The sequence below is a fragment of the Rhinichthys klamathensis genome, unplaced genomic scaffold, assembly GCF_029890125.1.
Source record: "Rhinichthys klamathensis goyatoka isolate OS25496 unplaced genomic scaffold, OSU_Roscu_1.1 h1tg000432l_1, whole genome shotgun sequence".
NCBI lineage: Eukaryota > Metazoa > Chordata > Actinopteri > Cypriniformes > Leuciscidae > Rhinichthys > Rhinichthys klamathensis.
The window spans coordinates 233-209,141 of NW_026606928.1; the positions used below are offsets into that span (position 1 = coordinate 233).

Sequence of the window (208,909 nt, forward strand, 5' to 3'; positions counted from 1 at the left end):
GAAATTTAAATAAAGACACCGATCTGTTTTGTACATGATCGCATCCAGGTAGTGTGTCGAAGGCATAGCCAGCTAACAAACTGCAGGCTGTAGTAACGGTAGTAATAGTGACTCGCGATTGAGCGGCGAACTGATGTGAATGTGCTCTATTGTTAGGGGAGGGGCCAGCCTCAGTGGCCTCAGTGCGTCATCAAACAGGGGCGTGTCCACGAGCTCAGGGGCTCCAGTGCGTCAACGAGCCCCGTTTTAGCCCCGCCCAAAAAATCCGGAAAATAGCAATGGTGAAAAACTGTTTAACGGTCTTACTCCACAATTCAGTACTTCACAGTTCACAGTCTTTGTAATATGTTTTAGCAATACATTTCTAACATTTATAATCTGTTTAGAATTTTTTTTAGAATTGCCTTTACAGGGACTTTAAGCCCCTATTCCTGCAATAGCTGTGAATAACACTTGTAACTATTGAGACAAGTGAGGTTGCGTTGGTTAATTACTTGTTCGTGTTTCTTGTTCAATGCAACAATAAACACAGCTTGAGGACTGATGTTCGATTGGCAAACAAATAACTCTTATGGTCATTAAAAAAAGTTTCACAAGCTCATGAGCGTGAGAACAGTTTGACAGACAGAACGTGAGAATCCCCACACTTGCGTTCTTTGCACTGGACCACTAACATATTTCCTGTATTTGGCCAAAGTGTTTAAGTGGGCATGAAGACAGCACGTGTGTGTAGAACTTTTGATTGGCCAATGGAACACACTACATCAAAATACAGTAGTAATGTAAAGTAACATTTTTACATTTATTTACACATTTTGATTACATGACTGTTTGTGTTTCTAATCATTTGTCGCATGATTCTGTGCGTTTCTAATCATTGTTATCACCTGTGCTTATAAAGAGTTACATCTCACTCCACAAGGGTACATTGTGCCTTATGAAGACCTGATTGGTCGAAACGTTGCAATTTGGGTTTTTGATATGCATACTTTTTTTGTATTTTTGATTCATATATTTCAGGCTGTTGTACTCTTGTGACTCCATCATGCCAATGAAGAACTTGTCTCTTTAAATAAGACATTTGAGTTTAGTGAAGCAGATTATTCTGGGATCCTTCTAAAAGACAATTTTTGACAACAATGAGGTTTTGTAGATGATATATGTTGAATCGGTTGGCCTTTTTCTAGCATTATGGCTTTCCCATTCACATCGCTTTGATCAATATACATTTATCCACCTAATACCTTTTATAAATTGTCTATCTAGAAAACAAAACTTAACTTTTCTTATGAACTTATGTGATATTCTTTTGACAAAATACATCATGAAATATAAACTGCACCTGTGCAACAGGTGCATTAGAGCTACAATTAGCATCAAGCTACAGTACATAGGACAATTTATACGATTATACTATTAATACTGTGCTTTTACTCAAAACTCACTGTAAACTACCAACGAGTGTTTGCAATAATTTCCAATTGCGATCTAATGTGGGGTTTGGTCATATGCTGTTGAAATATGTTATTTATAGCCCTTTATAAGAATCGCTGCACCCGCTTAGCATTTCTCATGTAATCCTTTATTGTAATGAAAATAAGCCAAATCGCATGAAAATCACATACTATCATTTACCATCTTAATCGTGTGCTTATAACTTCATGTTTCACGTGTAGAAACATTTCTCTGGGTTTCTTGTATACGGAACTGACCGTGGAAGTGTTAATAGAAAATTAATAGAAATGATTCTGTCTATGAAAACAATGAAGTAAATATATAAATATTTCCAGATATGAGCGGACTAAAAGCCCTAATGAAGGCTGTTCAGTGAAGCTATGTGAACACAAATAAACCGGAGCAGACAGCAGACTGAATATGTTGTTATTCTATTCAAAATATAAAAATTACAGATTGATTATTTTGGACTCCTGGCATAAATTAAGAAATTAATATCACTGCAAACGAGTTTTATCCTAAACAGTGGTCAAATATCGAAGCTGGAGTCTTAAATCTTTCTAATGATACCCAGTTTGTCTAGATCAAGTAAGAGTGTGATGTTTTAACATGCAGTGAAGGTTGAACAACAATAATCTGGGGGCCCTGGCAATCTTTGCATTTAAAGGTGACACCTTCCCACAAAATATTGGAAATTATGCACATGTGAAAATAAATAATGCATAAATGGTGCCTGCTACATTCCCAAATGCAAGCTGAACTCACAGCACATGCGGAGATGGAGTTCACTGAGACGTGGAAAACACTGGATCATCGCTTTTTAAACACAGCACAAACAGGCTATATACTCACTAAATTTAATCGCAGTCTTTTGCGATTTGATAAGGGCACAAAGTCATATCGCGCTTTTGATTTTAGTTCGTTTGACAGATACTTTGCCAAAGCAATGGCGCAAAACAACGTTAGAAACTTTTGTCTTATGAGAAGTTTAAAAGTATTTTTGATTCATTATGAAACTGGTGGCACAGATTAGACTATGGTGGGCCGCAAGAGTCTAGGCAATTAATAGGAAACACTGCATCAGATGTTTGAAAGAGTGACATGGAAAGTCAGACACTCAACAGCAATCTACCAAGATTCAGGTTTCAACCCAACCACTGCTCTTTCAGCTCTAATTGTGACCATATCACCTCTGTCCAGTGTCTCACATTTCCTGTTTTGACCCCTCCTCTTCCTCTGTGCTTTGTGTTCTAGGTGTTGAATCAGACGGAGGATCACAGACAGCGTGTTTTACAGGCGGCTGCCAAGACTGTCCGAGTGTGGTTCATCAAGGTCCGGAAGATGAAAGCCATTTATCACACTTTGAACCTCTGCAACATCGATGTCACTCAGAAGTGTCTGATCGCTGAGATCTGGTGCCCTGTGTCAGATCTAGACTCCATTCAGTTTGCGCTCCGTCGGGGCACGGTGAGGACACACACGTACACATTGTTTGATGTTTTTATTAGGGGTGTAACGTACACAAAACTGGCGGTTTGGTTTTGAAGTCACGGTTCGGTACGGGTTCAGTACAGCAAGGGGGAGTAAACTAAACATAAAATTGCTTTTTTTAAATTTATTAAGCAGTGGTTTACTGAAAAAATTGTGTCTCTGTCTTTAAATTAATTCAATTTTAATTCAAAGTTTCTTAAGGATAAAAAAAAAGAATCTCTGTTTATGCTGTAAACTATATAGGTAGCCCTTACTTGTACATTACTATAATATTGAAGGTTAACAACAGAGCCCAAACTTTTTGCCTAAATTCAGTTCCTATTTCTTTTTAGATATAATAATCAACACTCTCTAAGGGTACGTTTTCACGACAACGATATGCTTAAAACGGAGAAGTTTTTCCTTTAAGTTTTCTCTGTACAGATGACACCATTGTTAAAATGATCCCCATTCACATGGATCCGCGAAAACGTCTAAAAACACTATAGACTGAACACGTAATACGCATGTGCATGACGTGATCATCTTCAGAGATTCACATTTTTGTTGTTTACACAGAGACCGTATTCAAAAACGTCCACTTTTGAAACCTGTTTGCGTTTTCAGGCATTGCGTTGTCGTGTAAATGATCGGCCAAAGCGCATAAAAAGTTTTACGTTTTTAGTTGAAAACGGTGTTGTGTAAACTGCCCCTAAATAATCAAGACATTATTAACAGGTTAAGTAAAATATAATGAATATATAGGCTAATATAGTGCATATATTTTAGCGAAAGAGTTCATTTCTTTTGTGAACTAACCAGCTGTGGACATTGAATGACTTGCCTGAGGTAAATGTAATGCTACGTGACGCCGTTGAAACACTGATTGAGCGATTACACGAGATATAAGTTTCAGTAAATTGTACTGTATCTTTCAACATACCTTCAGATGTTCATTTGTTTATTCTGTAACTAGTATTAACTTGTAACTAGCTGCTGCTTGAACTGAGGAACCTATAAGGTGGTCATCTGTCACGCCACATTAAAGAGTGTTTTCTTGTTTTGTTTGCATTTCGTGACAAAATGGACAGAATTTGAAAGATGACATTTTCGAAAAGTTACTAAATGCTGAGCTTATTGCGATAATTGGTGGTTAATGGTGGTCAGGCTACAATGCTGTATTCGTTGAGGACACATAACCTTGTAATGTGACGCGTACCAAAAATTTGTGTGACGAATACATGTACTGTTACACCCCTAATTACTATTTAATCAAATGTCAAGGAAGAAAAATTTGTTTTGTAGAGGTAAAGTGAGGTCAACCTCAACAATGGGCCAAGGCTGGGCCGGTGCAGCAGAGGGCGTGGGGCGTTCGGTACGCCATGGGAATTTTTCGGTTCGGTTTGAATATTGTTACACACCTATTTTTTATAAACATCCTGAAATCTTGAGCCAGAGGAGGTTGGCATCTTATTCTTCAGGCTGTTACCCAGTATAACTGAATCCACCAAATCAAATTGCAATATAACCTTACCTCGATATAATTCATTACATTTAAATTTCTCTGTAAGAGAACATCACTGATACAGGGGCCTGATAAAATAATTGAATTCCCTTTACAGTAGGAAAACATTCAGTGTCATTTTATTTTGATATCTGATCTCAAATCTGCATCGTAGATGTTACAATTGACCTGTGTCATTGTTGTTTGAATTCTATACTATAATTCTATACTATACTTTAAGAGCTCTGTAAGTAATATGAAAGACGTATTTAGACTAATTTGAGGAATAATATACAGTAGGCTTCTTACTGTTGTAGTTTATGGATATTTTAAAGACCCCATGATGTGGCTTAATGGGTTATTGTTGACATCCCGTTAAAATAGAACATTGTTGCGGGACATATTGAAGCGATAGTCATTTTTATATATTTTTTTACAGTAGCCAGCTTTCTGAGCCGCCCTATAACAGGAAGAAAACACTTAGAACATTATTTAAAACATTCAGTATATAGATTTTACTTATATCAGCACAGTAATCTGTTTATTTCTTTTCTTTAAGCATATTATCGTATCAGCAAACACCAATATCGATTGACCTCTATGTATGTATTGATATATTAGTATAAACTAATTTCAATATATATCTATATATTGAATAAAACATGTTGTGAGTATTTTAAACTTGCAGTTACCCTGTTTTCCAGTTGAATGTGTTCCCCAGCCTATTATTAAGTAACAGAATCTGAGATGCAAGATGTATTTTGAGATTGTATGGGTTTGTTCTGTACATATGAATTTAGTCCATTTAACATTGGTATGTTAGATCACATATATTATCACAACACATGTGTTGTCTCTAAGGAGTAGCCTATTTGTTCTTGTCATCACATTCAATGACTCACACTTTGTAAACATGACTTTAGCTTGTGTTATCCCAGGACACAGACACATGCACACAGGAGACTGAGTATTAGGACGGAATGCTCAGATGCTTTTACATTGAGTCATGAGACCCCTCAGATCAAAGTTTGATTTTTCCTGTGGTCAAGAGCAGCTGAAACCTGATCCTCCTCCCATAGTGCCACAAATGGACTCTGTCAATCACTTCTGCTCTGCCCTGTTGAAAAAAATTGATAAAACGATGGGTGAGATTGGCAATGGTCATCCACTCCCTCAGTTTTTAGTGTGTTGCCAATGCAAACGAAAGAGAGAATGCTTGTGTGTGTGTGTGTGTGTGTGTGTTTTATAGTAGTAAATAGTAAATTATAAATTGTTTTTATAAAAAAATATAATATAAATAACATCAGGTTTTTATTAAATTAATACATACATACATCTTTTTCACTAAAAAGATCAAATATATTTAAAAGACTCTTTATATTGTCCTTTGAATGCATACTAGTAATACAGTGCATTAATTCAGAATGATTGTATCAGCACGTTGGAACAAAAATCTGAACTTCCACTAAACCTACATGAACCAAACTTGAATACACAGCATGTTCTATTCTTTTTATGACAGATATTATAGAGTGATTTGTTTATATAGTATTTATTTGCTGACTTATTATACAGTTTGTGTAAACAGACAAAAATGCACTAGAACATGACCTACAATCAGTGCCGTCGCAGGTGGGGTGCGAGGCCCTGTGTGAACTTAAATTGCGAGGCCCCTCCCAGGCTCTGAACGTTAGAATAATTGGCTGCGCAGCCTACTTGTTAGCCTTGTCTGCTTACATGAATTATAAATAAACATAAAAAACATAGGCCTATTTGCAGTATATTAAATCGTTTTTGACCTAATTATTTGGTACTGAAATTACACACTCTGTCGGCTCTGACGGCGTTGCATCACGTGCACCTGCGCAATAAAGCCTATGATTTCCGAAAATAGTACTATGTCAACTAGTGATATCAGCACAAGAACTGTTGAGGAATATGCAACTGATTTAGACAATTGTTTTTGTCATAATGTTATAATAACTGACAGACACTATCATTTCAGCCGCTCTGTGCATCCTTGCACAGAGCGAGGCTGAAGCTCAGCTTCGCGGCTGAGACACGAATATATTTAACATGATTATTACTAATTGGCATATTTCAATGCCAATTCTTATATATTCATTCATATAGCCTACTCAAAACAGACGGGGCAACCTAACGCAGACAAGTTAGCTCACCGTTTTTAGGTGATATGCCATGTTAGTAGTCGAGCTGTGATATGCAAATTGTTGCTTGCAAACTTTGCATTCGACTTTTTTCCCGTTATCTATTTTCGTAAAATGCTGCCACACTGTCGATGTCTTTGACATGGTAAAGGAGGACTGACAGTAAATTAAACGCTCGCAATTAAATTAATATTCAGCAAACCTCCATACCAATGCCTTCGTTCTAGTACTTTCTTCAATCTGTCTCCAGTGGGTTGGGCTAATCCAAAAAAGTGAAAACAACGGGGGTGTTCTGAAGACAGGCTGTTACCTGTGAAACAGGGGTTCTCTGAAAACACCCCCATTAGCAATTCGTGCTTTCCACCTGATGAAATTAACACGTCAAAAAATCAAAAAATCCAGAACGTATCGACCAATAAATCGACTAATCGACTGGGAGATTACAGCCCTATAAAAAAAAACCTTAATTTGTTGGGGGGAGAAAAAAATAAAAACAGCAGGATTGCGAGGCCCCCTAATGGCGGGAGGCCCTGTGCGGTTGCACAGTTCGCACAGCCCTTGCGACGGCTCTGCCTACAATGAATTGGTTGGGCTCAGGATGATATAGTATGTGCGCTGAAGATCCCTTGAGCGATAGATTCTAGATTCTCATAGTTACTCACAGTAGAAGGTGTGTGCGAGTTAAGGATGCCTCTGTGAGGTCCGGATTCTCACGCCTTACAGCAAGACAGTGAGGGCAGGGTGGGTGTAATACCTGTAATCCCTGCAGTGCGAGGTTGTAGAGTAAGGGTCAGAGGTCATTGGAATGTTAACCTCGTAATAGTCACATCGTAAGAGGATTAACTGCTCACACAAATTCACCTTCTGTTCTTCTGTGTTTGCCTCTCTGTCTTTATAGGGTTAAAACAGGTTATGCATCGTTTATATAGTGGCAGCAACCTACAGATGGACCAATTTGTAAATCCGTGCAAACCATTGTTTAGTAACAAAAAAGTAGCTTCCCTCTGAACCTAAACTAGAAGTGTAATAGTGTTAAGTCCACGTAGGCAGTGTGTTGGAATGTGAGGGACTGTGCTTGCGTGCTAGTTCAAAGCCTGTCCTTACACATGGCATTCTTCCTCATGCCTTATTTAACTAGCAGCTATTAATATCAGCTGTCTTACACATTGCCTCCACATGCACTTACATGCTGTAGACTTCACCTACTACTCAAGTTCAGTTTAGGATATACAGAATCTATTTAAAATTTAAGCAAACGAGTGACACTGTTTTCACAAATATATTAAAGCTTACATAAGTGCAATGTAGACTTGCAAAGACAAGTGAAACGTTTATGAATTTGGGCATTCATACAAATGCACCACTATTTACTGGGAAGCAAACTGGAGCATTTTATTTTTATGCATATCTGTTTGTGTTCAATTCCACTATTACTTGCAGGAGAAAAGTGGATCCACTGTTCCCTCTATCCTGAACAGAATGCAGACCAAGCAGACCCCACCCACCTACAACAAAACCAACAAGTTCACCTCTGGCTTTCAGAACATTGTCGATGCCTACGGCATCAGCAACTACCGGGAGATCAACCCAGGTAACCCTGAACTTTAACCTTTAGTCTCGGAGCAAGTCCCAAAGTCCTTTGCAGTGATTAAAATGGGCACACATATTATAATCAACATATTGTTTGCATCCATTTTTGTGCTCAGCTCCATACACCATCATCACCTTCCCCTTCCTGTTTGCGGTCATGTTTGGCGATCTGGGTCACGGTGTACTCATGACCTGTGCTGCACTTTATCTGGTGCTGCGAGAGAGCCGATTAATTTCCCAGAAAAACGACAATGAGGTATCCATCCACCCATCCATTTATGCACCTAGGGCTGGGCGATATGGCCCAAAAAAATTATCACGATATTTTTTTTATATCAGTCGATATCGTTAATTATCATGATAAATGTCAAATCTTTATTTCTTTCAAGTTTAAAGGCAGATTTTTGCTCCTAAGTGAAAGTTGTATAAACCAGAGCGTTAATTGTGGTTTTAACTCTTTATTGTCAGAACATATCATGACAAACACTTGCCAAACAGGTGAACATTTCACAAATCTGAGGTAGAACATTCAAATATTTGTAATTTTTTCTTAACAAAATTAATATCTGAATAGAAAAATATTTCTTCAGCACAGTTTGCAGTGCAGCCTGCAATATTCAAATTACATGTTTTGTCTCGAAATGCATATTTGACAGTGAGTTGACAGTAAATCTGCATCCTAACTCAAGCTAATACTACTCTGTTAAATTTATGTTCATTAATAATGAATCATGTTTAATTTGGTAAAATGTAATATTCTGACTGTTTGAGTTTTATTAAAATTAACCATTGGTCATCCATTATCATGCATTTAGATCATGATAACCACAGATAAAACCAGGCAAAGCCTAACCTTTAGCACCTCACTATCATGGCAAAATGTAACTTTATGGTTTCTATGGTATTTGTATGAAAAACAGTAGCCTAACAGTTAAATACATTATTAAATACTATAATTATATTCCATTAGTCATTTAATACATTGTCTACATTAATAATATTATACAATTCAATATGTATATCCCACATTTCATGGTGCAGTTAATATTACAAGGCTAACCTTACAGTAAATCCATGGTAGGCTAAATGGATTCAGTATCAATTCAGATTCTGACTGTATCGTTGCGCGCAGTGTTTCTCCTGTTTGTCAGCGGTGTTTCATCTTCCTTTAGACTGGTTTAAACTGGACATTTGTGTTCTTCGTAGAACTCAAGCGCTTCTCACTGGATCTCGTGACCGAGGCCGCTCTAGTGAGCTCGCGCGCGCTGCCGTTTGGACTTTGAGCCAAGCGGATAAACAGTCTGTGAGGCGCGCGCGGTTCAAATGAGTTTCGTTCCGCTTTTGGCGCATAAACATTATCGAACATTTATCGACCTCTTGATATCGTTTTATCGAGAAAAATTATATCGCGATAATTATCGTTATCGTTTTATCGCCCAGCCCTATATGCACCCATCTCATTATTGATGTTTGTCCTTATTCATATCAAATATTGTTCATGTCATATAGCCTTTATGTATATATAGGTCCAGAATATAGAAAAAATCGATCATAATTGTGTTAAACTAGTAATTTTGTTAATTTAGCATGAAAATCAAATCTTTGACTTGAAAAATAAAACGCATCTCTCATTGTGGGTTAATTCACTGACAAAGCTAAATGTGACAATTATTATTAGTGAGATGATTGTTTTAAGTTTGTCAGGTGATTTTGTTTAAGTTCAAGTTAAAAGTTGTTATAAGATAATTTTATTTTGTTTGTGATGAATAAAAAAAATGTAGTTTAAATTGACGGTTTAGGCCTAAATTGTGGCTTTTAAATGGTTATATTTATTCAATTATAATTTATTTATAAGTATAATTTAATTGTTAATTTTATATGTATTATTAAATAATAATTCAGGTATTTGTATTTATTTTGGACAAACTAACCTTGATAGTACTTGGTAAAAAGATGTAATTTTACAAACATTATTTAAAATATAGTTTCTTTGTCTAAAATACATATATGTGACAATTTGGACCATCACAGTCTCTCTCTCTCTCTCTCTCTCTCTCTCTCTCTCTCTCTCTCTCTCTCTCTCTCTCTCTCTCTCTCTCTCTCTCTCTCTCGTCTCTCTCTCTCTCTCTCTCTCTCTCTCTCTCTCTCTCTCTCTCTCTCTCTCTCTCTCTCTCTCTCTCTCTCTCTCTCTCTCTCTCTCTCTCTCTCTCTCTCTCTCTCTCTCTCTCTCTCTCTCTCTCTAGATGTTTAACATGGTATTTGCGGGCCGTTACATTATTCTCCTGATGGGACTATTTTCAGTGTACACTGGGATTATCTACAACGACTGTTTCTCCAAATCCCTCAATGTCTTTGGCTCAGGCTGGAGCGTCAAACCCATGTTTGGAGAGAAAGGAGACAACTGGACGTAAGTTGTTCGTTCCAACCCTTTGATTTTACAGAAATGTTTGTAACTCCTAATCAGCCTCTTGTTTGAGTTTGAATAGATCCGTTCTATCGTTCTATCGTTCAGGTCAGATCTTCATGCATAGCTATTAATTTGATTATTTTTAACATGGAATTTTCCATCATCTCATGCAGGTTTACAACACTGAAGGAAAACCGGATATTACAGTTGAACCCTTCTGTGCCAAATGTGTTTAATGGACCCTATCCAATTGGCATTGATCCAGTAAGCACCTAGTTTCTAAACGGTGTCTGTGGCAAAGATAATGTAAATTCAGTCCTTTAAAAGGTTTTTTTACTTTCTCCTCTCACAGATCTGGAACATTGCCACCAACAAACTGACGTTTCTGAACTCCTTCAAGATGAAGATGTCAATAATTCTGGGAGTTATCCACATGACGTTTGGAGTTATTCTCAGTCTTTTCAATCACCTGTATGCACTTGTCCATTATTACTCTCAATAGATCTGTATTCATATTTTATGCTAATTGAGGTCTGTTTGTCTATGTTTGAAGGTACTTCAACAAACCTCTGAACATCTTTCTGGGTTTTATTCCTGAGATCGTCTTCATGATCAGTCTGTTTGGCTACCTGATGCTGCTCATTTTTTACAAGTGGTTGGCATATGATGCCAAGACCTCAAAAGATGCCCCCAGTCTTCTAATAGCCTTTATCAACATGTGCCTCTTCAGCTACAACGATCCCACTAACAAACCGCTATACACGGGACAGGTACACATTACCGACATACCGATTTAATCAGTATATGTGGCAGGTGAGATGCCATTACGTTTAAAACTGATGTTTTGTCTCTCTCTTTCTCTGTCTCTGTAGATGGTAATTCAGTGTCTGCTAGTTGTTATAGCTCTCGCCTGTGTGCCATGTATGCTTATAATAAAAACCCTAGTAATGCGCAGGCAATACCTTTGGAGAAGACACCTGGTAAGAACCTCGCACACCACATTCAAGATTCTTACATACCCAGTTTATTTTTAGATTTTGTGTTTTTATCTTGTAATTTACATATCCAGAGTGTTTGTGGGATGTGGAGTGTTTAGATTGTAAACATGAAATATCATTGCTACATCAGTAGGCAAGTTCTTAAACCTAATGTCCACACAGATGTCTTATAAGTTTCATAAGTGTCATTTTCTAGCCTGGATGCCAGCCTGAACCCCGCCCACAACATTTTTTGGTCGGGAAGTTCGGTCTGGACTCGAACCATTGAGGAGTAATTATGATCAGTTCAGAAATCGTCAGGCCAATCAAATTGCCAGGGAGGGCTTTATACGATGATGGACAGATGATCTACAGTTACGTAATCATAACGTTATCAAAGAGCGCTTGGGTTGAACTGGTTTCCCTCAAAGATGACAACAGCTGGAGAATAGGCTTTATGCACAGCTTCACTACTTCCTGAACTTCAGCCAGCCCTTTGTTTCCTGTCTGTCATTATTGGACAAACTGATTAATCCAGGTGTGCCTGATTATTGTTACTGAGGCCAGGCACACCTGGATTAATCAGTTTGTCCAATAATGACAAACAGGAAACAAAGGGCTGGCTGAAGTTCAGGAAGTAGTGAAGCTGTGCATAAAGCCAATTGAGATGGATTCCGCTATCACGTCTGTTGTAAAAGAAATCGACAGCGCATTAATTTTGAAAGACGAACAGAGAACTGCAATCAAGGCATTTGTCGATCGGAAATATGCGTTTGCCGTCCTTCCTACAGGATTCGGCAAAAGATTAATTTATCAGCTGGCTCCTGTGGTCGCTAAGAAGATGGGACGCAATGAAAACCCTGTGGTCGTTGTGGTTTCTCCTTTGGTCGCACTCATGGAGGACCAAGTAAAAGAAGCAACACTCATTATTTTACTACTACTTCCAGCATGCGTGCTGTTGAGTTCTGTTGACAACTATGTGTAGCTCAACATACGTCACTTACTGCGTTGCTCTGATTGGTTGTAGGTCTATCCAATTGAGTGCAGAGTTGTTGTTTTTTCCTGGTTCGGTTAAGACACGCCTCATAATCAAAGCCCTATGGGGCAGACTCACATTCTGACTAGAATATGAGTATGATGAAGTCAGGCTAGTGATTTCCAGGCCTAAAATGCAGTTTATTCCTGTTGTCAAAGCTGAATTTTTAGCATCATTAGAGTGTCACACGATCATTCAGAAATCATTCTAATATGCTGATTTGCTGCTCAAGAAACATTTCTTATTATCAATATTGAAAATAGTGCTGCTTGATATATTTGTGGAAACTGATGCATTTTTGATAACTATTTGATGCATAGAAAGTTCAGTGTCTTTACACTCAGTTTGATCAAATTAATTTGTCCTAGCTCATTAAAAGTATTATTTTTCTTTTTTAGATTTTTTTTCTTTTTTTTTATTATGCTCAGTTCTAAAGTGTTTCTTCAGCTAAAAAGTTTTTTTGAGTGCAATCTCTACAAAATCTATCATAAATGTCTGAATAAATGTAATGAGAAAATCATGTAAATTCATTGGTCAGCTAGCGTGGGAACCCTGATAACCGATATGCTAGATTATTATATAATGGCTCAGCTATGACCTAGTGTGACTTTTGCTGCAGGGAACACAAAACTTTGGGGGAATCCGAGTCGGTAACGGCCCCACAGACGATGAAGCTGAGATCATCCAACATGACCAGCTTTCCCAAAACTTAGACGAAGAACCTGAGGTAAGGGAAGATTCTCTTTTTTCGATTGTTTGTCTATGTATCTCTCTCTCTCTCAACTAGGCTATAGAATAACATAGAAATAATACTTTTTGTCATACTTATTCAATAGATTACCCATGCTTGTGTCCTTTTCATTTTACCAAGATGCTTTGATGTAGCATTAGTTTGTGAAGTCTAAAAATAGTCTTTCTATAGCCAGAGAATGGCTCCTGTTCTGCCGAGCATATTTATTGGGATAATTGTTTGGGTCGGGTTTTTCTGTCTGACACTTTGTGTGATGACATCTTTTGATTCTGAGAATAGCTTAACATTTTATTGTAACGTAATTAAATTGATCTTCTTCATAATAGTCTATGTGCAACTTGTTACCACCCACAACTGTGACAAGCTACACCAGGGTACCAAAAACTGCTGCAGTTGGCAGTGGGCATTCCTTTCTGTGACTCACTGGATCTGTGATCTGCATACCAGTGCTGGTCTAAACTGGGTCTTCCACTTTTAAAAGCACTATCTCTCCCCCCAACCACTGTATCCCAGGGAAACCAGTCTCAAAACACTAAACAAACACGCACCCGACTAATTGAGCTTCTCTTCTCTGAGAATAAAATGGAGGAAGATAGTAAACTATTTATACAATTACCTGCTTTATATTAAGGTTTGAGATGCAGTCATTTCAGTACATTAGTGCCAATAATCTTCCTCTTTCCGCTCCAAACAAGCCTGTCAGTAAAGTGCAGTCAGCCATAAAGTCAATTTACTGGAGACTGAAGTCAGATATCCAGGATTGTTTATCCCTCTCGGTTTGGTGTGTACAGTGACCCTGCAAAAGTATTTGGTTACTGAAGCCGCGCTTAAAAATGTATGAATTTAGTGGTATCTGCAAACAAATGATGCTAGACCTTTTCTTGTAAACAGCTTAAATTTCCCAGCTATTTTGCAATTACTTACAGTATCAATATGATTTTAGGGGATATGTATGAATTCATCAAAAATGAATTCCTCCCTCAAATACACAAAGATGTCCTAGTAGAGTGTAGTTCAACAAATTATGTTCCAATTTTGACAAACAGAAAATGTCCAGACAATTGTCTTTTTTATAAAATCAACTCTAATTTATAATTTCAAACCTAAGAAGTCTTTTTTCCTGAAATGTGTACTTTTAAGTGTGCTGTCTTTCTTTAAAATAAATGCCAATTGGCTTGATTTATTGTATTTAAAGCATTCATGCATTTGTATTAGTGTGGCTTGAGTGTGTGAATACTTTTTGGGGCCACTGTATTTTGCTGTGACGGAAAATAAATGCTTCGGTCATTAGATCTTTGCATTTTCTGTGAACTTAACAGTTTTTCCCCCACTGTCTCTTCATCAGATTCTAACTCTGTCATTAACCCTATTTTAACCCTTTGTGTCTGTCTGTGCATGTCTCTGATTATATTTCAAGCAGTCAGAGGAAGAAGTGGTAAGAGCAGACAGCCTTCTCGACTTTTTACATTTGTTTGTGTGTGTGTGTGTGTGTGTCTGTGTCTGTGTGTTTGTGTGTATGTGCGCCATCACCCGTATAATCCTCTTGCTCTACGGCTTGTGTGTATCCCTGCAGGTTTCAGTGTTGGTAGTCTCCTGCTTTTGGTGTTCGGTTTCTTTTCCAGCACAACTAGATAGATTCTTTTCTAGACGTCTATTTTCCTTAGTTTTAGCCGCCATCATTACATGGGAACGATCTGGTGAGCCGTGCTGGAGCGTGATTCTGACTTAAATCACACCAAATTATGCTGATGATCTGAAAGGCCCTGCGCTGTGATTCTGTTCTTATGCCCGTGAGATCCAGGGCTGTGATTGAGCTGGGAGTGGGATTAGATTCATGCGTTTTCATCTGTCTGAATAGCTCTTATTGCTCTCTTTCTCTTTCTCTCTCTCTTTAGTTTAATTTTGCAGATGAAGCAGTGCATCAGGCCATTCACACAATAGAATACTGCTTAGGCTGCATCTCAAACACTGCCTCTTATCTACGACTTTGGGCGTTGAGTCTGGCCCATGCACGTAAGTAATGCACACACCAAGCATGCACATTTATTGTATTGAATACAAACTGAAACCTGGTCATATCTGGGCCTGAGAAATAAATGGAAATTTCTGCAGTGAATATAAGATTTTTTCTTTTTGCTCGGCTCTACTTTATAAACTTAGGGTCGTAGGCAAAGACTTTGGTAATGTAAGCCCCTATAAAAGAAGTAAACTCCTTCCTACAATTATGAATTCATTCATAAAATCCCATTCCAACAAGTAATGAATGGGAAAGTCATGAATGGGAACACTCTACAAATTTACTTGCATGCTTTTCCTCTCAATATGCAATGTGTAGAAATAAAGTAATTGTTTACAATGTTATATGTTTCTTTTTTCTTACAGAGCTCTCTGAGGTCTTGTGGTCAATGGTGATGCACATGGGCCTCGCTTCTAGGAATTTTGGTGGATTCTTTGCCCTGTCAATCATCTTTGCCTTCTTTGCTACCCTGACAGTGTTTATTCTGTTGATCATGGAAGGCCTGTCCGCCTTCCTTCATGCTCTTAGATTGCACTGGTAAGTACACACACACACACACACACACACTATGCTTGCCTTTATAAATTACAGTTAAACCGTTTTAAGAGCAGATGCCTCTTTGTTGCCCCCTATCAATAGAGCATGCACACAGCAGAAAAAATACCATTGTATTGATTATTTTGAGTGCTTAGTCTTATTCTGTACACACAGTTTAATTATTTGCATGTCCGAGAACTGCATTCTACAACCAAATTCACTCCCTAAAAAGGAGTGAATCCATGTTTTAAAACCGAACTGAATAAGTAATTGTAGCTCAATTGAAATGTGGTGCTAGAAAATAAGCACATTTTTTCATTTAATTTCATCCAGAACTGTAATTCACTGACTTTGTTTCCCACTTTATTTCTGTAGGGTGGAGTTTCAGAATAAATTCTACACTGGACAAGGCTTCAAGTTCATGCCTTTCACTTTTGACAGCATTCTGGAGGGCAAGTTTGAAGACTAAACCACACCCACATTCTCTCCTTTCAACAACAGGAGCCAATCAGATTATGTGTGAGATTTTATGATTTGTGTGAACACTGTGACTTTGTAAGGCTCTATATTTCTCAGGTGTTCTACATCGGGACATGGAATAAATTTCAAGGAAGTAAGCTAGAAGTATTTAGTAGAAGCTGAGCTGAAAATAATCTGAGCTAGAACTGGATAACATATTCGCAATGATTTCATTACTCTTAAATACTTGATTATGTAATAATACAAACTCAAGTGCTGTTACCATACAGCACACAGGAGTATGAACAGCTTGTCTTTTTTTGTCGTAAAAGCCTCATAAATGTGTACACTCTTTAATCAAGGCACAATATCATTAAAGTTTCCCTACCATTATAGTACAGGTTCTGATATGTGATAAATTTCTGATTTTTTCCCCCCAGTCAGTTAAATTATTAGTTTTTTTTTTTTTAATGTATCTTTTATCCTTTGTTAAACACATTTCTAAAACAGTTCTCATACAAAGGGACCTCATTTCAAATGCAGAAAAGCAAGCTTCATTGTTTGCCATTTTACCATCTTCTGTCATGCAGAGAGGAGGATTTCCTCATAAAGCATATCAGAATAATAGTTGCAAATAATCCCCCAGAATAGCCAGATTTATTGCAGATCTTTTCATTCCTTTGTAAACACATGTAAAGAGTAGTTATATTTTAGTTGGTATTGAACTGTGTTGCTGTTTTTTTGTTGGTTTTTTTTGGTGTATTTTGCTGTTGTCTTAGGACAATTAAAGGCAAAAACACATCTAAGCTATGTTAACCGTATGAATCTGTTCGCTGCAGTGCCCAGTTCCGGGTTTTTTTATTGTTGTTTATAATTGAGTTTACAACATACACATGCAATGGCTCTTGAAGAAAACGTGTTTGCTTGCTAGATGTCAGAGGCAGTCCATTTAGTCTTGGAGAAATTAACTATACCAAGTAAAAGCAGCCAGTGAAGCTGTGATTGTCTGTTTTTTGTCAATAAAGAAGGACTGGATATGAACTTGAGATTTTCTTTTTCTTTTTTGTATGCGTGTTAGAAAAGATCTGTTGATAAATATCTAAATGTATAATAAAATTAATATAATAATCATTAGTGATAATATATAGCATGATCAGCTGCAGTTTCATGCCAGCCAAGCTGATATTTGGAACAACAGCACTGATACTGATACAGCACTGATTGTGAAATTGCTTAATTACATTTCAGACAAATTTTGACCAGTTTTGTTTTGTCTGTTTTTTTTCTTGGCAAACAAAAATACTTTAACAAAAGCTACAGTACCAAGCTTTATGTGTAAGTGGAGCAACAGCAGTTTCTCCTCTCCCTTCTTAAAGCATTCTGTAATCACTCCTACTTGCTAGAATGGAAAATCCGCAAACTTCGAACATTAAAAAAAAAAACAGTAAAAAAAAAGACAGCTCCTCTTCTAATCCACACTGCTTGCATACTCTGGTCTGTAACTTTGCAAATGTGAGTAGAGCGATAAAAACAATAACGCCCAGTGCTGTTGGACTAAATATCAACACTCTTGGAACACAAAGTTTAAAACATAATTGTGCTGCGATTACAAGTGTGTCCTATCTACCTCATTTATTGTAATTCCTATGGTGATTCCAATAACGCGTATCTTTGATCGTAATTTTCAGGATCAGGTTTACGCTTTATTGACTCATAATTCTATTTGAGCTGTTTGTCTCATACCCTTGCATCAATGAGTGAGTAAGTGAGTGGGTGGGTATGTGTATGTGTGTCCCTTGCCAGGCTCTATTGGGAGGGTGGTGGAGACTCCCCTTAAAGGGTCAGTGTGGGTGTGACCTTACAGTAAGTGATCTTGGTAGGGGGCTGGACTGAAGAGGGAAAGGGAAGACCTGACAGGCGGGATTCACAGGGAGCTGTGGTCACACTCGCACTCGCACACACCTTGGAGAAGAGAGTCTGTTTCCACCGACTGGCTGACGTCCCAGAGTAGACTTTAGGGAAAGAGGAAGGGAGGAAAAGTTTGAGGCAGTCTAGCAAACCTAGAGAGCAGTACGTAGTGGTAGTAGGTAGTACAGGTGTAAGACTTGTTAAAAGATTGGTTCAAAGTAGTCAAGAAAAGTTTTGAAGAGTTGCCGAAGGTTGTTGCCTGCAAGTTGGAGTCATTCCGCTCTGATCATTGGGTGTCTACTGTCATTCAAGTCTTTTTTTAGTGCTTTATTTTTACCCTGGGACTGCATTCTTTCACACTGGGCCAAGTGTGAGTGTGATTCTGCTTTCTGTCTGCAAGTAAGCTTGTGTGCGTATTCATCAGTGAATACTTGAAACCATGGCCGACACAGACTTCAAACTGGAGCGTGCCGTCTTCGCCGAAATCTCTGATGATGATGATGATGAGGAGGTTGCCTTGGTGCCGGCTTCTACCAAACCTGCCACGACAACCAAAGTGTTCAAATCAAAACGAGGCGATGATGATGATGATGATGATGGTGACCCAACGAAGGAGGTGGACCTGGTGTTGGGGCCGGGACTCGATGGAGGTGGCACTGGTGAGTCCGAGAAGTCTGAGGCCCAGGCTACCGGCATGTTGGTCCTGGCACTCCTAGACAAAATCATAGGTGTGGTGGACCAGATCCAGCACACTCAGACAGGTCTCGAGGCCAAGCAGGAGACCATGGAGAAGAACATGAGCAGCATCCAGACGGAGCTGGCCAAGCTGGCGAAGAGTCACGTTGGAACGGCCGGGGACAGTCAACAAGCTCCTGGACAAGGTGCGAAAGGTGAACATCAACGTGAAGAGTGTGCGAACGGACCTGGAGAAGCAAGTGGGACAGATCAAAAAACTAGAGAACAATGAACACGAGCTCCTCAAGAGGAAGAACTTCAAAGTGCTCATCTTCCAGGTGAGTAAGGAGTGCATGACTGAGTGTATGATTGCAGACATGGCATTCTATCTCCTTTCATTTGTCTTAACTAATGGGTACTAATTAGTCTTTTAGCACATACTTGCTTTCAAAGTGACTTAAAGGAACTCTTGAGCAAACTAGAATTATTTGACTTGCTCAACTGCATGGATCCCTTCTTGCAGGGTTTGAACTTAAAGCATTTTTGTTACCGTTCTCAACTCTAACCAAAGGGGTACCTTTTGATTGTGGAACTGGAACTAATTCTGATTGGTTATAAAAGCTTGAGTCCAGCTGATCTGTTGTCTTTTCCTCACTGTTCTAGTCTAGGTTTTTTAGGACAGCTGTAGAAACTGCATTTTCTGACTGATTTTGTTAGGTTTTCATTGTTTGACTGCAGTCGTTTTTGGTAGTATGGGCACATTGTTTGTCATAGTAAAAATGGCAGTGCCTAAAACCACCATATGTTCCTTAATCTATATCTTGACCTTAAATTGTTACCTTGGAGTTAGCTTTTTATAACACAATTAAACACTTCAGTTGTTTCAAGTATTTTAAGCATGTTCATGTTGTTTTGCTTGAGTGTATTTCCAATCCTCTTTCCCAGGTTTCTTTTGGAGTACTCATGGATTCCTTTGCAAGGCTTGGCCTTGAATTCCCCACTCAGTATCATAAAGTGTCAGTTCACTCCTAAGTGAACCTTCAAAGGTTCCTGTCTCACCTCACAGCAACCTCTGAAAAATACTGGGTCAGCACATTCCATGAGTATACTGCAAATACTACATGCATGTCGAAATTAGCTGAAGTTTGTAGAAATGTATGTAATACAACTTAAAAGAGCGCGCACACACCACACGGCAGAGCGATGTAGTGAGAAAGCATGTTTCAGACAGAATCCTGTGGGGTCACGTCAGTAAAATGTGCTTTTAAAAGAAGTCTCTTATGCTCACTAAGGCTGCATTTATTTGATCATACAGTAAAATCGCAATACTTATGGTATCGCAAATAAGTGGTTTCTATTTTGATGTATTTTAAAATGAAATTTATTTATGTGAAGCTGAATTTTCAGCATCATTACTCCAGTCTTCAGTGTCACATGATCCTTCAGAAATCATTGTAATATGATGATTTGATGCTCAAGAAACATTTCTTACAGCATTTATTTGACACATAATTTGTAAGATTTTAATGTTACTTTTGATTAATTTAATGCATTCTTGCTGAATAAATGTATTCATTTCTTCTTCAATTAAAGTTTTGAACAGTCTATTAGAATGAAGATGTTTATAATATTATTATAGATTATTCACAAATATGATGCTTATAATAGACTGCAATGCTTTCCAGATGATGCACTGCACTCTTTCACAGATGTCTTAGCAATGTACATGTTCTTACTGGAAAAATAGAAAAGGTAATTGTACACTGCCTGCACAAAGAGAAGGCCTATACTTTCCCCCTCTCTCTCTCTCTCTCTCTCTCTCTCTCTCTCTCTCTCTCTCTCTCTCTCTCTCTCTCTCTCTCTCTCTCTCTCTCTCTCTCTCTCTCTCTCTCTCTCTCTCTCTCTCTCTCTCTCTCTGGTGTGTGAGATAGTTGGCTGTGGCAGATAGTTGGCAGGTGTTTGAGGGTATAGAATGAAGACATTATAATTTATATTTAGGCTATATATTCTGCTTTGCTGTTTAACCGTCCATAGAATTATAATCCTGCTGTAATTTAAGATAGATTTGCTGATTTCTGCAGATTTGAGTATTATCATACACTCCAGTCTGATATCTTTCAATACAATATGGTTTACACTCACAGTATTTAACTTACTGTACTTCAATAGAATATGAAAGAGTTTTCTACATGAACATCTCTGTTTAGTTTACTCATGAGGGGAATTGACTAGGAAGAGCGAGTGTCATTTATTTGAATCGTCTTAGAAACTGATTCACCAAAGGGATTATGCAAATCAGGTAACTGCTCAATTTGCTTAATACTAATATATTATACAAGTAGGCTACATTTTTTCAAATTGTAAATAACACAAATATTATGTATGTTTTACTAGAAAATAGTTAAAATTGTACAATTGAGTCAAATTGTTTCCAAGTAAATCCTTTTTTAGCATTAAGGCTTTTATAAGTTTCATTTACATAGAGATGAGCTGTGTTTGAGCTGAAAAGAATGGCCATGCCATCATTTAAATGGCTAATCCTGGCAGTGCTACATTTAGTGTTTGGTTAATTCTAAAATGTGGAACTAGGTTATTTTAGCCATAAGTGAACAAGGTTATCAAATGTTTATGTGCTGAAATATTGGTTTCACTTTATTTTGGTGGTCTATTGATTATAAGTAACGTTGCACTACATGTCTCACTCTGAGTATAAGTATACTGGTAGGGTTAGAAGAATAAGCTTTGAGTGCCTAGAAAAGCGCTATATAAATGTAATTAATTATTATTATTATAAGTTGATGCACTTAAGAAGTTACTTCTAACAGAAAGTGTTAGGCCTACGCCTACCTGAATATTTTCTATAACAGCTCCGAAAATAGCACCAGAGACTTCATATGTAAAAATATTCTATCTTTAGTGTTTTACTGAAGTGCTAGATCAGTGTGTGGTAAAGCATTTCACTATGTGAAGAGAGTCTTGTGCAAGCAAGCTGTGTATTAAGTGTGTTCAGAGCGTGCTGGATCGCAGTTTGGACAGAGACTCCCTCTGAGACCCTCATTCTCCTTGAAACTTTCCCTTACATTCTAATTACAGTATAGTGCAGAATTCAGTAATGTCTGCAAGGATAATGACACTACCGTAGGCTACCGTCAGAGAACCTTTCAGTTGTAACGAGCTTTGTCAGAGATTCGATAAGTCATTTGCTAATATAGGCCTATACCATAAATATATTTGAAATAAAATAAATTTAATATTAATCACATTTTATAGAACTAAATACAATAAATTAGCATGATATCATGGTTGCCTAAATGGTAGGCTACTCGTTGTGATTGACAGTGCAGTGGATGGTATTAAATATTTCTCCGTTATATATTTGTGTTTAATGGCTTAAATCGTCATTGTGCGCCAGTAAATGTGTTGTTATTCAGTCAGTGATCTGACATCATAGTCAGGATGAGGTTCGGCGTGTTCCAGCACTTGACTCTACACTAGCGTTACTGCATTTAGCCTCACTAACGAGTCGTTTCCTTCCAGCGCTGCTCTGAGAGGCTGGACGGGGGAACACTGGTGATGTAACTGCTCTCTAATGGTTTTAACTGAAAGATGGAAGATTACAGGAGTCAGTGAGGTCATTTATTGGTATATTTGTAAAGTGTTCTGTTGGCTTGTGCACCTATTTCTCCAGGCAGATGTTAATGAGGATCATTATGGTCTGTTGGGGATAATCAGAGAAGATCTTCCCGATGGATCACATGCAAAGAACCAAACTCAGAAATGCACATTAGGTGAAAAACATGAGACATATTCGTTTTTATTCATATTTTTATTTCATATAGTGTTAATGTAAAATGTCAAATATTATAATTGCATGCATGCATAAGTAGATATGCATATTTGTTTACCAGTTGGCAAATGTGCCCTTGTACATACAGTGAAAATAAAATAAATACAAATAAAAATTGTATTATCCGTATAACAATTGACATTGAATTTGTAAATCAAATATAATTTAGTATGCGCTCAAATTGCATGAACTCCACGAGTTTAAAATCTGATGATCATGATTTGAAAATGATCCAAAGAGCATCTTGTGCTTTACTGTTCAATTTTTATTTATTAATTTATGTATATTTACACTTATTTCATATATTAATTTTATGCATTTTTGTTATTGGTTTTACTACAATAATATTATTATTTATTTCTAGGGTAACAAAAAATATTTTCACTGTGATCACAGACAATGGCCACTGTATGTACTACCTTTTAAAAGTTTGGGATCAGTAAGATTTAAAAACAAAAATGATAATACTTTGGATGCATTAAATTAATCAAATATGTTTATAATGTTACAAAAGGTTTCTATTTTAAGTAAATGCTGTTCTTTTGAACTTTCTATCCATCAGTGTCATGAAACAAAATATTGCAGTTTCCACAAAAATAGTAAGCAGCAAGCTGTTTTCAACATTGGTATTTTTTATTATTATTACTTAAGAGTCTATGACTTGATCATTATTGCTGCGATTATTATGTTTCTAGCATGTTAAATTATATGTTTGGCAACAGTTCTTCTAATTGATGGAGTGTATAGCTTTTCATTTCTTAATTATTCATGTAGGAAGACACATCATGGCCATATTCCAGAATGACAATGTCAAGATTCATCTAAATCCTATTTACATCCAAACAGCGATTTTTTTTTTTTTTTTTTGGCCGGGCTTATTTTAAATTGATATAATATTTCACAATATTACAGTTTTTAATGTATTTTGATCAAGTAAATGCAGCCTTGGTGAGACTTTCAAAAACATTAAAAATCTTCCTGACCCCAAACATTCGAACAGTACTGTATGAGTCTAATGAGTTTATATGTGTGTGTGTGTGTGTGTGTGTGTGTGTGTGTGTGTGTGTGGATTTAATTGCTCATGAAGTTTCAGTTTCAGTCTTCTCTGATGGAATCTCCACTCAAGTTGCAGGTTACACTACTGGCATTTATCAGATATCTAATCACAGACCCCTGAGGTCATAAATTACCCCTGTAAAACTGGACATGTGTGTGTGTGTGTGTGTGTGTGTGTGTGTGTGTGTGTGTGTGTGTGTGTGTGTGTGTGTGTGTGTATGCGCGCATGTGTGTGAGAGAGAGAGACAGAGACAGAGACAGAGACAGAGACACATTAATGGGTACACACATTAATATTTCTGGTATAAATAAGTGGACATTTTAATTGATTTATTCAGAATCGACATTGACATTATTCTCAGAAATTGTGTAAGTCAGTACCAGAATAGTAATTACAGGCACAAGTAGGACTCCATTAAGTTCTTTTTTGTTTTTTGGGGGGTGAAAATACATCCACTGACCTCTTGGTCGTCAGTCTCAGTACCAGCATCTCATGTAAAGACATTTTCATTGCATTGTTTAAAATGTTATTTCCGTTTGCAACTCTGCACCTGTGGTTAACATGCAAGTCAAAACGTACTATTTTTGGGACACACATCAACTGAATGGTATTAGCTTGCTTGTGCACACAGACCATGATTGTAACAGTAGTGTCATTTCTGGTTAAGCTCATTCCCACTACATTAAACAAAACGAAAAATCATGCTTTGGTAAATCGTAAAATTCAAAATGATGACTTCCTATGTCATAATTGTGACTTTTTAATTCAGAATTGTGACTTTATATGGCATAATAATTATGATTCTCAAAAGCATGATCTAATGTGGTGGGCTTCCATTCATTTCTCTTGCAGTCTGGTAAGAAAATGTTAAATGCTAAGAGGTGTTTGTTGGATAGTGGTTTGCTAGGCGGGAGATGATGAGGTGTGGCTGTGACTTATAGGGGTTTGCGTGATCTCCAGCGTTACTGTTGGCCTCTGCTCTATTTTTGCACTGAATTCAGGGTATCATATTTACCCAGACAGCAGTGTGTGTTCAGTATGAGCGTGTGTGTTTACATAGAATGCGTATTGCGTGTTAGTCCAGGCCAGAATGTGATGCTTGATGAATGGGCTGAGGTTAAATGAGGCATGAGTTGCCACCCGTGTGTGTGTGTATTAACCGTCAGTATAGGTGGTCACTGTTCACTGTTATTTTTTTAACATGTTAGATAATATGTCAAATATAAGATACAGGAAATGATAACTGCATGTGTCACATCGATAGTGTATCGCAGGTGTTCTCTCCCAGGTCCTGGAATTACTACATACTTTCATATCGCTTGCATGGGCCGGGCTGCAGATGAAGACGGAGCAACACTTGATACTGTAGCGCCTGAGCCAGACACAGCAGAAATGCACATCTAAAATCTAAAGATAAGACTCGCCTTCAGTTATAATAAACCTGAATCATTCTATTCCAATTATACTGAATCCTGGTGTCATGGTGGCAACAAATGCAGTGATTGTAAATACAAGTAGAACTGTTGATCATGTATTTTTAATGTGTGTGCAAGGATATATGTATTATGAATCTGTACAAACAGGCTGGTAAAGGAGGTTATTAGGTGAAAAGCCTTTACCTCTTTGACATTATGAAGCTGTCAGATACAGAAGCATGAAAACAGCCGCTGGCTCCCGTTTCAGCCGGAGAAGTTTAATATAGCCTTCAGCCAATGAGAGACAGAAACCTATAGTGTGTTGGTGTGACTTTTGGATTCATTTGTTAATGCTGTCTTGGCCCCTTAGAAAAACAAGTGCATGTGGTGTCCTGACTGACATAACACAGATCTTGACTCTTATGCAAGAGAGAGAGATGATATTTTTGTAATACCTGTCATGATGAAACCCATACTAAACTCATGGTTGTTTCACGTTCTCAGTGGGCGTTTTGCTGTACAGCTGCTGTTCTGAATCCAACAGAACTCAACAGCTGCTCAGTGTCTCAACCTTAACATGCCTTTCAACATCACACACATACACAGCTGTTATCAACCCATCACCGGCTGATTTTGTTTAGCTGGAAGTGTCATGCAAACTACTGCACCAACTGTTTTTGGCGCTGCCTTGGTAACAGTTGTCATGGTGCATTGGTCCACAGATAGCTGTTAATCTGTGTAATTGTTTGCCTCTTTTAGGGGGTTAGGACAGGGATCCGTCTATATATACAGTGTGGGTTGACGTTCTTTTTAGCACAGAGCTTTTGAGCAGGAGTTTCGGGGTATTATTCAGCACCAGACACACTGGCAGCAGTATTAATGTGCTGTTTATGGTTACTGTATTTGTACTGCACTAAATAATTGCAAACAAGGTCCAAAATGAACTTTTTGGCTGCCAATGGTGAGTGAATTGAGACAATTCACTGGCCATACATACATATTTCTTACCAGCAATGAAACTGCAAGACAATGGAATAAAATAGCCACTTTCCTTGCATTGTTGTGGAAATCGTGCAGTTACTTCTAGCTTTATCTGTCACAATATATATATATATATATAAACGATTGGAATTTTGCTGGTCACATATTGTTTTAGTCGGAACTGTCACCCCATTTTCTGAACAGAGACGTCAAAATGAACCATTCAGACGGTTGGTTCAATGGTTGTAATGGTCAAACTATTCAATGGTTGTAATTCATGAATGCATATACAGACCTAATGATTGCAATAAAATCAAAGCCAATTGTCTTACCAAGTTGTGTTCCAAATTTGAAGTTGATATCACAAATATTAAAGTTCCTGTGAGATTTTGTTTAGGTGCTGTACCAAAAATAGCCACCGGGCGACACCCCAAAAAATGTTTTTTGATGCGTTCTGTGGGTTGGTTCTGTGACAATCTAATAATTTTCTGTCACAATATCACGTCTATCACAAAACAGTGGGCAAATATGGAACCTTGAAACTCAGACCTTTCCAACTGTATGTGTTTTGCCAAGATTAGAAAACATTTTGATTATAAAATACAAGGGGGAGGAGCCCGCTAGGTTTTAAAGTACCATTTCCATAGTAACCCAATCTCCGATTTCAAAACAGTTTTCACAAGATGAATTTTGAGTTTTAAGCTTTTGAATGATACCTAATTGAAATAAAAGATGTGACAGGAAAAAAAAGACAATTTAGGTTTTAGCTCTGTACCCACAGACTCAACTATAGACTTAATAAAATTGTTATATTTACAATAATTAAAATTGTTATTTTTACAAGAATCTGTCTGAAAGTGTACTTTACTGTGTGCACATTAATGTGGTTTTTAGCATTTGACTTGTGGCCTTGGTTTACCGAAGATAATATGCAGTATGCACTTTCATATTTCTTTTTGGTAAGAAATCATGTAATGATTTCAATTATTCTGACAATGGTCTGCTGCATTAAAATGTGCCTGCTCAGCCAAAAGAGATAGATGCTGCAATTCATCAACGGCTCTGCCATCTTGGAATGGTAGAACGAATGGTAGAACCTTGGTTTCCTGAATTTACGGCTCAGTTCATCATATAATCAATGTTAATAATCTTTTTGTTGAGAACTTTGTTGGGAGTTTGTTTTATGAGAGAAGTCATGACGTGTCAATTAATCTCTGCCAGCAGTTCTTTTCTGCACTGTAATTATTTTAACATTCACAGTTTAATACGAGCTCAGTTTTATGGAATTTAGCTGTTAAAAACATGGTGCTATGAAAATAATCACTGCTGTATAAAATATACTGATTTGATAATTGTTTAATTTTAATAATATACATTCATTTTATTTAAATATATTCTGGTTCAGGTGTTTTACCAGTACTTTAATTGCAAGTGTACAATAAGCAAAATTGTCAGATTTTTAGAATAGTCAACACAATTTACTTTATAATTAAATTTCATGTTTACGGGTGGATCTTGACCTTTCTAATACGGTGGATATGCAGACTATACATCCATCACCAGCACGTTACTGGAATTTGATGTGGTCGTGCAAATTGTTATGGGGAAAAAAGGCTTTCCAGTTATGTGATTTCCTCCCCAGTGTTTCCATATTCTCACTTGTTCTCTGTGTGTTGACACTGAGTTCTCTCTGTTGGCTTTGGCTGTTTGGATTGAGCTTTGTGTAACATCTCTGGTCCTCTACATTCTGGCTTGTGCTGAACTGGGGTAGCCTGGATGCCAGCCTGAACCCCGCCCACAAAATTTTTTTGGTCGGGAAGTTCGGTCTGGACTCGATCCATTGAGGAGTAATTATGATCGGTTCAGAAATCGTCGGGCCAATCAAATTACCAGGGCGGGCTTTATACGATGATGGACAGATGATCTACAGTTACGTAATCATCACGTTATCAAAGAGCGCTTGGGTTGAACGTTGAACTGGTTTCCCTCAGAGATGACTGCAGCTGGAGAATTGAGATGGATTCCGCTATCACGTCTGTTGTAAAAGAAATCGACAGCGCATTAATTTTAAAAGACGAACAGAGAACTGCAATCAAGGCATTTGTCGATCGGAAAAAAGATGCGTTTGCCGTCCTTCCTACGGGATTCAGCAAAAGATTAATTTATCAGCTGGCTCCTGTGGTCGCTAAGAGAAGATGGGACGCGATGAAAACCCTGTGGTCGTTGTGGTTTCTCCTTTGGTCGCACTCATGGAGGACCAAGTAAAAGAAGCAACACTCATTATTTTACTACTACTTCCAGCATGCGTGCTGTTGAGTTCTGTTGACAGCTCAGCGTTGCTCTGATTGGTTGTAGGTCTATCCAATTGAGTGCAGGTTTTTTTTTTTTCCTGGTTCGGTTAAGACACGCCTCATAATCAAAGCCCTATGGGGCAGTATCAGACTCACGTTCTGACTAGAATATGAGTATGACGAAGTCAGGCTAAAACTGGGGTTCACATGAGGACAATTTTTTGGGGATGTTTATTAGGTGTCTCTTATGTCTCTCTCGCATTCTCATCCTAGGGCGTCATATTTGACATATTTTGACATTTCGTCTATACATCCAACGCACATGGCACCCTTTAGCGTCAATATGAGACGCAGATATAGATATGGGTAGGTTTAGGTCTGGGGTGGGGTTAGCCAGGGTTAGACCGCTAGGAGGCGCCTTCTGGATCATATCTCTCTGCGTCTCATATTGACGCTAAAGGGTGCCATGTGTGTTGGATGTAGACGAAATGTCAAAAGCGTCAGTATATGACGCCTTGGGATGAGAACGGGCTGCTCTCTCACACATAGCACAATATCTACAGATCTTCCGTCCAGCTCTTGTCTCTGAGTAGCCAGGGTGAGTCAGTCAGTGGATATGGGTGCACAGTATATTTACTTGTTAGGATGCAGGAGGGAATAGCTATGAGTGTATGAATGAGCACTGTTCAGGGAATGAGGCTGATGCAATGAAAATAAGAAGAAAGGCCAGACTAAAATAAGCGCACACACATCTTCAGCCTTCACAATAAGGAAACACATGCACGTTTATGAGGACTTCCATTGGCACAGGGCTAGAGGTTGAAAAACGAACAGATTCAGGTATAATATTTATTTGGAAATTGTCAGGAGATCCAGAGAGTCCTGTTTTTGCAACTCTCCTGGATCCATATTAGTTTAGGCTTAAACAAAACACAAAGCATCAATTATTTTTAAGACCACCAGAGGGTGTGTTATAGCCTACTTCTAGATACTACCATTATGTAAAAATTCTTTCAATTAGCATTTGCTTTAATAACGTTATATGACAACTTACAATCTGAATGGAGAGTTGGGACCGTGTCAATATGCTTAGCATCTTTTTATGGTAGAACACATTCGGTTAACTTTGTTGTGGAATGTTGTTGTTTTTTTGCCCCAAGGCTATTGAAATATCTTTTCGCTTCTTCATGTTTAGTTTTGTTGTTTTGTTGACCTGTTCAAGTATCCACTGACATCCCCATTTAAGGATGTTTGTGGTTAAGATGTGTTTTGTTGTCTCACTCAAATGTAGTGTGTGTGTGTGTGTGTGTGTGCGTGCGTGCGTGTGTGCTTGTGCTTGTGCTTGATTGAGTTTTTTATTTATTTATTTGCAAGCAGTTGTAGGAAGATTCTGGGATTCTATAAACACCTCAGGTCGTTAAATTTTTACAAAAAAAGTTATTCTTTTTTTCATGTTATTGTTTATAATGAATTGATTGAAGAATACTAAGAAGGTTGATGTCTTACTTTAAAAAATGAATGAGGAGGAGCATAGTGCATGACGTCCCAGGTCACTAAAGGCCTGAGGTATGCGTTTAAGGGTTACAGAAAAAAGTGTGATTAATTAGTCTTTTTTTTATCAATTGACAGCAGTCAACCAAGCTAAATTTATATATATATATATATATATATATATATACAGTATATATTCTCATTTCAAACAAAATTTTAAAACGTTTTGTTTCGTTTTGTTTCAAATAATATGTATGCATTATGTATATATAGTTTTGTTTCAAATAATATAACCATGTATGCATTATGTATATTATTGTATACATTGTTAAAAATATACATGTATAGGCTCATAACAAAATTGAAACCAAAACAAACATTGTAACACATTTGCTTTAAAATGTATTTCTTAATTTACATGCATAAACCACTGCATTTCCAGTGCCCTATAGAGGGAGTGCTGCACTCGTCGTCTGTAGGCTCAGTATCATTTTAGTAATGGCCCACAGTTCAAATGAATCTCATTGACGACATCTCATCCTTGTTGCATAAAAATCAGTTCATTATCTTACTACAAAGCTCCTTCGCCCATGTAATCATGATGATTATCAGTCCCAGCACTTAGACAAGTCATAGCATGTCCTGAATTCCAAATGTTGGTCTATCTGCATGAGACAAATGAAGAGTGAATGACTCATGAACATGTTAAGAACAGGCTTAGGGGTGACAATATTGAGCTATTATAAGTCTTGAGAAGAATGAAGTCCAACTGGTTGAAGCCTTAAATACAATTATTAAGCTGATGATTAGTTTCTCACAAGAAATTCAGTGTTCAAATTTAAGTCCGAATAGGGATTGTGTATAGTCAGCCGGATACATGGACTTAAAATATTGATTTGGGTTCAAATTGTTTTAATAAATAATATCCTCCTGGGACCCAAGAATAGACTTTTGTCCACTGTAGTGGACATTATATTTTAGTGAATTTCTCTGACATCATACATGTCACATGACACAACCTGGGTGTCCTGTAAAGAGCACATTCAGGACTTTTCAGAGATACCAAATGTTTGGAGGTTTCACCATGAAAATAACTTCTCCTTGGTCTTTAAAAATGTCTGACATTAATTTAGTGATCAAATGTAGCATTCTTATGGAAATATGATAATATAGTGTAATTATAATATAAATTAGACTACTTTTCAAATAGTATTTCATAAAACAACATCTCAGGAAAATGTTAAGGGGTTTAAAAAAAAAAAGTTTCTGTTACAGAACAGGGCATTGATTTCAAACGTGTCCACTGTAGAGGACATCAGGACTAAAATCATGTTTATCAGGCATTCTGGGAGACACAACAAGTGAATATGGAAATAAATTATACATCAATATTCCTATGAAATGTTAGATATTATTATTAAAATGTTGCCAATTATTACTCCAATTATTACCCTTTATTCTTTCATTAAATGTTGCTCCCAGAACACATTTATGTGCCAATTAGATACAGTGTATAGATACATTGCATTGAATGGGAATATTAACTTATGGCCATTTTACCCACATATTGCAAAAAGTAAAATGGTGTATCAATTCATTCCATTATTTCTTTCATAACATAGTTGAGAATAATCTTTATACAAATTTTGGTTGAAAAAATCCTGAAACCCCAAAATGTATTGGTGATTGAAAAAAAAATCCCATTGTTTTTGCCTATACATATAATTTCATGTCATTTTATTTTTTAAACAACTTAGTCCTGGCGTCCACTACAGAGGACATAGCATAACGTATGAATAAAATATTATTTCATATATATGTTTTTTTACCATTTGTTTATTGTGCTCTAAACAGTGTGATGACATGGAAAAAAACTAAATTCAAAAAACTTTTTTTTTCTGGGTCTCAGGAGGATATAATCCCATGTCAATACATGCATATAAGGTAATATAGGACTACATTCTACACCGGTAAAGAAATCAGTCTAACAAAAAAACAACAGTAATATCATAGTTTAATAGATTTTTTTGCCATTGTTAAAAAGTGTCGCAAAACCCCTAAACATTGTGGACAGGAAAAAAGCCTGCTATGAAACATGTATATTTGCACATTCTAGCTTTTTATATTCAGTACCCTTTAGTCATACTGAAAGTGAAAATGAACAGCTCTGTGATTCACTTTATATAAAATGGTGCTTTTCATGCCCACTTTAATATCAACTGCTTATGTTCAGATCTAGAAGTTCAAGAATATTCTGATTTGCCTCGTCCAATCTAATCTGAATTCCTTAACTTTTCTCACCTCTTCTCTCAGGACAAAGTGAAACCCGTGAAAGTCTCTAAGAAGCCAGTGGCTGCAGAAGAGGAAGGAGAGCAGGTGCTGAGTGAAGGAGGCGAGGAAGAACACGGCTCCGAAGAGGAAGTGGAGGTTGAGGAGATCATTGAGGAATCTCGTGCTGACCGCATCAAGCGCAGCGGCCTCCAGAAGATGGACGAGCTGAAGAAGGCCTTCAGCAAGGAGCAGATGGAGAAGACAAGGCAGAAGACCAAGGAGAACCTGGAGAAAACCCGACAGAGAACGAAAGAGAACCTGGAGAAGACGCGTCTGAGAACCCGAGAGAACCTTGAGAAGACCAAGAAGAGCCTGAGCAAGAAGATGGATAAGCTGGGAACAAAGATGACCCCTAACACCCAGCGCCGCAATAAGATCCGTAGCTCCAGAGAGAAGATGAAGAAGACACTGACACCCGACCACACTGTCTACGCCCGCTCCAAATCCACCACCTACCGTGTGGCACCCTTCACCTTCCACGTCAAGAAGGTCCGTGGAGGTGCGACTGAACCCACACCCGAGCCTGAGGAAGAGGAGGAGGAGGAGGAGGTGGAGCAGGATGAGGAGCTCCAGGAGGAGCTTGTGGTGCAGGAAGGAGGCCTAGTGTCAAAGGTGGAGGAAGGTGAACTGGTCAATATTGACAGCCCAGAAATGGAGGCCTTGCTAGAGGCAGCTGATCACTCACGGCTGGTGTTCCAGGAGACGGTGAGGCCAAGGGAGAAGGCCGGCCAGTAAGTCCAGTATGTTAAGCCCTGGAAAAAGCTCAACACGGGGGAAAAAAAGAGTTTGAGGTCTGGAGATAAATAAGGATGATGGGATGTAGGGGACTGAGATGTGCTTGATGGAGGATTAAAGAGCAAATGAATGTGGAGTCGCCTCAACCTTTTGCTGAACATTTGGTTTGCTTTATTTCTTGGTATCTCATCAACCCAAAGGTTGCTTATTTTTTTATTAGTACTATTTTGTTTTCATTAATTGTCAGTTTTTCAAATTGACAAATGATCACTTTTTATTGTGTGGAAAAATGTATAATACTAAAAAAAAAGTTAACATAATTTTTAATTTGATCACTAAGACTGACTGTAATGTACATTTAAAATCTTCAAAACAATTGAATGTTATAGTATTTTCTGAAAAGGTGGATGAAAGGAGGTTTGTGCTCCGGAAGAATATTTTCATAAACACTCTCATGGCATTTAGATGTTATTAACTTATTATGTTTATATTGAAGTGCCTATATTTAATGAACACCCTGTGTTCTTTATCATGTGATGTGACGGCTGCTGATTTCAACAGTATAAATTATTAGCAGGCCCTATGCGTCTTGTTGAATATCTGGGCTTTGTGCTTTAATGCCGTGAATGAACTGTTGGAAGCAATTGGAAGTGAAAACTTTGAGGTGCTAGAAAGCTGTTGTCAGATGGAAATATTGTTTTGAGGGAAAATGAATTATAAGATATTATAAGAAGTCTAATCATATGTAAAAAAAAAAAAAAAGGAAAGAAAGTACTGCAAATATAAACTGACGACTAACTTTTTGTCTTTTGAAACTGGGGATTTGATTTATCTCTTAGATTAAGAACTATGGTCAGTTGTTTTGTGGTCTGGCCACTGACGTTAATGTGATCCAAACTCCAAGGCCTGGTTTCACAGACAGGGCTTAGATTAAGCCAAGATTAGGCCTTTTAAGTAGCTTTTATAAACTTACCTTAGAAAAAACATTACTGGTGTGCATCTTGAGGCAAAACAATGGCACTGACTATTTTGAGATCTGTCAGTGCAAATCAGCTCAAACATGCATTTTAGTCTGGGACTAGCTTATGCCTGGTCTGTGAAACCGGGGGCAAATGTTTTAAATGCTTCACTCTCTAATTCAGACTTGATGTAAAAGACTTGCAGTTGCTGCATTTGACATCTTGAGATGGCATAATTTGATCTTTGATCTAGCTCTAAGAAACCTGTAAAATTAAGCAGAATTTCAGTCTCTGAAAAGTTTGCTTTTGAGAATTGAGTTTTATTTATTCTGAGGTGAAATAATTTGACTGTTTACCTTGTTTGTACATATAACCTTTATCATGCTTAAAGCAAGATTTGTTTTTTTGTCTTTCATATAAAGGTACACACAAATACAGTATTAGGTAAACCGGGGCTTACTCTATGGAAAAGGTTATTGATATGGGTTACTGGAAAAAAAAAAGTAAACTGATATGATCTATTCAAGTAACTATGTAATTCAGATCACTGAAGTAAATTGAAATATATCATATTTCTATTCAATATTTGAATATTCAGATCAGTAACTGATCTTTCATTGTACTTTAAGTGCCCTCATGTCAGATAATCAACCCACATTATCGCATAAATAGTCCAATTTTTACAAACAATACACTGAAAGCTCGCATTTTGTATCATGCTATTTATGGTCTTATGCCATGAAAATACACAGCTATTGCAGTGTTCATTGCATATATGGGCAGTAGTTTTCAAGGTGTGATGGTCTGAATGAAGCTACTTATTGGCTCTACTGTTGTCCTTGTGAGATTTGGGGCTGTATAAATGGATTGGGTGTAGGTTGCTTTTAATAAACAAATAAAAGTGTCCATCTTTTCACTCTCTTTTTTTCATTATGTCCCTACCCAGCTATTTACAGTTATCAGAGAGAGCAACAGCTGCACACTGCATCATTGCAGTGTTATTGCTCTGGTGAGTATGAAAAGCTGCATTGAAGATAATGGTGAACAAAGACTATGAAAGGTACTTTGTGGTAAAGCAGAGTGTTGCAAACAGGACGAGGCCGAGGGACGTGAGAGATGCGAGGCCGGTGCGTCTCACAGGTGTCATTTCATTATCACTCATGCCACCAGCCTCGCGCCGTCCTCTCACGTCCCTCGGCCTCGTCCTGCTCGCCACACAGACACAGGCTGGTGCACACACACCAATATCAAGCTGTACCAGCAAGTAATCTGTAGTGTCATGAGAAAAATTTCTTTCAAATTCGGTGTTAGGGCTTTGAAAAAGAAAAAGATGTATGTGAAATTATGGGACATAGCAAAAGCCAAACTAAAGGCCAATTCACACTGCACCGACAGTCGCCAGATTACAGCACTTCTCCAACATTCTAACGCCAATTCAAAATGTAACTCTAAAATAAACGCCTTTTATATTTTGCCATTCTTAAAAATTACATTCGAAATATCATTATTCTGTTAGTCTATATGATTATTCTTTTCTGTAAAATAAAATAAAATGAGGTAAGTTTTAGAATTATACTAAAAGGCCTTTTACTTGCTTAAAAAGTATAAACTGTCAATCATACAACAAAGGGCATGTTGCACATTGTGTACAACAGGTTCCTCAGCTTTTTTTTCCCCTGCGTTTTGATCATGCTGATAAATTAGAGGCCTTAGAAATTTGCATAGCAAATACGATACAGTATGCTTTATAGCGTTAAAATGGTAAAATGAACAGACAATGATCCAGCCTGAATACGGCTGCACACTGCAGTCAAATTTTAATCATTGTCAGCATCAAACAATTTTAACCATTCCCTGCAGCATTCAAGCAGGCTCGGGTAACTCCACTGCTTAAAAAAAACAGCATTAAACACATCACTTGTGGAGAATTACAGACCTGTCTCTCTCCTACCATTCGTTGGATAAATAAAACCGTAACACTGAACTGCAGAGAAAAAAATATATATGATTTGACCCTTTAAAAGGGTCTTTAAAGGCTTTGGAGAAAAAACACAAAACAACAAAAAAGATGGCTTTTTAGATGTTTCTTGAGGTCAGTTATGTAATATAATATAATTTATATATATAATATAATTCAGACCAGAGATTAAATAAGTTTATAAATTAATCCATAATTAAACTCAAAGGTTTTAAAAGCATCAAAATACATTGTTATTAATGAAATGTATACGCTAAAAGTAAAAGCTTGTTTTCGGTGCCATGTTTGGACAGAGATACTGCATAATGCATTACTGTATGGGCTGATTTTTTTTTAGATATTGCTACACAGGCTGGTGTCTGCCCTGTTTTTGTCTCCGTTTCTCTCTCTTATCCCCTCCTGTTCTCTCTGTCTCTTCTCTGCCCTTGGTGGTGTCATGTTGGTTGTAGAGGGAATACATTAAATAATCAATGAGAGGAATCTGATTAAGGAGAGTGCTGTTCCAAAAGGGAGGCAGAAGACAGCAGAACAAAATGAAGGCCACTTTGAGCACTATATATACATCACTGAATCAGATAAAATATCACTGAAATCACTGAAACAGATAATAGTCTGTTTTGGAGATGTACTGTATCATATTGTAAATTGCAACAAAAAAGTATGCAGTATCAATGATGTATGATATGCATGGATTGGTCACTGCACCACACAGTCATATAGCCTGTATATAGCCTGATACATACACCACTGCGCATCTGTGTTTTCCATCAGAGTCTCAGGGGAACAGATGGTTGTGTGTTTGCAGAGAGCAGCATGAAGAACAAACAAGAACCTGAGCTGATGTTTATCTGGACTTTCTCTTTATAAGCTGCATGTGAACTTCCTACCAGGACAAACCTGGAGACAAAAATATACTATAGGTGAGGCTTGTAGTGACAGGGTGGATTGTGTGCAGGGTTTTTTTTTTCTCTTGTATGAATAAATCAAATTATTCTATATGTTGGAAGCGCATTTTGGTTATTAATCACATGTGTGACTTTCCGAATGAGTTCACTTTAACATATTAACTGAAGTCAAACATGCATAGAGCTAAATGCAAAATTACATCATTCATATTTTTTTCTGAATACTCATTCTGCTTATGTGAGTTTGCATTCTGGCCTATTTTCATATTTGAGACCAATAAATGTCTCTAATGCACATAGCCTACTACATATATCATTATGTATAAAATATGCATAATCAGAAAATGGCCAATTTTTGCATGTTATCAGTTGTTCGGATAGAAGTGCAGAAATGCGCCAATGTGACATGCAGAAGACATCAGTGCTGACTATAGCGAGAAATGACATTGATTGCATGATAGCATGTTAATTATTTCCTTGTTCTTTATTCCTCTTCCATCATCTTTGTCATCGTCTGCAAAGGTTAACATAATATAACATAACAAAAAAGGACTTTGCATTTTCTAAAATAAAACTTGAGGAAGTGCTATATTCACTGAGCAGCCGGCCTGTTTGAAGCAGGACTCGACTTGAGCCTCTTTAGATCTTTACAGGCTAACAGATCTGTCCAAAAGTGCAGTCCTTGTATTTTGTTAAAGGAATAGTTCATCCAAAAATAAAAATTCTGTCATTATTTAGTGACCGAATGAAATTTTCCACATCATTCGCCGTATATATATTCTTATATTCTTAACCCAAGTGATATTTTAATGTGAGAATAAACAGACACTAATAAAGTAAAAGCATGTGGACATCATGAGACCTTTATTTCAGTATTAATGCATGCACGTGATGTGTAATTTCCAGAATCCTATCTTGACACAGCATCACATATGAATGTTTTTTTGTCAGCATCAGTTTCTGTTTGAGACAGAACTGAGAGACCAGATGTGAAGGGGAAAAAAACTAGAGCCTATTGGACTTGGACCGGAACTACTGGACTGTAGAAAACATCCTCTGAAGTTTCCATGGAAGCCCATGTCCGGATGTCCTATGACCTGGTAACACCCAGCTTCTATACTCCAATAAGGAAATATACTAAGGGCCTATTTAATGAAACAATGCATATCCAATAATGGTATAAGCACAATGGACCATCCAAAGTTTATTTTAAATCAACCACAACTGTTCAAATCAACCTGAATTTGAAATAAATAGCAGAGTTGCTCAATCCAGATGTCCATGGTTTACCCAGAAAGTTAATTCACTGTGGGTTTCCTTAGGGAATTTCAAAGGGGTTTCTAAAATAGTTTGTGATTTCTGAGTAAGAAATGACTGTGGTTAACATTACTTATAGAGACTATTGTTTGTTCTACATTACAATATAAATTACAAACAGTCACACCTGAAACATGAATTTTGCACACACAAAAAAAAACTTTTAAAAAACTTTAAATTAAAAATAAAATAAAAAACAAACAAAATAAACAAACAAACAAAAATTATTTTATAGAATTTAAAAAAAAAAACATACACATTCATACATAAATAAAAGAATTGCTAATCTAAAACCCCATTAGAAATTCCGAAGCTATAAAAAGCTAATATTTTTCAGGGTTTTAGGGCTATTTACAAATAGTCCAGTCAAGAGCTTTTATTGAAATTTGTTTGCTAAGCCATATTGTTTCTGAAATAAACACCTTTTATATATTTGCCAATCTTAACGTTCTAAATATCTAGGGTATAGGCTAATTATTCTTTTCTGTAAGATAAATAAAATGCGCTTTGAGGCAGGCCTAATATTGATATAGTTTCGCTCTGTGATTTGTGCTCACATTTAAACATACACTTTGTTATTAAAAAAAAAGGGGGGGGGGGGTTGATTAGGGCAGACGTCACGACAGTAGGCTCCACTTTTCACATTCACTGAATTAAAGTTGAGATGACGCAGGCACTGCCAGTAATTCAGATGACTTCCAGGCGCGCTGTTCTAGCAGCGCTCTCTCCCCCCGCCGTGCGGTGCTTCACAGCGGCGCGTCACGAGGGAGGACAGAGCTGTCGGAAGAGCCTGTTCAGCCAGGGCAATAAACTCAGGCGCTCTCGAGCGCGCAGCCTCTATGACCCGCCTCTTTGCGTCATTCGAGTTCAGGGATTGGACAGAATTCTGATCTCGTTCACGACAGCGTCAAAGACCTGTCAATCAAAGAGAAACTGGAAATGTGTAGCCCGTTTTCGCATAGTCCACTTTAGCTTTCGTGTTTAGTGACGGGAAAGTTGAAAATATATTTTTAAAACGGCGTATGATCTCTTAAACGGTAGTTATTAAAGTCAGTAACGTGTTGACTACGCTTATTTCAGCGGGGGACATTTTCTCAGAAACCTTGAGCGACACATAGAGGGGTAAGTTGCTTTTTAAGGCAGTGAAGTAACGCGTTTTGACGCAATTCTGTGGATGTTTCTCTGTGAAGATGTGTTCTTCATGTTTCTCTGTGAAGATGTGTTCTTCAGTTTCTGTGTCAGATTGTGTTCTGCAGTGCATCTTTAGCTCAGGCTGTGCTGGTGTATCGATCACAATCTAAACCGCTAGATTCTGAGAACGGGATATGCGCTAGTGACGGAAATAATGAACACATTGTTTCACTTGAGCCGTTACATGAAGCTAGAAGAATGTTACTGTGACCTGACAAGGCAGTAGTAGTAGTTAGTCTACTTGGAGAACATAGTTTCACAAACACGTCTTAGTATGTTGCCAAGTCCATAACCAAAACAAAGAGTTTAAAGAAACAAAGTTTTTCTTTTGTTTTGTAACCTGATTTTTCCCCCACCTGTTTTGCTGTAGCTATATCTTCGTTTCCTCATAAATGCAGATTCTTGCTTATGGCATGGCACGTTTATAGATGCCATGTTGTCAGTGAAGCCCACCCACTCGTCTTGATCTCTTCTTCTCAGTCAGCCAGTAAAGCCTTATTTGTGTGCATCTCAGCATTTACAATAGTGCTAAAGTGTAGTCTACTTATAGGACCAAATAGACAATGCTGAAATTACATTGGACGAGGAAATAAAGTGAGAAAGGGACAAGTGTAAAATAAATAGGCCTTACTAGCCAGAATCAATGCTTTACTGGCATGATTGTCCTCATTTGTAGTATCATCAGTAGGCCTACTTAAATTTCTGAATAAATAGGGTGACGTAAATTAAGATTCATATTAAACGCAAGCGAAAATAAAAGAGACAAGGTTAAACACAATACATATATAAACAAATTATAAATAAAACGTATTGTTGTTATTATTATTGATAGAGTAGCCTAGCCTAGAAAACGTCTCTCGATTTAATTTCTCGTTGCAGTCAGTGGATTAGGCCAAATAGAATCAGCTTTTTATCCGGTTCTGTCAGCTTTAATGCTTTAGTGTTTCTTCTTTCTATCAGTTGCACTGGTTGGAAGGCTATATCCTTTTCTCACGCGCTGTCTCCAGGGGGATTCCCCACCTCTGCGCCATGACGTCACCTCTTCCAGTATATGGCCGAGGGAATCCTCGCGTACGATGGCATCGTTCTTTGCTTCTAGTTGGTCACCGCATTTTCGCTTCTGACTTTCATAGCTTTTTACGGAATTTAGTTTTTACTCGCCAAATGAGACCAGTTTCACAAACGAGTACTATGATGACCGATAAACATGTAGAAATGATTGATTGCGATATTTGTTATATATATTATATATTAGGCCTATATGTTATATATATATATATATATGCTATAGTATAGGCTATATATAGTCTATGATATAAGTAAATTATTTTTATATATGGTAATTTACCATAGTATATTACAGTACTCGTGAAAGGTTTGGATACAATTTCTCATTTTTTATTATTTCAATGTTTTACAGTTTAAAGTAACAATTACGGCACCAAACTACGGTATTAGTATTGAATGAATGAGGCATTTATATAGTGCTTTCATATGTACTACTGTACACCCAAAGCGCTTTACAATCATATCAGGGGGTCTCTCCTCAACCAGCACCAGTGTGCAGCATCCACTTGGATGATGCGACGGCAGCCACAGAACAACGGCGCCAGTGCGCTCACCACACACCAGCTATAGTTGAAGAGGAGAGAGAGTGATAGAGCCAATTCAGTGGATGGGGATTATTAGGAGGCCATGATTGGCAAGGGCCAATGGGTGGAATGTGGCCAGGACACCGGGGTTACACCCCTACTCTTTACGAGAAGTGCCATGGGATTTTTAATGACCACAGAGAGTCAGGACCTCGGTTTTACGTCTCATCGAAGGACGGTGCACTTTGACAGTATAGTGTCCCCGTCACTATACTGGGGTGTTAGGACCCACACAGACCACAGGGTGAGCGCCCCCTGCTGACCTCACTAACACCTCTTCCAGCAGCAACCTGGTTTTCTCAGGAGGTCTCCCATCCAGGTACTAACCAGCCTCAACCCTGCTTAGCTTCAGTGGGCTACCAGTCTTGGGCTACAGGGTGATATGGCTGCTGCTAACTGTATTAGTTACGGTATTACTATCCCTTTAACTAACATCATGAGGCACATTTCCCATGTGTGGTGCACACTTGATGACTGCTTTCCCTGTACTATCTGGCCCAAAAAATTACAAATTGTTCTTAATTTTATAAGGTCACAAAAAACATGCATATTCAGTTATATGTGTCAGCCAACTTTTGATTGGTTTTTAAAAGTATTACCGTCTGATAATATGATGGTATAACGGGGTACCGCATCACTTCCTCTCTACAAAGGTTGGGGTTTAATAATATACATTTACGTCATGATTGCAATAATTAGTGCTCCATACCTTCATCCTTTGTTTTTTTAGCCATGTGGATCTTCCTCTTTTAAAAAAAAAGTTCAATAGCAGGAAACAATACATTGACATTCCCAGAATTGTCTGTGTGACACAGGGGCATAGCCAGAATTTTATTTTTGGGGGGTCCCGTCTTTAATTCAGGGGGCAACATATATATATATATATATATATATATAGCCAGAATTTTTTATATACAGGCCTATTCTGGTGGGTGCGGTGATGCGGTGGCCACTCATGTAACATGTAAGGGTGGCGCTGCCAATAAAGCACCTAATAGCTGTCACAAAGAAGTGGCAAAAGTAATGATTCTGAATATGTAAAATATAGCAAGGAGATATTTTAATTGTTTATTAATAAACAAGTGTTTTCTTTGTCAGTGTCGGCTAAGATGAAGTTGACGATGCTGACTCGCGATCTTCAGTAGTGAACGCGCCAGAGAGAAATGCACATTTCATAAGGATTACATAAGCAGAGAGCAGTCTGTAGTCTGTTTTCTTTCGTTTTTGAATTGCTCTGTTTAAAAGTAGACATGTCTGTGAGGCAAGTAGGCTACCTTATACACTGAGTTTCGGTTCATTTATGAGACGAGCTCCAGTTCACGCGCCGACGCCCCTGTTTCGTGATTATCTCTATATCGTCTGCTATATTTACTTCTTATTTATTAAATCCAGGCAATTGGTTGATGAAACATTGATTAAAATTAAGATACAATTAATACAAAACGAAATTCAGGTTAAAGAAAGGTTTTGTGCTTTCTGTTTGATGTCTCTGTGAAAGTTTTAAAGCATATTTTAGTGCCGCTTTCAGAGCGCTCACGTCCGTAACATTGTTTTTTCCTCATAAATGCGAACACGAAAAATAAAATAAAATAAAAGGAATATTTTATGTACTGTGGAGACTGAGAGACAACCCTTCTTCATCCGGTGGGTAGTATTACTTTGGTTTGCGCAGTGTAATTCACATAATCAAAACATATTTTGCCTCCTAAAGTTTAAAAAAAAAAACTTTTTTTTAAGCAATCAGAAATAATAATGCAATCAAAAATGTAAATGAGGCCCTCGTGGCTACGCCACTGGTGTGACACCTCGCCATTGATGTTTAATTGAAATAACTATGTTTCTTCGTTAGTTTTCTCTTATCAGTTATGTACATTATAAAACCCCAAAGAAAAGGATTTATTGCATTATTTTAGTGTCATATCATCATGTGTAATATTAGGGGCCAAGCCCGAAGAGGATAGCCCCTATTGTATCTGTTAGTTTTCTTATTATTATTTTTCCCGAATGGGAGTCAATGGCAGCCTTATCAACGGAACATACGAAAATGATGAAATTTGGCACACTTGTAGTGATGGTAATGAATAGTAATTGTACCAATTTTGGAGTCCTAAGGACCAACTCTATAGCACCACCACCAGTTAAAATAACAGGCCTTAAATTTACCTCTATCTTGACCTCTATCTTGTCTTCTCGCTTATAATGCGCTTCAGAGAAGGGCGTTGAGTTCGTTTTTCCAAGGACTCAGACCACAATAATAGACAACTTGTATGCACATCTTGTTTTTTTCTGGGTCTCTAATGACTCACACCATTATCACTGAGTGAACTGATCTAATGAAGGCCATTTGTACCTTTTGCTAGTAGTGGAACGCCATATTATTTAGTTATACTATATTGTATAACTTTAAATAGCTAAATAAAGCTTTTTTTATTTTTATTTGTTCCTTATTTGCAGCTATTTCTTGTAGGTTTTATCATGCTATTTCTGTAGCTTTCTTATTTGCATCCACATACCCCAAAACAAGTTCTGCATCTGCTCTTTGCCAAAGTGCTTCCAACATCTGTATTATTTGGTCATACTGCATCGGTACTGCATAATGCTCCTTCTGAGCCATTAGCATAACATATCTTCCAGGCATTATTATATTCCTAGTTTTCCAGTAGGTTAAGATGAAAGGGAAACTTCATTTCATTGGCATCACATTTGTTGTCACATTAGCAACAATCAGCGTGACCGACTCAAAACTAACTCGGGGGAAACTGTGGTTGAAGACAAACCTTCACAGTTGAAAATATGTGGGTGGGGAGGTTATTGATTCATAGCAGTTATTGTTGGAACCATTGAGAGGTCTGTCAGGCACAGCAGTTGTTTGTTGAACCATTGAAGCTTATTCCGTCAAGAAGGAAATGGTTCTTAAGAAAAACATGGAAGTCAGCCATATACTTGCTTCAATAACCCTCCAGATTGACTCCATATATCTTAATTTGCAATGTTGTTGTTGTTGTCAAATAGGCTTGTGTTTCTAATGGTACTCTTAATTATGTGTTGCACTGGTCAACATAGAGGTGCCATTGTAGAAATGCACTATTTGCAGTCAGTCATCCATGATTCATTTAACACGCAAAAGTGTCCAATAATTGGGGTGTAACCAAGATAACGTGTAAAACTTTTACAGTAAACTTTCTGAGTGCACCTATAGATGTGTAAATGTGAGAGTGTCTCTTTATGTGATGGATGTTCTCTCAGTCTGTTAATTAGCATAGGGGTGTTATTATTGATAGGAATAAGTTAATAAGCTGAGAAGTTTCAACCATTCTAACTGGTCAGCAGCATGTCAACCTGGCTGTTCAGCTGCCCTCATTAAATATTAAAGCTTTGGTTGGTTTGTGCCAAATAAACAGAATTGTGTCTGCTACATGAAGACCAAGTGCAAGTTATTTCCAGTTTGTCAGTGTTTCTTTGTTTTACATACAAATAAATATACACAGTGAGTATACACTGGGGTTTTTTTTTTGCACTGATGTCAATGGGTTTTCAGGTTTTAATATTTCCAAAGGCTATCAGTGTTAAAACAGATACAATTCATATTTATTGGAATTTTGCAATTGAAAACTTGTTCTGCAGACAAGATCTTTGAGAGAGATTTGAGAGTTTCTCAGATGAGTTCTGTCATTTCTTTGAATTTCCTTCTCCTCTTTTTTTTTTTTTTTGCAAAACAGCGTTCTTTTAGGTGGATCTAAATGACATTTTTTGTGATGTTTAAGAACAGTCAGATATCTTTTTTTGTGCAAACTCTTGATTTAAAGAGGCTCATAGGCCAGTGTTAAAATGCCTTACTACTGCAAAAGTGGCCATTATCATTTTGACTTGATGTAAGATGAAAGTCAGAAAAAAAGACACGCTTTTGCCACCTCAAAAGTGTATGATACATACTTTCTTCTCATTGTGATCATCATATGGAAGGCTCCATGTTTCATTTGCTATGGCACAGGTTTGCAGTCTTGCATGCTTATGTGAAACCCCTGTTAGTTTCATCGAAATGCAGGCAGCAGCTGTCAGCTTTTCCTGATATTACTTATTTATGGCCTGAGCTTGCTTTTAACCAGACTGTCTGGAGACCCGATTGACTCGTGCTTAAGAGACTCAATTCAAAGGTTGTGTTCATACTGCAGCAGATACACTTTTTTTCTAAACCTAATGTTTACACATGGCCAAGTCAGACACAGATCACATCCTGGATGGTGAAATATGACTGATTAGATAGAGGTCAGATTCCATCAGCTCTTTTACAAACTAAAAAGGATTACATTTGATTTGTTACTAATTGGTTATGTATTTTGGGTAATTTAAATATTTGGACCATATTGCAAATAGTCCAAATGACTGTCCACATAATTCCAGATTTAAGTTTCATACTGCATTCATTTTTCAGATTAGTTACATGCACAATTGTAATGAATCAGGAACTTTCTACAGATTTCCTTATGATTTTAGTTTATGATTTCTTCATACTTTGACATATTATATGTCTTTCATCATGTTTATAATCCTGGGATCCATTCCAACTTAGCCAGTAAACATGATTATGTTTCCAACAGAAGTGATAAACAACAGCCAGATAAACATTTAGGAGAAATCAAAAGGGAAATTACTTTGGATTAAAGTTGGTTAAAGGGCCCGACACTAAGGATGGTCCGAATGAGAGTGTTTTGGGCCAGTTGACTGAACAATCACTTTCATTGATCTGGTACAACCTTTTTTTTTATGCCTTGCAAACTTAAAACGTTTGGTTTTCTGTTTTGTATTCTACAATGCTGTTGCAAATTCTGCTGATTTGTCAGCAAGATAATGTTATCTAACTGGCTAACAGACAAGGTTTTGTCGAAATTGCAAAAAGACTTGTAATGTTTTTTTTAGTAATGTTTTGTATTATATGCCATTGTTTTTCAGCAAAAGTAGCCTATGTTTATGGATTTATGATGTTACGTTACAGCTGAACAAAATAAATTTGTAAAGAAAAATGTAATATTTGATGAAAACTATAAATATATCTAGCAAAGATAAATTACATTGCTAAAAATAAAACAAAAATATATTTTTTATTCTGGTGGGGCCAGTAAAAATGTTGGCAGGGCAACACTTAAATGAAATGAAATAAACTTAACGCAGTACAGCAGCTTTTATATAGATGTCGCAAAGTTCCAACTTCAGTAGATTTCATGACTATGGATATTTGCTAAAATGCTGTGTGTTCAAACCTTGTAAGGGGTGCTACAGTATATATGCTAATGAGGAAGGCACCTAAACTTCGGTTGAGCCCAAAGTATACTGTTCGTTAAAGGGGACCTATTATGCTCCTTTTTACAAGATGTAATATAAGTCTCGGGTGTCTCCAGAATGTGTTTCAGCTCAAAATACCCTACAGATCATTTATTATTGCATGCCCTAAATGCCCCTATATGGGTGGGAGCAAAAACATGCTCTTGGCAACCAACATCACTCGTGTTACTGAAATGTGTTGATGTGCTGGTCTTTGCAAATAAACATTCCACTCTTAGTACAAGTCTCTTATCTATACAGAGTTTAAAAAGTCCATCACCTTGACTGTATTGTGCATAATAAATGTGCATTTCTGAATTAAACGGTGAGTGTTTTTTGGTTCAACGTAAAGACATAAATCTGGGTCTCTGTGAATACAGTCAGAGCCAATGGTAACTAACCACATCAGCTGTACAATGTGTTAACAAGCACATTTAGAAAGGCTGGATATGAAGTTGGATCACAAACAGTTGGTACGGACCCATCTTTGAGAAGCAACTTTTGTGCAAATCAAGTGTTGATCTGATCCTCGTTTCCAAAGCAGTCCGGCGTCCAAATGATACAAAATCGCACGAACAAATACGAATTGGACTTACATTTATGTTCAAATACCATGTACAAGTGAATTTTGCATAATAGATCCCCTTTAAATTTCATCATCAGCTTTGAATGCGCATGAGCCTCAAATTGTTTTGAACTAATTAGTTGGTCCACAAGGTGTGAACACTGAAGTCACTTCTAGAGAGGAATAACGCAGATACTAGACATAGATTTTGTTGCACGTATATGCTAAACATTCGCATCAAAACCAAAATATACTTTGGGTTAGCCTATTATCCCAGTAGACTGATTGGAAATATACTGTATGGCACTTTGGATAAAAGTCGCATTGTCCTGTCTGATGGAAATAGGGCTTCTTTAAGTGGAATAATGAGTGTTTGTATATTGTATTGTAGGTAAATCACAATTGCGTGTCTATATTCCTTTGACTGTTTTGAATATGATCCTGTGCTGAGTGTTACGGTAAATTCAGACATGGGAATTTATCGAAATAACAAAATCAATGTCATGCACTGGAAACAGCAGGAAATGCCACTTAACTAAACTGTGCATCTCTTCACAGATACCCCCATAAGTTTGAATGAATGTGTTGTAGGAGGTGAGAGACATTGTGAAATACAAAGATCAAATGACAGCTCGCTCCTTCCTCAACCTCCACGGAAATGGAAAGGAGGCTAAGTTCAAAGACAGGTCTGGGTCTTTTAATATTGTCTGAATATTGGCCTCATCTGTGAGTGTTGCATCATTTGATCTCTAAAAATGCTATTTCATAATAATCAAGTGGCTAATTCATTCAGTATTAAAGTCATGCAATAAATCCCTCAACAAAAACCCAATAGGATCTTATTGCAGAAAATAAGTTCTGTGACCTGACCACCAAAAGTTTGATTCTTGCTTGTTTTGTTCCTCATGATGTTCTTTACAATTGAACACAACTTTTATGTATTTTGAAGCTTAAATGCAATTGTGTAGGCTATAAACAAACTACACCACAATCTCATGACTGGCTTCACTCTCACTTAATTCTATCGAACCCTGGTGCATTTGCTCTCATGTTATGTCATTGCAAACATGCACGCCGCATGAAGAAAAAAAAAACAGATCGCGGGTCAATATATAGTTTTTTTTTATTAATTTGGTGCTAATATGCACAGCAGAGTGACGCAGAACCACTTGCGTCTGTAGGCTATGTGCTTCACATGAATGCGGCTTTCTGCTGCTTGCAAACTGACTCTTTTGAGGAGACCGCTGATTGTGAGCCATTCATTTGCAGCTAGTGATAGCACTCAGCATGCGCGATTACACTTCACGCTCACTCTTGCTTGTATTCAAGGTCAATCATCACCACTGTCATCCCTTACGTGTGTTTTGTTGAACTAATGACGTTGTCATCAGCTAAAATATCTTATTTCACTTCCTGAACAAGTGCTCATCCGAGTTCTTTCACATTCACGTGAATCGCGCCTCAGTTCCAGTGCAACCAAACTCAGACCACCTCATTCAGGTAATCTCAGGTTCAGTACCCTGGTGCGCTCCTGGGTCTGCATTAAGCCAGGGACACACCAAGCCAACAATCGGCTGTTCGGCAATGTCGGGACGCTTTTAAGCGTCGTCTGACTTGTTTTTTTCGGTGTGTTCCGCACCATTGGCTCCAGTCGGACGGTGTTGGGGTGTTTTTTTGGGCCGATTCAGCATGTAGAATCTGCATTGGGCCATCGGTGAGAGAGAGAACTCTGATTGGCTGTTCAGCTTAGTGAATGAGAATAATAGCAAAACAGCGTTTCTTTTGAAAAAAGAAAAAGTCTAGACTCTATGGTACAGATAGAAGGCTGTTCTAAGTGGAATAAAGAACGGGATCAGCATGATTGATATTCAAAACTAAGCACACGCTGCTTTGTTTACGGTGGGTTTGTGTATCTGCAGTGTCAGTTTCCTTTTTTGAATGACGAATATAGGTGAATATATCTGCAGAAATATGATTTATTTCCTTTACACGCAAGCGCCGAATGCGTGTGCTAGCTAGCTGACAGTCGCTGTAGTCCTTTTTCAGTGTGTTCAAGCACAGCTTTCTTGCCCCAACTGCGAGGCGACAACACAGTTGGCTTTCATCAGCGCTAGATCTTTGATGTCGGCTTGGTGTGTCCCTACATGCACATTAACAATCTTTCATGCGAACCGTGCCCTGTTTCGAACTAAACTCCCTATATTAAAGCACCCTTAATGTCCCCAGCAACCTTTATAGTCCCATTTAGCACCTTGATAGCAACCACCTTATTCGAGAAATGTAAAAGCTTTGGTAAAATCTTAAGGGGGTATTACTGATGTATGTTATATTGTAGAAAGCATGAAAACATCTTGAGATTGTGTTCACCACAGAGCTTATTCCATGCGTCTAACCAAAAACCTATTTAAAAAACCTGATGGAACCAGAAATGCTATAGGGATAACTAGTTTTTGGGTTTTGGCTGACAAAAATGTCATCCTTGTAGCACTTAATAGGCTAAATACTAGGGCTGCTCGATTAATATGGCAAAAATCATAATCATGATTGTTTTGGCCAGTATTGTAATCACAATTAACACGATTATTAGTGGACCATATAACCAAAACTTTATATGAGTCATTTATTTAACGGGAGCAATATCAATTTGCTTAAAATGCTAGCAGAATATTAGGCTAACTAATGTAATTAAACAGTCAGTAATATAATATTTTTTTTTTATAAACAATAGGACAAAAACTATAGAAAAAGACACAAATGAAACAAACAGTGCTTTAAGGCCATGTCCACACTAATACGTTTTCGTTTGAAAACGTATATTTTTCTCTCCACACTGAGACGGCGTTTTAAGTCAATGAAAACGTAACTTTTGTAATACGCTCTCCAAAGCGGACACATTTGAAAACGTTTGTAGTGTGGACTGTGAAGCCGGAGGTATTTGAAAACGATGACGTAAGTTTAGTCATGTGATCCATGTTGTACCAATAGATATTCATGTTTACCGGTATAGTGCCTGTTATGTGTTATTCACTTTTACACTGTTGCTAAAATATGTTACTTTGCACATTCTTCATATCACAGTACTGCAAAGATGACAGAAAATGTACTCACATTTGCTGTCCTGCGGCAATACATGAGAGCAGTTGCGCTTTAGACCAAACATATGGTGACTGAGTGCGACCTGGACGCATCAGTGATGGTGAGATATTTTGCTAAATAAAATGATCCTCTTAGAAGAATTGCACGATAACTTTTTATTTTTCCATCTCTCGGTGAGCTTTTAGGCGCTTTTCCACTGCATGGAACGGTACGGTTCGGTTCGGTACGGCACGCTTTGGCGCTTTTCCACTGCATGGTACGGTACGGCTCGGTTCGGTACGGCTCACTTATGGCGCATTTCCACTGCATGGTACGGTACGGTACGGCTCGCTTCGGCTCGCTTTAAATGGTACCTGGTCTGTTGAGGTTCCATGCGTACCGTACCGATACTAAAATGTGACGTGAAAACACTACAGATCACTGATTGGTCAGACAGACAGAATCGTCACTATCAGCGTCATTGTATTTGCGACACGAGACACTAAACCCACTAGATTTAAATAGCCAGTAGACAACAGCCACCGCTGTAGCACCTGTTTTAAAACTACTTGCTTGACTTGCTTGAAGAAAAAAGAAAGAAAGAAAACTTCCATAAAAAAGAAACGGCTGAATCGTGGTCAGTGGACGAAGTGCAGACGTTCGTCTCGTTGGTTGCCGAGGAGCGGATAAACTATAACGGTCCGACTATAATCCCACCCACTTTGAAGCGGTACTAACTGCAGTGGAAAAGCAAACCGAGCTAAAGCGAACCGAGCCGTGCCGTGCCGAGCCGAGTCGTACCAAGCAGTGGAAAAGCGAAGCGAGCAGAACCGTGCCGCGCCGAGCCGAACCGTACCGAGCCGTACCAGCAGTGGAAAAGCGCCATTTGTGAGCTGTCACGCATGCGCAGAATGGTGAATTTAGAAGTTTCTCATCCACACTGAAACGTCGGAAAACGCCTGAAAGCGCTAGTGTGGACGGAGAGCGTTTTTAAACGAAAACGCCATTTTCAAATGTATCCGGATTAATGTGTGTGAAGTTTTTCATTCAAGTTTGTAAGTGTTTGGCTAAAAGCCTTCCACAGATATTTAATAAACAAATGGAAAATAAAGCATAACATAATTATCTTCACTGTAACAATTAAACTTGCTACAAAAGTCATTTAGTCAAGAGCAGTGAGTGATTTTTCTCATTTTCTTTTGTTTGATTAACATTGACACAGATAGCAGCAGGTATTCGGCCGCTGTCACTTTAAGACCTAATGCACAGATCCAATATACTGATACAAAATTCTATTTTCTTCCAACTGTTTGTTCACAAAGGACATAAATGACTGGGTTTACGTAAATTATCAAGTTCGGGCATTTTGACATGTTTGTGTGTATGCACGCTCCAGAAGCTCGGAAGTTCACTTTGCTCCGTTTTGGAGGGTGCACAGAAAGCCGCCTGAGGAACAGCGCGAGTTCTCTTTTGTGCTTTTAATAACTTTTTTGATATCAAGCACGTCCCATTTTACCAAACGTTACATGAGTTTACTGATTTGCACGTTAGGTTTGGAATTTTAAGGAGGAGCCAAAGTGCACCGCTGTAAAGGAAAGGGACGAAATGGGACACAATAGTCGTTTTATCTGGATTGTCGTACTTTCGTAATGGTTGAAAGCCAAAATCAAAATCGAAACTCAATTTTGCTTAATCGCACAGCCCTACTAAATACTCACAAAATCTGTGTAGCCAAAGTTGCCATTAAGGTCGACCGGGAAGTTGTTTGACATAACAGGAAGTTGTTTTCTATAGATATGAAAATTCACTTTAATACATCTTTACACCTCAAGACCCCAGGCTATTGATCTCCACGGTAGGACTTTAGTGTACCTTCTGTGGTTTCATGTTGTTTGCATGTACACTCTCGTTTATGGTAACTCATTTGAGAGCTGAAATATAAACTTCCTCCAAACTTTACTGCTCCCATCTCTGAGCCTATTCTTCTCCTTCAGCTCTCCGCCGGGGCTGTTGGATCCTTCTGACAGAACTTTTTACAACCTCAAATGCTTGCTAATCTTCAGCTCACTGTGACTCATCCTCTGTGTCTATGACTTTTTCTCTTTGCACTTTGAGCCACAAAACCAGCCAACATCATTTAAGCTCACACTAGCTCTGAGAAAAGCGTCTAGTTACTCAGCACATCAAGGAAGCAAGGCTAACCAAAATTGAGCACCATGGTATTGTTTTGAGCCTCTCCCAGGTTGCGTAAGTTATCAGCTGACATTTAGGTTGCAGCGTGAGAGCTGATACAGGAAGTAAGAGCAATGTGAATGTGCACTTATCTAAAGTCTTCTGACTGCTGTTTGTTTTTCAGGAGATGATTTGGGTCATCATCACTATTATTCCTGGGAATTTTTCTTGTTAGGGTTCTTGGGAGCATTGTGTAGCTGTAAACTGAGATTGGATGGCAGGTGGTGGGAGACAACTGAATCTTCCCTCAGGGAGCACATAGATCTTAAGCTTTGTGGTTTCCTCCTACTCTTAAAGTTCTTGGAAATATGATCCAAGATGATGTGTATCATCTAATTCCTGAAAAACACTGAAGCCTTTTGTGATAAACCACGAGATATGTGAATTGTCTTACCCTAACCCTGCTCTGCCAAAAAAAAAATATATATATTTTGAACACAGAATTTTTATATTAATACTTAAAGAAATATATATATATATATATTTATTTATTTATTTTTAATTACAAGTTTAATATTATACAGTAATAATGTAACTACTATATAAATGAATAAACACACTTTTGCTGGACAATGGTGGCATATAATACAAAACATTAATAGTAATAAATACTATTAATACATTTTTATATAGCACCACTCAAAGAAGCTTTCAATACTGTTATTTTAAAGGGGTCATATAATGCCATTTTTGTACAAGCTAATATGATTCTTTAGGGTCTAAATTAAAAGTTTGTAATATACTTTAATTAAAAATTCTCATTAGTATTGTAAGAAAACACTTATTTTACCTGGTCAAAAACAGCTCTGTTTTCAGCACGCCGTTTCAGTGCATATGCCTTTAAATGATCATGAGCTTTGCTCACCCCGCCTCTCTGTTCTGTGTGTACATCGTTTGTAACACAATAACCATAACGCATTGTTCATTATAAACGTGGGATTATGAATTATATGGAGAACGTCGTACATAGAAAACATGCAGTAATGTACCCTGAGTGTAAACCTTAGACTCATTCATCGTGAAGCGATTTGCAAAGATATAAATATTAATATAAAGTTTAATAAAACGTTACACTCACTTCAGTTGTTCTAGAGGTTCAGCAGGAACACGAATATCTGGTACCGATCCTTTATTCAGGAGCAGCTCCTTAGCAAAACCAGCTTTATACTGATCCTCGTTTATAAAGCAGTCTGCTGAGAAATGATTCGCGCAAACATGAAAGCATTGACGTTGCTCGTGGGGAATATTCCCTTCGAAAACCAAACTCAGCCAGTGCGTCTTCAGCGGTTCAGATTTAGGAACATTAAAATGACTGCTGGGTCCCTTATTGCACCCAAGAACAGAACACCACAATCGCTTAGACGCCATTCTGCTCATAGACAGTGCTCCAGCATATCAACAATGACCGCGCCGGTCCGCGCAGACTATGATTGACAGCTGGCTCACGAGCGAGGGCGGGTCTGTGTTGAAAGGCGCCTGTCAATCAACAATCGCGGGAGGGGCTTCCGACCGTGTGACGTCACACGGTCGAACGGCTCGATTTGAGGCAGGGGAAAACATTTAATGAGATTAAAACAAAAACACTGGATGGATTTTTATCATTATATGATGGTTGTGTACAGGCACTGCCAACACACATTTCAGTACAATCAACTTGAAAAAGTGCATGTACCATTATATGACCCCTTTAAAAGTAATTTAGAAATTTTGACAACAATCAAAATAAATTAGGTGACAAATCAGCAGACTTTGCAATAACAGTGTAGAATACAGTACAGGAATCCAAATGTTTGTTTATGGGGCATAAAAATTAATGTAAAGTATGAATGAGTGCTAACTTTTTAGTGGCAACTCAGAACTTACCTGAAAGGACAGGTGACACGACAGTCCTGTCAACTGGCCCTGAACACTTAATTCTTAATTCTTCATCTGATGTTCATGTACTAAAATCCAGACAAAGATTTCCAGTTTTGTCTTTTGTCTAACCAACATACTTAATCATAGCCTGACTACGTCAGACTTCCTACTTCCGCTAATTTCATTTCGCTCCTGTAGTCAGTCTGAGATAGCAGCCTATCTTTCTGTTTTCCACCGGCCTGAAAACAGCCTGGCCAATCAACGAACAGAGGGCGGGCTGAAAGCCGTGACGTCGGTAAGCGCCGTGTTTAAGATTAGGTCAGGGAAATCGAAAACGACCGCTGATATGGAGACGCGGATGCAATTCGCTCTGTTGTGGAGAATATTCCCGGCATTAGCAAACTGAAGCCCGAACACGAAGAGTGTGTATTAAACATTTTGAATGGAGGTGATGTTGTGGCCCTACTCCCTTTGGGAAAAGTTTAATTTATCAACTATTACCGATCGTCAGCGAGAAACTGGGGAGCCTTTTGACAGGTCAGTGTCTCTTTTCTTTTCCAGGTCTTAAATACCGTAAAACTTCAAATAATAGCCCGGGCTTTTATTTGCCCAAATCGTCGAACTGCACCGGCTTGTACTTGAGATAGGCGTCTAACTTATACGAGACAGGCCTTTATAGTTGAGATGTTGTTCATTGAGATGTTGTTCCTAGAGTCTATAATCTCTAAAAATCTCCAAATGCTCCACGTGAAACCGCGGTCTTCCGACCTCTTACTATCTTGTCGATTGATTTTTATGAATATGCGCGAGGGAGAGAGAGCAAGACAGCGCTCGTGTTGTTTGTAGACGTGGGAGTGCGCGCGCGCGGCCGGGGCTCTCTCTCTCTCTCTCTCTCTCTCTCTCTCTCTCTCTCTCTCTCTCTCTCTCTCTCTCTCTCTCTCTCTCTCTCTCTCTCTGCTCGTTTGCAGTCATTCTATTAACGTTACATCACTCACAGATCAAAAAAGTAGATTTATAGATTTGAGTTCGATGCATGATGTCTGTGGTTCGATGGCTGTGTCGGCGCATAACATACGTCATATATCAAACACTTCTCCAATTTTCAGTTGGTAAACATGGTGACGTTTTTATGTGGGCGGAGCTTAGGTGGTGGCAGAACGATCCCTCTGGCCGCTTCACTAACGTAAAGTCTGCAAGTTTTGTTAGCTTGTTTTTAACAATGACTGGAGAAAATCCGATTTTGTCTTAATGTGCAAGGTCACTCACTGTCCAGGACCGCGATTGTTATTTGCAAAAGTTAATTTTAACGGACGGAACCAGATTGGCTACCTCCGGTTGAGTGGCCTGACTTCTACACCAACCTGATAGAGAAACGGAGGGCATATAAATCTTTAGATGCCTATAACTATGTGCTGAATGGTGATGTGCAAGACGTGTGTGTACGATCCGCAGTTCTGCCTAGCCAGCGCCATGAAGACGACAATGTAAAGAGTGACATTACGGTGCAATTTTAATGAGGTGAATATTTTCTAGAAATAAAAAATTGCAGATAAAGCATATTAATGTTTCATTGATTCTTGCACCCAACAACACAACAAGATGACATTTAATAATAAGAAAAATAATTTAAGATCCTTATTTTGTAGCCGAATCTGTGCTGGTTTGTATTCACCGCCTCCAGTTTTCCCTTTGTTCTGCCACCAGCTAGCGCTGTGACGTAACTGTGACGTCGGCTGGAAATTGGTCTATTATGCTATCCCAGACTCTGTGTACGAAGCAAAGTGAAGTAGCAGAGTCTGGTATTACCAGGCTAACTTAATCAGGCGTCACATTGTTAATTGGTCTGTGTTCAATGCTGCATTTGTGCATTTCTATCTCTATAGGTCAAAGTCCTACCCCTCCACCTAATACTCTCTATTACACAGTAAAATGACCTTATCAGATAAACGACAGTCATAAATGCAACAGGTATCCAGCCAAAATAAACTATTTATTATTAACTTTATTAACTGCACTTGTCGCCACAGTGCTTTCGACGTGTCTGGCATTCCTATCTATGGTTCCAAGTTGGAGGATAGCTCCACCTCATACTCTTATAGTTTCACCTGTGCATTAATATTGTTGTTCACTTCCCTATTGCGCACACAGCAGGTAGACATGGCGAGCAAGGTTGCAATTCGTTTTGTGGATAACAATGTAAGTTTGCTTTATTTCAGTTATGATTTATACTTATTTTAAATAGTCTCTTTAGTTGTTTATTAAATACATACTCTATAAAGAATGAGTTTGGGTATTTACCGTAATAGATAAGTTAATTATAAATAAATTGTATGCATTTAAATATTGGATTAGAATTTATGTATTATTTTTAATTTATTAAATATAATTAAATGATTATTTTTTATTTTTTATGTACTTTATATACATTATAATTATACATTTTTATAAGGAAACATAAGTTTTACAGTTCTTGTTTGGCTAATTTACTGCTCAGCATTGGAATGATAGTCAAAAGAGAAGTGAAATAAAGAAAAGCAGTCAAGTTTCGTTCATCGGGTCTTTTTTTCACTCGGACTTGAGGATGCATTTCCCTTTTCTTGTGTCCTTTTTCTCTCTATCCTTATTCAGCGTGCAAACCTGAGAGATATTGTGTAAAGAAAAGGTGTTGGTCTTTTTAGTCTGTTTGTCAGCACAAACCTCTGTGTGTGGATGTGGTAAACTGTAAGTGTGTGTTCCTCAGCATATTGAGGTAAGAGAGAAACGGTGTCCATGGGCTTTTGAGGTTTTCCTCTTTGAACGGATGCTCTCGCTGCTTTACGATCAACAGCCACTGATTTCTGTGGCCTTGACACGCTGGTAACAGACAGGGACCTTTCACTTCCTTGACATCTCTGATGTTTGTCTGTTTTGTTGATAAGACTGGGTTGCTAGCAAAGACTGTCGTCCAAACATTCATCTGCTAGGTATTCTTTTTGTGAATGTAACTGCATATAAAAGCAGTATTCTATATTGCAGACCTTGATATGTGATATTTATGTCTGTTTTCAACAGCCGCTGAGGTACTATCACTCTTTGATTTCGCCTTTGTTTTGAACTGTTTATGAGGAAGGAACAAGGAACAGAAATCTTGACAAGCTGAACGGACCAGTTTTGTTTGCTTTTGTTTCCTGGTGTCAAATGAGTTCTCAGTTCCCTCTCTCTTTCTGTCCTGCAGGTCAACATGGCCCAGTGGAATCAGTTACAGCAGTTGGAGACGCGGTATCTGGAGCAGCTGTATCACCTGTACAGTGACAGCTTCCCCATGGAGCTGCGGCAGTTCCTGGCCCCCTGGATCGAGAGCCAGGACTGGTGAGTTGCCGGCAGTAGACAGGATATGACATAATAGATAAGGACATCAGCTGTCTGGAGGTCTGCTTTTTTGAGCTGCAAGATTTAACATTTGTTTTGATTATTTTTGTGCATTTTTAAAGTTGCGATAAAACTGAAGTAGCGACAGATCTTTTCCGTGTTGGGATGTACATCCGAGTTTAACGGATTATCGAAAAAGAAAACAATGTAGCACGGAGGGACTTGATTGTATGCATCAGTTGTATTTAGCGTGGTATTTAGTGTAAAAATGAGTGCGAGTTTGCGGTCAACTCTGGAGGGGCGGAGTTTAAGCGGGCTAAATGATTGGAGAAATTCGACATTTGTCCCCAGAGAGGTCTGCAGATCGAGAAGACATTTAAGTCCTGTTTACTATGGTGTTAAGATACGTTTTAGGTTTGTCGGTTCACAATAAGATCCATAACATGCATTTACAAAATAGAAAGAGTGAATATTATTTTCATGCTGACTTTTAAGAGTGCTAGTTTGAAAGAGTCCGTTCCTGGTGATTGCTTCTCGCAGAATGATTTTAAAGCCAACAGACTTTCTGATCCCAAGAGAAGAGTTATTGACCACATTCCTAAATATTGTGTTTGGTAGTGGACTTTGTGGGAATACAAATTTAAGAATCTGTTTGAGATCTGCTGATCCTATGTCCTGACATAACATCACATGAAAAACTAAGTTGAACTACATTGTATTGGGCATAGGGCTGGTCAATAAAACGGTATCTGTATTTATCGACGGTACACCATTGTCGGACGGTAACGATATAAAAAATGTTTGATATTTTCATTAAAATGGGCGCACATCGCTGGCGTGACCACCACACCGTTGCCCAACATCAAATGGCAAACGTAATGAAAGCGGAACGAAACGCTAAGAGATCCAGTAAAGTAGGCATTTGAGCATTTGAATTCGCCGCTGAAGTAATAACATCGCTGCGAGATCTAGTGAGAAGCATTCACATTTCTCCGTTATTAACGGATCAAACAGCGCTGACGTGGAAACCAGGAGAAACATTATGCCATGAATGAACTATTTATAGGCTATTTAAGTCCACAGATCAGCAACATTCACCATGGATTTAATGTAGTAACACTAACTGTAAGTTAACCATTTGGCAGGAATAGTAAAATGCTCTAAGCGCATCACACATCTTTTTCCAGCACTTCAAAACTAAAATATTATCATAGTTAAGTGTTATTTTTAATGTGATGACCAAAACATTATTTGTTCATCCTTCAAAGATTACCCCCATTTATAAAACTAAAAGTTTCAAAATGTAGGAAAACTCAAGCTTGGCTTATTTAAAATAAATTTTCTTTTAATAAATATATATATTTTTTAAATTAAGGAAATTTCTCTGGGATTTTCTACTTTTTTTTATCTTAATATAAGACATAAATAAGTTGTTTTGTTTATATTTTATTTTAGTTTTTGACTGCTAAAAATAATATAATTTGTTGTTTGCCTTAATAATGTGGATAAAAAAAAAAAAAAAAAATAGTGGGTTAAATTCAAACTTTTCTACTTGTCTTTAAAAAAGAAAAAGAAAAAGGTTATAAAAAATGTCAATAATTACATTATATCGTGATACATTTTTTAGCTATATCGCACAGCCCTAATTGGGCATTCAAGATGAACATGATGGCATCAGTTTTCTGATTAGAGTTTCCAGTGAGGGGGTTCTGCCAGTCTCTGATCTTACTATTGAGAGTCAAACTATGTGCGAATGTTAACATAATCTTAGTTCCCCTGACCTGGGGGAACTCAAACCATTTGATAATGTCATTATGATTATTTTTTATAGTAGATGGGTCTACTGGAGTTTACATTCGGTGGTAACTTCCTGCATTCTTCTTTTGTTACTTTGATCTAAAGATGTCACCCCTGAGTACTGTGTCAGCCCTTCAAATGCCTATAAAATAGAGTGTATAGCTCCCTCTGTTAGACTTGATGCATGCAGGGTCAAACAGCATGTTCTCAATAAAGAATCCTGCTGAAGATACACCCAAGCCTCCTGGTCTTCGCTTCTGAGTTTCCTACAACTTCCTTATTCTTAGAATCATCTGTGGTGATGTCATTCCTCTTCCCGTAAAAGTGATCCAGGAAAGTCTGCTGTGAACAATAACACGAACCAGTGCCATTTTTGTTTTCTGAGTTTTTTCACAGCATCAGTGTGAATGGCTTCTTTATGATTCTGTTGTGGACTATAACATGTCACTCTGAAATGACTCATGTCCGGTTTCATCTTCTCAGTCTCTGTATCACAGCATGCATCTTTAAATGGAGAGGTAAATGTAGTCAAGAAAATTAAATTGTGTCAGTACATTTAGTTACTGAACTAGTGAAGTAGGCTATCCCATACCCCCTTTCAATACCTCTGAGGAGTCCCTAGGGGACAGCATTGCACTTAAAGAACCTTTGAGTCGTGGTGTATTAAGTGTAAGTGATATAATGCTGAAGCTGAGATGTATCTCTTTAAGGTCACCTTAAAATCAAAATTGACAATTGGATTATTGCAGCGTTTATTATAAATGATTTATCCGTGCACATCATTTTTTATTAAATTCATGTGACCTTGTAATCTTTAATCAAAATAACTAACTTCCCCTCCCCCCCTGCAGTGACATCACTCCTCTTCTCTGAAGATGTGTTTACTGGCGCGAGGGACAACCTGTCACTTACATGAGATTACAGCAATATGGCAATGACAATGATTCAGTCAATTACCAGTGGACAAAATCAAGTCCCGCCCTACTTTTTTTTTTTTTTCTTGTTCGAGAAGCCGGTCAAAACGGTCCTGTGACCCACCAGTTGAGAAACACTGCTTTAATGCATACTGCTTTTTATTTTAATTGATTAATGTCTCTTTCCCTTTCTTTTGAATTTTTCTAAACTGAATATTGCTTTTTTGGAAAATTTTGTGCTGTTTGTTGGAAATTCCAAAGTCTTTGTCCTTCACATGGCCATCTCATGCACTCAATCTCTTTAGTTAGTGTTATTGAAGTAAACACACAACAAAACAATTAGCCCTAGGCATGTTTGGTTTATGCCATTACTGGCAGTGTCATAGAACTTTCTGAATGGATCGTTTGTTTGAGCACACAAAGGGACAAACATCAGTGGTATAAGGAAGCCAGTAATTTATTGATAAAAACTTAAGGTCAAAGACTGGTGGCGATTGTTGTGCTTGTAAACCAACCATTGTTTATGTAGATATAGAGAAACAGTCCTCACCCGTTACGTGATATCATTCAATTTGCAGTTGTCAAAGAGAAGCTAAAATAAGCGTGGCACATATATGGCTGGGTTGTTTGACGGTACTGTTTGACAGTAAAGAACCAATAGATTTTGATGTATTTTTTTATACCAGAGTAGATAGATACCTGTGGAAAAAAACTGTTATGTTATTTACAAAAGAGTAATGAAATATAAAACATTTTTTGCACTGATTCCAACCTTATTTATTTGTTATATGAATAATCCTACCTGTTTTAGTTTGTGCACATCAAGAGGAAAAAATAATTAAGGAAAGCAATACGCATTTAAGTATTTAATTTACTGGATTATAATTTTTTTTTTTTTTACCACATGGTTATTTTTTTTCCCACTCCATTTCCTGCAAATAACTGCAAAACAAAATATATACCATATAGCTTAATATCAAATGACTCGGACCATGATTATAACATTTTTTGTCATATTGCTTAGTACCTTAGGCACATAATTGGATATTATGCAGGGCCCTTGTTGGCACTGGAAAATGTGCAAATGTGTACAATGCTAAATTGGCAAAGGCTAAAGCGACTGAACTAGCCGTTAGACATTATATATCCAAAATTTTAGTCTGCTCATTGCTTTTTTGGTGCTAGGATATTATCCTGATCTTTTTGAATTTCTTGCGTAGTGGATAGAGCGATGACTTGTTTCTTTGCTGCTGGATGAGGTCAGCAGTTTGGAATTTTTGCTAACAGCAGAACAAGTGAGATCATGTGTCATGTGCAAGCTGCACTGTCACACACCTGCACAAGACTACATGGGACTTTCAGAATACTCACTATTTGTCCATTTTTGCAATTTGACATCTTTAGACAAATACAAATATCTGAATAAAGCTTTAGTTAGCATAGGCCTGGAATCATATATAAATATACATTAAACTCATATTGGCCATCCACTAACTAAAACCCTATCCTAGTTTGAAGTTATACATGCTCGAAAAGACTTGGTTATCGAACTGCAATATAACCCAGGGTTCGTATTTTTTATTTTCTGAACCTTACCGTATTAGATGTTGCTTATTCTATAAATAATGGCACGTCTAATTATCAAGTGCATGCATGGAATGGAGGAAGCTGTGCATTACCTATCACATGAGCCATTTGCTTCTGTCCGCCACAGGGCGTATGCAGCCAACAAGGAGTCTCACGCAACGCTTGTGTTCCATAACCTGCTGGGTGAGATTGATCAGCAGTACAGCCGCTTCCTGCAGGAGAACAACGTCCTGTACCAGCACAACCTGCGGCGCATCAAACAGCACCTGCAGAGCAAGTATTTGGAGAAGCCCATGGAGATCGCCCGCATCGTGGCCCGCTGCCTGTGGGAAGAGCAGCGTCTGCTGCAGACGGCCACCACTGTGCAGCAGGTATAGACACACACACACACACACACACACACACACGCACAGACGAATGCTGTATTTACTCATGGGTGAGATTTCAGATTTGTTGCACTTCTATGTGAAAACTAAGTGAAAATTAGTTGACTTTATTAAACGTTCCATCTAGATTTCATTCATAAAAAAATTCATTGTTGAAATACACATAGTATCCTTATATTTTTATTCACCAGGCCAGTTTTCAGGTCATTTCAAGTCAAACACACTTTGCTTGGAAATGGATTCTGCTTTGTAAGGACATATATTTAGATTTCTTTTTCTCCAATTTCTTTCTCTTCTGTAGGATGGCCAGGTTGCCCATCCCACAGGAACTGTGGTGACAGAAAAACAGCAGATACTGGAACACAACCTGCAGGACATCAGGAAGAGAGTACAGGTTAGTACATCAAATCACACTTTAATTGAAAATCATTGGTTTGTTTTGTTCGCAATTAGAGTTACACATACATTCCACGAACCATCTAGCAACCCCTTATTGCCCAAGTTTGAAAGGCCTTTATTTAAAGGTGCCCTAGAATGTTTTTTTTTATTATTTTATAATGTTTCCTGGGTTACCCTTATAATGTTAGTATGTTTTTTAGATAAAAAATATTCATAATTTAGAAATAAATGGCATTTTTCCTAGCCTGCTTTTAGCCTCTGATTTGAACACTCTGTTTGAAGGGGCGTGTCTGCTGTGGGATTCAGTGTAACCGCGGCCACTGCTGTGATTGGCTGACATGCTTGCATATGAAATAGCTAGTACGCATTACATGTGAAACTCTCTCCCGAATACTTTTACTACTGCTATTATACGTTTTTACTATAACAGCTATCGAGATTAACGAATCGTGAGATGTTTTTAAAGTATTTAGATCTATTCCCATCACATAAAATGTTGCCGTGATGAGCATTGAGCAGATGACAGTGTGTTGATCGCGAGAATGAAGATCTTATCATTGCAAAGCAGTTTCTGCATTCTCTCTGCTTTCCCCAATGCAAACACGATGATGTAAATACAGTAAGAGCTTTGTTGTGCAGTAACGTGCGTCATTGATTTCATAACGAGTTTGGCAAGTGTCCAGATAAACTCGCGCTGTGTGGAAAGATTGTTCTTTGATCGCTTTCTGTATATAATTTGTTCACAATTTAAATACGATTATTTTCATCCTACTAAAAGAAACGATGTGAAGCTGATATTATAGTCACTGGCTTGACTTACTGATGCATAAAGAGTATTGAACGATTTTGAGAGAAAGATTACCTGTCTGAACTTGAACAATTACACATCAGAAAGTGTTGCTTGGTAGCTCGATCCGAGGCCAGCTCTGTATTGGCCCAAGTTGAGGAAACAGTCGGTGAAATGTTTGGAAATTTCCAGAGAAAATAAAATTAACCCATTGTTTCTTCAGAGGCTCAGATGAAGGAACTAAAAAATACTTTTGTGTTCATGTGTACATCCACACTGAGCAACTGCCATGCTTCGGCTGCGCAGTTCCGCCTGGCATTGAGGGCTGGCATTATGCAAATATTTGGAGGCGTACATATTAATGATCCCGACTATTGCGTCACAGTCGGTATTGTGTGGAGAACCGACCGTTTTTCAGGGGTGTTTTTCATAAACGTGAATTAAATGAGAACGCGAAAACAGTCCAGTTTGAGATTCACTCTATGTCATGTCCATGCACTGAACTCTTGTTATTTGACTATACCAAGGTAAATTCAATTTTGAATTATAGGTCACCTTTAACATATTGCCCCGAGCACAAAATGAGGGTCTCATATTTTGTCCTTTTTGGAGTACACCCTCTCACTCATTCAGCTCCCTTACTCTTTCTATACAGGATATGGAGCAGAAGATGAAGATGTTGGAAAATCTGCAAGATGATTTTGACTTCAACTACAAAACTCTAAAGAGTGCTGGAGGTATGATGAGTACATGTTGCTGTCCAAAATCTCTTAACTAGTCTTAATCACTGATAAAATCGCTTAAAATCTGTCACCATGTAGAGTTGTCTCAGGACCTGAATGGAAACAGCCAGGCAGCAGCTACCAGGCAGAAGATGTCTCAGCTGGAGCAGATGCTGAGCGCTCTGGATCAGCTGAGGAGGGTGAGATACAGCACAAAATACGGCATTGACTTCTGGAATCTTGAAAATAATGACCAGTTACTTTTACATAACATTTACAAATGTGTCAAAAGTTCAAAAGTTTGCTCTTTGTTTTGCAGCAAATAGTGACTGAAATGGCAGGGCTGCTGTCTGCCATGGACTTTGTGCAAAAAAATCTGACCGATGAAGAACTGGCCGACTGGAAGAGGAGACAGCAGATCGCTTGCATCGGAGGACCACCGAACATCTGCCTGGACCGCTTAGAGACATGGTACACAGTCAGCACAAACACAAACAGTCAGTTCACAGACTGCTTTTGAATCCCACCTTTCTTAATTCCTTCTTTTCAATCTTTGCCTTTCAGGATCACCTCTTTGGCTGAGTCACAGTTGCAGATAAGACAGCAGATCAAGAAACTGGAGGAGCTTCAACAGAAGGTCTCGTACAAAGGAGATCCAATTATTCAGCACCGCCCTGCTCTGGAAGAGAAGATCGTAGACCTGTTCCGCAACCTTATGAAGAGGTTTGAAATCACCCACTCGTGTGTTTAACTGTAAAAACTACTGAAACAGGATCTGATCAATGATGTTTTCTGTGGTGCGCTTGTCTAATTGCAGTGCATTTGTTGTTGAGAGACAGCCTTGTATGCCCATGCACCCTGACCGACCCCTTGTCATCAAAACAGGAGTTCAGTTCACCACCAAAGTCAGGTGGGTAAACACAAAGGTGAGTCATAAAGTAAGGAGGTCTAGACACAAATTGTGAACTTTTCCCCCTCCTCTCTTTCAGGTTACTTGTGAAATTCCCAGAGTTGAATTACCAGCTGAAAATCAAAGTGTGCATTGACAAGTACGTTCCATTTCCTGTCTATGAAACGAAATGATTTTTTGTTGTATTTTGACATGCCAATTGAACATTTTTCAACCTATGTCCTGCAGGGAGTCAGGTGACGTGGCAGCCATTCGAGGGTGAGTTCTGAGGTTAAAAAAGATGCCATTTCCATTACCATTTTCACATGTTTATTTGTAGTTATAAACCAATTTATTTGGGGCTGGCCAGATTTTTGACATTATTCATGGATAATTCATGTATTATTATTATCAGCTTATTTTAAGTAAACAGTTGTGTAAAATAAATATTTCAGCCATTTTGTAGAAGTTTAATTTCTATCATTAAATTATATTTAAGTACATGGAAGTATCTCTCTTGTTTGTACCTGTAAGTTGTTGCATTACACAGTGTTCTGCTTCTTTCCCACCAGTTCACGCAAGTTCAACATCCTTGGCACCAACACGAAGGTGATGAACATGGAGGAATCCAACAATGGCAGCCTGTCAGCAGAGTTCAAACATCTGGTAAGCTCAGCCATTCCGCCAATTTCTTTTTCTTTTTTTTTTTGAGTTAAAAACCGAATATTCTCTGGATTTGTGTGTTTCTTCAACTGTGGACACTGTTGGCCCTCTGAACCAAATTTAAACTCCCTTAAAACACACTTAAATTAACCTAAATTAGTCCAGCATTGAATGTCTTTAATCTCAAGCTCTACGCTGTTATTTTATTCTTAGTAAATAAGTACACTAACTTTTGAAACAACTTTATTAGAGGCTGAATTGATTGTTAACTGTGACAGTCATAATTTGTGTGAGCAAGAAAACATATTTTTCACACTCAATAAATGGCTTATTTCACTCTTTCTTTAGATAATCATAGTTAAAATATACTATTTCATAAGAATCAACTCCTGGGACATAAAGTGCCAACAAACTTTCTTAATATAAAATATAATTCATCGAATGTGCCATACAAGCTTCAAGGAGACTGGATCAGCTGTTGACTGGATGTTGCTTGAAATGCATTATAATCCTGACTTGTTCTTCTGTCTTTCAGACTCTACGAGAGCAGAGATGCGGCAACGGAGGTCGAACCAACAGTGACGTAAGGATTTGTATAATTAGCATTGTTACAGTTTTTCATTTTATTTAGGGCTTCTATTGACGAAGCTTTGCCCTCTGAACTACAGGCATCTCTGATAGTGACTGAAGAACTTCACCTGATCACATTCGAGACAGAGGTCTACCACCAAGGACTAAAGATCGACCTTGAGGTGAAAAGCTACACATAAACACTTCTGGCAGCAGCAGCACTGGATTAGTTAATCTAAAAATGACTCTTTCATTTTTATCAAGAATTTAGAGTAAAATAAAATGTCAAACGTGTCTTATCGTGACAGGATTCCTGTCACAAAGACGCTTTACTGTTGAGCTGTATATCAAATCAAAGATGATAATATTATTAAACCCTCATTACTGATTAAGTTCATCACACTGCTACTGGTGATTGATTCAGTGTATTGAAAGCCAATAAGGTCATTGTAATAGGCTGTTGCCATGGTACCAGCAGTAGGAGGATATTAATATGTTACCAGGCAGCGTGTTCTTGGGTTATCTGTCTCTTATCAAACCCATAACCGTACATAGCGCTGCCTAGATGCTTATTATGAGTTGATAAGAGTACACGCAAAATCATTCCTTTTCTGTGGATGGACACAATAGGGTCACGTAACATACCTACACAGGTTAGTTAAACAAGATAATTTAAGCCGTTCAGCTCTGTTTGCTTAATAATTATGCAACCTCAGGTCTCTATTTGCACTAATCAGATTTCTAACAGAGTGGGCTGTACAAAAATACAAAAATAGGATTTGTTTTTCTAAATTATAAATAAATGTCTTTATCTCTGTCCAGACGCACTCTCTCCCAGTGGTGGTCATCTCTAATATCTGTCAAATGCCAAATGCATGGGCGTCCATCCTGTGGTACAACATGCTGACCAACCATCCCAAGGTTTGAAATGGATCCACAGCAAGACATACTTACTGTTAGCACAGGAGGTTTTTCAGTATAATATTTCCCCCCCTTTTTTTCACAGAATGTGAATTTCTTCACCAAACCTCCAGTGGGAACGTGGGATCAGGTGGCAGAGGTGCTCAGCTGGCAGTTTTCATCCACAACCAAAAGAGGACTTACCATTGAGCAGCTCACCACACTTGCAGAGAAACTTTTGGGTATGTGTGTGTGTTATTTAAACCTGGAAATAAATAAACAGTAAATAAATAAATATGCTGGAGGATTTTGACCAAAAAAAAGAAACTTTTCTCTCAAATTGTTATGCCTATATATATGTATTGTATATGTATGTGTATATATACAAAATCAGTGGTTTCTGTATTATTGATCACATGATTTTAAATTGCTGAAATGTGCCTCTGAACATGCTCTACAGATCAAAGGTTTGGGGTCGGCAAGATTTGTTAAATAAGTCTCTAATATTCACCTAGGCTGCATTTATTTGATCAAAAATACAATGATATAATATTTTAAAATATTACTATTTTAATTTAAAATAACTTTTCTATTTGAATATATTTAATAATTTTTTACAATTTTATAAGCTGAATTTTCAGCATCATTACTTCAGTGTCACATGATCCTTCAGAAATCATTCTAATACGATGATTTGAGGCACAAGAAACATTTATTAATATTATTATTATTAATAATGCTTAAAACAGCTGTGCTGCTTCATATTTTTGTGTTTACATATATTTTCCTTCAAATTAACAGCATGAAATGATGTTTTATTAACATTATTCGAGAGGAGCACGGTCAAGTCAAGACACGTCACCTTTATTTATATAGCGCTTTTTACAAAACAGATTGTAATCTGTAAATACGGTGATAATAGGAAATGAACAAGTACGGGGAACTCTTGAGTTCGGGCCGAGCTTGGAAACCTCACCTCACCTCAGACAGCACCCCAAATATGCACAGTTTTTACTATATCTGATTATATGTAGGGGTGAACTCTTGAAATAGTCTTTACAGTCACCTTATCGTTTGTATCTTTGCTGAATAAAAGTAGGCATTTATTTAAAAAAAGTAATCTTACTGACCCAAAACTATTTTTCTCGTTCTCTCTCTGTGTGGTAATACAGTATATATCTTAACATTCTTTGTGCATCTCTGTTTACTTACGCATTTCTGATTTTGTGTAGGTCCGTGTGTAAACTACTCCGGTTGCCAAATCACATGGGCCAAGTTCTGCAAAGTATGTTTCTATAACAACTTTTTGTTCCTTGTCCTGAGTTCATTTTAGAGCAAATCAAACCATCAGATTTCCGTAAACATTGCTGTTCTGTTTCTGTTTGTGATTCGCAGGAGAACATGGCAGGAAAAGGTTTCTCATTCTGGGTGTGGCTAGACAACATTATTGACCTAGTGAAGAAATATATTTTGGCTCTATGGAATGAAGGGTGAGAACTCCTGCTGCACTCGTTGTGTGCATCCATGCGGTATTTATAGTTCATTACATCAATCACTGCCTGGGTGGTTACATCAAGCTCTTGTGTGCGTCAGGTATATTATGGGCTTCATCAGTAAAGAGAGAGAGAGGGCAATCCTGAGTCCAAAGCCTCCTGGGACATTCCTGCTACGCTTCAGTGAAAGCAGCAAAGAGGGAGGAATTACCTTCACCTGGGTTGAGAAGGACATCAATGGTGAATGCATTGCCATGTACATGTCAAAAGTGTCAGTACTTCGGTACCAAGTCAATGTTGAAATAAAAGTTTTATACTTTTGTTCATACATGTTTTTGCTTTATTTCATTTTTCTGTAGTTGTATAGTTGAATATGTGAAGCATTTGTGCTCCTGTTTGTATGTGCAGGTAAGACCCAGATCCAGTCAGTTGAACCGTACACTAAGCAGCAGCTCAACAGCATGTCTTTCGCTGAGATCATCATGGGCTACAAGATCATGGATGCCACCAACATCCTCGTCTCGCCGCTGGTCTACCTCTACCCCGAAATCCCCAAAGAGGAGGCGTTTGGCAAGTACTGCCGCCCCGAGGCCCAGCCTGATACTGAATTCCCTGACCCTGGATGTGGTGAGTGTCCTTTGCGGGAATAGAATTCATTCTGGCTTAGAATAACATCGGTCTGTTGCTTGGCAAAAGTGTGTCTCATTTCATTCTCATTTATCTTGGAGACTATTTTTGTATTGGAAGTGCACTGAAAGGGTGTGGTTTACCAGAAACGTTCTCCCTTTGAGGAAATCATCTAAGAATAAGAGGAGAGAGAATACAAAAGCATGATTTTATTCTTTGGTTATTTTGATCCCAGTTTTTTTTAATGGTAGTGTATGAAATGAAATGCTTGTATTCATAAAGGACACAATAAATTGATCAAAAGTGACAGTGAAGACTTTTACATTGTTATTGTTATTTATTTTCTTTTGAACTTCCTATTAATCAAAAATCCTATTCACTCTCCCTGTTTAATAACACGGCGATCGTTTTTCTTTTAGTAATTCAGCCCTACCTGAAGACCAAGTTCATCTGTGTCACCCCGTAAGTAGCTTTCCTTTCCTCCTCACCTCAGTATGTGTGTGTGTGAATGATTGATCTTGCTGTAGTCTCTGTTTTCTCTCTCTGTCCTCTTGTAAACTTTGAAATCTCTGGTGACTCTTCAGGCAGGAGCACATGCAAAGTACTCCTCTCAGTTTTCTTTTCAACATGGATCAGGGATGTAGCCACTACTGAATCCTCCAAGGACCCTTCACACCATCCTTTAAACCACAATCTTGCACAAGAAGACAGAAAGAGAGAGAAACCATGCTTTAAAAAGCACATGATCAACAAAACAGCTAATTAAAGGAGGTTCAGGCTTACTGTTGTCATTAACATGTATTAAGCGCACAACTTGAGGTGAACTGTTGTGTAAACACTTTGATTTCAGAACTTAGAGTTTTTAAATTTAAAAAAGAATAATGTAGAAATCTAATTTAAAAAAAAATCAAAATGAAGAAATAAATTTCCACTGTTAACATGAAATAACAATTGACGCTATTTACCTTAATATACGTTCCTGGATGATATTTTGAACAATTCCTTGTTTTCAGTGTAGATTATTCCAAATGTCTTTTGTAATGTTTCATATTCCTATATTTATATCCATATTAGACTTTCAAAAATATAACTTGCTCTGCCTCTGAAACGGCACCAGATTTTTGAATGTTTTTTATGTTGACTTTAAGATAATGGGAGCAATGGTTAATGGACATGGTATATAAACTGTAATACATCAAAATGTAAATGCCATTTTAGGTAACATGCTTGGCTACAAGAAAAACATTTGGATGGAATAAAAGCTGCTTCAAACTCAGTCTTACTTGAATCACAAATGCTTTCTGTCTTTGTAGAGGGGTTGGATTTACTGGAGGTCATGTATGTACGCGTGTGCGTGTGTGTGTGTGTGCGTGTGTTAGGCAGGCTATAAACTGACCTCTCTCCATAGGTGTCCTTCTGTCTTCATGGACTTCCCGGACAGTGAGCTGTTTGGGAACGGCTTCCCTGGGTAGGCACTAGGGAGCTGCTCTATGTGTGTGTATGAGACGTGAATGTTTGTGGTCAAACACACTCCTGTAGTTGTCTGCTAACATAGATCATTCCTTTTAACATCTCTAGAGCTTGACCAAGGGTTTCTGTTTACTCACTTCATCCCTTTATAACAAGAGGTCTGGATGTCACTGGAACTTTTGTACAAGTTAAAAGGCTGGAATGGCTGTTGTTCATGTCTCTGAATCTCAGTTTTGTGTTGGTGAACTAGTTCTGCAGTAGACATGGGATTTTTTTTAATTAAGGTCACAAGCTAACTTCTGTATCAGTATGTAAAATATTTGCACTAAAAAAGTGTTTACCTTCTCTCCCATATTCATTTCTTTTCCCCATCTTCCAGTTTTTTCTATTTTCCCCCTTAGAGGAGAGTGCTATGATTGTTGCATTTTATGTGATGTATAAATGGTTTGGTCCCTCAGTACGTTAAACAATGATGTCTTCGAGACTCATGTCACACATGTGACCCTTATAATGTCCGTGTCCACAGAAAATTTCAATGTATCCCCAAAATGATGAAAACACAATTTCAACCCAAAATATCAGTAAAAGTAACAGTGATGGACGTTGAGAACTGTCTCTTAGAAGGCTTTGACAACCTGAATGTGGCAAGATAGGGGAGAGAGAAGACAAGGAGACTGAGCAACAACCACACAAATGACCTCACTAGATGTAGCACATCCACTCATAACTGTTGTCACTGTTTATATCACATCACACTGTATTTCTGAACCAGTGAGGTCCATAATAGGCCTACCTGTGGCTCTTTTGCCGGCCACAGGACCATCTGGAGATTTACAGTTTTATCACATTATTTAACATTAATTATATACTTTGTGATTAATGTTTTGCTTGCAAAAAACATACATTGCTTGCTACTTCTGAATGGCTGTCAATGGAGAAAGTTAGTTGTAACATCTCATCTACCAAAAGAGGCTAACTGGACCATGCTAACCAAACCTCAGCTTCTGCAAGAATATTATCTGCACTCGTTTGTGCTCAGAGTTTTTTCACATTTTTTTTCAGGATAGAATTCAACAATAGCTGACATAACTTCCCCAATGGGTTACATCTCTATTAGCAAATTCACATTTTATGAGACTCCAGGTTAAAGAAGCAGTCAAAATCTGAACAAATGAAATGTCAAATTTGGAGATGTTCTTTCCTTGTGTGGTAATAAATGACCACATCATCTAGCGTTTGCTCGGGATGCTGTAAGATAGTCAGGGCTTTTAATGATCCAGGAAGAAAAACAAGTTTTTGGCTTAAACTTTTATTGACAATCTTTTTAAAGTGCTCTTTTATCTTTGACAGTGATTTCTCCGGAAATGGTATTGGCGTGAGAAAGTGTTTCTGGAAAAACACTTACAAAGTCTAATATGGTTTAGTGTAAAAAATACTTTAAAGCTCCATCACAACTCTTATACCCTTTCTCATACTTGCAATATGAGCAGAACGTAGCATGTGTGTCTATTGCCTAATGTTTTTTAAGTCTGATAATGTTGTTCTTGGGCAGCCTGCATCTCAGGACAGGTATATTGATATAACATTTGATGTGAAATTTTACCACCTTTTGTTTTAAATTACTCTGGTTAAACCGAAATTAGAGCAAAACAAGTGTTTTTAGGATCACTTTTGTTTGAGATCTCCTCTAGACAGAAAATACACACAGCAAGTATCGATCCCATGAAATTAACAACGCCTGGTTTAATTTTCCATTAGCCTGACATACTAGACATGATCAACAACTAAATGTCTTGAGTGATCTGAAAATACTAGTTTGACATTTGTATCATTTGATGTATCGTTTGTGAGTTCATGACCACTTACCCAGAAGTATGAACTCTTAGCTTTTCCATTGCCGTTGGATCAGACTTCTGCAATCTGCACCTCTGCTAGTGTTTTAAGTGCAGACTTCAGGTTCAGAGGTTTTGAGCTTGTTCTCTTGCCTCAACACAAGCAGGAAATAGTGTAGAAATGCAGCTTTACCAAAACAAACTGCCCGTATGAGCTGTTTGTAGTGTTAACAAATAGGCATGGGTGAACTTTGCCCTCTGGTAAACCATTCGCCAGATAAAGACTTGATGCTTCAATGGGTAGCCGAGCAGAGCACCATAGAAGAGGTCAGATTTTAAGTAGGCTATGATATACAATATGTCAGTATTTATTCAGTAAATTCAGCCACCTATAAAAAACTAAAAAGCATAGCATGTTCCTCTATCAATGGCCATTCTAAAGTAGCCATGTATTCTCACAATTTATTATTATAATTTTTTTCAAACATGAATGGCAAAAATGTAATGTTAGTACACTAGCTTTTCCATAATACTCCGATAGCATTCACGGCTCAGGTAAAAAGGACGGGGAAATAAAAGTGGACAAGCAACAACTCCAACTCCAGATTCACATTACATCACAGCTTGTCAACTATGTAGTAATATACATTTTCAGTGCACTGTGTTGAATCCACTGCCTCTAACACCTGACTGAGTTGTCAAAAATCTCTTAAAGTTATAGTTCACCCTAAAAAGAAAAGTCCATCATTTGCTCACCTTTATGTGGTTCCAACCGCATGACAACTTTGGAGCCCACTGGCTTCCATTGGATGGACAAAAAGACACTGAGACATTTGTCAAAATATATTTAATTCTCCACAGTATTAAAAAAAGTAATTCAGGTTTGGAACGACATGAGGTTTCATTTTTTTGGGCGAACAATCCCTTTTAGTTACCTAATATTACGCAAGTGATGCTCATGTGTGTGACTTTGAGTGTGGGTATGTGTGTGTTTTGGTAAGTTGTGTGTTTATGATACATGTGAATATTGGAGTGAAGGTTAACTCATGATGTGGTGAATGAACTTTCAGATCTTTCCAAATCATGATGTCTATATGTGATGGTAGACGTAATGATTGCGTGTGTGTCATGTCTAATGTACGCTGCCTTTCTTTTGCAGGACTAACTCTGGCAACACAAGTGATTTGTTCCCGATGTCCCCTCGTACACTCGATTCTCTCATGCACAATGAAGCCACGGAGGCCAATCCGGGACCTCTCGGTGAGTCACATGATTAATTTCAACAGCTTTCTCAATATGTGCTGCATGTTAACGCCTTGTCATAATTACCATAATTTCGAGATGACAAGTGACATTGATTCCTGGACTGGGAAATTCTGCATTTTTATGCCAACACTGTCAAAGCCTAAATGAATCTACAGTGGTCACGTGGCACAAATAGGAGCTCTCTGAAAATTTCTAGCCTACAAGTTGTAATTGTGTGTTTTACGAGAATGTTAGCGCATTTTACAGGTTGAGATTTTGTAATTATGGTAATTACAAGATGGCGTGAATGCACCTATGCATACAGTATTTTTTTTTTCAGACATTGTAATGTCTCATAATACTTCTGTTTAATGGTGTTTTTATTAAACCCCCCCAGAATCCCTCACTCTGGACATGGAGTTGAGCTCCGATCATCCCTCACCCATGAGAGAAGGGTTTGCAGCCTCAGCAATCTCAGATATGGACACCTGCCGAAATGCTTAGGTTTCCAACGTTTAGTTTTTTTATGTTATTTACATAGGGAAAATTAATTGTCATGTATATAATGTGCTTAGGTGCTAGAGCCCTTTTCTCTCTCCGAGCCAATTCTTTTCTTTTCAGTTTTTACAGGCATAGCCACAAGCGTGCAAACGCGCTAGAAAGTTAACTTTTCATCCTCATATCAACGTTGATAATACTGAATTGAACTCATTCTTTTTTAAATGGTTAAGATGTACGTTTTATTTGTCTTTTATTACATGAGGCATTGAAGACCAATAACAGGAGTTTTTAGCTTTTTTTTTGGCCTTTGTCAAAGAAGGTTAATATAAAGATTATATAAAAAAAATGTAATCTGTTTAATTGCAGACATTTGGCCATGACTTTCACTTGTATTGCAGTGTCCACTGGTGTTAGTATACATGAAACGTATTTTGATCTGTTAGCATAGCATATGGCCAGTGAATTCTTCATTCTTTATGTTGATCTTTTGAAATGAGTGTGAAGGGGAGTTAACTTTACAGTAGTATTGACAAGCAGTACTTTAAAGCTGCCAAAACCCGGCATGATCTTGTACCGTGTTGAACATAAACTTCAAATCTGGATTGGTACAGAATTATCATTTATGGTCAGATGATAAGTTTGTGCATGCAGGTCTATAATGTCCATTTTAGCTTCTGGTTTATATAAATATACTGTATTTTAATGTTTTACTGAAAAATATTTGACTCTTTTATTGGATTTCTTCGGGAAGTGAATGGAAGAATATATATATATACACACATTACACAGATGAGCAAATGTGATATTTCCACCATATTACAGTGTCCTAGATGTGATGTTTATTGCGCTAACTTAGCAAGCAAATCTTGCACTATAATTGTAACAATTAGATGGTGAATCTTATATATAGAGAGACACATTCATACATGCACATATATATACAGATATTTATAATTTTGTTCAATTCACTGATCTGTTGTGTCGTCATGTAAGGTAGCGCTTCAAACGGAAATATGATGGAAAATGATGTTTCTTCATTGTGTAACTACATTTTAAACGTCTGTCAGTCTGAGTTTGTTTCCCAGTCTGTGTATCTATCCTTCCTTCTACTCTCAATTTATAGTGTGTATATTATATATATATATATATATACACTGCACTATGTAAATTCTCTTTATTGTACAATGAATTCTTGATGAGAAACAGTCATCAGCTCTTTGTGTTCTTGAAGGGATACTCCACCCAAAAATGAAAATTCTGTCATCATTTGCTCACCCTCAAGTTGTTGCAAACCTGTATGAGTTTCTTTCTTCTGCTGAACACAAAGGAAGATATTTTGAAGAACGATTGGAACCAAACAGTTGTTTGGCACCATTGACTTCCATAGTAGAAAAAAAAAAAAATACTATGGAAGTCAATGGTCCCAAACAACTGTTTGGTTCCAATCGTTCTTCAAAATATCTTCCTTTGTGTTCAGCAGAAGAAAGAAACTCATACAGGTTTGCAACAACTTGAGGGTGAGCAAATGATGACAGAATTTTCATTTTTGGGTGGAGTATCCCTTTGAGGCGGTTTGGCATCTGTATGATTTTTTTTTTTTTTTTTATAAATATATTAATACCTTTAAATTGATCAAAAGTGACAGTAAAGACATTTGTAATGTTGCTAAAGATTTATATTAAAAAAAAATGCTGTTCTTTTTTAACTTTCTATTCATCAAAACAATAATGGAAAAAAAATCTAGCATGGACTCCACAAAGATATTAACATTGATAATAATAATAAATGTTTCTTGAGCAGCAAATCAGCATATTAGAATGATTTCTGAAGGATCATCTGACACTGAAGACTGGAGTAATGATGCTGAAAATTCAGCATTAAAATAGATAACATTAAAATATAAAACAGATCAAATTATATTTCACAAATTTTCAGTTTGTATTGTATTTTTGTTCAAATGAATACAGCCTTGGGGGGACTTCTCTCAAAAACTTTTAAAAATCATACCAACCCCAAACTTCTGAACAGTAGTGTGTCACCATACTGTATATATGTTCAGCTACCATAACATCAGAAAGTGGAACTAATAAAAAAAGATGACTAGAACTACAGTTAGGGAAATCAGGACTGGCTTTTACAAGGTGTCCCTGTAATAAATGCCCCTGTATTGCCCTGTCCTGTAGGGGCATTTTATCCCAGACCCAGTGGAACAAAATTAAGTGATTGTGTTTCAGTGGATATTTAAAGGTCATTCTTCCTGAATGAATCTCATCTGCCTTTACGCAAATGGTAATTACTGAGTGTTTATCTCTCTGTCTAGCTGTCATTACCACAGCCATTCTGCTGTAAAGGTTAAAAAGAGATGGAGAGAGCATTGGACGTTGTGCTTTGACCTTTCGTCAAGGTTCTTTAATCAGACGTCCAGCTGTTTATTAGGTTTGCAGTAATGATGTTTATACTTTCAAATAATTGCATTTTTATGGAGACCGGTGACTCAGGAGGACTGAGAATACATCGGTTTAATTTGTGTTGTCTTTATGCAAGAGGCAAACAAACAGGATTTTTATTTGCATTGTTACTTTTTTCTTTGTTTGTTCCTATTCCATGATACAGCACCGTGGTCTTTGTTCGAGTATATACCATTCCTGACAAGCTCTATGTGAAGCTGTACTGATTCTGAAATTTAATTTAAAAAATCAGTCTATAATCTCTTTTAAATGCAGCAAAATCATGGTCATTTTCTACAGAGAAATGTTCTCACAGCTTATACAAAGGATGTGCCATTAATAACAATCCTCACTATTTTGATTCCTATCTTTTTAAGATATTGATTCTGCTCTTCATGTCATTTTCCATGATAGTTTAAAATAAGGTAACTGTATAATTGTAAATGTTACGGTATATTTTTTCTCCACAATTATTCATCACAAGCATTGTAGAAACAAATAATTTAACACTGAATATGTTTTGCAGAAACAAATCCCTTCTGAAATAAAGCTGTTATATTGGCTACTCTGAGACACTGATTGATTGATTGATTGATTATAAAGACATGAGAATTATTTAAAGACCAAGTTCATTGGCTTTTCATGAGCCCCTTCATACGTGGCATTAAACATAGTGCTATTGAATTAACTGCTATTTATTAATAGGGGAGTGGACGTGTAAATGCATGCACATGCTTCATATCAAGATTGAAAGAGTGCTGCATTTGAGAATTTCAAATAATGATAAACAGATGCAAAGTATACTTTTTATTTAATATGCCTTGTGTTAATACACTCTGGATGAAGGAGACTAAATCCATGGCCTCTGATTCCACGGATCCCCCACCCTCAGAGAGAGAGAATATGCTGAATCTGTGTTTTCATCTTGCCAGGACGGAGTTCTGCCAGTGTAGGTTGTTTATTTGCTGCACCTGAATGGGAAACTGTGTTTGAGGCCATTGCTCTTCTTAATAGTTTTCTTGCAATAAGGGAAAAGTGTTTTTTACACCATAGTATTGACCTGCATTCACTCACTCTCACATACTGCAGCTGATATTTGTATTGTTAAACTCCAATACTGGCATGTTTGCTATTTGATTCTCCTTACCTTGAAATGTAATTTAAAAATTCAACCATATACGACGTGCTTGTCTACAGTTCACTCGGCCAAGTCAAACAAGAATACCGGTAATCAATGTTTGATCAACCTCTATGCCTGTGACTGTAGTTATATAGTTTAACCAGCAGGGGGCAATAATGACCTACTGAATGCGGCTGATTTAATCACTCATTTAATTAGCGTGTGCTTGGGAGCTAATGCAACTGCACCAATTTTAATTCAAGCCCATAAAGAACGAGCCTGCAGATAGAATGGTTGGAAAAGACACTGAAAGGCGAACTTTTTTATTTGTAATATGAGCTTTTGAGTTTTTCCAAATAGCCTCCAACTAATAAAACTGATTTATTCAAATATCATGCTCTTTATCATCCCGTCATGCCCGCTTGCCTTTTGATCACAGTTTGCGTCCATCTCAAAGCTGCGTGCGTGTCCAACCTGGATCCGGGTTCACGTCCGGCTGTCCGCTCGTCTCGGACATATTTTTCTCCGTCTTCTAAAGACAGAGGACAGGAGAAATAGGGGTCACCATAAGTGGATCTTTTTCCAGATCTGGCCGTTTCCCAGAGCCACACTCTCCTCCTGAGCCGGTGAAGCAGTCGATTCTGTTCCCTACCGGAATTCCTGTTCCCTTTACGCAATCATACTACAAGTCATGCGTAGTTGCCGAGTTACCATACGTACCATCAGAACTGAATACGAGCAAGCATATCAATGACGAGCAAGAAGCACAACTGGATGTACGGGAAGCCAAAAGGTTAAAAAAGTATTGTATTTTATTTCTGAAACTTGTAGCCCTAATTGAGTTTTCCCATCTGTCAATTCAATCCAGGTTATTTCTTTTCAAATTTAAAACGTATTACCAATTTCAATGTGATGTTTTATTAAGGCTCTGGTTAATACCATAGACTGTAAAATACAGATAAGCCTCTAGTGCAGGACTATTTGAATCACAATCACTTCACAGGTGCTTTTAATGTCTCATATTATAAAATAAATAATGCTTGTTTTGAAAGACTGATATTGTTATTTATTGCAAGAAACACATATATTCCATTTTTTGAGGAGAGGTAGTAAAGTTGGCCATCTATTGAAATAGCTTTATTAGCTTTAGTAAAATAAATCTAAACAACAATTTAGATGGCCCCTTTACAAAGGCCCAATGAAAGAAATAGGCTAATTTAAACTGAAATTGCAGGATAGGTTATTTTTGATGTTCTAGTTCCTGGCAAGTTAATTATAAGAAGGCTATAGTCCATGGACAAGTATGGGCTTTTTGTTTGTATCAAGTCTTGTTGTATCACTATACCTCACTCCTGAGTCCTGTCTGTAGAGTTATCTAGAGCTGTCTCCACTGTGTAGAATAATTATCATTTGGAATTAATTGCCATCAATTTGGAAATTGGAGGAACGTCTGAGAATTACATATGTATGGTCTTTTTAATGCAAATGGGTATGTGCCTTGAGTTTTGTAGTTCATGATTTCCCCATACATTTTTGGATCCATTGTTGGAATGTGCCAGCAAGAATAAAAATTCAGGAGACAATGTTGTGTGGTCATCTCCCCAATTTAGAACACCATTTATTAATATGGGTAATTTATTAATTTAATTAGTGCCCTCTGAAATTGAATTAATTATGATTAGACTGTTATGTTGCACCCATAGCCTATATCTTGCATGTCAAAAATAATAATAAAGGTAGTAATAGCAATATATGGTTTTATTCATATTTATTTCATTATTTTTATTTCATACAGGGAACAAAAGGTGTCACCTGAAAATGTGTTTCCCTTGTGACAATAATGGAACTATAATGGAACTGAGGAACTATTTTTCCCATACACAAATACACGTGTGTATTTTGGTGACATTGAACTTGTTGTTAATATATTTTTATATTGTTTACAAAGTTGTATATCATAAACCTGTCATCTCTGACGTTTTGCAATCTTTATAAATAATAATAAGACAATAATATGAGGCATTGAGTTTGGATGTCAACATGGACACATAAGGCGATTTGTATGGGCACAATTCAACTGAATATATTCAGACATAATACAAAAACTATGAACAAGTGCTAAATTAATTAAATTAATTCACAGAAATATGATTGGAGTGCGAGAACCATTTTATTATGCTGCAGTGTATCAAGACATTTAAATGTTGCGCCAATGCTTTTGGCCTTTTTCGCTTTCCGTACATCCAGCTGAGCTTCGTTGCAACTGCTACGCATGCGTTGTCAGGGGGAACAGGAATTCCGGTAGGGAACAGAATCGACTGCTACACCGGCTAAAAGTGCTGAGCTAGCAGCTGAAGTCAGTTTGTTTAGTGGCAAACGCATATAACGCCACTGGATTTACCTCTGGCCATTATTGTTGTATTATATTTGCATTAATTAGGTTATTGTATGGCATTTTAAACTACACGCCCAAAAAAAGTCCAAGTTATTAAAACGCCCTACTGAGGGAGTGAAACTCACATTATATGAGTTTATATTTATAATATTATGTATGTATATAATGGAAACTATTTAATGAATGTGCAAATGTCTTATAATTCTCTGACGACCATGGGAGTTAATTGTCAGAAAGTTAACCTTCAAATATAGGCCTCTCTCTCTCTCTCTCTCTCTCTATATATATATATAAGATTTTATGGATTTCCAAGACTTATCAGAGCACAATTCTCATTGCCTTATAATTACAGGTTTTCTATGAGCGTGGGAATTAAAACCATAGACAGTAAGGAATTAACCCACATCACTTTTAGAACTGAACTCGTCATCAGTATGCGCGCTTCGACAGCTCAAAGTAAACAGTTTTTTTTCCCCCGCGTTATGGTTATATATCCATAGATATCCATAATAAAGGCTATCTATGGTTATATCCCTCAGACTCAGCCCAAGACAGCTTGACTCGAGTCACGCGTAACCGCTATCAGCAGTCAATCAGCAGTCCTCGCGCTCCGCTAACCGTCTTTATATTTTATAGCCCCACCCCCGTCCCGCGGCGCTCATATTAGACCTTTTGCACATACAAAATAATAATTCGCCTATCAATGTTCGCACGGGCCTTATAGACGACTATAGCGAACTACTGTACATTTACATTACCTTACATTTCCTTGCATAAACGACTCTCTCATCAGGGAAACAACACCGGAAACGGGCGGTTAGAAGTGCGAGAGAGTAGTTGCTGGGAAGTCCGACTCAATTCCGCGAATCGATTCTTTCAAACAGTTCGTTTAAAAGAACATATTCAGAGCACACTGATTCTTTGCATCGTGACGTAATTGCACCATCACGTTGCCCCTGATGCCCCAGCTTGGCATTTTACGTGCTAAAACGTTCATCATATTATTAACATCAATTGAGGGTTATAAAGGGGTTCAATGAAATCGCATGTGTCCCAGTTCAGTTTGTTTGCAGGCTTAATTCACCTTGAAAACAAAATAATGTAGAAACTACATATCATTTTCAGGTACATAAAACATGCACATCTTTTGGCAAAAAAAAGTTTTGCACGTTTTGATAAAACCATATTTATTCAAATGTTTCGTATGGGTGTTGATTAAAAATGTCATTCAAATAAACATTATTTCTATTACTTTTTTTATTTTTTTTATCAATTTACTTCTCGGTCCCAATGCTCTTGCTATGAGCTCACTCATGTAGGCTAATGTTGTTCATTACGAATCGGAAATGGCCGAAAGAGACGGTTCTCAGTCCAGTGATTTGTTGACTCGAGAACCGCTCTGACATATTAAAGAATCGTTTAGAGAGATTTTGTGAAACGGTTCATCCGATTCATTGATGCGATTCGACTCAAACGAACGACATCGCCAAAGAGAGCGAGAGAGCGAGAGGAGGGGTAGAAGAAGCACATGAAAAACTGCATAACCCACTGCTGGTTGAGATAGACGGGGCAGAAAGGTTGCCTTTCTGGGTCGTAGCCGCTAACTGGAGCTTTGCTGTACTTTTATGCGAAACGACAGCGGATTTAGAAGACCTGCCGAGGTACGTTTAATGCATCTGTGCGAATTCGGTGCGTCTTAAATGTTGTTTGTCGATGTCAAATGTTGTTGTTTTAACAGCATATTTGTTTATAAACGAATGTCCACGGTTGACCCTGTTGAGGCTTCACTGTGCTGCACTTTTCACGCTGAATTAAAGCCGTTTACGTTGCTCCTGTTGATTCTGAAATATATGACATGTCTGATCTAATTTAAAAGGTTCCCGTTTAGTTCAGACAGTGCGCGTTTGGCACCGGTGTTTCGCAAGCCCCTAGGTCTTGCACCCTGTTTTTTTATCGGATCAACAGGCTGAGAGTCCAGCCCCCCTCCAGTCCGCCTGTCAAGTCTGGACAGTCCAGCTCACATTTCCAGCTCCATTCCAGAGTCCAGCGAATGCGGCTCCATAATTCTTCGCGTTCGACCATGTGAAGTGAATTCTGACATTTATTAAGCGCTCAGCGGAACGCAAGCGCACGCTCCGGGAGAAAGTTTTCATCAGGCTGTTGAATTTACCGTTATGGGGAGAACTTGAGCGCTGGTCTGTAAGCAATAGCCTACTTCTTTTGGGCTCGTGATTGAAGAGCCAATTGGGTTTCTGTGGGTGAAAGTTTCTGTTGGGTTTCTGTTACGTTACGAAGAGTTAATGATTAAAACACTGAGACAGGTCTGTCGCCGAGACTGGAGATTTCAATAAAGCAAGCAGGGTTGTGTTATTAAAGCCATACCTCTTCCCGAATTGTGAACTGTCCTTTCGTTTTGAGGTGTCACATTCATTTGGCAATGAGACAGGCAAGTCGATTACAAGAAAGTCGTGCGTAGCCTACTCACATTTGGATGAGTTTTAACCGTTATGTGAAGGGCATGTGTTTTTATTAGTTCATGGCACACGATAGTTACCCTTGTGAGAAAGTTAATGAAGCCATGCTCTTTGTTTTCCCCGTTGATATTATCTTCCACAGCAGATTTTTTTAATCTCCCATCATGCAATTTGTTTAGTTTCCGTTCAGCAGTGAAAGTGTGTGTGTGTGTGCTTTTGTACATTCACATCGGCTGTAGGCTATGTAGCTTACGTGCGTTGAATGTATTTTTGTTAATGTTTGTGAACACATTGCGTTTTAATATGCCCTTAAAGTGTAAAGAACACCTTATTTTCGATAGTTATGCATCTGTCAATTAGCTTTATTATAGATACTAGAGCATTATATAAACCCTGTAGGGTATATAGTTTTTATTCAACGTATTGTGGACATTTTTTGTGTGTGAAAGTGAATGTGTGGCAGGATTATTGAGAACTAAATCTTAAAGTCAAGCTTAATTTAAGAGCATGCTGAAAATGACCAGAGTAGGCTACTCGCTACTGTAAATGTAAAAAATCAACCATTATTTTATTTGTTATTATTTATTATAAATTATTTATCCATGCACATCAGTAAAAAAAAAAAAAAAAAAATTAATGTGCCTATGTAATTTTTAATCAAAATAACCTCCCCTCCCCAGGAATGGATTATGACTTGTAAAGGCCCCGGGGCCAATTATCTCCAAGAGCCCCTTCCCCAAAGACCCCCCATTTATTCAGTTCTTTCCCTTTAACTGTACTAGAGAGTGGAAGTTATGATGATCATGAATTTTCAAACTGTTCTCCCTCTGAGGCGTCAAATCCAGCCACAGATTCAAAATGAATTTAAAATATTTGTATATCTCTAATGTTGCTTTGGCAAAGTATCTGTCAAATGAACTAAAATAGTTGGTTTAGTGCTAAAGGCTGTGATTTAATTAAATAAGTATTTATTTGAACTACTTTTTGAGCTTTCCTTTCTTTGTGTGAAAGGTATTGGAAAAAGTAATTATTATAACTGCCCATCTTCCTTGAAGTTATAATAAAGAAAGAAAGACCAATGTGCCCACCACCCCATCATTATTATTATTTTCTAAAAAATGATCCAACAAAATGGGCCTAGAGAGATATATAGAGTATGTTCTAGTACACTTCTGATTTTATATCAGAATATTTTTGTACATTTTAAAGTTAAAGCCCTGGGCCCCCCGGACTGCTGGTAACCAAGGGCCCATGGGCACTGGCCCCATTGGCCAGGTCCGCAATTCATCCCTGCCCCTCCCAATGACATCTTGCAATGACATCTCTTCTCTTATCTGATGATGATGTGATCACTCACATGGAATCACAGCAATAGCAAATGACAATTTATTTTGATTTTGAACTTTTTCAGTTGCGAATGGACATTATGATCAAATTCAACTGTCCATAATGTGATTGTAAAGTGTTCTTTAATTGCTCTAATTGTGGCCTTTATTTAGTATCTTGCCAACAGGTTATTTATTGTGCAGTCAGATTATTGGTAAGCTGTACCAAGTTTAGCAAATGATTGATGACGACTCAGTAACAAGTCAGTTTGATTTTTTTTTGTGCATTCCAGGAATCACTTGGACTTTCAAATCAATATTTTACTGCTAAACTGACAAACATATTTAACATTGTCTTCTGTTGTTATGCAATGTGAGCAATGAAGATGTTTGCTGTCAAATGATTTAATGCAAGTATGATTAGTAATTACCAATGCCATTAACCAGATATAGGCTATCCATTAAATATGAATCATTATATGAAGACCGGGAAGGACGAAAAGGGAAAATATTTGATGCATGATTTACCATTCCTGAGTGTATAATTATAAATGACAAGAAACAGTCTGTCTGCTCAGTCACATTTTGTTGGAATAAAGCACTCCTTTCTGGAAATGGATAATACATTACTGATCGTGTCACGTTTGGTAAATGTCACTAGTGTTACAGCACAACAGACTGATAATCGTAAATTGGTTAGATTAGATTTTTAGCCTAGTTTATTATTTCATAAATCTGAAGTGTACCTTTGTTTTACATTGAGTCCCATGTTCTGTATCAGCTCAACTGGAGGAGGATTATGAAGTTTTGCATTTCAAGCTGGACAAATATGGCTCTTGATGAACACTTAAGAGCCGCTTAAGTTGAGTGTTTATGTACTTGACCAGTGCAGTCATTCATTGATCTTACGTTGTACTAGCTGTACTTAAAGATGTGTTTTCAGTTGGCAGTATTTAGCACGGGAGGTGATTACTTAAGACCACACAAGCTTTGAAACAGCTGTCCTGTCATGACAACAAAGAGTAAACATACAAATTGTTGGGTGTTTGCAACAAAAAATCTGTATATGGTTAAGGCTGAACCATTTGGTTTCTTGTCAGTAAGGTACACTAAGGGTACAAGGTACAGGTAATGTATTATTTAAATGTTGAATGTATATTATTTAAATGTATTGCCTTAATTGTTTCTACTTGCTAATTCTCACACTTACATACATACTGTATAATTATTTCTATCATGCTAGAAAATGACCTTTGGCTGTTAGTGTTTGTTTTGCTTTTTGTCCACTTGTATAAAAAAGGGGCAGATCTCTTTCTCTCTCTCTCTTAGCTAAGTTTGTTCAAGCTGTCTTAGTTTGCGTCTCTTCCCACCACTGGAAGTGAATGTGAAATGCATGTTTAGCGAAATTGTTTGGCCAACCCTGACTATGAGAAATCAGGAATGTTGAGGATCTGGTGTGGGATTAGAGGTGAAACTGGTGAACCCCAGGTCTGTTGAAATATTATATTCTTAAATAATTGAACTTGAGGTGCATTTGAACATTTAACCTGGTTGGCACACCTGTTTGTTTACCTGGACTACACAACCTAGTTTGACCTGTGCTGCCAAAGTTTGTGCGGTTGATGCCCTCTTGTCTGAGTCGACACAGCGTTTGAGAGAGTTGGCTGGCATGTGATTGCTGTACAGGGAATAAGTTTAACGTGTTGACCAGCACACTGTGTACTTAAAGAAAAGGAAAAGATAGAAAGGCAGAGGGAGGTGACAGAAGGTCTGTAAACCGAATTAGAGGGCAGAGTTGTGTTTTTTTAATTTGGTTACACATATATTTGTGCATTTTCTTGGAAATGTCTTCTTAAACGAGCACCTGGAAATGTGAGACCGAATCAAAGTTCTGTGCAGCAAGATCAGCACATTTGTCTTGTTTAATGGTTAGGATCTTTTTAACCAACATCAGTGGTCATGTACTTATGTTGTGATGCATAAAGAAAGTTAAGCTTATTTGTATTGATAATGAAATTCATAAAGGCAACCATACACTGTAAAAAAAATCTGTAGAAATTACAGTATTACTGGCAGCTGCTTGCCAGTAACTTACTGTAGTTTTAAATTGATGTTATTTACTGGCAACAGTTTGTTCAAAGTTAAATGAACATTAAACATTAACAAGTCTTTATCTTTACAGAATAAAACCAAAATAACAGCCTCATGCAAAGCATTCTGGGAACCAAAATCTGAAGGGAAAAAAACAGAAAAAGGTTGATGAAGATTTCTGGTTCCCAGAATGCTTTGCATTAGATTGTTATTTTATTATTTTATTCTGTAAAGACAAAGACTTGTTAATGTTTAATGTTCATTTAACTTTGAACAAACTGTTGCCAGTAAATATACATAAATTTAAATCTACAGTAAGTTACTGGCAAACAGCTGCATAATTACAGCAATTTTTTTACAGTGTATGCTTCATCACAGCTTTTCCAAAGATATTACAATCACGTCCTGTCTGCTTGAAATAAACCTACAGGAGATATCACTGCCAAATGAGCGAAAGGACGTTACTCTAGATTTCCTTGATACAAGGCCAATTAGTCCAGGCCTGAGTCTAGATTCTGTATTCCAGCTTTCGGAATGACAGTTGATGCGAACTTTTCTATTGAATATATTATAATCTAATTTATTCCTGTGATCAAATCATTACTCCAGTCTTCAGTGTCACATGATCCTTCAGAAATCATTCTAATACGCTGATTTGTTGCTCAAGAAACATTTCATATTATTGTCAATGTTACTATTCTTATTATTACAATATTATTGTCAAACTCAGGTCATTTTTTCCCAGGATTATTTGATGAATAGAAAGTTCAAAATCATTAATTAGAAAAAAAAATCCTTTGTAGTGTTATAAATGTATTAACTGTCACTTTTGATCAATTTAATGCATCCTTGTTGATTAAAAGTATTAATTTCTTTCCCAAAAAAAAAAAATCTTTCTGACCCCAAACTTTTGAACGATGGTGTATGTTACCACATTTAGCTTGTCTAGTATTGTTGTTTAGTAATTAGTTATGGCACAACTTTTTCACGAATTGCTGTAAATATATTTATTATTGAAATGATCTTGTCATGTGACAGTGGAATTGCATTATCCCCCTAAATATTTAAATGCTAAAAGAATTGTTAATGGAACCCGTTAATGAATCAGAACCAGAATCATATGTGTGGTGTTTTATTTTATATTTAATTTAAAATAGTCCTTTCAAAGGGCTTCCACTTTTTTGAGAAGACTTTCCACTATATATTTTATAATTGCTGATGGTATTTGCTCTCATTCAAACATGACCATCAGTACCCTTACCAATGCACCAATGTTAGGCGATGAGATCTGGTTTACATTATAGGCAAAGTTCCAGTCCATCCCAAAGGTGTTTATTTGGGGTGGGGTGGGGGATGGCGTTATGGATGCCTTCTCATCAAACTCAGTGAATCATTTCTTTACTGAACTTGCTTTGTGCACAGAGACACTGTCGTGCGAACAGAAAAGGGCCGTCCACAAACTGTTGCCACAAATTTGGAAGCGAGTCATTGTATCCTGTAGCATTACGATTCAGAGGGCCTGGCCAAACTCATTATTTAGATGTTGTGCCCACATCCTTTTGGCTATGTGGTGTGTATATGCATGTTCGCAGAGCACTTGTGTTGTTTTAAACACGACATGAATCAATTCAGAGAGTTTGAGGAAACGAAAGTAAGGGAAATTTAGTGAGTGATGGAGCGGTTTCCTCAATCCTTGTCCATTCAGAAACTATAGTGCTGGTTTTGTGCAGTTACACTCAGCAGCTTTACAAGAAACTTTGTGTTGTATATTCAATGAATTCAAAGTGCAACCACTAGACTGTAAGCTCTTGAAATCTCTGAAAACAGCTAAACAGAATATTTACCATAAGCAACATCAGACCATTGCAAGAGTCTGTTCTACTTTTTAGTTTCCTCTAAATCTATATTTAACTAGCTCTTTTATGCGCTTTCGCTTTCTGTTTGCGCTTCTTTGACGATGTCTTCCTCTACTTTCTTTACACATTATCTGTTTGTTTTGGGTTTTTCACGATCTGCTAGCTGACCTTGACTGCCATCCACCCATCCAGCGCTCATCTCGCTCTGTGCCAGGCTTGGGTAGACAGAAAGATAACAGAGCGTCAGATGAGAAAGAGAGAGAGTGCTGTGGTTAATGTACGCCTGTTAGCAGTCACTCCAATTAACTGGTGCTTTTTGTAAAAGAGAAGAGTCTTTGATCTTTAGTTCTAATGCTCATGCCTCTTTAGTCAGCCCTATACCCACTGCATCTCTCATCAGTTCAGCGACCTATCAGAAGTAGCCACAGCATATGGGGAGTAAACGTATAGGAAAAGTAAAAAAAAAATTGGTTATGTTCAGTGGTTTACACAGTGATGCCATATAAGAACCATTTTTGGTTCCCCAAAGAACCTGTGAACAGTTCTTAGAACCTTTTATTCTTAGTCAGAAGAACATTTAAAAAATCTAAGAACATTTTTCCACAATAAAGAACCTTTAGTGGAATGAAAATGTTCGGATCATGTTAAAGGTTATTCATGGAACCATAGATGCCAATGAAAAACCTTTATTTTTAAGAGTGTACGTTGTTATTATGTCAACTATTTAAATGATTGTGTAGTCAGAGAGCAAGACAATCACCTTGTTGCTGTGAGTTTGAGAATGTGACTGACTTTAGTAAGGTGTTCGAGCCATTCCTGTTGTCAATCCCCACAGAGTTTGATGAATTATTATTGACTGGTTTTGTCCACTCCATAAATGTCCTCTGATTAATTTTTTTTTTTTTTTTTGCTCTTGCGGTTCACAAACGCACACAGGCAATTCATGCCTAAATATAGACATAATTGAATTCAATAATTACCTGCCTTTTTTCCCTGTGTATAAGTGATTCGTCTTAAAATCTAAAGGATTATTTTAATTTTTTTGCATTTGTATTTGGCTAAAGGCAAAGTTTTAATTCATTTTAGATCACCAACATGTTCAATGGAATATGTTTTATTTTGTCTTTTAATAAGCAACAGTAAATTAAAGTACTTTAGGAACAGTAAAAAATATAGACGTGCTGAAATGTAGTATGTAGATACACTACCATTCAAAAATATGGGGTTGGTAAGATGTTTTTGAAAGAAGCCTTTTATGCTCACATTTATGTGATCAGAAATACAGCAGATCAGTAATATTGTGAAATATAATTATAATAAAATATATTTTCAAAGTGTAATTTATTCCTGTGATGTCAAAGCTGAATTTTCAGCATCATTACTCCAGTCTTCAGTGTCTCATGATCCTTCAGAAATCATTTTAATGATGCTGCAGAAACATTCCTGATTATTATCAGTGTTCAAAACAGTTGTGCTGCTTAATATTTTTGTGGAGTGATATTTGTTCAGGAATCTTTGATGAATAGAACGTTCAAAAGAACAGCATTTATTTGAAATAGAAATCTTTTGTAACATTATAAATGCTTAATTGTCTCAATCTAATGATCTAATGCATCCTGAATAAAAGTACTGACCTCGAACCTTTGAACAGTAGTGTTTGTAAAAGAATATATTTATAAATGCATTGATTTATATGTACTAATAATTTTATATGGTCGTTATTTGCACAATAAAATTCAATCTTTAATACTCATTAAATCATTTTACTATGCTTGTTGCATATTCTTAAATCTTGAAAAGGCTTTTTTGACATTCGTTCACCCTCAAAGAGCAAGTGCAGAGGACGAGTGGCATTACTAAGGCAGAATTGAAGTTCAGATGACTAAAAAGCAGGAGACCTTCTGGGAGCTTCCCACAGGAATAAACCGATCGACTGACTGAATGAAGACCAACCTGAATCAGTGAAGGGAAACTAAGTTTTGACTGGCAAGACTGTAGGGATGTGGAGTGGACTGAGTGCATTTAGAGATCTAGGTGAATCAACTGGATTTAAATGTGGCCTGGGTATATTTGTATGAATATGAACTCAGTACATGTAGCGATATACCTAGTAGATGTGTACTTTTATTGCTATCAGTATAGAACTTGTAGAATTATGGTTGAATATTTCCTAGTAATGAATATTGTTCGTTCTGTGCCTATATTTTATGCCTCGTTAGGCTCATTTCAATGTCATGGTTGTGAAACAAGCATTTTTAGGAATTGTTTGTGAGACGCTGGGGGAGGGGCGACTGATGTCTAAGTTCAGGGCAGAGTCCTAATTAGCTAATCTGACTATCAGGTTTATGGAGCGGACAGTTCAACTGAACTGCAGATGACCTAATGCAGTTACTTTTAATTTAATATCTTTCTGTCTGTCCGTCAGCACACTTTTATTTGCTCTTGTTTAGTTTTCCACCGCTGTATGCATCAGTTTTAGATCTGTTCCAGTTGACTTGAACGAGTAAATCTCTACTGACTGCTCACTGTCCACCATGCTCTCTCTCTCTCTCTCTCTCTCTCTCTCTCTCTCTCTCTCTCTCTCTCTCTCTCTCTCTCTCTCTCTCTCTCTCTCTCTCTCTCTCTCTCTCTCTCTCTCTCTCTCTCTCTCTCTCTCTCTCTCTCTCTCTCTCTCTCTCTATTTTTTTTCTGTTTTCTCCTAGAGAATAAATCACTGAAAGACTGGCCATAAAGCTATAGTGTGAGAGCAGAGAGGACAGTGTTTCTGTCCTGCTTAAGCCTATTACAGGCTTACCAAGCCAAGCAGTGCCCCTTAAGCACATAGAAAGAGAGAATGCAAGACAGCTAGGGACAGATGTTTAGTTATTCATATGAGAGTATTAAAAAGGTAAAAACACTCCATTAAGCTGTCAGCTCAGAGCTTAGCATAATTAATATATATAAACAACAATATATAATAAGATATGTTTTAAAATGATACGATTGTGTGATAGAGAGACCAAAAGTTGTTATTCACAATAATCTGGATTCGAAAACGTAAAATCATTCAGACATAAAAGAGTCATTTAGACAAACAGTTTATTCAGTGTTTTGTGGACTGGATCAAAGATTCATTGAAAAGATCCAACATAAAAGATTCGTTCATGAATCGGACACTACTGCAGAGTGTGAATCTCAGTCGGTTCACACAGCTATAATATGACTTCTATGACATTTCACATTGAATGGTGCTTTTTTATGTCATTTTGGAGCTTCACAGCCCCAGTCCTCATTCATTATATTGAAAAAAGTGGCTTAAGATACTGTATATTATAGCCTAAGATATCTTTTATATAAGCAACTTTAATGTTCCCCATTGAGATCTGACACTGATTTTAGGTATTTCAGTTAATGCCGAAGGTGTTGAATGGGTTGCTGAAATAACCTCCAGTTCAATAGAAGGGGCTGAACTTTAATGTACGTTTACTGTATTCATGGACCATGGTATTAAATCACTAGGGTACCTCAAAGAAAGTCATGATAATACCATAATACGTTTTTGTTAGAGAAATACATATCATCGTTGAAGAATGAGGGCTAAGGATATAGTGAGCTTCTGAGAGAAGTGCTGATGTTCCATTCACTAACCTTGTATACATATTTGTGCACAAAACCTTATTGGCAACTTTTCACACATTACCGGTAAACTTAATTTGCAATTAAATATATTATAAATTCAATTTAAATAAACAAATGGTTTCAAACAATGTACATTTTTATAAAATGTAAATAACCAAAAAAATCATCAACAACAAAAAAATTGAACGTAACAATGAACTGACAATGAACTGTCATTCTATATGCAATTATTAGTGAATGAGACTCACATTCTGTTTTGTGTTTCTTGAAGTCACAAACATCTAATAAAGGTCATGGCGTTAGCCGTTTGGACCAAGGGATTGTGGAAGGCATTCAAGAGATTAACTTAACGCAAGACAATCTTACAACAGCGCTGAGGATAATAATGAAAGTGGTACATGATCCATAAGCTTTTGTGATTAGCACTAGCTGCCCAGACGTGTTGCTGGTCTTCTGATCTTCTAAACCACCAGACATCAGCAGATTGATTGTAATGCCTGTATGACAAGATCTTTTCCTCTTCTAATGATCTCTTCTCTCCTCTCCTTTTTTAGGTCTTCTCCCATTAGATGGTAAAGTTACAAAACGAAACAGTCTAGGCCTCAGTGGGTATTAAAGTTGAATGGTTAGTACAGAGACTCTAATATGATGCAGTGTAAAACATTTATGATATAACCAGCCACAGTCTTGACAGAGTTACCTCATGGCTAATTTAACGCCCCACTTACAGAGATTAAAAACGTTTTCTGATGAGAGCGTGTGCTGTGCTCAGGGACCGGGAAAAAGTTTCATTGAGGAGATTTAAACTTTTTTGAACTGTTTTGAAAGAAATCTAATACGCAGACAAAAAAAAAAGACTTTTTAAAGCTTACATATACTTAATTTGTAGTCACATTCCTAGCGTAGCTTTTTGTGCTAGGTGCTTGGCTTCGCTAATGCTAGTAGCCCTAGCTGGTGCATTCACTTCAAATCAAATAGGTCTATTATTTATGTGCCATTCTCCGTTTGGATTGGATGCTATTATTGTATAACTACAGCAACACCAGAAGCACAATATGTTTTGAAATGCATCAACTTTCCTTTGATTATATGTATGCACGTGGTCCGCTTAAGGGCTCTCTTAGTCCTCTTACCCCAAGCTCATAAAATGCGTTTTGTTTAATCCGCCTCTACATATTTTCCCCCTCCCTCTCTTTCTCTCTGTCTCTTTCGTTATCTCTCTCTTTTGGCTTGCTGTAAACAGGTCAACACTCGGAGTTCTGTCCTGTGCGGCAGCAGCCAATCAATTCTGTGTTGGTACTGGTGACTGTGCAGCTCAGCCAATCAGCTCTCTCACACTGACATCCTCCTGCACAGATTGTGATAGGCTGGAGGACGGAACAAACTCTGGCTTGAGAGGTGGTCTCGGTGCTCTCTCTTATTTAGATTAAAAGTGTGAATTAAAAATTAATGTTAAGACATGAGAAGGAGTAACAAGTGCCTGCAGCATCAAACATCAATGATTTATCACAGGAATGTATCTCATATCTCACGGCAAAAGGAGAATTGAAGCTGTTTTTCAGCGATGAGGACTAGAGAATGATATGGATGCACAAAACATATATGAGAATTTTGTGGTGGAATGACAGCAGGTCCAATTGTGTATGTGTGTGTGTAAGAGGGTGAGAGTTTGCATGTATGAGTGCAGCTGATTCTATAGATAAATCTTTCAAATGAGCTACAACCAATTTGCATAATACATAGAGTATCACTGCACCAATCAAAAATGTAATGCTCTCTAAGTCTTGCCACAATGGGGAGAGTGGGGAACTGAAAAGATCTCCTTTTTCTTGCTTGTTGGTGTGTGTGTATACCATATAAGAAGTGGTATCCAAATGTTCAAGACCACTGGTGAAAATGTTATTCATAAAAATCCAAAATATGTTGCATTTTAATTTTATCATAAGCATAATTTAAAGGGAAAAGTTGAATGTTTGTGTCTGAACAATGTGACAAACATTTATCTTTAGGACAGAATCTTATATTTTTGAAAATATATCTTAAATGCCTTGCAAATATGTTTTTGTTGTTCCAAGCATTAAACCTCACAAAAATTTGGATTAATTTAAATGCATTTTGAAAATGCTTAAATTACAATACTAACTACCATTCAAATGTTTGGAGTCTGCAAAAAAAAAATTTGCTTTTGAAAGAAGACTTATGCTAACAAAGCTGCATTTATGTTACATTTATTTAATACAGTAAAATATATATATTGCTTTTACATTATGTTTACTGGAAAACAATACAAAAATATTGACTTAGAAAATGGTTAATTTGCAGTGCTGAATCTGACTAGACATCAGTGGTGTTATATAAGGACACTAGGACAGTTTGCGGTTTGTTTGCTCTAATAGTTTTCACTCTGTTGTCCCTGACCTCAGTTCTGATTACAGCTCTTTACAGCTGACCTTGTGCTTTCAGAAGCGCTGTGGAGTGGAGTCCATTTTTATTTGTTTTTTGTTTGCTTTTTTTGATTTACTTATATTATTTATTCCTATAAAGGAGTGAAGGTGTTTATGTGACATTAGGGTGACAGTGAATAGGACATATATGTAAAAAAAAATTCAATAATTCAAAAGTGTGGGGGTGGGGAGGTGGGTTGTGTGTATACTGTATATTGGTACTCGTAATTGTATGTTGTACACACAGATAAACATAAAACAGAGGTCTGACTAGTTGTCAGTGGCCCTTATTGTATGTTTGTATGCTCCAGTGGACCAGGTCATGCTATTGATTAATTACTTGGACGTCATAGCAACTAGTCTTGCTGTTTACAGTATAACAGTGGAGAGCCGTTGAGAAAAGTGAAGATGTGCCACAGTATACACTTCTTTAGCACTTTCTTTAACTGCAGCACACAAACACATAATGCTGAACACACCGTTAATTCTGCTAATGCTAGCCTTTCCTGAGTGTTGGGTGCATTAGCTGAGATTACCTGGCTACACTTATTGTAGGCGAAGCTAATGCTTTAGAAGCTAATCAGTGTTGTTAGGGAAATCATGTGACTGATGTAAACGTTGATTCACCTGCATTTGTTGTCACAATAGTCTTGCATCGTTTGCCCAGTCAAATTAACCTCTGCTCTTTGGCGTCATAACAGTCAAATCAATGACCAGGTCATGTGCAGTACGTAACTATGCACTCCAATATGTTACAAATAATGTATCTGACAACATATATATTAATTTAAATATTATATTATATCATAATTTATCACAGATGCATTGAGAAAACGAGTGAAAAACGAGTGTGTATATATATATATATATATATAAAAATCAGGGATGGGCAACTTCAGTCCTGGAGGGCCATTGTCCTACAGAGTTTAGCTTCAATCCTAATCAAACACTCATGAACAAGCTAATCAAGGTCTTCAGGATTACTAGAAAGTTACAGGCAGGTGATTTTTTGGTAACGCTTCCTTTTACAGTCCTGTTACCCATGTACATACTATGTACTTATTATAGTAATTACAATTACTGGGTAATAACTAGGTACTAACCCTGAACCTACCCCTAACCCATGTACTTACCTTATATTAGCCAGTACTTTCTAGGTAAGTACACTGTAAGTACACGCAAGTACTGTACTGTAAAAGGAAGCGTTACCGATTTTTGCGTGCGTGCGTGCGTGCGTAAAAGAAGAAGATGTGATCCGGTTACGATGAGAGACAGTGTGGGTAACTGAGGATCACCAGCTATTTGACCCCTGACCCCTGGTTAAAGGTTAAAGTTCATTGTCAAAAATGCCTTTGTTCATCTGAAATGGTGAGAAGAGAATGAAGGAAAACGTAAAGAAAACAACTGATCATGTATCAAAACCAAACAAAGAACAGTCACATGTCCATAATGAAGTAGTAGAAGATTCACTGTTGGCTAGAGATTCACTTTCAGTTTTTTGACCTGCACAGACCTAGTGACACAGATCAGATCATTAGATCATCTTTAGATTCTTTTGTTGTGTAGGCTATTTATTAGGGGTGTAACGATTCACTCGTTTTCTCAATGCATCTGTGATAAATTATGACATGATGCACAAATTAATGAAGACGTGTGGCCATCTTTCGCACCCTCACAGCTCTCCCTCACAGATATGCGCTCTTTCCCGTTTTTCACTGGACTGGATTGCGCTCGCTCTTGGCGCTTTGTCCCTAGCATGATTTTCAGCAGCCCATGGCTGCATTTGAAAACTTAGGGAGCTGGCTTGTTGCCTCGCTGCCTTGACTTTGCAGGCAGCGTTTATGCATTAAGGTACCTCATGAAACAGATTTCTGAGGCAGTGTAACGGTTTAATGATCTAAGCGGTCTAAAACTAAGAGATTATTTAATTACTACAATAGTAATTTCTCGCTAGACATGACATCAGAAGTGGAAAACATTATTTAAAAACATACATTTGCACACAAACTGACCAGCAACCGCAACTTTCAGACGCCATCTTTATTTTTTAGCTCTAATGTCACAGAATGGTGGGATATTAAAGACAGTGAAGGAAACATCTATGCCTTCAAAAATCCATCAGATGAAGGTATCTCAGGAGACAGGAAGTGAAGCTGACATTGGTATCGGACTTGCCTTGATGCCTTCCTACCTTGGAATGCGTCCTCCAAAGGCAGCATTTTTCAGTTTTCGGACGCAGCCCATGTTTGATCTCTCCTCAGGACGGCCACTGCTATCACATGAGAATATAACAGCTCTCTCAGCAATATACATTTCTATTAGGGCTGCGCAATATATCGAAAAACTATCGTTATCGCGATAATAGTATATGCGATAATAAATTACATTTATTTTATGTGCCAAGCATTTGTGTGTTGCATGCATAGGTTGTTTATCCAAATTTTACCAATCAGATGGGGCCTTACTGTCTTAAAGGGTTAGTTCACCCAAAAATGAAAATTCTGTCAGTAATTACTCTCCCTCATGTTGTTCCAACCCCGTAAGACGGGGTTCATCTTCGGAACACAAATTAAGATATTTTTTATTAAATCTGAGAGCTGGATCAATTCTCCATAGGCTTCTAAGGGATTGAAACTTGCCGGCCCAGAAAAGTTATTAAAGAAATCGTTAAAATAGTCCAAGTGACTACAGTGGCTCAATCTTAAGTTTATCAAGCGACGAGAATACTTTTTGTGCAAAAATAAATAAATAACGACTTTATTCAACTATTCATTTCCTTCTCTGTGGGTCTCGAGTGAGTTCACGTAGTGTAACTGCGCAGCGCCTCTGGTTGTACGTCACACGTAGGCTCACTATTGGCCGAAGCTGGTCATGTGTGTGATGCGTGTATATCATAAGGAGTTACACTTGCAAAACTTTGATTAATGGTCGTCTGTGAGACTCTGTTATTGTTACTTGGCATTTCGTTAGCAGTTTTGGGCTTACACTTTATGAAGTCTTCATATAGCTCCCTGAGGTTGCGTTCCAGATGACTGTGGAGATTAACGTTAGTTGTATTTCCTCTCAACGTGGCCACAATTTTTCGGCACGACTGACACCGTCACTAATGTTCACATATAGAGTTATTTGCGCGTGCAAATTCGTTATTTCAAATGTATCCAACCATCAAAGCTCCTCTCCCTGTCAGTCCCCTTCGAACAGGCTACTGCAGTGGTTCATTCAGCAGCCAACGAGCCGGTAATACGACCCGCTCGCCTGCACACACTGCGTCACAAAACTCTCCCTGTCCAAAGCGATCGGGGCGTCACATATGAGTGTAAATCGCGTGCCCACTTACGAGCGCTCACGCTTACTAACAAACACCCCGCCCCAGGCGCCGCTCACGCGTCTCGGAGTTGTCACAAAACGTTCCCCATCCAAAGCGATCGGGGCGTCATATATGAATGTAAGTCCCGTGAGCGTTCACGCTAACTAATAAACACTTCACCCAAGGCGCTGCTCGGGCATCACAAAGTGATCACAAAACGCTCCCCATTCATAGCAATCGGGACGTCACATATGAAACAGCCTGCCACCGCTGTCAGCGAGCCGGCGTATTCAAGCACCGAGGGTGCGCGCACCGCGCACATACCTCCGGTTCAGTTTCTCGAACCCACGCAGTGCGGCGATCAAAACCCGGAGGCCATTCTGCCCCTAGCTACACATATAAAAGCGTGGGAAGCGATTCCAGGGGTATCAGAATGGATGCTAAGCACAATAAGGCAGGGCTATTCGCTACAGTTCGATCGCCGTCCCCCGCGCTTTCGAGCACGGACCGCGACGACAGTGAATGTGACGACAGACAATGAAGAAGGACGGGACACTCAGACCTATTTTAGATCTGAGACATTTGAACAAAGTTCTTGTGAAAAGACCATTCAAAATGCTTACGACCAGGAAAATCCTCGCGCACGTTCGCCCGAGGGACTGGTTTATCTCTCTCGATCTGATAGATGCCTATTTTTAGATTCAGATAATACCCCGCCACAGGCCATTCTTGAGATTCGCCTTCGACGGACCGGTATATCAATACACCATCCTGCCATTCGGCCTGTCTTTAGCACCCCGTACATTCACGAAGTGCATGGGCGCAGCTCTCGCCCCCTTGAGAAATCAGGGCTTGCGAATTATGAACTATCTGGACGATTGGCTGATTCTGGCACAGTCAGAGATAGAACTTTTTTCTCACAGAGCAGTGCTCCTCAGTCATCTGGAAAGCCTGGGTCTCACGGTCAACTGGACCAAGAGCTCATTACTGCCCAGCCAGTCAATTTCCTTTCGAGGAATAGAACTGGACTCCGTGGCTATGACGGCTCGTATATCGACACAGCACGCGCGCCGTGTTCGACGCCTGGTCACGTCTATCCAGAAGGGCAGCATCGCCCCTCTGAAGACATTTCAGAGGATGCTGGGCTGTATGGCCTCAGGTGCTGCTGTGCTCCAGCTGGGCTTAATGCGAATGCACCCACTACAACGCTGGCTGAATGCTCGAGCATCTCGCCGAGCTTGGGCATCCGTCTGCGAACGATTCAGAGTGACTCAGAGCTGCATTACGGCTCTGCAGCCCTGGTTAGCGGCCGACTGGTATCAGCGGGGAGTGATGATGGGAGCTGTCTCGTATCGAAAGGTCATCTCGACAGATGCGTCGAACTCAGGTTGGGGCGCTCTCTTCGAGGGCAGACCGGTCTTTGGCCTGTGGTCAGACCAAGAGAAGCTCCTTCACAGAAACTGTCTGTAAATGATAGCGGTCGAGAACGCACTGAAGCGTTTCCTTCCGTTCATACAGGACCACCATGTTCTAGTCCGTTCGGACAACATGCCTGTGGTGTCCTACGTGAACCGTCAAGGCGGTGTCAGATCCAGGAACCTCTGCGATCTTACAGAACGCCTCCTCGTTTGGTCTCAGCACTATCTGCGCTCGCTGAGAGCTGCGCATGTGCCAAGCCACCTGAACGACGGCCCAGACAAACTGTCTTATTCCCCTGGGGGAATGGTCCCTGGACCCACAAACAGTCTAGTCACTATGGCGCCTTTTCGGCAAAGTAGAAGTCGACCTCTTTGCGTCAAAAGACAACGCTCACTGCAGAGCGTTTTTTTTCGAAGAACGAGGACGCGCTAGCCGAAATCTGGCCTAGCCGCCCGCTGTATGCTTTCCCTCCGGTCTCACTGTTGCCACAGCTAATCAAGAGAATCAGGGAAACGTGCCACTCGGTGCTCCTTATAGCCCCGCGATGGGAGAACCAAACTTGGTTCCCGGAGCTGACGCAGCTGTCACAAACAGCCCCGTGGCCGATTCCGGTGAGGACAGATCTCGCGGCTTGATTTGGCATCCCCATCCAGAGCGCTGGTCTGTGCACGCATGGTTGATCAATGGATACCCGTTATCCTGCCAGAAGGAGTGATGAACACGATTACGCAGTCTAGAGCTCCCTCTACTAGAAAGCTTTACGCGTCTAAATGGTCTGTGTTCTCCAAATGGTGCACCGACAAAAATCTGGACCCACGAACGTGTGGGGTCTCGCGGTTGCTTAGTTTCCTTCAAGAGCTGTTGGATAAGGGGAGATCCCCCTCCACGCTTAAAGTCTATGTGGCGGCTGTTGCAGTGTTCGCAGAGTCGCGGGCCGATCACTAGGAAGGAACGAGCTTGTCATCCGCTTCCTTAGAGGAGCCAGGAGGATGAATCCCCGCACTCCCCGTCGGTTCCAATGTGGGATCTTTCTTTGGTCCTCGAGGCCCTGAAAGCTTATCCCTTTGAACCGTTAGATTCCGTGGATCTAAAGTACCTATCACTCAAAACCGTTTTTCTGACTGCTCTATCATCAGTCAAACGTGTGGGGGACTTACACGCGCTGTCTGTCAGCGCTGCGTGTCTTGAGTTCGGACCGAATGACTCTAAAGTCATCCTCAAACCTAGACATGGCTATGTCCCTAAAGTGATTGGCAGTCCGTTCAGAGCGCAGATCATTTCTCTATCGGCTCTGCCAGCATCCGATAGCGAGAGCGCTGTTAATCTCCTCTGCCCGGTCAGGGCGCTGAGGGCTTACATTACGCGCTCCGCCCCTTTCAGGCACTCGGAGCAGCTTTTCGTTTCGTTTGGTGGGCGCACCAAAGGTCTCGCCGCCTCGAAAAAAAGCCTGTCCAGATGGATAGTGGACGCTATTGCAGCTGCCTATGCGTCAAAAGGTCTTTCAATTCATGACATATGTGTGGCGGCGGGCTGGGCCTCCCCGTCCACCTTTATTAGGTTCTATAACCTGGAAGTTCCCGCCCAGCAGGCTAAACTTCTGTCAGTATAAGTGAGATGTACGTTCTGTTCAGATCTGATCGTGCGCAGGGCCGCAGGCTACTCTCACGTAACTTAGCTCTCCTGGTTGAGCTGCACTATATTGGGTTAATATGCTACAGGCTTATACGGACCGGCGGCGCGGCTCTGTATTCCCTATGAGTGCTTATGTACTTGTGCCGGCCCGCATTGCTGGCCGTCTTATTCCCCGCTTATCTGGGATCCCCGGGATTCCCTGGGACTCATGAAGTGGATGCTTGGTGCGCACGGCGTTGACATATACGGGTTCCCGTAGCGTAAGCTAACTTATGCAATTCGAGAGAACCTCTCGTAAGCGAACGTATCAGTTACCTAGCGTAACCTCGGTTCTCTCTAGAAGAGGGAACGAGTATTGCGTAACCTGCCGTGCTCGTGCCACGAGCGACTTTCGCTTCAGTCGATGAAAACCAGGGAGACAGCCTCCGAGGCCCGCTTATATATGCTAAACCACACCCATTCTGGCGGGCTAAGACGTGATGAAACGCGATCTTCATTGGACGTGACGTCACGCCGGGCTCAGTGGTAGGCTACTGCAGTTGCTGCAGGGTAGCCAATGAGCACGCTAGACAGCCTGCTCTAGGTCTGCTAGCTGCTGCACTGCGTTGAAAATGAATACAAAAATTAAGGATAATTTTTTGGCTTCAATATCTCGAAAAGATGAATCTTTCCGTAGCGTAAGCTAACTTATGCAATACTCGTTCCCTCTTCTAGAGAGAACCGAGGTTACGTTAGGTAACCGATACGTTTTATCTCACTTCCTGACTTCATCAGTGTGGGTGCTTAGAAGATACAGGGTGCGCTCCATTCAGATGTGATCATTCCTATGCAGTGTTCTCTCTGAGGGCTTCATCCTCCACAGCGGGAGTTTCGGGGGGTTAAAAGATGCAGGGGTCAGAAATAACAGGCATTCAGAATCAGGGGCTGACTTAACCATTAGGCAAAGGTCGGCAATTGCCTTGGGCCCCGAGCTACCTAGGGGCCCCCAAAATGCCCCATTAAATTATGCTTAAGTTTTTTTTTTTTTTTTTACTTTTCGCAAATTATATATTTCTAAAAAAACATTTGCGAAAAAAGGCATCAAATCATTAGTGTCGCAGACAGGAGGGGGCCCCCACCTCACTACATTGGACTATTCCATTATCTCACTTTCTGCGTGCGAAAGTGACAAGGCTGTAATGCGCCAAAAAAACTGACGGAGAAAAATAAGTGATTAACAGACAGTGTACAGAGTGACAGACAGTGTGTACAGAGTAGTAGACAGAGTAAAAATTAAGCGAAGCTACCCAAGCGGTGCTGAAAAAGCAGGAAGCGGGAGGAAATCAAAACGTTTTTAGCAAAATTGCAGAAGGTAACAAACTTTTTTGTGATGCTTGCTGACAATGACAACAATGCTAACGATATGTTACAAGTCCATGGTCGTAGCCAGCTATGAGGTGACCGAGGTCCGGAACTCTGTCATATTTTTTACATTCAAAAATAAAATGTCAAGCTCTCTGAATGATTTATTAGCCGTTTAAACCACCTCATATGAGTGTTTGAAATTCATGTTGCTGCGAGAAGCTAGCGCAGTGAACGGGGCTTGAGAGCGCGTTGTGAGTGAGGGCGCGGGTGCAGCCTCCGTGTTGCCAGATCCACCTAATGGAAAGGTGGCAGTAGTCTCCTGGACCGGTTTTTCTGATTTAATGTGACACTTTAGGAAGTTATTAAAGTGGAAAGTTGCATGTTAGGGTTAGTGATATATTAACCTTATTTCCAAAACACAAGCTTTGAACTTATTTCGGATTATTATTATTATTTTGTTTTGTTTTTCTTGTTTTTCGTAGCAATATCTGGCAACATTTTACTGTCGGCGTTAATAAAAAAAAAGCTTATAGACAAACTGTAATTGCATAAAGCTACCACATTCGGTAAGACAAACGCAATGATCATCGTGATTATCTGTAAGAAATGTATAACACTATCAAAAACTATAGCATAATACAGATCTGTATGTTACAGAATGAAATTTGCCAAATAACTTACTGGCCAGCTGGAAGACGGCTCATGCTGTTTAGTTAACCTTTCACAAAGTCATCATAAAAACATTAATTAAAGCAGTGTTTCTCAACTAGCAATCTATTCAGTCAGCATATTTGTGTTTGATCTGTGTGAATTACAGAAATATAAGACTTGCTAGACCTACTTTTTTCTATATTTCTTTGCACAAAACTCTCCAGAAAGTGCCATTTAATGGTTTATTTTTCAAAAAATGAAATAAATTTTTATTTTCGTTCTCTTTTAAAGATCGGATGGGGGGCCCCATACTACCTTCGCCTTGGGCCCCCAATTTGCTAAATCCGCCACTGTTCAGAATGCAAAGTTACATCAAGACATAGGAGCCATTGTTATTGTCTCACAAAGGCAACATTACTTGAAGGCTACTTATCCTGAATTCTTACATGATTTGGATTCACTAATAACTTTTAAAATGCAAACCCAAAATAAATGCTTTAAAATGTTCAAACTTCATATAGGTTTGGGACGAAATGATGGAAAGTTAATGACAGAATTTTTAGAGCTATCCCTTTAAGTTTGAAACCTCACTGTGGATGATACTTTAATATTTTTCTTTCTTTTATTAGTTGTTTTGAAATAGCATTTTGAAGTAGTTATTTTCTGATTAGAATGACACCACAGCAATGAAGTGCCTTGTGCACAATAAAAATATGGAGATCAGCGTGCATCGTGCTTTTGTAATTACACGTGTGTGTGTGTGTGTGTTTTTAATGCCCACATGTTGTGTGTTGAAAACAGACAGTATTTAGATGGATTTAAATGAACCCAGATTAAGCTGTCTGTGAAAGTGCTGTCTAGATTCACTTGTAGTCAAACCTGAAGAACCAGTGCTGCATGTGTGTTGGCTTAAAATAATACGGGTATGTTTATTTTTTTATGTACACTACCGTTCAAAAGTTTGGGGTCGGTACGATTTTAAATACTTTTAAAAGAATTCTCTTCTGCTAACCATGGCTGCGCTTATTTGATTAAAAATACAACAAAAATCAGTTATAGTATTAAATATTATTCCAGTGTAAATCAGCTGTTTTCTGTGTGAATATATAGTAAAGTGTAATTTATTCCTGTGATCAAAGCTGAATTTTCAGCATCACCAGTGTCAGTGTCTTCAGTGTCAAATGATCCTTCACAAATCAGTATAATATGAGGATTTGATGCTCAAGAAACATTTATTATTATTATCAATGTTGAAACAGTTGTTGGTCTGTCAGTTGTACAGTTATTATTTTTTTTTTTTAGGATTCATTGATGAATAGGAAGTTCAAAAGAACAGCATTTGTTTGAAATAGAATCTTTTGTAACATTATAAATGTCTTTACTGTCCTTGATAAATAAAAGTATTGATTTCTTTCCTCCAAAAAATAAAAATAAAATTCTCACTGACCCCAAACTTTTGAACGGTAGTGTATGTGTGCTTGATATTCTATATGATATATATTTTTACTGATTTCACACCAGATTCAATTCTGAATGGACACTCATATTATGTTCCTGTGAAACTCGACTAAAGCTTTCAGATAAACCTGTTTTTAATCTTTGTATCGGTGCTTACTGCTTACAAGTTTGTGTGCCTGCTTGTGTTTGAAAACAGGAAACTGTTTTGTTGTAATTCTTTTTAGTTGGGATTTTTTAAATAGCTGAGTTTTATTGATTTCACTCTGTTGAATGAGCACAAATTATTCCTTGTCAGAATGTTGAGTTTTCAGTCTTAAATATTGTAATCAGAATAAACTGTGCTACTATATTGAACCCATGCAGTGACTGTTACATGGACGTAATCAATTACAACATTCACCTGCACCTGCGATCTAAATTTAATGTGCAAAGTGAACTATAAATAAGCGGAATGTAACATGTGGCATGAGTTTGGGGTGGGACAATATGTTTGGCAAAACAATGGCAGATGAGAGGACCTACTTGAAAACATTTCTAATGTTTGTTACCATTAGCTAAAGCAAAAATAAATTTTATAGACTAAAATAGGATTGTAGTATTAACCACCAGGGCAAGTTACAACAAGGCATTATCAACAGTACGACAGACAGAAACTATAACAACTGAGTTCAGACACCCATGACTGATCACTTTCACTTAAGACATTTACTTTAGACACATCTGCATTTGAACTTTTTAGTAAATATTCATCAATAAAAAGTAAGATTTTTTTTTTCCATTTACCTTTTATTTTTTTATTAATTAATAAAACACAGACCAAGTATGTAGTCGAGCTCATCTATGAGATGCCAAAACTGAGATCACACAAAACTGACATCACACATTCACTATTTAACAAGATACAACATACACTGTAAAAAAAAAATATATATATAAGTTATACAAGATTCAAAGTCAGTTTAATGTCATTCAACTTGAAATGACTTAAACATACAAGTTGACTTAAAAATTTAAGGCTGCAAGTTTTTTTTACAGTGTACTCTATACACTCACCTAAAGGATTATTAGGAACACCATACTAATACTGTGTTTGACCCCCTTTCGCCTTCAGAACTGCCTTAATTCTACGTGGCATTGATTCAACAAGGTGCTGAAAGCATTCTTTAGAAATGTTGGCCCATATTGATAGGATAGCATCTTGCAGTTGATGGAGATTTGTGGGATGCACATCCAGGGCACGAAGCTCCCGTTCCACCACATCCCAAATATGGTCTATTGGGTTGAGATCTGGTGACTGTGGGGGCCATTTTAGTACAGTGAACTCATTGTCATGTTCAAGAAACCAATTTGAAATGATTCGAGCTTTGTGACATGATGCATTATCCTGCTGGAAGTAGCCATCAGAGGATGGGTACATGGTGGCCATTAAGGGATGGACATGGTCAGAAACAATGCTCAGGTAGGCCGTGGCATTTAAACGATGCCCAATTGGCACTAAGGGGCCTAAAGTGTGCCAAGAAAACATCCCCCACACCATTACACCACCACCACCAGCCTGCACAGTGGTAACAAGGCATGATGGATCCATGTTCTCATTCTGTTTACGCCAAATTCTGACTCTACCATCTGAATGTCTCAACAGAAATCGAGACTCATCAAACCAGGCAACATTTTTCCAGTCTTCAACTGTCCAATTTTGGTGAGCTCTTGCAAATTGTAGCCTCTTTTTCCTATTTGTAGTGGAGATGAGTGGTACCCGGTGGGGTCTTCTGCTGTTGTAACCCATCCGCCTCAAGGTTGTGCGTGTTGTAGCTTCACAAATGCTTTGCTGCATACCTCGGTTGTAACGAGTGGTTATTTCAGTCAAAGTTGCTCTTCTATCAGCTTGAATCAGTCGGCAAATTCTCCTCTGACCTCTTGCATCAACAAGGCATTTTCGCCCACAGGACTGCCGCATACTGGATGTTTTTCCCTTTTCACAGCATTCTTTGTAAACTGAGCAGATTGTGAAATACTCAGACCGGCCCATCTGGCACCAACAACCATGCCACGCTCAAAATTGCTTAAATCACATTTCTTTCCCATTCTGACATTCAGTTTGGAGTTCAGGAGATTGCCTTGACCAGGACCACACCCCTAAATGCATTGAAACAACTGCCATGTGATTGGTTGATTAGATAATTGCATTAATGAGAAAATTGAACAGGTGTTCCTAATAATCCTTTAGGTGAGTGTATATATATATATATATATATATATATATATATATATATATATATATATATATATATATATATATATATATATATATATATATATGGGAATTTAGTAGGTCTATGGACCAGTTTTTGGATCTGACTGGGGGCAAAAAGACACATTTAACAGGCTTTAACCTGTGTGAAATAATATCAGGGGCTAAAACTAAAGAGAGTTATAAGAAATGTGTATTTGATGTGAGCTCTCTCCACTCTCTCAAGACAAATGAGTTGCAGAGAGCGTAGAATACAGTGCATTTATTGGTAATAGATTGAGGGTGTGTTTACCTCTGCATAGGATTATTCTTGAGTTGCCGTGTGTTCAGGGCTCCCGGGCAAGAAACCAGACAGCATTGTTCATTAGTCTTAATTAGGTCTTTCTCTGTTAGCGCTGCTTCCTCTCCGGCGCTTCAACCTCAGGTCCTTGTTACCATACCGTCACGCACGTGTGTGTGTGAGAGAGAGAGAGAGTAAAGACTTAAAGGATAATCTTGAAGGTCCTTGTTGGCCTATTTGTATAAGCAAGTAAAGTTCGACAGGATAATTGTATCCTATGGGCCCTTGTTACTATCAAGTCCTATGAGCCCTTTTTCAGTGCACCTGAAAGTCACCTAAAGGTCAGTGTGTGTGTGTGTGTGTGTGTGTGTGTGTTTCCAGTTAATGCCTCCAGTCCACTGTTGATACATAAACTGATCTACTGGTCACAATAGGACGATTATTTGCAAATATATTCACATCATTTTGGGCTGCCTTAGTGTTTAATCCTATTATGGTTTTTATGCAGACAGTAAAAGGTTGTTCATCAAAGTCTGTCAGCTATCAAATGCCGGTATATTGAATCTTTGCTGACATTGCTATTGAATCATTGCTGCAGTTTCATTATGTCTTAGAAGTTCAGCCAGTTTCTATGTAACAGTGTCACATCTATTAGAGTTTGAGGCATCAATTGGAGCAAACGCTCCACTCATGTACTTTACGTCTTTCTATTTGTAATGGTTTTCTTAAATAAATTCTCAATTACAGTAGGCCTATAGATAACAATTATGATATTAAAGCAGTGCTTAGTAGGCATTAAATAAATGTGACGTGACTTTTTTGCAGATGTCGTGCAAACATATCCACATCACTATGATCAGATGGTTTCTTAACTGCTGTTTTCTCACTGCTGTTATTTTTGTTCTTTGTTTTGTTTTGTTTTTTGTTATTGAGAGGAAAGCGTGCATATTCATCTAAACGGCACTCTCATCAGTGTGGACATCAGGATGTTAGTTACAGTAACCATGCAACTAAGCTATAGCCATGCAAAGGTATTTCAAACTTCTTTTTATCCATAAGCAAAAAACTAAAAAGAACTTCGCTGTTAGTAGTATATCACAAAATTAATCTTTGTTAACTCCCTTTCAATTTCCTCTCATTCTTTGTTCTTAACTTTGATGTTTACTGTGCATTTAGGCTATGTAGTTCACAACTTCATTAAAGCAATATTTGAACTCCATAACCTTAGACCTATTGCTTATTTCACATATTCACCAAGAATTGTCTGGATTGACCGACTTAAAAATATATAATCAAAGGCTTGATTTTAGTGAACTTGAATGATTTAAAATGGGTAGGTTAGATCTCATGGAAAAAGAAGTGTTTCCTTTTTGATAAACAAGGGATTTGAGTGTATTTCAGACTCTGGTTTGCTGTCCATGTAACCGCTTCACACTGAATAACCAAGGTGAGGAAAATCGGGATTATAGTTTTTTTTCTTTTTCTTATTTTGCTTGTTTTCAGCATGATTGTGTGTCATCCAGTTGTTTTGCAAACCAGGTCTACCAAAGAGCTTTATTGAAATTCAATAGGCTGTGAAAATGACATGAGGAGATGGGACCCTTGTGAACCAGCCCTTTCCAAAGTGATTTTGTTCATGTGACTGCATTTGTGTGTGTGTAAGTATACATACGTCAGTGTGCACGAGCATGCTCAAGCATTGAACAGTAAACCCTCTTTATATGTGAGATGGGTAAAAATGGAAAAAGAATAATAAATAGAGATTGATTCCTTTTCACTTACATTCCTCTCATAAATACATTAATTCTCTATTGATTATGTTTCTTTGCGGGTAGCCTAAATGCAGTTGAAAAAATATGTAAGATAAGCATGCAGTGGCTGATTGATTTAGAAATATGATGACGATCAAATGCTGCTTTGTAATACTGTCAGCATATTAAAGTTTAACTTCTACAATATCAAAACATTTATAAAAAATGTATTGATTTTTTTTTTTTTTTTGGTTTGTTTGTGTGCATGTGTGTGCATTTTGAGCATACATGGGTTATAATAATCACTTAACTGACTAGTCAATTACTAGAGTTGACCATCATGACTCATTTTTACTCAAAACACACAAATGCACTCACATAAACAAAAATAAATGCAACCTGCTCCAAAAATTATTTTCAATTCTTTCAATTCATGTAACAGCCTGAAGACGGGAAAAAAAATTGTTCATTATATGCACATGTTAAAAGGGTTGGACAGTCTTTTAGCACCAAAACCTCAGCTGTCTCTCTCTGTGTTTCTAGAGGGTGTGTGTGTGTGTGTGTGTGTGTGTGTGTGTCCCTGCTTTTTGGTTATATAAGAAGATTAACTCACTGCTCCCTCCCTCTCTTGTGGCACACACTCGCTCGTGCACAAATCACTCATGTGCTTGTTGGTACTGTTCTCCTGCCTCTTCTAATGCAAAAGAAAAGCAAAATAATCCGGTACCCCCTTCTCGTCAGGGATCTGCACCGTACAGAAGTGAATTTCTTTATTAAATTAATATTTTTAATTTAACACTAATTTCTTTTAAATTCCTATTCAGTTCCTGAATTAAAATGGAATTTTAATTGATGCAGCTATCAGGATGCTGAATTTGATTTTGAAGCTAGAAGAATTAAAATGATTTGAAATGTTAAGAAATTCTAAGAAATTATATATGATTGCCAGTCATATTTCATCCAGTATGAATTGTTGATAATATCATACACAACATACATGTATGAGGTATTTCCAGAATGAGAGAATTTTAACCACGAACTTTTTAAATTTCATTATTATACATGAAATATTTAATACATTAATTTCCATTAAAAATACATTTGATGTCAATATTGTACTAGCCTATATTTCATTTTTATTTGAATTTTTAATTACTAGTGGACATTTTGTGGTACTCTATAGCAAAAATAATTGTTTTAGTCCCCCTGTAGTAATAATTGTATCCCTAAAAACATCTTCGATCACCAAAATTACATATTTTGATCCACCGCATGCTCCCTCACTGACTGCCTCTCTGACTTAAAGTCAAAACAACTTTCTCAAATTCAATACAGATAAAACCGAAATTCTGCTGATTGGCCCTACAAGCATCCTTTCCAAATCTCACAGTCTCACTCTCAACATTGATGGTTCACCTGTCCTACCCCTGTTGTTAAAAACCTTGGCATTTTGCTTGACTCCACCCTTAGCTTTGATCCTCATATCAAATCACTCACTAAGACTGACTTCTTTCACCTCCATAACATTGCTCGCCTCCAACCCTTCCTTTCTGTTAGTGATGCACAGACTTTGGTTAACTCCTTCATTATGTCCCGTCTTGACTACTGCAACGCACTTTTCCTTGGTCTCCCTGTTAAATCACTTCAAAGGTTACAATATATTCAAAACTCGGCAGCCAGGCTCCTCACCCATACCAGACGATCAGCAGCACACATCACACCCATTCTCCACCAACTCCACTGGCTACCAGTTCTGTCCCGGATCAAATACAAAGTACTACTACTCACCTTCAAAGCCCCCCACAACCTTGCTCCCCCCTACATCCGTGACCTCCTGACCCCGTACACTCCTTCCCGCTCACTAAGATCCTCTGATCAAAATCTCTTGGCTATCCCCCGCTCCAGAATTTCAACCCTGGGGGGCAGGTCCTTCAGTGCCTTGGCCCCCAAACTCTGGAACCGCCTCCCACAACCTCTTCGTGACTGTGCTTCTCTTCCCTTCTTTAACCCTTTGATGCACAACATGGGTCTAAATAGACCCGACTGAGTTTTCATTTTCTGTATCTTTGCAAGAAATTAATTTCATCATTCAGTATTTCAGGTATTCCTCAATTAACTTGTTTTAGATCATTACAAATCCTTATTTAAAATTTTCCTGTCTTACTTTTCGAATAAAAATCGTTTTTGTTTCACTACCCTTCTAATGCGCAACATGGGTCTAAAAAGACCCGTATTCATGTTTCTTTGCTGAATATTTGAAAGAAATGTATTTTATCATTTATTAATCCAGGTATTCATTAAATATCTTGTTTTTGATTTCCACAAATCATTATTTTTATTTTTCCTTTCTTACTTTATAAACAAACACGGTTTTTGTATTTCTACATCAATTTTACACACATGGGTCAAAAATGACCCATATAGGAACCTTTGATATTTATAAATAGTATAAATATATTTACTGCAGAAAACTATTCACCTGCCACACATTTCATAATTCAACACGGCTGCTTTTGTATATTTCATGCATGTAAGTTTTATTTAATACATTTTTTGTCACAGAAAATATTTGATATTTTGTGAAAGACAGATATAGCCTAAAATTTGAACATTTAGGCTAAGGTTACCTTGACCTTGAAATCCATTACTAGTGCAAAAGAGAAACATGTCCAATACTATTAGCTAGCTTGCGGTCGACATATTTTATTTTATCTAATGTTAGCTAGGTCAACAAAATAAAAGTTGCAATAGAAAATTATATATACAAGTATATATTGGCGCTGTTGGGCAGAAACCTTACCTGGGCAGTACCTCCATATTAATTTTTATTTGTGGTCATAAATCAATGCTATCGGTCACATAAGCCGTCGTGTGGTGGCGTTCTGGTGCACTATGGCTGCTGTCGCATCATCCGGGTGGATGCTGCACATTGGTGGTGGGGAGATCCCCCTACAGGTGCACTACACTACAGTTCAATTTCAGTGTTATCGGTTATATGTGTGTTATGCGTGACAAAGTGGCCAACAAATTTCAAGTGTTACAGTAAATGTGTTGATCTAAACAACTGTGACAATGGTTATTTTAACAAAAAGTTTTCTTTATTCTTTTGTTTTATCACGCTTGCATAGATGGGTCATTTTAGACCCATGTGTGTAAACTTGATGTATTTACACAAAACCTAGGAAATATTCAAATATGAATTTGAGATAATTGAAAACAAGATATTTTGAATATTCATAAATCATGAAATTTATAGATCATGAAATATAAAATGCTCAAATAAAGTGATTTCAAAAGGTGAAACAAAAAAAATGCAGAGCCATGCATGAATAACATAGGAAATGAATACGGGTCTTTTTAGACCCATGTTGTGCATTAGAGGGGGTATCCATAGCTTGCGCATCAAAGGGTTAAAGCACATCTCAAAACCTTTCTGTTTAATGATCATGTCTCCACAACAAACTCATAGCTTCCCACAGATAACTGTCTTTGTTGTATTATTTTGGTTGTTTGCTGTTGTGTCTCATTGTCTGTCCGCTATGTAAAGCGACCTTAGGTTTGTGAAAGGCGCTATATAAAATAAACGTATTATTATTATTATTTAAAGGTGACCTATAATTCAAAATTGAATTTACCTTGGTATAGTCAAATAACAAGAGTTCAGTGCATGGACATGACATAGAGTGAATCTCAAACTGGTATGTTTTCGCGTTCTCATTTAATTCACGTTTATGAAAAACACCCCTGAAAAACGGTCGGTTCTCCACACAATACCGACTGTGACGCAATAGTCGGGATCATTAATATGTACGCCTCCAAATATTTGCATAATGCCAGCCCTCAATGCCAGGTGGAACTGCGCAGCCGAAGCATGGCAGTTGCTCAGTGTGGATGTACACATGAACACAAAAGTATTTTTTTAGTTCCTTCATCTGAGCCTTTGAAGAAACAATGGGTTAATTTTATTTTCTCTGGAAATTTCCAAACATTTCACCGAGTGTTTCCTCAACTTGGGCCAATACAGAGCTGGCGTCGGATCGAGCTACCAAGCAACACTTTCTGATGAGTAATTGTTCAAGTTCAGACAGGTAATCTTTCTCTCAAAATCGTTCAATACTGTTTATGCATCAGTAAGTCAAGCCAGTGACTAAAATATCAGCTTCACATCGTTTCTTTTAGTAGGATGATAAAAATTGTATTTAAATTGTGAACAAATTATATACAGAAAGCGATCAAAGAACAATCTTTCCACACAGCGCGAGTTTATCTGGACACTTGCCAAACTCGTTATGAAATCAATGACGCACGTTACACTGCACAACGAAGCTCTTACTGTATTTACATCATCGTGTTTGCATTGGGGAAAGCAGAGAGAGTGCAGAAACTGCTTTGCAATGATAAGATCTTCATTCTCGCGATCAACACACTGTCATCTGCTCAATGCTCATCATGGCAACATTTTATGTGATGGGAATAGATCTAAATACTTTAAAAACATCTCACGATTCGTTAATCTCGATAGCTGTTATAGTAAAAACGTATAATAGCAGTAGTAAAAGTATTCGGGAGAGAGTTTCACATGTAATGCGTACTAGCTATTTCATATGCAAGCATGTCAGCCAATCACAGCAGTGGCCGCGGTTACACTGAATCCCACAGCAGACACGCCCCTTCAAACAGAGTGTTCAAATCAGAGGCTAAAAGCAGGCTAGGAAAAATGCCATTTATTTCTAAATTATGATTATTTTTTATCTAAAAAACATACTAACATTTTAAGGGTAACCCAGGAAACATTATAAAATAAAAAAAATAAAACATTCTAGGGCACCTTTAAAGTTTTTTCCTGTGATAAAAAATCTTCATGCCTTAAAATAGCTTGATTGTAACTCACACTTGCTTCATTTATTATACTCAGTTAATGATATGCTAAAGCCTGCTCCTCTCGTGACCTGATTGGTTACAAGGTAGTTTGTGACGTCAGAAACACCAGCGATTTGAAACCGCGTTTTTGAGACTGTCTTTTTTTTTCACTGCAGTTTTAAAGAGAAAATCTTTAAAATCTATCTTCGCTCTACGCGGTTTGGAGCACAATCAAATGCGGGTGTCTCACGGCCAATGCGTGAGAGTTGGCAGCTATGTATATATATCACAACTATTGAGTATTTTAAACCACATAATGTTTATTTTAGGTTTCAGACATTTAAATACACATAAGTACTAGCAAAACAGTGATTTTGAATTAGTAAAATAGACACTGATGTCTATGGAAACGGCAACAATAATAATTTCCATTATAATAAGACAAAACGTTGTATTCATATCAGATACACATTGTGTAAGTAGCTTTACATTTTACCCTATTCTTCTCCTAGTTCACCGGCCACTTACTTTCATGTATTTCGTGAGAAACAACAGGTCCGATTCTCTGAACTGTGAAACAAACTAACATGGCGCCGCCCATCGTGCATACAGCTCAACTAACGCGATCGTTATAAATATGTTTAAACAACAAAACACATCCACTTGCACATATTTGACAATCGGAATATCAGTGTTTCATGCTGTAGCTAATACATTTGTGAATATTTTGAATAGAAAAGGAAAAAAGACATAAAAGCAGATCATCACTCATTCAGCTCTGTGTTGTGATTGCGCTGTGTCACGTGACAAGAAATGACGCGTCACCATGGAAACATTAAAGTGACAGGTTCTAAATAACGGTCGCCTTGAAAAACTCACGCTGGGGGGTCAGTTAGAATATTTTAAACTTACGTGTGAAAGGGTTAAAGCATATTAAAAACACCACATAGACATATAAACAACATTAAAAACTAGATTTTAACCACGTGTGTTCTACATAACAGGAAATTAAACATGGAGAAATATTGGGGCATAGTTATGGAATTATTTGTTTTATCTGAAAACAGGTTCCAATTCAGAATCCAGCTCATGAATTGCAAAGGAGCCACATTTTCCATTCTGTCACAGTCAAACAGAGCTTACACCAGTGGCGAGGCCAGCCATTTTAAAGTGATGTCTGTATGCTCGCAAATTATAACAAAGTGTAGACATTATGCAAGTCAGACAGTCCCTGTGAGATGACGAAAGTGAAGGTGAAACAGTCATAACTGATCAAACTCAGGCAGGACAGAAACAACCATGTAAAACATCAACGAGAACCAACAAGGGACTGAACAACAGGGAGTATAAATACACAGGATGAAATGAGGGAACTAACTAGGCACAGGTGGAGGAAGAATCAGGGACTAACGAGAACAGGTGCAGACAAGACAGAACATGCTATTGTGGCAACCATAACCATTTAGAATTATATGATAAGATATTATCATATTTCATAAAAATCTTCCTTTTCTATACATTCTGACTGTTGTTTGTTTCTGATACCCGGCATCTCATTGTTGCTCTTTGGCTATTCGCTTAAATAGGCATTTACTAGTGTAATAATCTGTTTTGTGAGGAGTGTTTGTTTTCTAACTGTTCTGTCGATGTTCCAGGACATGGTGAGTTGTTTTCCAGTATAAATTCCTGGGAACAGTAGCCTGCATGACCAGATGGTCTTTGAAGTCAGTATCCTGACATAAACTTAGGAACCTCAACAAGGTGTGCACGTGCGAGTGTGTGTGTGTGTGTGAGGGGAGATTTAAATGGCAATCAGGTCAAATCACAGAAAAGGGTTAAATCCAGTTTATCCATGCAGATCGTCCCAGTTTCCTGTCACACTGGGAACCTGCTTTATGTATCAAATTCATGTGTTTGTCAGTGTTCTAATTAGGGCTCCTTTTTACAGGGTATTTTATTGACAAAGTTGTTGTTATGCAGTGAATGATTAGGTTAAAGTAAAACTGTCTTAGAAATGGTTCAATGCTTTCAGGCCAGGTTAGTCAAGTAGGGAAATCACTAACTAAAATGAAACCAGGTTAGACAAACTCCTACATCCACTAGGATAGAATTTCAGTTTTACTTGATTATAAAAGGGCAAGTTAATGTGCACTATAGGGTGGGAGTTGAACTTAAAACTATTGGTATCAAGTATAAAGGGAATACATTTAATTTTCTTGCCCCTTTATTCATATTTTGGCATTTGAAGGTTTAAACAAAATATAATTTCAATTTGAAAAATATATTAAAATAATTTAGCTGTATTGTTTACAATATTTGTTTATTGGATGGATGGCGCCTTGCATGGCTGCCGTCGCCCGTCGGTGTATGAATGAGAGAGTGAATGGGTGAATGTGAGGCAAATTGTAAAGCGCTTTGGTGGCCATTGGGTCTGTGAAAGCGCTATATAAATGCAGTCCATTTACCATTTACCATACATTTGATAGTTCCTTCTTATTAGCTAAATAACTGAATAACTTGTTTCATCGTCAGATTTTAGTCGCTCACCCCATCTCATGCTCTGAAAAGTTTGAAGTTTCTCTTTCATCACACTTAAAGGCACAATATGTAGGTTTTTTTCGCCACAAGAGGGTGCAGTTTCCAACAATAACAAAGGCGTAGGTTTATGACGCAGTGATGAGCTGAATGATGGGACTTGCTGTCAAGCTGATGGATCTAATAATGAGTGCAAACATTCATGTTTTTTAACATTACAGTGGTATGAAGCAGGTCGCGATTGCTAAAGAGACAGATCTGTCTCTTTAGCAATCGCGACCTGCTTCATACCACTGTATAAATATATCACACTGATATCTATATCACACGCGTGTCCCGCGGATATAAAGGAATAAGGACATTTAATTCTACTGAACTACTGGATTACTCACACAGGTCAGTTTATTAGACGAATTAAACTTGAGGTAACGCAGCGCTGCTTCACTTGGTCTAACGTTACACTATCACACTAAACGGCATTTAAATGTGTGTTGAAAGTTATAATGTTATACTACGTGTTAGTTCGTTTGCTATACGAAACTAGCAGCTAGATCAACATTAGAATAACATACTGACCATATTCTAACATTTTATCATGTTGAGCTAACGTTATATAACATTGATTTGTTTTATGTACATTTGCTCACCTGTCTAATAAAGCTGTCAAGTTGTGACTCGTAAAGCTCTGTCAAGTCCAAGTTAGTCGCGGATGTGGAGCTCTCGTCATCTCAAAAACGCCACGCTGATATTGATCCTCATTTTAGTTCTCCTTGTTTGTCCCAAAGTCTGCTTGCCATGGTCTATGTTTGAAAGAAACAAGAACTGCATGCCGCTAAACGTTACGCACTACGCAGTTGTCCACGTCTGTCGCCATGGTTACGTCATGGCTATGGCAGTATGAACGGAAACCGAGGATAGCGCGGATATTGCGTCATTGACAGGCGACATTTTTTTCCGGGACGGCCACTTATTTAAAATTGGAATTTCTCTGAAATAAAAAATCTTTGGAGACTTTTGGGATATTGTAAGTACACAACTGCAGGAAATATATCACACTGTGCAAGTGATTTTGGGATATTTATTACAAAATTCTTACATATTGTACCTTTAAGGGAAAGAAGACTGAACATAACCTCTTGTTCCTGTTGTTTGACCTCTGTGTTGTTTCACTGTAAATCATTCAGTGTTCCATCACTATAAGAGTCTATTGCAGTGGACAAACTGCAGACAGACACATGTATACATCAAATGGAGTGTAAACTTTGTTTGCTAATGCTCCTGTCTGTTTAGCCCGTCTGTGCTTAACATTCATTCAGATCAGAGAGCAACACAACTCTCTTCCCACTGAAAATAAGAATTGTTGCGCAAGTAGTTTTGAGAATGCCTCATCTCTTTGACATGCTCTCTCAGGACATATTTTTTTTCATGCCTGTTAGGAATTTTGGTAGGAACACACTTCATCACCGATTTTCTCTTTTACAATAATCATTGTTTAAGGAATGCTTGTAGTCGCTAATTTTCTTGAAAAAGAGGCATGTGATCATCTCTTGCAACAGTGATTCCCTTATGAAAGAATAAATAAGGTATCATGACCTCCATGACAACTTAATTTTGACATTTTCTGAAGAAAATATCATGGGAAACCAAAACCAAAGTCCCATGAAGGCAAGTCAGTTCAATTGGCAGCCATCTTAGTAACATCCCCGGGTTGGGCTGCTATTTGTATGTAATGTCAGCATAAAAGTACAGCTTTAATGAATCAGTAAAGTTTGAAACTCTCTAAAAAAGTATCTATCTGTTAAGATTAAGTGTTAATAATATGACAACAATAATATGATGCTTTTAGCTCAAATCGTGTTAAAGAAACTGCTTTCAAATTGCTCTAGCTAATGTGCATATACTGAAATTTGCAATTTGTTCCCATTTGTCCCACTGGTTTCTTACTGATTGCTTGTAAAACGCGCCACCATGTTACTATAGGATGTTGTTGGTGGTTGTTGTGTGATTCAATATGTTTATTTTTAGCGTTGACCAAAGTTAAAACCTGATAGTATTTGTGCACCTCTCCTCAACAAAACGTTTTGAGGTATCATTCTTGTCAAGTACAGTACATTTTATGTGTTGGACTAATAATGATGCAGAGCTTAGAAAATACCACTTAAATGCTTATGAATTCATTTGATTTGCCAAAAAAAAAAAAAAAAATTAAACAGGGCAGAGTGAGACTTTAGTGCTTTACAAGAAGATCAGAAGAACATCACCTCCAGGACCAAAAGTAATGTCCCTCAACAGAAGATAAACCAAAATCCAAGACCCTGGCCTAAAGTAACACTATATTCTGATCTTTGCACATGGAAAAGTTGTAAATCTCAAGTTATTGGGAAATGCAGGATCATTTGCATAATGACTATTGCCCAAAGGAAATTGGGTAACTGTTGTACTTGTTTGGCCAAGCTGCACTGCTACTCAGTCCCCCTCTGATACTGTTTTTTCTGACTACACAGCAACCAGATGTTATGAAAAATGTGTGTTCATTATTGGCTCACTCCTTATAGATGTGTATTTTTTACAGGGTACACTTTGACTGAGCAAAATGGTGTTTGTTTGTTTTTGTTTTTTGTTATGTGAATGAGGTAACCAGGGTCTAAGGTCTAAAAACTTTGCTTTAAACTATCTGGTGTAAGTGAAGACTCAAACTCCAGCATTGCACCAGGTGCAAAGAACTTTTAATGTTCATTTTCTGGCTTTCTGGTGATGGATTCTTGATGGTTGGGTCAGGTGACTGCGTGACCATTTTGTCATAAATGTGGTCATGATTTCCAAATTCTGTCTCCCTACTATCACACTAATGGATTCCTGAAACTTCAGCAACTGGATTGTGGATTACCGAAATCACATCCCACAAACAGCAGAAGATGACTCAGTATGCCATTGAATGGTGATGTGTGGTTGTGAAGCGCTGACATTTTTGTGTCATAACTCATAGCCTTGACCTTCTCAGTATCATTTGAGGAATTTACGAGAACATTCACAACCCGAAGGAGAAATAGGAAGGGGTTTTTGATGGGATTTTTGTTCGGTTTCAGCATACATTAGATATTTTAAAGCAGTGTTTCTCAACCCTGCCCCTGAAGGACCCCCAACACTACACGTTTTCTTTGTTTCCCTAATCAAACACACCTGATTCAACTCATCAGATCTGATGAGTTGAATCAGGTGTGTTTGATTAGGGAAACAAAGAAAACGTGCAGTGTTGGGGGTCCTTCAGGGGCAGGGTTGAGAAACACTGTTTTAAAGGTCCCCTGACATGAATTTTTCACTTTCTGAGTTTTTTTAACATTAATATGAGTTCCCCTATAGCCTGTATATGGTCCTCCAGTGGCTAGAAATTTCAATCGGTGTAAACCGAGCTTTGGCTATGTTTCTCTGCCTTTGAGAAAATGAAAGCTCAGACGGGCTGATGTTGAATCTCCTCCGTATGACGTCATACGGAGGAAAGGTAACCTCCCCTTTCTCTGCTTTGCCCGCCCAGAGAATTTGGCTCGCCCATGAGAAAACGAGCTAGGAAGTACGAACGCACGAGCACGATTTGAGTTTTTCCTCGAGAGATATCATGGCTTGCAAACGAGCGAAGCATGGCAGTTGATCAGTGTTCGGATGTACAAATGAACACAATAGTATTTTTTAGTTCCTTCATCCGAGCCTCTGAAGAAACAATGGGTTAATTTTATTTTCTCTGGAAATGCGCAGACACAACTTCCCAAAGTTTTGTATGGTCCAAACATTTCACCGACGACTGTTTCCTCAACTCGATGAACGTCTGAAAATAAATCGATCGAGCTACCAAGCAACAATTTCTGATGTGTAGCCTAATTGTTCAAGTTCAGACAGGTAATCTTTCTCTCACAATCGTTCAATACTGTTTATGCATCAGTAAGTCAAGCCAGTGACTAAAATATCAACTTCACATCGTTTCTTTTTGTAGGATGAAAATAATCTTATTTAAATTGTGAATAAATTATATACAGAAAGCGATCAAAGAACAATCTTTCCACACAGCGCGAGTTTATCTGGACAACTCGTTATGAAATCAATGACGCACGTTACACTGCACAACGAAGCTCTTACTGTATGTACTGTACATCATCGTGTTTGCATTGGTGAAAGCATTAGAGAGAGTGCAGAAACTGTGTTGCAATGATAAGATCTTTATTCTTGCAATCAACTGACTGTCATCTGATTGCTCAATGCTCATCACGGCAACATTTTATGTGATGGGAATAGATCTAAATACTTTAAAAACTTCTCACGATTCGTTTAATCTCGATAGCTGTAATTGTAAAAACGTATAATAGCTGTAGTAAAAGTATTCGAGAGAGTTTCACATATAATACGTATCTATTTTATATGCAAGCGTGTCAGCCAATCACAGCAGTGGCCGGTTACACTGAATCCCACAGCAGACACGCTGTGTGCCCTTCAAACAGAGCATTGAATGCCCTTCAAACAGAGCATTCAAATCAGAGGCTAAAATCAGGCTTGGAAAAATGCCTTTTATTTCTAAATTATGACTATTTTTGATTAAAAAAACATACTAACATTATGAGAGCAACCCAGGAAACATTATAAAATCATAAAATAACCCCATGTCATGGGACCTTTAATGCCGAGTTCAGACTGCACGATTTTCAAAATAATCGGGTCACTGTTGTTTTCACACTGCATGACTATCTGGGGTAACATTCAGTTGCTGCTGTGTTCACACTGCACGATGGATCGGCGACAGGAGGTTTCACACTGCATGACTTTGTCGCCGATTTCTCGAAACCTGTCAGCGAGCCAAAATCGGGGCTAAAATCGTGCAGTCTGAACTCGGCATAAGGGAACTGCTCTCATAAAAAATGTTTTCTAATTTATGATGTTTTATTAACAAAGTTCGGGAGAAGCACGTTCAGATAATTAACACTGGTGGAGAGCACTCAGCAATCATGATTAAAACATGTATATGTAGACTCAGCAGTCTCACCTCATTTCTCTGACAGTTTATGAAAAATGGTCAGTCTTTGTTGGACAGCATTAGATAATATAATGCCAAGATTAACAGCGGTAGATGGTTTATTTCATCATAGCTTCTGGCACAACAGTAGCCTGTAAAAAAATACTAGAATTAATATCACAGAATGACAACTGCATTGCCCAATAACTGGCCAGTGGCCACAATCAAAGTTTTACACAACTTACCAAACATTGTAACACCACAGAAAGGATTTATTGTATGAAACGTACTCAGTTACTGACATAACCTCGGTTCTCTCTAGAAGAGGGAACGAGTACTGCGTAATATCTTACCTGCGTAATATCTTAAAAGAGGAAAACCTCTTTTCCACGAGATATTGAAGCCAAAAATTATCCTTAATTTTGAATTAATGTAAAACGCGTTGCGGCAGCATGCAGAGATAGGCAAGACGGCTCGCACGCCTATTGGCTGTCCTGCGGCAACTGCAGCTGCCTATCGAGAGAGGCACTTGGTGACGTCAGATCCAATGGGGGCGCTTTGCGCCCACTACGTCACGTCCCGCCGAGACGGGCGTGGCCTGGGCCTATAAATACAGCTCGATGGGCTGATATAATCTGTTTTTTCATCGCCGAAACGAACCAGAGCGTGTTGCAGGCACGGCAAAGATACGCAGTACTCGTTCCCTCTTCTAGAGAGAACCGAGGTTACGCTAGTAACCGAGTACGTTCTCTTACAAGAGGTTCTCTCGTACTGTGTAATATCTTACGCTGGGGGAACACAGTGTAAAATGCCGTGCGTGCTGGGATCCAACACCAAAGTCCCAAGGGCAGGTGCCCGGGGCTCATATAGTGCATGAACACCAGGGACTCACAGAGAGTCTGAGAAGAGAGGCTATAAGCCATAAGCAATAAATAATTATTGGGCTATCATTCCCAATAAGTAGCATCCTAAGGGAGCTAATCACATCAACAGTGTTCGACACAGCCAGGGTGAAAATGTTCGGCCTTACAGATATCCTGCAAGGTAATCCCGCTGGACCAAGCCCACGACGAGGCCACGCCTCTTGTGGAGTGCGCTCTGACACCCAAAGGACACTGCAAGCCTTTAGAAGTGTAGGCCAGCACTATAGCATCAACTATCCATCTGGATAGGCTCTGTTTCGATGCGGCTAGTCCCTTAGGACGTCCGCTGAACGAAACGAAGAGCTGCTCAGTCTGTCTGAAAACAGGCGAGCGAGACACATAAGCTCTTAATGCCCTGACTGGGCAAAGGAGGCTCGTGTCCTTTTCCTCATTGTAAACCAGCAGGGCAGACAGGGAAATAACCTGAACCTTGAACGGTGTGTTGAGGGATTTAGGCACGTACCCATGTCTTGGTTTGAGTATGAATTTCGAGTAATTTGGCCCAAATTCCATACATGTTGCGCTTACTGAGAGCACTTGTAAATCCCCTATGCGCTTCACTGAAGCAAGAGCCATAAGAAACACTGTCTTGAACGACAAATGTTTCATGTTTGATAAATGGATTGGCTCGAACGGGGCACCTTTCATGGCTTCCAAAACCATCGAAAGGTCCCACATGGGGACTGAAGGGGGTCTGGGAGGATTCAGCCTCTTAGCTCCCTTAAGGAAGCGGATGACCAGATCGTTCTTCCCCAGTGACTGGCCAGTCGCTGGTTTAGTAAACGCTGCTATGGCCGCCACATTAACCTTGAACATGGATGGAGTTCTGCCCTTATCCATTAGCTCTTGAAGGAAGGAGAGAACTTCCGTAACCCCACATTCTAGGGGTGAAAAGCCTCGAGCTTTGCACCAGCCAGAAAACACAGACCATTTTGAGGAATAGAGTCGTCTAGTACAGTGTTTCCCAACCCTGTTCCTGGAGGTACACCAACACTACACATTTTCCAACACTTCCTAATCGATCACACCTGAATCAACTCATCAGCTTGTTAGTAGAGACTCCAAGACCAGAAATATATGGGTCAGAAAAGGGAGACATCCAAAATGTGCACTGTTGGTGTGCCTCAAGAAGCAGGGTTGGGAAACACTGGTCTAGTAGACGGGGCTCTAGCCTGCATGATAGTGTTTAACACTCCCTCCGGGAGGTTAGCGGGTACCGTTGATGGCCCATGCATGTAGGGACCACAGCTCCAGGCGTTATCGACTGCCATCATTTTCAGACAGTTTATGTGTAGAAGCTTCTCCCGTTCTGACCACTGGCCAAAGAACGGTCTGCCCTCGAGCAGCGCTCCCCATCCCGAGGTGGAGGCGTCCGTGGACACCACCTTCACACTCGAAGTCCCCAGGTTTACACCTGACTGGTACCAGTCGATTGCTCTCCAAGGTTTCAGAGCTGTGACGCATTTCTGATCGACCTTGAGGCGAAACAGAGTTGGTACTCGCGCTTTTAGCCATAACTGCAGCGGGCGCATGCGAAGCAGACCCAACTGAAGTACTGATGATGCGGAGGCCATGAGACCCAGCATTTTCTGAAACCTTTTGAGCGGGACTATAGTGCCGCAGCGGAAGGATTTTGTGATGTGCTGAATGTTCAGTCTGCGCTCTGGCGACAGTCGCGCTGTCATAGACAGCAAGTCCAGTTCTGTGCCCAGAAAAGATATTCTCTGACTGGGAGACAGCGAACTTTTCGCCCAATTGACTTTGAGACCTAGATTCTCGAGATGTTCAAGTAATATGGTCCTGTGTTCTATGAGCTCTGAGTGTGATCGAGCTAGAATCAGCCAATCGTCCAAGTAGTTCAAAACTCACATGCCCCAAAGTTTCAGGGGTGCGAGAGCCGCGTCCATGCACATTGTAAATGTACGGGGTGCTAGGGACAGGCCTAACGGTAGGACTGTGTATTGATATGCCTGGCCCTCGAAGGCGAATCTCCCGAATCGCCTGTGACATGACGCTATTTGTATTTGGAAATACGCGTCCTTCAGATCTATTGACATAAACCAGTCCTCTTGGCAAATCTGCGCAAGGATTTTCCTGGTTGTGAGCATTCTGAACTGGCGTTTCACAAGCATTTTGTTCAGCTGTCTTAGATCTAGAATGGGTCTGAGACCCCCGTCTTTTTTCAGTACCAGAAAATATCTGCTGTATAGACTCCCTTCGCTTGAGATAAAGGCTCTATGGCCCCTTTGCTCAATAGTTTCGCTATTTCGGCTTGAAGTAGATGAGCTACTTCGGTTTTTACCGTTGTTTCGACCCGTGCCGTGTAGCGGCGGGAACGTCGAGTGAACTGCAGCGAATAGCCTCTTTTTATAATGTTCAGCACCCGGGCTGCTTTGCCCACGTATTTGCATGAATAGCTAGGGGTAGAATGAGATCTGGGCTCTGGCCGCAACATAGTGGCGACCGGAGAGCTTCGGTGTGCTGTAACGTAAATGCTATGCTTGCAGCGTTTGAGGCGGAGGGCAGGGCGAATCACGGCGGGCAGCCTGGCCGCGCTCAACTCCCTTATGGCAGTTGTCTGAGAGAGAGCGAGGGGGGCAAACCCTGTGGGGCTTAACATGTCTGTGAGTGAATGTGGGCGGGCACATTTACTGCACTGAAAACACCGTCGGCCTGAGCTGATTGTATGTGTGCCGGTTTAGTTTTTACAGAAACCGTGGGACATGCAGTGTGTAGTGTTTGTGGGCACTGGGTTGTGGGCACATTCACTACATTTAATGCACAATCGACATGAGTCGATTTTATTTGTGCGAGCACTGTACTGTGGTGAGCTGTGCTTGTGTGTAGAAATGAACACTGGGTCGTGGGCATTTTTATTACACTCATATCACCATCGGCCGTGGCCGGAATACCAGAAATTACACTCTTTATGTGATTTATCTCGGTCGCCGTAAAAACGGCATTTGTGTGCAGGCAAGCGGGCCGTGGTACCGGCTTGTTTACTGCAAAATACACTGGAACAGTCGCATTTTCTGGAACTGAACGAGCGAAAGGTTTCGGTGGAAGTCTGGCCGCGGCGAGACTTAAACACCGTCGTTTTCCTAGGAGGGCTAGAAAGACTTTGAGGCCTCGGGCTTTATCTCAATCTTTTGCCGGGGCCCGCGTGGAGGAGGGCGGCGGCCGGCAGAGCAAGAGCGTGGTCTCTGGTCCCGGGCTTGACGGCGCTGTGAAGCGGTGGCGGGCGGAGGCTGTGGCTGGGAGCTTCGAGCAGACGGCTGCTTTGGGCGATCTGCTGCGAAGCTAGAGTGCTTTGGTAAGAAGTGCTTCATAGCCTGTGACGTCTTCTGAACCTCAGCGATATCTGCGAAAACTTTGTCGGATGATCCAAAGAGGCCAGCTGGGGAGATGGGCACGTCGAGGAACGCAGAGCGCTCCGAGTCCGGCATCTCAGATAACGTCAGCCATAGGTGTCTCTCAGCAATGGTGAGAGAAGCCATGTTCCGCCCAATGGCCTGTGCAGCGGATTTCGTCATCGAGTGTAATGCCGATACAACCTGCCCAGCGGCGGTATAAGCGCGGCTGTGCATAGCGGAAGTAGTGCGGCAAGCTTTAGAAGGTACCGCCATCTTAGCTCGCCATCCAGCAGAGGGTGGGCAAAGATGGGCCGCTACAGCTTCTTCTACTGGAGGAAGAGAGTGGTATCCTCTGTCTTTAGCACCGTCTTCCACGGAGAATGCTGCTGAGAGTACGCACTCTGGCTGAGAAGGGGGCGTTCCAAGACTTCGCGACTTCTTCGTGAAGCTCAGGAAGAAAGGGCGTGGGCCTAGAAGACGGTGGAGCGCGGTCCCTTTGCAGGAAACATCCATCCAGTCGGTTGTGCGCGGGCGCCGCCCACTCAAGGCCGAGGCTCGCCACGGCCTGTGAGAGCAGACGCATCAGCTCGGATTCGATGCTGGCCCGTCTATCTTTTAGATAGAGAGAGTGTGGTCGCAACGGCGAACACACACTCGGCAGAGTAAAAGGATATAAATGCCGGAAAGCGTAGCAGGTACGGCGACTGAAGGCGGCGTGATGAATGCCAGCGGCTTCAGATGCAAAGGCTTGTCCCGCAGAAGGCTTTTCTCAGACGGCGCGGCTTCTTCACTCCGGATCCAGCGATGCGTGAGCTTCGCTGAAGAGATGAAAAATCAGATTATATCAGCCCATCGAGCTGTATTTATAGGCCTAGGCATGCCCGTCTCGGCGGGAGGTGACGTAGTGGGCGCGAAGCGCCCCCATTGGATCTGACGTCACCAAGGGGCTCTCTCGATAGGCTGCTGCAGTTGCCGCAGGACAGCCAATAGGCACGCGAGCCGTCTTGCCTATGTCTGCATGCTGCCGCAACGCCTTTTACATGAATTCAAAATTAAGCATAATTTTTGGCTTCAATTCTTGGAAAAGAGGTTTTCCCCTAGCGTAAGATATTACGCAGTACAAGAGAACCTCTCGTGAGAGAACTAAGCCAGGTTCAATCTGAATGGGAAGTGTAATAATCTATATGCGGTAAATTATCATGGAATCTTTAGTCAATATTCAGTTGATACTTTTACAAATATTGACAGTAGCAGAAAATTGTCAACAAATCTGAGTAATCAAAGAGATGGATGGCCAATATTCCTGTAACTGTAACTGCACCTTACTTTTCACTTCTGGTGAGTGCTATAGTGAGTGAATATTTAAAGATAACGTTCACCCCCTTGAGCCCTGAGCTTTGTTACCGCCACAGTAACTCGAGAGCGCACATAAAATATTAAATATGGGGACCACTCCGATGCAATGCATTGGCTAATGCTAATATTGGCTTTTTGTTTGGTGTAATTCCAGAGCCACTAGCGGCACCAAACGGAACTGGAATCTGTTTGTTTGACTCAGCAACATGAGCTCAACCAATGCTGTTAGTTTGGTGAATGACTACCCGTTTGTCTGAACAGTGGCATGAACTTGTTTGAAAACAGACATTATTGCACTTCTACTTGGTGTCAATAGCGTTGCTAGAAAAAAAGTGATGCGTAATCAAACTCACCCATACATTTTATCATATTTATATTCATAAAAGATTCCTCAATTAAATAAGTTCAGTTTGTTATTCTCCATGGTGAGGATGCACAGCATGCAGTCTAAGTTATAGCCTACTGTGCCTGTGGATTCTCCAGACTATCATCAGTCAGTGCTGTTGCATTCTGGGTGATTTACTGGGTGACAGACCTTCTAATGGATCATGGGTCTTGGTCTGGCTGGATTAAAGTGTGGCTGGAATTTGATGATTTAGCATATGGTGGCAGGCACTCCCTGCTTCAAGGCAGTAGCTTGATACATGGCCTGGTTATACCGGTCAGGATTTTGCCCTGGGACTTTCTGTCAGTTAATTTTGCTACAAGGTGTCTTTCTTTACTTAGGCCTGTTTAAAGACCGAGAAGGAAGAAGAGGGGATAACAACAACAACCTACAGAATGCTGGATTTTTTTGACATTTCCTATAATTAAATGCTTTTGTGTAATTTTACAGTTTCAACCAGTAATGATTTAAAATTGGAAGTGTATTTTTGCCCAAAAATGAAATTGAAAAAATAACGACAGTTTTCAAACAGGCTTTTCGAACACTCCCCATCTGCCATTTGTTAAACAAACAGATAATCCCGCCCCACGATCTCACGCCATTGGTTAACAATGTTGCTGTGCTGGGCCGGTCAAACAACAGAGAAATGTTTTGCCATGTTTACAGCTGTTCTGGAAATCAGCCTACAAATGGCTTACTTATTGTCTCTGCATATTTAACTAGGATAGGAGCAAGTAGTTTAAAATCTAAAAAGATACACACAGCTTTGACTCTTTGTCATGTGTTTTTAAGTCGGATGTGTGAATACAACAATTTGCAAAAACATGTAGTGTATTAGATAATAATGTTCCTCTCTGACCAGGCCAGGACTTGTAGAATTACAGTGGAATGGTTAGAGATGCCTTACATCAGATGAATTTAGATATAGGGCCAGATTTACTAACAGCTTGCGCAAACCCTCTTTTGGCATTAAAAAAACGATTTACTAAAGACACAGTGAAAAATTTGTGCTGAAAAGGCGTGGTTATTTTTGCAGCTGGCCTTATTGTATATGCATTTGTAGGAGATTCCCTTTCAGATGCAAAATTTAGGGGAGGAGAGTATTTGAATGAATCATGATTTACTAAGGTTTCCGCTGGTCAATTTACTGGTATTTGCACCATTATTTAATGCCCAAAAAAGCATGTCTTAAACCAGACACTAATTTGGCAGCTCTTCATAGATTGTGTTGGTCGTTATGTAAATGATCCGGTTGCGTCTCTGTTCTTTAATTTGCGCATGGTCAGTAGATCACGCGCAGTAGGGATGCACCGAAATTTCAGCCACCGAAAATTATCGGCCGAAAATAGCATTTTCGTTTTTGGCAGAAAGAGAAAAAAGGCCGAAAATATAAGCCGAAAATATGCCGCCCCGCCCCTCTGTGTTCGGCGATCAGGTTTCACACTCGCGCAGCATGTTTAGTAACTTCCAAGGGGGTAATCCATCGACCGGAAGTTGAAGCCGGCCGGGTGCTGCCATCTTGTAGCAGAACTTCACTTGCGTTAGCATTTCCATTGACTCCCATTCATTTTGGCGTCACTTTGACAGCGAATAACTTTACATCTGAGGCGTTTAAAGACTCCATTTGTCCATTATTTATTTCTAAAGAAACACGACAATGTATACAGAGCTTCATTACCTTCTATGTTACATTATGGCCCCGTAGAAACAGATATTGTAAAAATAGGCTAACGATTGCGTCATAACCACTCGACTCTCTGTCGCGCTGTACAGAAATGACTGTACAGACAGGAGGAGAAGCTCGCAGGCAATCGGGGGGACGTCCCGTCAAGGGAGAAGCCCATAGATAATGAGTCCATAAAAGCAACGGAATACTTACTCCTGCTCACTCACGCCAAAGAACTCTTTGCTCAAGTTCCCCGTCTCTGCAAGATTAACGTTGGGAATTTTCACGCACAGCTACTAGAAGATTAACGTCTGTCAGACAGGTTGCTCGCGTCATCAAGGTTAGTTTGAGTCGGTTTGAGTCTGCGCGTCAGGAACGGAAGTGCTCAAAAATCGCTAAAAATGGGCTTCAACTGTCTCAACTGAGTTCCAATGAGATGGCTCTGTCCACTTCTTATACTGTCTATGGTAACTTCACGAGCAGCTCCGTTTTTCCGCTTTGTGTGTGCGCTGCGCTCTCCGTTACGTGTGTGTGCGCGCTCTGCTCAATGTTCCGCTCCGTGTGTGTGCGCTGCGTCCTCTGCTCTGTCGATCATGGCCCAAACTCACCACTTAGGTAGCCTACCGATCACGCTCACCGGAAAGGCAAAGTCCGCTTAAATAACGTGTCGACATGAAATTTCTCTGTAGTAGACTTCTGTTTGCGACAGTTTGCAATAGCCCTACTGTGCTGTAACATGGTAAAGCCGTTCTGTGCAACGCTGGTAAAATGACACTACCCTCTTGTTCACTGATCTGCTCACATGCTCTGATAATAGCATTAGCCTAATAGTTTTATTATTATATATAAGGAATAAACTTATGTATAAGGTAATTATGTATAAGGACTATACTTTATTTTGATAATCAGTCAAAAATAAATCTGTTAAATCTGAGTCTGTTGCATAGAACTGAATGAAGAATAATATATTGATATATTTATATTTAATATTATATTAATATAGGGCTATTTTCTGCCCAATTTTTGTGTGTTACTTTAAATAAAAGTGTGGTTATTTTATTGGCTTGTATTTTTTCTAAATTCCGATTCAGTAAAATGATTGTATTAAAGGTACAATATGCAGGATTTTTGCAGTAAAATATCCAAAAACCACTAGGCCAATGTTATATATTTTGTTTAGTTGATTACTTACAATATCCCAAATGTTTCCAACTATTTGTAAATCATGAGAAAATTGCGATTTTAACCAAGGAAACGGGGCGTGTGAGCAGGGGTCGCCAGTCAATGGCGTCATATCCGCGTTACCCCCGGTTTCCGCCAGGTTTGACCTCGTACTGCAATAGTAACCATGGCGACAGACGTTAACAACTGGGTTATGCCGGTTCGCTCACGCTGCTGTTGTTTTGTTCAAACATTTTGGACCATGGCAAGAAGACTTTGAGACAAAAAGAGGACTAAAATGTTACTTTATTAGACAGGTGAGCAAATGTACATAAAACTAATCAATGTTATGTAGTTCAACATGATGAAAAGTTAGAATAAGATCTGTATGTTATTCTAATGTTGATCTAGCTCACTACAGCCAACAAACAACCTAACTAACAACATTCCACCCACAAATGCCGTTTAGTGTGATAGTGTAACTGTTAGAGCAAGTGAAGCAGTGCTGCGTTACCTCAAGTTTAATTCGTCTGATAAACTGACCTGTGTGAGTATTAATTCAGCACTTGCGTGTAGTTCGGTAGTATTAAATGTCCTTATTCCTTTATATCCGCAGGACTCGCGTTGCGTGTGGCACTGGTATATGTCTCTCATTAGCAATCGCGCCCTGCTTCACACCACAGTCATGTTAAAAACATCAATTTATTCACTCATCCATAAAAGATCCATCAGCTTGACGACAAGATCCATAATTCCGCTTAATGCGGAATATACGTAATTAATATACGCCTTTGTTATTGTAAGAGGTTAGCGACCCCTGGTGGTGAAAAATCCTGCATATTGTACCTTTAATTTAAAAGTCTAATAATAAATCAGTAATGAATTAAATAAAAGTAATAATTATTTTTTTTAAAGCAATTTTCGGTTTCGGTTTTCGGCCAAGTGCATCCAGAAATTTCGGTTTCGGCCCAGAATTTTCCTTTAGGTGCATCCCTAACGCTCAGAACTTTCCACTCCCATCTGCTACCTTCTGCTTTCCACTTCCATCTTATATTTAGGTTGAAACTAGGAGTTACACCAGAATCACATAATTAATTTCATAGCTGGCTCATAGTGACCAAGAAAATTACATATTGTGTTGTGTGAAAAATGTGTGCTGCCTAAAACCCTTACTAATAATACACTGTTGAGAATGTGTCTAATCAAAATATGCCCTTTTTGTATTGGAATTTTTCAATTACATTTATTATATTGGGCTGATGCCATCTAAAGCAACCTATAAGTGAGGAAAAGTATGATTGTAATTGCCGCTTTACTAAATTTCAAATGTTGACCTGAAAGTTCACTTACTATGCAGCTCAATTAACTTTCTAACAACTAATTTAATTATCTTTTTAGTCAGACTTTATATAATTGCATTAGTCTATCAGCGACCGCTGTACAGTTTGATTAGTGCACTTTTATAGCAGTGCACTTGTAGTAGACTGTACTCTAAAAAGTACCCTACTATAAAAAGCAGTCCTGATTATCTTGTATGCCAAACACTATATAAATAAAGTTTCAAGTATTTATAACTTTTATGGCCATTTTTTACAGTATGTTTTCATTCTATATTCCAAACCCAAATTGTACTTTAAGATTGGAAATGCATTTTCTTGCCCTATAAAGTATAGTATTTGGCCATTTGAAGGTTTAAACAAAATATACTTTTAATTTAAACAAATCTTTAAGCCATGCTGTTTATATTAACTATAATTTAGAAATATATTTTGGCCAGAATTTTATGCATACGGTTTCCAGTTTCCATCTACTTTTTAGCTTTTTTCTTGGTCCACAATGGTGTCAATATTCAAGCATGCTGATGGCTATATCATTATTTAAATGTATATAATTACCTCAAAACAAGTTACCAATAGAGAAGTATCAGTTATACTGTACTACTGAATGTTCCTTTTGCTTATAATCAGTTCAAGTAATTCCCAGAGCATGCTGTATCGATCCTTTTACAGCATTAGCTGGTGTACATCTGGACTTGCTTCTCTCTTTTAGATTGACCTCTTTTTACTCTTCTTACAGCGGCAACGGTCACAGGTGCTAGCAGTCATCAGCAGATGACGTGGTTCACAGCACTAGCACTGACCTCATCTGAGCCTTGAACCTGCGATTTGTTAGCATGCCAGCCACACTTACACCTTTGCTTTACAAGCAATGTACCTCCCTCTGCAAGCATCAAGTTACAAGCTGTTAGTCTTTTATTGGAAATGTAGGTGCAATGATGAGTTGCCTGAACCTGTGCTATCCCTCATTATGCTGGAACTCATCAAACTCAAATGTTTGTTACCCATATTTGAGTGAATGAAACATATTAGTAATGTTTTACAAGCACCTTCCAAGCATTTCGTACTGATGTAATAGTGTTATCCCTGGTCTAACGTATCTTGACAACTTCTGGGTTACTAGGTTAAAATAGGCTTGTGGTCTGCAAAAAGAAACTGTCTGTCTGATTTGTGTGTGTGCATGCGTGCTTGTGTGTGCGTGTGTGACAGTCCTGAAATGAAATGTAAGCATCACTATCATTATTTAATAATAATAATAATTCATTTTATTTGTGGGCGCCTTTCAGGACACTCAAGGACACCTTATTATTTAGTATAATTACAAACAAACAAACAAACAAACAATCGATAACTATTAAACTTAAATTACAGTTCAAAGGTTTGTTGGTATGATTTTTTTTAATGTTTTTAAAAGAAGTCTCTAATGCTCACCAAGACTGTATTTATCAGTAAAAAAAATCATATATATACATAAAAATAAATTATTGTGAATTATTATTATTATTATTATTATTATTATTAGTATTAATATTATTATTATTAGAAATGTTTTATATGTTATATATTACTCCAGTCTTCAGTGTCACATGATCCTTCAGAAATCATTCTGATGATTTGTTGCTCAGGAAACATGTCTTATTATTATTAATGTTGAAAACAGTTGTGCTGCTTAATGTTTTTATGGAAACTGATATACATCTTTTCAGGATTCAAAAGAACAGCATTTATTTGAAATAGATATTTTGTAGCAATGTTAAAATCTTTACTATTTAGTTTAATACAGCTTTTCTAAATAAATGAAAGTATACATTTCTTCAAAAACAGGTGTGTGCTCTTTTGACTTGAGCCAGTAAGCAAACACTATAACCACCCAGAACACAATAGCAACTGATCATTAACAACCCCCCAGAAGACCCTTTAGCTCAGTGAAAGTGAGCTTTACATACTCAAACACCACTCACCACTTGGGTTTTTTCTCTCTCAAAAATGTAAATTTAATATATAGATTTTCATTGTGGTCTCAGATATTTGGATCCCATGTTTCGTAACTGGAAATTGCTGAAAGTTGGTTTTTAGTCTTACGAAATATTTAGTCCTTCAAGTGTTCTCTTCCTTTTAAAACACTCTGAAAACCATTTTTTGGAACATTTTCACACCCCAAAGTTGAAGGAGGATGTGAAGGATACTAAGACAGCTAAAATAATGCTTCTTTTAGTCAATCTGGAGAGATTCGATTGGAAGTGATAGATGGGTTTTGCCACTGCAGTTGGAAATATATTGGTGTATCGTGTATCTGCGTTTCATTTAAACATGTTTCCATAAAATTGGGATACATTTGTTTTGCCTATAGGCTAATTAATAGCTAGCATTTTATGTAGGCTATGGTAAATACAATTAAATAATATTTTCACACTTTTTGCATAATTTGACAAAATTTCAGGGAACGAAGACTTTTTTTATGTTGACAAATGGGGTCTCACTTGGGAGCCCCAATCACCTCTGAGTTTTAGAAAAATGGCCAAATGGATTGGCGAATGGAATTTGCATGCCGAACAACTCCCCATATAAACAGATATATAAGATGGCGGCACGCATCCACTCATTTAGGTTTATGCTGAGGAGCTGAGATGAGGGCCCCGGCCATTCAGCGGTGGTTCAGGCTTGTAGCAGGGGGGACATAACGTCTCCATTCTCTCCATCGGGAAAGTAGAGGCAGTGAGTGTGGTGTGACATATTACTGGCTCCAAGGATCCCACGAAAGAATGGCCAGAGATGCGTGAGGAGGCAACACGTCCTCGAAACGTGACTTCTTGACTCGTGGCGAATGTGGAAGGAGAGTCTGGGAATGAGGAAGCATAGCATCACTCACTGCCAGACTGTGCCCTGAATGGCCAAGAGATTGAGGAAACTGCTCTTCTATTGAAAATGTGGGTAATGTGGAAACGGTTTAAAGAAAAAAACAGATTCTACAGCCAGCTCTCCTCCGGGGGAAGGAGCAGTGTGTTCACCACCTCCTGGTTGAGAGCAGCTTCGCACATCTCTGGGCTGCCTGTATCAGAGCCGTTTCGATGGACGTTTGGAGGGTTTAGTGGCCTAAGGGACGGGCTGCTTTGCCATCCTGTGGTAAGCTCCACGGGGTGGACGGGGTGTTGTCTCTGGTTCCGCTGGAGCAGATGTAGAGGGGACGCCCCCGGCAACGAGCAGACTGGGGGGCAGCCCGCGGTGACCTGGTGGCAGAGCTGTCATGCTGGGGTAGGATGTGCTTGATCGCCTTAGTCTGCTTCTGGACTGCCGTAAACTGTTGGGCGAAGTCTTCGACAGTGTTGCAAAAGAGGCCACCTTGCGAGATGGGGGTTTCAAGAAAGCGTACTTTGTCGGCCTCCTGCATCTCAGCAAGGTTCAGCCAGAGATGACGTTCCTGACCTGGACTACCAGAGTTGACATCGTCTGGCCGAGGGCCCTGTGCAGAGCCGATCCTCCCTATACGCACACTACGCAAGCTGCGTAGGGCCCCGCAAATTACTCAAGGCCCCGCCTCCCCCTCGTGTCAAAGCGAGTCAATCAAAGTTTACAACATCGATGAGATAATTAAGCGGAACTATTCTTCTGGTCACGAAAAGAGAGACTGAGAGAAAAACACCATGTGAGTGAATTGCGGGAACAGCGATCGGGCAGACTTGTGTTCTCTCCTCTCCAAGTTTGATGTCAGCAAAGAACAGTAAAGTTAAGTTGATGTGCATCTCTCTCTCTCTGTCTGTCTAACCAGCCCGATCTCATAAAAGCGCGTATCTATACCACGAATTTCTCGTGCCATTTATACGCCAAAAATAGTTTTTGCGTGCATATGATAGGCCTACGCAGTTTTCGCGTGCATATAATACGCACTTTTTGGCGTGTAATGCACGCACTCCACACCCCTAATCCTACCCAGGAGATTTACAGTGCGTAGCATATGCACTCAAAAAAACATTTTTGACGTATAATAGCACGAGAAATTAAATTCGTGGTATAGATACGCACTTTCATGAGATTACGTTTGATAATACAAAGGGCAACGGTGTTTGTTTATAAACTGCAGCTCGGAAAAGATAACCGCGTCGCGCGTTAACATGAGTTCATATGCGCGTGCACGAAATGAAACGTGCACTTTCCAGTAAAACATCTATGGGGACCAGTTACCAGTACAATATGGGCGTTATGGCACTCCTCATTAGGCGCTCATACTTTTCAAACAAGACAATGATTATCTAGTCTCCAAGTCAGTTTAGTTACAACTCTGCAATAAAGCAAGATGGAAAGCAATCTATTGACATTGACTATATTGCATTTAAAATGTTGATTGGCTGGACATACTGGTCAATATGGATGCACATCCCTCAGTAAATAATAACCATCAAGTATTGCTTTTATCATTTAAAACACAGTGACATGAAATGGCAAACCGTTTTAGCTTTTATTAATTCACAGGATGCATTTTTGATATCAATAATTAAATTTGTACTTTTAAAATGTGAATTATTGTTATTAATATAAAATATGTCTATTTCTGATATCAGGAATTACATTTTTCATTAGTATTAACTAAACGAGGGAGGATAGTGGGAGAACTGGGGTGGCAGGTGTGACTGTGTGACAATGGCAAATGGTTTACATGGCTCATGGGTCAGGTAGGAGGGCCCCTTAACAGATTTTTGCTTAGGGCCCCAGAGGTCAGGATCGGCTCTGGCCCTGTGCGTGCTTTTGTCAGTCGCAGTGCATAGTTCCTGCATCAACCCTGGCTCAGAACTACCCTTGTGCATTTCTTTGAGTGCTTTGGCCTGGCCATCAACTCTGCATCTGACTTCAGTCTGAGCTACCATGCCTGAAGGGAAAAGCTCAGCTTCATCTTCTGCAGAGGATAATTGCCCACTTTAATGCAGCTATTGACATCTGATACTCACCTCGAGCACCAAATGACACGCTGGGTCCGCCGCATCATCAGAAACGCTTAGGAAACGCTCCCACTGTAAGTCAAGTCAAGTCACCTTTATTTATATAGCGCTTTTTACAATACAGATTGTATCAAAGCGCTTCACAGTGATAACATGAAAACAATATAACAAAGTTTGTTTCTAAAAGAAATTGCGTCAACGTCCACCTTAAGTAAGGCAGATCAATAATATTATTGAATATTAAATGTCCCCAACTAAGCAAGCCAAAAGCCAAGGCAACAGTGGCAAGGAACCAAAACTCCATCAGGTGACAGAATGGAGAAAAAAACCTTGGGAGAAACCAGACTCAGTCGGGGGGCCAGTTCTCCTCTGGCCAACGGAGGAACAGTGCATGATTCGGGCAGCATTACAAGTCAGATTGGATCGGAACATTTAGAGTATTTTTTGGAAGTCCAAGTATGCACGCCGGTCTTAAGACGAGTTGTTGAGGATCAGTGCCGTCCACCATAGAGAGTCCATATCGCCCGTGTTGAGTCGTCACTTCATAGGCTTTGTGATTGGAGCATCTGAAGTCTCCGTGAGAGGCTGGATACAAACTGGAGCTGACGAACGCCATTTTCTCGGGACTCGCGTCCCGAGATAACAGCAGAAAAGCAAAGGGAAAATAATTAGCGTAGCTGCTGTTCATAATGATGATTTCCATAACACAGGCGTAAATGACAAAACATGAAGACAGTGACTCTTGCGTCCCAAAATCACCCCCCTCCGTCCCCCACTCAACTCAGCCCAGCTTACTGACCTCTACGTCCCTCCTGCTGCTGAGACCTAACCACAATCTCCCAATCTCTCCGCAACCCAACCATACGCGCCAACCCGTTGACTAAGGCTGTCGAGCCCCACTGGTGCGTGAATAGGCAGTTTCAGTGGACAACGGTTCCGTATGGCATACTACCTACCGCAACACAATATCTGCCCAACCACCCGTCATTCACGCAATATACACAGGAACGTAATGACTGCAAATACTATGCAACCTATACAGATAACCTACAGTCTCTTCAAGTTTTATAGTATTAAATGCATTTGATCTGATTCAGCAGTATTATAAAAGGTAAGCATTATGTAAATGCTTGGCTAAAGAGATGCGTCTTTAATCTAGTTTTAAACTGGGACAGCGAGTCAGAGCCTCGAACAATATCAGGAAGGCTATTCCAGAGTTTAGGAGCTAAATGTGAGAACGCCCTCCCTCCTTTAGTGGACTTAGATATCCTAGGAATGACCAGAAGCCTCGAATTTAGTGATCTTAAAGAACGCGATGGATTGTAGGGCGATAGAAGGTCCATTAAATACACAGGAGCTAAACCATTTAGGGCTTTATAGGTCAGTAATAGTACTTTGTAATTGATACGGAACTTGATAGGTAACCAGTGTAGAGATGATAAAATTGGTGTTATATGATCATATTTTCTTGACCTAGTAAGAACTCTAGCGGCTGCATTTTGCACTAACTGTAGCTTGTTTATTGAGGATGCAGGACAACCGGCTAATAAAGCATTACAGTAATCTAGTCTCGAGGTCATGAATGCATGGACTAACTTTTCTGCATCAGAAACTGATAGCATGTTACGTAATTTAGCAATGTTTCTAAGATGGAAAAAGGCTGTTCTTGTAACATATGAAATATGATTTTCGAAAGACAAGTTGTGGTCTAGTATAACTCCCAGGTCTTTTACCGTAGAGGATAAAGTAACAGGACATCCTTCTATATTAAAGTTGTATTGTAAGTGGTTTTGTGGATAGTTTTTTGGACCAACAAGTAATACCTCCGTTTTATCTGGATTTAGTAGCAGGAAATTATGCGTCATCCAGCATTTTATATCTTTAAGACACTCTGTCAATTTTGATGAGTTAGTGTTTTCATCTGGCCGTGATGAAATATATAATTGAGTGTCATCAGCATAACAGTGGAAATTAATTCCATGTTTTCTTATAATATTACCAAGTGGCAGCATATATATTGAGAATAGCAGAGGGCCTAACACCGATCCTTGCGGCACTCCATAGTCTACTGACGTTATCTTCGATTTTTCCCCATTTAAACAAACAAAATGGTAACGGTCTGATAAATACGATCTGAACCAGCTTAATGCCTGTCCCTGAACACCAGTGTAGATTTGTAGTCGATCCAAGAGTATTTTATGATCGATAGTGTCAAACGCAGCACTAAGATCGAGTAGAACTAATATTGAGATACAGCCTTGGTCAGAAGCTAAAAGTAAATCATTTGTAATTTTAACTAGCGCAGTTTCTGTGCTATGATGCGGTCTGAATCCTGACTGAAATTTTTCATATATCTCATTTTCTTGCATGAAAGAGCACAATTGAGCGTAACCCTCAGGTCTCCCAGAATGTTAAACATGCCCGTGGATCTGCATTGTGCAGAGGCAGCGGGCTGGGTAACAGCAGAGGGGACTCCAGCCTTCACGAGGAAGGAGAGTTGGGACCGCAGTGCTGACATGGTCATGTTCTCGCAGTGCGGACTTGAACCATCCACGAACACCGTCTCAGCCCAGGCATATGTGACAGTGATAGTGGCCGTCAGATGAAGACTGGACACACACCGACCATGCTCGCTCTTTTAGGGAAATCTGCTCTTTTCGCTGAAGTGCCCAGGGAAATTTCACTGCACTTCTGAATGAGTTCAGATGCTTGCTGCCATCTTGTATACCTATATGTATGGGGGAGTGGCTTGGTATGCAAATTCCACTCACCAATTCCATTTTTTTTTTTTTTTTTTTACTCAGAGGTGATTGGGGCTCCCAAATGAGACACCATTAGTCAGTCGACATAACTGTAGTGACTGACAGATGCTGAACTTTTGATAGAACTATTTAATTATTTAAATTGCTAATTTTGGTAGAAATAATGGCACAACTATGACAGTTGTAATGCAATTCATATTTTTTAAAGGCTCTTCAGATTTTAAGATTAAAATTCTGGGTAAAGTTGCTTAAAAAGTAGGAAAAATATTTGGAGTTTTTTTTTTTTTAATGTAAAAATGCAGGAAAATTTGTGTGATGAGTAGGTTTAGGGGTAGGGTTAGTGTTAGTGTAAGGGGATAGAATATACAGTTTGTACAGTATAAAAACCATTATGTCTATGGAAAGTCCTAGGGCTGGGCGGTACAGGTCCTTCTAAAAAATTAGCATATTGTGATAAAGTTCATTATTTTCCATAATGTAATGATAAAAATTAAACTTTCATATATTTTAGATTCATTGCACACCAACTGAAATATTTCAGGTCTTTTATTGTTTTAATACTGATGATTTTGGCATACAGCTCATGAAAACCCAAAATTCCTGTCTCAAAAAATTAGCTTATTTCATCCGACCAATAAAAGAAGTGTTTTTAATACAAAAAAAGTCAACCTTCAAATAATTATGTTCAGTTATGCACTCAATTGTCAATACTTGGTCGGGAATCCTTTTGCAGAAATGACTGCTTCAATGCGGCGTGGCATGGAGGCAATCAGCCTGTGGCACTGTTGAGGTGTTATGGAGGCCCAGGATGCTTCGATAGCGGCCTTAAGCTCATCCAGAGTGTTGGGTCTTGCGTCTCTCAACTTTCTCTTCACAATATCCCACAGATTCTCTATGGGGTTCAGGTCAGGAGAGTTGGCAGGCCAATTGAGCACACTAATACCATGGTCAGTAAACCATTTACCAGTGGTTTTGGCACTGTGAGCAGGTGCCAGGTCGTGCTGAAAAATGAAATCTTCATCTCCATAAAGCTTTTCAGCAGATGGAAGCATGAAGTGCTCCAAAATCTCCTGATAGCTAGCTGCATTGACCCTGCCCTTGATAAAACAGTGCACCAACACCAGCAGCTGACATGGCACCCCAGACCATCAATGACTGTGGGTACTTGACACTGGACTTCAGGCATTTTGGTATTTTCTTCTCCCCAGTCTTCCTCCAGACTCTGGCACCTTGATTTCCGAATGACATGCAAAACTGAGCAACAGTCCAGTGCTGCTTCTCTGTAGCCCAGGTCAGGCGCTTCTGCCGCTGTTTCTGGTTCAAAAGTGGCTTGACCTGGGGAATGCGGCACCTGTAGCCCATTTCCTGCACACGCCTGTGCACGGTGGCTCTGGATGTTTCTACTCCAGACTCAGTCCACTGCTTCCGCAGGTCCCCCAAGGTCTGGAATCGGTCCTTCTCCACAATCTTCCTCAGGGTCCGGTCACCTCTTCTCGTTGTGCAGCGTTTTTTGCCACACTTTTTCCTTCCCACAGACTTCCCACTGAGGTGCCTTGATACAGCACTCTGGGAACAGCCTATTTGTTCAGAAATTTCTTTCTGTCTTACCCTCTTGCTTGAGGGTGTCAATGATGGCCTTCTGGACAGCAGTCAGGTCGGCAGTCTTACCCATGATTGCGGTTTTGAGTAATGAAACCGGCTGGGAGTTTTTAAAAGCCTCAGGAATCTTTTGCAGGTGTTTAGAGTTAATTCGTTGATTCAGATGATTAGGTTAATAGCTCGTTTAGAGACCCTTTTCATGATATGCTAATTTTTTGAGACAGGAATTTGGGGTTTTCATGAGCTGTATGCCAAAATCATCAGTATTAAATCAATAAAAGACCTGAAATATTTCAGTTGGTGTGCAATGAATCTAAAATATATGAAAGTTTAATTTTTATCATTACATTATGGAAAATAATGAACTTTATCACAATATGCTAATTTTTTGAGAAGGACCTGTATATCGAGTTTGTACGATATATCAATTTCTCGTGGAAATCCACCAGTACCAAAATCCACCAACCCAAAAAAGTTATAGACTGATGCTTTAACCAAAAAATACCGAGATATGTTTTTTTGGCCATATCGCCCAGCCATATCGCCCACCCAGTCCCCATAACACATGAAAACAGTGTGTGTGTGTGTGTGTGTCAGTCTGTATGCCAGTTTCTCTTTCTGACTGTGTCTCCGGCACGCTTTAAACTTAAGAGTTTTCTATGGCAACCAGTAGTTATGAAGTTATTTATTGATCATTTCGTCTTCACAGCTCTCATTCCACCAGCGTTCAGTCTCTTTCTACACCTCGCATGTCCAGACAGCGCAATTTCCATTTCACTTTCTTCCTTCGTTCTTGAGCTCTCTATTTTTAACATCCATTCGCCCCAGTCTGTCTTTGTATGTTCTTTTTGAAATTACACTGAACTTGATTTTTTATTTCAGGGAAAATTGGGATTTAGATAATGTGCACCTTTGTTAAAAGTATGTGTGTAGAAATGTGTACAGGACAGCTGTATTTTCCATGGAACAGAACTGGACCATCTGTCCACAGTTCAATTCAGCTGCTCTGGAATAAAACACTATGAAATCCTCTGTTTGTCTTGCATGCATGTAAGATGCTTTACTAACTGGTTGCTACACCTACAGACCTACAGACCGACATACTGTAACACACAAACATGCAGATAGAGACATTTACTGTACCATACACATACTTTTCCCTTTCACACGCATATACTAGACTCTAACAGAAACATGATCAGATGTGCATTTAAAAAGTGTGTGAGGTTTAAAATAAGCTTCAGAAAGGACCTGTTAATAGACAGACAGACACAAATGCACAGAGACACTCCACATACCAGTCTTGCTAAACATCTGTCGCTGTTCTCGCAGAACACTTTCAAAGTTTAAAGTGCCCCTATTATGCTATTTTAAAGGCTCCTAATTTTGTTTTGGAGGTCTCCTACAATAGGTTTACATTACATTACAAGGTCGAAAAAAATTCTCATAATATACATTGCAATTTGCACATCACCACATTTTTTCAATGATTCTCAAACGACTCATCCAATAATTCAGTCTCTCTAAATCCCTCTTTTTCGAGAGCCTACTCTGCTCTGATTGGTTAGACGGCCCAGTCTGTTGTGATTGATCAACTGTACCTCTTACCACACGTGTCGGAAACGAAACTTCCATTACCATAAATTAACTTCTGCTCCGGAGGCTTCCTAAATCCTCAGTGATTGTACACACTGTAAAGACAGTAACAATGGAGTCGATTTCACCATAAAAATTTGAGCGCGAGTCTGATGCTGAAACATTGGAAGAACTAGTTATTCAACCCGAACCTCCATCGCAAGGATTACTTGAGAAGGACGTTTCTCAGTGAGTGATACACTGCTCAGTTTGAGGTACATTCTGAGATGTTGCAACTGCATCAGCATTAACAAGTGTACTGTATGTTGTTCATCAACCAACCGATGTGTATATTTTTTATGTATTGCGGTGAACATTCCGGAACTGCATTAACTGTATCAATAATGCCACATATTTTAGCCAAGCAGCACTAACATGAATGACTGATGTAACATTAAAGATTGTAAAACAAAACTTCCTCTATCCTTTATCATTTCTCAAAATAGTAAAAAACAACAGATAATATGCATTAACGGACACAATTTTAGGTAATAGTGAGCCCATAGCTGCTTAGCAGAACTATTTCAGTAAGTTAGTAATAACGTGAGTTAGCCGGAGAACTAGCACAATATAAAACTCAAAACTATGTATTTTGAACACCCGGTAGAAAATATATACATCAATAATTAATCATACTTACAGGTTGTGATTCTGAGGAGCAAGTTGGTCCAAATAAAGTGGGTACTGTCCCATCTGTAATGGATAAGCGTTTTATAAATCCAATTTAGACCTCACGGAGATTTGAGAAACAATCGTCAAAAGGTTATACTGCTGTGGTAATTTCACTAACTCTTTACCTCCTCATCCTTTGGAAGTGTTTACAAAGAGAATTTGCTTTTGCAGAGCAGAAACGGCGCATTCTCGACATGTGTAAAGCATTTGAGACACCAGCTACAGCATTTGAGGGTGGGTCAAAGTAAACGTTGTTCTCGGACAGTCAATGAAGACTATAGGTGGGCACTGTGCAAATGTGTTACCCGGTGACGTGTAGCCCTCACAACGGTGGGATTCGAATTCCTGATGACTCATTTAGGCTGTTCAGAGTTGAATCTTTCTTTTGAGAGTCAATATCTTTATTTATTGTGCACTTTCTGCATCTCAACTTTGCAGACCGTTTACATTCACTGACAGCTACATTACACATTGCATGAAAGGTAATACTCAAAAAAACATTATTTGGGCACTTTGAATTTAGAGCAAATGAAGATCATTTTGGCTATTAAGTAGTGAAGTTGCAAAGCTTTTGGCACAGTCAGCCTCAACATCCCAATAAACAGTATGATGGGTCTCATAAATGTCACTGGTATGTTGCTCATTTGGCCGAGGCTCTTCCTGTCAGACAGACAACAGCTTGCTTTCAAAGTCCAAGTTGCTCGGCCACATTCATGGACATTTTCTGAATTTACAGAATTAAATTACATTCTTGACCTGATGCCTAAAACATATCAGCAATTTAAAAATGCTCCTGTTTGAAAAGAATCACAAATATTGAGTAAAGGGCAATTTAAGAATAATAATGGATTATATATATTTTATTCTTATTTTTAGTCTAAGTATTAGTAAGTGTGTGAATTAGTGACTTTCACTTGCTAACTACCCTTCAGATTGCTTCAAGACATTCTAAACAAAAAACTAAATGTTTTGATAAATTTTTGGTATTTAAAATGGCAAAGCTTTAAATTATGACTGTACTTATGTTTTGTTGAATTCATTTTATTGATCCTAACAGAAAGTGCTAGAGTTGCCTACCGTTTCTATGGTTACATCCTCAGGCAAATGCTTCTTCTCTTTGCTGTGTTTAGTGCACTCATAGTAGTTTATGAAATTATACACACATCACATATATATTATATTTCAGCAGCTTTTTCAAAATGGTAATATTTGAATCTGTATTTTGTTTAGTAATGTGCAAAAAGTAGTTTGTTGTTGTTCATTTTGCCGTTGCTGGGATGAGTATACGAGGTCTGTCATGATGGTGGTTTGTGTTTATTAATGGTGGTATAACTTGAAACGGGCAACGAGAGAATATATGACAGATATTTGTGTCCACCCAGTTTCAAGCGCTGTGATGTTGCTGTCCACCTAGTCCCAAGAAAACAATCCATTCGCTTGACTAATTAAATGAATGAATGAACATCTCTATTAAAGTCACTTTGGCCTTGGTCTTAATAGGGCCCAAGAGAGCCGTATTGTACACATTCTCTTTAAAGCATTACAGATGAACTGGGGAACAGTGCAGTGGAATCAACATATGCTCTGAATAACATTGCTAAGCTATATAGTCATTAATCATTGATCATTTAGAAAAAATTAGACTAATAATTTCCCCATTTTGGCCTTACTAGGGGCTAAGCCCCGAAGGGGATAGCCCCTATTGTATCTGTTAGTTTACTTTATTATTTTTCCTAAATGGGAGTCAATGGCAGCCCTATGAACTGTAAGTAGGAAAATTATGAAATTTGGCACAATTGTAGAGATGGTCATGAAAAGTAATTGAACCAATTTTGGAGTCTCTAGGACCAACTCTATAGCGCCACCACCAGTTCACAAATTCAATCTTCTAAAGGTTATAACTTTTGAACCCTTTGATCTAGAAAAATGAAACTTAGTACACCTAATTCCACTCTTCATGCTGATTACATTCAATATCTTACATTAAGACTCCACCCATTACAGTAGTGGCCATTCTGAAAAGTACAGTATTCCGTTTTTTTTTGCTATTCCTCCTTCAAAATTTGTTCAAATGATCTTTGGACTGAGCCGCACAGAAATGAGTGTACAAATTTCTTTTATTCATCTTTGTTCAAAAGTTATGATGTCGCAAACTTAACGAGGTCGACCCAAAATTGGTTCAGAAGCTATAGCTCGGCCAATCGAAACTTTGATCAATCGAAACGAAAATTGGTACGCTTCATCGGAGCCATGACCTGACGGTCCATGCCAAAGTTGGGAACAGCAAAATCAGATTCAAAAGCACGCACATCCACAGCAAAACACTATGTTGCTCAAGTTGGGTGCTCAACAAAAAAAATTATATAAAAAAGGGGGATAAAAAGTCAGCACACCTTGGCTCAAAAAATGTGAAAAAATTTAATAGATTCACACACAGGTGGTAACGTTTCGAGCACGTATGCTCTTCGTCAGAGTTGGGAACAGCGTCATGAAATCTGGAAAATGGCTATTTTGGGCAATAACTTTTGAACAGTTTGTCAGAAAATCATAATACTGGTGTCTATATTTCCTTGCGTCATGCCGAATCCGTGGATGCAAAATTATCCGAGATTGGATGAACCATGTGTCCGCCAATTAGAAATTTTGTCATAAATTGCAATATCTTTTAAACTATTTGACATATCAGCACAAAATTTGGTAGGGAGGATCGACACCATGTCCTTAAGGGACATGAAAAGTTTGAATACAGCGCCACCTAGTGTTACAGAGATATAATTTTCTTTGCAAAAACGCTTATAACTTTTGAAATCATAGTTCAAAATTTATGTCATTAAATTCCTTGGCTTATGCCGATTCCGCCGATGTGTCATTTGTCATTTTCCAACAATGTGACTGTCCGCCATATTATAGCAAATGAAAAACAGTTTTTTTTTGCTTCTACTATTTTGCTCAAAATTCGATCAGATGATCTTTAGAAATGACTGAACGGATTTTTGATATTCGCTACCATTCCCGAGATATTCGTCTCCAAAGTCAACCTTGCCTGTATTTGTAGACTTATGCTAGTTAGCTTAGCATAGTAATTGGTTAGCATGCTAACCAGATGCCATTCTTTCTAATGTGGCTCTTCAGCTATCAGGTTAGCCATAAGCTTCATTATCATTAAGCTATCTTAGCATGCCAATCTGCTTAACATGCTTTTGTATACTCATTCTTACACTGAAGCCTCTCCTCTGCAGCTTTGTAATTCAGCGTCCTCTGAGTGTTGCAAGCTGCTAAACCATGTGTGCCACGAATCCCAAACCTTTCTGATCGTGGGTTCGAATCCTGTGTGGCACATGCCCAGACCGCAAGAGGTACTGTGGCCAGTAGTGGTGCAAAAGTTGTTTCAGTTCCAGATATGGTGTCTATCTGAGAATGGAACTCAATAAATATAACATGCAGCAAATTTATATAAAAAATCTTCATTTTGAGTTAATTTTCACTTGTACTTCTGAAACAGCTGGGTTTTTTTTGTTTTTGTTTTCAAATTTTGAAATTTGGCACACTTGTAGTGATGGTAATCACTTGATGTGCTGCTGTGCTTACAGTACTTGATGTGCTGCTGTGCTTGCTGTTCTTGCTGTGCTTGCGATGCCTTCGGGCTTGGCCCTGTATCGCTGCTTGTTTCTGTGTTGATTTCAGGGAATGAATAACCGCAAGGCTTTTGGGATTCAGTAATATAGTGAATTGTTGTGCTTTAATGCTTTAATTAATGTATCCACTTCACAGAACACTTCAAGCTATTCATACTGTGTACGATATGTTGTGTGTGCGTCTGTCTGGCTGGTCACCTTCGGACTTCCATGTTCCATGTACTCCCTCATTTTCCCACCATCCATCCATCCATCCCACTCATAGCGGCTCCAAGCATTTGATTCCATACGTTGTGCTAATGAACATATGGTGCAGGTAATCAGAGTGGATTCATTCAAACATATGTCTTTTTTCATGCTCATCCTAAAAAAAGAAACAAACAGCCTGTAAGTGTTCATGTTTTCTTGTGTGTGTGTGTTGTTTTCTTGGTGAGTAAGTGCAACCTGCTGATAGCCTCTGGGCCTAATGCACCTTTCACAAGCGCTTCATCGTCATGGCAACCGGAGGTTAGTGGTAGGCGTGGCGATTACAGCGGTTGAGTCGGCTGCTATTGTTACCTGCACAGGAAGTTTGATGCTGGTATTATCTTCTCACAGATTAATCTGCGCCAGATGCGTGACATATTAATTCCTGTTTGTTGATTATGATTTTCTGACTTTTTCTTTTCAATCTTGGAAATAATCTTGGTTGTATATTGTTTTAGGGTATTTTAGAGACCAAGGTATTTATAGATGTCATGAGGGCCTCTCTGGAGGGTTTGTCTAACTTGATCAGATATGCAATGGCAGATGGTATGCAAACACACACACACACACACACATTCATCAGCTCACACACAGGGATGAGTCACTGCCTGTGTGCGCTCAGATAGACTGACCTTTTAATCAGGATTTAGACTAATGATACCAAACACCCACAAACAGACACAGATTCTGTTCCAAAGAGTATTCTTAATTGTAACCAGTAAATAAACTGTCTTCGTGTCTTCTACAGGGACTCAATAAATTATTTCAGCTCAAAAATTAGGTTGACCGGATTGTTGACGGGGGGAGTAGCTTTCATGAGGCACACACGCAAGGTCTCTCGCTCCCTCCCTCTCTTCTGTGCTCTCTCACCTTCACTTTCTCCTCACAATCATGACGTAGATCCACAGCTAGATCAATGAGTATAGAAGCACTATGATTACAATGACCTCCGATTGAAGTGTCACAAAATTCAGAAATTATCGTACATTATGGGATTTTTTTCATTATTGATCGTACATCGTACAGAGGTCAAAATTATCGTACGTCTGGCAACACTGAATGGAGGGACTATAGATTCAATAGTTCAAGTAGCCTACCACTTTTAATTGTTTGTTAGGATGAAGTCAAACAACACACTGTGATTCATATTACATTTATACCATGGTCTGTGTGAATGCAATCCACAGGTAGTTCCAAGTCAGTTTAATCACGTTCTATTAATGCGCTGTTTTCTTTGAAGCGCACACGCAACATAAGTCACTCGCACACAGAGAGCAGAGATTGCGCTGCGCACACACAGAAACATTCAGGAGCACAGAAACTTATCAACGCTGCCACGACTTTTAGTAGTAAAATAGATTTGCTACTGAATCACTACATTATATTTCTTAGCAACGAGGGGGTTACATCGCTATTTTAAAGTAAAACTCACAGCTTCATTGTTAATGGAGAGACGCTGAACAGAGGCAGGTACAAATCTCTCTCTCTCTCGACAATCAATTCAAATAAATGCTATAATTCATTCATTCAAATAAATGTAATCTTACGCACTACTTTATCTCTGTGTCTGATTCAAAGCGGGCAGAATGCTAGATCTAAAGCACCGTCAATTTTACCATTCCAGTCAAATAAACATCAATAACAGCTTTAAGTTGTCAATGCTGGCATAATGACCATGGTATAAAGCGAGATAATCCACTACGTGGAGACAAAGAATCGCCTGACGTGATGCGGAGTTATCCCTTACTTACTAGAGTGAAACTTGGGTGCTGAATTAATTGTAGGCCTACTATGTCAAGTCCATATTTATTAGAGTGTTCTGTTGTCCCGGATGGTTTGTTTTTATGTGTTAAACTTGTATGGCATTCTTTCTTCCATGCAACTGCTAAAGTTTGCAGAATGTTCGCTCTGCTGTTTTTCCTATAATAAAGTGAATGGTGACAAGGGCTGTCAAGCTCCATAAATGACAAAAAGCACCATAAAATTACCATAACCACATAGCTGCCAACTCTCACGCATTGGCCGTGAGACACCCGCATTTGATTGGTTTCACACGCTCACACGCCACACTCCCGATTTCTCACGCTGAAGTGTCAACCCGGGCGGTCAAATGCCTGGAAGATGAGTTTATCTATATATCTACCTGTTGAGCCACTCGTGATCGACTAGTTATACCGCAAATTCGTTAAAAATTTCCCGTTATCTAGAGCGAGCGTGCATGCGAGACAGAGATTGTGCTCCAAACCGCGTAGAGCGAGCGAGAGACCTTGCGCGAGCGAGAGACCTTGCGCGAGCGAGACCCCCCCCCCGTCAACAAATCTCACTCGTCTCTACCCCCCGATCCCCCCTCCCCCCCCCCCCCCCCCGTCAACAAATCTCACTCGTCTCTACCCCCCGATCCCCGATCCCCCCTCCCCCATCCCCCCCCCCCCCCCCCCCGTCAACAAATCTCACGCCGAGCAAAACTCAAAAGTTGGCAGGTATGTAACCAGTAGCTCATTTGACTGCTTTGCTTTATTCAACACATTCTAAAAATGTAAGTAATTATTCACTTTTAATCACATCTCCCATATTAATAATCGAACTCTGCGCTATTGAAATTAAGCTAATATGCATGAATTTTCAGTATGTTATATTTAATTTGAGTATGTTCCCATCACAGACTGGTTGTATAGACTACACTACGACAAAGATAAAAGTCAAGAGTCTTTAATTAATAATCCTCAATGAGTAATATGAAGATGACGACAGGCAAAATAACGACCATCAAACATAGACAAGAGACAAAGAACTGAACAAAACAGGGAGTACTTATACCAGAACTGAGATAATTGATGGGCAACAGGTGAATACAATGAATGACTAAATCAGGTCAAACTAGCAGACAATGAAGGCAGAGTCAAAACACAAAGAAACATGACCATAACAGAACATAACTGTGACAGTTCCTCACACATAGCTTGAAATTATTTCAGAAAATGGCGCACAAGTCGAATAAACTACTTTTATGTTATTTAGCTTTTTAGTCTTTTTGATGCTATAGCTGTTTGTCACTTTTCACTTTCATTGTATGGAAAAGATCGTCTTTGTTGGTCCATGGAAGAAAACATCATACGGCTTCAGAAATGAGTGTCTAACAGTTGAATTATTTCTCTAAAGAGAAAATTACTCTTTTATTGATCCACAATTATTTTATTCTTTGCACCATTAGTCTAATTTCTGTCAATAGATCGAGAGGGAAAATGGCTCGTTTATTCCCAGAAAGCAAGAACTACATCTGAAGAGAACTGATCTTGAAATGTGTGTGTGTGTGTATATTATATTATATTATATTATATTATATTATATTATATTATATTATATTATATTATATTATATTATATTATATTATATTATATTATTGTTGCATAAGGTCAGCTGGCACCAGTCCCTCCCTGCTGTCGGATCTGCTATATCCTCACTGGCCATAAATATGCTTATCCTTAGAGAAAGCGAGTGATAGTCAGTGTGGAAATAGTGGGGGATTCATTTGGTGTTGCTTCATCATATTAGCCTTTTTAGCTGGAGGGATGGAAGAGTGTGAGAGAGCGAGGAATGCTCTTTTGGATATCAGCTTGAAAGTATTTGCGCAGTGTGAGTGACGCGACAGCTTCGGGGTTGTCTTTGTGCGGCCGTCAATAAATGCAATAAAAACTCTGATTGTGTTTGTGGCCGTTTGAACATTGATAGAAAGTTGCCCTCGGCCCTTCCAGCTGCCGGCAAAGTGTGGGATGAGTGTTTTTGTGTTGATGTGTGTGACAGTTCACTCTGTATAAACTTGTCGCCACTCACCATATGAAACTGCATACAAATGCCTCTTTGCCATCTAAAGCAGTGTTTGTATTCTCTCCACTGCTTATCTGTTCCTCCTCACATGCACTCACTCACAAATGTTTATGTTTGTCTTCCTCTCTCGGCGCTATCACATCAGATCACGCACAAATTTTCCCTCCTCGCCTCATTAACATCTGTCGCGCATGGTTTTCTACATGGATTCCTTCTTATCTTACCATGGTCTCTGTCGAGAGAGAGTTTCTCTGTGAGATTACATAATCCTCCCCATGGGGTCTAATCCTGGCTGGCTTTCTACAGTCAGTTGTGTTGAAAATGGGGAAGAATTTGAACCTTTGGGTTTCACGCTTGTGTCGAAATGGATAAGTTGAAGGAGTTGTCGATAGCTGTTGATCAAAACATTATATTTTTTCTGGGGTAAAAGCCACAGACGGGAGTTATATACAGATAGAGTTTTTTGGCTGATCTTTTCCATAGAATGAAAGTGAATTGTGACCAAATGTTGTATACAACTGCACACAAATTTCACTAAGTGACAAACCGCGCAGGTCATTGTGTTCACTTGAAGCATCGTAAACAAGCTGGTGACAGCTCCATCTGTCAGTGAAATTGCACAAAAATGTGAAGAAGACACATTGTGAATTTATTCCTTTTCATTTTGAAAGTTGAATGCGAGAAATATCCCATGTATTTTAGCCACATGGAATTCTAGAGGGAAAAAATGACTCAAGGCATCCTAGAGGAGGAAGCTGTTAGAAGGCAAGGCACATGTGTTTTCTTCAACAGACTGTTCCATTTGAATCAAGCTAGTCTCTTAAATAAGAGAGGGTTGAGACTCATTCTTACAATGTGATTTAAACCATGCTGTTTGAAACAAAAAAATCAGCCAATTGGCGAGGAACTTTATTTAATTTTGGTGCTTGGCAAGTGTTAGTTTTGAACCCTGCTCTCATCAGTGCAGACAAAATACAGCCAAAACTGACTGAAGCTGGTCATGTTTTTGATTTAGAAGAGATAAGTAGTCTTAGTTCATGGCAGACAATCAGGCGATGTTCAGGGATCATTCCAGAATGCACTAAATCCTACACTGCTGTTTTTTTTTTTTTTTTTTTTTTTTTTTGTAGAAAAGAACCACATTTTGCATTCAATATGAGTGTTCATTTTGCATATGTTTAGTTATCCAATCAGTTGATTATTCTCTGTCCAGAGAATGTGGTTTTCCTTCAGTTTCCCCATTCAGCGTAAATGCACCCAGTAACCATAGATCAAGATTTAATGCTTCACATTTAACGTTTCAACTGTCAGTGGAGACATATTCCTCTTTCTCTCTCTCTCTCTCTCTCTCTCTCTCTCTTAGAATTTCTTTCCCTCTGAGGAAAGAACAATAGACTGAGAGGAAGTAACAGTTTTGCAGACCTTAAAGGGATAGTTCACCCAAAAATTTAAATTCTGTCATCATTTACTCAAGTTGTTAAAAAACCTATGAGTTTCTTTCTTCTGCTGAACACAAAAGAAGATATTTTGAAGAATGTTGATAACCTGACAGTTGATGGGCCCCATTGACTTTCATAGTAGGAAAAAAAAATACTAAGTAAGTCGATGGGGACCATCAACTGTTTGAAACATTCTTCAAAATATCTTCCTTTGTGTTCATACAGGTTTGAAACAACTTGATGACTGAATTTTCATTTTTGGGTGAACTATCCCTTTTAACTCTTGTATTCTTACCTGGCGTGTTCAGTGTGTATAGCCTATCTCTGTTTAATTAAATAGGAGTGTGGCATTGTGTACTTCTTCATACAGAAATACTTCTCTCAATGTTTTGTTTTTTCTTCAAAATTGTACAAGCTAAGACAAAAATGCTTATACAAAATGCTTATCTCATTCTCTCTTTCTGTCTCTCTACCACACAGGTTTTCCAGGTTTCCTCTCCAAAAGTTCCTGTTCTTAGATGGTAACAGAGATCTTGAGATAAGAGGTAAAATTAATGTCTGTATGTGTGTGTGAATGATTGTCTTTTTTATTCTGATGTGATTTTAATTGCAATGTGATTCCTATTGAGATGTAATTACTATTGTTTGTTGTTGAACAAAAACTATTACCTTGAGTTAGTTGGAAGGGATAATGAGTTACTGCTTATATAGCAGTGTTTAAATAAAACATTTTAACAGCTATAACAGACAATCAGATTTAATCTACATGTTATTGTGATTCAGGAACAAACTCCATTTTTTAATAAAACAATTATCTCAATATGGCACTAATAAGATTACTATGATTATAATTAAAGATTATATTAAATATTAATATATAAATTATTAAATGTTCTTTTAATTACAATCTAATGAATTATTATGAATTATAAGATTATAAAATATTAAAGGATGCATTCATTTGGCCATGTTTAAAATAAAACTAAAATAAACTAAACTGGTATCACTATCATTATCGGCCAAAAATGCCCAAATCGATGCATCCATATATAAAACCATATAGACTAATACAGATTTCAATATATTATATATTATTATATTGAAAATCAGGTAACTGAAAAGTAGAAAATTGTCAATGCCCTTTTGTGGAAAAAATCACTTTATTTTGATGGTCCTTTTAAAGGTGCTGTATGTAACTTTTTGAAGTTACTAAAGTACCATAAAATACCATAATACGTTTGCAGATATTTAGGAACCAGTCTAAGTTCACAGTCTAAGTTTTCTCCGAAAAACAATGCTACAGCCAGTTATTCTACTTTATTACACGGCTCTGTGGAATACTTGATTCTGATTGGTCAATCGCACCATCCAGCGGTGTGTTATTCCCAGAGAACGACCACTCAAAACAGATAACGCAGGCTCATCCGGGTTACTGAAGTCAGCAGCGCTATACATTGCTAGGAAAGTTTTTTCTTCGTGGAAGTTTTGCATTTGGTGAGCTAATAAAATATTAAAACTCAGTCGAATCAATATTTTGTGTACAGTTATTTAATTATGCCATCCAGTATCGTGTACTCGCTCTCTCGCTGGACTCGATTATGAGATACAAACAGGTACGATTTTAAAACAGTTTAATCTGAAATCAATATCTCTTATCTCCATAATTATTTATGTGGTGAAATGCTGTGTAATAAGCTGTATGACTGTAAACCGTATCTCTTAAATGTCCGTCTAGTTTGAACTTGCAACTGCTCTCTCCGCAGAAGCTTTGCGTTTAAAGACCTAATAAAATATTTAAACTCAGATCAATATTTCGTGTCTAATTATTTACTTGTGTGGCAAATAGCCGTGTTATAAGCGGGATAATGTACATTCAGCTTCGCGTAGCATCGGGGTCCTCATCACCCTGTCGGGGTTTATTTTGAGAGAACAACTGGCTGGATGTACATTATCCTTTACTTGAAATATGAGTTCCGTGACGGAATGTCTGCTTTTGTTTTGGTCTGTGTGATCTCGCCCACTGCCAGTTTACCCAATAGTATTTCGACACCCCGGGTTGCCAGCTAGCGGAAAACACCGCATATTGTAGCCACGGAAGTCAGCAAACAAACTAGGTCAGAGATCGCAGATTCTACCTGACCTAAAAAGCCTCGGCATCCATCTGAAAAGCTCTATGTCCAGAGGCATATTAAATGCGGATGAATCAACTTACAAGTGCTCATCGCCTTCCATTGTCCATTGCGCAACCCGCGTGAAATTAGCAACCTGCGTGAGCGTGGAGTCTGAGGAGGTGGTGGCGGGGAAACAACCCTCTCCAATATTTTGAATTTGGACTGCAGTACCCATTTGAACCGCTAGCTGTCAATATTACATACTGCACCTTTAACACATTCTGTTGACTATAATTAACTTTCAATAGAGTTAAAAATAAAGTGTTACCAAAATTTCTATCAAATAAAAATTCCAGATAGGCTATGTCTATAAAATGTTATTATAAAGTACAATACAATTTATTGCACATTGGCTTTTGGCACATATTATAACCCACAAGACAAATACTAGACAAATCATAATTAAGTCATAGTAAAACAGAGACTGACAATATGCACTCCCCCATGGTGCGCATCCCCTCACAAAGTCAGGCATTGTCCTTATTTAAAGGCTTACAGCTACGGGAATGAAAAAATGCCTTTGTAATTTGTTTTTACTGAGAGGAGGAATTATCTACCTCCTCCCTGAAGGTGGAGGTTCAATGTATTTGAGAAGTGTACTGTTTGTGTATTCTTATTTTCTTAGCCTCCTCCACAACTAAGAGGTCATAAAGGTCCTGAGGCCAAGGAAGGCCACAGTGCTTCATACACAGCCTAACTTTTACTATAAATGATTTATTTGAATGTTTCACTCTGTTTGAGCAACAAAAATAATGTTTGTTGTTGTTGTTGTTGTTTTTCCTCATATTTTTTGCTAGTTTACTTTTTGAACCTACTGACCTGAAGTGTTCGGGAATTTTTGATACCTAAATAGACCTAAATAATGCTGTAGACATTGTTCATATTATACATTTACAGATACTGGAATTTACCTCAATGTTTACTAACACTGTTCCCTGACCAGAATTTACAGTGGCAAGCAATTTGTCTGTCCACGATGAACATGAAACCGTGAGATGCAACACAGTTGCAGTCAATCAGAATAGATTTGATGTTTAATATACAGCTATGTGTTGTGGAACTTTCAACCAGTGAGATTTTACTGTAGGCAGAGCTACCTGATTCTGCAGAAATAGATACCGAGAGAGGTCAATAAAATGTCATTTTGGTTGTCACTGCTTATCCAGGACTCTCTACTGTACCTTACCACACTTTCTATCTGCACGCAAAACTCTGATTGAAATTCAATGACGTCAAGGCTGTAATGTGATTGGTTATCAATGCACACTTGATCCAAGTTAGCCAATATGCTTTCTCCAATGGTAGAGCCACGGACCCTTGTATCTCCTAATAATAAGACTATCTCTGACATCAGCTTGATTCACTTCTCACGTGAGAGCTGGTGAAATTCACTTCTATTAATATCAAGAATTTATAAATGTATAAGGCAGGAATAAACACTGCTGCTGCAGCGAGAGTTTGAGAAGCCAGCTGAATGAAAAAATAAATGCATGTATCAACTGATTTTAAATAATAATTTATACAGATTCACAAAGAGCTCAGAAGAATACACGTAAGCTTATTCAGATTAAAAACTGTATATATTAAAGATTATATTTAGATATTTATATTAATTTAAATGCAAAGTTTAATATTAATTGACAATTAATATAATTATTATATAGATATATTATATGAATTCTACATAACAATTCATATAATGTAAATAAAATAAATGGCAGCAAAAGATTTCCACTAAACTGCTTTAATATGGGGCAAGAGATATGAGGGGGCAGTGACCTTATTGCATCAGATTCATGTCACTTTGCTCACAGCTGGTTCGTTTTGGTTTGCGATCTCTAACCCAGAATAAAACCTGCGAGAGTTTGAGAAGGTTAGCCGTTAGCCAGCTAAAAACAATCCACCTTCTTGGGCCCGAAAAACCAGAGTTTGCTTAAACTAATCTCAACTTGCCTGGCCTTTTCCCAAAATCGTTAGCCACCTGTGTTTGCAAGTTCTGTTGAATTTTGTAGATAACGACAGAGCTTGCAACCACAGTTGGCTTCGTGAAATGCACCCCTAAGTAGGAAATCAAACCGGTTTCATGCAACTGGCCTCAGATATTCAGGATAGGTCTACCAGAGCTGTATCATCTACAATTTAAAAGTTCTTATCTGAATCCTTCGTGTTATGTGTACTTATGGACAATAGCACTGGGAGGATTGCAGTTCCTCGAGGAGCCCCAGTAGAAACAAACAAGCTTGAGACGGTAGTTTCTGTTTGTTTTAACATACTCTCAGCAGGAGAGAAAGTCCAGAATTCACAATGTGATGGAATCACAGCTTGATCTGTGCTTTAGCCTCAAGAGAACTAGATACTGTAGTTAAATGCAGATGAGAAGTCTAGAAGAAGAGCATCTTTGTGTAAAATGGCTTCTTCAGATGTATTATGTATGATGTTCACAGCTGCACTGAAAACCTTGTTTGGCCCTTATAGTCACAAAGCTCTGGCCTTAGGACTACATGTGTGATCACATTCTGTGTGCAAATGTGAGACGCTGCGTTATGTGACACGATGATCAAAGATGTGGGAATTGTAATTTAATTTGTAATTCTGAAAACACAAACTTTTGAAAACGGGTTTCATAGTTCAAGGTTTTGAAAGCAATACTGTTATCGTCTCCGTGTAAACAAAAACAAAAAACATGAATCTGTGAAAACGGTGACATCATGCATGTGTATTTTACATGTTTTGTCTATAGGCATGCCCGTTTGCCGCAAGTGCTCTGTATAGGAATCAATGCTTATGTACGCAGGCGCATAGTCTTTCTTTACAAAGTGACATCGCCAACTACTGACCTGGCATGCATAATACAGCGTTTTTAGTCATTTTCTCGGATCCGTGTGAACAATGTCATTGTACAAAGAAAAAAAACATTTCTGTTGAATCTTTGCCATAATCTATTGCTATCCCTTTAGGTTAGTGCTACAGGATGATGATCTGAATGCTAAAATATGTGTAAACAACAACAACATCCAATACACTCTTACAAAAACACTCCAATACAAAAAAAAAGGTCTTTATTGGCATCAATGGTTCCTTGAAGAACCTTTAACATCCATGATGAAACCTTTCAATTGTCAAAAGGTTCTTCATAGTGGAAAATGTTCTTTAGATCAGGGATGTCCAAACTCGTTCCTGGAGGGCCACTGTCTGGAAGTTTCTAGTATGCCTTGATTTTTGGTTCAGGTGTGTTTAATTGTGGCTGGAGCTAAACTCTGCAGGACAGTGGCCCTCCAGGAACAGGATTGGACACCCCTGCTTTAGATTATTAAAATGTTCTTCACACTAATAATAATAAAATAAGGTTCTTTCAAGAATTTTTCATTGAAAGATTAGGGGAACCAAAAATGGTTCTTCTTAGGCATCGCTGTGAAAACCCCCTTTTGCAACTTTTATTTTTAAGAGTGTAGGCCTATCAGCAGCCAACAAATATCTAATAGGATTGAATGAGTGGTGAAGAGAGCAGGCCAAATGTGAGGTGTGAGAGGAAGTGTTAATGTGTACAGTGAGCTGTCAGGGTCAGGAATGCTTCATAAGATCAGAGAGACATCTGACCTGATTTCAGCAGCAGCAACCATCCAAAATCACATTGAACATCAGTCTCCTTAATCCATCACATCAACCGGAATCAAGTGTTTGTCTTTGTGGTTAGTTGACTGGCAATGAGTGGTTTTGTGTCTGCCTTCTTTATAAGTGTAGTGTTCGCATGTGTGGCAAGCTGACTGGAAATCTGTGGTTTTTGTGTCTCTGTGTAGGTGTGCAGCTTTCAATACATGTACATGTCTGTGTGGTTGCACTGCTTGGAAACACACACATGTTCACACGTATGCGAACACACACACACACACACACACACACACACACACACACACACACACAACGAGTTAGACAGGAAGAGGCGGGCTGTGAACTCTCTTCTCTTACAAGTTACTTCCGTTTTGATTTGAAGCTCATATGCCCATAGGTGGCAGCTCAAGCAAATCAAATGCAACGGTTTCTCACATGGCTCATTTAACTGCTGCTTTGTCTTACATGTTTATGTTCTTTGAAGACACTTTCTTACCACAGCAACTTCCGAGCAGGGGATTTTCAAACTGAAGTCCAGGGACCCAACCAATTTTGATACGATTACAGTTTCATTTTCACTTTTTAAAAGATCAAGATTAATTAATGTTTAATTACTAATCCAGATAAATCTCAAAATAAAATATATCAAGGTATTAAAAATCTCAAAGTAAAATATATCAAGGTATTAATATTGTGAGTTTCTATTGAAAATTATTTTATTTACAGCCGTGTGTGTGTGTGTCTGTCTGTCTGTCTGTCTGTCTGTGGGTGTGTGTGTGTTGCAAGAAACCTTGACTTAGTGCAATTCAGGGGGAAACATATGGGGGAAAAAATGCTACTGAAGTGCAAAATGTAATAATAATAATAATAATAATTCATTACATTTATATAGCGCTTTTCTCGGCACTCAAAGCGCTTCACGCAGAAGGGGGAATCTCCTCAACCACCACCAATGTGCAGCATCCACTTGGATGATGCGACAGCAGCCATATTGCGCCAGAACGCCCACCACACACCAGCTTACTGGTGGAGAGGAGACAGAGTGATGAAGCCAATTGGTGGATGAATATATGGGGATGATTAGGAGGCCATGATGGACAGAGGCCACTGGGCAAATATGTCCCCTTTAACGCATGATGCCTCAGTCTAACATCACTGGTTCCTTTCAGCATGTGCAGTCATCACCATAAAAACTGTCAGTGGACTGATCAGATGACCCTGCCACGAGTGATGTTTGAATATGTAGTTTCGAGTGTGTTTATGCGCATAGAATTTGATGCTTTATGCAGTGCCTGTAGTTGAGAGACTAGCAAGTCATGTGGGGATGTTATATTGACGGCTTAAATAAATTAGATTAACACACACAAACACAGATACAAGCTAACACTTCTGCACAAACACAAATTAATGGTGGTCAACCAATATATATATATATTATATGACTTTATCAAATATATTTTTATTTAATTTTTTATTTGCATTGGTACATTATTTTCATTACAATAAAGCACACATTTTAGCTCACATTCTCATCATGATCTTGATTTTGTTCATATGAGCTTTTTTTATAATACATATTTTTCTCACAAAAAATTATCTTGACCATCACAGGAATAAATACATTTTAAAATATATAAAAATAGAAAACAGTTATTTTAAATGTATTAATATTTCACAAAATTACTATTTTGATCAAATAAATGATGAGGACAGGATGATGAGGACCTCGAAGCGGAGGACAGCTTGAAGGGGGTTAATTTGAGAGAACCACCAGCTGGATGTACATTATCCCGCTTATTGCCACATAAGTACATAATTAGACACGAAATATTGATCTGTGTTGAAATTTTATTAGGTCTTTAAACGCAAAGCTTCCGCGGTGAGAGCAGTTGCAGCGCGGCACGTTCAAACTAAACGAACATTTAAGAGATACGTATACAGTCATTCATATCACTTTATTACACATAACAGCATTTCGCCACATAAATAATTATGGGGATGAGATATATTGATTTCAGATTAAACTGTTTTAAAATCGTACCTGTTTGTATCTCATAATCCAACAGTGTACAAAACAATAGTCACAAAATGGCAGCAGCTGCGTCTGTATGAAACAAGAGAGAGCGAGTCCGCGATACTGGATGGCATAATTAAATAACTGTACACAAAATATTGATTCGACTGAGTTTTAATATTTTATTAGCTCACCAAATGCAAAACTTCCATGAAGGAAAAACTTTCCTAGCAATGTACGTTATAGCGCTGCTGACTTCAGTAACCCGGATGAGCCTGCGTTATCTGTTTTGAGTGGTCGTTCTCTGGGAATAACACACCGCTGGATGGTCCGATTGACCAATCAGAATCAAGTATTCCACAGAGCCGTGTAATAAATATATTAAATGATCTTAAATATACTTCTCTCATTTTTTATTAAAATTTTTGGAGTGAAATGTGACCTAAACATGTTCATGGTAATGTGAGCATCTCTTTGGTTTTCCCTTTTTTTTCTTTTTTTTTTTAGCATTTCTAATTTTCCCCTAACTCTCACTTGTTTGTTGTACACCACCTGATGCTGCGTCTCTGTCAGAGAGAAAATGGCAGTGTGGATCCAGGCCCAGCAGCTGCAGGGAGATGCTCTGCACCAGATGCAGTCTCTCTACGGGCAACACTTCCCCATAGAGGTGCGACACTACCTGTCCCAGTGGATAGAGGGACAACTCTGGTATGTGAAAAGTTTGACTGAGCTCATTTGAACTGCAACTGATTTGCAGATTTTGACATTTTTTATTACATCTATGTTATTTACTGTGTCTGTATGTCCTCTGTCAGGGATGCGATAGATTTAGAGAACCCTCAAGAAGAAATTAAAGGCAAGCGTTTATTGGACAACCTGATCCAGGAACTACAGAAGAAAGCAGAGCATCAAGTGGGAGAGGACGGCTTCTTACTCAAGATCAAATTAGGACATTATGCTTCACAGCTGAAGGTTCTGCTTGTTCTTTGTTTGCGAGTACAGTTCAGGAATGATGAGTTTAAAAAAAAGTGATAACAGATCAGACTTTTGATTTTCACACATTCAAAAGCTCCTAAATAAATGTTTATACACACACACTGAAAAACATGCAGACTCACACACAGATCTCTTTTAAATGTTTGTTTAAGATGTTTCTCTTAAAGGATATTTAGAGAAATACAATTAGAGAATATAGATAGAATAAATGAGACTTGTTGACGTACAGTATATCAGCCATTATTAAGAACAGGCCAGTCAGGCCAGTGCAGCCGCAGTGTTTACTGTCATTAGTGTTGCACAGTGTACTTGAGTGTGTTAATGTAAACAAGACCGAGTAGATGGAGGTGTGAGGTATTTTCTTCTAATTCTGACTCGGTGTGTGTTTTCAGAGCACATATGACCGCTGTCCTCTGGAGTTGGTGAGATGTATCAAACACATCCTGTACACGGAGCAAAGACTCGTCAGAGAGGCGACTAATGTGAGTGGACAGAGTAGGCAGTCGGTTTATTAGGACAGTTCATATGTAATAACGGGTGATTTAAAATTAATCGTATGTGTTCTTTATCTTTATTTTGTGTATATATATAAAATAAATGCAGACTTGGTGAGCAGAAGAGACTTCTTATCTAACCTTAATGACACCAAACGTTGTGTGTGATGTGTGTATTTATATATATATATATATATATATATATATATATATATACGTACACACACACACACAGTTGTATTTTGATCATAAATACAGTAAACACATTAATATTGTGAAATAGTATTACAATTTAAAATAACTGCTTTCTATGTTAATATACTGTAAAGTGTATCACATGATCCTTCAGAAATCATTCTAATATACTGATTTGATGCTTAATTTATTATTATCATTGTTGAAAACTGTTGTGCTGCTTAATATTTTTGTTGAAACTGTGATACATTTTTTTCAGGATTCTTTCATGAATAGAAAGTTCAAAAGAACGCATTTATTTGAAAAAAGTCTTTACTGTCACTGTCACGGTTTATCAATTTAATGCGTCCTTGCTGAATAAAAGTAATAATTTTTTTTTTTTTTTTATTATTGGCCTTGAACTTTTGAATAGTCTATTTATTGTGTTTTTGTTACACAGATAAGTGTAATAGATAGTAATAAATCTGTTAATTTCAAGAATTGATACCTGATATGAACATTGAAAACTGCCCCGAAAATGATGTCTATATATAGATTTTTTTTAAAATTTACAATGTTACTCATGAACGACTGGAAAAATCATGGAAAAATTCACAGAATTGCATTGGTCAAAATGTGTGGGAACCCAGGTCTGTGAATTGTTCCATAACATATGATTCCAACATTTTACAGACCTCATAATTTTACTCCCAGAGTTCTCTCTACATTCGACTGATTTATAAACACTTTGTTTGAACAAGCCATGAAAAATGGTTTGTACCATTTGTAAAAAGAGAGAACTATGTTGTCTTCTTCATTGAGTAATAAACAGGGCTGCTGTAAATGAGACTGACTTTTACAATCTTCAGAAATAGAATTTGCATTGTGCATGTGTAGATGAACATACATAGCTAAATATACACATACTAATCTACACACAAATTCATGATACCTGCCAAGAAAGTGCTCAGTTTTATGAGAGTAAAAGAGGAATTTCCAGATTTTATTAACTGAACTGACATCCCATAAAATCATAAAACTAAAGACAATATCAGTAAATCTAGATACATACACATGAAAATGCCCACTCATTCCTTATGTTCTTAGGCACACCTGTTGATCCACTCAACGCATAATATTTATGTTCACATACCATGTATGCACTACACAAACAATATAGTTTGCTCAAACACACATATACGTGCACCCAGTCTTACGTGGGCATAGAGGAATAACCTCACCTGCGTGGGTTATTCATACACAATGGGACAGAGATGATAAGGACAGTATACATATTGAAAGCTTTGGTTTGTGGGATTTTCGTAGAAGAACCGTTGATCAGGTTGTTTTAAAAGTATTTACAAACTTTCTTCATCCTGCTAGTTTATCAAAACTAAAACTAAAACATACAAACAGTTGAATTATATCATGCTTCTATGCTTTTCTGAAATATTCTGTTATAATTTTGTGAAACATAATTTGGTTGAACCATGGTTGGTTGTCAATCATGTGTGTCTGTGATTGGCAGTCAAGCTCACCGGTGGGCGGGGTGATGGACAGCATGTCGCAGAAGTACCATCAGATAAACCAGGTGTTTGAGGAGCTCAGAATATTGACTCAGGACACAGAGAATGACCTCAGAAAACTACAGCACAACCAGGAGTACTTCATTATACAATACCAGGAGAGCCTCAGAATACAGGGTATACGTCCACACACATTTACATTTATACATGCAGCAAACGCTGTTATCCTTGCATTCAAAATATACTTTTCATCAGTTCATGTATTCCCTGGAAATCAAACTTTGCCATTGCTAGAGCCATGCTTTGCTGTTTGAGCTACAGGACACACATACACACACATTATTCAACTCATCATACAGAAAAATATGTCCTTATTAAAACAGTATGTATGTTCACATAATTCCTGAGAATACCATTGAATTACAAATCAAGTCTGAATTTAGACCTCTAATAATTTATAAATAAGCATTATTTGTAAAGATAATTGCTATAAAAAACAATGTCAGCTCCGTGTATGAAAATATGTCAGCTCAGGAAGAAAAAAACTCTTTTTTACTAATGTTTGTGGACTGAATCTTCCTCTGCTTTGTGCAGCTCAGTTATCAAGCCTGGCCACGCTGCCTCCAGCAGACCGACAGCTACGAGAGCCCAGCCTGCTCAGCAAGAGAGCCACAGTAGAGGCCTGGCTGACCCGAGAGGCCAACACCCTGCAGAAATACAGACTGGTACTCACACATACATGCTCGGAATGAATAGTGTGTATAGCATTAGCATAATACAACACTCAAACTGTACCATTAGTAGCACATGCTTTTAAGAGCCACGTCTTAAACATTTATAGCACTTTTTTTTTAAGAAATGAAAACTTTTATTCAGCAAGAATGCATTCAATTAATAAAAAAGTTACAGTAAAGACAACAATGTTACAAAGACTTCTATTACAAATAAATGCTGTTTTGATAATTCTATTTATCAAAAAATTTATCTTCGATAATCCATTTCACTTCGGTATACATCACGATACAGAAGAAAATGTTGTTACTTTTGTTTTATCACGACTTTAAGGCATATAAATTACCTCTGTTTTGATTGGCTTACCCGGTAAAAAGAGGAACACATTCATTTCAAAAGATACTGTTTACCATTATATGTCTTCTTTAAAATGAAAACAACACTTCCTTGTCATTTACATGAGTACAGTACATATGTTCACGTCTGTTCATGTGATGTCATATGAGCTAGTGTGTGTGTGTGTGTGTGTGTGTGTGTGTGTGTGTGTGTGTGTGCTCAGGGCTTGGCAGAGAAACACCAGAAGACACTGGCATTGCTACGGAAACAGCAGACGGTGATTCTTGATGACGAGCTGATTCAGTGGAAGAGACGTCAACAGCTGGCTGGAAACGGCGGGCCGCCTGAGGGAGGACTGGACATACTGCAGTCATGGTGCGCGCACACACACTTACTTAGGATGTATCATAGACCTCTATTGTTTTTAAAGCTAAAGTTAATTATAATTACTACAGATTAACCCAAACACTTTGCATTTACATTACACATACACAACTTAACACAGCAGATCTTTCATTCATGTTTTTGTTACACACTTCTGCTTGTGTGCATGTGCACAGGTGTGAGAAGCTAGCAGAAACCATTTGGCAGAATCGTCAGCAGATCCGGAGGGCGGAGCATCTGAGACAGCAGCTGCCCATTCCTGGCCCCATCGAAGAGCTGCTGACCGAACTCAACAGCACCATCACGGACATCATCTCAGCTTTAGTCACCAGGTGTGTGTGTGTGTGTGTTTGAGAGAGAGAGAGTAGCAGTTCAGTTACGGTTAAGTGATTGCAAAGTGGAGTAACACAACCAATATCCTCTTGCCAAGGCATTTTATTGCCTAGGCAATATTTCTAGGCATTGCTACAATTTAAGTGTTGACTTCATTTGTTGACAATGCATTTGAAAACATCATATTAGTTGCCATGGTGACATGCCAACCACATTCAAAGTCATGCATTAGCTTCCTTTCAGTTTTCTGTATGTGTTTATTTTTTCACTCAGTATAGAGCCTCCAAGTGGGTTATACATTTACATTTAATTATTTAGCAGGTGCTTTTATCCAAAGCGACTTACAAATGAGGAGAGCAACTGTAGCAAACAAACTAACAATACGGCAGCAATATGCAAGTACCGTGACCAGTCTCCAGTTAGTCCAGCACAGTACACTTAGCAAGGTGTTTATTTTTTGTTTTTGTTTTTTAAACAGATATAGAATAGTAAGTGTTAGTATTAATGGGTCAAATGTTGCCGGAAAAGATGCGTCTTCAGCAGTTTCTTGAAAATGGCTAAAGACTGCTCTGGTTGAGTTAGGCTGGTCATTCCACCAGCAGGGAACAGTCCAGGTGAAGGTCTATGAAAGTGATTTTGTGCCTCTTTGAGATAGCACCACAAGGCACCGTTCATTTGCAGAACGCAAGCTTCTGGAGGGCACATAGGTCTAGTTCTGTAGGCAAACATCAGTGCCTTGAATTTGATGCAATCAGCAATTGGCAACCAGTGCAAGTTTATGAGGTGAGGTGTGACGTGCGCTCTCTTCTGCTCGTTAAAGACCATTCTTGCTGCTGCATTTTGAATCAGTTGCAGAGGTTTATCAGTACATGCTGGAAGGCCTGCCAAGAGAGCACACAATAGTACAGTCTGGATAAAACAAGATCATGGACAAGGAATTGTGTAGCATGCTCCGATAGGAAGGGCCTGATCTTCCTAATGTTGTATAAGGCAAATCTGCAGGACGGGGCAGTTCTAGCAATGTGGTCTGTGAAGTTCAACTGATCATAAATCACAACTCTGAGGTTCCTGGCTGTCCTGGAAGGAGTTATGGTTGACGAACCTAGCTGAATGGAGAAGTTGTGATGAAATGTTGGGTTGGCCAAGATCACAAGCAGCTCTGTCTTCGCAGGGTTGAGTTGAAGGTGGTGGTCCTTCATACAGTCCGAAATCTCTGTCAGGCTGAGATGCAAGTAGCTACCGTTGGATTATTTGGCTGGAATGAGAGGTAGAGTTGAGTGTCATCAGCATAGCATTGATAGGAACAACCATGTTTCCGAATGAAGGTGTAGATGGAGAAGAGAAGTGGTCCAAGCACTGAGCCCTGAGGCACCCCCATAGCTAGATATTGCAACCTACCTATATGAATAATGAATATGAATAATCTATAAAGAAATATTAAAGGGATATATTTCACCCCAAAAATACTTATTTTCATGCCATTCCAAACCGTATGACTTTCTTTAATATGTGTTACAGAAAATGTGCCAGTCACTTTTTCCATGAAATGTCAATAAATAGGCTTAAAAAAGGATGCAAAAGCATTATAAACGTATCAAAGTGGTCTATACACAACTCATGCACTATGTTCCTAGTTTTCTAAAGCCAAACAGTACAGTAGCTTTTTGTGTGAAACAGGTGGAAATTCAAGTCATTATTCACAGAAAATATATGCCTTAGTTCATGAAAGTTCATTCTTCATGAAATTGTTACTTCTATCATGAACCATTATTTATGCACCTAGGAAAACTGGGGTATATGTCAAGAGTTTCAGTGACTAGCAACTAATGTCCTTTACTCTACTAAAAGTTTTGGGCCAGTAAGATGCTCACCAAGGCTGTTTTTGTTTGATCCAAAATATAGTAAAAACATATACAGAAAAATATGACATATTGTGAAATATAACAATGTAAAATACAATACAAAATAAAATAAGTGTTTTCTGTTTTAATATATATGTTACAATGTTATTTATTCCTGTGATGGGAAAGCAGAATTTTCTGCAGCCAACTCAAATTTACCACTTTATGATAGTTTCATCATGTTTTTGCATCCTTTTTGAAGCTTGACATCTCCAGTCTTTTTCTGTTCCTGAAGGAAAGATAGTCATAATACAGGCATGAGTGTAAATAATGATGACGCAATTTTCCTTTTCGGGTAAACTATTCTTTCACATTGTTCATCCTAACAATTTATGAAATCAAAAGATGAACATCTCTGCGCCAAATTAGTTTATGTAGCATTCACCCTGCTCGTGTGAATCAGTGAGAAATCAACAGAGGCAATTTGTCAGAGACATTCAGTCGTCACTTTTGTGGCACACTGGGGATGTCTACAAACTTCTGCTCTCCTTCACTCTCTTTCTCATCATATTTTATGCTGTCAGTGTTCACACCTACCACAGGGGATGAATGTGGGGGTACATTTATATGTGTGTGTTTGGTGCCTCAGGTCAAGTAGTCATTGAAACAACTGAGCTTAATAGGAATTGTGCTTTTGGTTACACTTTATTTTGATGGTCCTCTTTAGACATTCTTTTGACTATATGTAACATTTCACGTATGTCAACTAACTCTCTGAGTGTTAGTTGAGTATTAGTAGACTGTTAGGGGTGGGGTAAGTAGAATAAGGGGTTTACTAGGGTTAGTATAAGTTGGCATGCACTTGAAATGTTACTTATAGTCAACAGAATGTTTAAAGGGGACCATCAAAATAAAGTGTTACCATGACATTTCCTGATCCAGTTCCCCCTCTTCTCATCATTCCATATCCCTCTTTACTCTAAAAATTGCGAACGAGCCGGCTCTAAGAGCCGATTCTTTGTAGCGAACGAGAAGAGCACGGATCATACACATATGGGTTAAGGGAGAAGGGAGGAAGAAATATATTTCAATGCATTCTCTCGCAAGAGTTTTGCTGTCCCTTTTTTATCAATTTAATGCATCTTTGATGAATAAAGATATTCATTTATTTTAAAGAAAGCTGACTGGCCCTTTACTTTTGAATGGTAGTGTACATGTGTTTCTTCCTGTAGATTTACAGTATGTTTTATGGATAAGGATTTACAGTAAATTTGTGTATGGGTGTGTGTGTTTTCTCTGCAGTACCTTTATCATCGAAAAGCAGCCTCCTCAGGTGCTGAAAACACAAACTAAATTTGCTGCGACAGTGCGTTTGCTGGTAGGTGGCAAACTCAACGTGCACATGAACCCACCGCAGGTCAAAGCCACCATCATCAGCGAACAACAGGCCAAGGCCTTGCTCAAGAATGAAAACACCAGAAAGTGAGCAGAAACCCAACACATTGCATTTAGTAACTGCTTTGAGTGTTGTTGATTACTCATTGTGAATTGGCCTAATATGCCTGGAGCTGCTAAAACAAAGCATGTTTCATCAGGCACCCTGATACACCATCCTACATTTACGAACACACACACATTTTTATGCACAAACCCAATTTTTACCTGCATTTGCCACTCAATGGACTCTGATCTTGGTTAAAATGCTTATCTCCATCTTTACATCTACATGCTGAATAAAATTCTCTGTATATGTGTCTGTCTAACAGTGACAGCAGTGGCGAGATCTTGAATAACAACTGTGTGATGGAGTACCACCAGACCACAGGCACCCTCAGTGCACACTTTAGAAACATGGTGAGTGCACTGTGGCCGTCTAGGGGCTAACTTTAGAAAAAAGGTCTGTAAGAGTGTGTGAATGTTTCAAAGTACACTGTAACCATGTAAGTTTATTCATAATTTACTCTGTGCCTTCAGAGAACAGAGATCTACTCTCGGTTACATATCAACCATGACAAACAATAACAAAATAATTATATTATTTCTGTTAACCATTTGTTAACCAGAAAGTGTAACAATTACTTGTTACCCAAGTAATTCTGTCTTACTTTTGTACACTATATTTTATTTGTTTATAATAAAAGGAAGTTTAAATGAAAAATGACTAAAACATTAAATGTTTTACTTCAAGTTTTTTATTATAAACACTTGGTTAGGCAATTTGTTATCTAATTTTACATACTTATTCATATACTGTGAATGACATTTGTATTTTTGGGAAGGTGTTTTGTGTGATAGTGACTCTCTCTCTCTCTCTCTCTCTCTCTCTCTCTCTCTCTCTCTCTCTCTCTCTCTCTCTCTCTCTCTCTCTCTCTCTCTCTCTCTCTCTCTCTCTCTCTCTCTCTCTCTCTCTCTCTCTCTCTCTCTCTCTCTCTCTCTCTCTCTCTCTCTCTCTCTCTCTCTGTAGTCTCTGAAGCGGATCAGGCGTTCAGACCGCCGAGGAGCGGAGTCTGTTACAGAGGAGAAGTTTACCATTTTGTTTGAATCACAGTTCAGTGTTGGCGGAAATGAGCTGGTATTTCAGGTTAAGGTGAGATTGAGATATCACATGAACTGTTATGAACCACATATAGGGATGTAGAAATAATAATAACTGAGACACTTCTATGTTAATCACATGGATTGTCATTAATTTTCAAACAAACATGCCTCAATGACTATGTAAATTTTGGAGTTGCTTTTTGGTTAATTCAGTCGAAATTAATGTTTTAGTATATTTATCAGTACAAAGTCAACAGTTATAGTTGTTATATTTATGCTACACTTTACCGTTCAAAACTTTTCTATTATTTCGTTAATGGCAGCAATTACTCCAGTCTTCAGTCACATGATCCTTCTGAAATCATACTGATATGCTTATTTGCTGTGCAAGAAAAAAATATTATTATCAGTGTTGAAAACTGTTGTGCTACCTAATATTTTTTAGGATTGTTTGATGAATGGAAAGATAAAAAACAGCATTTATTTGAAATAAAATGATTTACTGTCACTTTTGATCAATTTAATGCATCCTTACTGAACAAAAGTATAATGTATTTATTTCAAAAGAAAAAATCTTACCGACCCCAAATTTTTGAATGGTATTGTACAATTAATATTATTAAAGTAATTATGTATAATAAAGTCAATTGCAACTTGGTTCATTAATTTTTCTCATCCACACATTTCCCCCCAGACTCTCTCTTTGCCTGTGGTGGTAATTGTCCATGGAAGTCAAGACAACAATGCTACAGCCACAGTTCTATGGGACAATGCATTTGCTGAGCCGGTTAGTTCCTGATAACATCCGTGCATCTTTGGTTGGGTGGTGTGGTGGTTAAAGTTCAGGCCATCATTATTGTGCCCTTGAGCAAAGTACTTAATACCAGGATATGGCGACATCACAAGAAAGTAGTGGAAATAAATTCCCAGGTCATGTGGCGATAAATAAAGATCCTATAACTTAACCGTGTTGAACATCAAAAATCAGCCCTGACTTGACAACACACAAGACTAATTCTTCAAACCATACGTAATGTAATTTCTCTCCCACTCACCAGGATTTCAAAGTCCCCACAACAAACAAACAAAACTGTCATGTTTCATAGCGTGGGTGTTGATTGGATGACTAATGACATATGACTAACATTCCTTTACTGTACCCATATTCTCCTTAAAGGAACAGTGCATCCATAAATGGAAATTCTGTCATCATTTACTCACCCTCATGTCATTCCAAACCTGTATTACTTTTTCTTCCCTGGAACACAAAAGGAGAAGTGAGTGAATGGTGACCAGTGGCTGTCAAACTACAAAAAAGCACAATAAAAGCAGCATACATGTAGTTCATATTAGGTTTTTCAAGAGATGTCTAGTTAGTATCATATCATTATGAGTCACTAATAAATTTTTCTTAAGGGCAGCAGTGAATGGCATGCGTACAGAACATGTTAGATACTTATGCAAATCAAGCAGGATATGGTGAGTGAAGGAGTTGATGTACTATTGCCTCTATATTGTCATGAAATTTCCCTGTTATTTTCCTAAAAACAAGCTTAAAACCAAGGGCATATGTTTAATTTTGAGATTGGTGGGGACATTTTTGCACTTTTAACTACAATTTCAAGTAATCTAAAGCCTTTATTTATAGACATGGTAGCCAACCCACTCATACAACATGATTTTGATTATGTAAACCAACAACATTACAATTTAGCTTTCTGTACTTTATGATAGAATATCATAAATTACATAAACAAGCAAAAATAGTAATAATCATAAATAATAAACAAGCATACATTCATAACAGCAAAAAAAGTGATTTGAGGTTTTGAGTCTATATTGACTTCAATTAATCAATTCTGTAATCTTATAAGTTAAAAGTCAGTAATGACGACAAGGAGGCTGTTTAACAGATACTTTACTCTGTCCATATAGTGCAGTTGTCAACATACAGTACATCAGCATCAGAGTACATATACAAAATGTATGTAGAGCGCTTGCAGGCAGTGTGCAAATTACAGTGTTTTTAGGGGTCAGGGCACTCTTATTGACGCTGTAGTGTATATTCTTTTAATATAAAAAATTAACTAGACCAACAATGATTTTAGAAGAAAACGCAACCAGGAGTCTACTGTTGCTAATGTAACAAACACAACTTTCACGTGCATCAGATCGAAAGATTAAACCACATGCTCTTATTTCAGTGTTGTTTTTAATTTTTCTGGAAATTTCAGTTTGCTATGCACATTCATTTTGACAACATTTAGTTAAAGAGGGTAAACTTTCAACTGAACTGTTCACGTTTTAAACACTTACCTTACTGCATGCATTAAATGCACATCCTTGAAAGATCACAGTTTTCTAACGTATTTACTTATCATGTTATGTCAATGGTACGACCCCTATATTTCAGATGCAGCCAAAATTACAACAACAGCGGTTACATATACATTTATTTTAATGGTTTGATCAAAATTACTGCTAGGGGCAATTCAGTAGTCGCTGGATATCGCGTCCCTACTAAATTCTATGCCCATGCTTAAAACCAAAGTGATTGTGACCCACTGAGAACCTGCCTGATGAATAAAGTTTTTGATAAGGTCCTTTATTTTTCATCTCTCTCAGGGACGGGTGCCCTTTATTGTGCCTGACAAGGTGTTATGGCCGCAGTTGTGTGAGGCTCTGAATATGAAGTACAAGGCAGAAGTGCAGTCAAATCGAGGTCTGTCCGAGGAGAATCTCGTCTTCCTCGCTCAGAAAGCCTTCAGCAGCTCCAGCGTCAACTCAGAGGAATACCGCAACATGACCATGACCTGGTCACAGTTTAACAGGGTAAATACACAACTCTATCTCAACCACTGTACTGTACTGAATTAGTTTAGCAGGTTCTGTAAAATGTGTTTTTCCTTGTCTATCCATACCAGTGAAAAAATACATAGAAGGAAATACCTATCAAAGAAAAAAAAATAGATAAACAGCCAACAACCTATGCAAGATAAAGACTAATGGACTGTTGCTTTAGTGAGGTCAAATTGTTTATTTATATTTCAGATATGTATACACATAAACGTATAAACACACACATTACCATTCAAAAGTTTGGGGTCTGTAACATTTTAGATTTTTAAAGAAGTAAATTTTGCTCACTAAGGCTGTATTTGTTTACAAAAATACAGTAAAATGGTAATTTTGTGAAATATTATAATTTAAAATAACTGTTTTATATTTATACATTTTAAAATGCAATTTATTTCTGTGATGGCAAAGCTGAATTTTCTCCTGTGTCACATGATCCAGAAATCACTATAATATGCTGATTTGGTGCTCAAGAAACATTTCTTATTATCAGTTAAATTATTATTATTTTTTTTACATTTTACATACATTCAGAATTTTTTTCAGGATAATTTGATGAATAGAAGATTCAAAAGAACTGCATTTATTTGAAATAAAAATAGTTTGTAACCATGTATAAGTCTTTAATGTCACTCAGTTTAATACATCCTTATAAACAATACAAGTATATAAAAAGTATTAACTGACCCCAAACTTTTGAGCTATTTTCACTGGTGAAGCAAAATAGACAAATTGACTCCCAATATTGGGTCCAAAATGTAAATCATCCAGTAATCAGTCATAATGACGTGTCCCATGCGGTTTTTGAAACCCATCTCGAAATTCCTGCATCTCGAAATCTCTAAACCCCTGCGTTTAGTTGCGCCGCATCTAGCTGTTCTTCAATACAAGTATTTTTGTACTTCCCTATTGCTCATGAGCTTTAAATGAGCTTCAGTTAAGCTGAAAGCAACATGGCCAGTTCTTTTGTAACACATTTTTTGACCATGACTGTGACCAGCTACTCTGTTACCCAACAGCACTGCCTTTATCGAGCAATGTTCTCACAGATGGCTTAATCCTAAACTAGTCTCTCATCATTCTGGCTTTGTTTTCTTCATTTTAAGTGGCGATCCGCCGACCCGGGGCAGCATGTTAGCCGATCAGATTGACATTGCTTCTCGTCTATTGCAATAGTTAATGGTTATTCAGAAAGTGAGGTTTGATCGGAGAGCTTTTGATGTGCAGGCAGGCCTAAGGCTGTGGCTGCCTTTGAAAATGGCCATGTGCTGATCTGCTACATTAAGCGGGCAGTGTTCCCAACTGAGGCCTTTGGAATTTAGGCATTTTATGCGTTTATGGCTTTGTTTATTTACGCATAAGTCACTGATACTCACTATGCACACACTTGCACAGATAGACACCAAGTAATCTTCAAAGCATGCAAATGATTGATGCTTTCATGCAGTGGGATCCAAAAGTCTGAGAACATTAGTGGAAACGCTTGAAAAAAAAGTTAAAATGATGTGCAAAAGTTAGTTAACATTAGTTAAAGCTGCTGTCCGTAGCTTTTTTGGGTTAAAAATTATCCAAAATAAATTTGAGCAAATACATAACCAGCCAGTGTTCAAAACTATCTGCTTGCCTTAGCACGTTTCAAAGCGGTAAGCTTGTAATAATGTTTTTAATTCCAGTGGTGACTGGTGGATTTCCACGGGAGATTCGAGCATGTCTTTGTGTCATTACGTCACATCTGTACACATAAAGAAGGAGTCTCGGCTAGTATAAGCTATGTTGCGTGTGAGGATGTTTGGAGGTGGAGATGTATAGCCTTTTCTCACAGCACCTGATATAATTAAACTTATCAATTTGATGGCGGATCGAGAAAGGTTCAAACGTCAATCACCAGTGACAACTAGAGATTCACCCGCTGTAAAATGCAAAATGACTTCGGAGTGGCTACAGAAAAAAAGAGACTGCAAACCGGGCCCATGCGAAAACAAGGATAAATATCTGACGGCTTTAAATGTAGTCACGCAATGCTTATGTTGTTAACATGAACAATTTGAGAACAAAGTAGAATTTGCACGGTTTGACGTGATATAAGCGATCGTTAGATTTAATCAGCGTGATTTACTGCAATGCTTTTTCCCCCTTAGTTGGTCAGAACAAAAGTGGATGTTACTTACTTCTTCAGAGGACATTTTTCGGTGAAAATTATTATATTGGTCATACTTCCAAAAAGAATAATCTGTGATTCTGAATGCCAGTATCCACACCGGCGCGGTGATTGACAGCCGCACACTCTCCTCAAACATTGCGTTCATCCGCGCTGTGCCGTGCCGAAGTACAACTCACGTAAAGTTGATTATCCGCGGATGACTGCAATTGCAGATTTTGAACAGAGATGGCGACAAAGAGGAAAAACTGCAGACTGCAGCTTTAATGTATTAACTAACATTAACTAACAATGAGCAATATAGTTCTTACAGTATTTATACATTTTTGTTGAATTAAATAGTTCATTGTTAATTCATGTTAGCTCAGGAGTCAGGACTATTAAATAATATGGTTACACTTTAAAAATAAGGTCTCATTTGTTAACATTAGTTAATGCATTTACTAACAATGAGCAATACATTTGTGACAGTATTTATTAATCTTTGTTAATGTTAGTTAATAAACAGAGTTGTTCATGTTAGTTCACAGTGCATTATTTAATGTTAACAAATACAGCATTTGATTTTAATAATGTTTTAGTAAATGTTGGAATTAACATTAAATAAGATTATTAAATGCTGTAGAAGTATTGTTTATTAGTAGTTCATGTTAACTAAAGTAGTTAACTAGCCTAACTAATGAAACCTTATTGTAAATTAAACCTGTAGTATTACCAATAATATTAACGGATACAATTTTTGATTTTAATGATGTGTTAGGAAATGTTGAAATTAACATTAAACTATGTATTTTTTATTAGTATTATTTTTACTGTACTAAAGCATAAAAAAACATAATATGTTTGCAGATATTTAGGAAACATCAGGGTTTTTCCTGGGTGAAAAATGGTCTTCGGTGGTGGCGGACGAACACTGTCATCCACAAACACAGTACAAAAAAAAAAAAAGTACAAAAGCCCAGTACTGACAATAAAACCAAATAAATGCATAAACTGATTGTAATATAAACCTATGCTATTTATTTATGAAATAAAAACATAATCACTGTCAGGACAAGACCATAAGACAAAGTGCTTCAAACTATTTTATATTTAAATATTAGTAATACAAAAATGAACAAAGTAGCAGATTACATAGAAAAAAGTACCAGGTCTATGCATTTACACTCCAAGACTTAATGCACTGATCATTTGACATACAGTATCAGATTGTATTGTTCAGATTCAGTTGCATGATTTCCATTACACGAGAATAGATGTTAAAACTTCATGCTGATTTGTACTCGGCTTTCGCCAAGATAAGCACAAACTAAGACGTAGCTTTACAGTAACCTATGCTTCTCCATCCATTTACGCTTCTTTCCATATGGTGATGTGAATCTCCTTCGGTCCGGCGTTAACGGCTGCAGTGTACTTGGCGCGTCAGCACACACAACGGCTGCAACTACAGTGTGGTCTCCCCAGTGGACCAGCACAACAACCGTCTGGATTGAGCCGAGTAGGGGACATCTCTAGGGTCTTCAAGTGGGCACCTTCCGTCCTCAGTGTTTCGTCGACTAGCCCACGACACCTCAAGAGGGCTCGACAGTGACTGTGGCGTCCCAGAGTCACCCCCCTCCGTCCCCCACTCAACTCAGCCCAGCTTACTGACTTTTACATCCCTCCTGCTGCTGAGGTTGCTCCTTCCTCGTAGTTCACATGTGACCTAACCACAATCTCACGATCTCTCCGCAACCCAACCATACTCGCCAACCCGTTTGACTAAGGCTGTCGAGCCCCACTGTCTTCGTTAAAGTAGGTTCAGTGGCAACGGTTCCGTATGGCATACTACCTACCGCAAAACACAATATCTGCCCAAACACCAACCCTCATTCACGCAATATACACAGGAACGTAATAACTGTAATTACTATGCAAACTATACAAATAAACCACCAGACTCTTTGAGTTTTTGAAGAATTCTATGAAACCGTAGCGTGGCGGCCTGTACACAGCCAGCTAGAATCTTTCCGTCTCAACCACAGCCAGTTGCTGCTCCTCTCTGCTGCTTTAGATAAGTTCTTTACTGTGCGACGCAACTCTTGGCCACTGAATCCGACGTCTCTGAGGAACCGGGTTGTAGAGTGTGCCACAAATCCTCGACAACCCACTTCCACTGGATAAACCTGGACTCTCCATCCTCGCTGTTCTGCTTCAGTGGCCAGATGAGCATACCGCAGTTTCTTCCTCTCATATGCCTCATCTACCGCATCCTCCCATGGCACTGTTAACTCTATCAGTTGAACAATGCGTGCTGATCCAGACCACAAAACAATATCTGGTCGTAGGTTAGTGGTGGAAATCTCAGGTGGAAAAATAAGCCGTTGATCAAGATCAGCCAGCATTTTCCAGTCCCTAGCAGCTTCCAGTTGTCCTGGGCGAGAATTGGTTTTAACACCTTTTCTTGGTGGTTGCTCGCCTGGGCAGAGGAATATTGTCTTCTGTGTGTAATGTTTTGCTAGAACAGGTGGCAACTTATTGGTCATGTTACGCTTGCCTTCCAATGCTAAAGCCAAACATCGCAGTACTTGGTCATGGCGCCAAGTAAACCGACCTTGGCTAAGAGCCACCTTACATCCTGTCAAAATGTGCCTTAATGTGGCAGGTGATGAACACAAAGGACAAGAGGGATCCTCTCCTACCCAGAGGTTTAGGTTCTGTGGTGATGGGAGAACATCATATGTTGACCTGATAAGGAAACTGATCCTACTCTCTTCCATTGACCAAAGGTCTGGACAGCCCATCTTGCGTTGTTCCACACTCTCCCATCTCATCCACTCTCCCTGCTTGGCCTGGGAAGTGGCCTTTATACACCTCATCCTCTCCTCCTACTTTCGCACCTCGTTGACTACCAGCTTCCTCCTTTGAGCTGGGCCTGCCTTGTGCCATTTAGGAGGAGCTAAACTGAGCCCAAAACCCCCTCTTCCATGCTGTACCTGTCCCACGATATCACCAATTTGAAGGGCAGCCTTTGCCTCTACTACAGATTTCTTTGCTGACCACTTTCTACCAGTTTTTAACACAGGTGCTGCCTCCATTACACATTTGTCGCGTGACTCTACTAAGGTCATTTCCAGTCTGACCTTGGCACACTTAAACTCCTCGGTTAAAGCAGAGACTGGCAGCTGCAATATTCCTTTACTATAAAGTAATTTACACATTTAAATATGGTTGTCAATCCAGAAACTTTGCAATGTGTAGTTAGCAGTATGAAAAACATATACTATACACTAGGGGTGTAACAGTACACAGAAGTCACGGTTCGGTACGTACCTCGGTTTTGGGGTCACGGTTCGATGCGAGTTCAGTACAACAGGAAAAAGCTACAAATTCCCAATGCTAGGTTTCTTTTCATTTATTTTGAACAGACATTAGTGCAAATTACAATTTGTTCCACTTTAAATGCCGAGTTCAGACTGCACGATTTTCAAAATAATCGGGTCACTGTTGTTTTCACACTGCATGACTATCTGGGGTAACATTCAGTTGCTGCTGTGTTCACACTGCACGATGGATCGGCGACATGAGGTTTCACACTGCATGACTTTAAGAAAGAATCGCCGACAACTTCTGCCTGGTCCGCAAACTACGTTTCACAACCAAACAAACGCGAGAAGTGATAGGAAATAACGGAAGATCACGCGTGCGTGAGACCGGAGTTCTCGCGCGACACTGAATTTGTTATTAAAAATGATAGCCTACAAATTGTCTGTGCACTGATTTGTAGCAAAAAAAAAAAAAGTTTATGCAGGAAATGGTTGGGAAGACGAGGGGAGCAAGGACTGAGTTTTGCAAAGAGAGTTGGGGGTAAATAAATAATTTTGCAAATGTCCTGCTGTTGCTGCTGGTCATGCAAATGTTTGTGCTTTGTTTCTGTTTGATATAATTGTAAATATAGGCCTATCTATTAAAATACTGATATTCTGGTCTATAACTCCTCCTCCTCCTCCCTGTATCTTGCTCTCTCGTTGGCTGTCGGTCATCGCCGATGTAGTTTTCAGTCAGAACACATTCACACTGCAGGATTGTGAATCACCGACAGGTCCAGATATTTAGCATGCCAAATATCTCACGGGCGTCGGCGACTCGTCGGCGATTCTCTCAGATCGCGTCTTTGCTCATTCACACTGCGTGATTGTCACTCGCGTGAACGAGCACCGATTTGCCTGTGATTTCGGGCATTTGTCGGCGATTTCTCAAAACCTGTCGGCGAGCCAAAATCGGGGCTAAAATCGTGCAGTCTGAACTCGGCATTAGCGGCATTTAGTCCCCCTAGGGATCTGGGAAATGCTAACGCTAGCCTGCTAGCATTGCAAGCATACGAACCCACCAGTGGTGTAGTCTAGTTTTTTGTAGTGAGTATACTGTGATATACAAATCCCTACCCCCCCTCCCCCCCCATCTAACTCAGCCAGTAAAGAGCTACATTTAGCCTTAGATGTTATATGGTCCCTGAAGCACAGGTTTTATCAGCTGACAATTAAAAGACTTAAACATTATAAGCACAAATAAAAATTTACTTTTTAAAAACTTGTGTGATATTCCTTTAAAATTATGTTTTAATATATTTGATTATTATTATTTAAAAAAGTACATCTTACTATGCAATTTCTTGCATAATTTCCTCGGGTAACTTTATTTCTCTCTACAAACTTTTATTTTGGTGGGTTGTAAATTAAAGACATTTGAGCTTCTGTGTGTTATAATAAACTATTATTATTATTAGGCCTACTTGAAGTATACTCTACTGTGCAATAGTAATATATTTCTGTTATATTTTCCTCAAGTTATACAAAACTTTGATTTTGACAGGTTGTCATGAAGACTTTAAAGTTCGTGAGTGTGTATATGATACGAATGAATGACGATCGTTTTATCAAATGAAATGGTAAAATTCTTGTGAAGTGACTCTCATAAAAGCTCTGCAATGAAGTTCAAATGTCCTCTTCATAGACGCTGAAAACACAACGCGTGTCCCGCTCGCTTCAGTGTGTAGTAGAGCACACATTGAGCGCTCATTCAAAGAAACACGCAGAAGTGGAACATGCAGAGTTTATTTCAATAGCAGTCTTTTTGAGCTTTAATATTCATAGACACTTAGTACATATCGAGATTTGATTATCATTACTTTTGATTTGTTCATTCAAAAATGGCCAAATTGCGTGACGTTCCGCTTTACACTAAGTTACATTTGTTGCTGGATTCCGCGATTCGATCCGTGTCGCTGCGTAAACACAGACGTCACGGCGGGGTGAATTTATGAATGAAAGTTCTTTCACAAAACGATGTTGTTACGAATCCTCACGCTTTTTAAAGTGGGTATACGGAGATCTTTGACATTTCCTAGTGGGCATACGGAAATCCTTGACATTTTCTAGTGGGTATACGCCGTATACCTGCGTATCACGTAGACTACACCACTGGAACCCACCCTCCCTCCAAATCGCTGTCCAAAGCTACGCCTCCTTCAAAACACATGAAGGCGCACACACACACAGCTGCTCTGTCTCAAAGCACATAACATTACAATAATAATGAACGTAAACAACTTAGAGAGTACCTGACTGCTGCAGATTCATTGCGGTGTTGAAACCATTGACATGGAAATGCATAATTCCGAGTCTGAGGACGTGAACAGCTCCGGTTAGAATGTCACGGGTTGCCGTCTCCTAATTGCGGTAGTTATGGTGTGAACGCAGCATAAGCTGGTTGTTTTGAAGGAACTGTAAATATTGGCTGCTGTTTGTTTGCGGTGCTCCGTGACCCACGTCTGTACTCTGCATAGCATGAAACGCGCTGATGACGTATGATGTCTGCGCGAACAGGGTACACGAGGGTATGTAAAACCAATACCCTGACAGGCAGGTAGGATATCGTATTTCATTCAGACCGAATATAATGATTGAATTTACATGTTATGGCCCCACGCCTTCCACAAACGATATATATTTATAAAAATACATTTAGACCGTTTAACATAGGGATTGCTATCAGGATATGAGGAGACTTTCAACCAGTATAACAAAAAAGAATTCTGTAAAAAAAACAAAAAAACGGTAAAATAGAGAATCACCTGTTGCACCTTTAAGCACTAAGCAGCAGTATACAAAATGCACTCTTGCATAGGTTATATTTTTATGTAGGGCTGATAAAATCAAAAGGTATTTGGTCACAATCAGCTACGGTGACAACGACGGATGCATAAAGTTCAATATTACGCTTTTTCATGAAATCACGGAAAGATGAGCAAAAAGGGGAAAATGAGCCTACTTCACCTTTTCATGAGGAGACAGCGAGTGAAGCAGCATATGAGGCTTCCCATTCCCAGGACACACATTTTTCATCACTGGACTGCAGTTGTGAGACTTACACGCCACAATGCAAAATGATTTTGTCTCATAACAACAGAAACAACTTAAAATACTCCGAAATTTTCACATCTAAACCCCATTGTTCATTCTAGAGACATCAGTGCATCCTTGTGTTTGTGTGTCTCTGTGTGGTCTGCCATGCTAACTACTGAAGCGGTCAGGACACGGGACACCATGTTCTAAGAAATAGAGTGATTAAAGTGAAAGAGATGGAGACAGGACTGAAGACAGGAAGCGTTCATCTCTATAAGTAATGTGACTTTGCTTTTGGATCACTGATTAAAAACATAATGAACATGTACCAGAGGATCATGCTCTGATTTAAGCATTCATGCCTGCGTTTCATAAACACTGTAGCACACGCACTTCTAGCTGTTTACTGTCTGATTCACGTCAACTCCATGTCCATTTCCAATGAACACATCACTTGTGAGGAACATGTACCAGAAATTCAGCCAATTGTTTTTTGCATACTTTCATTTTTTCTTTTTTGTATGTTCAGTATCTGTGAGGAAACAAGCTTTATACATGCATTTGAGAGGTTCTAGTCTACAACATGCTGCTACTATGTCTTATTTAACACTGGATCTTTACACACTGTATAGATGTAGTCCTACAAAAATAGATGTGGCAAAAAAAAAGAAAAGCAACAGTTTGCATTTGCTTTTTTCTAATTATGTTCAATTGCGGAATTATTTTAACTTGATATTGTGAGTGAATTCACTCACCCTTATGATGTTTCAAACCTGTATAACTTTTCTACTTCAATTTTCTTTTTCTTCTTCAATATTTTGAACAATGTTGGTAACCAAACAGTTTTGTAGACCAATTACTTAAATTGCATGGATACCAATTACTACATTGCATTGTAAATGATCACATACTGTAATTGCCATATTTGGGTGAGTTATCCCTTTAAAATGTTAAGTTGACATGATTTATAATCTACAATCATTGTAACAATTATCAAGTAACTGAAAGAAAAGTTGTATCAGCTCTATGCAAAGTTTTCCCTTTATTTTCTCACATTTCTCAAGTTATTGTGACAACAAAATCAGCAACAAAATCAATCAATCAGTGTAGATTTAAAAAAAAAAAAAAATATATATATATATATATATATATATATATATACCGTATATATATATATATTATATTGACAGCATTGAGTTATTTTAGTTTTGTTTTTGAAAGTTGTATTGTTAGAATTCCATATATCATGTTAGTCATTTAAAACCCGATTTGCTTCTTGTCACTATAGGAGAGTTTACCAGGCAGGAACTTCACATTTTGGCAGTGGTTTGATGGTGTCATGGAACTTACTAAAAAACACCTGAAGCCCCACTGGAATGATGGGTAAGAACTGACTTCTGTGAGAACACGAAGAAATATAAACATCACACTCCTGCAGATTTATTGTTGAAGATAACAATTCATCCATGTGTAAAACCTCAGACAATGATCAAATAGACAGAGAAAGGATAAATGCTTTTTCTCCTCACATAACAAAGACATCTCTCACACTCATCTGAGAACTCTCGTCTGACCTAGTGAATCTCATGAAGAAATAACAGTGACATTTGTTCCTCTTTTGGTTATATGTGACTTTCAATGGAAAGTGCGCTTATTTGACAGGCAAGAAAATGCCACAATTATTTATGATTTTTGGCTGAAATATAAATTATTGAAATATAAATTGTATTTATGTATGTAATTGAATTGATTTTCCCTTGAAAAAGTAAAGTGAGGGATTACTCTTATTTTTTCTGTAATTTAATTTCAGTTACTTCTGATTTAATTGCATTAAATATAGATCTGTCTGTATAGATAGACTATAAAACAATTGTATATAAAACATTGTGGATTTAACATCAACATTTAACATCTAATGTTAAAATGTATGTTTTTAATGTAACCTTCTCCCTTCAAATACTTTGTCAGTTCAAGAATAATTTATGCAATTTTATATTTTTTATTTGATAGATTTAAAAGTTTCATGTCTATCCTTGTATTGTTCAACTGGTCGAGGTTGATATGGGATTTAGAAAGTAAATAGTAATAAGTAATGCTATACATTTTTTAGACTGAGAAATTAGTACATTAATCCAATTATACTGTTGAAGATGTAATCAGTAGCTAGTAATTCATTACTTTTTAGAGTAACTTTCCCAACACTGGTCATAACACAGAGGGGTGTCCAGTCCTGCTCCTGGACGGCCACTGTCTTGCAAAGTTTAGCTCCAACCCTAATTAAACACACTACTAGGGATAATCTGCCAGACAGGTGTTTTGAGGCTAGTTGGAGCTAAACTCTGCCGGACAGTGGCCCTCCAAGAACGAGTTTGGATATCCCTGATCTAATGTATCACATTCTTGTTGGATTCTGGTCCTTTTGTTCCTTCTTGATTGATACACAGTATAACGGATGTATTCATTATGAAGCGCTCTTTGCTATGGCAACTGGCTGATTGAGAGATAGTCCTAGTTAAGACTATACATTAAGCCATTAAACTATGGATGGATTGACAAAGGAGTAAGATAAAATATCAAGGAGTTTGATAAGATCTTGCTTGCTCTCTTGTTTTCTTATCTTTTTCCTGTTCAACCCCCAGTCGCCCATAACTTGTATTCCTTTGTACAAATCATGATAAAACTGAACGGTACACACACGATAACAGCCTCTCTGTGTGAAAATGCCCTTTTCTGCATGCGTTTTTGTTCACGTGTGTTTGTGTGCTTGTCCTTCCCAGAGCAATTCTTGGCTTTGTGAATAAACAGCAAGCTCAGGACATGCTGATGTCCAAACCCAACGGAACCTTCCTGTTGCGCTTCAGTGACTCGGAAATCGGTGGCATCACCATAGCCTGGGTGGCAGAGAACCCTAACAAAGCAGGTAGAACCATTACTTTGCTCCTCCACTGCCATGGCTTGATTGCACTTTATAATATTCTGATTTATAATACACTCATTACAAAAATAAAAGGGATTTGAATGTAAAAAAAGAAAGAAAAGAAATGTTAAATGATAAAAACTCTTATAAAAAAATGGATCACTGAAGGGTTATTTGGGGAACCAAAAATGGAACCTTTTAGAACCTTTATTTTTAAGAGTGTAGGGACATTTTATGTGCTGTATTCCAAAAAAATACCATAAAGTGGCTTTAAATGCACATACAACTATTTCAAAGCTTCTACAAAAGAGTGTGTATGTGTGTTCTTCACAGGGGAAAGGATGGTGTGGAACCTCATGCCATACACAACCAAAGACTTCTCTATCCGCTCCCTGGCAGATCGCATCAGTGACCTGAATCATCTACTGTACCTCTATCCCGACCGGCCCAAAGATGAGGTCTTCTCCAAATACTACACCCCTCCACTGTGTAAGCTTGATCTTTAATTATCTATAGACAGAATTTCAAATAAAATATGAAAGTTGATCCTTTTTGACATTACTGAATTTATTTATACATCGTTCAAAGGTTTGGGGGCAGTATGATTTTTTTTAAAAGAAATGAATACTTTTATTCAGCAAGGATGCAAGTGACTGGAAAGACATTTATAAATTATACAAAAGATCACAATTTAAAATCAATGCTGTTCTTTTGAACTTTCTATTCATCAAAGAATCCAGGAAAAATGTATCATGTTTCCACAAAAATATGAATCAGCACAACTCTTTTCAAAATTGTGAATAATAAGAAATGTTTTGCTGTATTTTTTTTTTTTTTTTTTTTTATAAATGCAGCCTTGGTGTAGCCTGGGAAAACCCAGACAACTTCCGGCAAATTTAGATTTGCTCTGAAAGTTAGTCTGGCAAAGAGCTCATTCAAGCCCATTTCCAATCCGTCGAAATCGAGGCACCAATCAGAAACGTTGGGGCGGGCTTTACACGATGACGGCAGCGCTGGGATTTTGAAGCAGATTTTGTAGCCTACATTACAAAGATGGATGCCGCCGTTGAACATCACTCGTTTGAATCAGCTATCGCGTCTGTTTTAAGCGATTTGAACGTTTCCTTTTTGTTAAAAACCGAGCAAAGAACAACACTCGGAGAGATTTCTCCGCCGCTCTGCATACGTCATCTCCTTCATCGCTCTGATTGGGTTTAGGTCTATCCGCGACGTCTGCTGGTGACGCCCCTCTGGAAATGATTTGTCTATGACGCTTTGCCAGACCATAACTCAGTTACAACTGAGAATGGTCTGGTTTTAACCAGGCTAGCCTTGGTGAGCATAAGAGACTTCTTTCAAAAACCCAGAAAAAAATCAACAGTTTCTAACTTTTGATTGGTAGTGTATATTTACTTATTTATTAATTAATATATTTATTAAAAATTATTTATATGCACTAATATTACATTACATACTTTAAGAGAATTTCGAAGAACATTTAGATTTTTTAAAAGATTCATTTAAAAAGACTGAATGAAACGATTCATGAAAATGAATTAAACTTACCAATACTGTTTTGCAAGTTTAAATCAGAGATACCATTAAAACATCTGTCTTAAAGGGATACTCCACCCAAAAATGAAAATTCTGTCATCATTTACTCACCCTCAAGTTGTTTCAAACCTGTATAAGTTTCTTTCTTCTGCTGAACACAAAGGAAGATATTTTGAAGAACGATTGGAATCAAACAGTTGTGGGGCACCATTGACTTCCATAGTAGAAAAAAAAATACTATGGAAGTCAAGAAACTCGTACAGGTTTGCAACAACTTGAGGGTGAGTAAATGATGACAGAATTTTCATTTTTGGGTGGAGCATCCCTTTAACACCCTACTCAGAAGTCACAAGACAAGGAAGGATTGTGAATTTAGTATAATTATGCAGTCTTTAGGAAACTATTAAAAAGCACATTAAAATCCCCACAATAGGCACAAAGGTGCTTAATTTTATATAGCCAATAAAATCATTATAAATAGACCGTGTGTGTGTGTGTGTGGTTCAGGTATTTGCTGCGTTATGGGGACAATTTTTGGGTCCCCATGAAGAAAACAGCTTAATCATACTAAATTATGCCTTTTCAAAATATATGGTAAGTTTAGGGGTAGGGTTAGTGTAAGGGCAGAAAATATACAGTGTGTACAGTATAAAACCATTACATTACGTCCATTTACATAGCTAAGTAAACGTCTAGTGTGTGTGTGTGTGTGTGTGTGTGTTTATGTTCTTGGGTTTAAATGAAAGTGTATCACTCTGGGTAATCTAGTGTGTTTGTCTGTGTGTGTTCACATTTGTATTCATGTGTAAATATAGCAATGTGAGCCAGTGTTATGTTATGGTTTAGGAATAATCTGTTTATCTTTTCCACTTCTCTAGCTAAAGCTGTGGACGGATACGTCAAACCACAGATCAAACAAGTAGTGCCAGAGTAAGTACACGCACGCACGCACGCACACACACACACACACACACACACACACACACACACACACCACTGTGTCTGTGTGTTTTCTGACCTCAGTACAGGTCTTTAAATCTCTGATATTCTAGAGCTAACCTGTCATCTCAGAGCGGTAAATCAAATTGCGCACATTGCATTAGCCCTGGCCTGCCTCAGCGGCAGTTACAGGTTGCCACGGATACTTGAGACTCTGCTCTCATTCCACTCTTCAGAATATACTTAGCTCTGTTAGCCTCATTAGCAGCATTATTTGTCCACAGGTGGACGACCCCGTCTGTTTTGTTAGCAAGCCGTACACTTCGGTCAAACTCAGCAGGGAGTTATACATCATCAGACTCAGATAATTCAGTTCTTCTCATCAGCATTTTGAGGGAGTGATTTAATAAACAAGCTCTTACTTTTTACAAGGGTTAGACTCTGACCGCTAGCACTCAACTGGTGTGTGTAGCAAGCTGTGCACTAGAGCTGAGTAGAATGAAAGTCTTTGGTTAATTATTTATTGAGCTTTCTGACATTTTATTGAGGAAGAGAATAGAAAGATGACAGGAAATGTTACGGGAAGCTGTATCAATACATACTGTAACACGGACTGGATTCAAACTCGTTTCTCAATATTAAATGAAAAACATATTTTTTTAAATAAATATTAAAATCACAAGCGTTGCCTTAGCAACTAACTGAAATAAAATAATTTTAAGTTGAAGTACTAAAATGAATCAAATTGACAAACAAAACAAAAGTACTAAATCAAACTGAAATGAAACCTGAAAACATAAAACCAAAATAATAATTCAAAATATAAATAAATACAATAATAGTATATAAATAATACTAAAATAACAGGGGATGTTAAATATTTGTCTATCTGTGTGTGCGTTTCTGTTGACACAGGTTTGCGACACCTAACCCTGACCCTGCAGCAAACCCCAACTACATGGACCATGCGGCATCTCCAGCTGTCAATCCTCAGCACACTTATGGACTCTATCCTCCCATGTGAGTAGTGCACAGATATATGTGTGTTTCCGTCTGTCTGTATGTTTCTGCATCAGCGTTGTTATTCTTAAAGTGCCCCTATTATGCTATTTTAAAGCTTCCTAATTTTGCTTTGGAAGTCTCCTGCAATAGGTTTACATGCATCCAAGGTAAAAAACAACAACAACAAAAACACTTTACTTTTCTTATAATATTCACTGCAGCATCACCTTTTTTTTTAAGTGTCTGAAATGTTTCGATAAAGTCTCTGTAAACCCCTCAAAACCAAGGGGGTAATCCATCAGCCGGAAGTTGAAGCTGCCTCCGGGGGCCGCCATTGTAGCTGGCTATCACTTGCTGTTAGCATCCCATTGACTCCCATTCATTTTGGCGTCACTTTGACAGCGAATAACTTTACATCTGAGGCGTCCAAAGACTCCATTTGTCCATTATTTATTTCTAAAGAAACACGACAATGTATAAAAGGCTCCATTACTTTGTATCTTACGTTATGGCCCCGTAGAAGCCATTCTTGTAAAAATAGGCTAACGATTGCGTCATAACCACGAGACGCTCTGTCGCACAGTAGAGAAATTACCGTAAAGACAGAAGTAGAAGCTCGTAGGCAATCGTTTACTGTCTATGAGGCAATCGGGTGGACATGGAGGCATAAAGTCAAGGGAGAAGCCCATAGATAGAGAGTTCATAAAAGCAACGGGACAAAATATTTCAACAACAGATTTGTTTCAGATTTCAATTCAGATTTGTCCCGGCACAGCTACTAGAAGGTCAGAACGGTTGCTCACGTGACCTCTACGTCGTCAAGCTCAGTTTGAGCCTGCGCAGTGCGCTTGGCTATCAGGAAGTGAGTGCCCATGTTGGGCTTCAACTCTCTCCGTTGAAATCAACGGGGTCGCTGTGTCCATTTCTTTTACTGTCTATGCTCAAAACCCCTCCTCTCCGAGAGCCTGCTCTGCTCTGATTGGTCAGATGGCCCAATCGGCTGTGATTGGTCTACTAATCTATAGAGTCTTTTATGATAATAATCTTTTGCCACTACATCCTCTAACATTTTTATCTAGAGCCAAACGCGCTTCATTCAAACCCTTTTTGCTCTGTGTGTGTTGCTTCTCACTCCCGCTAAAGATGTAAAGCGCCACATTAAGAGCTGCAGATGACGTAGTTGTTTTAACAACAGTAGCTGAAACACAGCGAGCAGAAAAATCAAGTTTTGCTAAAAAGCTGCAGAAAACGAGAATGCGGCAAATTCAATTATTTTTATCTGTCATACAGATGACTCCGACCGTTTAACTAAACCAGGTGTGTGACAAGCTAACTCGTCTTTAGACCTTTTGTTTTTTTCTTTACATTTAGCATTATTAATCAGCATATTAAGAGCATTTCCTAATAAACAAAGTTATAATTTGGAAAATTATTTAGAGATTGCAAGGGAAGACAATTTTTTTTTTAAATGACTAGGTTTGTTTTGTGCTCATGATGAGAGTTTTCTATTATTAGATTATGTACATTGTTTTTAGTAGTTTATTACTTAGTGCAAAATATAAAAATGGCCCATACTTTTCTTACATGTAATATTTTTGTTAGTTAAGCAATTATGATTCCAATACTGTACGTGTTTAGCACTTTAAAACTTTTTAATCAATACTGCATTTTTTTTCCCGACCCAGCACAGAAAATATCTATTGATGTCACCTGGACTAGATAATAACATCTATTATAGTAAATATTTAATATAATTACCTTCTTAAATGTGGTGTATACTATAGAATTGTGTGCGAGTTACTACGATTCTCTCTCTCTCTCTCAGTGTTGACCCTATGCTGGACCCTGATGGCGATTTCGATCTGGACGACACCATGGATGTAGCGAGGCATGTAGAGGAACTGCTCCGTCGACCGATGGAGGGCCAGTGGAGCGGCCAGCAGTCATGACCTCTTGACCTTCGTCATTTGTGACTTCTCTCGCTGAATAATGTTTTTTTTAATCACATTTTCTTCTCCTCTTCTTAGTGTATTTTCCCCATTTGTTTCTCAGTGTGGGTCTTCATGACTTTCGGTTATTTTTCTTTATCTGTTTTTTCCTATCATCATACCTCTTTATTTTCCCATCCCTTGTTTCTATAGAAGAGAAAGGAACTAATGGAAGAAAAAAAAAATACTATGAGCCTTCCTCTTATAAAATACCACCAAACAGTATTGTAGAAAAAAAAGAGAGAGATGCATGTTATCTCTTTTCATTTGTGCGTGTGTTTTTTTTTGTGTGTGTGTGTGTGTTGTTTTTATTTTCAAATTGACTTTTCGCAGGACAAGTCTTTGAAACCCTTAAAACAAAATGTACTACTGTAAGGAACATTTAATTTTTTGGTTTTGGTTTTAAATGGTTGTCATTTTATTTCGGGGGTGTTCAGATATCTGTTGCATCTGAAGAAAATGCATATTATCCTTTGCACTCTTAAATGAATGCTTTCTTGCAGACGACATTATTGTTACCATGGCAATTGCAATGTATTGCTTCTGTACACTAAAGAGTGTTAAGGTTGCAAGGCTGTTCGGTGCACTTACATGAGCACCGACAGACTGAATGGGTCTTACCATCCCCTCGCCGTCTGTGTTTAATCTGAACTATGTTACACCCGCATCCAAACCAGCAGCAGCACACAACCTGTCACTCACATCATTGAAACTGCGGCACACGTGGGAAACGGCACACACCCCCGCTCTCATCCGTCCCACGAAAACTGATGGAAACACTTTGGGGAGAGAGAGGTCTGCTGACCATCTCGGCTCACACTACACTACACAGGCCATCACAGTCTCTCTCTCTCTCTCTCTCTCTCTCTTTCTCTCTCTCTCTGTCTCTCTCTCCAGCACAACAGGTGATGACCTCATCTGTTCTTATGTTTTCCTCTTCAGAATGTGCAAAACAAGAGAACCTGTTGTCATGGTTACACTTGCTCTGAACTGGCCATCCTATAGGTTAGCATTTCTTCATGTCAGCCCGTTCCCAACCGGCATCTTTTTTTCTCTCCTACTCGTACACCTGCACAAAAGCCTTGCCCACTCAGGACATTATGTAGAGCTGATGTAAAACACAAATAATAAATAAATTAATAACCAACAGATTGAAAAGAAATTACCTATATCCAGTAGCCTATATATGAATTTATTTTTTGTTAACATATTTCTATTTTATTACTGTAGGACGCTAGAGGGCTCTGTCCGCCTGTATAATGCAAAATGCTGTGTTACTGTGTCCGATTCTCAGTAAAAGCCCTGACGTACTGATCCAAAATCAGTTTCTGCCATCCCCAAAACCTTTTTCGGCACAAAGGGGCTGATTGCTGGTTTTCTGTAGTTTCACTTCAAATTTCAGCTGAGCTTTCGCATGGAATAAAAAGCCAAACAGTCAAGTTAACACAAAGAGACGTTTCCTGTGTGCTTACTGTATGTTAGCTGCAAACCTGACTTGCGACGCCCACTTTTAGATGCCTGTCTCTTGTTCTTTCTCAAATTATGGTTTGTTCCTCTCAGTGGATGTTTTTTTTATTTGTGAAGTTTTTCTCTTTTTTCCCAACTCTATTTCTCTGCCATGGCAGAGCCGCATAGGAAGTTGTGTGGTTTTACTTCATCTTTTTTATTGTCTTTGTTTTCAAAGTGTTTTGTCATGTTGTTGTGTAGACTGTTTCACACTGTAGGTGTCAATGTGCGTGTGTGTGTTGGTATGTTCAGCTCTGCTCTGTTTCTATGTTCGTCATATGTTTGTGGTTTGGCTGTAGAGAAGAGTAATTGAATTTACAATAAAGATTTTTTTTTATACTTTGGGCTCCAGCACAAGTGGTGTGAGCACTTTGTCTTTTCTGGGAGAATGAAATGAACTTGGGTTCATATTGTGTAATTTTCATTTGGTGCACCTTAACAATTTAAAATTACAAACTATTTGTTGCCTTTCGATCTGGATCTCGTTTCTGAAAGAGTGATTTGAGAGCACATTAATCATTGTGGTTTGCAACCACTCTTTATAACAGCATGTTTCTGAGAAAACTCTCATTTTTACACAAGTTTTTTTTTTTATAATCTAAAAACAGACTGTCCCTTTTATGGGCTCCAGTTGTTGGACTCTTCAAGCTGGGAAGTAGGCCTAGTTTTCTGCAATGTAACAAAATATTCAACATTCAAACATAAACGTTATAGAATCTATCAGTGAAAACATCATATTGATCGATTTCAAATATGTAAACGGAAAAGATATTACAACCCTGATTTTCAGAGCTGGATTCCTGATTTTGAAGGTGAAAAGTTCCCATAATGGTGTGAAGTATCATGATGGCGCATCAATGTCGCACTGCAATAATGGATACCGATGGTGAACATGAATCAACATGCAACAGCTGCACTGTCATTTTTGCCAAATCTGAGCCACTCTCACACTCAGCATGAAAAAGTCATGTGTGTATACATGAGGAAACGCACGCAATGACACAATGAATATAGTCAAAGCTACAGTATGATCTGTTTTTGATATTGAATCAAAAAGGTTGTCTCGATTTTGATAAGAGTGGGGGTCTTCATATGAGTAATACAATACAAATTCAAAAGGGTTTACAAATGTTTCAGTATGACAAAAGTTAGATTAAGTTAGTCGTGTATAAAAAAAAACTTTAAACATAAAACTTTAAATGGAATATTGCTAGCAAACAAAGGTAGTTCGTAAGCGTTCATAAACCTTATTCAGATCAGCACCATGACAGGTATATGAAAGTGAGGCTGTGAGGGATAGACTTGCTGTGTTTTCAATGGCATCCACTTTAAAGCTTTTCCACAGCTCATGTTGTCTAGAGTTTTAAGACCTACATTTCTTGGAAAGATATCTTTGCAGTGTTTTGTCAGCAGAACAATCAAAAAACACATTCAAATATAGCTGGGTGATTCTTCAACTATGGTACTCTTTGAGCTAGACAGTTTCAGAAAATAAAAACATTTCTACAAACAGTTTATTAGTATCATTTGGTTTCTCAATCTGTCTAGAAACCTTCCCTTAAATTGGCTGTGCTGATTTGTATTGAATAATATATATATATTGCCATTTTTATCTGACAGTCCAAGAAAACGTCTCAGGTTACTACTGTAACCATAGTTCCCTGAGAAAGGGAACGAGACGATGCGTCACTTGACGCTTTGGGAACGCCCCCAGCGTGAATGCGTCTGAGCATCAATGTCAACTAATCCAATGGAAAGAATGAGCGTCACGGGCGGGTGACGTCATGACCAGGAAGGCATAAGAGCACATCCGGTGAAACGCGGCATTAGCTTCAAAAAGTCGAAGCAAGCCGATCACAGGGATGCAGGAAGTATGGCAGGGTGACGCATCGTCTCGTTCCCTTTCTCAGGGAACTATGGTTACAGTAGTAACCTGAGACGTTCCCTTTCGAGGGAACTCGCGATGCGTCACTTGACGCTTTGGGAACGAGAATACCCAAAACGCCAGAATTCCAAGTACCTGAGTGTCAGTCTGTTGGAACTAAGCACTAAGCACCTGAGAACCTGGGGCAGCATCCAGGTCCAAACTGTAAAACCTGACGAATGTGAGCGGTGAAGACCAGCCTGCCGCATCACAAACGTCTTGGAGAGAAACCCCAAATAACAAGGCTTTAGAGGCCGCCATACCCCTCGTTGAGTGAGCTCTGACCACCAAGGGACACGGATGGTCAGAGTACTCGTATGCAAGTGAAATAGCCTCGACTATCCACTTACTAACCGTCTGTTTAGAAGCAGGAAGACCCTTCTTAGGTGATCCAAAGCAAATAAATAACTGGTCGGACTTCCTCATTGAAGATGTCCGATGAACATAAGTATCCAGTGCTCGCACTGGACACAAGAGGTTCAGCCTTTCCTGGTCCGCAGATGTAAAAGGAGGACAGAAACCTGCAGCACAATAGGCCTCGGAATAATGGTAGACACCTTTGGAACATATCCATGTTTCGGGTAAGAATGCCTTGGCCATCCCCGGTGCACTCAAGGCAGGTGGGGACCGAAAGGGCCTGAAGGTCTGACTCTAATAGGGACGAAATAGCTAGCAGAAAATAGTCTTAAAAGAAAGGAACTTCTCTGAGACCAAATCTAAGGGCTCGAAGGGAGCCCCAGATAGGCCTTCTAGAACTATTGCAAGGTCCCAAGCCAGCACCCTAGTGCAAGTTGCAGGCCTCAGCCTCAAAGTGCCACGAAGGAAACGAGTGATCAGGGGGTCTTGACCCAAAAATGTACTACCCACCAGGGCGTGGAAAGCCGCAATGGCCGCCACGTATACCTTAAGCGTGGAAGGACATAGACCTGATACAAAGCGTTCTTGCAGAAACTCGAATACTGTGTTTACTGAACAGTTAACCGGATCCCACTGACGCTGGTAACACCAAGAAGTGAAAAACTCTCGAAATAGTGAATATAGTTTCCTCGTAGCGGGAGCTCTGGAGCTTAGAATGGTCTCAACAACCTCGGTTGAGAGACCACTCTCTATGAGTTGGGCCCCCTTTAGAGGCCAAACCCACAGTTTCCAAATCCCCTGCCGGGGGTGCAATATTGCATCCCCTGCCTGAGACGGAAGGTCTCTCCTGACCGGGACCTCCAAGGGAGGTCCGTCGAGGAGAAAAATTAGGTCCGCAAACCAAATTCAGCTCGGCCAGGGTGGTGCTACTAAATAGGCTTATTCCATCCTGGCGGAATCACTCCAGAACTCCTGGGAGCAGAGCAACAGGGGGAAATGCGTACAGACGTAGTCTCAGCCACGTCTGCACCATAGCAACCAGCCCCGAGGGGACTGGTTGAGTGAGGGATAACCAGAGTGGACAGTGCGTCGTATGCTGAGACGAGAACAAATCCACTTCTGCCTGGCCATAAAACTCCCATATTTGCTCCACCGCCTCGGGGTGGAGTCCCCGGGCCTCAGCCCCTGCCTCGACAGGGTGTCTGCTCCAATATTCTGGCCCCCCTGGAATATACACTGCCCTCAGACAGCGTAATTTCCTGAGGGACCAAAATAATAGGCCACCAACGTGTTGTCTGTGGGTCAAGAACCAGAGTTTCCTCCATATAACCAAGGCGCGGGGATACTGCCGCGTGATCTTGATCGTACGGAGTGGGTTTCCCCTCAGGGAGAACCCTCTGGTCCTGAGCCACCACTGTAAAGGTCTCACGTACAGCAGGTCAAAGGGTATCACATTGAACGCTGCTGCCCTGAGGCCTAACAGTCACTGTTTCAGAACAACACATGATGGCCCCTCAGGTCTGGGAGGAGATGTCTCAACGCATTGAAGACGACCATCATCTCTAGGCAATTCATGTGCCAAGCGAGATGATGACTCCTCCCAAGCCCTGAGCTGAGCGGCCTTCCAATACCGCTCCCCAGCCGGTGAGGGAAGCATCTGTCGAGATAGCAACTCGATGGCAAAGAGCTCCCAACACCGAACCCTGGGTTAAGAACCAGTGTTTCCTCCATATAACCAAGGCACGAAGGCAGGGCCGCGTGATCTTGATCATACGAAGTGGGTTTCCCCTCGGGGAGAACCCTCTGGTCCTGCGCCACCACTGCAAAGGTCTCATGTACAGCAGGCCAAAAGGTATCCCGTTGGACGCTACTGCCACAAGACCCAACAGTCTCTCGAACTGTTTTACAGTGCGTGACTGGCCTAGCCTCAGCTCTTTTGTGGCTGTTAGGATAGCAGCTACACGAACGGGCGACAGAGTGGCCCGCATCGTCACTGAATCCCATACCACACCAAGGAAAGTGGTTCTCTGTACTGGAGAAAGCACACTCTTCTTGGCATTGAGCCTCAACCCCAACATCTGCATATGAGCGAGAACGACACCTCGGTGCCGAACCGCTAACTGTTCTGATTCCGCTAGAATCAGCCAGTCATCTATGCAATTCAGAATGCGTATACACTGCAGCCTGGCGGGGCCAGAGCTGCGTCTACACACTTCGTGAATGTGCGGGGTGATAGAGCTAGACCGAAAGGAAGTGCCTGATACTGGTGTTCTTTGCCCCAAAGAAAACCTCAGGAACCTCCTGTGCTGAGGGAGGATGGAGATATGGAAGTATACGTCTTTTAGATCTATCGTGACAAACCAGTCCTCGGATCTGATTTGAGTCACGATCTGTTTGAGTGTCAGCATCTTGGACTTGAGTTCCAGCACCAAACACTCCAACAGACGAAGATCTAGTATGTGACGTTGCTCTTCATCCTTTTTTGGAACAATGAGATAACGACTGTAAAGACCCGACGCAATGTCGGGTGAGTACACCTGCTCTATAGCTTTCTTTGCTAACAGGGCCTTTACCCCTTGCTCCATTACCAGAGAGATTACCATTACCCATTGAGATATATTTGGCAGTAGCTTCCGCGCTGCCAGAAAATCTACCAAGAGAACCAGCCCCTCGAGGCTGGCCTCTGGTGTAATAAAGACAGCCAGTTCGGGGACCTGAAACATACTGGCAGGAACCACCCGAACTGACTGTTTTCGAACCCCCCTCAGAGGGCGCGAGTCCGACGCAATGTCGAGTTGACGCTGCGCCAGAAGCTCGCTGGAGAACGCTGCGCCCCGAAGCACCAAGGGTGGCGGGGTTGGCAGAACGGTCCCCTGAGGGCACAGAGATGGAAAGGGCACCGTATAATGAGGTGTACACCATTCCACCCCGGTTGGGGCTGCCCTCACCGGTCTGACGCCGTGGCGCCAGACCTTTTCTTTTGAGCCGCAGCCTTCTCAGCATGAAGAACGGTCCTCGGATCCGGCTTCTGCTTTGAAGGCTTTGGCTGCTGTGTTGTGTATGAGAAACTAGCCGGCTGGAGCTGCTCATGCCCAGCGGCCCCAGTGGGTTGGACATAGCGAGGGAGAGATTATCTTGTATCTTTCTCCATGATTCCCATCAAATTGAGCCAGAGGTGTCTCTCAGTGACCACAATTCTTTGGCTGCCATCCCTGAGAGATAAATCTGAGGCCCGACGGAGTTCTCAAACCCCATCGGGCCAAACTCCCTCACTTCTGTCCAAATACCACAGCAGGTCAGCCTGATATGCTTGCAGCACTGCTACAGTGTGCAAGCAGGCTCGTGCTAGACCCACTGCCATATATGCTTTTCCCACTAGATTAAAAAATAGTTTTCTTTAATGGTTTAGTGAGAGAAGCCGACGCCTTCAGGGACGATACTGAACCGGGAGACATAGCTCGCAAGTGTCTGTTCTACCCGGGGTATTGCCCCATAGCCATACTCTCTTAACCCCCAAATATCTGAATATACATGAATGTGGGGCTAAAAAATGAGTAAGGCTTTTTCCATGATCTAGACAGCTCGCTGTGCAGATCGGGAAAAATGGAAGGCCCCGTGATGGAGGTGGAAAAATAGAGGGAAGGAAACTCGTTCAATTTATTTTAAGGACGAGTGCCCCCTTATTTCTGCTGGCCATTAAATATTTAATTTATCTACAGCCTTAGTAAACACCTCCACCAGCTTATTATTATATATATTTTTTTTTATATACATTCTTTATATATATACACTTTATTTTATATATAATATATAAACTATCATATATATATATATATATATATAGGCTATATATAATTCTCATACGCTGGGGAAGAGATGGCAAATCCACTTCCCCCATGATTGTGTACACTTTCAATGCCCAGCACATCTACCTCCTCGGAGGTAGAGCACTGAAGCATTGATTTCTCTCCCCGGGCGGAAGAGACCGCAGCGCGGGCTTCCGAGACCGGAGAGAGAACACTGGATCCCTCGTGGAAAGGGAGGAGATAAGATCCGCGGACCCGTCTCCAACCCCGTAACGAGATCCTATTCGCGATCCACAGGAATGCATTCTCCGCGCTGCCTCGGCAGACGCGTGTCCTGCACCCCGAGGATCGCGAGCCTGGCCACTTTCCTCGAAAAGTGACAGGCGGGAGTGGAGCATGCGAAGCGAAAGCTTCTCACAATGTTGCAATCAGCCCCCTCGGAGGCTGATACCGCATGCTCCACTCCCAAACAAACTACACAAAGCTCGTGTGTGTCCCCACCCGTTAAATAACGCGGGCAGGGAGAAGCACAGAGTTTGTAAAGTTGTTTCGCCATAACTCTTCCCAATAATATCGAACAGACAACAATAAATAGACAGAGACAGAGTAACACAGATCGCTTGCTGAGACACAGAAGCTAATGCCGCGTTTCACCGGATGTGCTCTTATGCCTTCCTGGTCATGACGTCACCCGCCCGTGACGCTCATTCTTTCCATTGGATTAGTTGACATTGATGCTCAGACGCATTCACGCTGGGGGCGTTCCCAAAGCGTCAAGTGACGCATCGCGAGTTCCCTCGAAAGGGAACGGTCATTTCCATCACATAGCAAAACATGTGTTTTGAAGAGAAAATAATTAAATATCTTCTGTAATAAATATATTTGATTAAATAGCACACACATCTCTGATCAAATTTGTAATTGATTTATTTTTCAGAAATGTAACTGTAAAGATTTTACAATGTTTACACTAAAAACACCTAAAACTAGATGCCTGGAACATTTCATTTACTTATTATAGCTCAAAATCATGTATTTCTTAAAGTGTATACACATATCTTACCCCTAACTGCACAATTATCAACACCACTGAATATAGTTGGTTTGATTGTATGTTTTTTATATGTTTTACTTTAAAATATGTGTTGTGGTGGAAATGACATGGCGTGGCGGAAGAGACAGTGTGTGGCGGAAATGACATAGATAGGCAACTTCCAATTAAAAATAATTTTTCTACTGCTCTATGTGGTGAACCAGAGCAAACCAATAAGCAACAGCATTAGTAAACAAAAACATATCAATATTTTTAAATGAAAAAAAAAAAAAAAAAATGAAAAAACATGAATATGTGTTAAAAATCAGCAAATAATTTATTCACTGCTTTCTACATGCTGAACTTGGACAAACTAGTTCAAATTAGAGCAAACCCTTTATGACATCATTACCTTAAAGGGGTCATATAATGGTACATGCACTTTTACAAGTTGATTGTACTGAAATGTGTGTTGGCAGTGCCTGTACACAAACATCATATAATGATAAAATTCCATCCAGTGGTTTTGTTTTAATCTCCTTATATGTTTTCCCCTGCCTCAAATCGAGCCGTTCGTTTTTGTGACGTCAATAAAACGGACGCCCCTCCCACGATTGTTGATTGACGGGAGCGTTTCAACACAGACCCGCCCTCGCACATGAGGTAGCTGTCAATCATAGTTTGCGCGGCGCGGACCGGACCGGCGCGGTCATTGTTGATATGCTGGAGCACTGTCTATGAGCAGAATGGCGTCTAAGCGATTGTGGTGTTCTGTTCTTGGGTGTAATAACGAACACAGTCATTTTAATGTTCCTGAATCCGAACCGCTGAAGACGCAGTGGCTGAGTTTTGTTTTCGAAGGGAATATTCCACACGAGCAACGTCAATGCTTTCATGTTTGCGCGAATCATTTCACACACCAGACTGCTTTATAAACGAGGGTCAGTATAAAGCTGGATTTGCTAAGAAGCTTTGCTAAAAAGGATCGGTACCAGATATTCGTGTTCCTGCTGAACCTCCAGAAGAACGACGGAAGTGAGTGAAACGTTTTATTAAACTTTATATTAATATATTAATCTTTGCAAATCGCTAGCTGCACGCTTCACAATGAATGCGTCTAAGGTTTACACTCAGTCAGGGTACATTACGGCATGTTTTCTATGTATGACGTTGTCAATATAATTCATAATTCCACGTTTATACTGAACAACGCGTTATGGTTATTGTGTTATTGTGTTACAAACGGTGTACGCACAGAACAGAGAGGCGGAGTGAGCGCAGCTCATGATCATTTAAAGGCATATGCACTGAAACGGCGTGCTGAAAACAGAGCTGTTTTTGACCAGGTAAAATAAGTGTTTTCTTACAATACTAATGAGAATTTTTAATTAAAGTATATTACAAACTTTTAATTTAGACCCTAAAGAATCATATTAGCTTGTACAAAAATGGCATTATATGCCCCTTTTAATATAGCCTTAATATACACAAGACACAATACACAACCCTCAGGGTCCACATCCTGTATAATGCCAGGGTAAGGATCCCCATCATACCGTACCACACACCAACTTCCTATCAGTCCCTCACACTGTCAAAAATTGCTGTAAAAAAAGGGCAAAAATTTGACAGTAACATGCTAGTTTCCATTAAAACAGAGATATACTGTAGAAAAAAATGCATTCTGGGTGATATATGTAGTTTTCGAGAAAGTAGCCTACAGGAATATACTGTGAATTAACAGCGCTCAAAGTCAACACTCCGAGACTGTGTTCCAAATCACACCCTACCCTCAGTCACTATTCCCTACATTAGTTCACTAATGTAGTCCATTTGACTGAGTGATTAAAACAAGTGAGTTAATTCAGACACTGATGAACACCTGCTGTTAACAAGCAGAATCACTGAAGGAAAGAGGAACAAGAAGAACAGAAAAAAGATGAAATCAACTGAAGATAAAAGACATTAAATCTGTGAGGATCTCAGCAGAGGAGGATTAAACAACTCCACAAACAGCACGAACAATGTCATTTCCACCACAACCTGTCTTTACCACCACAATGAACACCGTGGTGGAAGTGACTGTGGTGGAAATGACATTTCCTCCCTTTCCCTCTAAAATATCTTGCTTTGTTAGCCTGCTAATATTAGTTTTAGAGTTAGCATTACATATACACAAATTACACATCATTAAATTAAATTTATCCAGTTATTTTTACGTCCATGTGAAATATGAGCCGTTTGGAAATGACGACCAATAAACATACTCTCAGTTTTAGTCATATTTACCTTGATTTTTTTCTTTACATTACCCCCTAAAGAGGTCACCCTTTCACCCAGCCATGTGTTCCACTGTGGAGTTTCTGTTGCTATGGTTACTAAGTAAACAAACCTAAAACAATGATCCCAGGATTCTATTTTGTACAGTGTGGTGGAAATGACAGTGAACCCAAGGGACAGGGGTTCTACTTATGAAAAATATAGGAAAATGTGAATAAATATTGCAAAATATAATATATATAATTGAAATAGATATTATTTTATAATTTGTACTTAAAATCTACATTATTTAAATATTTAATTTAGAATTAAGCAAGGTTGAAGGTACAAAGTCTGGCTTAGGGACAGAAGGAAAACAGTAAAAATGCATAAAAGGCCTCATAATATATAATAAAAAGAATGATTGAGCCATGATACATTTTTTATAAGTTCCCCTTACGGTGAAGTAAATGTGCCAAAAACAAAAAAGAAGAAATGTTTTTTAGATTTTATTATTTCATCCAGGGACAAGAAAAGTACCATAGTTAAAGAATCACCCAGCTGCAAGCAGCGATACGGGGCCAAGCTCCTGAAAAAACAGCAACAGCATGAAGAACAGGAAGAGGAAAAACATCAGAAATTGAACATACATGAAAAAAAAGCTGGTTCAGAAGTAGGCCTACAGATGAAAATGAACTCTCCCCTGCCATTGACTCCCATTTGGGAAAAATAATAAGAAAACTAACAGATACAATAATAACTGTGAAACCTACTGAAGAGTTGCATGTCCCCTCACAGCCTCGCTTGCATATGTTAAAAATCAAAGAGGGGGCTTAATGTGTCATGACCATAGATAGCCTAAGTCCCTCCCCTCCGCTTCTGGCTCATGGGACCTTATTTCGGAAAAAAATATGTATGGTAGTCAATGGCAAGAGACAACTTATCTTTTTATTACGTCTGAACTGTGCCCTGAATTACACATATGATGTTTGTCAATTTAAAAGATAATTATGAAAGTCAAGAAAGTCACAGTTTGTCATAAAACAGAAGAGTAACATTTAGTTTTATGTGAAAATCGCTCAATGAACTACATCTCCCGGGAAGCGAAACAAACGAGCAAGACCCGTTGCTCGTATGTGTGCAGTCTGGTACAAAAACACTCCATGCATTACTTCTATATATTAAGTTGCTCAAGCAAGTTGTCAAATATGTAACCATGTAACTTACTTATATTAAAATCGCAAACATTTTAAATGAAAACTTAAAATTGACAAAAACAACCGACTCTCATGCCTTTTCTTTTGCATTTACATTTTAATACAACAAATCTTGCATGTCACAAAGAACTTGTTTTTCCACCTCCACGAATGAGACGAGTGTCGTTCATTATGTTGCCTTGTTGAGGTGCATTGTAGTTTGTATACGGATACTGTATGAACGAGATCGTTATACATATCCGGATAAGTTACGGCTGGCAAAGTGGCAATAAGGACGGATCTTTACTTAAGCTTGATTGGTGTGGACCCACATCAAATAATAGCATTATCTTCTCTTGATACCGACGAGATGAAGCCAGGCTACTGCTCCCCTCAACTCAAATCTGAGCGCGGTTAGGGGCAGCAGGACAGATGTCATGTCAACAATATGGCCGCGGTTAGCTACTTCCGGTGTTTGCGAATAAGGGGTGCTTCTCAATATCCCTCCTCGTCTCCTCGCTCCTCCGTCCTCCATCCTATGACCCGGAAACCAATCGAGCTCAGCCATCTTGAAGGACATCTCAATTCTCTAATTGCACCGCGAGGAGGCGAGGCTCGAGGAGTGAGGAGGCTTCCAGAGGAGCTATGAGCGAGGATACACAGGTGTACCCTTTGCGGAAGAGTTTTATCGACTAAACATGACGCACGTATCAATTCTCCTCCCCCTTCACATCTGTCACAATCATTTGAATTTATACTTTACTTTTGTAGTTTACATAAACCACACAACTCACATATTTCAACAAGGTATCTTGCTTTATTATTATTATTTATTATTAATGTCTTAAATAAACAAACTTTAACAACATAAGGGCAGATCCTTTGAGCACTGCTGATGACGCAGTGAAGTGACGCTCGAGTGATCAAGTATTCCAATGTATAAAAAAGCTTTCATTCAATTCCTCCGTCCTCATTTTCTTTCCTTGCTGCCTTCCCTCGCATCCTGCAGGGGGTGGAGCTGAGACGCGAGGAAAGGAAACGAGGATGCACAAATAAGAATTGAGAAGCACCCAGGGTCTTATCAAAGGTCTTAAGGGGGTCGCACACCGGACGAGAAGCGCAGCGCCAGGTCTTTAAAATTCGAACACATTATTCTCTATGAGTGTACACACACCGGCGGCGCCATTCGGCGTCTGTCCGCGGTGCCCAGCTACGGCTCAGGACCTTGTTCAAAACCCTGCCGCGCCACAGAGCGCCATTTGCATAGTTTTATATTAAATTTACATTTATTTGTCTCAAATCGTCGTTAATGTACATGGCTTCACCCCGTGCTGTTTTCACTCGGGTTAGCTAAACGCTAGCTAAATAAATACTATTGTATTATGTGACATAGTTGCCTAGACAACGGATAACGTTACAACAAAATAACAGACTCAACGTGATAGACACTTTTACTTGATTAACGTTCAAACATCAGCTATTATTCAATGAACATAAAAAAATAAATAATTAATCAAGATAAAACACACATCATGCAGCTCTTCTACCAGGAGTTGATTCAAAATTGTGCTCGCGCCATTAGAATGTGCGCGTCCGGTGTGCGATACCTAGAGTTGTCCTAGACGTGGCGCGACGCGGCGCTTCTCGTCCGGTGTGCGACCCACTTTATGCACCAGAGAAACGAGGGCGCCGGCCGCCATCTTTAGAATATTGTCTTTGAACTTCCGTTTTTGCGGTCGCTCTGTATATTTCTATGGCATCGCTGTCCAGGAGTAATTAGCTGGTGAAGTTGATTTACTTATTGTAGAGTTTAACAAAAGTTATCATGAGCATTGTAATGTTTATGATAAGCATTGTAAAGCAGGTGTCTTAACAAATGGACCTTGGGAATTTTTTTAACGAGCCGTTCATTCATAACTACGCAAGATGGCTGTGAAAATACAGACCGGAAGTGAAAAGACAAGGAGCTCAGCGCGGAAAAGGGGCGTAGCTACAAAAGGACTGTAAAAAAAAGACAGTCGTGACAGATGGCCTCAGTTAAAGCTGCTCGTGAACCGATAATCTCTTCCTTAGTTCATTTATAGCATCAAATAAACATGAATGAACATCAAAAGGACATTTGTTTTAACCGCGGAAAGACGTCAGTACACACCGTTTTTCAAGTTCAAATCCACCGACGTTAATCTTCTAACTCTCATGACTAGTTTGTCGGACAGAAATGGCGGATTATGATTGGTCAGAACGCCTGTCAATCAAACTCCCTGCGAAGGGTGAATTGACGCTAATTTAAAAGTGAAGTGGAGAATTTGATCACCATCACATCTCTAGTTTAAAAGTATTGTAACGATTGGAGGAAAGGATAGACTCACTTAATAGTTTTAAGGCTCTTTTATTAACGTGAGCACCTGTGTGGCCGATGCTCTTGGCTCACATGGGAAAAACCTTCTTTACCAAAAAAACCCGCCCCCGCATAACTGCGCAGGCTCGTTCTCCAGAAGAACAGCCCACGCCTTAAAGCCCCACACAACCAGAACACATAACACATGAAAGAAAATACATGCATGAAGATATTGAACATAAACAGTCTTTAGACTTGCTACAGTATCATTCTTTTCAACATTTCTTATTTGTATTTTCAAAAAATATTTAAAACAATCTCATAAAATTATTTAATGCAGTTGTAATTTTTCAGTGTAAATGATTTAATTTGATCAGCCCTACCTAACAGCCCTATAGTATCCTGTTATTTTAATTTAATTTATTGATGAAATTTAGGAATTTAAAATAAAAGATGAAGTATAGGGGGAGACCGGGGACAGTTGCAACACTTTTTGCATTTGGCTCTGTTACTCAGAGACGGTTTGGATTAGACAAACCAATTGTTTATACAATAAACTTACATCTGTATGTTAATAGTCTAAACCATTTAAAGATAATTACAGAATCTACAGTTTTCACAATTTGCATTTGAATGTAAGGAGTCAGATGTTGCAACTGACGTCAAACCAGTTAGTTTGACGTCAGTTGTTAGCAAAACAATGGAAAAATTGATAAGGACATATATAGTCAATCATATGAAAAGTAATAAACTATTTAGTAGTAAACAATATGGCTTCATATCTGGGCGGTCAACTTCTCTTCAGTTACTCACAGTTTTTGATAAATGGTCACAAGCTTTGGATAGAGGACAAACAGTGGATTGTATTTATCTGGACTTTCAAAAAGCCTTTGATACTGTCCCTCATAAAAGACTACTATCAAAGTTAAAATCCTATTGTTTAGACAACAGAGTTATTTTTTGGATACAGGATTTTTTGCACAATAGAAAACAACAGGTGGTAGTGAATGGTGCTGCCTCAGATTGGAAACTGTGACATCTGGGGTCCCACAGGGGTCAGTCTTGGGCCCTGTTTTATTTGTAATATATATAAACAATCTGCCAGATGTGATACAATCTGATGTTTACCTTTTTGTGGATGATACTAAAATTTTCAGAATAATAACAAGTGACACAGACCGAGCCCATCTTCAAGAAGATCTATGTAGCATGAGCAAATGGTGTGATCAGTGGCTATTAAAGATGAATCCCGAAAAATGTAAACATTTACATATTGGGAGAAAAAGTGACACTGTAGCCAACTATGTAGTTGGGGATATAGTGGTTAATCCTGTACATGAGGAGACGGACGTAGGTGTTGTGGTGGATGGATCACTTGAATTCCACACACATATTTCTGAAAAAGTTAAAAAAGCAACATCTATGATGGCAATAATAAGAAGAACTTTTCAAAATTTAGGTAAGGATATATTTTTACCATTGTATAAATCCCTGGTAAGATCACATCTTGAATATGCAAGCTCAGTCTGGTGCCCATATATATTAAAATATGTAGAAAAAATTGAAAGGGTTCAGAGAAGAGCCACTAAATTAATTCCAGGAATGAAAAATATGTCGTATGAAGATAGATTGAGGGAATTAAGTTTACCAACTCTAGGTATAGAGGAGATATGATTCAGGTATATAAGCTTGTACAGGGAATATACGATGTAACAGTTGAACCTATCTTTCAGTTTTGGAACAATATGTACGAGACACAAGGGAATTCTTTAAAACTCTACCCTAGAACATGTCTGTCTGAAAAGAGAAAGAACTTTTTTACACTCCGTGCGGTAAAATCATGGAATGAACTTCCTGAAGAAGTGGTGTGTTCCCTTTCTATTAATTCCTTTAAGAACAGGTTGGATGCATTTTGCCTGTCAAAAGGTGTTATGTATAATTATAAAGCTTGTCAGTAACTAATGTAATTAATTTTATGTCATTTATTTAGGATTGTTAAAAAAAACTTCAATTATGAAATTAATGTGTTTTTATAAAATGTTAAAATGTGAATTTATATGTAAATATATATTTGTTGTGTTTTTTAGAGTCTGGAATAGAGGATAGTATATCCTGTACCAGAAATCTTTTCAATAAATTTCAATAAACTGACCCCGGGCACAGTTGCAACATTGTTTGGGGATGGTTGCAACATGTTACAAATACAGTATATTACAATATATTTCAGTGTTAGCAAAATTATTATTATCAAAAAATGTAAGTAATAATAATATTACAGTGTTATTTATTCATCAGCTTTGATTAGATGACAATTATAGATTTGTCTAGATGAGTAGGCCTTATGTGCAGATGTCAAATATTCAAATTGATATAAAATACAGTAGGCTTTTAGTGACATAGGAAGAATGGAACAATTTGTGAGGAAATTAACTTTTATTTAGCCTATTGTCATGTAAAACCTTTTTTTTTTAAACTATATATTATCATTTTTCATTTTACAATATGTTATGCATGGTCACAGACATGCATGCACACGTTCACACAAACACATAAACATAAACCTCCTGTCCTTGCTCCAACTTAATGAACTATATTATATTTAAGTTAAAAACTTAAAAAAGTATAAAAAAAAACAATAAAAAAAACAATACTACTATGTGGTCTGTTTTTTATATTTATGCATTGTACGGGCCGGGACAGTTGCAACAGTTGTTGATATTTCTCTGCAAGGAGATGGGCATCCAATTAAGCATTTGCAGTGCGAGTGTCATCACTCTAGTTTGTTTCTGATTGGAGAAAAATGTTGCCGGTCTCCTTTAATAAGATTAGGGGGGAAATGATCTTTAAATGTGCATATATGACAATATGCAGATTTAATTCAGCTGATTGAACACTGATAAGAATCTTGCTTCAGAATAAATTATATTTACAACCCAATTTTTTTTTTCTGGACAAGTAAATGACATTCAAAAGCCTTAATGTCGAGGCCTGCAAGTGCTTATATAGGCCTAGACTAGGCTACATTAGGCCTAAGTGCAGATATTTATTACATTTATAAATTGTTGTATACACATTTGCTTTCCCTTCAATTTAATTCACAGGATAACACAAATACAGATTTGCCATTTTGATTCGGATTTGAAATAACTTGAAATGAATTTGTTCCCTCTTTTGGTCAAAGTGGATGAAAACAATTCCGATGAGAAGCAAGCAGCGAGAGAACGAATCAACCGCCTAAAATGATCTGTAGGCCTATAGCATAGCCTATATGAGCTCAAACCTTTTCTCTTCTCATGCAAATGGTTATCCTTTCAGCCATGGTTTATAAAAACAAAATGGGAATTTACCGTCAGGGAGTAACACTTGTTTTATGTCTCTAATTGCAAAGAGAATATTGCTTGAGGAAAGAGCTTATCTGTTGCTTGGATACGGAAATATGCGCTTAATAGAGCCAAGAAGAACAGTAGACTGAGCCATAAATTAGAGTCAACTGATCCGTTTGACCTGATGTAGAATTAGGTATTGTGAATCAAATAAATTCATTGACTCGAAAAATTCAATCACTGCAGAAAAGACATTCAACTGTGATTGGTTTGAATGGATCTTTGGCAGCAGGCTACATTCTAAAATAATTAGCTAGTGCCACTAAACCTAAACACATGTTTGTTTTTTTATTCATTATCTGCTATTAAATGTATTTGATCTATCAATTACATCTTGTATGAATTTAAACTCAATTTGAAATAGGACACAACATGGACACATATTAGGCTAATTTTATATCAAGCCAAATATAAATTAGCCTATCACTAACCCAAATACTAGACCAAAAAGAAAATGTCTTGCAGAATTTAAAAAGGGTAATTTACCTGACATGAGAATCATTGTTTTTCAAGAGTTTTCCTTTTGAATGAACATTGTCAGTTTTGTTAATTCTAACACACAAAATGGAAATTTATTACCAACAAATTAACAAAATAGGCCTACGTTTTCTTATCAATAATGGTTTAATTGGTAATCAATTTCTAGGTTCAATTTCGTTCTTTCGTTTTAAATAACAAAAGCCAGTTCCTTTGCATCCGGCAGGAACATCATTTTTGGAGGGAAAACAAGTGACAAATTTTATTGGTAAGTATTAGCAATGGATTCTCTGAATTATGGGATGTTTTGTGGCATTTGCTGGTTTGTCTAACTTTAAAATCAGTATTATGATATCAACATTTCGAAAGTTAATTTAAAATATTATCAAACTGAACTTCAAATATAGCTACTCACTCATGTAATCTAACTTTCAAACCCTTTACCATATATAAAGTTGCAATATGTGTGTGTGTGTGTGTGTGTGTGTGTGTGTGTGTGTGTGTGTGTGTGCGTGCGTGCGTGCGTGCGTGCGTGCGTGCGTGCGTGCGTGTGTGTGTGTGTGTGTGTGTGACACACACACACTTCCTGTCTCAGGATGATGTTGTGGTAAGAAATAATAGTCTATAGGCTATATTTGCTAAAAGAGGTCAAAGTGAATAAAATTATCTTTATCTGTTGTTTCCTATCTGCCTCGTTCAAATGAGTTTATGTATATGTATATATACGCCTTTTTGCCACCAGATGTCGCTGAAACACTGCTTGAATGAACTGACAAGATTCGTTAAATTTCTTGAGCCGTTCAGCGTCTCCTCTCTATCAGCAAAAAGACTGATTGCATATTATTGTACCTAACCTATCCAATTTGATTAACATCTAAATATAAAATAGGGCATAGTGTTGAAGAGTGATTCGGGTGATAAGCTTTCTTTGTTATTCTGACGACTCCCCGTTGATTTATTTTTCCTCTCAATTTTGCAAGTCTTCCAAGGTCAGGTCTGTGAAAGTTTGTGTTGCTTTCGATTCCTCATTCTGTGAGAGCATATGACTGGAAATTATGCTTTTCTCTCACAGCGTTGTTTCTTTTCCACTTTAGCCTTTCAGTAGTAGCCAAGGTCATAGATTTGATGATCAGTTATAAGAAAACTGTTTACTTAAAATGAATATGAGTTACATTTGACCCTTAAACTGTTTTTAAAAAACTCCATGCATTTTGCGGAAGCTAACATTGGTTTGGTTGTGTTTCGGCTCTGTGTGGCTCTGAAGCGATAAATTCTGTATTATAATTTTTGAGGCCAGACAAGTAGTTTGTTGAGGGTTGGTTTTTTAGGGAAGGACTAACGTTACATGCCTGCGCACATATATTCAAACGAATGAATTCTTAATACGCATGTGCACGCCATCAGCGTTCTCACAGGTTCGCGTTTTTAAAGTTTGCGTCGAGAGAGTTTTCTGTTAAAACGGTGTCGTGTTAGCGGCCCCTAAGTTAATAACTATGATCGTTGTGATGGAAGTGAATCAATCAAAACTTTTTAGCTGGAAAATAACTTTATTCTAGAGCTGCCATAAAGCCCAAACAATCTGTTACTTTAATTTACTCTTATCACTGTAAAGCCGCTTTGGAACAATTCACATTGTTAAAAGTGCTATATAGCCTAAATGAAGATGACTTGACTTGACTTGACTTGTGTGACTGTGTGGATGAATGGTTATCCTATAGGCCTACTGCTAAAAAAAACATTCACTAGCCTACTAGGCTTAAAGTCGTCATGAATTCAAAATTGACCCTATTTAATTTGTTAGTGCACATAATTAGTCTTGTGAACAATTAATCCATGCAAGTTAATACATAGAAGAAGAAAAAAAACTGTCATGGTAATCTTTAATCAAAATCTGAAAATTTGCTTCCGCTCTGGAATGGCCTTTTTCTGATGATGTCAGTTTGACGGCTTGGGTTAAATCAAAGTCCCTTTAAGTGTTATTCTATAGCCTTTGGTTGAATATCCTTAACTATTCCCCTCCAACCATCAGTCTATGAGCGAGGGATGGAAACTAAGGAGGTGTGCTCGCTAAAATAAACCCCACCCTTTACGTCACAACAACAAAGTAAAGTCGGTTGCAACTTTCTTTTTCACGGGGACTTTAAAAGGATAGTTCACCCAAAAATGAAAATTTTGTCATTAATTACTCACCCCCATGTTGTTCCAAACCCGTAAGACTTTCGTT

At 38.7% G+C, this 208,909-nt stretch overlaps 4 protein-coding genes and 1 long non-coding RNA gene across 10 annotated transcripts; 4 read left to right on the plus strand and 1 right to left on the minus strand.

Moving 5' to 3' along the window:
• Window positions 1–2,714: 2,714 nt before the first annotated feature.
• LOC130071196 (V-type proton ATPase 116 kDa subunit a 1-like) lies at window positions 2,715–17,417 on the plus strand. 3 transcript variants are annotated; one of them, XM_056235869.1, is made up of 13 exons: window positions 2,715–2,922; window positions 8,038–8,188; window positions 8,304–8,443; window positions 10,431–10,594; window positions 10,768–10,858; window positions 10,947–11,065; window positions 11,148–11,364; window positions 11,467–11,574; window positions 13,227–13,334; window positions 14,776–14,793; window positions 15,254–15,371; window positions 15,741–15,912; window positions 16,288–17,417. In XM_056235869.1, the coding sequence occupies exons 1-13, from the start codon at window positions 2,797–2,799 to the stop codon at window positions 16,379–16,381; spliced, it is 1,626 nt and encodes a 541-aa protein (XP_056091844.1). In that variant the 5' UTR covers window positions 2,715–2,796; the 3' UTR covers window positions 16,382–17,417. The 3 variants fall into 3 exon arrangements, with proteins under 3 accessions (XP_056091844.1, XP_056091845.1, XP_056091846.1); XM_056235870.1 differs by having other exon boundaries at window positions 14,779–14,793; XM_056235871.1 differs by lacking the exon at window positions 14,776–14,793.
• Window positions 17,418–18,561: 1,144 nt separating this feature from the next.
• cavin1a (caveolae associated protein 1a) lies at window positions 18,562–33,837 on the plus strand. The gene is given in 3 exon segments (XM_056235880.1): window positions 18,562–19,132; window positions 19,134–19,292; window positions 32,350–33,837. Coding segments are annotated over 3 exon segments (1,326 nt in total). The 5' UTR covers window positions 18,562–18,718; the 3' UTR covers window positions 33,103–33,837.
• Window positions 33,838–39,168: 5,331 nt separating this feature from the next.
• Window positions 39,169–75,491, plus strand: stat3 (signal transducer and activator of transcription 3 (acute-phase response factor)). Of its 4 annotated transcripts, none has more exons than XM_056235875.1 (24): window positions 39,169–39,383; window positions 57,367–57,500; window positions 61,926–62,169; window positions 62,486–62,578; window positions 64,026–64,107; window positions 64,192–64,292; window positions 64,412–64,563; window positions 64,657–64,815; window positions 64,910–65,002; window positions 65,082–65,141; window positions 65,231–65,260; window positions 65,554–65,647; window positions 66,180–66,227; window positions 66,313–66,396; window positions 67,037–67,135; window positions 67,221–67,356; window positions 68,347–68,399; window positions 68,510–68,604; window positions 68,708–68,847; window positions 69,016–69,234; window positions 69,654–69,696; window positions 70,643–70,702; window positions 73,696–73,796; window positions 74,179–75,491. In XM_056235875.1, the coding sequence occupies exons 2-24, from the start codon at window positions 57,373–57,375 to the stop codon at window positions 74,283–74,285; spliced, it is 2,421 nt and encodes an 806-aa protein (XP_056091850.1). In that variant the 5' UTR covers window positions 39,169–39,383; window positions 57,367–57,372; the 3' UTR covers window positions 74,286–75,491. The 4 variants fall into 4 exon arrangements, with proteins under 4 accessions (XP_056091850.1, XP_056091849.1, XP_056091851.1 ...); XM_056235874.1 differs by lacking the exon at window positions 39,169–39,383 and adding an exon at window positions 56,266–56,348; XM_056235876.1 differs by lacking the exons at window positions 39,169–39,383; window positions 70,643–70,702 and adding an exon at window positions 56,266–56,348.
• Window positions 75,492–77,447: 1,956 nt separating this feature from the next.
• On the minus strand, window positions 77,448–82,686 carry LOC130071202 (uncharacterized). Its single transcript, XR_008803981.1, has 3 exons — window positions 82,627–82,686; window positions 82,415–82,496; window positions 77,448–77,700 (listed from the first exon to the last, which is right to left on the minus strand). It is a non-coding gene; the product is annotated as an uncharacterized LOC130071202 (long non-coding RNA).
• On the plus strand, window positions 81,741–188,675 carry stat5a (signal transducer and activator of transcription 5a). Its single transcript, XM_056235878.1, has 20 exons — window positions 81,741–81,905; window positions 151,942–152,006; window positions 159,829–159,963; window positions 160,071–160,227; window positions 160,644–160,733; window positions 162,448–162,622; window positions 163,040–163,170; window positions 163,737–163,888; window positions 164,074–164,229; window positions 167,374–167,553; window positions 167,838–167,925; window positions 168,536–168,658; window positions 169,304–169,396; window positions 171,235–171,441; window positions 181,295–181,389; window positions 182,784–182,926; window positions 183,257–183,412; window positions 185,356–185,407; window positions 186,332–186,436; window positions 188,244–188,675. Exons 3-20 carry the CDS (start codon window positions 159,836–159,838, stop codon window positions 188,365–188,367), a joined length of 2,355 nt encoding a protein of 784 aa, XP_056091853.1. The 5' UTR covers window positions 81,741–81,905; window positions 151,942–152,006; window positions 159,829–159,835; the 3' UTR covers window positions 188,368–188,675.
• Window positions 188,676–208,909: the final 20,234 nt, after the last annotated feature.

Excerpts from the sequence above, each read along its gene's own strand:
- LOC130071196 (XM_056235869.1), top strand. The coding sequence starts at position 2,797 with ATGAAAGCCATTTATCACACTTTGAACCTCTGCAACATCGATGTCACT. Across the intron at positions 8,189-8,303 it reads CTACCGGGAGATCAACCCAG|CTCCATACACCATCATCACC; the intron begins GTAACCCTGAAC and ends TTTTGTGCTCAG. Across the intron at positions 15,913-16,287 it reads CATGCTCTTAGATTGCACTG|GGTGGAGTTTCAGAATAAAT; the intron begins GTAAGTACACAC and ends TTATTTCTGTAG.
- stat5a (XM_056235878.1), top strand. The coding sequence starts at position 159,836 with ATGGCAGTGTGGATCCAGGCCCAGCAGCTGCAGGGAGATGCTCTGCAC. Across the intron at positions 160,734-162,447 it reads TCGTCAGAGAGGCGACTAAT|TCAAGCTCACCGGTGGGCGG; the intron begins GTGAGTGGACAG and ends TGTGATTGGCAG. Across the intron at positions 185,408-186,331 it reads ATCAAACAAGTAGTGCCAGA|GTTTGCGACACCTAACCCTG; the intron begins GTAAGTACACGC and ends CTGTTGACACAG.
- stat3 (XM_056235874.1), top strand. The coding sequence starts at position 56,310 with ATGGCGAGCAAGGTTGCAATTCGTTTTGTGGATAACAAT. Across the intron at positions 62,170-62,485 it reads CGGCCACCACTGTGCAGCAG|GATGGCCAGGTTGCCCATCC; the intron begins GTATAGACACAC and ends TCTCTTCTGTAG. Across the intron at positions 65,142-65,230 it reads ATCAAAGTGTGCATTGACAA|GGAGTCAGGTGACGTGGCAG; the intron begins GTACGTTCCATT and ends TATGTCCTGCAG.